General features: G+C 42.8%; 1 protein-coding gene across 13 annotated transcripts; it reads right to left on the reverse strand.

Annotated features, from left to right (window-relative positions):
- Positions 1 to 87,693: 87,693 nt before the first annotated feature.
- Positions 87,694 to 226,723, reverse strand: NCK2 (NCK adaptor protein 2). Of its 13 annotated transcripts, none has more exons than XM_075590368.1 (7): positions 226,404 to 226,721; positions 159,024 to 159,085; positions 158,289 to 158,470; positions 158,087 to 158,196; positions 155,172 to 155,413; positions 147,642 to 148,363; positions 116,129 to 119,268 (listed from the first exon to the last, which is right to left on the reverse strand). In XM_075590368.1, the coding sequence occupies exons 5-7, from the start codon at positions 155,395 to 155,397 to the stop codon at positions 119,074 to 119,076; spliced, it is 1,143 nt and encodes a 380-aa protein (XP_075446483.1). In that variant the 5' UTR covers positions 155,398 to 155,413; positions 158,087 to 158,196; positions 158,289 to 158,470; positions 159,024 to 159,085; positions 226,404 to 226,721; the 3' UTR covers positions 116,129 to 119,073. The 13 variants fall into 13 exon arrangements, 12 of the variants coding, with proteins under 12 accessions (XP_075446488.1, XP_075446491.1, XP_075446483.1 ...); XM_075590365.1 differs by lacking the exons at positions 158,087 to 158,196; positions 226,404 to 226,721 and adding exons at positions 179,731 to 179,808; positions 179,893 to 180,361 and having other exon boundaries at positions 116,130 to 119,268; XR_012799869.1 differs by lacking the exon at positions 158,087 to 158,196 and adding an exon at positions 121,097 to 121,251 and having other exon boundaries at positions 119,179 to 119,268; positions 226,404 to 226,723.
- Between the last annotated feature and the right edge of the window lie 61,635 nt (positions 226,724 to 288,358).

The following is a 288,358-nucleotide window of genomic DNA, read 5'->3' on the forward strand; positions in this document are numbered from 1 at the left end:
GTAAACTTTAGGTCAGTAGTTTCCAACCTTTATTCGGTTTAGTAAATTCTGCGGAACCCCAACCCTCTCTAATAGTGCGTCTGAGATCAGCTGCATTGTAAGGAACCCCAACCCTCTCTAATAGTGCGTCTGAGATCAGATGCATTGTAAGGAACCCCAACCCTCTCTAGTAGTGCGTCTGAGATCAGATGCATTGTAAGGAACCCCAATCCTCTCTAGTAGTGCGTCTGAGATCAGCTGCATTGTAAGGAACCCCAACCCTCTCTAATAGTGCGTCTGAGATCAGATGCATTGTAAGGAACCCCAACCCTCTCTAATAGTGCGTCTGAGATCAGATGCATTGTAAGGAACCCCAACCCTCTCTAATAGTGCGTCTGAGATCAGATGCATTGTAAGGAACCCCAATCCTCTCTAGTAGTGCGTCTGAGATCAGCTGCATTGTAAATTCTTCTGTATTTTGTACAATTTTAAAATTGCCTGAAAACTACAGTGAACCCTCTAAGGATGCACGGGGAACCCAAGGGTTCCTAGGAATCCAGGTTGAAAAACACTGGTTTAGGTAAAGAACAAAACAGTTTGTCTAAAAACTGTTTGTTTGACTCCAAAACATTGTAACACATTGTTTTGATTGGATTTCCAGTGGCAAGTACGGTAATACAATATACCCTGCAATCTAGCATTAAAAATAATTACATGGAGTCCCAAATGTAAAAGAATCTTGGAGAACTAGTCACCTCATGTAAGCAGAAAACAAAGAGAATAGGGTCAATATGTTGCAAAAGTAAGTGTGATTGCCTTAGCTTTCAATTTAGATAGCACTGCTAATCAAAATATGAACCACAGGCCAGACTCTGAAATGCGTGAAGTGATTTTACTGCAGTTTAGACATAAAATGATGACTTGTTTTCCTGCTCAGGAAAAGCACAGGAATTCATTTGTTTGTTCAGTATTCTTTTTACCTGTCATGTAAACACAAACAGGGCTGCCCGCTAAGAATTTCTGTTCATATTTACCTAGATATGGAATTCCCTGTATTGCAGTAACATATATGGCAGAAAATGTGTATGTGAAGGTATACTGGTTAGTGGATCTGGAAGATATAAGTCTCTAACACATCTGCTTTCAGTTTCAGCAGCTGTGCTGCGTTGAAAAGATTAAGCGCTTCCTTTGGAGCCATTATGCGGATGAAGGAGATTATTTACGGTTCACCTGGTTTGTGTCATCTGGAAGTTATTTAATAATCTCATGTGTGCAGGAAAATTGAATTATGCAAGAGAAAAATTAAAGCCATACAGGTTTAAGTGTAGTAAGCATGCAATTCAGATTCTTAGGGGCCTATTCTGGCAGCTTCGATAAAATCACTGCGTTGTCGCGGTCTGACGTTTGTGTTATCAAGGTACGCAGAAAGAGTTATCGCAAGTCAGATACCGCTCTGTAGGAAAATGCCATACCGCTCGAGGTAGCAGTGCCTTTTGCTCTGTATTTTTCATAGTTCTGCCCCTGCGATCTGCCTGCAATCTGTAAGAGCTGCACAGAGGGAACGGCATCTCCCTGCACAGCTCTTACAGGCGATCATATTATTTTTATTTTATTTTAATACCACAGAATTGAAGCAGGGGGCCATCCAGAGCTGAACCGCATTCATTTCAGCCTCAGACATCCCCTGCTTCCCGAGTTACAGGCCCCGGTATGGGGTGCCGGTATCTCCGCAAAGTTTAAATGTCCCGGTCACGTGACACAGGAGAATTAAACATGCAGGAAGATAACGGCCCCCCATACCCGGGGCCGGTAACTTGGGAAGCAGGGGGTCCCTGAGGCTAAAATGAATGCGGTTCAGCTCCGAAGACCCCTTGCTTCAATACTGTTATTAAAATCAAATATAAACAGCTTTATTACCTTAGCGCTACAGGGTGGGTGGTTAGGCCTAATGGAAGATTGCAGAAAAAGTTAACCCCTTCATTGCCTTAGCGGTTACTACTACTATGCCCCTTTCAGGGTATAGATAAACTCATTGACAATCAATGCATTTTTGGGCAATTTTTTATTTAATTTAAATGCAATATTTTATTTTGTGATTTTTTTTTTAGTTTGCCCATTCATTGCTATTGTGGGCATGGTTTTACACAGTGACAATCAATGAGTTTATTGGCTACTGTGTAATGTATTTGTACTGTAAATGTTATTTTATTGTGTATTTCTTTTGTTTTGAGAACAAATGGGCAAACGTGCTTTTAGCCATTTTTGGGTACTAGTGCTTTTGCCCATTTGTATGTGTTGAGGTGGGGGTAGTTGCCCGGGGAGGGTGGTTAGCCCTCTCACGTGGGTAGCGGCGAGGGTTAACCCCTTAATTACTATAGCGGTATATATAACCGCTATAGTAATTAAAGGGTTAGTGGCCAGTATTTAGTTTAGTTATGTTGCTGCCCACAGAAGATGGGGAGGACGAAGATGAGGATGAGGTGACCTTCATCCTGACAGGGGTAAGTACAACTTTAATTTACTATATGTTTTCTGAGTACGGATTTATTTATTTTCAATTTCAAATTTTATTGATTTTTCCCATAAGGCAAAACATACCATCATACAGTTTTTCGCCTGAACTCTCAGATTTTAATTTCACTTTATTTTTAATGGACAAATGTGCTATTATTCAGATCTGGGTAATAGGGATTTTGCCCATTACTGTACTGTATGTGTTGGGGGTGGGGGGTTGTTGGGGGTAGATGGGGTGGGTAGTAGGGTTCCCATTCATTGCCATTGGTGTTACTTTTGCTCCCACTGAGGGCATAGGTAACCACAGTGGCAATCAATGGGTGTATTGGATAGTATTGGTTGTTGTATTGTATTTTAGTGTTTATTGGGGGTAGAGCGGGTGGGTGAAGGTGGTATTTGGCCCGTGGTTGGTGTTTAAGTCTACTGGTTGGGTAGCTAGGGTACCCTCCTGGTAGGCCTAAACACCCACCCATGGCAACTACAAGCTTCACCCAACCCCTCTACCCCAACAAAACGGGCACTGGTATTTAACCCCTTCATTACCTTAGCGGTTAGCCGCTAAGGCAATGAAGCTGGCTATAAATATATTTTTATTACAAAGAATGGAAGCAGGGGGTCTCCGGAGCTGAGATTAATGCGTATCGGCTCCAGGGACACCTGGCTTCAATCCAATGCAGTAAAAAGATATTTTATCATCAGGGTCACATCATGGATTCCATCTCACCATCCTTGAAGTGGTGAGATCAGAACTTGAGATTTTCTTGAGAGTTGCAGCCGCAATGTGCATCTCGGAGCTACCTGAATAGCTAAATTTCTCCAAAAATGCGAGTTTGAGCATTTTTTGAGCTCTTGCTCGGTTTGTCTGAGTGGGAGAGGTATCAATCGGGTAGAAGCATGTCTTGAGCGTTTGGCATGTTATCGGAACTTTCTGAATAGCTACACATGCAAACTTGCTCGAGAAGTGCTCAAAACTCTCGATAACTCCCTTTTCAAAGCTACTAAACTAAGCCCCTTAGATAGATAATACAAAGGCCACACAACTAGCTCATTGCCAGGAGACAGAGGCTGTATACACTTCTGAAAGCATTATTCCCACCTGAACATATTTTAATTCCCATTACGAGATAAAACAACTAGTCCATTGGTCTATGAAAATATTTTCTAGAACTCTATGCCTTCATTTCCCAAAACAATTAAAACATAAAAATATATTCTAAAAGGCTCACGCTTTTGATGATCACTGCAAGATCTGAAAATAGAAATATTAATATTGTATCGTTTGGGGTCTTCAATTTACAGTATTCACCATGTGCTCACATTTGATGCACCTTGAGATATAGAGTACAAAAAAACAATGTTTCTGAAACCTTTTGCACAATAATAAATTGCAGGCGGATATCATGAAGGTCAAAATACAGAACGATAATTAGAAGGATCCCAATACCAACAAGAATGCCTCTTCTTCAACCCCTCTCTGGTAGAATATTTTACAGAACTCATTTGTTGAAACATGTATGTCAAGTACTGTTTGCTTTACATCTTGCTTCCTGAACTACCACATTCTCAGATACAGTACTTAGCCCCCAATCCAGTGTGCAGTGAAGCTCTCTACCTGGTGCTGGAGAGGAGATCAGCTCCATTCAAATAAATGTCATTATTATCTTGTGAAAGCGTTGAAATAATATCAATAAGTCAAGGGTTCAAAATATCATAGTGATTTTATTGCACCAACGTACAAAATTGAGAGAGAGAGAATTCAAGAATGAGCTATCTCCTCTGACCACATATTGCTTGACATCACACTTTTATACATTTCAAATGAGTAATACGCCCCTTAAGGGGTCTGGCTTAGAGATAAAGAAAAATATAATGACTTATACAAAAACCTTATTCATGCAAAAATATATGCTTCGCAAGCTAACCTTTACCCTACATATCTCACCGTAATTTGGCCCTCATAACCTCCTGACTTAAGGAGTAACCGCTCAGCCCTCTGTGTGTAGCTGCAAGATAAGAGAAGCGGGGACTACAAGAATTAGTTTGTTAGAAAAACTGTGACAATGCAATTATTTCAATTTCAAGACTAGTAGGAATTATACGATTGTTGGTCTTTGCTAGGAGCGATGCTCTGCAGCGCAGCTTTCATACACAAATAAACAGATACATATACATACAAATAAACACTCAAAATGGCTGCTGAGCCAAAATTGTGGTGATTATAGTCTGTCTTCATATAGCCTAGGCCACACCCCTTATCTCAAATCTTCACAATCTTCTCTAGCACAAGGAAAACATACTCACAACACGTTGAATAGGATTAATGAATCACTTTTTAAAGGGTTTTTTTTTGTTTGTTTTTTTGCTTTCTCCTATTTTTCTATTAAATGGTTGAACTTTGTGTGTGTGTTTGTGTGTGTACAATAGAACACAAAGTCCTTGGCGCAATAAATGCTAAAAATACCAGTCCTTGTTAGTGTAACAGGTATTCCCCCACCCAATCGCAAATAGGGTCTCCTAGGGGAAATGCTACTCTGGTTACAAGGCATAATAGTGTGGTAAACTCGGCATACCCCAGGCTAGGCAAAACTCTTTCTTTGTATACTGCACACGATGACAGTCCATACAGGTGCTCTGCGGTTTATAGTCTGGCTACTGGCTAGTAGTACTATGGGCTCTTCCATGTGCAGTACTCTTGTGTCTCCCCCTCTTGGCTGCCAGTATCGTGGATCCTATCCAGGGGTCCCTCTTAACTGCGTTAACCAGGCCACCCCCTAGGCATCCTGACTACCCGTCTCAGACTGAACAGCAATAGCCTTGTCTCCAGACCTATTCACCCTTTAGGGCAGTCTAGGGCGTGTTTTGCAAGGTTTTTCGTTCTCCTGACTAACCCTAGACTTACCCCTTTCAGCAGCACTTGTTCTGGAAGCATACTTTCAATCTTTCTGTTTTGCGTCGCTGAATGCCTGTCCTGATTATCTCAGCAGTGCCTCCAATTGTAACGGGTATTCCCCCACCCAATCGCAAATAGGGTCTCCTAGGGGAAATGCTACTCTGGTTACAAGGCATAATAGTGTGGTGCACCTGCTGGCTTACAGGACTCCTGAGTCTCTCGCTTGATGGTATTATGGGGAAGGTCAGGACAGGCTTCTGGGGACATACCCAGTATGTACTCATGGTGACAGTGCCACCCACCATCTATTGCAGGCCCCAGGATATGGGGTGGAATCCCTGGAATAGAACGCCCCCCTCAGGGATGAGAGATTCCAGTCTCACAACCGCTTCTTTATAATCAGGAACACTTTATTTCCTCTGCAGCACTTCTGTACAGCATACACAGTCACAGTAGTACTTCTCAGGAGTTCTCCCTCAAGATGACCCTGGCCTTTCACTCCCAGTCAGGGCCCTGTAAGCAGGCCTAGCTCTTCCACTACCCCCTATCAGAGTATTGGGAAAAGTCTGCCAGCCTCTCCCAGGGAGAGGGCGTCAAGCCTGCCAGGTCCCTGACAGCTCGGTTAGGTAAGACTCAGCTCCTCTCAGGGTAGGAGCAACTGACTCAATACAGGAAATGCAGATCATTAAGACAGATACAACAAGAGCCCGCCCCTGTCCCTTATTGGACACAGGCCTGACTGCACTGCTTTCTCTGCCTCACTGATCTGCAGTGAGTGTGGAGAACCCATCTTAACTCCTGACAAACCTGCCCTTACCAGGGATTATTGCACAGAAGGAGGACAGAATAATAGCCCAAACCTACCAGGGCTATACTAGAAAAAGTCCTTAGTCACAGTGGTGATGTGAGTCATTTTACTTGGATACACTGGTCTCACTTAGGCTCCTCAGAATTGGTTGATTTTGAAAACATAAAAGGAAAACAGACAGACCATTGTGCAGTAACCTCAATAAGTTGGAACTCGTTTACACAGCAGCTAACTACTTACAGCAAGTAAGTGGCAAAGGCATTGAAAGGTATCTTTGTCTTTAAAGTGCAGAGTTGAATCACTAGTTGCCATGGGTTTCCCAAATCCTTAACTTCCACAAGCTCTCCAGATCACACCCATAAAATGCATAAAAGAAACAAAGTTTGGTACCAAAAAGAATTTATTTAAAAACGCAAAACCACATGAATTGCACTCACATACTGTATTCAAAGGTGCCGTCCGCAGCATGTGTACTCTGGGCACAGTGCTAGCAACTGGGGTCGGGTCCACTCCTCTACTCCTCGCAGCCGCGACTCCAAATTAGGATCCCCCCCTGATGACGTCACCGCTGCGCTGTCGGCTTCTTTCCACTGCTGACGGGCTCACAATTTCAGTGACAAAACACAAAGAGAAGGGAAAATCTTTAAACACCAATTCCAAAAGAAACCTGTCAAAACAACACAGGAAACCTCAAGCACAGAGTGGGAACACTCAAATGACGAAAGTGACACTGGTGTCTCTTTTGAAACAACAAAACAGCCTAGAGATAGAATCGTTTTTTAAATCAGGACCAAATATATCATCCACCTTGCCATTAAAGAGGAAAACCAGGAGGGGGCAGGCACATAGAAAGCGAGGACCCATCCGGTGGAAACAAAAGAGCGCGAACTGCTGAGATCATTGCGATCAAAAATGCTATTTTTAACCTACTAATATGTGAGTAGATTGGATTTTGTCTACCTTTTTATTAAATGCCCTACAGTCTACGCTATGTCCAGTGTCTTCCTACTCTAAGGTTATCTGGGAATATGTTGGCTGTGGCACCACCCTGCACCAGAGATTGAAATCAGTCCATAAAGATACTCTAAGGTTACCTGGGAATCTGTTTGCTGTGGCACTACCCTGCACCAGAGACTGAAGTCAGTCTATAAAGATACCTTTATGTGTCCATACTCCACCTCACGTTTGTGAGTACCCTGTGCATACATTCTGTGATAGCAACTTTCCATAACACTGTTTGCACAATATTGCACAAAAAGCACTTTTCTTTCTTATTTTCCCACATGGTATGCGCTTCCTGATGATCCATTCTCCATGTTCCTTGAGGATTGAGAAAGCAATCCTACACCAGGTTACAGCTGCAATCAACCATTGTGCTCGAATAAGTATTATTATTCTTATCACTATTGTATTGTATATATCACTGTTAATATAAATGTATATGAGCGCCAATTTTGGTTAGTCACTTCACATACACATAGAGTTGAGGGACAGGAACGTTTGGGCCTTCAGAGGGAGGGGCACCTGACCCAACAGGAGACCTCGGAAATGACCATCACGTTAGATAGACAGGTTATGAACCTCTCAAAGATCATTTTGACGAACCTCAAATCAAGGTCCTCAATAAGGGTTTATCATTTTCACCCTCTAATAACTATAACCAGTTTGAATGGGTGAAAGATATAAACCTGTTTGGATGTAAACTCCTCCTCCATAAATTCTTCAAAACGAAGGTAGGAAGCGAGACAACTGAAGGTCTAGAGGACCTCAATAGGGATGACTATGTTGCTGAAAAAGTAAGTCTCCTATCTGGTCATCTCTGCTATGAGATCCTAAGAGTAGATGCAACCACCAAATTTAATCTTGAACTACTCACATTTTTTGAAAAATGGTCTTGACAAAAAAGTTATCACAAAGCGTGAACTAAAGGGGATTTGGAATAAGCCACCCAAAATATCGACATTTTACAGCCTGCCCAAAGTTCATAAGGGGATAACACCACCCCCTGGTAGGCCTACAGTATAGTGTCGGGCTTGGGTAATCTTAGCGAACAGGCCAGTGCATATATTGACAAAATATTACGTCCTCTGGTTGAGTCACTTCCATCATACTTAAGGGACACCAAAGAAATACTATCAAGGATACATGACGTGGTGATTGATGATGAGACCATCCTGATCACAGTAGATGTAGAATCTCTACACCAGCATCATTCACCACATCGGTATCAAAGCAGTTAAGTATTTTCTTTCCACCAGGGGACTTCATTACACTGACCATAACCGGTTTACCATCCAACTCCTAGAATTTGTGCTGCATAAAAACTACTTTCTCTTTGACCGCAAACTATACCACCAGATACAGGGTACAGCTGTGGGGACTACGTGTGCCCCTTCATATGTAAAGCTGTATTTGGGGTGGTGGGAGAAGGTAGTTTTTACAGATGAAACCAGTGCATTCACAGCCCATGTACTGTTATGGGCTAGATACATAGATGATATCATCATTCTATGGAATGGCACCACAGACAAATTCAGAGAGTTTATTGGGTTGCTTAACAACAACCCCAATAATCTACGGTTAACATTCGACATTGGTGGTAATAAAATTGTCTTCTTGGATTTAAAGATCACAAGAGGAACAGAGGGAAGGTTGGCAACTACTGTCCATAGGAAGGTCACAGCCACAAAAAGTCTGCTCCATTCTAACAGCCATCATACCAGAGCCCTTGTGTTTAGCACTCCTATAGGCCAATTTCTAAGGCCAAGAAGGAATTGCACTACAGACCTCGAGTTCAAGTCACAGTAAAAATTGATGTGCGAAAGGTTTAAGGAGAGCGGATACAGTTCAAATTGCATTAAAAAAGCATACCATAGGGCAAAGTATACAGACCGTTCTTCTCTCCTAAATACCAGACCATCACCTCCACCTGATAAGATCATTAGACCAATTGGTACATACAACAACCAATGGTGGCCGATCCACACTGTACTTCAACGTCATTGGCACATTCTTCTGGCAGATCAAGATTTAAAAGAAGTCTTAAATCTAAAACCATCTGTAATTAGTAGAAGAGCTGCCAATCTCAGAGATTTATTAGTACACAGCCATTATGAACGAGAGGATAAATCCACTTGGCTGGAACGGAGGCAGAAGGGCAATTTTAAATGCAAAGGATGTAAGGTGTGCCAATATATGCAGAATACCAACAAATTTGGCAATTGGGATGACTGAAAAACAAGAAGTATGGCACATTTCACAAACTGCCGTACAACAGGCGTGATCTATCAAATGCTATGTAAATGCAACAAAAAGTACATTGGCAAGATTTTCCCCAATTAAGGCGAAGAGTACTTGAGCATATTGGCGACATTAAAAACAATAGGGATATGCCCCTAGCCAAGCATGTGAATTCATATCACAATGGTGATATCGTGGGGTTATAATTCAAAGGCATTGACCATATTCCAGAAAACATCAGGAAAGGCAACTGGAATAATGAATTGCTTAAACGCGAATTGAAATGTATATACACGTAAGTATACTTCCTTGTGCTGAGAAAAAGCCAAGAATCATGTGCATCTGATCTCCTGTGCCCTGCCTCTGTACATTTGTTTATTATATGTTGAATAGTATGCAGTGTGTTTTTTTTCTACTTTTTTGGACACAGACCACTAGTATCCCTAAATTAATACAGTAGATGTGGGTCAGTAGAGTTATTACCACTATGAATACCTCCCCTATAATGCTCACTATCTAATTTTGGGGGTTTCAGACAAAGGAAGATAAGTGGGCCATGTTCAAGGTGACAATGTGGTTATTTAATTTTAAAGAGAGTACCTTACCCAAAAAAACATGAGGAAGCATCTCTCCCAAATAGTAGAGAGAAGACATTCTACTGGCAGCTCTCAGATGAATTATCATGCTGGGAATACATGTGGACCATATTTCATCCTGGAAATCAACCATACATATTTTGGAACATTGACATTAGGATGTATAAAATAGTCCAAGTTCTCTGGCTACTTTACAGGGAGTTGCAGAATAAGTGGGAAAGCACCTTCAAAATTGAAAATACAGATTTCCTATGTAGAGTATATCTTAAAATATAACAATGCACATTTCTGAAAGTGATATTTCTTACTGTATGTCAATTTTCTGAATTTGCTCTGCTCTGAAACCTTAATCCAAACTCTCTATTTTGTGAACAATCACAGGTTAGTTTTGTTTATCTTACATAATACGCACAGAAGATATTAAAGCAACACTGTATACTGAATTTCTCAAAAAAGAGGAAATGATACTGCTGATACAGGGCTTTTTACAGTAATATCTACAACTGTATATAAATGAAGCCTGGAACAAAACTCCAGAAGAATGAATATGTTTAGGGGCTGTCAATTTATGTGTTTCCCAGATGCCAAAAAAACCTTTAGGAGAGACTGTGATAACAATGTTTATTTTAATTCTGTACAATTTCCAGGATTCGTGTCTCGTCCATTCTAACCTTGTGTATAGCTTTTTGCATTTCTAGATTTTATTTCTAGGTTTTTACAAGTTTTAATTTACAGAGAATATTCCACATTCTCTGCACAGTAATACCTGTCAGTTTGAATTGGTTGTGAGTTTAAGAAAAGTCAGATTCACTTTTAAACTGAAGAGTCATTTATAACTCCAGTGAATCTTTTAGTACAGTATCTCAAATCTCAAGTGCCCAGATTAACTAACATGCATTAGGTTATTTATCAAGATGTTAACCCAAGTTCATGTTGTGTTATTAGTAATGCTGTTTTCCACAAAGCAAATAACTTTATTTTACTGTGTGTGTGACTCTGCGTGTATGTGTGTGTGACTATGTTTGTGGCTGACTGTGTGTGTGTGTCAGCACTGGGATATCGGGGGCCGCGGCTCTCTCACTCTCTTCCTGTCCGTGTTCCTGGCTCCTTTCCTCCCCCTCGGTCAGTGTTCCGCATGCGCAGAGGCCCGCAGCCCGTGGTGCGCATGCGCAGAGGCCCGCTGTCGTTAGTGCGCATGCGTGCTGGAAGAGGGGGGAGCGCCAATGTACTTGGTGGACAAGGGCGGTACTGCACGTGACTGGCACGCACCCATTAGCAGTGTGACATCACTTTTGTTACAGTCTTTCATTACAAGGCAATGCATTTTTCCCCATGAAAACCCTGTAGGCGCCAGCAAAGAAGTTTCACTTCACAAACGGTTGATTTTTTAATTAATTTTTTATATTTAAAAAAATCCAAAACACAAATACTTTTTTTTAAACCACCAAAAGAACAGTGAAAGTGCCTATCCTTATAAAACATCCACCTCCCAGAGAAAGCCTTTCAATAGAACTTCCACCAATGTTAGCCATAAGTCTATATACATATTTGGCATAATCTTTTTTAATTGTCACTTATTAATTTATCCTATAGAAGCAGCCTCTGTTTGATGACACACACTGTTACACCGTTTGCACTTATATAATATCTTATTGTATCAGTATCCCCATTACAATGCTTGGGTTGTGAAGTCTTCAGTACAGTAACACGCAGGGGATGAAGCCGATCTGACACTATCGCACGGAAAGCCCCATTGAAGTCACACAGTGCTGAGAAACCATTACCTTCACTCTAGAGCACCTCCACTCGTATATTGCATCTCTCTTAACTTCCACTTTATCCTCATCATAACTTCCACTGTCCAGTCCTCATTCGCCTCTCAACACTAAACTATCACTAGTACCACTGTCATTCCTCCATTTGCTCTGACCGCACTTCTTTTCAAGCGACACGTTTCTTTCTTCCTCTAACGCCAGTCAGATATATCTCCATCTCTCCTTCCTTCTCCACTTCTCATTTCACATGATCGCTTTTCCTATTTGCACCCCTCACACTACATCTTAATACACACCTCTTTATTGAAACATACATGTAGCTCCGTGGCTGATACTATATACCTTTACATCGACCGTGGCACCTTGCAGACGCACTTACCAGAACACCTTCCTTATGTCTCTGTACGATCTTCCTTCTTTTCACTTAGATTGTAAGCTCTTCGGGGCAGGGACTCCTTTTCCTAATGTTACTTTTATGTCTGAAGCGCTTATTCATATTACAGTTTGTGTTATATTATTATGTCATCTGTATTACTGCTGTGAAGAGCTATGTACATAGACGGCGCTATATAAATAAAGATATACATTCATAAATACATACTTACAATACCAGGTGATATTATGTACAGCCCTTGGCAGCAGGGCTAGTACCGTTAGCTGGCTAATGCAGCCTTATGGTGACTCCCAGAGGCCTGTCTGTTGTCAGAAAGAGAGTCCCCCGGACTTTTGAGGCCTGCTCATTAGTGAGGCCAGGTTGCAACCGAGTTCTGCTCTCATGCAACCCCGGCTCAGTGAAACTAACTCTGGACTACTGGTATGTATTTACAAAGTGGTGCAAAGAGATTAGTCATTTTATGGCCTATTCAAGTAAATTAGATGTAAAGTGCCTTACACCTTAGCACGGCTTAGTAAATATATGGCCCAAGGAAAATGATGGCTTAGCATATGCAGCATCAATATGAGCTATGGGATTTTGTGTGTCTATTTACTTTTCCCATTTTTTTCTATTACCCTATTTCCTCAATTCTAAGACGCACCTTTTTTCTGATTTGAAATCGGGGTGCGTCTTAGAATCGATGTATTCATTATTTTTTTTAAGTGTCTACAGCACTAACCCCCTCTTTTATCTTACCATGTTTCAGGAGAGGTCCTATGTCAGCGGAGGACGAAGTGAGCGGCAGGAAAGGTCCCAAGTCTGCAGGTGAATAAAAATAAGACAGCGGCCGGTGGCGGCAGGAGATCATAATAGCAGGAGAGCTGAGCAGGGGCAGTGCGTTCCTTAGACCTGCTGGATGGTGGTCGCAGAGTCTGCGGGGACTGCCTGGTTCATTAATCCCAGGAAGAAGAAGGGACGAGAGACCGTGTTGAAGCGGGGATGTCCTGTCCTTGGCATTTGGACTTACAGTGGAGAGTTTCTCTGAGCTCACGTGGGGCAGAGTTCCCCTAGGAAGGAAGGATGTGAGGCCGTGTTGAAGCGGGGACGTCTGCTCCAATAGACTAACAGATAAAAGAGACACTATATTGATGTGCTTTAGACTGTTCATGTGGGGTGCATATGTTATTACATGTTTTAAGCTGGGAACCAGTATAGTTGGCCAGCTGTTATTAGAAAGGGCTGAAGCAAAGTTGAGTTATTTTCCCTAAAGGGAATAGGTGTTCTTTTTGAAGTGAAACTTCTTTAGTGGCACCTCATTCGAACTGGGGCAAAAATGGATTGTGGAGACAGAAATTAAACGGATGTGACGTCAGTGCTGGCAGTTGAGGCCGGCCTGTGTTCTGGCTCAGCCTGACCCCAACACTAACATGATCCACACCGCTCAAAAAATCAGATGCGGCGGCGATAGCCGCCGGCGCCGCTCCTGATGGCACCCGCACCCCCCACTCGGCCGCTGACATATGCGGAGGCGATAGCCGCCGGTGCACTCCTAGCGGCCGCCGTTCCCCGCTCGCTGCCTGCTGCCCGCTGCCATGCCGCGCATGCGCTGTTTAGATGGCACCACTGACTCCAATCACCGCGGGAGGAGTGGGGAGGGGGTGGCGCGCAGCCGCTATCTGCCCCCGGCGGGTGCAGGCCCAGCAGCACACTGACCTGGATCTCCTGGTAGTGCTCCTGCAGGTCTTCCCACTGCCGCAGCACCGGCAAGCTCAAGGCGGCTGTGATAGCCGAGGCCTCCGCTTTGCCCTCCAGCACCAGGCAGACACGGGCACTTCTTGGTTATCATGCGCGGCCAATGGGAGCTCTCCCCCCGGTCATGTGGTGCGCAGAATTTGCGGAGGGGGGTGGGAGGGGAGTGTGGTGACCCGGTCAGTAGTGGCACTAAGTATCTCCCCCTATCACGCAGCACTGCCAGGCGGGGCAGGAGGAGGAAGGAAAAGCTCCTGCTCTGGTCTGGTGAGGGAGGGAGGGTTGTTAACTTGTCGCGGGGGGCTGGCTGCAGGAGGACACACACACACACACACTCTGACTGACACACACACACACACACACACACTGATACACACACATGCACACACTGACTGACACACACGTACACACACTGACTGACACACACACACACACACACACACACACACACACAGACTGACACACACACACACACTGACTGACACACATACACACACACACTGACTGACACACATACACACACACACACTGACTGAAACACATACACACATACACTGACTGACACACATACATACACATACATACACACACACACACACACACACACTGACTGACACACATACATACACATACACACACACACTGACTGACACACATACACACACACACTGCCACACACACACACACACACACACACACACACTGACTGACACACACACACACACACACACTGACTGAAACACATACACACACACACTGACTGACACACATACATACACATACATACACACACACACACACACACACACACTGACTGACACACATACATACACATACACACACACACTGACTGACACACATACACACACACACTGCCACACACACACACACACACACACACACTGACTGACACACACACACACACACACACACACACACTGACTGACACACATACACACACACATACACACACAGACTGACACACATACACACACACACACACACTGACACACACACACACACACACACACACACACACACACACACACACACACACACACACATACTGACTGACACACATACACACATACACTGACTGACACACATACATACACACACTGACTGACACACATATACACACACACTGACTGACACACACACACACACACTGACTGACACACACACACACACACACACTGACTGACACACACACTGACTGACACACACACAGACACTGACTGACACACATACACACACACACTGACTGACACACATACACACACACACACACACTGACTGACACACATACACACACACACTGACTGACACACATACACACATACACTGACTGACACACATACACTGACTGACACACATACACTGACTGACACACATACACTGACTGACACACATACACTGACTGACACACATACACACTGACTGACATACATACACACACACACACTCACTGACACACATACACACACACACTGACTGACACACATACACACACACACACTGATACACACACATGCACACACTGACTGACACACACGTACACACACTGACTGACACACACACACACACACACACACACACTGACTGACACACATACACACACACACTGACTGACACACATACACACACACACTGACTGACACACATACACACACACACACACACTGACTGAAACACATACACACACACACTGACTGACACACATACATACACATACACACACACACACACACACACACACACTGACTGACACACATACATACACATACACACACACACTGACTGACACACATACACACACACACTGCCACACACACACACACACACTGACTGAAACACATACACACACACACTGACTGACACACATACATACACATACACACACACACACACACACTGACTGACACACATACATACACATACACACACACACTGACTGACACACATACACACACACACACTGCCACACACACACACACACACACACACACACACTGACTGACACACATACACACACACATACACACACAGACTGACACACATACACACACACACACACACACACTGACACACACACACACACACACACACACACACACACACACTGACTGACACACATACACACATACACTGACTGACACACATACATACACACACTGACTGACACACATATACACACACACTGACTGACACACACACACACACACTGACTGACACACACACACACACACACTGACTGACACACACACTGACTGACACACACACAGACACTGACTGACACACATACACACACACACTGACTGACACACATACACACACACACACACACACACTGACTGACACACATACACACACACACACTGACTGACACACATACACACATACACTGACTGACACACATACACTGACTGACACACATACACTGACTGACACACATACACTGACTGACACACATACACTGACTGACACACATACACACTGACTGACATACATACACACACACACACTCACTGACACACATACACACACACACTGACTGACACACATACACACACACACACTGACTGACACACATACACACACACACTGACTGACACACATACACACACACACTGACTGACACATACACACACACTGACTAACACACATACTGACTGACACACACACACTGACTGACACACACACACACACACACACTGATTGACACACATACGCACAAGGAATTCACACTTGGTGCAAATAGCTAATACAGGGGATGTGTGCCCAGCACGCGCGTTATAAGTCAAATTTATTTGCGTTTTGTCAATGAAATTGTATTTTGATTTTTAATTAAAACATCACCAACACAAATACAGTTTCTGTGACAAAACTCAAAGAAGTTTCACTTACTATGCGCGTGCACAGCACACACAGGTTTTTTTTAATGTTTTGTTTTGACTTAAAGGGCCGGTGGGCCAGTTGGTGTATGATTTAATCCCTGTAAATAAACCCCATATAGAGAGATAGAGTGTTTCCTACCTTAAATTGGGACTAAAAGAGACACACAAATAAAACACACACATCTCACACAGTAGAAATGGAGGTCTTGTAAGTGCGAGCTCCCAACGTGAGTGGCAAACTTTAAGCAGACCATCCTCACAGCGAACACCACTTATTATAGAACACAAACAGGGGATGTTCCCAGTATGTGTGTGTGTGTGTGTGTATATATATATATATTGCTTTCCTGTGGAGGGTTTTTGTCACTTTTTTTACTCACCATAACTTAACTCAGTATTATGGTTTAGCCTATCCCATAGCCTCTCTTGCATTCCCAGTAAAATCAACCCCACACTGATGAGACCCATCAAGGTCGAAACAGCTGTCTGTGGGTGGTTTTCTGGATATGCACCTTAACCCTGGCTGTGCTCAAAGCTGTGACCATGCAGCAAGCTTAAGCCTCTAGGGAACCATGTTAAAAATGGTTATTGAGGCAAAAAGTGACACTGTGTGCTCATTTGCATGTCATTTCCCAGAATCCCTTGCTGCAGTGGAAGTGCTGTATGCTGGGTGATAATGGGGAAAGGTGGGGTTGCAGACCTGCCTAAGACATGCAGATGAGCATACAGCTATATTTGCATAATTGCTTTCCTGTGGAGGGTTTTTGTCACTTTTTTTACTCACCATAACTTAACTCAGTATTATATATATATATATATAACAAACACACAAAAGAATGTTGCTCACACTATATATATGTGGATAAACCAGACCCAAAAAGAATACTGACTATCTTGGTGTGAAAAGTAAACCAAGATAGTCCAAAGTTATATAATAATGGGAAACTACTGGTGCTAGGGGATGGCGATAATATAAAACACACAAAAGACTAAGACAATCCCCAAAAACAGCACTCTAAATATACCACAGAATAACTAATCAAATATAGCAAAAAGACTTGGAAACAAAGTCAAAGTAGAAAAGGAATTGATTTTAATAGCGAGCAATAAGATACACTAACATAAAAAACATAAACACACTAAAGGCAGCAGAAATACATAAGATCTGTGACTGACTAAAAATATACAAAAATAGATGATGCTGAAAAATGAACCAAAAGCAAAAAATGTATCTAAATAATAAGCCTAATAACTCTATAAAGCGACACAAAGAAAGCTAAATGGTACAAAAAAAAACCAAAAAAAACCCTAGCTACAAAGCATATAGCTGAACTAAGGGCATAAGGAAAAGTATGACATAAATAAACCTATATACACAATGATGTACATAAGAAAAATAATTACTTAAACCAAGGGGGAAGCACAGGGGAGAAAAAGATTTAAAAAAATACTCAAACCCTGAACAGCAAAAATCAGAAATAATATAAATAAATCAAAAAACATGGATGCATAAAATGCCTGTGGTAACTGCACAAAAGCAAACAGGACACATGGCTATGAAATACCAGAAAAAGCCGGTGCCCTTTGAACAGATCAAACAAACTTGAGTATGAGTCCCATAGGAGATAATGACTCCAGGCAGCAGAAAAAATGATACTCAGCTGTCAGACTGGATGCTGAACACAGGATTCTACGCGTTTCGTCGGTACGACTTCTTCAGGAATCTTCAGGAACCTGTGTTCAGCATCCAGTCTGTGCAAGTCACAGTTGCGAAGTCCTGGCAGCCGGAGATCCCCCTTACAGCACTTCCGCCCACAGCCCTGCATCAACCGGATGTGACGTTGATGGGAGCAGAGAAGCAGAGGGAAGAAACACACTCTGTACCGGTGAATTGCTTTATCTATCAGGATTTCGTACAATGACTGTACCTATTATTCCTTATGCGAGTGCATAGCCATACAGTATGTTTTATCTGTGATGATCTCCAATACATTTTAAGACGTTATTGCGCAATTTTGGTATTTCTTATTATTTCTGGGTATTCATGCGGTGGTGGAGAAAAAGTGAAAGGGGTCTACACCTGTGGATATCCATGTTCATTGCTCTAAACAGAGAGAGGAGTGTCTCTGTAATGCCTGATTTTTGAAAGGAAAATTGTGAGTGGATTACCTTTTTCACTAGAAAGAAAAAATTGAGACTGTATCACACTATGTTGCCTTTATTTTTCTTTTTCATATAATCACGTGAACATTGGCGCTCCCCTGAATCTTTGAGGAATTCATAAATTAGTAGGAAGCAGATGCAAACAATATATCGTAATGAGCATCTAAAAAATAACTAATTATTAAAAGAATAAATAGTAAAACAGAAGAGGGAGGATAAAGTATAAATACAGGGAGCAGGGAGAATAACATAAGATATGCTTATAATAGTATAGAGAGTAGAGGAGAAAAAGGGACAAAGTGAAGTTATAAAAACATAGCAAAGCTAAGGGAACCATTCATTCCCTTGGGTTGCATAGTATTTAGAAGAACAATCCATCGACATTCTTTTTTGAGAAGGGCTTTTTCCAAATCCCCTCCTCTAATACCCAAGGACACTTTATCAAAAGCAAATGCTGAAATGTATGTACTGTAAGCAGCATGACATTGTAAAAAATGCCTTGCTACTGAAGTAATTTTTTTAAAGGCATCCAAATCCCGCTGAGCTGGAATGCTCTAAAATTCTGAACCGAAATTCGCGGGTCGTCATGCCTATGTATTTTAATTTACAAGGACAGGTTAGACAATAAATGACTCCTTTGGATTTACAGTTTAAAGTATAGCCAATATTGTAGATTTTAGTATGGTCACTGTTGAAAAAATTGTCAGTCTGTGTCATAAATTTACAGGCCGAGCAATTACTGCATTTAGAAAAACCTTTTTTTCTAATAGTAAGAAATGTCTCACTGGTATGGGGGGTGTAATGACTATGTACCAGACGGTCTTGTAAGTTAGGTGAACGTCTGCTTGTTAAATTAACCCTGTCACCTAATGTGTCCCTAAGTTCCCCATCGGTGCATAAAACGGGCCAATGCTTTTGGAGAATAGATTTAAGGGCTCCCCATCTGTCATTGTAAGTTCCAATAAAGCGAATTTTGGAATCTGTAGTTTTCTTTTTTGGATGTAACAATGTTGTACGTTTATTCATTACACTATGTTGGTACCCCTCATGGATATTTTTTCTACTATATCCTCTAGATATAAATCTCTCTTTCATCTCTGCTGCCCTAAGTTCAAAACATTTCTCTGTAGAGCAATTGCGTTTTAACCTAATAAATTCGCTACGAGGAATGCCCTGAATCTGATGCTGCTGGTGGAAACTGGAAGCGTGTTAAATAGAGTTGGAAGAAGTAGACTTCCTAAAAATGTCAGTCCCCACATTACCGCTGGCTTCAATGAAGATTTTATGATCTAAAAAATCAATCGATGTGGGACTAAATTTGCAGGTAAGTCCAATATTATGTTTGTTGTGGTTGAGTACATCGACAAAACTCCTAAACTCAGCAGCAGAGCCCTGCCAGAGGATAAGAATGTCATCGATATATCTCAACCAAAACAGAACATGCGAGGTCAGATGAACATTATCCTCACAAAACACTACTTCCCCCTCCCACCAGCCCAAAAATAAAAAAATTTAAAATACGAGGGGGCACAAGTGGCCCCCATCGCTGTCCCTCTTTTCTGTAGATAAAATCTGTTCTTGAAAACAAAAAAGTTATGGTATAAAATAAAGGACAGAAGTTGTAAAAGTAAATCAATGAGATTGGAACTGAGTTGTGACATTTTGAGGAAAAACCCTGTAGCAAATAGACCGTCTTGGTGGCTTATAGACGTGTACTGAGCTTCCACGTCACATGTAGCATTGATTGTGTTTGCATCAACCGTGACACCATCGAGTCTAGAAAGGACATCCATGGTGTCACGGAGATACGAAGGTAATGCTTCAACCGCTGGGCGTAAGAAGGGGTCCAGGAATTTGCTAATGGGCTCACATAAGCTACCGATACCGGCAACAATCGGCCTTCTTGGTGGATTGGTTAAGCTTTTATGTATCTTTGGTAATAGATAAAATGTAGCAGTCATCGGATGTTTCGTAATCAGACTGTCTCTATTTTTCGTTGTTATTGTACCCAAAGCACATGCTTCACTGAGAATGGTATCAAGTTCAATTTTGAACTTGTCAGTGGAGTCAGCAGCCAATTCCATATAGCATGTTCGGTCTCTTAATTGTTTGAAGGCCTCGCGCTCATATTGTAATTTAGGCCATACCACGATGTTGCCTCCCTTATCCGCTGGCTTGAATTTGACTGTTGTCATTTTACCAAGTTCCTTAATGGCAAGCCATTCTTGAAAGGTTAGATTCTTCGCCCCTGGTCGGTCAGATAATTTGAGAATGTCATTGGTCACAAGGGAAACAAAGACGTCTATTTGCGGACAGGTTTGAAAGGGTGGGCAAAATGATGACTTTGGGCGGAATTGTGAGAGGACCATAGATTCACTCTGAACAGGTTCCGGATCCAATGTAAACTCTGTGGCCATATCACAGATAAGTTGACGTTCCATGTCATTCCAACCCTCAGTGTCTTCTGGTTGGATAACATTTTCTTTAGATTTGGAAAATAACTTCTTAAGCAAGAGCTTACGGCAGAACAAATGTAGGTCCTTGACCCATTCGAATTTGTCCAAGGTAAATGTTGGGGCAAATGACAAGCTCTTTTTCAGGACATTGGTTTGATCTTCAGTCAGAATAATATCTGAAAGATTCACCACAGTTAGTTCTTCTGAGACTGTCGCATCCATCATTTGATGTTTTCTCTGTAGCCGTAGCGTTGCCGGTCGCGAAGTTTTTTGGGGTTTTTTTTGTATCAATTAGCTTTCTTTGTGTCGCTTTATAGAGTTAATAGGCTTATTATTTAGATACATTTTTTGCTTTTGGTTCATTTTTCAGCATCATCTATTTTTGTATATTTTTAGTCAGTCACAGTTCTTATGTATTTCTGCTGCCTTTAGTGTGTTTATGTTTTTTATGTTAGTGTATCTTATTGCTCGCTATTAAAATCAATTCCTTTTCTACTTTGACTTTGTTTCCAAGTCTTTTGCTATATTTGATTAGTTATTCTGTGGTATATTTAGAGTGCTGTTTTGGGGGATTGTCTTAGTCTTTTGTGTGTTTTATATATATACAGAGGAGTGGTGAGGCTGGGCTGCTGCACAGTGATGACGGGGCTCCCATGCGCCTTCAGTACTCCCGTTTTTAATTACAATCAGCTGGTTCTTGATTATGCACACAGGTGGGTGATGGGTATATATGTTTTCCTTGGGCAGTGTTCTCCAGCACGCCCCTGAGGAAGGTCCTATACAAGACCGAAACGTTGGATTTATATGTGCCTGCTTTTTTTCAAATACACTTTTGCAATATACCTTGAGTGCTGTTTTTTGTCTCCTTGGTGGGACACCTGGTTTCCTATATATATATATATATATACAGCTAAACCCCGTTATAACGCTGCACACACACTGCACACTGCACACTGCACACACACTGCTCATTGCTCACACTGCACACACTGACACACTGCACACACACTGCACACACACTGCACACTGCACACACACACTGCACACACACTGCACATTGCTCACACTGACACACTGCACACACTGCACTGCACACTGCATACTGCACACTGCACACACACTGCTCATTGCTCACACTGCACACACTGACACACTGCACACACACTGCACACACACTGCACACACACTGCACACTGCACACACACTGCACACTGCTCATTGCTCACACTGCACACACTGACACACTGCACACACACTGCACACACACTGCTCATTGCTCACACTGCACACACTGCACACACTGACACACTGCACACACACTGCACACTGCACACACACTACTCATTGCTCACACTGCACACACTGACACACTGCACACACACTGCACACACACTGCTCATTGGACACACTGCACACACACTGCACACTGCACACACACTGCTCATTGGACACACTGCACACACACTGCACACTGCACACACACTGCACACACACTGCTCATTGCTGACACTGCACACACTGACACACTGACACACTGCACACACACTGCACACTGCACACACACTGCTCATTGCTCACACTGCACACACTGACACACTGCACACACACTGCACACACACTGCACACTGCACACACACTGCTCATTGCTCACACTGCACACACTGCACACACTGACACACTGCACACACACTGCACACTGCACACAATTATTATATAGAAATAAACAGACAACTGCACTTTAACAGATGTATTTTGCCTGTCTTGTGACTTTTGTTTCACAAAGTTAAGGGGGTGGGAAGTCATTGTGCTGTGGGGGTTGGGGGGGTGGCGGGGCCCTGCGCTGCGCTGCGGCTACGGCGGGCCCTGTACTGCGGCGGGGGGGGGGTTAGCGGTCTGTGTGTGTGAGTGCGAGTGCCTGTCTGTGTGTGTGTGTGAGTGCGTGAGTGCCTGCATGTGTGTGCGCGCGTGTGTGTGTATGAGTGCGTGAGTGCCTGTGTGTGTGTGTGTGTGTGTGTATGTGTGTATGTATGAGTGCTCCAGCCCGAGTCCGTGGAGGGAGGGGGGGGGGGGAGAGTAGCGGGTCCCTCCTGCAGCCAGTGGAGGGAGGGACCCATAGAAATGAACAGCACTTGTGTTACCAAAAGATGAAGATGATCATCTTGGCAATGAGGCTAGGCAGATTTCTGTACCAAAGATAGATTACATGTCAGCAAGATTGTCATTTGTTGTTAAATACCCCACACGTTGCACATAGTGTTAGCATATTAAAGCGAGGCCTTTTTACCATGCTTAAGTTCTACATACCTGGTCCCTCCTGCAGTCCGGGGAGGGGGGGGAGAGTAGCAGCTCCCTCCTGCAGTCCGTGTAGGGAGGGGGGGGGGAGAGTAGCAGCTCCCTCCTGCAGTCCGTGGAGAGAGGGGGGGGAGAGTAGCGGGTCCCTCCGCTCAAGCCACGCCCCCCCTCCCTGTCAAACCTCCCACCTCCCGCTCCGGCTCTTACACTTACTTACACACACACTCAGACACTTACACACACTCACAGACACTTACACACACGCGAGGGCCCTGTGCTGCGGCAGGGGGGGGGGTTAGCGGTCTTCCGGAGACTGCTTACCTGTCTCCAAAAGCAGCACACTTATGCAGGCACCCCTCACGTTCGCTGTGCGCATGCGCATGCGCCGTGCGGCTCGTGAGGAGTGGATGTTGCCTGCCAGTTCCCGCGGTGACAGGGGGAAGCGGGGACAGGAGGGACATCCCCGCTCCCATCTCCTGCCCCGCGGCCTGTCCCGCGGTGACAGGGGGAAGCGGGTACAGGAGGGACATCCCCGCTCCCATCTCCTGCCCCGCGGCCTGTCCCGCGGTGACAGGGGGAAGCGGGGAGCGGAGGGACATGCCCGCTCCCATCTCCTGTCCCGCGGGATGAATATGCGCTAAAGCGCGGCGGCCATTTTTTTTTCTCGCGACCCCGTTAGTAACGCGGTGGTCTCGGGGTGGACCCCGAGACCCGCGTTATAACGGGGTTTAGCTGTATATATATATGTGTATAAATGTTTTACCAGGAAGTAATACATTGACAGTTACTTCTTGTTTTCAAGTATGTCCTGGGCATAGAGTTAAGATGTCAAATAATACATGGTTACAAATACATAGATGCATGAGTGAACAGGATATACATTATATACAAGACATTGCATGTTCAGTTAAAGATAGTATATATTATAGGCGTATGTACTGTAACAGTTACAGACCAGATTAAAATGTAAGACAGCTTTATTTTTGAAAGAACTTAGACTGATGTTGGCTGTGAGAGTCTCCAGTAGATTGTTCCAGTTTTGGTGTGTACGGTAAGAAAAGGAGGAGCGGCCAGATACTTTGCTGAACCTTCGGACCATGAAGAGTCTTTTGGAGTCAGATCTCAGATGCTAAGTGCCGCATGTGGTAGGGGTGAGGAGCCTTTTCAGATAGATGGGTAGCTTGCCCTGAAAGTATTTGAAGGCAAGACAGGAAAGATGAAGACTCAAGTGATGACCAATCTAGTTCTTTGAGCATTTCGCAGTGATGTGTGTTGTAGTTGCATTGGAGAACAAAATGGCTTATTGAATTGTAGAGGGTATCAAGTTTGCTAAGGTGGGTTTGGGTTGGCCGAGACGTATACTATGTCCCCATAGTCGATAATTGGCATTAGCATCTGCTGTGCAATACACTTTCTGACCAGCAGATTTAAGGAGGATTTGTTCCTATAAATTACACCTAGTTTGGCATACGTTTTGGACGTCAGAGTATCAATGTTCATCCCACATGTTAAATGGGAATCATGCCCAAGTATTTAAAACTAGTAACAGGCGTTAGGGTGGTATTAGCGTTGGTTCTGATCTGGAGCTCAGTCATTGGGAGCGTTAAAAATGTATCCTTGGTCCCAAATACCATTGTTACAGTATTGTCAGTGTTTAAAAACAGTTTGTTTTGGGAAATCCAATTTTCAAGTCTCAAAAAGTCAGATTGAACTATGTGTTCAAGGTCAGAGAGGCTAGGGTTGTGTGCATATAAGATTGTGTCATCTGCATACTGTACATGTGTATTGAAGTTCCCTTACAAAGCTGTATGAAGATCATTGGACACTGAGAAGAGTAGGGGCCCCAGGACAGAGCCTTGCGGGACATCATAGGTGATATCCAAGGGGTTGATGTGACGGTGAGGGGGTAACCAGGCTCAATAATAAAGGTTAAGCCCACTTGGTTACCCCTAATCTGTGTTTGAAGGTCCTAGAGTGTATTGTATTGTATTGTATGTCTTTATTTATATAGCGCCATTAATGTACATAGCGCTTCACAGCAGTAATACATGTGGTAATCCAATAAATAACAGATAATATAAATAACAGATCATGGGAATAAGTGCTTTAGACATTAAGGAAGAGGAGTCCCTGCTCCGAGGAGCTTACAGTCTAATTGGTAGGTAGGGAGAACGTACAGAGACAGTAGGAGGGAGTTCTGGTAAGTGCATCTGCAGGGGGCCAAGCATTATGTATCATGTGTTCAGAATATCCACAGTCCTATTCATATGCTTCTTTAAGCAAGTGTGTCTTAAGGTGGGTCTTAAAGGTGGATAGAGAGGGTGCTAGTCGGGTACTGAGGGGAAGGGCATTCCAGAGGTGAGGGGCAGTCAATGAAAAAGGTTTAAGGCGGGAGAGGGCTTTAGATACAAAGGGGGTAGAAAGAAGACATCCTTGAGAAGAACGCAAGAGTCTGGATGGTGCATAACGAGAAATTAGGGCTGAGATGTAAGGAGGGGCAGAAGAGTGTAAAGCTTTAGTGTCAGCTCTTGAACCTGACTGTCGTATGTGCATCACTGTGACTGTGTGTAAATTATGCGACAATACAGTATTTTTGTGTTTTTACCTTTCCAGGAGTGCTGGCCAGAGGAGCTTGCTAGGCTATGAGTTTTAGTGTGGGTTTTGCGGAGAAACTTCTTTCAGATTGTGGCTATGTACGGATGCAGTGGCCATTATTGAAACAAATCACGGCGCCGTTTTCGTGTGTGCTGCTGTACTCCATGTGGCATGAACGCCGCCAATCGCCCCAGGCACACGTTTATCGCGGTTGCTTTGTTTGAATTTCATGGATTGTGTGCAATTAAATGAATGATTTGTTATGTGTAATGTACTGTGTTACTGTGTCAATTTCAGGTGTTTAAAAGCCAGAACACTAAAATGCCATTTTATGCACTCGCCTCTTAAGGCGGTAGGGTTGGAAGAAATCCCGCGCCATGACGTGTATTCAGAGGTATACACCACGTCATTTGTTAAAATAATGGCTTCTGCATCTGTAGCGGGGTTCCCAAGTTATAGGATACCCCAAAGATGTACCCGGGAATCAGGTAAGATTCTCGGGCACATTGAAGCACAGTGCTCCGGCAAAATAATGCCCTGGGAACATTCTTGCGACTCACCGCCAGGGTTCACTGCTTCAGCACAACCAGGAAAGGTAAAAAGGGCATCAGGGATCAAGGTATCCCCGTAACAGTTCCGGGGTCCCTAGCATAAGGTGGGATGCCCAGTTAATGCCCAAGTCACCCTGAACCTGGTATAGGGGTTCAGGGGGTGCTACAGCTATGTGATAAAGCTGCGAGGATTTTATTTGTGTATAAAGATAAGGTCATGTTTTTACAGTGTGGCAGGGATGAGGTTAGTAAGAGTAGGGAACATATATTCTTATTCTATCCCTGACACCAGACCAGGAGATTTAGACAATTTTAACACAAAGTACAGTCAAAGTATATTTTATTAAAGGTTTATATTGGATAAGTGTATATGCATGTACCTATGTATATGTGAATGTGCAATTTCCAAGTCTGTGATTCCGAGAGACCAGATGGCTACCATACTTGGCGCCACTGAGTCTGCTTGGGACCCGGAGTTGAAAGCCTCAGGAATACCCAGGTGTTAGAACAGGAGGAGTACTGTAGTTATCTTTGAGTACCCGCATCCTGGTCTAACAAAGGGCTATCCGGCGACCATTTGCCCTTCCCCAGACTCTACGGAGCCAGGACAGCAGGTGGGCTCGATATGCTAGGAGGCAGAGGTGCCAGGTTGGCCCATGCCCCTTAGCAGAATCAAAATCGGTGCCCGTACGGCTTCAGTATACCGGCAACTTGGTGAAAGGCTGGCAGAAAAATTCCCACATGCTGATTGGTTGTAATAGTTTCTGAATGGGACTCCAAAACCAATAAGAAACTTTGCAGCCAATCAGGACCTCAGATTCCAAGCGCCAAACAATCAGCTGCAAAGTCAAGATACGAAAAAGATGCTCTGTGAGAAATTGACGTGAGCCGGCATCAGGTATTTTCAACTTAAGACATTTTCTAAGTCCCGCTTTTCAGGGGCAAGTTCTGAAAACGGGACGTAGAGATCGCAGCTGTTATTGCATGCCGAATTGCATTCCAGGACTTTTGTGAGTACCTCCCGGTCATTGGAAAGGGCTCGTACAGACTTCAGTTGTTAACGTTTCGTTCCAAGACTCTTTATTTAGTTAGCCCCGATCCCAGTAAGTGTATTTTCAGTGCAAATTGTGTTACATTGTGTGTATGTCTTTTCGTGGAATAAATTACATTTTATTTGACCTCCTTGTCTTGCTCAATCAAATGATCCCGGTATAAAAGGTGTTAATAACCCTGGTCTCCCGTGACAGTTGGAGTTAGAGCGTGAGAGAGACATATGTGTGGATCTACTTGATGGGTAGGAATGAAACCAGTTTAAAGCATGCTTCCCTATTGCAGAACACTGGAGTTTATTTAGAAAGGTAACATGATCAACTGTGTCAAAAGCCTTTGCAAAATCTAGGAATATTGCACCAGTAAGTTGTCCCAGTTCCATTCCACACTGGATCTCATTGCAAACTTTTAGCAGGGTAGTTACTGTAGAGTGTTTGGGGCGAAAGCCAGATTGGAATTGGCTAGGGAAATTTGTTTTGGTATAGTAATCGCTTAATTGGGAGTGAACACATCAATACACATATCTTTGGCTCCCACAAAATGGTACATAAAAATTAAATGGTAATTATTCTATCGGCAACTGGCAAGAAAGATTATGAGGGTGATAGCAGTGGTGGTGAAAGAGGTGGTTGTTGGTCATAATATTTATACTATGGGCAGGATATTCAGCTTAGTCAGCAGTAGCATCACTTGTCAGACTCTCACTGCTAAATAGCATAGTCTTGGGATATAAGATGCTCATTAATGTTAATGAAAGTAAGGCTTTCCGCAATATGATTAGACAGATTGATTCTACAATCTTTTAAGATGGAACCCGCTGTGTACTCAGATAGTATGTTGGCTGGTGGACAGCTGAGACATTCTGATGCCATGCATGCCAGCTCACCCCCCTAAACTTTCAGATTTGCTTTATGTTATTATAGCCCAATTCACTCTCACCCCACCTCTTCCTTTTCATCTCATCCCTCTCCCACTCCTCCTCTCACCCTCTCCTTCTCCTCTTCCCCACCGCCTCCTTCTCCTCTTCCCCACCGCCTCCTTCTCCTCTTCCCCACCCCTCCTTCTCCTCTTCCCCACCCCTCCTTCTTCTCTTCCTCTCCCACCCTCCATCTCTTCCTCCTCCTACCCCCCTTCTTCTCCTCTTCCTCTCCCACCCTCCATCTCTTCCTCCTCCTACCCACCTTCTTCTCCTCTTCCTACCCCCCTTCTTCTCCTCTTCCTCTACTACTCTCCATCTCTTCCTCCCCTCCTACCTCCCCTTCTTCTACTTTTCCTCTATCCGCCCTCCCTCTCCTCCTCTCACCACCCTCTTTCTCCTCATCTTCTCTCACCCCCTTCCTTCTCCTCTCTCACCTGCTCCTCTTGCACTCACCCACCTGGCTTCGGTGGTCTGAGTTGGAGCAGGGCAGCATAGGAGGAGGACTGCGAGCAGGAGAAGAGGAAGGAGGAGAACGGTGAGCGAGAGAAGAGGACAGAGGAGGAGCAGGATATCAGGCGACGGGAGAAGAGGACGGAGAATGGCAGGAGCAGAACTGGGCAGCAGAGGAGGAAGATGACAGTCGGTGGCGGAAGAAGAGGACTAAGGACTGCAGGAGCAAAGCAGGATGCCACAGAACGACGAGAGGGAATATAAATAGGAGGAGGGTGGAAGAGAAAAAAGGGACGGGAAGAGAGAAGAGGGAAAGAGGATACGGGAGGTGTGGGGGAGAAGGACAGAGGATAAGGGGGAGAGAGAGATAGGATAAGGGGGAAAAAAGGAGGGAGAGAGAAGGGAGGAGGGGGGGTAGGGAGAAGGGTAGAGTGAGAAGGCAGAGGGGGAAGAGATGAGGGACAGGAGAGAGAAGGGAGAAAGGGGGCAAGAGGTGGAGGAGAGGGGGGTAAGGGTAGAATGGGGAGAGGAGGGGGATAGAGTGTGGACGCGGAGAGTAGTGAGGGGGAAGGGAGTGGAGTAGAGAGGGGGAAAGAGAGGTGGGGCAAGAGAGAGGAGGGGGGAGGAGGGGGTGAGAGAGGATAGGGTGGAGGAGGGGTGAGGGGAAGGGGAGAAATGGGGAGAGGGAATGGGAGTGGGGGGAGCGGGAGAGGTGAGGGGGAGAGGAGAGGGGGAGAGGAGAGGGGGAGGGAAAGGGGAGAAACTAGGGAGGGAATGGGGGAGAGAGGGTGAGGAAGGGAAGGGGGGAGAGAAGGGAAGGGTAAGAAAAGGAAAGGAGGGAGACAGGGAAAGGGGGGAAACAGGGAAAGGGGGGAGAAAGTAGAAGGGGGAGAGAGGAGGAAGGGGGAGAGAATGGGGGAGGAAGGGGGGATGGGAGAAAGAGAGAAGGGGGAGGGGGGAGAAAGAGAGGGGATGGGGAGAGAGAGCTTACTAAAAATATACTTTATTTTGCTTCCTGTGAGTGATATTACAAAGCTTTCTCTTGTAGGTATATTGTCAGTTAAATATTCAAAGAAGTGATGGTTTTTGAATGCTCTAACATGTTGCAGTAACTAATCTTTAAAAAAACACCCAGGTACAGGAATTGCAGTGCTGTCCTTTATAAACAGAACGGAATGCAATAAAACTCATGGCAAAAGTTGACTTTCTCAAAAGAGGAAACAGACATCTTTATAAAATATCACAAAGAGTTTTAGAAAGCAAAAGGGGACAGTATATTACAATATAGAAGAAAGGGGTAATGTTTGTACAGTATTTCATATTACTGGTACATCACACATATTACATTACACTATGACAGACAATGGTCGAGGTCACTTCTGTGTGAGTTCAGGTACTATATCGAACGTTGCCATCTCTCAGCTTAATCTTCAGCATCAGGAACCTCATAGCCAAGCTGGGATGCAATTGGAAAATGAGCCCAGTAAGTTCTGGCCATCTCTTCTGTCTTATCATGGGCTCCCAATCTGCGCAGTTCTTCCAACCAGCCAAAGAAATCGGAGGCAGACATGCTCCAGTTGGGTAGAGCGCGCTTCTCTCGGAACTCAGCTAAAATACAAGCACAAGGACATATGAAAGCACTCAAAAGGCTGTCAAGCCACTTTTAATAACCTTTCACAACTAGAGGGGACAGAAACACATTGTGCTGCAATGCATTACCAGCAAAATGACTAACAAACAAAATTCACATGGCAGTATAACTATTTTCACAGTATTTTCAAAACAATATACACACCAGATGACAGAAAACAAAGCTAGATATTATGTTGAAGTATTTGGATCTCAGAGTACATAAATCCACAAGGCACTGAATTACTCTGACCTCTGTATACTCCACTATCGCGGCTCCAGTCCCCAGCAGTGTCAAGATAGGGGAGAGAAACCCAAAAGGCAATCCATAAAGGAAATTAGAATCTGCAGCTCCCCTGACTACGCGGAATCTCCAGAACAATATATATTTTAGAGAAAATGTTTACTCTGCTGCCATTTGTAAAGATATGGCTCTTAAATTAAAATGAAGTATTTCTTTTATGAAGGATGAAAGATTAAAAGAGTATCAGACTAACAGGATTCACTGACCTGCAGTAGCTGTTACTGAATGTTAATGGCTATGTTTTACACTACACAAAGAAGCCCCAATGCTACATCCAGCATGACAAATTATTTCGTTCCTTACTATCTGTTTTTTCTGTTTGTTCAAATCTGCAACCATGGCAAGGTAAAGCCTTTCCTACAGTACCAATTTTATACTGCGTCTTTTGTATTTCTTCCACTGCACAGAGAGAAGGGGACACAAAACAATGATATAGTCAATAGCATGGGATGCGTGACATGTATGTGGTGCCTGGGGGTTAACATTAAGAAGCACTATATGTGCTATAGTGCAGTTAAAACTGGTCATAGACCAGTATGTATGTCCATATTTGTATTTTTAATTAATGTAATTGTCATCAAAACTGCCGATGTTCACTCAAAGTAGTAATGTTTATGAATGATGTACTAATATTTACATAAATAGGATAAGCTTACAATAAAGCAGTCATGGCTGCAAACTACTGTTATTTAAAGGATATTTAGACAAATTACAAAGCTCCACCTAGTGGGCGAAATACACAAACTTCATTTGCACCTTATGCAATCTGTGCAAAATAGTGATACGTTTAAAGAATAAAACACTAACGTGTATGTTAAATTATATAATATGAGTTTGCCATTCACTTCTCTGCCTGGATTGTTTACCGTCTCCTCACAAAACACTAATCAAACAAAGAGGCCTTCATCTCATCCCTGTTCAGTGAAGTACATTTTCGTTAGTTTTGCCACTGGAATACTTGCATTTCTTCAGCTTGTATAGTGTTTGTCTCATTGTTCTTCAGTCCTGAAGTGGTCTTATTATATGCATGAATGGCAACCGCATGTCATGTTACTACATTGCTGAGTGAATTCACATGAATGGTAAGAGCTTAACATAGAGAATGATCTCATTGCATTGTTTAAAATTATTCAATGTTTGTGTGCAAGACACAAGGGATTTCAATTAAAAGATAATTATAGGCTGAAGCTTCAGAAAAGTGGTGCACAATATTTTTTTGGGGGGGGGGAGGGGCGGCCGTTGCAGAGGCCCCGAGCTCTTCCCCAAGGTATTTAAATGAAATGCTGTGGAACAGCGTGAGGCCTCTGCAACTTCTCTTACCGTGACTCAGTCGGGCGGCGCGTCGCAATAGCAACATGGCAGCAACACTGTGGGGTCACGTGATGTCACATGACCCCGTGGTGTCATTTGACACTTCAGGCCAGGTAAGGGGGGCGCGAGCAGTATGGCAGAGCAGACATGGGTGCCCAAGACAAAAATGTTGCGCACCCCTGCTTTAGAATATTCAAAACTTATGTATTCTGATTTGCTGAGGGGCTTACATAGTAACAGCTGCTAACATCAATATAAATGTTAATATTTAAAAATGTATTAAAACACATTTATCCTATAACAGTAATAATCTCTTCAGAACAGTACAGGGTTACCTGTCCACAGGCCAGATCTGGGGGGTAGTTGTAATTATATCTGGGGGGTAGTAGTGGTGTTTGTATCTGGCGGGTAGTGGTTTCTGTATTTGGGGCGGTAGTGTTGTTTTGTATTGGGAGGGGGTATTGTGTGTGTATTTGGAGGTTAATTATTGTGTGTGTGGGGGGTTGTATGGGTAATGGGGGGAAATGTGTGTGTGACCAGGGGAGGAGGAGGAAATGATGAGTGTGAGGAACGGGGGATTGAGGGAGCAGAATTGAGCGAGAGGGGGTAATTGAGTGCTATCGGAGGGGAAGCGTGAGAGGAGAGAGGAGGTGTAAGAGAGGAACAGTCGAGAGAAATACAGGTGTGAAAGGGAAGCGCTCGCAAGGCCGCCGATGGGGTGGGCAACATGGATAGGGAGCGCAAGCTAAATCTGTTGGCATCCCTGCCTGTTCATTACTATCCCAGCTGTTCAAGGCCTAGGTCTCCAACATTTCTTGCTGGGGCATTGAGGCCAGGTAGTGGTCCGTCCTTTGGGGGGCACTGCCTATTTATTCCACAGAACATTAGCCAGTAAAACATAATTCCCTGGGCTTTTAATTTTGTGTCTCAGTTACCAAAAGTGTGACGCTATTCTCTTTGTAATATAGTGTAGTCATAACTCATTGCTGTTTTATACATAAAGCATCAAGGCACCATAAAAGAGTATTGGCCCTTTCACTGGTGTTTTTTTTTTTTTTAATGTGTTTTAGTTTTGCAAAAACTCAATTTATTTGGTTTTGGATTTTTATAAAGTTGTGGACAAAATGCTAAAATAACACAATAAGGCATGAAAATGCTCAAAATAAGTATAAAATAATAATCATTTAAAAATCAATGAGGAAACAAAAATAAGTTAACATACTAATTGACCCCCCAAATCATTACATATAATACTCTTGATTGTACAGTTATAACTTAAAAGATGGCTCAAACTGTGAAATACTGTATAACTTTCCTAGCTATTGTACCTCTTGGGTAAAGTAAACAGACAGAGAGTAGTGAGATGGTGGTATATCTATATGTCAACCAAACACAAGTACGTACCCCAACGGTGTTGCCCAGTAATGGTATTATAGTAGAGCAGAGACTTATGGCCTTATTAAATATTCTCCAAAGTGACTCATCACCCTATCGGCAAAAATACTCCCATTCATGTCAATGATAACGGCCGCTTCAGACTATATTGAATTATCCCTCGAGTAATCACTTATTGATGTCTATATATACTAACCCAACACAGGTTACCTAATGGTGTTATCCAACTAGAACTGATTCACTGGTATACTAAATACACTGGTACAGTAAATAGTCAAGACAGAGTGGTTAGATTATGGTATATCTATATGCCAACTAAACACAACCTAGCAGTGTTACCCAACCAACACTGATTCACTCATATACTAGTAGACTGAACAGTGACTTAGAAAGGTCACATGGTGGTATCTTTATATGCCCACCTAACACAGGTAACCTAATGATGTTAGCTTTAGGTGGTCTATGCTTCTGAATGGGACCCCCACAGTGTTAATCCTTTGGTGCATTGACTGCCACGGTTGTGTGACTGTGCGGGTAGCGGCACTGAAGACTGTTAGGCTTGTATTATAGCAAGCGCATGTGCATGTGCATGTGCATGACATCGCGCATGCACGTGACGCGAGTGTTTTGTGCCTATAGGCCAAACGATGATTCACACGGCTAGGAGGCGTAGCCATGACGTGACAAAGGTGGGCCTCACTGTGATTGACTCACATTGTCACGTAGAACGGCAGCCACTTGAAAATACACATTTCTTTGTATTTCCACCAAGCTGCCACGCCAACGCTGTCTGCAGTGCGCCTCCTCATCGGCAGTGGATACACTGTCGTAGGAAGCCAGGCATTTTTATTGCCGTGCACGCACACGCACTAAGTATATTACAACCCTTTGACTTGCTACATCTTTATGTGCATTTGTAAGCTTAAGTGTTCCTCCAACCTCCCTTCCATTGCTGTCGCAAAATGGTTGCAAGAGAAGGGAAGGGCAATTTTGTAGGGAGTGTGAGCAAGAGCAAGTTTTTATTTTAATTTCAATTCAGCATGTGCATGGAGGATCTGGAATCACAGTTCAGTTTAATCTAAAATGAAAATAGCCCTGGGACTCTGAATCGGGTAATCAGAACTGTCCATCTTTAATCAAAAGGTAATAAATAATACCTTGAGGTGACAACACATCTCTTGGTTTTCAAATAAAATGTTAAAGTGAAGATTACAGATACATTACTTAAACAAAGTCTTCAGGCAACATCAAATGTTACATATAAATGGCAATAGCATAAAAGGGTACATGCTACTAGTGGCAAATGACAGGTGAGAAAAATGTCACTGAAGGTAAGATACTAATGCATATTAAGAAAGAAACAAAGTACCACAAACAAAGTACAAAGTCGAAGTTGGAATAAAAAATATTGGTACTTTGCTTCCTTTTCAAAATATATGATTTGCTTATGAAGTTTGTGGTGGGCATTAGCATATTTCCTTTACTCATGTACATTACCTAAATACACATCAATAATATGGCGTCTAGTTTTAGGAGTATATTGAAATATGATGATTAACATCTACTGTATCATAAGGACAGGTCTTACACAAGCTAATGGATGTCACACAATTTATCTAACGCAGTTGGCATGTGTAGATTTAGCTAAACTTAGCACTATTTCTGAAATCATCTTGCTATGACGGCTTTATTGTATAGCACACATACCTTTCTCTTCTGTGACAGCGGAGGCACCTAAATAGAAACACAAAAAGCAAAATGTGATACAGCCGCACAACAATGTCATTGCAAGTATTGTCACAGCAATAATACACATTTTTCATTTTGAGCACTTGCTTCTCCAAATAAATTATAAGGAACATTAGTGTATGTAATACTTCTTCCCCGGCCAACAGAAGAGGGGCCACACCAAGGTATCCATATGTCTGTCAGGTGGTATATTAAAGTGCAGGTGATGCTCAGCAGCTCTGGTTACCTTATTTCTCAGTTTGTTGGCATCCGTGCAGGCTGGTGTGGTGAGCAAATGAAGGAAGGGTGCCAGGAACTTTTCTTAAACTTTATGATGAACAGTCCAACATAAACTTCTTCTTTACAATGTTCAGACCACACTCCCAAAGAGGCACACATCTTTCCTTTGTGGTCATCTTCATGGCAATACAATTGCTTTGCGAATGGTTGCTCCTAACTCTACTTGGACCCATTAGTAGGGTGCCTTCATGCTTGAGGATACACACCCTATTCCCTCTAACATGGCCTAAGTGCTTACCATCTGAGATGAGGGCAGCTGGGAACCTATCCCTTTGGCAGCTATGGAAGGATACCCTAAGAAGTCTAAGACATTTGGTCATGGAGGTTTCACCGTAACCAAATGACCACCGTCGCCACTTCCCCGCTAATGTAAGTGCCTAAATGCCCTACCCCAAGTCCTTATCCTAAAACCCCCTACCCAAAACCCTAAGACCCCCTACCCCAAGCCCTTACCCTAAAACCCCAAGCCCTTACCCTAAAACCCCAAGCCCTTACCCTAAAACCCCAAGCCCCAAGCCCTTACCCTAAAATCCCCTACCATAATCCCTTACCCTAAAAAACCTACGCTAACCACTAAAAAAAACCCACCCTATCCGCTAAAATGACTTAAATTAACCGCCTACCCTAAACAGTAATAAAACTTACTTTAGATGCTGCCGGCGGCTGAGAATTCAGCGGCAGACCAGCTGCGGTATAGGGTCCATCTGTGGCCGATCGCCCGTGGTGATTTGGCTGCGGCAAAATGGCAGCAACCAAATGTCCCATTCTGTACTCTAAGACCCTATCACTCAGGAGCCTATAGTGAAGTGCCTTGCCATCCCCTCCTGTGGGTAAGAACGCGTCTGAGGGTCATATAACGGGACCCTAAAATTGGTCATGACATTTCCCTGTCTGGAAACTAACAAAGTTACCCTACTTACCTGCTACAAAATTGTATACAGGCGAGACCCCTTCCACTGTTTCTTCCTGAGATCTGAGGGTAGAGTTCTTCTCCCCTCCAATTTATGACCTGTCCCCATGCCCCTGTCTCTGGGCAGAAAATGGGTGGATCTTATACTCTGCTGAGTCCCCCAAGCCCAGGTGACCCTTCCAGCACATTCTAGAAACAAGGTGTGGCCATGCACCTGCCTGGTCACTTTGTAACATACTATCTAGGGGCCATAGGAATCCCACAGGGGTGCTACATTCTACCCCCAATGGAAATCCTTGTCATCCCCATGCAAGGCAACACATATAATTATTAAAATACATACAATAATAATTATTAACAATAGCAGCATACCCACTGTATACTACAGATCCATACTAACACAGATGGATGAATGGAAGAGTTATTTCCTATGTGGAATGGGTCACAGAAACTTAACACCTAAAAACAGAAGTAATATATATAATTATACAGCAATATATACATTAAAAACTGTTTTTAATATAGCCAAAAGAAATGGAGACACACATATCAACCTTTATGGTTATATAGGTTACCACATATGGAGCGACCTACAAGTGCAGAAACTGCCTGCAACAAAGTCCCTTAAACTACGAGGCTACTGACTGTCCTGGGGAAAAATAACACACCCTTATATTCAATCATAATGCGCAGGGTCCCCTTAGATGAAATAGGAATCCCACAGGGGGTCTACATGTATAATGTTAAATACATGGTAACACATTAATAGAGGCAAGGCTTCCACTTTTAATGATCAATCATATACCCTTGTTACTGTATAGAAGAGACACTGTGGGACCATATTTACTAATTGGTGCTAAGCCATAAGGCACAGTCAGTTGAATGAGTCGTAATGGGTCTCCCAGCGCCGGAAAGTGTCTTATGGAATAGCAATTATTGATCTATACCAATGATAAAGGAACATCCCATGTGCAAGCAATGTTTTAATCAGCAGAGGCCCCCTTTGTCCTTATGAAATATTAATGTCAAATGCCAGCAATGATTTGTAGCATTTTCAGCTCACACTTAATCATTACAATGAAGAATTGCATATTGAACATTATATTAAGCAATACATGCTTAATAGCACATTAATTAAGCGTAGTAAACATGCATATCATTTGCAGTAGTTTGAAAGAAAAAAAAAACAGTATCTATTTTTATAGTTCGGTGACTCCTTTTTTGGTCACGAGACACGAGCTTTTAAAATCAAATAGTCTCCTCAATGAGCTGAAAAGATCACGTAAAACATAAACAAGTCGCTAACACTTTAAAATAAAAAAAATATTTAGTGACACTGAAGTTTATAATTACATAGAAGTAGATTCCTTACCATGTGGAAATAACCTTTTATTACATGTCACAAAATCAGTCCTTGAATATTTAGTTTGCAATCTTCTCATTTACAGTAAGATTGGAAAGCATCCTTGTTGATCAGATATGGGTGTACAGATTATGTACATGCACTTATGTAGTAATGCATTTGCATCATTTCTTAGTGATTGCTTCCCTGAGCTCATAGCTCTGTAAGAAACCTGCAGTATATCTCTGGGAGGGATGGTGTTAAGGTAAAGCTTTAATTAATCAGACATCATCAACCTTATTTTAATTAAACCGTTTCTTCCCCACAGATAGAGCTGACAAGATGGTCCATCAACAAACAGCACAGTTCGTCAACAAGGCCAATTAATAAAAGCAAAGAGTCTTCTCTTGGGAGCATCATCCTGATTCCAGATTCTACAGTATCAGCAATTAACCTTGATTCAAAAGCAGTAACAAAAAATAAAATCAGATAAAGGCAAAAAATATGCGGAAGTGATACAAGTATCATTACTTATGAAATTATTATCATTACTTATGAAACTAAACATTGATTTATTTTCAAAGTTAATGGTTTATGCTGCTCGTTTTCATAAATAAATTATTATGTGTGCAATTTAAATAATGAATTCCAAAACAGCGACAGAGAAGAAAGTTACGAAAGTATGACTGCTCAAACATATCAAAAGAAAATCTGCTATTAATGAACAGCTGAAAGATATACTGTAACGTGTTGCTGAAATGCAAGTGCCAGAAAAATCTCATTTACACGTGCTGTATCCAATGGAAAGATGAAATAGAATTACATTTAGTGATGTTTTTTATCTTTCATACCTGTTATAAATAACAAGTGGTGGAAGCAGTTCTAATACATTCTCTACAGTCAAATGTGTGAAAATCAACATAAACCCAGAAATTAACACAATTAAAACCACAGTCTCACATTTTTGGTCCTTTTTCATTACGTAATTCAATTACTATATTCTTCTGTTGGCAGACATTTGATATACATTTTGTCTTCTCTTCAAAATATTCACCATGTTATTTTTTTACTATTATTTATTAATTAAATATTCTGATTTACATGTGCAGCCTCCAAATGAAGTCTATATTTACACACACACACACACACACACACACACACACACACACACACACACACACACACACACACACACACACACACACACACACACACACACACACACACACACACACCTGCATTAGTCACGTCTTTATTTTTGAAAAACATACCTAATGATGCTAAGTACACCATGAAGATGCCAAGGACCAGAAGCCATCGAAGAGGATTCATGATTCTAAACTATCTTTATTGTGAGAGGTTATTTAGCTGTTCAAAGTTATATAGTAAGCTGAAGAAGTCAGCCTTCTAAGGTTATTGAGCTACAAGAAGGCACGTCTTTCTTCATACAGTAGATCAGGATGGAGGCAGGGAAAGAAGAACTCTTTTTTACTTTAGCTTTACCCGTGTAGCACAGTGTTGTGAGATTTGTGTTGTGAGAGTGACTTCTCACAAGGCTGTGTTAAAATGTGGCTTCAGAATGTATTTTGATAGTGAAGTATTTGTAGAGAGAAGGCCTCACCAGGGCCGCAGACAGATTTCCTGGGCCCAGCACTACAGTTCTGACTGGGCCCCCTTGAGCCCCATTTCACACCTCACGAGCCCCCTCTCTTTCCCTCCCTCTTCCCATGAATTTCTGTCTCCTCCATCTCACCTCTCACTCGCTCCATTAATCACCCCACTCACTCAATCCCCCCACCTCACATGTATTTCTCTCCCCTGCGTCTCACTCTTACTTCCTCTTTTCCTCACTCACCCCCCATCCACTCACTCCCCCCCCCTCCGTCGATTACTCCTCTCAATCCCCCTACTCACTCATTCTCTCCCCCCTCACACAATTCCCCACACAAATCCCCCAAGGCTCATATACAAAAGACCCCAATGCTCATGTAACCCTTTATCATACCCCCCCCTAAATGAGATTTGGGGTATGCTCCTTGCTGGTTACTTCAAGCAGTCTGGGTGCTGTGACCTACTGACAACAGGAGGGCTGAGGGCTCCGCGGTGGTGTGGGGAGAACCAGGACAGGGAACAGAGGGGGACAGATTACCTTGATCTTGGTATCTCCTGATGGTGCAGTGCCTCCAGTCAGCGAGGATCCCCTTGAGATCTTCAGGGGATGGACCCCCACTGACACTCCTTCATTCAGAGCCAGTAACTCACACAGCATGTCTTTTCATATTTATTCAGCAGTCAGCTCCAGGACAGAGAATACACAGCTCACATGATTCTTATCCTCATCTGCTTCTCTCTCTAATCCCTCTACATCAGATCGCTGACATAGGCAGCATGGATTCCGTCCCCTCCCAGCCTTAGCTTGCTAGGAGGGCTGATCTGTCATCACGAGAGTGACGTCATCTAGGAGCAGCGGTACACGCGGCTGATGCTGATGCTGATACATGCGGCTTGTATACTTGTCCTCACTGCTTGGGTTTGCCGCAACCTCTACCTGCGCGGGCACCACCTTCCACATATGGCTACAATATATGTGGCTGCTCTGTTTGTATACTGCAGATGTATTTTATGTATCACAAACAGCTACTTTGCCGGTCTGTTGGTTACAAATTAGCAGTAATACACTAGCAACAGAAAGATTACCCATACTCTCTGGTTATATACCAGTATTTACAAACTAGCAGTATAAGGATATTTTATACCCTTTGTAACCCTGTACCGCCCAGAATTAATTGTACTGTATGCGGGCAATCCTACGATTAGGTGTTATAACTAGGGTGGTCTTTTTATGCAGGCTATAAGTGTGTATATTTTACATTATCCTTACATCACCAAGCACCATTTTATGGTTGGTTTGTTTTAGGTATATATCAGCAACCTAAGAACTGCATTTGTTTGGGTTTATTGTAACCCCTTGTTGTCCGGCACAGATCTATATGCTGTAGTGAATTAATCACAGATACTTGGATGACAATTGTTTCATTAGAACATATTGCTGACACTTTTGATTTGTTTCCTTGCGTCTCTGACGGGGTTAAGACCATGTTTATTTTGGGGCGTAATTATTTTGTCCTGTGGAGGGTAATTCTAGTTTGGAATTTACCATGCCCCTCCACTAGACAATAATTAGATCACTATCACCATTATTCAATTTGCAATTAAGCATTGTGACTATTTGATTAATCGATAGTTGTGACCGCTCAGCTAGAGTGACCGCAGAGGAAAAGAGGTATTTCTCTGATAACAGAGACTACTGTAATATTTCAGTTAACCAATCCCCTCTCTCCTCTCCACCGTTCCTTTGTGGGGATTTTAACAACATTTTTAACTATTAAGTGTAATATGATTTATGTAATAAACCTTTTTTTTTTTTTTTCGTCGCTCTCAATTCTCCTGCTTGGGATCTGAACTTTTTGGCAATTAGGATTGTTTAATTATCACCTTGGTAACGAGTGCATACTAGTGGGATGCTTTGAACCCATCTCGTTTGAGTTCTCTCTGCTATATATATTGTTTTACCTCCCTTGCACCTACCTTTTCATCGATAGGACCTATAATACACATAGGCGAGCAGTTTTTTCTTCTCTCTTCTGATCAGTATCTCCTGATGGTGCAGTGCCTCCAGCCAACAAGGATCCCCTTGAGATCTTCAGGGGATAGACCCCCACTGACACTCCTTCATTCAGAGCCAGTAACTCACACAGCATGTCTTTTCATATTTATTCAGCAGTCAGCTCCAGGACAGAGAATACACAGCTCACATGATTCTTATCCTCATCTGCTTCTCTCTCTAATCCCTCTACATCAGATCCCTGACATAGGCAGCATGGATTCCCTCCCCTCCCAGCCTCAGCTTGCCAGGAGGGAGAGACATGTCTTCCTCTGACTGACTTCTTCAGATCTCTCTCTCAACTGCCCAACTGATAATTTAGGAGGCATGTCCCAATTTGAACATCCTTGGAGAGTGACTCTAACTCTGACTCATTACAAGCCAGAGCCGGATACAGATTGGCCCACACACAGCAGGGGGCGTTCCAACCAATATCCACCTCAGATTGACAGCCTCAGAGTTGCCAGGCCTGCCCTTGAATACTTATATATTATTCAAGGCTGGAATAATGGATTTAACCTTTCCACTGCCTGCACTAACAGGACTGACAGAGGAAAGGCCCAGAAACAGAAGTAACTGCCGGGAGGCTATGTTATAATCTCCCCCTGGTAGAATCCAATGTCCTCACTTGGAACTACAGTAGGTAGGCTACTCTTTCCTAGATCTGTCTCAGCATCTCCCCTCATGAAATCCCTCTCCTGGCTTCCAATCAAATCCCACATCTCACACTCCATTCTTCTCCTCACTTTTAAAGCTTTACACTCTTCTGCCCCTCCTTACATCTCAGCCCTAATTTCTCATTATGCACCATCCAGACTCTTGCGTTCTTCTCAAGGGTGTCTTCTTTCTACCCCCTTTCTATTTAAAGCCCTCTCCCGCCTTAAACCTTTTTCACTGACTGCCCCACACCTCTGGAATGCCCTACCCTCAGTACCCGACTAGCACCCTCTCTATCCACCTTTAAGACCCAACTTAAGACACACTTGCTTGACGAAGCATATGAATAGCACTGTGGATATTCTGAACACATGATACATAAAGCATGGCCCCCTGCAGACGCACTTACCAGAACTCCCTCCTACTGTTGCTGTACATTCTCCCTACCAACCAATTAGACTGTAAGCTCCTCGGGGCAGGGACTCCTCTTCCTTAATGTTACTTTTATGTCTAAAGCACTTATTCCCATGATCTGTTATTTATATTATCTGTTATTTATTTGATTACCACATGTATTACTACTGTGAAGCGCTATGTACATTAGTGGCGCTATATAAATAAAGACATACAATACAATACAATACCTTACTGTGCAACATCTGTAAATTTGACATAAGCTGAAATGCAACAACTACTGTACATTTCAACATATCATGAATGCAATGACCAATGCATATACACAGATACATTGCATAACATTGTAACACAGTGCAATAGGTAGAACAGTACCATTTCTACCACAGGAGGAATAGAGCTACCTTAGTGGTAATGAGCTGGATCAGGCTTCCTGACCATTCTGCCCTGGCCGTCAGGCACTCTTGCGGAGTAGCACCTGCGTTTACCGAACTCAGAAATGTACTCCACCCTATCTAGGTGAATATCTCGGCCCACCACCCATAACCTTAATAATTGTGGAGCTCTGTCAAGATCCACATAAGCAGGATCCTTAGCGGTGGCCGCTAGATGAGCAAGAATAGCTTCTTTCACCCACTCTATACGGTGAACTTCAGCACTGCGCATTCATTTCTCAGAGAGATATGGGTATTCATACTGAATGTTGGTGGAGAACTCTGAAAACCAGCACACCAACCACTGCTCACTCAAATGGCAAACACCACAAATCTACAACTTGCAAACAACTAACCAAATTTCTACTCATACTATTACTCTCTTTAGCAGGTGATATTGAACCTAACCCAGGTCCTCCCATTTCAGCTCTGTCCCATGCCCCTGAGAATTCCACCTTTAAATTCCAAAAAGGGCTATCTGTCGCCCATATAAACATCCAGAGCCTGCTGCCCAAACTGGACGAACTAAGGGCATGGTGCCTTATGCATAAACCCAAAGCCATCGTTCTTACAGAAACATGGCTATCCCCTAAAACCCCTGATGCAAATATTGCCATTCAGGGATACTCCATTTTTAGGAGAGATAGGTCAAAGAGAGGAGGAGGGGTGTTATTTTATATTGCAAACACATTACAATTTACACTGTTAAATTGCCCACCAAGCCCACCCTTTTGAAATTCTAGTTGGCAAAATCTGCCTCCCCTTTTCTAAGCCCATCTTGCTTGCTGGCATCTACCGCCCCCCCTAAAGCCCCTCTACAATCCTTGACTGATATCACCCAATTTCTTGGCTCCATTTCCTCTCTGAATGAGAAGAGTGAGCTGCTAGTTCTTGGGGATTTCAACTTCAATTGGCTTGACCCTAAAAACCACAAAATCCAGATACAACTCAAGTCACTTAATTTATCACAACTCATTTCCCAACCCACACGGATAAACCTGAACTCGCATAACCATTCCTTGCTAGACTGGATTCTCTCCTCAAACCCCAGCCGAATCCAATCCTCTGGCATCCTTCCTGATATTTTCAGTGACCATGCAATAGTTTACTTTGTAAGGAAAATTAAACCGCCCCATTCAAGCCCTAAAGTTCTCCTCACTAGAACATTTAAAAACTTTAACCCACAACAGTTTCTGGATGACCTTACCAACTGCCCATGGCACAGAATCGATTTAATTCCCGACCCTGATTCTGCGCTCAACTATTTCCAATCCGAGTTCTTAAAAATCTGCGATACCCATGCTCCACTACGCAAAATAAGGGTACGGGGGGCCCACCTTCCATGGGTTACACCTGACCTTATAGCACTCTACCAGTTCAGGGATGCCTTGTGGAAAAGCTACAAAGTAACTGGCACTACCAAGGATCTCAATCACTACAGATGCATGCGGAACATGTGCACAAGGCAAACAAGGCATGCAAAAGCACAATATTACTCTGACAATCTCCACCAGAATACATCAAACCCAGCTAACTTCTGGAAGGTTATCAACCATATGTTCCAGCCTCCTAACCATCAACAACCAAGTAATATCACTAAGGGGGATATTACTCTGACAAACCCCACTGACATCGCAAATGCATTCAATGATTACTTTGTGGGGTGTGCCACTAACTTATTAGCGAAACGCAGCACAAACCCCAAACATGAATCTCATCCTGGGAGTATCCCTACAGTCCTACCCCCTCCCAACACTGCCCACAATTTTCAATTTGTCCCAGTATCTGAAGACGAGATTATACAAGCGCTCCTCAAACTAAAACTAAGCAGCCAATGTGGACCCGACTTACTACAATCTAGGTTCCTACGACTTGGTGCCCCAGCCATTGCCAAACCAATTGCGTCCATAGTCAACTCTATCCTGTCTGCAGGCCATATCCCTAAGACCTGGAAAACTGCCAGAGTTGTCCGAATCTTCAAAAGTGGGGACAAAAACACTGTCTCAAACTACAGGCCAATCTCACTTCTCCCAATTCTATCCAAAGTCATGGAAAAATGTGTCCACTCCCAATTAAGCGATTTCTACACCAAGACAAATTTCCCTAGCCAATTCCAATCTGGATTTCACCCCAAACACTCCACCGTAACTACCCTGCTAAAAGTTTGCAATGAAATCCAGTGTGGAATGGAACGGGGACAACTCACTGGTGCAGTATTCCTAGATTTTGCAAAGGCTTTTGACACAGTCGATCATGCTATCCTGCTTAACAAACTCCAGAGCTCTGGAATAGGGAAACATGCTTTAAACTGGTTTCAGTCCTACCTATCAGGAAGATCCCAACATGTGTCCATCTCAGGCTCTAACTCTGTCATGGAACAAGAATCACATTCCTGCCCGACCCCCCTTCTGCTTGTCAGCTCCTTAAGTTCAGCTGCAGGCATTGGTTCCACATACACACACTGTGCCTGTGTAACATGCAACAATGTTGCATTTCCTGCCTCTGAGCACGTAATCAGTGAACTGCTACTGCAGCTTCTCCAGTCCTCCCAGTTAATGGACTTTCCCATGTTCTCCCCTGTCTTCTGCTGACAGTTAGTGCAGTCCCACTCAACCTTTAGTGTGACCCCTGCCCCTCACTTCCTTTTCCACCCTAGATTACAGTGAGTATAGACCTGTCTGCATCCACCCCTGGTAAGGCCTTTCTCTCTTACCATAGTCTAACCCCATAGAAGCATCCCACATAGAGAAGCACTCTCTGCCTACACTACACCTACAAGTTCCTGTGTTTTCTACTCCTGCAATAAAATTAAGAAAGACATTAAGGACTTGTCATGCTTTGGAAGAGGGAGGACATGAGTTGAGCTTACTGGAATCATTCATACATCATTCGTGACCCTGGTTCCAGGAAAGTAAGAGAGAGACCGTGTATTAGAGGTCTACGCAGAAGATATCACTCACAGCCTTCATGCTACAAAAGTGCAGCTCTACACAGCTATACAGCAAACTGCTACAGCTTTCTGCAAAACAAGCAGCAGTTTAAACAGAATAGTGAAAAGATTATCGTGTGCCTTACAGACACTAACAGGAGCTGCTACTCCAGACTCCATTATACAGAGTGGCCTCTACAGCAGTACAAGCAAGCAGCTTACACAGCTATATAGAGCAACCTCTACACCACACAAAGGAAGCACCAAGTAGCTAAAACTGCAAGCAGCCTGCAGCTTTCACAGACAACCAGTAGCTCAAACTGCACAGCAGCCTTGCAACAAACAGTGCTTCTCTCACAATTACTAACTGCCCTTTTCTCTGCCTGAGTCCACCCGCTGCTCAGCCCCACAGTGAGGAGCCAACGGACACCTGTAAGTACAGCTACCCCAACGCTGCACGCTGCAGGACACCGCTCGGCATCATCTGAGACAGACGCCCATCGCTGACAAGGTAAAAGACCGCACGCCACACGCACTGGCAAAAGGCCTACACACACCTATAGCATGGCAGAACTCAGAGCCTCACCAGACATCACGCAGGAAAGCGATCTCTCAGACACAGAGACCGCTGCGCAGCTGCAACAGGCGCAGGCAGGCGCAAGGCCCAAACGGACAGTCACACTGACACAAAAGGGCCGCGAAAAATATGAGACTGACATTGAAGCGCACCGCGCTAAATTAGAGTTGGCCTGGGAAACAACCACACTTGGGATACGCAATGTCGCCGGCGCTGGCAATTCTGTACAACAGCTCGAGCAGGCAATAACTCAATTAAAGATAGATCACGCATGCTACCAAGAGCTGTCAGAGGCATACGTCACTTACTTGGCCAGGGCTAATACCGGCGAAAGCCTGCAAGAAAGAGACTTACAGCTCAATATTGACTTGACACGTGACAGCCGCGTGCGAACCTCTATCACGGAAGCCGAGAGTAAGAGGAAAGACCTTTTGCTGGAAACCGCATCGCAGCGCTCCGGCACATCCAGACACTCATCAAGGTCAGCAAGATCAGCACAATCCAACGCGTCAAGCGCAAGCACAAACGCTACGAAGGCGCGAGCCGCCGCAGAGGCCGCACGTGCCAGGGCCGAATATAGTCGCAGAGAGGCAGCCGTAAGGACAGAAAGAGCGCGCATAGAAGAGGAGGAGCAGAATGCCGCCGCCGCTGCCACTGCCGCCGCCGCCACTGCCGCCGCTGCCAATGCCGCTGCTAATGCCGCCGCCGCTGCAAATGCCGCCACTGCCGCGGCGCGTAAAAAGGCCGAATTGGACGCGGATCTAGAGGCACTTAATCAAGAGAAGGAAGCCGCCACCGCCATAGCCCAAGCTGAAGTCCTAGAAGCAGCCGCGCAACAGGATGGCGGGGAGCTACCGTACAGACGGATAGCCTCAGAGGATCCAGCCCGACGCACTGAAGACTACGTAAGGAGCCTCTTCAGTGTAAACACCAGCGCACCATCTCAACACGGATGGAGCGACTCCACAGATACCGAAGACCTGCTAGGCCCACGAGGAGAAGATGCCGTTCCGGCAATGGCACATGCTGCCTGGGATAGCCACAGCCACAACAGTGATCCACACGCCAGCGCGCACACGGATGCACCACAACAGGCTCGCCATCCAGGTACACCCACGCGGGAGAAAACAGCCCCTCACACTAGGCAGCAGCCATCACGCGTCCACGCCAAGGAAGAGGCGACCGCACAGACCATCCCAGCAACTACCTCAGAACGGGGCAAACGCGCCGACGTCTCAGGTCTGACAGACATAGCCAAGTACATGATCCGGCGCGACTTGGTGCACGCAGGACTCATCAGCTTCGACGACCGCCCTGAGAACTACCGGACGTGGAAGTTCACGTTCAAAGACGCAATCGACAGCTTGGACTTCTCAGCAAGAGAAGAGCTCAACCTGTTAGTCAAGTTCCTGGGGAACGTATCCAGGGAGCAAGCGCAGAGACTTCGGATGGCAAACGCGCATCAACCCCAAGTAGGTCTTGACCTAGTGTGGGAAAGGCTAGAAGAGTCCTATGGCAGCCCCGAAGCAGTCGAGGATTCACTCTTCAAAAGAATCGAGAGCTTCCCCAAGATCACGAATAAAGACTACTCGAAGTTACGAGATCTTGGAGACCTGCTGCAAGAACTGGAGTTCGCAAGGAAAGACCATTCCTTAATAGGTCTCAACGCCCTAGATTCAGCTCGTGGAGTGAGACCCATCCTGGAGAAGCTACCCTTCAACCTCCAAGAAAGGTGGCTTTCACAAGGTTCCAAATACAAAAGGGAGAAGCAGGTTGTCTTCCCCCCATTCTCATTCTTCGTGAGCTTCATCCGCGAAGCGGCAAGGACAAGAAACGATCCCAGTTTCATCTTAGGTGCGCAAACCACATACAGTGCGAGCAGCCTGAAGAACGAGAGACAAGCGACGAGATATGGTAACCCCCAAACACCCGTCTCGGCCTACAGGACGGACGTGCCTCCCACGACCCAAACTACTCCCGATCAGTCGGTCGCCGGAGACAAGGAACCAAGGGACCCAAACAGGGAATGTCCCATACACAAGAAGCCACACCCACTCAACAAGTGCTTTGGGTTCAGGATGAAGTCCCTAGAGGAACGCAAGAGGTTACTTGGAGAATTCGGAGTTTGCTTCAAGTGCTGCGGTTCCACGACTCACCTAGCCAGGGACTGTAAGGAAGAGATCAAATGCACAGTGTGCGAGAGTGACAAGCACGTGACAGCGTTACACCCAGAGGCAATGACACTCCACCAACTCAAGAACCCATCCTCCATAGCGGAGCATGGCGGGGAGAAAGAAGAAGGAGAGTCAACATCCGTCACATCTCAGCGCACTGAAGTTTGCGGAAAAGAAGGTGACAAAATGTCCTGCTCCAAAATATGCCTTGTCGCAGTGCACCACCAGGGACAACCTGAGAAGGCTATTCGGATGTACGCAATCCTCGACGACCAGAGCAACCGATCACTGGTCAGGTCAGAGTTCTTCGACATGTTTAACATACAAGATGGTGCTTCTCCTTACACTCTCAGAACGTGCGCAGGGCAAATGGAGACTAAGTGAATGGAGAAGGAGAAGAGTGAATGGCTACACCATATGTTCAATAGACGGCAAAGTGAACATGCCCCTTCCCACACTCATCGAGTGCAACCACATGGCCACAAACAGGGACGAGATACCCACACCAGACGTGGCACTCCATTACCCCCACCTCAAAGGAATAGCCAACCACATCCGGCCGGTGGAACAAGACGCCAAGATCCTGCTGCTGCTCGGTAGGGACATCATGAGGGTACATAAAGTCCGTAAACAGCACAACGGACCCCACAACGCGCCATACGCCCAAAGACTCGACCTAGGATGGGTGATAGTGGGCAACTAGTGCACTAACAAAGAGCACGGGCAAGACTACGTTGATGCCCGCAGAACGGAGGTGACAGAATGTGGACACACATCTCTCCCTGAACCATGTCTTGGCCATCTCCAAGTGACCGAAGGGCCAAGTGAAGAGAAAAGACAAGGTCATACCCATGAGACCAACAAAGACATCCTCACGCCGATGGGATGCGACAATGGCTTAGGATGCTCAGCAGTCCAGACAGCCAAGGATGATGAGTCGATTCCACCGAAGGAAGAGAGTAACCTCCCAAAGGTGACCGACAAAGGGATCGTCCTAAAAACAACAAACAATCAGACAATGCTCCCGCGAGCAAGGGCACAATTAAGACGTACAGTTGTTCCTCCCCACAGAGTATCAAGCAACAGAGCAACCAATTGCCACGGCTGGCATAGCCGCAAAAGATTGCGCCCCACAGGCGAAGCCACAGTGTCAAAAGGACTGTTCGTTCAAACACGTAAGAGGGGACAGTTGCAGAGACATTTCCCAAAAGGATTTACAAGGACAAAAGAGACTGTTCTTCGTCATGTCCAGGGAGAAAACAACCTCCCGATGGCAGCCAACAAAGAAACACAAAAGCGTTTCACCAAACTACGTGGAGATGTTCTCGTGCAAGAGAAATGTACCGATGAACTACGGTGCACAGCGTTCCAGACAACAAGGAATGATGACAAACAAACACCATCGAGGGAAGATAGAGGATTCCAGAGGTTAACTGTCAAGGAGCTCTCTAAAGACGGACTAAGCAGTCGGGTGACTCCGCTACCATTCCGTTCACCAAGGAGGCGCTTCCCAAACAATGGAGAACATGCCATCTCTAGGTTCACCTCGCACCTCTGCGGCCTACAAAGGGAACCAGAGACCAAAAACAACTTTGTGGTCTTCATCCAGAAGATATTCTTTACCGGCCACGCAAAATCAGCACCTCTAATGGAGGAAGGCGAAGAATGGCGGTACCTCCAATCACCTGGGGCCTACCACCCTCAGGAACCCGATCAAATCCGGGTAATGTTCAACCCCAGCGCTCAGCTTCAGGGAGTCTCCCTGAACGACGCCCCCTTCATTGGATTACATTCGACAACCAGTTTTCCAGGGACAGTAATCCGCTCCCACAAGGAGCCAAAAGCCCTCTCCTTCTGCCAAACGCCAGGTGATAGAGCAACAGGCTGCCACGGCTGGTATACCTACAAGGGGATACACTTTGTGGGTGAAACTACAGAGACAAAAGGACTGTTCTCTTACAAGACTAAAAGGAAACAGTGCCAGAGACTTTTATACAAAGACATTGTGGTGCAACCAGCAAACCTGGAGCTGTGCATCCACCCTGCATCCTTTGCCAAAGAACCTTGGCCAAGGGACCTTGATACCAGTGATACCGGCCGGTGTCACATCGCTATGTGGACATGGACTCTTGCATTGTTTGAGAATGTGATGTTATCTTTGTTATGCATTGCACATATGTTCCACATATTCCAGTTATATAGTGGTATCTCCAGATACCAGACGGGGAGTGTCATGGAACAAGAATCACATTCCTGCCCGACCCCCCTTCTGCTTGTCAGCTCCTTAAGTTCAGCTGCAGGCATTGGTTCCACATACACACACTGTGCCTGTGTAACATGCAACAATGTTGCATTTCCTGCCTCTGAGCACGTAATCAGTGAACTGCTACTGCAGCTTCTCCAGTCCTCCCAGTTAATGGACTTTCCCATGTTCTCCCCTGTCTTTTGCTGACAGTTAGTGCAGTCCCACTCAACCTTTAGTGTGACCCCTGCCCCTCACTTCCTTTTCCACCCTAGATTACAGTGAGTACAGACCTGTCTGCATCCACCCCAGGTAAGGCCTTTCTCTCTTACCATAGTCTAACCCCATAGAAGCATCCCACATAAAGAAGCACTCTCTGCCTACACTACACCTACAAGTTCCCGTGTTTTCTACTCCTGCAATAAAATTAAGAAAGACATTAAGGACTTGTCATGCTTTGGAAGAGGGAGGACATGAGTTGAGCTTACTGGAATCATTCATACATCATTCGTGACCCTGGTTCCAGGAAAAACTCCAACCCCCTGGATATCACCAGTGGTGTCCCGCAAGGCTCTGTTCTGGGGCCCCTACTCTTCTCAGTGTTCACTAATGATCTTCCCACAGCTTGTAAGGAAGCCTCAATACACATGTATGCAGATGACACAATCCTATATGCACACAGTCATAGCCTCTCTGACCTTCAACACATACTTCAGTCTGACTTTTTGAGACTCGAAAACTGGATTTCCCAAAACAAACTGTTTTTAAACACTGACAAGACTGTAACAATGGTATTTGGGACCAAGACTAAATTTGTAAAGCTTCCAGTGACTGAGCTCCTGATTAGAACCAACGCTAACACCACCATAACACCTGTCACTAGTTTTAAATACCTGGGCTTATGGTTTGACTCCCACTTAACATTCGGGATGCACATTGATACCCTGACAACCAAGACCTATGCCAAACTAGGGGTACTTTACAGGAACAAATCCTCCCTAAGTCTCCTGGTCAGAAAGCGTATCGCACAGCAGATGCTAATGCCAATTATTGACTATGGAGACATAGTATATGGCTCAGCTCATCAAACCCACCTTAGCAAACTTGACACCCTCTACATTTCAATTTGTCGTTTTGTTCTCCAATGCAACTACAACACACATTACTGCGAAATGCTCAAAGAACTAGATTGGTCAACACTAGAGTCTAGGCGCAAAGTTCACCTTTCCTGTCTTGCCTTTAAATTCTTCATGGGCAAGCTACCCAGCTACCTGAACAAGCTCCTCACCCCTACCACCTGCAGCACTTATCACCTGAGATCAGACTCCAAAAGACTATTCATGGTCCCAAGGCTCAACAAAGTATCCGGACGTTCCTCCTTCTCCTTCCGTGCACCCCAAAACTGGAACAACCTACCAGAGACTCTCACATCCACCACCAGTTTAAGTTCTTTCAAATCTAAGGCTGTCTCACATTTTAACCTGGTCTGTAACTGTTTCATACGCTCATAATATATATTTTCTTTAACTGTGCACGCAATGTCTTGTATATAATGTATACCCTGTTCATTTATGTAACTGTACTTGTAACCATGTACTATTTGTTTTACTCTGTGCCCAGGACATACTTGAAAACGAGAGGTAACTCTCAATGTATTACTTCAGGAAAAATATTTTATAAATAAATAAATAAATCTTCCTGAACCTGTGCACTAGTACTCTTGCTACGCGGCTAAATTTCACTAAACTTTTGTCAGTAGCGGTGCCCGGTAGCACCCAGAAAATAGGACCTTCCCATAATGGTGTTCCTTCTGTCTCCTCCCTGACAGGAGACGGTACATTTACAGATTTTACTGAACCCGTCCCCTCATCATCACAATTCCCCCACTGCACAGACCCCTCCAAATGTATATCAGGCATAATAGGAGGATCAGGCACTCGTTGGAAGGTATTCACCCAGGCGGTAGGACCCAGCAGAGAGCCTTCTTTTCGGCCACCATGCCTTACAGTTGGCAGATCCATGCTGGACCTGGACGACGGGTAAGTAGACACCACTTGTAGGTCAGGATAGAACAGTTCGTACACCATGGTGATGTAATGATGTGCAGCGTCATCGGCCGAAACTTGGGCCAGTTGGGATTACTTACGCACCAGTTGGTATAAGGTACGCAGCTCCCCGGTTCTCATTACAAGGTCCGGTTCTTCAGGGCCATCGAGTCTAGCCCTCAGACAAGGCACTCGACAAGCGGAGCAGCTTCCCATTAGGTGTAACAAGCCACCTGGGTAGTCACACAGCGGGCAGACCCAGAGGAGTTGGTTCTCAGGGGAGTCCCAGGGAACGCCTCACGAACCATTACCGCAATAGTTCAGTTATTGCTGGGTGCACAGGGGTCTCCGATCTCACCTCAGAGTCCCTGTCCCCTTTATGCTATTCTCTGTTGTGGGGTACAGAAGGGTATCACGCTCCCTGGCCGCTAGCCCCCAGGGGGTCGCTCCAACTGCAGTGCCAGGATGGCCTGCAGGCTCCCTGGTGTAGCCTCAGGGACCTGTTATTCCCCATCCTTTTCCAGGTTATCTGATAGGCAGGGTATCGACGCTCCCTGGCACATAACCACTAAGGAGTCACCCCAATTCCTATTTAGTGGCATGTATGTGGGTATCCACGCTCCCTGGCACATAACCACCAAGGTGTCGCCCCACAGGCTTGCAACATTATGTGGGTATCCACGCTCCCTGGCACATAGCCACTAAGGTGTCGCCCCACATAGAAAAGTCCTCTGTAGGGTAACCCCCTCCCTGGGGAAGCTTCAGGTAGATATTCCCTCTCTGGAGCCTGTCTGCTGCTGCAAAGTCCCAAACCCTGCTGCATGGTCCACTGTCTCTGAAAACCTGTCCCGTTGGTAAAACCTGTCTTGTCCTGGGGAGCAGTTCCCTCTCAGCAGCGTCTCCAAATGTAACACTTTTATCACCCCCCCCCCCTAAATGAAATTGGGGGTATGCTCCTTGCTGGTTACTTCATGCGGTCTTGGTGTTGTGACCTGCTGGCAACAGGAGGGCTGAGGGCTCCGCGGTGGTATGGGGAGAAACAGAACAGGGAAAAGGGGGGACGGGACAGATTACCTTGATCTTGGTATCTCCTGATGGTGCAGTGCCTCCAGCCAACGAGGATCCCCTTGAGATCTTCAACGGATGGTCCCCCACTGACACTCCTTCATTCAGAGCCAGTAACTCACACAGCATGTCTTTTCATATTTATTCAGCAGTCAGCTCCAGGACAGAGAATACACAGCTCACATGATTCTTATCCTCATCTGCTTCTCTCTCTAATCCCTCTATATCAGATCCCTGACATATGCAGCATGGATTCCCTCCCAGCCTTAGCTTGCCAGGAGGGAGAGACAGGTCTTCCTCTGACTGACTTCTTCAGATCTCTCTCTCAACTGCCCAACTGATAATTTAGGAGGCATGTCCCAATTTGAACATCCTTGGGGAGTGACTAACTCTGACTCATTACAAGCCAGAGTCGGATACAGATTGGCCCACACGCAGCAACGGGCATTCCAACCAATATCCACCCCTTAGATTGACAGCCTCAGAGTTGCCAGGCCTGCCCTTGAATACTGATACATTATTCAAGGCTGGAATACACACACAGACCTAATAATGGATTTAACTTTTCCACTGCCTGCACTAACAGGACTGACAGAGGAAAGGTCCAGAAACAGAAGTAACTGCCGGGAGGCTATGTTACACTCATATTAAAAAAATCCCCCATACAGTACATCTTAAAAAAAAAAACAATACATATTAAAAAAAAAAACAACACATATTAAAATAATAAATTTACCTTGCTGATGGTCAGGCTGGGCCTGGTGACTGCCCAGGGGGATCGACTGCCAAGGAGGGGGCTACCGGGGGGTGACTGCCAGGGGGGAGACTGTCGAGGAGGGAGCTGCCAGGGGAGGGGGGGGAGGGTGACTGCTTGAGAGGGCGACTGCCAGGGAGGGTGACTGTCACCGGAGACCAGGCCAGTTACACCTTTTTATCCGGATCATAAATTGAGCAAAACAAGATAATGAAATAAATTGTAGTTTATTCACTTAAAATAGGCAAACACACAATGATACACAAAATACAGGCAAAAAACACACTCACTTGGACCTGGGGTACAAAACTATTCTTTCCTAGGTGTATAGGCGTACAGTATCAATCCCCAACTTACCCTAAATAGTCTTGGAACTGCTAAGATTCCAGGCACAGTTTGCTGAAGCGGAGCCTTGCCTCTGGAAACTAGAAAAACTTTAGAATCTTGGGAGAATCTAAAATCTTGGGAGAATCTTTAAACTTTGGAAAATGTAAAATCTTGGGAGAATCTGAAAATCTGAGCTGCGTCAGTGTTTCTAAAACCTCTCAGTTTAATTCACAGAAACCTACTGTCAAATCAAAAGCATGAGAAATTTCTGAGTAGCCAATCAGAGCAGTGTTCACCTGGCTGATTATGTCAGAGAAAGGGGCGTGGCTATCTGCTGGGAAGGCTCAGCAGAGTCTGACAAAACCCATATGGCTGTTGGGGCCTTTTCTTCTGCCCCTACTTGCTACCAAATGGTCTTGACACCTCTATATCCTGGATTCCCTTTGAGACCAGAGGGCGGGGTAGCCATCATGTTGCAAATGGCTAAGGCTGACTGCATGGATTTTTATACATGCAGTATAACACCCTATGAACCATACTTTAATAAAGTATATACCTTGGGGACCCTTACATATGTTTGGGAAATTAGTTGGGGATATCTGGACTCGAAAACCAGGAGTCTGGGGAGACACGGTGCAGCCTCAATGTAATTCACCCGACGAACCCACAAATAGTGTCTGCACGCTGGGGAGAATCAGGGGATCACCAGTAGCTCGCCCCCCCGAACTCCTGCAAACAAAAGGAATACATTTTCATCCCAATATCCCACCTAAAACTTACACTCCCAAAATCTGGAGTTTCTACGACACAGGGAACCCCAAATGCCCCTAAGCAGGTCAGGTTTTTCTATACTTTACAGTGAACTTCCACAACCCAATACCGGTTCCTGGACACCTGGGCATTTACTGGGTGTCGCCATTAACCTAGGGACCCCATGAATGTTACAGGGACACCTCACATCCCTATGCCCCTTTTACCTTTTTGGTCTGAGCTGAAGCAGGGAACCCCTGGTGGTGAGTCGCGAAAGCGTTTTCAAGGGGAAAGATTAGCGAGACCATGTGTCTACATGCATCCAGGATTCCTGGGTACATTTTTAGGGGAACCAGCAACTCTGGGCCCTGGCTAGATAGACACAATCTGGCAACACATTCTCCGCAAAAAAAACCTTGAAACTCATACCACAGCAATCTCTGCTTGCTGGCACTCCTGGAGAGGTAAAATCTTGGGGGGGGGGGGAGGAAGGGGCGAACTGCCGAGGAGAAGGCTGCCAGGGGGTGACCTCAGTGTCCAACACCGGACCCTCTGACTTCAGCGTGCACTGTGCCTCCCACTCATGGCGCCGCACGCCGGAAGCTAGGCCAAGCTTACTTCCGGCACGCCAAAGTCAGAGAGACCCGTCGCGTACTGACGTCAGAGGGTACATCGTGGGAAAGACGGAGACAAAGAGGCCTGCCGGTGGGGAGAGCTGGGGCCCAGTGCCAACTGCTTTGTCTGGTCACAAGGCGCCACACCGCCACCGGGCCCGGGACTCTTGTACCGGCTGTCCGCCCCTTCATGGCAGCCCTGTGCCTCACCAAAAACATATAATTAAGAGATATGTTTAATTGAATTTAGGTCTGAGCATTAATACATTGGCAACACTAAAAAAAATAACTGGTTTCAGGTCTTTTCCAAGACATCAACAATTTTTTTGTTTTGATAAATCAATAAAGGGGACTGCTATTCTATACCCCCTAACTCTATCCAGTCATCAGAACCATACATACTGTAGTTTATCACGTGTTAGCTAGGTATTTAACTAGGTGTAGTAATGCAAACCGTCTCATCACAGAACAGAAGTTCGCAAACAACTTTATTATATTAGGAAAATTAAGTAGGGTTTTTCCATCTTTCTACAAACCCAGAGTGAATACGTTTTGTCAGTTAGTTTTTGTCACAGGTGTGTTAGCGGAGGAGATGGTGCTACTGCTTTTGTAATGCAATATTTTGACCATTCAACAGTTTAGGCATATTTTATAATCTAGTTCTTAAAGGTATTGTCCTTCTTAGAAGTGAAAGGCATGTAACATATTCCTACACTGTTAACATTTGTTTAAAGATTAAAGAAATGTTTAATAGCTTTGCAAATTTAGACCAGCTTTTGCTCCCATTAAAAAGGTGTTTACAAATTTGGCCAACTGCACTTTAGTACGGTTTTAATAAAGATGGTAAAACAGCTGCACCAAAACTGTATACGTAGCAAGAATATGCTCTGGCTGGGCACAGTATTTCCGATGAGAAGACCTTTACAATAGACAAAAAAACATGCATTGAAGGGCCAGCCTATCATTGGATATACAGAGATGCTTTCACACTATTTGAGGCATTAATGATGTTACTAAATGTTCTTTCATAATATGTGTGTACAAAAAAGACAAAATAGCCAACTACTGTAACTAAAGTATTATATGGAGTAATGTAATTAATTAGTGCATTGCCTTTTACATTTGGCACTTGTGTGGTCTGGTTTAATAAATAGAGAAGCTGATTAATCACATGGTATATATAAGCATGGTTACCTCAATAAATTATGGTCAAAAATTGAACATACAATTCTCTACCTCTATTCTCTACGATTTACCTACACTTTGGGTTAGTAAACCATGAATAAAGTGTGAATATAAATGATAAAATGAATGTGATAGCATACAAATTAAGATTAATGACCCAAACAGAGGTTGTAAATTTGTCTCTACCAGTGAAATGGCAGCCCAGAGAACATTGCAAGTTCTTCACAAAACTTGGAAGTCATAAAGTACATGGGGAAAAAAACAGTCCCAGGAGTGATTCAAGGGTTTATATAATCCTCACATGCTCGCTCTAAAAATACCACGATTCTGAAGAATAAACAGAGAGAAAAACCATAGCGCAATATGTTGCCCACAAAGTCACTGATAAGACCACAAATGCCTAATTACACTTAGTCAAGTGATATTGGGTAGTGGGTAGATCTTTGACCAGAACTGTGTAGTTCCTCTCTTTGTGCCTTTTAGCCAAATCGCTCCAAATTAGTGGAGTAGAGTGATCCCACAAAGAAACTATATATAGTGTAATACAATTAAAATGTAATATGCACGCAAGACCTAGAGTAACATTCACAAGATCCACTGTCTTTTGTGTCTTTTTAAATACTTGCAGTCCGCAACATGAGATGCAAAGTCCTAACATCCTACAGTTGGGCTTAGCGTCTCTCCTCGCTACCCAATCTGCTCTTCTTCCCTGATATCGTCACTGTAGCTCCGCCTGTGCTCTCTCCCCGTAATGCTGTGTATTTAGACTCCACCAAACGCGTGTTGTAACTGAACTGGTAACTTCTTCAGGGGTATTGATGCCTTCTTGCTTTATCAGGCTTTAAGAGGGGTGGTGGGTCACAGAGGTGGCCTAAAAGATTCCTATTTGCACTCGCTAGACCAGTTAGTTAGGCTAGGAAAAATTCAATCCTTGGAGATAGCTCCATAGCCATACATGTACAATTATAAAATCACATTTATTAAACATATATACAAAAGACTTAATGTCTAAAATTCCACTATGTGGTTTCTGGAAACACAGAGAGAGCACCGGGGTAGTGCAGTGTTGCTATGAGAGTGATTCAAATTGTGGGAGACTGTTGTTTAGTATACTGTCGTATTGGTTCTGCTGATGTTCCCATCATAATCCCATATTAGTATCATAAAGGTATATAACCTGTATAGTGGGTTGGGATCACAGCGTGGGAGGGTTACTAGGTAGTTATGGCTAATAGCCGTGTAAGGTGGGGCTATGTATTTTAGGGTAACGTCCCTATATGCCAGGTGATGTCTAGACAGAATAGTTTAGGGACCCCTATATACTGTCCCTCTACCTTCCTAGAGTCAGGTGCCTGGTGTGCCTGATGTATGCGCCCCACTAGGCAAAACCGATAGTAGTCTGGGCGTCACTACATATAGTATGGCTCCGTTTTTAGTTAAGAAGCCAGTGCTGTTATTGGTGCTGTCTAAATGCATGCACCAGTATGTCTGTAGCGCGCTCCCTTTAGCTGTTCATACGACCTGTCAGCCTGAAAAATCTCTCAGCTTCCCGCTTTGTGTTCCTCCGCGACTCCAGATGACGTCACCGGAAGTGCGTCATCACGTACCAACGCACGTTTCACGCTCGTAGGCGCTTCGTCAGGGTAATGGGAGTGACGTCACTAGTCTCCTCCCTACTCTAAGTACTGGTTGGTTGGGGGCGTGTAGCATTTCCCAACCAATCCCAGGGTTGTATGGATAGGAGGACAGCTGTAAATAATCCCCGTTAAGGGGTATGTGTAATGTGCGTCCGGCTATCAGTGATTCATGTTACCTTGGTAACGTATCCGAATCAGTGCATGGAGTGTTGTGTACTCTCATAAGGGGCAGAAATGATTGTACATAATCAGCACAGGATGTATAGCGCGTGTGATATGGCAAAGTCATATGAGGGGTGTATAAATACTGCGAATTGGTCTGCCTTTGATATCAGTTTGAATGAATGTATATGGTATGGGGTAGTCCAAGATGTTATTGATCATCGTCTAGGATGATTGTCAGCAATGGGTACCTCAGATAGTATTCCTTTATCTTACATCCAGGTATATATGTGTGAGGTGTAGGAGTGTTAGCTTCTGCTAAGGTCCGCCTCTAAAGTCAATACGGACTTAGAGGAGTTTAGGACTCTATTTAACTGCCCATTGTCTTGTTCTCTCATTGTTCGTATCTTGGGAGTGGATGTAAGAACCCCATCCCTATATGGTCAAAGAATATATTGGATCCGACAATGGGTAGTTAAATAGAGTCCTAAACTCCGTAAGTTCGTATTGACTTTAGAGGCGGACCTTAGTACCAACGTACATTCCTATACCTTACACATACATACCTAGGTATAAGGTACTCAATTACAACCACTAACTGAAGTATATAAATACATTGCTGAGGATCAACCGAGATGATGATCAACAACACCGTGTACCAACCCCTACCCCCCAGAATGATGGGGATAATCTGTAGAGACCACGGATCCAATATATTCTTTGACCATATAGGGATGGGGTTCTTACATCCACTCCCAAGATACGAACAATGAGAGAACAAGACAATGGGCAGTTAAATAGAGTCCTAAACTCCTCTAAGTCCGTATTGACTTTAGAGGCGGACCTTAGCAGAAGCTAACACTCCTACACCTCACACATATATACCTGGATGTAAGATAAAGGAATACTATCTGAGGTACCCATTGCTGACAATCATCCTAGACGATGATCAATAACATCTTGGACTACCCCATACCATAGGAAGAAGGGGGTAAGATGGTCCGTGGTTCACAGCAACTTCAGCAGCCAACGCATGGATGTCTAAAAAAACTTTATTGATCGCTAGCAGCAAACATCAGGCAACCACTCTAACATGTTTCGTCCAGGCTATGGACTTTTTCAAAGAGTGCTGATAGTGTATGGCAGCCAAATAGATATAGGGAGTGGTGAGTGTATGCCACCAATAGAAACAGGGAACGTATTTAAACCTCACCTGTGGTAGATTAATCATTAAAGTGGATAACTATCTCCCCAACAATCCCCATAGCAATGGCTGCACAACAAGGTATTTACAACATACACATGAAAAATCTTAAAAACAAAACAGAACATATAATGGATAAATTTAAAAACACAACTACTGATGTTTTAAGTTACCAGCATCATTATTATTATATAAAGCTATATCAATTAATGGAAGTATACAGATGTATAACAAAGGATTTCATATATCTAGTACTTATAAAATCTTTTTTGTACTTATAAAGCATTTTCAGTATCAAGATTCACTTTAAAGGGATATAAACATTTTATCAATTTATTCACATAATTCATATCCATGAATACAGTGGCAACCGCATGACAGACAGTAACTTAATATGTCACCTCCCAGATCACAATGTAATTGGGTGAACACTGTGAACCCACCCCAAAACTTAGCCATTACCCCATCAGGAAGTGTTTCAGTTCCCACTCCTGATTGATGCCGGCCGGATGGAGTGTGTTCAGAGTGTACACCCAATACATTTCCTGTTTATTTAATACCCCCTCTCTATGGCCTCCTCTAGCGTTACAAGGGATATGTTCAATTGCCATATAGGAAAAGTTGGCTATTCCCCCTTTAGGGCATCTGGAGAAGTGTCTGGGAACTGGATGAGACACATCATTCTTTTTAATAAGTCTGACATGCTCGGCAATGCGGGTCTTGACTGGCCGAATGGTTCGTCCCACATATAATTTTTTGCAACCACATCTCAAAAGATAAATGGTGTAGGATGTATTACAATTCAAAAATTCTTTAATAAAATATTTTTTTCCATTGATGTCAGTTTGGACAAATTTTGTACTATGAACATATTTACACATGGAACAATTTCCACATGCATAAAAACCTTTAGGAATACTACCAATTCTTTTAAGATCAGTTTTAGTTTGAAAGTGACTTGGCGAGAGGTGTGATGCTAGTGTCTTAGCCCTACGGAATGAAAATTTTGGTCCCTTCAAGGTAAACTCAGCAATATCCTTATCAAGGCACAGGGTGTGCCAATGTTTATGCACAATGTCGCATATAAGCTTGGATTGGCGACTATAAGTCGTGATGAATAATGGACTCATATCACTATACTTGCTCTTAGATTGTATGTACCCCTTATGATGTTTGTCTTTTTTCTTTTTATCGAGGATTCCAGGGCGATCCAAAGTCATAGCGTACTCGTATGCTGTCTGGATATCTGTATATTTGTAACCCCTGGCTTGGAATCTCTCAAATAGTGCTTGTGACTGCAAAGAGAAATTCTCGTCATCAGAACATATCCGTCTCAACCTTACAAATTGGGCCCTCGGAATACTTTTGATTAAAGATTGTGGATGACAACTTTTGGCTGACAGTAGTGTGTTTCGGGAGTTTGGCTTGCGAAATATGTCAGTTTGGATTAGCATGTCATGGTCTATGTAAAGGAGCAGGTCCAGATAATTGATGCAATTTATATTTTGTTCATAAGTGAATTTGATATTAACATTATTGATATTAAGTGTGTTTATAAATGCTACAAGTGATGATTCATCGCCGTCCCATATAATAATGAGATCGTCGATGAATCTTTTATAGTAAATAATTTGTGAACGATAAGAATTATTACTGTGATATATATATTGTGCTTCCCATAACCCCATGAATAAGTTTGCATATGATGGTGCAAAACTTGTGCCCATTGCAGTGCCTAATAATTGTAAATAAAAACGTGAATCAAATAAGAAATAATTGTGAGTTAATAAAAATTTAATAGATTCTAATAGAAAAGTGCAAAGTGAAGTGGACAGATGTGATAAATTTAAAAAGTGCGTGATAGCTAATAACCCGTGATCGTGATTAATGATGGAATACAGAGAGATCACGTCAAGGGTGACCCATCTGTATTCTTTTTTCCAGACCAGATCCTTTACATCTACCATGAGGTCCGTGGAATCCTTAATGAATGACGGTAATGCCAGTACCAATGGTTTGAGATAAGAGTCCACATACCGCGATAACCCATCTCCCAAAGATCCAATACCTGCCACTATAGGACGACCAGGAGGGTCGACCAGTGACTTATGGATCTTTGGGAGATGGTGGAATACCGGAATCACGGGATGTGGACTTCTCAAAAATTCAATCTCATGTTTGTCTAATGTACAAAGTATCTTTCCAAATTCAATAATTTCATCTAGTTGACTAATAAAGTCCTGTGTTGGATCCTTTTTAAGAAGTTTATACTGATCCGGATTCCCTAGCTGCCGTAATGCCTCCTGTTTGTATTGTAGGGTGGATAAAACCACAAGGGCTCCACCTTTATCAGCATTTCTAAACATGATGTCTTTGTTATGCTTCAAGGTGTCTAGTTCATGAATCTCCGTGTATGTCAGGTTATTGGCATGCATAGATGAGCAGGAGAAACCTTTAGATAAAATTTGAAGGTCTCTTTCTACCAACCTTTCAAATGCCGTAATGAAAGGCCCCCTATTGGCATTGGGGCAGAAGATAGACTTCTTTTTAAATCCTGAGGAGTGGGTGCCAAAGAAAGGTTGGGAGAAAGCATTGATTTCTTCGCCTTGCTGCTCAAGTAATGCGTCCAAGTCTGATAATACACAGGTTTCCTGAAAGGTATCAAGAGAAATATTAGTTAATGCATCATTAGTAACAATATTAGGTAGTTCATCATCAGTATTGGGTAATACAACATCATTATCAGAGTCAGACAAGTTATTAGTTTGAAAATGTCCTCTTGATATAAAAAACTTTTTTAAGGATAATTTGCGAGTAAACCTTTGGAGGTCAATCACAGTCTGGAACAAGTGGAAGTCCTGAACCGGGGCAAAACCCAGTCCCTTATTTAGTAGAGATAATTGTGCATGGGAGAGTTCCACTCCTGAGAGATTAATGACGTTATTATCACACTCATCTATGTGTACTTCTTTCTTTTTGGTCTCCCGCGAGTTTCCACGTTTTCTCCGCGATCGTCTGGTTCGCGGCGTGATCGTGTTCCTGTGGATAAAAAAGAAGACGAAGAGGGAGCCTGTTCCTGATTTTTTGATCTGGCCCCATTAGATGTGATGGATGACCTGCTGTCGCTCCTAGATCTCCCATGGTTATCCCGTATACTCTCAGTAGAACCTTCAAAAGATACAGAGTGAGATCTCAATTCGCACTCTGAGTAGTCTGACTCCGCACCTGAGTTGTCAGCTGATCTTCCCTTTAAGATAGACTTATTAGGGTTGCTTTTAGACCATCCTTTGGATTGAGGTTTAAACCCCCTTGCTGTATTGGATCCCACATTCTCTCTTGTTTGAGGTTTCTGCCAACAATAAATTTGTCCTTTTATATAATCTACACGGTCTCGTTCGAACTTGCTGTGTTTTTTGTCACTTATTGTGTCCTCTATGGTCTCAATATTAGTCAGCAGGGTTTTGTCGTTTTTTATAAATTGATCCATTTTAGTAAATGGCTTCAAGTTGTTCCTCAAAAGGTTTATTTCCAACATTAATTGCTCTTTTTCTTTTGACTTCTGCTGAATGATTAGTTCCATTAGCTTTAAGGAACATTGGTTTAGAGTATCAGTCCAGTCCTGCTCAAATTGCATATTGGTAAAGCCAAATGTTGGTGTCTTTTTTATTCGCAAACCTCGTGGTATTCTTTTACATCTAATATAGTTGTTCAATGAGGTGATGTCCCACCATAGGCGTATATTCAACACCAACAGTCTTTCTAGCTTTACAAAGTAATGTGTGAGGTCTGAAGGCTCCTCACATATAACCTCAGTACTTTCATTAAACAAGTGGGCAGCTTTTTTTGAACGTTTGGCATTATCCCCGCATGCATTGACATATGTATCCACATTTGTATCCTCTGATTCAACATCAATATCTTCCATGGCAAAAAAACAATATAATAGTATTGAATTAAAAATAAAAATTATTTATTAATATCTTGTTAAAAACTCTCATGCGTTGGCTGAAGCCTAAGTGCAAAAAACAGTAATCCTTAAATTCTTGAGTAAATAATGTCCTTTATATTTTGGAATTTTCCAGGATAGTCCAAATAAGCATATACAATTTACTTATTCACTTATTCACTTGCCCGTGAGCCATCAGGTAGAAATAGATTGCTAGAGAATATGGAATTACCCAGTATACCGAGGCTGCTAACAGGTAGTGCACACACTTTATGGCAACTTGATTGAAGAGAGACCCAGCAATGATTAATGAAACAATAAGCCTCCGGTATTGAAAACAGGGAGTTGGGTAATAGTAAGCCGGATAGAGGTACAGGGGGACACCTCCCTAAGGGGCGCCCCCAAGTAAATCACAGCCCGGCACTAACCGCCTCAATAATCTCCCTGAAATACCGCGTGGAGGTTAGGAGTACTCACGAAAAAGCCGTCCCTGTTGGTGCAGGGAATTCTGCAGCGGCTTCCTCCTCTGGTGTAGCTGGCGTCAGCGTGCTCCGCCGGAAATGATGACACAGGAAGAAGGGGGTAAGATGGTCCGTGGTTCACAGCAACTTCAGCAGCCAACGCATGGATGTCTAAAAAATGCCAAACGTTCAAAAAAAGCTGCCCACTTGTTTAATGAAAGTACTGAGGTTATATGTGAGGAGCCTTCAGACCTCACACATTACTTTGTAAAGCTAGAAAGACTGTTGGTGTTGAATATACGCCTATGGTGGGACATCACCTCATTGAACAACTATATTAGATGTAAAAGAATACCACGAGGTTTGCGAATAAAAAAGACACCAACATTTGGCTTTACCAATATGCAATTTGAGCAGGACTGGACTGATACTCTAAACCAATGTTCCTTAAAGCTAATGGAACTAATCATTCAGCAGAAGTCAAAAGAAAAAGAGCAATTAATGTTGGAAATAAACCTTTTGAGGAACAACTTGAAGCCATTTACTAAAATGGATCAATTTATAAAAAACGACAAAACCCTGCTGACTAATATTGAGACCATAGAGGACACAATAAGTGACAAAAAACACAGCAAGTTCGAACGAGACCGTGTAGATTATATAAAAGGACAAATTTATTGTTGGCAGAAACCTCAAACAAGAGAGAATGTGGGATCCAATACAGCAAGGGGGTTTAAACCTCAATCCAAAGGATGGTCTAAAAGCAACCCTAATAAGTCTATCTTAAAGGGAAGATCAGCTGACAACTCAGGTGCGGAGTCAGACTACTCAGAGTGCGAATTGAGATCTCACTCTGTATCTTTTGAAGGTTCTACTGAGAGTATACGGGATAACCATGGGAGATCTAGGAGCGACAGCAGGTCATCCATCACATCTAATGGGGCCAGATCAAAAAATCAGGAACAGGCTCCCTCTTCGTCTTCTTTTTTATCCACAGGAACACGATCACGCCGCGAACCAGACGATCGCGGAGAAAACGTGGAAACTCGCGGGAGACCAAAAAGAAAGAAGTACACATAGATGAGTGTGATAATAACGTCATTAATCTCTCAGGAGTGGAACTCTCCCATGCACAATTATCTCTACTAAATAAGGGACTGGGTTTTGCCCCGGTTCAGGACTTCCACTTGTTCCAGACTGTGATTGACCTCCAAAGGTTTACTCGCAAATTATCCTTAAAAAAGTTTTTTATATCAAGAGGACATTTTCAAACTAATAACTTGTCTGACTCTGATAATGATGTTGTATTACCCAATACTGATGATGAACTACCTAATATTGTTACTAATGATGCATTAACTAATATTTCTCTTGATACCTTTCAGGAAACCTGTGTATTATCAGACTTGGACGCATTACTTGAGCAGCAAGGCGAAGAAATCAATGCTTTCTCCCAACCTTTCTTTGGCACCCACTCCTCAGGATTTAAAAAGAAGTCTATCTTCTGCCCCAATGCCAATAGGGGGCCTTTCATTACGGCATTTGAAAGGTTGGTAGAAAGAGACCTTCAAATTTTATCTAAAGGTTTCTCCTGCTCATCTATGCATGCCAATAACCTGACATACACGGAGATTCATGAACTAGACACCTTGAAGCATAACAAAGACATCATGTTTAGAAATGCTGATAAAGGTGGAGCCCTTGTGGTTTTATCCACCCTACAATACAAACAGGAGGCATTACGGCAGCTAGGGAATCCGGATCAGTATAAACTTCTTAAAAAGGATCCAACACAGGACTTTATTAGTCAACTAGATGAAATTATTGAATTTGGAAAGATACTTTGTACATTAGACAAACATGAGATTGAATTTTTGAGAAGTCCACATCCCGTGATTCCGGTATTCCACCATCTCCCAAAGATCCATAAGTCACTGGTCGACCCTCCTGGTCGTCCTACAGTATAGTGGCAGGTATTGGATCTTTGGGAGATGGGTTATCGCGGTATGTGGACTCTTATCTCAAACCATTGGTACTGGCATTACCGTCATTCATTAAGGATTCCACGGACCTCATGGTAGATGTAAAGGATCTGGTCTGGAAAAAAGAATACAGATGGGTCACCCTTGACGTGATCTCTCTGTATTCCATCATTAATCACGATCACGGGTTATTAGCTATCACGCACTTTTTAAATTTATCACATCTGTCCACTTCACTTTGCACTTTTCTATTAGAATCTATTAAATTTTTATTAACTCACAATTATTTCTTATTTGATTCACGTTTTTATTTACAATTATTAGGCACTGCAATGGGCACAAGTTTTGCACCATCATATGCAAACTTATTCATGGGGTTATGGGAAGCACAATATATATATCACAGTAATAATTCTTATCGTTCACAAATTATTTACTATAAAAGATTCATCGACGATCTCATTATTATATGGGACGGCGATGAATCATCACTTGTAGCATTTATAAACACACTTAATATCAATAATGTTAATATCAAATTCACTTATGAACAAAATATAAATTGCATCAATTATCTGGACCTGCTCCTTTACATAGACCATGACATGCTAATCCAAACTGACATATTTCGCAAGCCAAACTCCCGAAACACACTACTGTCAGCCAAAAGTTGTCATCCACAATCTTTAATCAAAAGTATTCCGAGGGCCCAATTTGTAAGGTTGAGACGGATATGTTCTGATGACGAGAATTTCTCTTTGCAGTCACAAGCACTATTTGAGAGATTCCAAGCCAGGGGTTACAAATATACAGATATCCAGACAGCATACGAGTACGCTATGACTTTGGATCGCCCTGGAATCCTCGATAAAAAGAAAAAAGACAAACATCATAAGGGGTACATACAATCTAAGAGCAAGTATAGTGATATGAGTCCATTATTCATCACGACTTATAGTCGCCAATCCAAGCTTATATGCGACATTGTGCATAAACATTGGCACACCCTGTGCCTTGATAAGGATATTGCTGAGTTTACCTTGAAGGGACCAAAATTTTCATTCCGTAGGGCTAAGACACTAGCATCACACCTCTCGCCAAGTCACTTTCAAACTAAAACTGATCTTAAAAGAATTGGTAGTATTCCTAAAGGTTTTTATGCATGTGGAAATTGTTCCATGTGTAAATATGTTCATAGTACAAAATTTGTCCAAACTGACATCAATGGAAAAAAATATTTTATTAAAGAATTTTTGAATTGTAATACATCCTACACCATTTATCTTTTGAGATGTGGTTGCAAAAAATTATATGTGGGACGAACCATTCGGCCAGTCAAGACCCGCATTGCCGAGCATGTCAGACTTATTAAAAAGAATGATGTGTCTCATCCAGTTCCCAGACACTTCTCCAGATGCCCTAAAGGGGGAATAGCCAACTTTTCCTATATGGCAATTGAACATATCCCTTGTAACGCTAGAGGAGGCCATAGAGAGGGGGTATTAAATAAACAGGAAATGTATTGGGTGTACACTCTGAACACACTCCATCCGGCCGGCATCAATCAGGAGTGGGAACTGAAACACTTCCTGATGGGGTAATGGCTAAGTTTTGGGGTGGGTTCACAGTGTTCACCCAATTACATTGTGATCTGGGAGGTGACATATTAAGTTACTGTCTGTCATGCGGTTGCCACTGTATTCATGGATATGAATTATGTGAATAAATTGATAAAATGTTTATATCCCTTTAAAGTGAATCTTGATACTGAAAATGCTTTATAAGTACAAAAAAGATTTTATAAGTACTAGATATATGAAATCCTTTGTTATACATCTGTATACTTCCATTAATTGATATAGCTTTATATAATAATAATGATGCTGGTAACTTAAAACATCAGTAGTTGTGTTTTTAAATTTATCCATTATATGTTCTGTTTTGTTTTTAAGATTTTTCATGTGTATGTTGTAAATACCTTGTTGTGCAGCCATTGCTATGGGGATTGTTGGGGAGATAGTTATCCACTTTAATGATTAATCTACCACAGGTGAGGTTTAAATACGTTCCCTGTTTCTATTGGTGGCATACACTCACCACTCCCTATATCTATTTGGCTGCCATACACTATCAGCACTCTTTGAAAAAGTCCATAGCCTGGACGAAACATGTTAGAGTGGTTGCCTGATGTTTGCTGCTAGCGATCAATAAAGTTTTTTTAGACATCCATGCGTTGGCTGCTGAAGTTGCTGTGAACCACGGACCATCTTACCCCCTTCTTCCTGTGTCATCATTTCCGGCGGAGCACGCTGACGCCAGCTACACCAGAGGAGGAAGCCGCTGCAGAATTCCCTGCACCAACAGGGACGGCTTTTTCGTGAGTACTCCTAACCTCCACGCGGTATTTCAGGGAGATTATTGAGGCGGTTAGTGCCGGGCTGTGATTTACTTGGGGGCGCCCCTTAGGGAGGTGTCCCCCTGTACCTCTATCCGGCTTACTATTACCCAACTCCCTGTTTTCAATACCGGAGGCTTATTGTTTCATTAATCATTGCTGGGTCTCTCTTCAATCAAGTTGCCATAAAGTGTGTGCACTACCTGTTAGCAGCCTCGGTATACTGGGTAATTCCATATTCTCTACCCCATACCATATACATTCATTCAAACTGATATCAAAGGCAGACCAATTCGCAGTATTTATACACCCCTCATATGACTTTGCCATATCACACGCGCTATACATCCTGTGCTGATTATGTACAATCATTTCTGCCCCTTATGAGAGTACACAACACTCCATGCACTGATTCGGATACGTTACCAAGGTAACATGAATCACTGATAGCCGGACGCACATTACACATACCCCTTAACGGGGATTATTTACAGCTGTCCTCCTATCCATACAACCCTGGGATTGGTTGGGAAATGCTACACGCCCCCAACCAACCAGTACTTAGAGTAGGGAGGAGACTAGTGACGTCACTCCCATTACCCTGACGAAGCGCCTACGAGCGTGAAACGTGCGTTGGTACGTGATGACGCACTTCCGGTGACGTCATCTGGAGTCGCGGAGGAACACAAAGCGGGAAGCTGAGAGATTTTTCAGGCTGACAGGTCGTATGAACAGCTAAAGGGAGCGCGCTACAGACATACTGGTGCATGCATTTAGACAGCACCAATAACAGCACTGGCTTCTTAACTAAAAACGGAGCCATACTATATGTAGTGACGCCCAGACTACTATCGGTTTTGCCTAGTGGGGCGCATACATCAGGCACACCAGGCACCTGACTCTAGGAAGGTAGAGGGACAGTATATAGGGGTCCCTAAACTATTCTGTCTAGACATCACCTGGCATATAGGGACGTTACCCTGAAATACATAGCCCCACCTTACACGGCTATTAGCCATAACTACCTAGTAACCCTCCCACGCTGTGATCCCAACCCACTATACAGGTTATATACCTTTATGATACTAATATGGGATTATGATGGGAACATCAGCAGAACCAATACGACAGTATACTAAACAACAGTCTCCCACAATTTGAATCACTCTCATAGCAACACTGCACTACCCCGGTGCTCTCTCTGTGTTTCCAGAAACCACATAGTGGAATTTTAGACATTAAGTCTTTTGTATATATGTTTAATAAATGTGATTTTATAATTGTACATGTATGGCTATGGAGCTATCTCCAAGGATTGAATTTTTCCTAGCCTAACTAACTGGTCTAGCGAGTGCAAATAGGAATCTTTTAGGCCACCTCTGTGACCCACCACCCCTCTTAACTTGACTATATGTCCCGTATGCACCCTATTATTCTCTCCCAGTAATATATTTTATTCCAATTTATGGAGAGCGGCAGCCAACCCCTGCTTTGTTATATATGCTTATAAGAACTCCGTTCTTTTCGGTTGACCAGCTCCCCAGAAATGGGACTGCGTCAGCACAGCAAGTGTTAAGCGTGTGTGATATAGGTGAACAATAGACTTTGCCATCCGTCTGTGCAACTGGGTACTATATTACTAGCTTCTATGGCTGGTTTTCTGTCCACAACACCTGATTTTGATGCGTGGCAAACTGAAGCCACTTCTGTCTTTTCACTTGATCAGGAGCTACCACCAAGCTCCAGTCAGAATGATATTAAGGGTTTCTTTTCCAGTCTAGAAAGGGCAATAAAATTACAGACCCGTATCTGGTGGGAGATAACAAGCCTCACCAATTACCTAAGACTGGACCTAGTCCCTCGAGGTCTTAGACTGAACTTAGCTCCATCCCAGTATCAAACCGATGAAGCCTTTAATAAGGCATGGGAGTCAGAACTGCTTAAATGTTCATTTAAATTAATGAAACTACTCATTGAACATGAGACAGACAAACTAACAAAAACCAACAACAACATAGTACTGATTAAAAAAGACATTGAGACCTGGAGCGGACAGGAAGAATTCAATGACCTAGAAAAAAAGCTAAAATCAAACATTGACAAACTGAAAGCAGACATCAAACTAAGAAAACAGAAAAAAATTATTAGGGACTCCTCTGACTTCAAGGAAGGGAACATCTTTAGGTATAAAATAAAAGCCTCCAAAAAAAGATTTGTCCCGCAGCCACTAGAAACATCTTCAACAGAATGGGAACACTCTGCCAGTGACACTGACCCTGAAACACAAGGAGAGAGAGTTAATATACCCCACCCTGAGTACACTAACCCCGGGCCACATACTGCTTCTGATCTGCATTTTTTAGGAGTAGGAGGCAGATACATCCAACCAGGCCGAGGAAGACAAGGAGGGGGAGGGGAGGTGTCACTAAGAGACAGAGAGATATGGGGATACCAACCCCAGATGCAACAGAGGAGGCCCTACAGAGGGAAGAAGAGAAGAAACAGGTAGTGAACCTATCTAACAAAGTGCTGACCACACTCCATATAGAAGTTCTATGCAAAGGCCTGTCTTTTTCTCCCACCAATGATATAGTCCCCTTCGAGTGCATAAAAGATCTTAATCTGTTCTCACGTAAACTCCTTCTACACAAGTTTTTTCAGAGAAGGAGACACAATTTTATACAGGGAACAATACTAGAAGACTTGACAGACGATGACCTAGACAATTTAGAGACGTTGAATGATCTAGAGGAAGTCTCCAGTAGACCGTATGGTGAGGGTCCATTCACAGACCTCAAGACACAATCCACTTTTACACCTCCCTCAGAGTCTTGCTCAAATGTGGATGTGTTCGTGAAACTGGTAACGACCGATATCCTACAGCTGAGTAAAACTAACCATAGACAAAACCTTACGCACCCACAACGCCTTGCACTAGCAGATCTGGAGAAAGACCCCTTGATCGAGATTAAACCCTCTGACAAGGGCGGCAACATAGTCCTTCTTAATAAGGAGGACTATGCGGCCGAATGTAAAAGACTGCTCTCAGATCAAGCGAGTTATAGGGTACTTCAGGAAGACCCAACAATAGTGTTCAAAACACAACTCATGAAAATACTGAGTGAGGGTGTAGACGAGAAAGTTATCTCCAAAAAAGAGCAGGAGTACATTATGGTAAAGAATCCTCAGATTGCCACGTTCTATCACCTACCTAAGCTACATAAACTTAAACTACCGCCGCCAGGGAGACCAATAGTATCGGGTATTGACAGCCTGACGGCGTGTGCTAGCAAATATCTAGACGTGATTCTGAGACCATTTGTGAACTCCCTACCGTCGTACCTAAGGGATACCAAAGACGTACTTTTACGTCTTGAGGATGTGGTTGTCAGTGCAGACACACTACTTGTAGGTCTAGATGTTGAGGGACTCTACACAAGTATCCCTCACGTTGTTGGATTGAAAGCTGTAACACACTTTCTTAAACAACGAGGTAATAACTTCAAAAAACACAATGAATTTGTAATCCAGTTATTGGATTTTGTACTCACAAAAAACTACTTTATCTTTGACAAAAGATTCTATCACCAAATCCAGGGCACCGCTATGGGGACCACATGTGCCCCCACCTACGCCAATTTATATTTAGGCTGGTGGGAGGAAACAGTGGTCTTCAGCGAGGCCATGGAAGAATACACGAGGTATGTGGACTGGTGGGGGCGCTATATTGACGACGTCATCCTCCTATGGAAAGGCCCCCCACCGCTCCTCAAACAATTCATTGAGAAGTTAAATGACAATAACCACAACCTAAGACTTACTCTAAACATGGACGACACAACCCTGAACTTCCTTGACCTGACAATCAGTAAACAGAAAGATGGGAAACTCACCACAACCATATATAGGAAAGAAACATCGACTAACAGTCTCCTAAGGGCTGAGAGCCATCACCCGAAACATATCATCCACAACATCCCTACGGGACAGTTCCTTAGATTAAGAAGGAACTGTTCAACTGTAGAGGAATTCAATAAACAAGCTGATGATATGACTGCTAGATTTATCAACCGAGGCTACTCAAAAAACAACATACGCAAAGCCAAAAAACGGGCTATCAATACACCACGAGCACAGCTATTGGTAGACAGACAACATCCACAAACACAGACTGGCAAAACCATACGGTACATCGGGACATATAATAACCAGTGGCAGGATCTGCGAAAGATATTTAGCAAATACTGGCATATCCTAACGAATGATGTTGACTTGAAAAAGGTCCTCAAAGACACCCCAACAATGACATGTAGGAGGGCACGTAACTTAAAAGACAGATTAGTACATAGTCACTACAAGGACACTAAACCTAGGACATGGTTAGGAGACAGGATACCCATGGGGTCATACCCATGTGGCCGGTGCAAGGCCTGTCCCTTTATGCAAGTAACTAGAAACATCTGCAAACCTGTAAGCAGTGACTATACCATAAAGAGCCACATCAACTGTCTGACAGAAGGGGTTGTATACCTCATCACGTGCAGGTGTGGGGCACGCTATGTAGGAAAGACCCATAGGGCCCTTAAAGTGAGGATCCTGGAACATCTAGGGTCCATCAGAAATAAGAAAGACACCCCCGTCGCCCGCCATGTTCTAAACGAACACAATGGGGATCCCAAATTTCTCACCTTCTGTGGGATTGAGCATATACCTTGGGGCCAGCGAAAGGGCAACTGGGACAGACGTCTTATGCAGTGTGAGTGTCAGTGGATATTCACACTGCAGACTCTGACCCCAGGAGGCCTAAACGAGGGCTATATTTATTCAGCATTCCTGTAAGGATTATACCTTGACTGCCACCGTGATAGTTAAACATGAAGATATGGTAATGGGGCCTCTGTGATTAATGACACCTAGTGACAGGTCAAGCAAAGACCAACGAGATCAGACAAGGGAACCAAGATGAGGGGGTAAATCAATAATTAACCACTGACCCAACATACTTTTACTACACAGAGATGGGGTCCCTGCATCCATTCCCAAGACATCAATAATGAGTGAACAAGACAATGGGTAGTTAAATAGAGTCCTAAACTCCGTAAGTTCGTATTGACTTTAGAGGCGGACCTTAGTACCAACGTACATTCCTATACCTTACACATACATACCTAGGTATAAGGTACTCAATTACAACCACTAACTGAAGTATATAAATACATTGCTGAGGATCAACCGAGATGATGATCAACAACACCGTGTACCAACCCCTACCCCCCAGAATGATGGGGATAATCTGTAGAGACCACGGATCCAATATATTCTTTGACCATATAGGGATGGGGTTCTTACATCCACTCCCAAGATACGAACAATGAGAGAACAAGACAATGGGCAGTTAAATAGAGTCCTAAACTCCTCTAAGTCCGTATTGACTTTAGAGGCGGACCTTAGCAGAAGCTAACACTCCTACACCTCACACATATATACCTGGATGTAAGATAAAGGAATACTATCTGAGGTACCCATTGCTGACAATCATCCTAGACGATGATCAATAACATCTTGGACTACCCCATACCATATACATTCATTCAAACTGATATCAAAGGCAAACCAATTCGCAGTATTTATACACCCCTCATATGACTTTGCCATATCACACGCGCTATACATCCTGTGCTGATTATGTACAATCATTTCTGCCCCTTATGAGAGTACACAACACTCCATGCACTGATTCGGATACGTTACCAAGGTAACATGAATCACTGATAGCCGGACGCACATTACACATACCCCTTAACGGGGATTATTTACAGCTGTCCTCCTATCCATACAACCCTGGGATTGGTTGGGAAATGCTACACGCCCCCAACCAACCAGTACTTAGAGTAGGGAGGAGACTAGTGACGTCACTCCCATTACCCTGACGAAGCGCCTACGAGCGTGAAACGTGCGTTGGTACGTGATGACGCACTTCCGGTGACGTCATCTGGAGTCGCGGAGGAACACAAAGCGGGAAGCTGAGAGATTTTTCAGGCTGACAGGTCGTATGAACAGCTAAAGGGAGCGCGCTACAGACATACTGGTGCATGCATTTAGACAGCACCAATAACAGCACTGGCTTCTTAACTAAAAACGGAGCCATACTATATGTAGTGACGCCCAGACTACTATCGGTTTTGCCTAGTGGGGCGCATACATCAGGCACACCAGGCACCTGACTCTAGGAAGGTAGAGGGACAGTATATAGGGGTCCCTAAACTATTCTGTCTAGACATCACCTGGCATATAGGGACGTTACCCTGAAATACATAGCCCCACCTTACACGGCTATTAGCCATAACTACCTAGTAACCCTCCCACGCTGTGATCCCAACCCACTATACAGGTTATATACCTTTATGATACTAATATGGGATTATGATGGGAACATCAGCAGAACCAATACGACAGTATACTAAACAACAGTCTCCCACAATTTGAATCACTCTCATAGCAACACTGCACTACCCCGGTGCTCTCTCTGTGTTTCCAGAAACCACATAGTGGAATTTTAGACATTAAGTCTTTTGTATATATGTTTAATAAATGTGATTTTATAATTGTACATGTATGGCTATGGAGCTATCTCCAAGGATTGAATTTTTCCTAGCCTAACTAACTGGTCTAGCGAGTGCAAATAGGAATCTTTTAGGCCACCTCTGTGACCCACCACCCCTCTTAACTTGACTATATGTCCCGTATGCACCCTATTATTCTCTCCCAGTAATATATTTTATTCCAATTTATGGAGAGCGGCAGCCAACCCCTGCTTTGTTATATATGCTTATAAGAACTCCGTTCTTTTCGGTTGACCAGCTCCCCAGAAATGGGACTGCGTCAGCACAGCAAGTGTTAAGCGTGTGTGATATAGGTGAACAATAGACTTTGCCATCCGTCTGTGCAACTGGGTACTATATTACTAGCTTCTATGGCTGGTTTTCTGTCCACAACACCTGATTTTGATGCGTGGCAAACTGAAGCCACTTCTGTCTTTTCACTTGATCAGGAGCTACCACCAAGCTCCAGTCAGAATGATATTAAGGGTTTCTTTTCCAGTCTAGAAAGGGCAATAAAATTACAGACCCGTATCTGGTGGGAGATAACAAGCCTCACCAATTACCTAAGACTGGACCTAGTCCCTCGAGGTCTTAGACTGAACTTAGCTCCATCCCAGTATCAAACCGATGAAGCCTTTAATAAGGCATGGGAGTCAGAACTGCTTAAATGTTCATTTAAATTAATGAAACTACTCATTGAACATGAGACAGACAAACTAACAAAAACCAACAACAACATAGTACTGATTAAAAAAGACATTGAGACCTGGAGCGGACAGGAAGAATTCAATGACCTAGAAAAAAAGCTAAAATCAAACATTGACAAACTGAAAGCAGACATCAAACTAAGAAAACAGAAAAAAATTATTAGGGACTCCTCTGACTTCAAGGAAGGGAACATCTTTAGGTATAAAATAAAAGCCTCCAAAAAAAGATTTGTCCCGCAGCCACTAGAAACATCTTCAACAGAATGGGAACACTCTGCCAGTGACACTGACCCTGAAACACAAGGAGAGAGAGTTAATATACCCCACCCTGAGTACACTAACCCCGGGCCACATACTGCTTCTGATCTGCATTTTTTAGGAGTAGGAGGCAGATACATCCAACCAGGCCGAGGAAGACAAGGAGGGGGAGGGGAGGTGTCACTAAGAGACAGAGAGATATGGGGATACCAACCCCAGATGCAACAGAGGAGGCCCTACAGAGGGAAGAAGAGAAGAAACAGGTAGTGAACCTATCTAACAAAGTGCTGACCACACTCCATATAGAAGTTCTATGCAAAGGCCTGTCTTTTTCTCCCACCAATGATATAGTCCCCTTCGAGTGCATAAAAGATCTTAATCTGTTCTCACGTAAACTCCTTCTACACAAGTTTTTTCAGAGAAGGAGACACAATTTTATACAGGGAACAATACTAGAAGACTTGACAGACGATGACCTAGACAATTTAGAGACGTTGAATGATCTAGAGGAAGTCTCCAGTAGACCGTATGGTGAGGGTCCATTCACAGACCTCAAGACACAATCCACTTTTACACCTCCCTCAGAGTCTTGCTCAAATGTGGATGTGTTCGTGAAACTGGTAACGACCGATATCCTACAGCTGAGTAAAACTAACCATAGACAAAACCTTACGCACCCACAACACCTTGCACTAGCAGATCTGGAGAAAGACCCCTTGATCGAGATTAAACCCTCTGACAAGGGCGGCAACATAGTCCTTCTTAATAAGGAGGACTATGCGGCCGAATGTAAAAGACTGCTCTCAGATCAAGCGAGTTATAGGGTACTTCAGGAAGACCCAACAATAGTGTTCAAAACACAACTCATGAAAATACTGAGTGAGGGTGTAGACGAGAAAGTTATCTCCAAAAAAGAGCAGGAGTACATTATGGTAAAGAATCCTCAGATTGCCACGTTCTATCACCTACCTAAGCTACATAAACTTAAACTACCGCCGCCAGGGAGACCAATAGTATCGGGTATTGACAGCCTGACGGCGTGTGCTAGCAAATATCTAGACGTGATTCTGAGACCATTTGTGAACTCCCTACCGTCGTACCTAAGGGATACCAAAGACGTACTTTTACGTCTTGAGGATGTGGTTGTCAGTGCAGACACACTACTTGTAGGTCTAGATGTTGAGGGACTCTACACAAGTATCCCTCACGTTGTTGGATTGAAAGCTGTAACACACTTTCTTAAACAACGAGGTAATAACTTCAAAAAACACAATGAATTTGTAATCCAGTTATTGGATTTTGTACTCACAAAAAACTACTTTATCTTTGACAAAAGATTCTATCACCAAATCCAGGGCACCGCTATGGGGACCACATGTGCCCCCACCTACGCCAATTTATATTTAGGCTGGTGGGAGGAAACAGTGGTCTTCAGCGAGGCCATGGAAGAATACACGAGGTATGTGGACTGGTGGGGGCGCTATATTGACGACGTCATCCTCCTATGGAAAGGCCCCCCACCGCTCCTCAAACAATTCATTGAGAAGTTAAATGACAATAACCACAACCTAAGACTTACTCTAAACATGGACGACACAACCCTGAACTTCCTTGACCTGACAATCAGTAAACAGAAAGATGGGAAACTCACCACAACCATATATAGGAAAGAAACATCGACTAACAGTCTCCTAAGGGCTGAGAGCCATCACCCGAAACATATCATCCACAACATCCCTACGGGACAGTTCCTTAGATTAAGAAGGAACTGTTCAACTGTAGAGGAATTCAATAAACAAGCTGATGATATGACTGCTAGATTTATCAACCGAGGCTACTCAAAAAACAACATACGCAAAGCCAAAAAACGGGCTATCAATACACCACGAGCACAGCTATTGGTAGACAGACAACATCCACAAACACAGACTGGCAAAACCATACGGTACATCGGGACATATAATAACCAGTGGCAGGATCTGCGAAAGATATTTAGCAAATACTGGCATATCCTAACGAATGATGTTGACTTGAAAAAGGTCCTCAAAGACACCCCAACAATGACATGTAGGAGGGCACGTAACTTAAAAGACAGATTAGTACATAGTCACTACAAGGACACTAAACCTAGGACATGGTTAGGAGACAGGATACCCATGGGGTCATACCCATGTGGCCGGTGCAAGGCCTGTCCCTTTATGCAAGTAACTAGAAACATCTGCAAACCTGTAAGCAGTGACTATACCATAAAGAGCCACATCAACTGTCTGACAGAAGGGGTTGTATACCTCATCACGTGCAGGTGTGGGGCACGCTATGTAGGAAAGACCCATAGGGCCCTTAAAGTGAGGATCCTGGAACATCTAGGGTCCATCAGAAATAAGAAAGACACCCCCGTCGCCCGCCATGTTCTAAACGAACACAATGGGGATCCCAAATTTCTCACCTTCTGTGGGATTGAGCATATACCTTGGGGCCAGCGAAAGGGCAACTGGGACAGACGTCTTATGCAGTGTGAGTGTCAGTGGATATTCACACTGCAGACTCTGACCCCAGGAGGCCTAAACGAGGGCTATATTTATTCAGCATTCCTGTAAGGATTATACCTTGACTGCCACCGTGATAGTTAAACATGAAGATATGGTAATGGGGCCTCTGTGATTAATGACACCTAGTGACAGGTCAAGCAAAGACCAACGAGATCAGACAAGGGAACCAAGATGAGGGGGTAAATCAATAATTAACCACTGACCCAACATACTTTTACTACACAGAGATGGGGTCCCTGCATCCATTCCCAAGACATCAATAATGAGTGAACAAGACAATGGGTAGTTAAATAGAGTCCTAAACTCCGTAAGTTCGTATTGACTTTAGAGGCGGACCTTAGTACCAACGTACATTCCTATACCTTACACATACATACCTAGGTATAAGGTACTCAATTACAACCACTAACTGAAGTATATAAATACATTGCTGAGGATCAACCGAGATGATGATCAACAACACCGTGTACCAACCCCTACCCCCCAGAATGATGGGGATAATCTGTAGAGACCACGGATCCAATATATTCTTTGACCATATAGGGATGGGGTTCTTACATCCACTCCCAAGATACGAACAATGAGAGAACAAGACAATGGGCAGTTAAATAGAGTCCTAAACTCCTCTAAGTCCGTATTGACTTTAGAGGCGGACCTTAGCAGAAGCTAACACTCCTACACCTCACACATATATACCTGGATGTAAGATAAAGGAATACTATCTGAGGTACCCATTGCTGACAATCATCCTAGACGATGATCAATAACATCTTGGACTACCCCATACCATATACATTCATTCAAACTGATATCAAAGGCAAACCAATTCGCAGTATTTATACACCCCTCATATGACTTTGCCATATCACACGCGCTATACATCCTGTGCTGATTATGTACAATCATTTCTGCCCCTTATGAGAGTACACAACACTCCATGCACTGATTCGGATACGTTACCAAGGTAACATGAATCACTGATAGCCGGACGCACATTACACATACCCCTTAACGGGGATTATTTACAGCTGTCCTCCTATCCATACAACCCTGGGATTGGTTGGGAAATGCTACACGCCCCCAACCAACCAGTACTTAGAGTAGGGAGGAGACTAGTGACGTCACTCCCATTACCCTGACGAAGCGCCTACGAGCGTGAAACGTGCGTTGGTACGTGATGACGCACTTCCGGTGACGTCATCTGGAGTCGCGGAGGAACACAAAGCGGGAAGCTGAGAGATTTTTCAGGCTGACAGGTCGTATGAACAGCTAAAGGGAGCGCGCTACAGACATACTGGTGCATGCATTTAGACAGCACCAATAACAGCACTGGCTTCTTAACTAAAAACGGAGCCATACTATATGTAGTGACGCCCAGACTACTATCGGTTTTGCTTAGTGGGGCGCATACATCAGGCACACCAGGCACCTGACTCTAGGAAGGTAGAGGGACAGTATATAGGGGTCCCTAAACTATTCTGTCTAGACATCACCTGGCATATAGGGACGTTACCCTGAAATACATAGCCCCACCTTACACGGCTATTAGCCATAACTACCTAGTAACCCTCCCACGCTGTGATCCCAACCCACTATACAGGTTATATACCTTTATGATACTAATATGGGATTATGATGGGAACATCAGCAGAACCAATACGACAGTATACTAAACAACAGTCTCCCACAATTTGAATCACTCTCATAGCAACACTGCACTACCCCGGTGCTCTCTCTGTGTTTCCAGAAACCACATAGTGGAATTTTAGACATTAAGTCTTTTGTATATATGTTTAATAAATGTGATTTTATAATTGTACATGTATGGCTATGGAGCTATCTCCAAGGATTGAATTTTTCCTAGCCTAACTAACTGGTCTAGCGAGTGCAAATAGGAATCTTTTAGGCCACCTCTGTGACCCACCACCCCTCTTAACTTGACTATATGTCCCGTATGCACCCTATTATTCTCTCCCAGTAATATATTTTATTCCAATTTATGGAGAGCGGCAGCCAACCCCTGCTTTGTTATTTATCAGGCTTTAAACAGTTGAAAAGGTGTTAACCTTTCAAGTCCAGACCAAATATACTCTCTGAGAAAGCGTTAACCCAATATAAAGGGCAAAACAACTTATAAAAATATAAAAACCTATTTAAAAACCCTCCCTAACACAAGGTTAACACAAACATACAGATACAAAATAAACAGTTGAAAATAGTTACTTATAGACACTTGGTTGAAAATCTGGATATGATGAGAAGAACCCAAATAAGAATGAACAAAGTCTAATCCTATGTTCCACCCTGCCAACCATAAAAGCAAAAGACTTAAATTGCATATTTAATTGTTCTACTGTGCCACATTGTTCTATTGTGTTACAAATGGGATAAACTCAGAAGTTCTCTTGTGAGTGATCACCTTCCTCTCTAGGCAAATGAGTTTGTCCCTCTTTGTGTTATTAGCTATATTAATAGCCTTCTCTAGATCTCTTATTGGACAGTTCCTCTCTAGGAATTTTTGTTTAAGATCATGGGCTTGTTCGTCTAATACATATTTCTGAGAATAATTTCTCCTTGGACGTAGAAACTGACCCTGGGGATATTTTTTATCCATCTAGGATTATGATGACTTGTGGCTAATAAGTATGTATTGGCATGTCTTGATTTGGATGTTGCCATTTTCAATAAACAGCAGCAGATCCAAAGAGTCAATCTGAATATTGTCACTTTTAAATGTAAAATTTTCATTAATAGAATTCGAATTGAGATGGATTTTACATTTTTCCAGGCCTTCCAGGCTACCGCCCTACAAAAACAGCACATCATGGATAGAACTCCTCCATAGCAAAAGGTTCACACTAAATGGGTTACCTGACCAAATATGGTCTTGTTCCCATATACCCATGAATATATTGGCATAACTTGGTGCAAACCTGTACCCCATGGCTGTGCCACATATTTGAAGGAAGTACTGTCCGTCAAAGCAAAAATAATTGTGGCTAAGTGTGATGGTACGGGGTAGCCAGGCTATCAAATAAAGATTTAAGCCCGTTTGGTTACCCCTGATCCGTGTGTTTGGTTTATAGAGTGTCAGCTCTCGAGCCCAGGGTTTGTACATGCATAACCTGTAATGTGCGATAATAAAGTATTTGATGTGTTTTTACCTTTCCAGGAGTGCCAGCAAGCAGAGATTGCTGTGGTATGAGTTTCAAGGTAGATTTTGCAGAGAAAGTGTTTCCAGATTGTGTCTATCTAGTCAGGGCCAAGAGTTGCTGGTTCCCTTAAAAATATACACAGAAATCAGGTCGCATTCCTGGGTGCATGTAGACACATTGTCTTGGTAATATCTCTCCTTGAAAATACTTTCGCAACTCACCATTAGGGGTTCCCTGCTTCAGCACAGACCAGAAAGGTAAAGGGGGCATAGGGTTGTGAGTTGTCCCTGAAACAGTCAAGGGGTCCCTAGGTTAATGGGGATACCCAGTAAATGACCAAGTCACCCAGAACCTATATAGGGGTTCATTGGTTGGTTCCCTGCTTCAGCGCAGGCTAGAAAGGTTAAAGGGGTATAGGGATGTGAGGTGTCCCTGAAACAGTCAAGGGGTCTCTATGTTAATGGGGATACTCGGTAAATTCCCAGGTCACCCAGAACCGGTCTAGGGGTTCTGAGGTGCTCCAACCATACATAAAATGTTGTGAGGGGATTCTTAGAATCCGTACTGAGTTTGTGCAATAGTGTGTGGGGAATATGGCTAGTGAAAAATAAAGTGCAGTTTTTTTATTCTATTTCCCATACCAGGCAGACTTAGGTTTTTAAAGTGCATATTTTATTAACAAAGTGCGTTAAGTACATATATGCGTGTGCACAGTAAAACGAGGCACAGGGATGAAAAGTTTTCCTGTAGCTGTGGGGATCCCTAGGTAACATAGAGGTACCCCATTTAGTGCCAATGTGTCCCAGAACCTGTATTGGGTTTGTGGGTTTTGTGGAAGCCCCCTATAAAGTATAGAAAACCCTGACCTGTTTAGAGGCGCCAGGGGTTCCCTGTTTCGTAGAAACTCCAGATTTTGGGAGTGTACATTTTAGGTGGGATATTGGGGTGAAAATGTATTCCTTTTGTTTGCAGGAGTTTGGGGGGCCCAGCTACTGGTGATTCCCTGATTCTCCCCAGCGCGCAGGCACTATTTGTGGGTTCGCGGGGTGAATTACACCGGGGCTTCCCTGTGTTCCCCAGACTCCATGATTTCAAGCCCAAATATCCCCCAGTTATTTCCCTTATAAATATAAGGTTCCCCAAAGTATATTCTCTAATAAAGTGTACTTTATATCGTGTTCTGCGTTTACTATAAGGCTTTATGTAGTCAGCTTGGGCATATGATTACAGTGCCAGCTAGTGTGCATAAGAGTGCATAGTTCAAAGAAGAGAGGCTGTCCAGAGGGGGGAGAACCATTTGGTGAGCAGGAAAAGGCTAGGTGTCAGTTCCAGAGAACAGAGGGCACCCCACTGGTGCCCCAGTTGTGACTGCAGACTTAGTGGAGCCGGCAATGGGCTAGCTGGGGGGGAAGATGCTGCTTGTGGGCACATTTCCCATTGGCTGATTAATATTTCGCCCCCCACATGTTTTTTTCAAGCTGGCTCAACACTCCCCCTGCCTCTGACATCATCAGCCAGGTGAGCCCTGCTCTGATTGGCTACTGAGAAAATTCTCACGCTTCTGATAGGACTGTAGATTTCTGTGACTGAACTCAAGAGGTATTATAAACCACTACTCCCACCAGATTTTTAGTTCTCTCAAGGTTCTCTAACGTTCTCCAAGATTCTAAGCACCAAAGTCCAGTGAGTCAAATTCCAGTTCTGGAGAGAAGGGAGGGGTGGCATCTGGAACTGCAGTCTGACTTCAGTTCCAGAACATTCAGGCTAAATCTGTCAGAGGAAAATACGTAGGTAGGTTTCCCTGCACCTTGGAGAGTGTAGTTGTGTACCCAGTTCCCAAGTAAGTGTGTTTTTTTGCCTGTATTTTGTGTAACATTGTGACTTTTCCTGTGAATAAATTTACAATTTATTTCATTATCTTGTTTTGCTCAATGCATGATCCGGATAAAAGCGTGTAAATAGCCTGGTCTCCCGTGACACTAAGGATGACCATAATCCCATCCAGAATTACATTTTTTAAGGACTCAAGATCTTCCTCCAAAATCCTTCTGATTGCTTTAATTCCACTACACAATATTACTTGACTAAGTGTAATTGGGCATTTGTTGTCTTATCAGTGACTTTGTGGGCAATCATGGTATTTCTAGAGAAATCGTCTGAGGATTATATACAACCCTGAATCATTTCTGGGACTGTTTTGGGGGGCATTTATTTACATTTATACCCTCTGAACATTGGGCCAAGGAGAACTATTTTTCCATGTACTTTATGGTTACCACAGTACAGAAGTTTAGCAGATATGACTATGTGGTAGCAACTCTAGATATATTCTTTTTTTCTTATGAAATCGATATTTCTCTATCCCTTTTATTTATCAATATGTTTCAAATAAAATCCCTTGAGATTAAATGTTGTTGACCTACTAGGGGTCTGTCACGGGAGACAAGGTTTTTACCAGGATTATTCGTTGAGCAAAAAAAGGTAATGAAATGAATTGTAATTTATTCAGCATAATTCGCTTACACACAATGATACACAAAATACAGACAAAAAGACACACTTACTTTGAGACTGGGTTCGAAAACTAGACTTTCCTAGGTGCAGGGAACTTTTTGGGCGAGTTTTACCCTGACCGGGACTTAGCCCGGAATCTCCTGGAACCCAAATCGGCATAAAGTTCCACACGCCACCGCTACCTTCTCTTCTGAGAACTTGGTCCCTCCTGACCATGAGTTAGTCCAAATCTCCTGGAACTCAAATCGGCATAAAATCCCAGCCGCGTCCGCTGCGTTCGTTTCTGAGAACTTGGGCACTAAAGTCGGGACTTAGACTCTGGCGGGCAGGCTTTTCAGGCTTGAAATCGAAGCCAGTTGCTCTGTTATTCGCACAGAAGCAACTTTGAAAAGCCCGTCAGCGCTCTTACTACCGGAGACTACGAATCTGATTGGCTCATCGATTCTTATAATATTCTGAGTTTCATTCATAAAACTCAGCAGTAGAAAAAGAATAACATGGAGCACAGCAATAATCAAAGACAACTGGAAGCAGGATCAAAAGTAAAAAAAATAAAAACTTATTGACACATAGTGCCCGTGAAGAAACTGAGGCAACACTCCGGCATTTCCCACCGTAGCTGGCGTTTTATCAAAGAGTCTTTGATAAAGCACCAGCTATGGCGGGAAATGCGTCAGAGTGTTGCCTCAGTTTCTTCACGGGCACTATGGGGGCAATGCACTAAGCTCCGATAAGTCGTTTTAAGAGAGCAAATTGCTCTTAGAACGCGATGTTCCGCCGACCACGATTCACTAAGCCACGCAAACAGGCACTTTGCGTTCTTAAAGTGACTTTTTCCTGGAAATATTTAAAAGTCCAACTTTGCTCGTACGATAACCTGTTTGCGTTCAATTCTGCCCTTCTCCGGGATTCACTAAGCTACGCAAAGTTATCGTAAGCGAAAGTTGCGTTCAAAAAAGATCGCCAGCTCAAGGCAGGTGATAAAAAAGCTGTACTTTGAAAAATGTCTTTATTTACATTTTTGCATGCGCAAAACCCATACAACAGGCCGGCGGGGGTCCCCGGCTCACCAAGCGGGGGTCCCCGCAGCAGTGCGGGGTTCCCCATGGCCGTCACGGGGTCCCCGCGGGCCGGCGGTACCAATGTTGTGCCTCCAAAAATAATAAACAATATTTATAACTCAATACACCCCCCTCCCCCCGCCCCCTAACACATACAATACAGTAATGGGCAAAATTACTATTTTCCACATATGGATAATAATGCATTTGCCCATTTTAAATACATATAAATTACAATAAATACAGTAAATACAGTACATACATATTACACTTACCTTTTCCAGGCACCCACGATGAAGGCCGTCTTCATCCTCATCTTCATCCTGCCCATATCCCTCCGGTGCTGCAAAACATACACAAGAATAAAAATAGCCAATGTAATGTCCCCTAACCCCTTAATCACCTAAGCGGTCATTAACCGCTACAGTCATTAAGGGGTTAACCCACCCTCACCCACCACTCGGGAGGCCTAAATACCCTCCCCCTCTACCCATCCCATGAGGCCTAACCACCCTCACCCACTAACCCAGGCGGGAGGCCTACCCACATACCCTTGGGGCCAATACCCCCTTCCCCAACCCCTAGTACCCACAAGAAAAACAATACACAGCCCCACAATAAACATCATTATATTTATTCAATACATAACCCACCCCCTGTGCCCCCCCATAAATACATGATTTATTATTTTACATACAGGGTTAATACCCCAGGCCCAAGGTAGTCCCCGGTGGCCCTGACGGGTGTCCGTAGACCTCACAGTAGCCCAGCACCATGTTTCAAACAGGGTCTATACATGACCTATACATTAAATACATCAACCCCCCCCAACACATACAGTACAATACTGTGCAAAATAACTATTATCCATATCTGGATAATAGATTATTTGCCCATTATGAAACACATAAAACACACATCACATAAAAAAGAAGAGAAGAAGGGCGTGGTGTAAGAAGATGGAAGAAGACAGAAGAAGACGGAGTAGACCCCAAAGAAGAAAAGAAGACCCCAACACTGACGAAAAGGATTACAAATAGAAGAAAGACAACACAGACGTGGATTGTAATAGTTTTTTTTTTATGGTTACCTTTGGATTTGGTCCGAGAGCTTCCGGTTCCCCTGGATTTCGGTGAGTGGGCATCTAATGGTAAGTAAACAAAAGAAAAGTTTATTATTTTATCTTTTTTTTAATTTTTTATTCATGTGTATTTTTTTTTATTCCATTTAATGCCTCTGAATTGATCTATGTCCCTATGGATATACATACATTCAGGGACACTGAATGGGTGTACTGTATTGTATGTGATTTTGGGATGTAAATGCATTGTTTATTATGCTCTATTATTGCCCCTGTATGTTATGTATATACATACAGGGATAATAAATGATTGTTTTGCTAATGTTTATGTATTTTCATGTATTTCTAATATATTTAGCAGCTTTATTTATACATTTGTGTGTGTAATGTAATTTTTATTTAGTTACATGTTATTTTTAATGGCTTATTTCTGGTAGTTAGATTTTAATGATGGTGGTTACTTTCAATCAGAATTATTTTGGCAATGGTTTGGCTTTAGGAATTGAATAGGGAATTGTATAATTGATTTGGATTGTATTGTAATTGGTTTAGGAAATTGATTGATGGTAAATTTATTTATGTTGCTTACTTTCTATTTGATTTTGTGGATGGCATTGGTGGTTAGGGGACATTGTTCATAGTGTATTTTATTTTGAAATTGATTTTGCATAGTGTTACATGATGCACAGATTAATTGCATCATGTACACACTCAATGCAATTGTGTGACATTTGATATACATTTGTCTAGCTGCTGGTTTAATTGTAAGATGCAATGTGGTGAATTTCAGATTAAGATTTCATGTTTTTATTTATGCATGTTTTATGTGTTTCATAATCGGCAAATAATCTATTATTCTTACGAAATCCAGGGGGAGCATGGTGGAGAGAAGAAAACAGCGACTCAGAAAATTTAAGTGCAGACGTAGGAACAAAGTGGAAATGTAGAAGTCGTATTCTTGGCCCTATGCCCAGCCTACTCACAGGAAAGAAGTTATCACAGAGCGTTGAGGGATAAAATCCCACGAATGAATGATATGCTTCTCCTCCAATGTCACAGCAATAGATGTATAAATAGTGCCAATAAAAACAGACATGTATCACTAAACAAGTGAACCACAGTAGGATTGCCGAGTTTCTCACCGCCTCTGCAATGTGTGGGGTCACCCGCATCAGCTGTAGGGGATCCCCCACCTCCCGTGCTGAGTGCCGGTGTCTTTAGTAAGCTGGAAAATTCTCCACTGCACCCTCCGTCTCGGCGTGTTCATACACTCACAGACAGCTCGGGCGCAATGCTGACGTCACACTGCTGGCGGTTTTGAAGTAAGGATCCTCTGTGTGGCCAAAATTCCTCCTCTCTACGTGTTTCGCCCGGTTTGCACTGTTTAGCAGCTTCGACAGGAGTGTGACGTCAGCATTGCGCCCGAGCTGTCTGTGAGTATATGAACATTCCGAGGCAGAGGGTGCAGTGGAGAATTTTCCAGCTTACTAAAGACACCGGCACTCAGCACGGGAGGCGGGGGATCACCTACAGCTAATGCGGGTGACCCCACACATTGCAGGAGGCGGTGAGAGACTCAGCGATCCTACTGTGGTTCACTTGTTTAGTGATACATGCCTGTTTTTATTGGCACTATTTATACATCTATTGCTGTGACATTGGAGGAGACGCACATATCATTCATTAGTGGGATTTTATCCCTCAACGCTCTGTGATAACTTCTTTCCTGTGAGTAGGCTGGGCATAGTGTGACAGATCGGAGGACTCGCGCTTCCCAGCGTGTCCCCGTCACCTCTGTTTGCACTACCTCTAGCCCTCCCTCTTCCCTGCATCCTCGCTCTCTCCCTCGCAGCCGTTCCTCTGCAGCGCGGTTGGCATGCCCTGACGCGCGTTCGGGTCACCTGCGCGTCCGCCGCAATGTGCGTGCGCGTTCGCTGGTTCCCCTCCGCGGCACCCGGCGTGCCTCTATTCCCACAGCCTCCACATTACCTTGCTCCTCTGCCTCCCCGGCTCTCTCACCCCCGTTGCCGAGAGCCCCCAGGGTGCTTCCTCCCTCACGTTCCGTGACAAGATTCTTGGGTCCTTTTAAAGTCCTCGAGAGGATCAACCCAGTCGCGTACTGTTTGGGACTTCCCCCCACCATGAGGATCCCCTTGGTGTTCCATGTGTCGTTACTCAAACCGGTTATCCAAAGTGCTCATTTTCCTGATCGTCCCCAACGACCCAACCCTGTCACCATTCAAGGTCAACCAGAGAATGAGGTCCACTCGATACTCGATTCCCATTGGTCCAGAGACAGTTTACAATTCCTTGTCCACTGGAAGGGTTATGGACCAGAGGAACGTTCCTGGATACCGTCTCACCACATTCACGCCCCAACGCTCCTTAGGCAGTTTCGCCGGAAGTTCCCTCAAAAGCCATGGCAAGATCGTCCGGAGTCCGATCCTCAAGGGGGAATACTGTGACGGATCGGGGGACTCGCGCTTCCCAGCGTGCCCCCGTCACCTCTGTTTCCACTGCCTCTAGCCCTCCCTCTTCCCTGCATCCTCGCTCTCTCCCTCGCGGCCGTTCCTCTGCAGTGCGGTTGGCATGCCCTAACGTGCGTTCGGGTCACCTGCGTGTCCTCCGCAATGTGCGCGCGCATTCGCGATCGCTGGTTCTCCTCCGCATTACCTTGCTCCTCTGCCTCCCTGGCTCTCTCACCCCCGTTGCCGAGCGCCCCCGCGGTGCTTCCTCCCTCACGTTCCGTGACACGCGTAGTGCACGCGCATAATAGCCTTACAGAGGGCGCGCACATGCTCCAGTTATCTGCCGTCTAGCTCCGCCCCCCGTGGCTTACAAGCCATATCCCTTAATTATTTCCCTGTCTCCTCCCCTGCTCTCTCAGACCTATCCCTGCAAACTCTCACTCAACCCTCTGCTCCTCCTCTCTCTCCCATTGGTTCTCCTTCCTTTATAACCCCACTCTGTCCACTTCCTCATTGCTCTGCATAGCTTTCCTGTGACTCCTGTGTGTGCAGTGTCTATGCCTAGCTCCCTTGTTTGTTTCAGCGCTGGTTCCTGTCCCTGCTTCAGTTTGGATTCCCCTGGCTTGAACTTACTGCTTTGGATTTGACTACTCTGCTTTCTCCTGCCCTTGAACCTTGGCTTACGGACTTCACTACGCTGCTTTCTTCAACCCCTGAACATTGGCTTACGGACACCACTACGCTGCTCTCTCCAATCCTTGAATTCTGGCACACGGACATTACTCTCCAATCTCTGGCACCCCGGACCTTGCAAGTATACGTTAACCCTTTTCTTACCAGGCCCGGCAATGCATTACCACACTCCGGGCACGCCCTCACTGCTGTGGGTGCGTGTTATACCCTTACCGACCTCAGTACTGGGGACTGGCCAGGTCTGCGGGCATACAGGCGTTACATTATGCAGAGCCAAAAAAACGCAGACCCCCCTGAGGTGGGCCAAGGTGTTTCCGTGGAACAGTTGCAATTTGTCAGTAATCAACTGACCTCTATGTCACAACAACTTGCCAACTTGTCTCTCCGGGAAACCCCAGTTGCCCCATCACCCTCTGTTCCTGTGGCTACGAGCAATCCAGGACCACGTATACCACCTCCCAACCGGTACGATGGGGACCCTCTCGCTTGCCGAGGATTCTTGAACCAATGTGAGGTTCAATTTGAAATGTCCCCCTCCCTCTTCCTTACTGGCCGCACCAAGGTGGCCAACATTTACGCCGTACTCACTGGCGATGCTCTCGCTTGGGCCTCTCCCCTCTAGGAACAACCTGAGTTAACCCAAGACTATCCCAAGTTTAGGCATGAGTTTCAACAGGTGTTTGACACACCAGCACGTAGGGAAACTGCTGCTTTTTCTTTGTTCCATATCACGCAGGCTCGGAGGTCAGCTGCAAGATAGGCGGTGGAGTTCCGCACCATCGCCGCAGAGACCCAATGGAACGACGAGGCTCTTGCCGCAGCATACTGGCATGGTTTGTCCGACACTCTAAAGGATGACCTCGCAGCTCACGCTCGGTCTTCTTCTCTTAAGGAACGCATTGCACTCAGCATCCGCACGGATCAACGTACCCAAGAACGACGACACGAGCGTCACTATTCACGTTCTCTCCCCCCTCCGTCTGTTTCTCACAGGCCTTCTCCTTCGCCCATCCCTGCGTTGGATGCTCCTGAACCGATGCAGATCAGTAGCCAACAACTTCGGGCTGCAGAGAAAGCACGACGTCGTGAGGGTCTCTGCTATTATTGCGGTTCACCTGAGCATCGGCTCCGAAACTGTCGCCTGAAGCCGGGAAACGGGAACGCCCAGTAAAGGTAGAGGGGCTTCTACTGGGTACTATCTCTCCTTGCCCCTCTCTCCCTAAGGAACTACCTAAGAAACTTATGCTCCCTGTAATGCTGGCGGGCCCTGATCTTCAAATAGAAGTGAAAGCCTTCATCAACTCGGGGTCTGGTGGTAACTTTCTTGATCATACCTTCGCCTGCAAGAACCGAATTCCTTTGGTCAAGAAAAGATCACCCATTGGCCTGGAGGCTATCGATGGACGCCCGCTTCAACCAGCCTTCATCATCTTGGAGTCCATACCACTTACCCTGACCACCACGGATGGCCATAAAGAGGTAATGGTCTTCGATGTCTTTCATTCCCCTACTGTCCAGGTTATTCTAGGATTACCATGGCTGCAGCTTCACAATCCACGTATAGATTGGACCGATGTCTTACCCATCCAATGGTCAACCACCTCGGAGAAGTCAGTTACACCTCCTGCTGCCGTGCTCGCTGGCCTGGACATCACTTCCTCTAACCTGTCCGCTCTACCGACGGTGTATCACGAGTATTTAGATGTTATCAACAAAGTACAAGCTGAGGTATTACCTCCCCATTGCCCCTAAGAATGTCCTATTGATTTAATTCCAGGAACAATTCTCCCTAAATCTAAGTCATATCCCCTGTCAGTGCCAGAGACAGAAGCTATGACGACTTACATCAAAGAGAATTTGGAGAAAGGATTCATCCGCAACTCTACCTCCCCCGCCGGGGCAGGCTTCTTCTTCGTGAAGAAGAAGGATGGCTCCCTAAGACCTTGTTTCGACTTTCGTGGGCTTAACAAAATTACGGTAAAAAAACGGTACCCTCTCCCTTTAATTTCTGAACTCTTCGACCATCTACAAGGAGCAACTATATTCTCCAAACTCGATTTAAGAGGGGCCTATAATCTAATTCGAATAAGAGATGGGGATGAATGGAAAACCGCGTTTAACACGCGTTCTGGACATTATGAGTATTTAGTGATGCCCTTCGGGCTGTGCAATGCTCCTGCTGTTTTCCAAGAGTTAATGAACGATATCTTTCGGGACGTTTTGGGGACGTTCGTTATCGTATATTTGGACGACATCCTCATTTTCTCTAAGAACTTAGAGGAGCACATTCGCCATACCAAACTGGTACTCTCTAGGCTTCGTGCTAATCGCCTCTATGCAAAAATGGAGAAATGCCTGTTCCATCAGACGTCCACAGCCTTCCTAGGCTATATTATTTCTAACCAAGGCTTTACTATGGATCCTGTGAAATTGAAGTCTGTACTCGACCGGCCCTTGCCGAATTCTCTCAAGGCCATGCAGCGTTTCCTTGGCTTTGCCAATTATTACCAGAAGTTCATCCGTAATTTCTCTACCATCGCTCTGCCTATTACTGCCTTAACCAAGAAGGGTGCTGATCCTACTACTTGGTCTCCCGAAGCCATAGAAGCCTTCGAAGTCCTCAAGAAAGCCTTTGTGTCTGCACCCATCCTACGGCATCCTGATACTTCTCTTCCCTTCAAGCTAGAAGTTGACGCCTCCGATGTGGGAGCCTGTGCAGTACTCTCTCAGAGAACCTCTCCACAGGAAAAACTCTATCCGTGTGGATTCTTTTCTCGGAAGTTCTCTTCGGCTGAGAGAAATTACGATGTTGGGAACCGTGAGCTACTGGCCATTAAATTGGCTCTCCAGGAATGGAGGCATCTTCTCGAAGGTACCAAGGAGCCTATTGCCATCCTCACTGATCACAAAAACGTATTGTATATTGAGGGGGCTCGTCGTTTAGGATCCCGTCAGGCTCGCTGGGCACTGTTCTTCTCTCATTTCAACTATACCATTTCTTATATTCCCGGCACCAAAAATATTAAGGCGGACGCTCTCTCTCGCCAGTTCGCTACAGAGAACGACTCTAACGAATCCACTGAATCAATTCTTCCCGCCAAATATATTATTTCCGCCAATAATTTCGATGTTTTGGATGAAATTAACAAAGCCCAGGTTCACATCCCCAGGAGATTTGGGGTGCCAGAAGGATGCTTGTACGCAGCTCCACGTTTTCACCACAAGATCCTACTTTGGGGGCATTCTTCAAGATCGGCCGGTCATCCAGGCTTCAAAAGGACAGCAGATCTTATCAAACGGACCTTTTGGTGGCCTAAGATGAACAAGGACATTTTCAACTTCACCAATGCTTGTCCGGTCTGTGCCCAGAGTAAGTCCGCCCGTCACAAACCCTCTGGTCTCCTCATGCCCCTCCCCATTCCGGAACAACCTTGGAAACATATCTCTATGGACTTTATTGTGGAACTCCCTTATTCTAAAGGGATGAATACCATCCTTGTTGTAGTAGATAGGTTTTCCAAGCAATCACACTTTGTACCCCTCAAGGGTCTTCCTAATTTAGATACTCTGGCTGACATTTTTTCTAAAGAAATTTTTAGGTTACACGATGTACCTATTTCAATTGTTTCTGACAGAGGGTCTCAATTCATTTCTAAGTTTTGGCGTGCGTTGTCCCAGAGACTTGGAATTTCTCTTCTATTTTCCTCGGGTTATCACCCTCAGACCAACGGTCAAATGGAAAGAATGAATCAATCCCTCAAGCAGTATCTTAGATGTTTCGTCTCCGAGTCTCAAGACAACTGGGTGGATCTATTACCTTGGGCTGAGTTTGCTATTAACTCCTTAAAAAACGAGTCTACGCAAGAGTCGCCTTTCTTCATTCATTTTGGATTCCATCCTATCAGTCTTCCCCTCTCCTCCCTCCCCTCTGGTGTTCCTGCAGCTGATTCTCATGTCTCCACCCTCCAAGACTCTTGGAAGAAAATTCTAAAAACCTTACAAACTGCTGTCCAAAGACAAAAAACAAAGGCAGATCGGCGACGTCAAGCAGGCCCATCGTTTAAAACCGGAGACAGAGTTAGGTTATCCTCTAAAAATATAAGGCTCAAGACTCCTTCTCAGAAATTGTCTCCAAGATTCTTGGGTCCTTTTAAAGTCCTCGAGAGGATCAACCCAGTTGCGTACTGTTTGGCACTTCCCCCCACCATGAGGATCCCCTCGGTGTTCCATGTGTCGTTACTCAAACCGGTTATCCAAAGTGCTCATTTTCCTGATCGTCCCCAAAAACCCAACCCTGTCACTATTCAAGGTCAACAAGAGTATGAGGTCCACTCGATACTCGATTCCCGTTGGTCCAGAGACAGTTTACAATTCCTTGTCCACTGGAAGGGTTATGGACCAGAGGAACGTTCCTGGATACCGTCTCACCACATTCACGCCCCAACGCTCCTTAGGCAGTTTCGCCGGAAGTTCCCTCAAAAGCCATGGCAAGATCGTCCGGAGTCCGATCTTCAAGGGGGAATACTGTGACGGATCGGGGAACTCTCGCTTCCCAGCGTGCCCCCGTCACCTCTGTTTCCACTGCCTCTAGCCCTCCCTCTTCCCTGCATCCTCGCTCTCTCCCTCGCGGCCGTTCCTCTGCAGTGCGGTTGGCATGCCCTAACGTGCGTTCGGGTCACCTGCGTGTCCTCCGCAATGTGCGCGCGCATTCGCGATCGCTGGTTCTCCTCCGCATTACCTTGCTCCTCTGCCTCCCTGGCTCTCTCACCCCCGTTGCCGAGCGCCCCCGCGGTGCTTCCTCCCTCACGTTCCGTGACACGCGTAGTGCACGTGCATAATAGCCTTACAGAGGGCGCGCACATGCTCCAGTTATCTGCCGTCTAGCTCCGCCCCCCGTGGCTTACAAGCCATATCCCTTAATTATTTCCCTGTCTCCTCCCCTGCTCTCTCAGACCTATCCCTGCAAACTCTCACTCAACCCTCTGCTCCTCCTCTCTCTCCCATTGGTTCTCCTTCCTTTATAACCCCACTCTGTCCATTTCCTCATTGCTCTGCATAGCTTTCCTGTGACTCCTGTGTGCGCAGTGTCTATGCCTAGCTCCCTTGTTTGTTTCAGCGCTGGTTCCTTTCCCTGCTTCAGTTTGGATTCCCCTGGCTTGAACTTACTGCTTTGGATTTGACTACTCTGCTTTCTCCTGCCCTTGAACCTTGGCTTACGGACTTCACTACGCTGCTTTCTTCAACCTCTGAACATTGGCTTACGGACACCACTACGCTGCTCTCTCCAATCCTTGAACTCTGGCACACGGACATTACTCTCCGATCTCTGGCACCCCGGACTTTGCAAGTATACGTTAACCCTTTTCTTACCAGGCCCGGCAACGCATTACCACACTCCGGGCACGCCCTCACTGCTGTGGGTGCGTGTTATACCCTTACCCACCTCAGTACTGGGGACTGACCAGGTCTGTGGGCATACAGGCGTTACACATAGGGCCAAGAATACGACTTCTACAGTTCCACTTTGTTCCTACGTCTGCACTTAAATTTTCTGTGTCGTTGTTTTCTTCTCTCCCCCTGGATTTCGTAAGAATCATTCTTCTGTTCTGGAACCCGTGAAAATAGGTCCCACCGGAGGATTTGAGCAGGGTTTTTTCAGAATATTATCACATTTATTTACTCACTTTCCACTTTGAGTTTATATTTAAATTTTCATATATATTTTATACATTCACTTTTTGGGCGATTGCGCATATAATATCACTGTCACGTACTCACAAATAATCTATTATCCATATATCCATATGTGGATAATAGTTATTTTGCCCATTACTGTATTGTATGTGTTAGGGGGCGGGGGGGATGTGTGTTGTATATTGCTATGTTTATTGGGGGCAATTGTCCCCAATAAACATGCTATTGTGCCTTATCCCCTTCATTGCCTTAGCGAATAGCCGCTAAGGTAATGAAGCTGCTTTAATGTATTATTAATAATAGGGGACCCCCTGCTCCCGCACACTGAGCTGAACCGCATTGATTTCTGCCTCAAGGACCCCCTGCTTCCCGAGTTACAAGCCCCGGTTTGGGGCATCGGTGCCAGTGTCGCCGCCATCTTTATAGAGCCCACGTCGCGTCTTGGACGCTATAAAGATGGCGGCGACATTGGCCTCCGATGCCCCATACCGGGGCCTGTAACTCAGGAAGCAGGGGGTCTCTGAGGCAGAAATCAATGCGGTTCAGCTCAGGGGACCCCCTGCTCCCGCACACTATTATTAAAATGTACATTAATGCAGCTTCATTACCATAGCGGATAGCCGCTAAGGTAAGGAATTATTGTTTATTGATATGTGTGTTTTGACAGTAGTGTAGATGTGTAGGGGGTCTCCGGAGCTGAACCGCATTGGCTTCAGCCTCGGGGACCACCTACTTCAGGAGATGCAGGCCCCGTTATGGGGTGCCGGTATCCCCTGCAGAATTTAAATGTCCCAGTCAGTGACGTGGAAGCTTTCAAAGTGCACCCCATAATGGGGCCTGTATCTCCTGAAGTAGGGGGTGCCCGGACCTGAAACCAATGCGGTTCAGCTCCAGCGACCCCCTGCTCATGTACACTATTATTAAAATGTATTTGTTTTGTGTACGACCGCCTGTAACAGCCTTGCATGGAGATGGCAAATCTCCACTCGTTGCTTCATTCAACAGAACGGATCCGTGAGTACAGTGTTTATTTCCTTATCTGGCTTACTACCTATGGAAGTTGCTTTAACTGTTCACGATCTGGATCTAAAGTTGCAGGGTTTTTTTTTTATGATCCCATATGCTGTCCTAGCTTTTTGCTAGGCTCCAATGATGTTTCTATCCTAGCATACTTAATATTTGATATAGTACCACAGTTCAATATACAGTACAGTACAGACTTCATCCTGATTTCTACTAAAGGAATTCTATAAATCTCTATCCTAATGTGACTTGACCAAAGGATATCCTGTATGGAGATTCACTTCTCCTTATACACACAAAACTCAGCAGCCAATCAACACGTGGGAAAATTCCCAAGCAACCTATCAGAGTCAAGCTGGCTAGAAAAGCCGGGTCAGTGGGAAATCTGAAATAGCCAAGAGACATGTGCAAGCCTTCCACTTCTCTCCCTGGCTATCTCAATGCCACCCACTGGGGAAGGCCCCACTAGGTCTGGCAGAGCAAGTGGCATCCCGGAGTACTGCCATTGATCTCCGGACCTGGTACTCCGCCTTTCCCCGCTGATCAAATGCTATTCACACCTTTGGACATCCTCTGGCTGCTTTGAACTCCAATCCCCAGCAGACTTACCTATGGATTAGCTCGGGCTGTTGGGACATCAGTTCCGAATGTAAAAAAACACATTACATTATTAAAGTATATTTCCATACACTTCTGAGTCTTGGGGAACAGGGGACAGAAAAGTTAAAATGTTGTAGCTATTTTTCTATCTGGCTTATCCCTCACACACTTTCTCTTGGACTCAGTCTGGACTCTCAGAGTCCCCCCTCAACCTTATATAGGGTTGGGGCACCTTGGCACTAGCTGGGGTACCCCCCTTAACCTATGGATTCCCTCAGAAAACAGGAATACACGTATATCCCTGTGCCTCATTCTCCTTTATGGGCTGTGCTGAAGCAGGGTACCCTAGTGGTGAGTCGCACCTGCGTTTTCAAGGGGAGGTATTGCTGGGACAATGTGCCTACATGTATCCGAGAATCAGGCATGATTTCCGGTACATTTATAGGGGAACCGACAACTCCGGACCCCAACCTCCTAGGCACATTCTGTCAACGGTCCCTCAGCAAAACCTCCCTTGAAACTTATACCCTAGCAATCCCTGCTTGCTGGCATGTCCAGAAAGGGAAAAACAAAAAAAATACTTTTATTACATACAGTATAACAGAATGGTACATTGTTACTGGACCCAAGACCTAACTCTCTTGGACCCTTATACACTGAGCAGGGGTAACCAAAACGGGCGTGACCTTTTATTTGAGAGCCTGTTACCCCCTCCCGTCACAGGGGCTATATACTGTATAAAGGGATACACAGACTTCTGATACACAAATAATACTATAGGAAGAGTAGTTAAAATGTCTCTCCTAACATTAGCTGTCTGTTTTAAGGTATTTTGTGCCCTGTACACCCCCCTGCAATTTGGGGAGGGTTTAAGGAGGTGCTATCAAATTTTGTCAGGGTCATGTTTTTTATTTTTCTTCAAGCAAAGTTTAACAGTTTGCAAACTTCTCTGGTTAAAATCTTGACACTTAATAATAATAATAATAATAATAATAATAGCATGTTCTTGTATAGCGCTGCTTGTTTTACGTAGCTTAATAAACACGTTTGTTCAAATTTCACACTGAAGCAGGTTTTTTTTTTGCATTTTTACATTCAGGTCAACCTCCAGAATTGTTGTTATTGTTTAAAAAAGTTCATTTTGAGGCCAACAAGCTATTTATTTTTTGGCCATGCAAAATACAGCATTGCCACTAAGTGGCAAACCTGAGTAACTTTTACATTGTTCTACTGACAGGAAAATCATTTCTCCTCAAAAATACATCCTGTGTTAATGCATCGAAGTGTGCTAATTTATGCATCAGTTTCATGAAATCAAATTAATCTAATGTTTACAGTATTCTTTTATTATTTATTTTCTTGCACTAGTTTTAATATATATTTGCAGAGGAAGAACAATTAATGAGTATTATACAGTATTGTGGTGACCCTTAATGAAAGATAAATAGTTGTAACTTCAGATGGACGCTATGGTAAAAGCGGTGAGGAAAAATGAATAAAAAGTTGTGTGTGTGCTGAGCACGCGCATTTTCAGTGAAACTTCTTTGTCTTTTGCCACTGTTTAGTCACTGAAATTGTAATTGTGATGGTGATGTTTTTAATTAATCAAAACACAATTTCAGTGCCAAAACGCAAAGAAGTTTGACTTAGAAAGCGTTTTTTTAGCTATTTGCGCTTCTATATTTATAGTAACTGAATTCCTTGTGTGTCTGTGTGTCAGTCATTGTGTGTCAGTGTGTGTGTGTCAGTGTGTGTCAGTGTGTGTGTGTCAGTGTGTGTGTGTGTCAGTGTGTCAGTCAGTGTGTGTGTAAGTCAGTGTGTGTGTGTCAGTCAGTGTGTGTGTCAGTGTGTGTCAGTCAGTGTGTGTGTGTGTTAGTGTGTGTCAGTCAGTGTGTGTGTCAGTTAGTGTGTGTATCAATCTGTGTGTGTGTGAGTGTGTCAGTTAGTGTGTGTGTCAGTGTGTGTGTGTGTGTCAGTCAGTGTGTGTGTGTGTATCAGTGTGTGTGTGTGTCAGTCTGTGTGTCTGTTATTCTTAGGGTCCTGCCCCCCTCTCTCATGGCTCCCCCTCCACCAGAGCAGCACCCCTCTCCCCCCCGGCGGAGGTATGGAGACACGGGGGGGGTGGGGGAGGGGTCTGCCTGAGTCCCCCACTCAGAGCAGCCCCCACGCTCTCCTCCGGTGGAGCGGTGTCCTGCTGTTGGTGCCAGCCCTCCGGCAGAGGTACGGGGACATGGATGCGGCTCACTGTAGGGGAAGGGTGTACTCGATGGCTCACGGGGGGTTCACTCGGCTGTGTGCGGAGGTGCTTGGCAATTCACTGGGGGGTTACTCGGCGGCTAATGGGGGTTACTTGGGAGCTCACGGGGGTACTCGGCGGCTCACGGAGGGGTGCTCGGCAGCTCACAGGGGTGCTTCACGGCTCACGGGAGATAACTCGGCAACTTACGGGGGGTGCTTGGCGGCTCACGGGGGGGGGGGGGGGTGAGGGCGTGCTCAGCGCTCGGCTGGAGTGTGTGTACCTCCTGCTGCTGGAACCTGGCAAAATTCAATGGCAGTGAAGGCTGCTGATGGCCTCTTCTGCCAGCAGTGACTTCCGTCACCACTGACTTCCGTTCCCACCAACTCCATTCACTGCCACTGAATTTTGCTCATGTTTTAGGTGCCGCTAAAGAAGTTTCACTTCAAAAACCTGCTGTTTACCTCAAAGCACAGTTAGCTGGTATTATCGATAAGCAGGAGGAAACTGAAAATCGTGACAGAAGGAACAACTTAAGAATAAGGGGGATCCCCGAGGAGATAACGGATATCGAAGACTTTGTATCCAGGTGGATAACTTAAATTTTACCAGATAAGACTGAGGCAGAGATCCACCTAGATAGATGTCATAGGGTCGTCAGAACTAGCCCCAAGACAAATAAGACCCCCAAAGACGTTATTGTACGCTTCCACTACTTCAAAATAAAGGAAGCGTTGTGTATGATAACACGTACTTCTCCCACCATTACCTTTGAAGATATCAGTTAGCAGATTTTCCGGACCTGTCCCCAAACACTCTAGATAGAAGATGTAAACTGCAACCAATAATCAAAATTCTCAGAGAGAATGGCGTCCGTTACCGCTGGACATTCCCCTATGAGATCACTCAAGGAAGGAGCAGAAATCCTGAAAAAGTGGGGATTAAATCCAATTTTACCCACTGTGCTGAGGAAGATCCTGCTCCTGAGATTTCCTGGAGTGAAGTGAGGCACTCCGCATGTAATCGGGGTGGAATGACGGCCAATTAAGGCCTAAAGGAGACAAAGTTGCTTGCCCACAGTATCCTTATTAAGAGTATCCCTGCCATGGAATTGGGTCCAGGTCTTTCAGACGATACACACCAAAGAATCTAAGAGTATGCAGAGTGAGGGGCGCATTTGGAGGTCCCGCACCCGGGAACGGGGAGAACGAGGACCGATTATCCTTACAGTGGAGGAGCCGAAAAGAGAAAGCCAAGAAAGACATGGTGTCTACTCAGAACCTGCGAGTCAACAGCATGGTTGGGAGGAAGATCAACAGCCCAAAGCAAGGTCCACATGGAGGAGACTAATGGCGGCGTCCCAGGGTCTGACGAAGCATCACTGCGAAACGCGTAGTTCCCTGCCGGAGCCCATTGACTGAAGGACCCAGCCAGCCTGCTGACATCCGGTAAGCCCTCCTCTTCCGGTCCCGCCGTCGGACGCAACCACGGGAGGCACACTGGTCAGAGGAGTGTGAACGGACGATCGGGCTGATGCTGGGCTGTTGCCTAAACTGTATCGTGAGTGTTATTCTTTTTTTGCTGTTGTTTGCACTTAATAAATCCTATTTTACTTACTCACCGTGTTCGGCCCTTTTTCTTCTAATTTGGGCACCCGGGAGATAAGTCACTTGCATACTGCCTCCATTGGGAGGGGGAGGAAGCCATTCATTGCTTCTGGCAGCACTTTGTTAAAGAAAGACTGCCCTTCATATTCTGCTAATCAGCACAACTATCCCTGACAGACAACAGGCTATACAAAAGCCTGCTAATCACCCGCTCCCACCACCCTTTTTATCTCACTTACCCCCAATCTTATATCAGTTCAATTAATCACAGAACTTCATTTTAAATATTTGAAAAAAAATTATTTTAGCATTTTATTCAATATTTTATGAGACAACTTTTTATCACTGCATACTGTACTGTTTGGCTATCTAAACACTAATCACGTGTTCCTTATCTTCTCATTTCATCTTGTGAGCGAAATCACGTGCGCTGACCAACCCTCCGTCTCCATTGATATAAAGTGCGGACACAATAAAGATGGTGGTAGCTTAAAGTAAAAGAGAGGGAAGAAAAAGTAAAATTAAGAGCCCACTACATTGAGAAAGAGCAAAAGGCATACTATAACTAAAGAAAATTAGGGCAGATAGGTTAAGGTCAAGTCATGTTTCTGGGGGCTAGGTCTCTGTCAGGAAGAAGGCATATATAAAAGTTAAGTCAAAATAATAAGTTATACTACTGTGGTGGTTGTGGGGTGGTAGCCTAAAAACATACATTGATTGGGGACGCGGCCAACGCACACAATTTAATAGGGTCCTTCATCAAACAACACATGGACAATAGGGGTTCATATATGTATAGTTAGGGGATATGATTGAGGAGTAGTTAAAGAGCCTTGGTATCCAGCAAGAGAGGTAAAGATCACAAATCAGGCTTAGGCTATAAACCTTGATAAGATTTTTATTTATTTATCAAATGTTTTACCAGGAAGTAATACCTTGAGAGTTACCTCTCGTTTTCAAGTATGTCCTGGGCATAGAGTTAAGACAAATAATACATGGTTACAAATACAGTTACATAAGTGAACAGGGTATACATTATATACAAGACATTGCATGCATACTTAAAGATAATATATAATATGGGCGTATGTAACAGTTACCGACCAGATTAAAATGTGAGACAGCTTTGGTTTTGAAAGAAGTTTAACTGGTGGTGGATGTGAGAGACTCCGGTAGGTTGGTCCATCTTTGGGGTGCACGGAAAGAGAAGGAGGAATGGCCGGATACTTTGTTGAGCCTTGGGACCATGAACAGTCTTTTGGAGTCAGATCTCAGATGATAAGTGCTGCATGTGGTAGGGGTGAGGAGCTTGTTCAGATAGATAGTTAGCTTGCCCAGAAAGTATTTGAAGGCAAGACAGGAAAGGTGAACTTTGCGCCTAAACTCAAGTGATGACCAATCTAGTTCTTTGAGCATTTCGCAGTGCTGTGTGTTGTAGTTGCATTGGAGAACAAATCGGCATATTGAATTGTAGAGGGTATCAAGTTTGCTAAGGTGGGTTTGGGGTGCCCCCATAGTCGGTAATTGGCCTTAGCATCTGCTGTGTGATACACTTTCTGACCAGCAGACTTAGGGAGGATTTGTTCTCAATTGACTCTCAATTGAAGCAACACTGGAAGACTTGAAAATATTACACAGGATATTGTTGGCGTTAGAAAAGTTAGAAGAAAAGATGAAGGCCTTATTGAGCCATTGAGGTAGAGAAAATAGAAGAATCAGTGGAGTAGGCTTCATCGTTTACAAGCGATGGAGAAGTGGTATGAAAGCTCCCCATAAAGAGCAACCAGAATTGTCATTCAGTTGACAAAGAGATACAGGCATCAAATAATTCAAGTGTATGCTTCAACATCAAGTCACAAACAATGAAATGGAAGACTTCTACCATGAAATCAACCAACTTAACAAATAATTAAATTGTCACCTCAAGATCGTTATGCAAGATTTCAATGCAAAGATTGGTGCCCACCAGAGAAAGACAAAGCATAAGTTAGTAATTATGGGTACAGTAACAGGAATGGGCCATAATAATCCTTATAGCCAAGTACCTTTTTAATAAATCTGGCCAATGTGTCTAGTGGTGCTTTGGGTTGGAATATGGCTATCTATGCCCCAAGGGAATTTATCTGTTAGTGGGTTTTACTACTGTACATAAAAACTGACAATAGCACGTCACACTAAGTGGTCCATTGAGCCCCAGTGCTGTCATCAATACTGGGCAACCTTGGGATTTTCTGGAGAGTGTGTAGATGTAGACAACACGTAATCCATTGAATGTGTTTAGCATTATACTTCGACCAACAACAAAAACATTAGCGCAACGTCCATAGTGCAGTATTTATTAGTGCCCACTGAGAAACGTGTAGGGGTATGCTCTTTATTGTTGCTTTGCCAAGTATATACAATAGTTTGACTGAGGCTTCATTTGGTGATCTGGATATTGGTAAAGCACAGACGCTGTATTTAGTCTGGGGAGAAAAAAGCAATCGGCATTGCATGGTCAAGAGGAGAAATTTCAGAAAAAAAACACATACACCACACATGCAAGTATTGGATTTTTCACTCAGATTTATACCGTCGTATGTGTGTGTGTGTGTGTGTGTGTGTGTGTATATATATATATATATATATATACATATATATATATATATATATAAAAACACCACCGTAAGAAGAGATCAGTGTATCTCGAAAGCTCGCACAAATAAAAGCATTTTACATACAGAACGGTATGATCTATTCGTTTTAGATTATATATATTTATATATATATATAATACTTTTCATTGGGTAACTACTATTTTTATATGTTTTTCTATTTTCGTGATTAGCACATTCAATTAAGACTTTAGTATGGGGTTATAACTTAGAGTGCATATGTTTAGGCATATATTCACTTGAATTTTATTTGGATCATCAGATCCAGATCCTGGTTTGGCAGAGTATCTATGTTATTTTCCTTTTTTGGTGTTTCAGGTACTTAGACTAAAACTATAGAGATTTCATTATCTTCTGTTTTAACAACCATTTATAGACTTGTCCAAACGTATAACATCATTAGTACTATTTTAAGTCACAACATCCAATTGTATAGTTCCACAGGTTGATTGAAAAACTCCTATTATTTACCTTATATACCGTACACTGCATTAATACTTTCAATGGGTGACCCCAGTCCTGATGGCATGTGAACTGGCAAATAATAATGAACCATTTGTTTTTTCTGTGCTATTCTTCATTTTTTTTTTTTTGTAACTTAAATTTGTATTGATATTCTTGGCTTAAGACATATTCCATTCCATTCTTTCAGACAAGATGCATTGGTAATATTGAATAACCTGAAAATCATATACGAATTATAAAGAAATAACCAGAGGGAAATGGGGAGGGGGAAGGGGATGTGCTTAAGGTCTATTTTGTTTTGTTTTTGTCGTCTTAACTAATTTTGTTTGTTCCCGATTCTTGTGGAGGCGTTTAGATTTTGGCCTAACTCCCTTGTTGTAGCAGGCTCGTCCTAGCTCCTGTGCGGTCCCAATCTTAGTCTTCAGTCCTGAAACCCGTATCACGAGTCAAAGGAGAACGCATCTAGAACTATCAAAGCAATATCGTGGTGGGATTCACTCCCGGGATGTCCGTCTGGGCCAGCCACAGCAACCAGACTTTTTGGAATTTATTGCCAGAGTCATTCACCAAATTTGTTAATTTCACCATCTGGCACACAAACCAAATGTTATTCCTAATTTTGGCCAAGGTCGCAATCACATTTTGTTTCCACAATGCCGTAATCTTGCACCTCGTTGCTGTAGAAAAGTGGGCAATCAATTTAGAGTCTGTTCTGCATATACCCTGTTAAGCTATGTTCAATAAGAACAGCCATGGGTCTAAGGGGATTACAAGGCCGAAAATCCTCTGTAGCCAATCCTTAATTTGTTCCCATAAGGGAATCAAACGAGGGCAAGACCACAGCATGTGCAACAAGTCCGCTGGTTCTCCTTATTGTCTAGGGAACAATGGGGAGTAACCCGGGATGAATTTGGATAATTTAAGTGGAGTAAGATAACACCTCATTAGGACCCTATATGCGTTCTCCTTTGAAGTCACGGAAATTGAGCTCTTTGAAGCTGCCAGAAACATATTCTCCCAATATTCTGATTCCAGTTCTTCCTCTACGTCCGCTTCCCATTTTGCTATGTAATAAAACTTCCTATCATACCCAGCTGCAGAACAGATCACTTCATTGTACAATTGAGAGGTTAGTCCACTCGTATCTGTTTCTAATATACAGAGTTATCTGTTTCTAATATACAGAGTGTTTAAAAATTCGTCATTGGTGGACAGGGAGTAATTTTATTATAAAAAGCCCGGCTCTGAACGTATCTAAACAAATCTGAGTTAGGGATGTCTTTGTCTGACTTAATTTAGTCAAAGGTTTTGATGTCTATTCTACCCTCCAGATCATTGAGTCTACAATACCCGTTTTGTTTCCATATTTTAAAATCTACGTTATTCAGCCCCGGAGCAAAGTCAAGGTTATCAAATATTGGGGTCATTAATGATTTTTTTGGAAGTCAGGGAACATCTAAATTTGGAGGTCTCCCAAACTGCTAACGAATTGGTCATTGAGGAAAGTGGCCCTTGAATGGATTTAAGCATCCCTTTTGGGGACCAAATCAGGTTATGTAACTTAATAGGTGTGCATATTTCGCTCTCCAATTCTACCTATTTTTTATGAGATGGATCCGTGTGCCATTGTGAAATTTGACATAATTGGGCTGCTCTATAGTATGACAACAGGGAAGGTACCGTTAGCCCTCCCCCTAGAATTGGCCTCCTTAGAATGTTACTCTTAACTCTCTGGGTTTTGCCCTTCCATATAAATTTAGATATTAACTTTTGCACGGAGTGAATATCCTTCAGCACCACTGGTACTGGCAGGGTTTGGAACAAGTAGAGAAGTCGGGGAAGTAAATTCATCTTGATACAGCACATCCTTCCAAACCAGGAAATACTATACGACGACCGCCGCCCGATATCTCCTTTCAATTTTTGCAATAATCTAGGATAATTTGCTTTGTACAGTCTTGTAGCTATTGGTGATATAGATTCCTAAGTACTTAATGGCTGCCAGTTAAAGTTTAAAGATATCAGCTTTTCTACTTCCCTGGGTAGATTAACATTTAGGGCCTCTGACTTGGCTTGATTTATTTTGACGCCAGATATTATATTATATTTACCTAACAGGTTGGGTAGGGAGGTGAGAGTCTTTGATAATACCAGTATGACATTGTCTGCATAGAGAGCTAATTTATGCGATTGTTCCTTAATTTGGATATCAGATATGTCCAGACTTTTTCTGATCTGGGAAGCTAGTGGCTCCATGCATAGGGCAAACAACAGGGACGACAATGGACACTCCTACCTAGTACCACTCTTAATTTGGAAGATGTCAGAGAGGAAGCCTTGATGTGTCACCTTTGCGGCTGGGTTAGAATACAGTGCCATAATTGCCTTTAATACTCTACCTCCAAAGCCAAATGCTCCTAGCGTGGCCTTTAAATATGGCCAATCCATTCTGTCAATGGACCTTTCTGCATCTAGACTTAACACCATGACCAGGGTCTTTTTTTTGTTAGCCAATTCAATCAGGTTCACTATGCGTCTGATGTTGTCTGCCACTTGCCTATTCTTAATATATCCTTTTTGTCAGGGTGAATCAATTGGGGTAGGATATCACCCAGTCTATTTGCCAGTATATTTTGATGTATTTTGAATTTATTAGCGAGAATTGGTCTATAACTTTTTCAATTTGTTGGATTTTTCCCTTCCTTACATATTAAGGAGATACTGCTGCGGCCACGTTTATTCTACAACATACCCGAAAATTTTCGGGCATGTTTTCCGATGGTCACGGGCCTCCTCCGCGCAGCCCGAAAGCGGCCCGAAAACAGCTGATAACAGCTGATAGCGCTAGACAAAGAAAGCGATTAGCGCTAAACAATGGCAATGCCCGCAGGCGCACAAAACAGCCGAGAAACGGCCGTGAACGGGCCGCATCATCCCGCGATTTGCCCGCGATTTTTCAAATCGCGGGGAAAAGGCCGCAGAAGAATAAAAGCGGCCGCCACTGTAGCTGCCTGGAGCATCTGACTCGGAAATGAGGCACCTGCCAGCAGTGCATTGTACATTCGTAAAAGGTGGGGGGCTAATAATGTCAATTTTTTTGTAATAGAGATTAGAAAACCCATCAGGACCTGGTGCTTTAGAGGGTTTCAGGTTTTTAATAACCTCTAAAACCTCCTCAAAAGAAAAGTCTCTTTGAAGTTGCTCTCTCTCCCCCCCGCTCAACGTACGCAGGCCCAAGTCCTCAAGGAATTCCCTTAAGGCCTGCTTTGTTTTGGCTCCATGGGCGACCTTCTCTCCATTATACAGCTCTTCATAATATTGTTTGAATGCATCTACAATTAACTTGGGGTTGGAGGTCAGATTCCCCGACTTTCTACGGATAGCTTTTATGTTATAGTTAGCTTGTCTATTTCTGATTTTATTTGCTAGCATGGTATCTGGCCTGTTTGCTTTTCCATAAAACTTCCTCTTTAACTAATTGAGAGAGTTCTCAGCCTGGGAGGTAAGTAATAGATTCAACTCAGTTCTCACATCTTTTAACTCCTTTAGGATATCTTTTCTCTTAGTTCGCCTAAGTAGGTCTGAGAGTTCTTGTAACTTATTCTGTAATTTCTCCATTTTGCATCTCCTCTCTTTTTTGCGCCCTACTGCTATTTTGATGAGGGTACCTCTGAGCGTAGCTTTATGGGCCTCCCAGAGTATTAGATGGGATTCTACACTACCTTTATTTATTCTAAAGAATTTATCTATTTCTACATTGAGCGTCTGTAATACCTCCTGGGATTTTAATAATTGACTCGTTTAACTTCCAGTTTGCTCCAGGTCTGTCTAGATTAATTTGGGAGCACCTTAGTTCAATTGGGAGCGGTCTACTAGAAACAAAGAAGTAATCTATTCTGCTATAGCTATCATGCAGGTGAGAGTAGAATGTGAAGCTTTTTTCTCCTGGGTGCAATCCCCTCCATATATCTGACAATTGGTTGTCTCTCAACTTTCGATTTAATTTGGTAGTGTTCTTTCTCTTAGCCCTTTTTGGTCGGGGTCGAACTGTCTAGTTCCGGATCTAGTACTTAATTGCAGTCTCCTGCTAAGATCGTATAGCCCTTAGATACTCTATCTAGTGTGCTGAAAAAATATGCAAAGAATTTTGGGTCGTATTCGCAGGGAGCATAGATCGTAGCAATTGTTAAATATTGGCCCTGAAGCTTGCCTACCAGGATTATATACCTTCCATTTCTATCCATCTTGATATGCTCTATTACAAATGGGAATCGGTTATGGAGCAGGATAGCTACCCCACGTTTCTTGATGGGCTGAGGAAAAATACCATTGTCTGTATTGTTTATCAAAGTATTTCGGGTAATTGGATGTACTGAAATGAGTCTCCTGTAGGAGGATGACATCAGCTTTCTTTTTCCTATAGTCTAAGAATGCTAGACATCACTTGCACGGGTTATTGATGCCATTCACATTGTGTGAGATGATTGTTATTGACATATGAATATGGGTGCAAATCTGCTTACCTCTATTTCCTCCATCTTAAGACCACACAGGAGTCCCTGCGACCACCACAGGCTTCAATTAAAACTCTTAATAACCTGTATAATACTAGGCAGAATGATCATAATTGATCAATTATGATCATTCTGCCTAGTATTATACAGGTTATTAAGAATTTTAATCAGTGTTAGGACCTGTGAATTATGGTCATGCCATGGAGGGGCTCACAGGCTTACAATGCTTTGACCAAAGTGTTAAACTAAATGACCCTTTTATTCAAGAGATATATAGGTATTTCCCTGTGTATTTTTGCCATTGGATGTAGCACTGGGCTCTGTGTGTGTTTTGTTTTTAGAAAAGGGGAGGAAGATTTTTCCAACTAGTATTTCAAAAGAGGATGGACTTGGGGGGCAATTTAACAGTGTAAATTGTAAGGTGTCTGCAATATAAATAACACCCCTCCTCCTCTCTTTGACCTATCTCTCCTAGAAATGGAGTATCCCTGAATGGCGATATTTGCATCAGGGTTTTTAGGAGTTAGGCATGTTTCTGTGAGAACGATGGCTTTGTGTTTACGCATAAGACACCATGCCCTTAGTTCAAGTTTGGGCAGCAGGCTCCAGATATTTATATGGGCGACAGACCTTTTTTGAATTTAAAGGGGGTATTCTCTGGGTTTCATTATTGATGAACACTGAGAAGAGTAGGGGCCTCAGAACAGAGCCTTGCGGGACACAACAGGTGATATCCAAGGGGTTGGAGTTAGAGCCTGAGATAGACACATGTTGGGATCTACCTGATAGGTAGGAATGAAACCAGTTTAAAGCATGCTTCCCTATTTCACAACACTGGAGTTTGTTAAGCAAGATAACATGATCAACTGTATCAAAAGCCTTTGCAAAATCTAGGAATATTGCACCCGTGAGTTGTCCCAGTTCCATTCCACACTGGATTTCATTGCAAACTTTTAGCAGGGTAGTTACCGTGGAGTATTTGGGGCGAAAGCCAGATTTGAATTGGCTAGGGAAATTTGTCTTGGTATAGTAATCGCTTAATTGGGAGTGAACACATTTTTCCATGACTTTGGATAGTATTGGGAGAAGAGAGATTGGCCTGTAGTTTGAGACAGTGTTTTTGCCCCCACTTTTGAAGATTGGGACAACTCTGGCAGTTTTCCAGGCCTTAGGGATATGGCCTGCAGACAGAATAGAGTTGACTATGGAATATGGAATATTAATGTAGTTATGGATATTCCAAATATGGATTAGAATCTATGTGGAGAATCAGCTAATTAATTTTCATATATGCACTTTTTATAAAAGTTATTATACAATTGTGCACACTTATTATTTGATGATTCATTAAATATATCTATTGTATATTATTAATTATTTTTATTTATTGAGTATATCTTGTGTTTTACTCTTAGGCCTCGGGCCGCGCTGATCCATGCTCCTGCTCTGCCTCGTCTGCTTAATCTGGTGCTTTTTTGCGTCCTGGGAGGCGAGGCAGTGAGCATGCTTTGGGGGTGGGGTGGAGGCGTGGCGGAACGGAGGCGGGGCTAGTCCCTCGCTCCCATTGGATGTTTGCGGTCACGTGACCGCTCCTCCGCTCTCCTGAGCACCGAAATTTAAACTTGCCTGTCTGCTGAAATTTTCTGAGCCTCCGCACGCATGCGGAAGCGGCTGCTAAAGCTGCGCTGATCACAGATGAAGGGGGTAAGTTAATCTGCTCAGCGTGGCTCAGCGGGGTCTGTTGGACTATGTCCCAGGCCTCAGGTTTAATTGTTGTTTGTTTCTGTTTAATAATATTATGTTTTAAACTTAGTTTTGTCCATATACATTTTCTTATGTATATTGTGTTACTTGATCTTTTGTATCTCTAACAGACTGAGTCTAGTTTCCGTTTAGGAAACATCATTCAGTTTATTTGTATTTGGAGTTGCTCAAACTACCAACTATCCTGCGCAGGCAGCCTTGCGCTATACGTCTGATGTCACGCGTCCTCATGTTGTGGGTGCATCGGACGTTATGACGATGGCGGGAGACACCCGGATCACGAGAAGGTATTATAGTGATTGACTGACCCATACTCATATAATGCGCCAATGGGTGCAAAAGTGTAAGAGAGTACTTGTGCCTCCTTTTTTATAGAATGGAAAAAGAATACAAAAATACCTTTAATGACCCAGGCTCCTTTTGGCTGTGCACTACCTCAATTTTTTTTTCATTACTCCGGACCTTAAAAATTGTAACAAAAGCAAAAAAGATCCGGTGCTTCATAGATTAATTGTATCCATATATAGCATGAAAAAGCCACAATATGAACTCCTTACAAATGGATAATAATATCAATGCCCCATATACTGTATAGGGGAGAGGGAATTAGTACCAAGTGTTGCCAATGGCATATACTGTACACAGCTTGAGTAGTACAATATATGTCCCCCAAGGTTACAGTCCAGAGTATATATTAGTCCACACATGTATTGACAGGAATGAAAAACTTAACTGTGTGAGTATTCAGATATCCTGTCCATGCTTGGGTTGCATTGTGGAAGTCGAACGGTGTGCAAAATCTGCCAGATAGAGTAGCATACAAAAATAGAAAAAGAGCAGAGAACTGCCAAAGTATGAAATAAGGGATCCGGAGGAGGCTCACATAAAAAAAATTGTAAACTTTATTGGATCATAAGACCCCGGTACACTAAAATACGCACCAATGCGTTTCGGGCAGGTTGCCCTTTGCCAAGGTGTAATTACAATGGTTAAAACCGGCATTTTTAAAGGTTGGAGAATAGAGAGATAGAAAGTTTTTCTCCATCTCACTGCTCCTATTTGCTATAACTGAGACTGGCTCACTCAGTCTGACTCTGCACTGGAAGCTGTCCTCTCTTATGGTGACCTTTCTTTCTCCCACACTCCGCGCCCTGATGGCAGGGGTGGAGGCGTGGGCTCCTGCTCTCCTCTCTCTGCCATTACCGAACTCTTCCTATTCCTCCCTCTCTTGCTTTTCCCTCCTTTTAAGGCTCACACTGTCCAGATCTTCTCTCCTCTCCCTGTCCACGTGGCGGTCATCTATCGCCCACCTACCTCTACTCATCCCTTCTGCCTTTATCTCTCACTTTGAATCCTGGCTCTCTTTCTTTCTCTCCTCAGACTGCCCTGTTCTTCTCCTTGGGGACTTCAATTGCCACATTGTTGACCCCTCTCTCCCCTGGGCTTCCCGCTTTCTCTCTCTAGCCTCTTCTTTTGGCCTTCAACAGTGGACTGCAGCCAGCACCAACAAGCATGGCCACTACCTAGAACTGGTTTTCACTAAAAACTTTTCTCTCTCTGATTTCTCCATTTCCCCTTTCCCTCTCTCTGACCATCACCTCATCTCATTCTCTCTCTTGCTTCTCCCCTTCCATCTAACCCTCGGTTCTGCAGAAACCTGCGCTCTATTAACCTACCAGCCTTTGAGTCCACTTTGTGCTCCTCCCCCTCCTCTCTCAGTTCTGCTACAGACCCTGACAACCTGGTCAGGAATTAAAACTCTGCCTCCTTTCTTGATCTACATGCCCCGCTTTCTCTCTGCCATCCTCGCCCTTCTAACCCCAGCCCCTGGCTAAATTCCCACACGTGCATGCTGCGTTCCTCTGAACGCCTCTGGAGGAAATCTCACACTCTCGCAGACTTCCTTCACTACAAATTTATGCTATCCTGTTTTAAGTCTGCCCTCCCTCAAGCTAAACAAACATACTTTTCTTCACTAATCAACACGCACAAGTCTAACCCACGTCGACTCTTCTCTGTCTTTGACTCTCTACTCAAACCACCCTCAGCTGCCTCTTCGTCCTCCCTCTCAGCTCAGGTCTTTGCTGACTATTTTAAGGAAAAGGAATCCATACGTCAGAACATCCTCTGTGTTTCCTCCTCCCATCCTACACCGCTTCCTAACTCTCCTACTGCCTTCCTTGACTCTTTTTCTACTGTCTTAGAGGAGGATGTGTCACTGTTGATTTCCTCTTCTCCCTCTACCACTTACCCTCTTGAACCCATTCCCTCTCATCTCCTAAAACCTCTTGGTCCTACTATAATCCTTACACTTACACACATTTTTAACTCCTCCCTCTACTCTGGTACCTTTCCAGCCTCCTTCAAGCATGCAACAGTTATACCATTACTCAAAAACAGCAAGCTTGACCCCAACTGTTTTTCTAACTATCGACCTGTCTCCCTCCTGGCTTTTGCCTCTAAACTCCTTGAACAGCTTGTATCCTCTCGCTTGCTCCCTTTTCTCAACACCTATTCTCTCCTGGACCCTCTACAATCTGGCTTCCACACTGCTCACTCCCCTGAAACAGCCCTCACTACAATAAATAATGACCTCCATGCTACCAAAGACAGAGATCATTATACTCTGCTCATATTACTCGACCTCTCTGCAGCATTTGAAACCTTGGACAACCCTCTTCTCCTTCACATTCTCCTTACTCTTGGTATATGGAACAAAGCTCTATCCTGGACCTCCTCTTACCTCTCCCATCGTACTTTCAGTATCTCTTCTTCTAACACCTCCTCCATCGATCTCTCTGTGAGGGTACCCCAGGGCTCTGTCCTGGGACCTTTTCTCTTTTCACTGTACACACTCTGTCTAGGAAACCTAATAACATCTCTTGGGTTTAAATATCACCTCTATGCTGACGACACACAAATTTACTTTTCAACCCCCAACCTTACACCTGCTGTACAAACCAAAGTTTCTGAATGTCTCTCTGCGATATCATCCTGGATGGCCCTCCACCGTCTTAAACTTAAAATGGCAAAAACAGAGCTCCTCATACTTCCTCCCAAACCTGGCCCTACCTCCTTCCACATCACTGTTGGAACTACGATCTTTCACCCAGTAGCCCAAGCACGCTGCTTAGGGGTCACACTCAACTGCTCTCACATTCAAAACGTTTCTAAAACTTGTCGATTTTTCCACCGCAATATCACAAAGATACGCCCTTTCCTCTGTTGCTCGACTGCTAAAACTCTGATTCAGGCCCTCATTCTCGCCTGTTTTGATTACTGTAACCTCTTGCTGTACGGCCTTCCTGACTCTCACCTGTCTCCCCTATAATCTATCCTAAACGCTGCTGCCAGAATCACTCTACTCTTTCCTAAATCTGTCTCCGCGTCTCCCCTCCTGAAATCCCTGTCCTGGCTTCCGATCAAATCCCGCATCACACACTTAATTCTCCTCCTCACTTTTAAAGCTTTACACTCTTCTGCCCCTCCTTACATCTCAACCCTAATTTCTCGCTATGCACCATCCCGACTCTTGCGTTCTTCTCAAGGATGTCTTCTTTCTACCCCCTTTGTATCTAAAGCCCTCTCCCGCCTTAAACCTTTCTCACTGACTGTCCCGCACCTCTGGAATGCCCTTCCCCTCAATACCCGACTAGCACCCTCTCTACCCACCTTTAAGTCCCACCTTAAGATACACTTGCTTAAAGAATCATATGAATAACACTGTGGATAATACTGGACACGTGATACATAAAGCTTGGCCCCTTGCAGACGCACTTACCAGAATTCCCTCCTTCGGTCTCTGTACGTTCTCCCCACCTACCAATTAGACTGTAAGCTCCTCGGAGCAGGGACTCCTCTTCCTTAATGTTACTTTTACGTCTGAAGCACTTATTCCCATGACCGGTTATTTATATTATTTGTTATTTATATGATTACCACGTGTATTACTACTGTGAAGTGCTATGTACATTAATGGCGCTATATAAAGACATACATACATTTATCTGTTTTTTATGTATGTCGTGTATTGATTCTCTTTATTATGCACATGAATGTAGAAAAAATGTACATAAATACAATGATGCGTTGTGCTAAATGTGCTGCTTTCATTTAGACGATATAATATTGTTTCTCTTTAAATTGTTTTTTAGTTAGTTGGAACCTGACAAACATAATTTAGATTCAAGTGTTGCATGTTCTCCTGGGCCCCATGGGAGATTTGCAAAAGACATGACAAATACAGAATCAAACTACTTTTACACCAAAAATATGTCTCAAAATGGAATAGATCAGGAAGGAGTTGTGTTCGTGTTTTAGGGACCTGTTACTTGAATGGCAAGTGTAACTTGGTACATAACCAGAATGCCGTTTCTGCTGAACCAAAGTCCTGGCTTACCTTTGAAATGATTTTCATTTAAAGAAGTTAGAGTAGTCGTATATTTTTCAAGTGGCATCCCTGCAACCATCTTACAATTTACGTATTTACAGGTTGCTCGAAACACCAGGTACATATTGCTAATAAGTTTAAAAATAGCTAATTTTTGATTGAAAGAGTCCTCTATTTTGGGTGTACAGCAATAGAGAATTTTAGAATAAAATGGTCTATACAGGCTACAAAGATGGCAGCATAAACCTATAGGCAAAGTTGTGTCTGCCAAATTACTTTTTATTTTAAATACAAATATACTGTTTAAAGCGCTAAACCTAATGCTAATACTACAGTGCTGTGCACTAACTAAACTAAGCAGCCTGGTGATCTATCGAGACATCTCTATTATCTCTAACTAATTAAATATACACAAAAATAGATGACATAACCAGGCGCTAAAATAAATTACTTTTTATGTTTAACTGTAAAATCAAACAAAAGATTACTCAATTGTGCTTAATTATTACAACCATATTACATTTCAAGGAAAATTATGGTAGCATAATGTATTGTGGCATGTGTTTTGGCAGAAGCAGACTCGCACCTGAAAAACTTTTATTGGGCTATTTCTTTTTATCATATTAAAGTTTAAGTATTCAACACAAAAAAGACATACACAACGTTTTAACAGATGTAGATGTTATTAATAATGATTTGTCAGTGACACATAACATCTTTAAATTATAACATTTGTTGCTGAAATACGTTTCAAATGGAAACAAGAGAATTCATAGAAGTAACATTGTAAACAGAACTCTCAAACCCTCACTGGTCTCTTTTTGTGTGTGTCCTGTAGAAGGTGTAAGAGTTACTTCATCATTTGTACAATGGGAGAATATATATATATATATATATATATATATGTATGTATATATATATATATATATATATACATATATATATATATGTATATATATATATATATATATATATATATATATTAAAATACCAGAAATACAGGAGAAACAGATTTGTCATAAAAAGAAACGCAAAACATCTAAACGTGCACAGGAACCACTTACAAGCAGCTCAAAGCAATGACATGAATATACATGCACCATTTACCTGAATATCCAGCAACATTGTATAACTAATACAATGCAAGGAATGGATCAACGTGAACTAAACTGGGGAGACCAAACAAGCCCCCTAAAAACTGAACAACATGGGAAATGGAATCATAAAGCAAGGGCTTGAACCAAGTTATAAGTTTAATAACTTATTATAGCAACCTGACACCTACAGCACCTATGGAAAGGTGTTAGCTTTTATTCACCTATTAACTTCTAGCTTACTTAACTATTGCTAATTCACCATGCCCTTCAACTGTATCTACAGTATATAGCAGGTCCTGTACATGTTTTTGTTAGTTGTACCAATTGTGCCTATTTCTGCCAGTAGTGGAAGTTCGAAACCTTCAGCTAATTAAAGCAGCTAGATTATTGACTGATTTGCTAGTGATCAGCTGATTATGTGGGGTTAATATCACATTGTGTGTGTGTATGCAAGTACCTGTATATAGAGATTGCAAGAGAGAAAAGCACTGTATGCTGCACTCATTTGACCAATTGAAAAAATGAATAGTGGTAATAATTAACTTTTAACCTGTGTTCTTTATTGTATGTATATATGTTCAGTATCATTATTTACTGACTTTGAGTCTGACATTTATTTTATATCTATACCAATAAAAGTTAATTTGTAACTATTACCACAATTCTATTTTTTAATTGGTCAAATGAGTGCAGCATTCAGTGCTTTTCTCTCATGCAATCTCTATACTTTCATTCCTGTTTTGCATCATTTGACCATTTCTGACTACACGTACTGTACCTATTTACCTATATGAAAGCTGAGCAAGGCGTGTCTTTCTGCTAGCGTTTGTATGCAAGTACTATATATACAAATTAATCATTAAATACACATTGTTAAGATGATCTTTGAATATAGTACATTGCACCTCCTTAGGAGGTGCCACGCTTGGAAGCGCCTGTATCCCGCACTGATGTAGTAAATACACTGTACCCATTTTCATTTGCCAAATGCTGGAGGGTCTGAATTACTGTATGCTAATCCTCATCTCATTCTCTTCATATCTTGTTATTTGCAAATGCTTCCTTCCCTTTACCTTGCTGCATTGCACATCAAGTCTGTGATGGTTTGAAAGATTGGTGTAATTATATTTAAGACAAATTCTCTTGATCCATTAAACGCTCACCTACAGCAAATATACAATTACAATCAGAAAATGTCAAATCGTATTTGACAGTCTCAAAAAGATCGATTTTATTATTCATCGATTATCATTGACAATCAGCTACACATACATAATTTCAGAATTAAATACTTCATTGTTTAATTATAACAAGCAGGGTAAGAGAGAAAAACAAAAGTGTGGATGGCACATTTGGTTACCCTTTATGTAAAACTTGTATTGAAATAATTCTTTGCTCACTAATTTTCCATTATTTTTGTAGCTTTCACTTACCAAATACACTATTTTTTAATATAATTTTACCAAAGTAGTTTATAAACGACAGCTACAATGCTTCACTTAGTGTACTCTTCAGAGAGGTCAAAAGGTATTGTAGCAGCAGAGTAGTGTACATAGTGCTTCTAGAAACTATGAATTGTCTAGATATACAGGTACTACTCAGGAAGCAACAAAGCTACAGAACTCACAGCCACAACTGATACAGTATGCCTACCATAATCAATTACTTTGCTGCAGCTTTAGTGCATTTCAACTGTGCCTGATGTCTATTCATAAAGAATTCTTACATTATGAAAATGTACAATACATTAACACTGTTTCAAGTTGACCCCAGTCCTTCTCTTGCTAGCAATAACTAGCTATGTACTGTAAACATATGCAGAAGAGGAGACTTAAAACCAAGGCATGACAGTGAGTGCTTACAATGATCACTTAAGTGAGGTTAATAACCTGAGGGCAAGATGACTTGCAAACGGAAAAGACAAAACAAACACACAAGTTGAAAGATAAAATAACAATGTAAGAGTGTTTGTGGTATAGAAGGAGCCAATATTTGTAAGACCGCTTCCTTTGTAATAATGGCTCTGTTCCATGGAAGTATGTTTCGGAACTAAGGCTTGAAGTTTGAAAGGCCTATTTGGCCTTGGCCTCCACCAAGTCTGATGTCACTGTAGTGCTTTAACAAGATATAACTTTTCTCCATGTTCACTAGTGAAGATTGGAGCTTTCTTGTAATGCTCCACTAGCTCATCCATGTTCTTAAATCGTCGTTGACCAATACAATAGACATTGTCCACCAGCTGCACTTTGAAGTGTTTGTTCTTTCCGGACACCTTCAGAGATACGGAAAAGTCACTGGGCTGTGAAAAGTACAAATATGTATTAAGAATATACATCCTAAAGACTTAGACGCATGTATGACAACAGAAACTACTACGTTATGTTAATCAGGAACACAATTAAGCTTTCATATTGCACATGCCAACATAAATATATATTAAGATGCTGAGAGGTTATCTATATCTATTATTCTTTGTCAAACAATCCCTAGTTAATCGGTTCATAACTTGTTATTTCCCTCTCAAAATGTAATTGGTTGTCAAAATACATTAATTCATAAGGTCCAGTCCATGCATAAAAAAAAATCTTTGTCAAAATGTTATATAGAAAGCAAAAGAATGTAATCACCAAAACAGAGAAAAATATTACAGTATATCTTAAAACAGCAATAAGAGTTAACGTAAACAAAAACATGTCTTTTATTGCAGGTTTGAAGCAGGGGGTCTCCGGAGCTTAACTCTGTTAATTTCAGCTCCATAGAGATACAGTACCATCACCCCCTATGAAGAATTTTTTTTCTCCTATTCACACAGTCAGACAAATAACACCTGAACCTTTGCTCCCTGACAACACTGATTCAAGGGAAATTCACCACCAAAGCATGGTGCAAGAATGTGTGTGCTGGCCAGAGCTGCTAATCAACACTGCATATCATAGCAATGTTCATTGCATTAAGCAGCTCACTGGCACTGATGCTACTGGCAGACATTTTAATTTCAGATTGTTTCAGTGCTAACTCCTAAACCAGAGGCTTTGAGATAAAGCAGCATTTGTGCCTGGCCAGACCCATAAGATTTTTAAAAAATAGATAAAAATATCCAAAGAATTACCAAAAAAAAACTCAATGAATTTCTCTTTAAAGTCATATGTTGCTTTTTTTTAGTCCCAATGTGAATATAAAACCTGTTATTATATACTCAAAAACACATTTTGTATTTTGTATGAATGTTTTGCATATTCTTTCAAATTGTCTTTCTTGTCCAAGGCAGCCACTTAATGCGCAGCACTAGTTGTTAAATGCTTTTAAACACGCCTGCTATATTAGCTCGAACAAAATTACTAGTCCAAGTCTTTTTTTCAAAATGTATTCTGGACCAATTATATTCGACAAGTATATGTTAAGACATGCTAGAATGTGTAATTATGGGGGAAGAAAAGCTCAGTAGAACTACGATGTTGGGCACAATAAACTTGTATAGAAGCACAATGCCCAATTATTCCTTAGTAATTACATATCCTTGAAGTTAAACTTGTAACATGTTGAGAAAGAACCGAGTCCTTAGGTGGAAAAAACAGAGCTTGAAAATAAAGATTCAGATAACCACCGAGTGTTTCTTTTGACTAGCAACGTAGATTTTTGGCGTATTTATGTGCATTCAATAGAGTATTTTAATAATGAAAGAAGCACTACAGCATCAATATATTCTGTAAAATCACATCCCTGAGCCAGAGAACACAAATATTTCCCAAAATGTACCAAGAAAAACATATCACATTGTATACCGTTTACTCCAAAAGTTACATTTAGATTTGATAGACATATCACCATTGTGTTTTATATTTAGCTTTATTGCATCTGGTATACAACAGCTATAAAGCACTGCATTATGGTTGGCAATACAGTATATAAATAAGTCATACATAGATATGGACATAGTTGCGGAAGATAGATTTGGCACAAAGGTAAGTGTGACGGTGAGGCAGTAACTAGGCTCAATAATAAAGGTTAAGCCCACTTAGTTACCCCTGATCCATGTGTAAAGGTCCTGGAGTGTCAGCTCTTGAACCCAACTGTCATATATGTATCACTGAGACTGTTTAAAAATTATGCGACAATTCAGTATTTACTGTGTTTTTCCTTTCCATGTGTGCTGGACAGCGGAGCTTGCGAGGCTGTGAGTTTGAGGGTGGGTTTTGTGGAGAATCTTCAATCAGATTGTTGCTATGTAGCGGGGTTCCTGAGTTATGGGATACCCCAAAGATGTACCCGAAATCTGGTAAGGCTGGTAAGAGTAGGGAACACATATTATTATTTCTATACCTGCCACCGGACCAGAAGACTTATACCAGTTAAAACACAAAAGAAGCAAGGAGAATTTTATTAAAGGTTTTTATTTAATAAATGTGAATGCTGTTATAACCATGTATCTGTGACTGTGGGATTCCAAGTCCGTGGTTCTGAGAGACCAGATGGCTACCAAGCTTGGCGCCACTGAGTCTACTCGAGACCCGGAGTTGAAAGCCTCAGTGATGCCAACGTGTTAGAACAGGAGTAGAACTGTAGTTATACCCGAGTACCTCCGGACTGGGCTAACAAAGGGCTATCAGGCAACCATTTGCCCTTCCCAAGACTCTGCGGAGCCTGGCCAGCGGGTGGGATCGATATGCTAAGAGGCAGAGGTTCCAGGTTGGCGCATGCCCCTTAGCAGAATCCAAATTGGTGCCTACCCGGCTTCAGAATACTGGCAAATCGGTGACTGGCTGGCAGGAGAATTCCCACGCGCTGATTGGTTGTAGTGGTTTCTGAATGGGACTCTAAAACCTATAAGAAACCTTGCAGCCAATCAGGACCTCCGATTCCAAGTGCCAAACATCAGCGGCAAAATCAAGGATGCTCTGTAAGGAATAGACGCAAGCTGGTTTCAAAGATTTTGACAGAAAATTTCTTCAAAGTCCAGCTTTTTGAGGAAGTAGCGGTTGCGGCTGGTATTGCATGCTGAATTGCGTTCCAGGACGTTCGTGAGTACCTCCCGGTCATTGGAAAGGGCTCCTACAGAGGTCGTTTGTGACAATTTCGTTTTAAGGAAGAATTATTTTGTTAGCCCCGTTCCCATGTAAGTGTGTTGACCGTGTAAATTGTGTTACTTTGTGTGTATGTCAAATGCTGGAATAAATTACAATTTATTTTACTGCTGTGTCTTGTTCAATCAGATGATCCTGGTAGGAAAAGGTGTTAATAACCCTGGTCTCCCGTGACAGTAAGCCAAAAGCGATGCAGTCAGAGATAGTCAAATATATCAAACCCATAAGAACGACCATTTAATTGGCACTACTAATGTTCGATTATAATTCAGTGTTCTGCACTCTGCACTTTTCACCTTTGCTACTGTAGGGCTTTCTTCTTTAACAAGTATGTGAAAGCGGACTTATTTTATAGCATACAGCTTCTTTCCTTCCCAAGTAGTTTTCCAGTTCAACAAACGCGTGTCTGGAACTTAGTATGATGTTGATTTTATAGATGGTGTGTAATAATACAAATCAATGCACATTACAAGACATTTGTGTAAATTAAACAGATATTACACTGTAGGCTGCACTAGTGGCGAAAGAGCAAAATAAATCAAATGGAGTAATGCTTAGATAAACAAGCTTGATGATGGAATTCTTGTAATTTGTATATTTACATATGTACCAATATTGATATTAAATCACTGGTATTATAATAATTGCATATTGTCACCGGAGACCAGGCATTGATTGACACCTTTTTACCGGGATCATACATTGAGCAAAACAGGTTAAGTGAAATAAATTTATTTGCAGGAAAAGGCATACACACAATGATACACAAACAACATAAGAATAGACACACTTACTTGGGACCTGGGGTAAAAAACTAGACTTTCCTAGCTAAGTGGTACTAAAGTGAAGGGATAGAGGAATGAACCCCTAGTGATGCAAGCCAGGAAAATGGCCATGTAGTGGATGTGCAATGCGTAGCACTAAAACCTTAAGTGGTACTAAAAACAAGAGTCTTTAGTTGACCGGGACTTAGAGTAGCCCGAAATGCCCTGGAACTCAAATCAGCATGAAGTTCCAGACGCCACCGCTTCTTTCTCTCTGAAGGACTTGCTATTCGTTGACCAGGACTTAGCTCCAAACGTCCTGGAACTAAAATCGGCTTGAAATCCCAGCCGCAACTACTACATTCAATTCTCAGAACTTAGTCACAAAAGCAGGACTTTTATTTGGGGGTGGTTTTTCTGAAGCTGGTGCTCTGCTATTTGCACAGATGCATCTTTTTCCACATTCCAAAACCCCGCCGCTGTTTTGGCGCTTGAGAATCTCTCGGCTGATTGGCTGAGAGATTTCTTATAGTATTTTGGAGTTCATTCACAAAATACTATAGCCAATGGGGGAACTTGGGAACGTTCCTACCAGCCAATCAGAGCGATGCCAGTCTTGGGAAGCAGAACAAGCGGGGATTCTGAATCAGCCAAGGGCATGCGCAAGTTAGCCACCTTAGCCACTTGCTATTCAGATGACACCCGCTGGATCAGGCTCCTTCAAATCTGGTGGGGTAAATGGTAGTCTGGAGGACTTCCATTCATCCCAGGACGTGGTACTTGAGCCCTTCCCTCCTGCCCAAATAGTCTTAACACCTCAGCATCCTCTGTGGCTTTCATGTGCGATGTCGGAGTAGACTCACTGGCACCAAGTTGGTAGCCCAGTGGCTCACTAAGAACATTGGTTCTGAAAGTCCCAACTCATAATACTGTGCACAACAGTACATTTTATACCAAACACAACTGTTAATAAAAATATACTTTTACCTGTCCTAAGTCTCTGGGTATGGGGAATAGAATAAAAAGCTGCACTTTATTTTCTATTATCCTATATTCCCCACACACTACACAATGGACTTGGACTGGACTTTGAAAATACCCTCACAACCTTATCTATGGTTGGAGAACACATGAACCCCTACATAGGTTCTGGGTGACCTGGGCAGTAACTGGGTATCCCCAAAAACCTAGGGACCCCTATAGGGACACTTTTCATCCCTTTGCACCATATACATTTCTGGGCTGTGCTGAAGCAGGGAACCTTAGCGGTGAGTAGTGCAAGTGTTTTCAAGGGGAGATATTGCCGGGACAATGTGCCTATATGTATCCGGGAATCAAGCATGATTCTCAGGTACATTCTTGGGGCATCCAGCAACTCTGGACCCCGACAACTTAGTCACATTCTGACAACACTTGCTCTGCAAAAAGAGCTCTTTATCCTAGAAAATACTGCCAATTTGACAGGTATATAATAAGATAAATGACAAACAAATAACAGGAAATTGTTCTGCAAGTTATCACCAAACTATGTGAAAGCAAATAGTATTAATGGACTTAAAAGGTTATATTTACATAAGCCCACAAATGCCTACAAGCGAAATGGATAAAAATGCTAATTGCAAAGCATAAAGCCTAATGATAGAAGCAGAGCATGAATGACACCATGCCTTGTAGATATTTAACGAATATTAAACATCTATATTAATAAACAGCAGAATTAAAAAATAAAAAATAAACCGTCTTAACCAGCTAAATATTTACTCTTAAGAAAACATAAGTGGTAATTTTTCAAAGGTCTGTGGGAAAGCTTGTAGAATTTGCTTTCCTTGTTAAAGAAGCCTTTACTATTGTTTATCCTTGTCAGTTTAAATCACTATTGGATCACATTATGATAAATTGCCCCTTTTGGCTCTGAACATTGAATTTTACTTTTGTCGGAGAGACAGTCATGTTATTGCATTCCTGTATGATTATAAATACTACAACTTCATTAAGTGCAACTCTTTTATTTAAAAAAAAAAAATGGTTTTCTCCCATGGACATTTAATATGGTTGCCGCAATGACAGAGCATACTGTATGTGAAGGTCCTACATAGGTTTAAGCCTCAGGGAGAGGCGAATGCCACAGCGATAAGAGCTTTGTTAATCCTAGTTTAACCCCTTCAGTGCAGTACCACATAGCACTTAAATCAGAAAGGGGGGAGGCCTCCCCTATGTCTTGAGAGGCTCAAAGAGTGGTGACACCACCAAGATTTAAAGGGGAGACTCCAGCCTATTAATTTTGGGGGATAACACAGTCTCAAAACCCCAAGTAGTTATATGGTATAACAACACAAAACAATGGATGGCGTGTCACGATAGCTTGTGCAGGGTTATAATATAGACCAAAATAACTGGGTTGAATTGAATGCGACCGTGATATGATAAAGAAAGTTTATTCCTTCAGGGAAGGTGAGCACACAATATGGTACAAATAACACACAAGATATATACACTTATATAGGGAAGGGCAATGAAGTCATCTGGATCTGGATTAGCAATTCATCAAGGCATCAGGTATCAGTTAGACGTAATCACGAACAACATTGGGCATAGGGCTTACACTTGTTTATATAAGCCCTATACCCTAACATTGGGTGTCAGGTATTGGTTAACAATTACCTGCACCCAATTGCCTTGTGCCAGCTAACGTGGGAAGCACTTTGGTACCTGCCCCCAGGTAACTGGCCCATGCGCCCAACTCCTCACTTTGAGTCCCATTTCCCTAACCCCACGCTAAAGAATTGGTGTCTCTGAGTCTGCCAGAAGGGGATCTGGACAGGGAACCTTTGACTTTAAGTGTGACTTATAACACCTAGCATAAACACTGATGTCCTGCTCTTCTCTGCCCTAGCATACTTAATCAGGGTGCGGAGCCTTTGATCAGGGGACTTGTGTAGACAGACTGTCGCCCCCTGACTATTAACATACTGCCGGGGCTAGTATCTTTCGCGGGCTTTTTGCCAGGCATAAAATACAGTGAGGTCACAATATTTTATATAATGCAAAATATTCCGTTTGGTTGGTCCGAGCGGCCTGAAACTTGCCAGTCCCTCATGCCGGAGGGGACTCTACATGGTGGCCAAGTTTCAGCTCGCTGAGACCAGCCGAACCGGAGTTACAGAAATACATTTTAAACCGACATGTATCAGAAACTGCATTTCTCCGCCATTGAAGCAAATGGCAGCATCACATTTTACACAGTTACCCATACTCCGTCCTGTTGATCGGAGAGGGCTGGAATTTGCCATGCAATCATGCCTGAGCAGTGACTACATGCTGGCAAAATCTCAACCCTCTAGGCCTAAAAGAACCGGAGATATGGGTTTTCACTTTTGGCACTTTTCAACTTAGTGTTAAAACGCCACGCGGCTTCTCGCTACCATTGCGGTCAATGGTGGGACCCTCATGGCCGGCGCGACTCTTTCTCGCCGCCATTGACTGTCACACCCTGTTGGGTCGAGTAAGGGGGTCCCCGTGAGCTAGGGGAAAAAGGAATTAACCCGCTACCTATCCTAGGGCCGGAGATACAATTTTAATATGAATGAACTTGGCCGTGACCAAGTTCCCACGCCAATTGAGTGATCAAAGCTCCTCATTGAAATTGTATCCACTTTTGTGGTTTTGCGGTTTGGCTGACTGCCAGCTCGTTCCTGGAGGTCGGACTCGAGGAATCCCTATTGAAATACATTACTCCATTAATTTCAATGGCGGAATCACTCTGGTCCTCAAGGGCGCCATCTGCTGGTCTTTTCTGATATTAGGCCAAAACCACGGAAATCTCCATTAACTTGCATGGAGCCCCAATGGCGGCCTATGGGATAGGCTGCAAATGGGGATAGAAAAGGCGGGAAGGGGAACAAAGGGCCATAAACATGTTAATGCAATTCACCCTTTCCCTCCCGACCTGATCCCAGTGTATGAGTTGGGTGCACACACTATAGGGGGAAAAATACATATAACTAGGGGAGACACAGTTTGCAATGAGGCAGGGGAATAAAAACACTATTAAACATAACAGTTAACCCCTCACCTCCCATACGATGATGGGGGTGGCCCCGTGGGGGTTAACCCCTTTATTACTGGGCCCACCCCTGTCTCTCGCTACATGGCGCACAAACACTCATTATCTCCCAGTGAAAGAATAATAGTGAAACAAATTTGCTTATTCAGTATACCAAGTTAAAAGGTCTACAACAAACAGGTGCAATGTGACATACCTATGGCACTAAAATAGTGAAAAAGGTGTTCAAATTAAGTGTAAGAGGTATAAACTTCCATTCAAGGCTCAGACTGTTCCAAAAAGACTTGCCAAACGGTTCTCTCCAAACGTAAGGGGAGCGGTGGAGAATACCATGTAAAAGAAGAAAACTTTACATAGTTCAATAATGCTGTGTACAAAAATGTGTAAAAGAACTTCCAAAATTACTACGCACAATGGAGTAAATAATCAAGGCAGTAACCCAATCAGTGGCAATTATGTCCCTGTCTTAGGTGTGATGTCAGGTGGTCCCAATGAATCTCAGGAAGAGAAAATAGACCATAATGCAGATAGAAAAAATAATTCCTAGTGTATGTACTGCTGCGGCTCATTTTATTCTAAAACATCGCCGCTTTTTTCCTGGCTTTTTTCTCGAATGCGATGCACTTCAACGGGAGCATGCCGCATTCATTTTGCGTTCTCAGCCACGGTTCATGCGTGGGTCATGCGCGGTTGACGCCCAGTTGATGCGTTTATTGAGAATGGTTCGGATTTAATAGGTTGCAATTCTTCGCGTGTCCGCCAGATGGCAGATATTCATGAATTGTAATGTGCATGCGCTTCAGAAATGTGTCGACTTGCAGGTGTTTCGTTTAGAAAAGATACCACAGTGTGCTATTGTAAATTGGCCTTGAAACTGAAGGAAGAGGTTGCAATAATGTATCAATTTAGGCTTTTCCTATTAAAGAAAGACAAAGACCAGTTTCTGTTACAGTATTCTCCAGAGAGCCGCCACCATGAGTGTTCAAGTGCAGCCCGTTTTCTAAAAACCCGACAGAAGTTACGCGTATTTGATATGGACTGCGATTAATGCAACAGATGATAAGATGGCAACAGTTGTTCAAATTTATCAGTATTTTATCGAAAACTATGAGTTTTACAAATTTTCGCCAGCTCCTCATGTGTGGAAGCGTGCAATAAGGAAAAGGTTATGTAGCGATCCAAGTTTTTATCGTATTGAGTCACAATTTATTGGAGGGTATTGGTGTGTATCACCGCTTTTTCCTGTATCTATGATCATGCAGACGGCAAAAAGCGAAAGGTCGTGTTAAAACCAACTAAGAAACGACAGTCGCTGCCAAGCAATGCACCAGCACCAGCACCGGCTTCCAATAACGGTCCCACCGTCAATGACAACCCTTGCTGTCTGTCCAGCAAGCCTGAGCCGGATTTCGCGTGCAGTTTCGATCAAGCTTGCATGTACCTAAGCGATTTCCAGCCTCATCAGCTGACTGATGTAGTAGTCCCGCTGCCAACTATCAACGTGGATGATCAAGAACACTGGACTGGCAGTGGCCCAGCGCCGGCGCCAGCTGAATGGGAAATTCTATGGTGAGTATTGTTGCCGTATTATTTTCTGTATTTTTTTTATTTTGACAATACAGTATCAATATCGGTGCGATTCAAAAGTCAAGCGATTCTCCTGTAAGCAATATCATTGGCTGAGCGGCTTCTACAGTACTGTACTGCAGATACTGAACAATTGGTGGAACGCTAGGCGCATGCGCATTGGAACCTTCTTGAAACGCATATGCGTGTCATTACATCGTCGGTAGGCGCATGCGCATGTGAACAGGAGACGCCCCCCGAGAAAATTATTGGTGGGACTGGCTGGGAACTTCTTTAGGGGACTGACCATTACAGTAAAACTTTTCTTTTTGTTTTCCTCAGAAAATAAAACGGCTAATGGAGGGATTTCGATGGATAATATCGCTTTGTGTAACAATGCCTGCACATTGCTGAATCGGATTTAAAAAACCACGTACCGGAGTCTACAGTTTAGTGGCCGTGGTTATTGATTAGGATAGAAAACTGTACCTGAAACAGTATGCTGATGTTTTCCGACCGTACAGTATACAATACTTTTTTATATACAGTATACTGTGTAATAAACCCGAAAAAATAAAAACTATGCATTTATTCTACATGTATTACAGTACTGTACATACAGTATGTGTCTTCTATACAGTGCCAGTACATACAATACACTGTGTCTTCTATTTTTTTTTAATACTCTGTACTGAGCATGCCTACAGTATACAGTACAGTATGCCTGGACAGTAGTGTACATTCTAGAAACACTGTATTTTGTTACAGTAGCAAAGGAGCCAGTGGAACAATGTAAAACAAATCAACATGTTCTTTTATTGGTGGAGTAAGTACAAAAACATTTATTTACAAATACAGTACAATGTAGAAACGTTTTAAGTGTACAGCAATTCAAAACATCAACAGGTGTATGGTTTACTGCTAGAGTAGTGAAAACATTTATGCATAGAAAGTAAAAACATTTACAGTCAGTCAGTATGGTTTACAGTCACGTTATAAAAACAAATTCTTTATTCATAAAATATACAAAACGCAACATCTCCTTTATTAAAGAACGGCAAGTCAAAACATATACAGTGGGATGGTGTGCAAAACAGTCTGCACCAGTACAGTCCTCGAGGGCAGCAAACAGGCCCGGTTTTCCGGGTAACCTTTGAAAAACGTGTCTGTTTGCGGCCCTCAGGGACTGGAATTGTGCATGTCCTGTGTGTGTGTACAGCAAGTTAAAACATTTCTGTATAAATACAAGTTAAAACACATAACAACATCTCCTTTATTTAAGTACAGCAGGTCAAAACATGTACAGTACAGTTCAGCACAACAGTATGGTCTTACAGTACCTGTGATTAAAAAAAATTCTTTATTCATAAAATATACAAAACGGAACATCTCCTTTACACAAGAACAGCAAGTCAAAACATTTGCAGTGGGATGGTGTGCAGAACAGTCAGGCTTGCACCACTACAGTCCTCGAGGGCAGCAAACAGACCCGGTTTTCAGGACAACCTTGAAAACTGGGCCTGTTTGTGGCCCTCCGGGACTGGAACAAAACATGTACCAAACATTTGAACACTCACTCAAATGCGTGCCCCACCAGATTGTCCTTCCATGGCCGATGCCTTGCATGGCGCAAAACGCCATTAAAGCTGCAGTTCAGTCAATATTCTGCATGTGTGGTTTTCTTTAATAAATCAGTTCTGTAGTAAGAAAAAATACTTTTAGCATTTTCTGTTTTTAAAAAAACAACTTTGAAAGACCAATTTTCTTGTATTCTATTTTAACAACCATTTGCTAAGGCACTGCCCCTTCATGTCCTGTCACAAGCCCTGGCACACCCCTTTGTCAGCCCTGCCCTCCCTCTGCACATGTCAGTGCAGGAGTGCTCATGAATATTCATGAGTGTCCACTAAGTGACAGAAGCAGAAGAAAAACAGATCCCTAATTATGTCACCAAATTTCGTCGATCAATACATGGAGAACGAATTGACCTGCAGCTATACAGTTCTTTAGGTAAGTAGAGATTGTCCACATGAAACTATTGAAGTAAAAAAATGAATTAAAAAAAAAAAAAGACTGAACTGCAGCTTTAATGCAGGCTCGAACGCCTTTCATTACAGGATCTGTAATTGAATAAAAGCGCCGCAATTCCTCCAGAATGGTCTTTCTTAAATTGTCAGGAAGCGCCTTTTTTACGCGATTTCCTTCGTAGTTCACTCTGAAGGCCCAGTCGCAGTACAACGAGTAGGGAACATGGTGCTTAAAAAGTAACAAGGCATACTTGTGGGGTGCACCAGCACTCATCACCCTATACTTCTCCCTGAGCGCCGGTGGCAGATCGCACAGGGTGATGTTGGGCACCGTATCGATGCGAGCGAATGTAGGTTTTCTGGGAGCGGGTGTGCTTGAGGCGACGGGCGAGGGTAGGTTGTCTGGGAGGAAGCTTTAATCCGGTCTTGGTCGCCGTGTTGTCTCCTGGCGTGGTCTTGACAGGGTTGTCATGTCCTCCTCAACGGCATACATGTACACTACATCTTCTGGTTGAGGGGGTGCGCTTGGTGATGGAAGGGTGTCGATGCTCCCATTCATCACATCCATGCCACCCTCCTGCTTCGGCATCGGGGAAACAGGGGCATGAACACCGAGCAAATGATGTATACCCGCTATGTCAGCCTCTATCTTCTCCATCCGTTGATCCATATTTAGCATGGTCTCCAGAAGCAGATCTATCTTTGCCAGCTCAATAGAGTTCCCGGGGATATCCACACTTATCCCATTCAGCATCCGGTCTAACGAGCTGCTTCTTGTGCATGGCGTGTGGACATCTGGGTGGATGGGTGCTACGGAGGATGAGATGAGAGTTCCATGGAGAGAAGCAGCAGCGTCATCGAAGAAGGGTGGAGGATGTGACCTGTGGATATCTGGTAGAGGAGACTCGGCAGCGTCGTCGAAGAGGGATGGAGAAAGTAAACTTTGGATTTCCAGGTGAGAAGCAGAGTCGTCTAAGAGCAAAGGAGAAAGTGACCCGTGGATTTCAGAGGCACCAGCGGCAGCGTCGTCGGATAGAACTGGAGAAGATGGCCTGTGGGTTTCCGGGAGGGCGGCGGCAGCGTCGAGGACGAGGGGTGGAGAAGACGGGCTGAAGATTTCCGGGACAGCGGCGGCAGAGTCGTCGAAGTGTATATGAGGAAGTGGTCTGCGGGTTCGATGGGTTGGCTCCCATTCGTTTTGCGTTGAGAGTACATCACCGTATTTCTTCTTGAGATAATAAGGCTGACGTCTATTAAAACCATTAGCCTTTGGGGTCAGCAGAAGGTTTTCTTTATTGGCCTTAGCCTTTTGCTTTGGCGTTGGCTTGGAAATTGCTCCCGCCTTTCGCTTTTTCTGCATGACAGGCACGGCAGAGGCGAGTGGGTTCCTGCATCCGTAGAATCAGGGTTGATCCATGGAAGCAGATGGCACAATGCCGGCTGGACAAGGGAAAGTTCAGATAAAGATCATCGAGTGGTGGGCTATGCAAAGTGTGTAACCTTTTATGCATGGCGACGAGGTACAGGTGTTGAAAGTGGGCATACTCTAATGTGAGTCATTACCGTATAAATACACCATCCATTTTGTGGATTCACTGCACATTGAATACACATCGACTAAACATCGAATATACATTCTTGTGTTTGTATTTGTTTCTACTCGCAGCAATGCCTGTTAAAAAGATTTCCAAGGAGCTTAGCATGCGAATTAAGGAGATGTACACGAGCGGACACCGAATTGCTGCTATCCAACGCTGGTTAGCTACTTCTTGCCTCATTGTGCCAGCAACCACCGTGAGCTATCATGCACACGGAAAAAACAGAGAACGCAAAAGGGCACCAAGGGTAACTAACGCGTAAGTATATTTATACAACTTAAAAAATTTTTTTATATAAAATAATGTACTGTAGATCTACAGTACTGTATCTAACATTTTTGTTATTTCTGTAGATTTATATTACAACAGTATATATATTTTGTATATTTATATTACAACAATATATATATTTTGTATACTGTATTTATATTTATATTACAACATTATATATTTTGTATATTTATCTTTATATTACAACAGTATATATATTTTGTATATTTATATTACAACAGTATATATATTTTGTATATTTATATTTATATTACAACAATATATATATTTTGTATACTGTATTTATATTACAACAATATATATATATTTTGTATACTGTATTTATACTACAACAGTATATATATTTTGTATATTTATATTACAACAATATATATATTTTGTATACTGTATTTATATTTATATTACAACAGTATATATATTTTGTATATTTATGTTTATATTACAACAATATATATATTTTGTATACTGTATTTATATTTATATTACAACAGTATATATATTTTGTATATTTATATTACAACAGTATACTGTATATATTTTTTTTTATTGCTGCATATTGATACTGTACAACTGTGCTTGTGGCCTACTGCACTGTAACTCACCGGATTGTTTTTCTTTACATTGTAGGGAGACAACTCTTCTGGTGGACAAAATAAGTGAGGAGAATGATGAGAAGAGTGCATTAAGGGTCAAATATACTCTGCAGGAAAATCACAATCTCACTGTATCCGAGACCAGCATAAAGAAGATGAGACGCAACATTGGATGGAAATATGAACGTGTGAGGTTAGTACTGGACAGTACAGGAGGTAAAAGTGTTGTTTAGGAAACTGTACTGTACCGCTAAAATTATTTATTCCTTGTCATTACAGAGCGTACCCCATGATACGGGACGTAAACAAAATAAAAAGAGTGGTACAGGTCCAGTCATTGATCGACAGTGGAGAAACTTTCCAGGATTGCATCTTCACTGACGAGTCTACTGTGTCGCTGGAGAGATTTGCAACCTTTGCATTCCACAAAAAAGGTTGCATATCTATGAAGCTTCGGCCAAAACACCCCGTGAAGCTGCATGTGTGGGGTGCCATCTCTAGGCGTGGACCAGGATGCATTGTCATCTTTGAAGGTAAAATATAATGTAGCCTTATGCACTGTACTGTACTAGTGTAGCCTTACTGTATGCACTGTACTGTACTATTGTGCAGTTTTTTGAGCACTTTTCTTTTCTTGTTATAGGAATCATGAATAAAGCTTTCTTCCAAGACAAAATTGTCCCTGCAATACATCACACGAGAGTTCCCGGATGGTCACCGTTTCTACCAGGACAACGATCCGAAGCACACCGCGTCAACAGCGCATATCCTTGAGCGCGGTATCAACTGGGTGAAGACGCCAGCGGAGTAAGTGCGGTAACCGTGTCTCATTTTTTTACCACTGTTTTTACTGTGTACTGTATCTTTTAAACTAATTGTCCTTTTTTTCCAATGACAGATCGCCAGACTTCAATCCGATCGAAATGCTCTGGCATCAGCTGAAGGACCATATCCGGAAAGTGGTGAAACCCTCCAAAAAGGACGAGTTGGCGAAAGGCATAATGAGTTTTTGGAACGATGTACTCACCGTGGAACGCTGCAATAAATATATAGACCATATTGCGTCTGTGTTGCCCATTGTGATCGCGCGTAATGGGCAAGCATCAGGAAAGTAGTACTGTACTGTAGTATTGTAAGTACAGTATGATACAGGTAAGTATGGTACAGATTTTTTCTTTCCTAATAGTCAGAGTATACAGTAGTTATTTTTTTCTTTCCAGAGAGAGCAGAGTATACAGTAGTTCCAGTATAGACTAGTTTGACAGTACTACAGTAACTGCCTACTAACTGCTCAATTTTTTCTTTCCAGAGAAAGCAGCACCAGCCATCTACAGTAGTATCACACAATGCCATAATACAGTACGCACATAACAGCACTATTTTTTTGTTTTCTTGTCGTTTCAGGAAAAAAGGGTGGCCTGGGGGAGGTGGGTTGTTGTGTCCAGTCTAATCTGTTTGTACAGTCAAATGTACAGTATATAAACAGCAGTAATGATGTACACAAAACCTCTCCTCTCTCAATGAACTACTGTACTGTACACAGAATGAGGAACAAGATAAAGACGGAAAAAATAATTTTACTATATATATATATATTATACATTACAGTATATATTATTAAATAATATTCTTATAAATGTGCATTATTCATGTTTATCCATGTTTTACAAATGTTTTGTAAATGTTTATCCAATTTCAATCTGCCAGAAGAACTTAATAAAGACTGCATTATGTATTATTCATGATTATTTTTATATTTGTATTTTTTGGTTCCTCATAAAATAAAATAAATATTTATTTACATTCCTGCTAATCATAATCATTGACAACACCCCCACCCCACACACACACCTACAGTACACCAATGAATAAGAATGAATGACAAAACAACATGAATCAGTTAATGGTTTTTTTAACTCCCAATTCTGATTTGCACAGCATTGTGAGATTTACATTTCAAATTCGAGAAGGGATTTTCCAAAGCGTTACCGTAAACAAAGCCTCAAAGGTTTGGGGGGGGGTTGGGTGAGTCATGCATTAGCTCCCATCTCAAAGAGGATTACATGCAGGCGCAGTGAGGTGATTGACTCTCGGCTAGGGATGTATTAAAAACACAATGACTAGCTTCAGAAAAGTAATGACTCTGTGGGGGGGAGGGGGAGTTGTTCGGTGAGTCATGCGCAGTAAGCAGCTAGCTCCCATCTCAGAGGATTACATTTAGAAAATGAATTACTCTGTGGAGGTGTCTGTCGATAAGAGTTTGTGTGTGCGTGGGGGAGGGATGAAGGATTAGTTGTGCAGCAGTTCAAAGAAATTACATAGAGTAGAGTACAGTCATTTCAAAAGGCAGTTCATCATAATAATTTGATCCCTACACCCCCAAATACAGTACATAAAAACCACACAAATCAACCATGTGCAGTCAAACGCACAGATTGAATATCGTAATATCAAGATTGTTTTAGCAGGCTTGTGGATAAAATAACAGTTAAAAAATTATAATTAAAAAAAAAAAATTTGGGTTGCACTCAAGCAAGCAGTGGTGGGTGAAGTTACAGGCGCATGAGCAGTAATCAACTAGCTCTCATCCGAAAGAGGATTACACACAGGCGCATAGAGAGGTGATGCTCTGTGCAAATCAAATTCGAGAAGGGTTTTTCCAAAGCGTTACCGTAAACAAAGCCTCAAAGCTCCCATCTCAAAGAGGATTACACGCAGGCGCAGTGAGGCTTTGTAGCTCGGCTATGGACGGATTAAGAACACAATGTCTAGATTCAGAAAATGAACGACTCTGTGGAGGGGGGGGTTGGGTGAGTCATGCGCAGTAAGCAGCTAGCTCCCATCTCAAAAAGGATTACACGCAGGCGCAGTGAGGGTTTGTAGCTCAGCTATGAACGGATTAAAAACACAATGTCTAGATTCAGAAAATGAACGACTCTGTGGAGGGGGGGGTTGGGTGAGTCATGCGCAGTAAGCAGCTAGCTCCCATCTCAAAAAGGATTACACGCAGGCGCAGTGAGGCTTTGTAGCTCAGCAATGGACGGATTAAGAACACAATGTCAAGATTCAGAAAATGAACGACTCTGTGGAGGGGGGGTTGGGTGAGTCATGCGCAGTAAGCAGCTAGCTCCCATCTCAAAAAGGATTACACGCAGGCGCAGTGAGGCTTTGTAGCTCGGCTATGGACGGATTAAGAACACAATGTCAAGATTCAGAAAATTAACGACTCCGTGGAATTTCAAATCCTTGAGCTAGCCTTGTGTGTGTTTGTGTGGGAGGGGGCTACAGGGTACAGCTGCATGAAGTTCAAAGATAATGACATACTTTAATTTCAAAAGGCAGTTCATCATAATAATACAGTCCCAAATACAGTACGTAAAAAGCACACAAATCAACCATGTGCAGTCAAATGCACAGGGTCGCAGTCAAAAGCTACAGCACAGATTGAATATCGTAATACAGTAAGATGGTTTTTGCAGGCTTGTGGAGAAAAAAAAATTAGAATAAAAAAAAAATATATTTTTTTTTGGTCACTCACTCAAGCAAGCAAGCAGTGGTGGGCGAAGTAACAGGCGCATACGTAGTAATCACCTGCTGTCAAGCAGGAATGTGATTGAAACCAGACACACATTCAAAGGAATGGTGTGGGAGAGATGTACTGCATTGTAGAGAAGATAAGAAGTTGAAATACCCTGCAGTGCAGTTAATTATCCTGAGCGAGGGGAGAGCGCTGTATATGCTGAAATTTGACACTGTTACAGTACTGTACACGCCTATGCGTTTCAACAATTTTCAAATGAGACATACTGTACAGCAGCACTGCAAATGCATGTATACTTTAAATATGCAAATTTACAATTACTGCGCGCACACACACAGACTGTGTACTGACGTAGGTTGAACCGCGAAGGTATTGGACTTCCAAGACAACAGCTCGCAAACGCCCCCTGAGTTTTTACACGGCATTGCAGTATTGCAGACAGCGAGAATAAAATGCTAATATCACGAGCGCTAAAATAACGCAATTCACTCCGGGCGGAAAAAAAAACCGCACCTAACCGGGATAATCTGAGAGCCGCGGATCTAGCTGACTTAGACTCAGGTCGGCCGCCACTGTACAAAAAACCTTAAGATTCAAGGCTTACACAGTATCAGTGTACAATAAGCATAAGAGTAAAGACAGTGGCTTGGTGTGCTGGGTGAGTCACGATCTCACCACTACCTCATTCGACTGCACATCTGATCCTGAGGAAGCTGTCTTCCGAATAGCGAAACACAGAGTGCATTGACAGCAGTGAAACTGCAGGACTGAGGACGGGCCATCCTCCGGTGTCCGGACAGCTGTGAAACCGGAAATGATGCAGGCGGATGCAGATGTGCAGGCGAACGAGTAAGCGGTGAGATTGAGACTCACCTGGCACACCAAGCAACTGTCTTTACTCTTATGCTTATTGTACACAGATACGGTGTAAGCTTTGAATCTTAAGGGTTTTTTTTGTACATAAACTACGAATTATATTTTCTATCTGCACTACTGTCTGTTTTCTCTTCCAGAGATTCACTGGGACCACGTGACCTCACATCCAAGACAGGGACATCATTGCTACTGATTGGGTACTGCCTTGATTATTTGCTGAATATCAAGTAGGAATTTTTGAAGTTCTTTTACACATCTTTGTACGCAGCATTATTACAATAGTTACCGTATATGGTATAGTCCGTTTTCCTTTGTGCTACACAAGGCACTGAAGGGGAATGGTCGTGGGGAGAGAGGAGGCTCCTGTCGGGAGCCCGTCTCCTGTACAACAGCCCCATTTTGGTGTTGTGGGGCGCTGAGGGGATTGACACACATCAAGATAGAAAGGGATAATTCCAACCACTTTCAATTTTGGGGAGTGACATTACCCTCTAACCTCTATCTCTCTGAGGTCTATTGGATTTCCCCAGCGGTTGCAATAGGCCGCTGCAGATGAATGGGATATCTCCAAACTTGAGTTCACCTTTGGGGATCAATCTTGGGTAGACATGCACCTAGATCTACCTAGGGACTAGTTGGATTCACCTTCAGATACATGTGGCAGCCAAAAGGGAATAAGTGTGTGATGGGGGTTTACTCTTTTAATCTTCAGGATGACAACCCTCTCCATGTCCAAAAATGTTCCTATTGCAAGGGGAGCAGCACTCAAGCTGAATCTCTTTTACTGGCTTCTGCCTGTGCGAGCTCTGCCCCCTATGGTTAAGATTAATGTTTTGTGAAAAGGTTAATTCAGGGTTAACATTTTAGAAAAAGATTAGGGCTAAAGTTTTAGTTGAGTGTCATGAATTGTGTTTATTTAGTGTAAATGGTTATGCTCACCTTGGTTTAGCGTTTTTGTTTCCGATTAGGGAAATTGGGAATATGTTTAGAACTATGGTTTGTTTTATAGACAAGATACATGTTTTTGTAGCATTTTAGTTTTTCGATAAAGATCAAATAGGAAGTTAGAGTTTGGCATAATCTCCTTTTTCATAAAGGCCAACATCTAGATATGTGTAGTTTTTAAAAGTGTACAGCTTTCCAAGGTTATCAGCTTAATTTCACATTAATTTCCTGGATAATAGTACCATGTTAAATTTACAATGCAAATTTAGAAGTGATAATGGTGAAAATAGTGATATCAAAAAAGGCGCAATTTAAACCAGGTAATAATTTCTTAGATAAGAAAATCAGTGAAGTGAATAATTCAATTAGTGTAATTTATAAGCAAATGGCTCCGTGATTTAGTTGAAAAATAAAAAATAAAAGTAATCGTAATTGCAGCTCAAACCCTTGCAGTAATTGCTTTTTCAATCCAGTAGTCATTGTAGTCAAAGTCTTGGGGACCGCAAATATACAGTATAAAAAAATAGAAAAAACAAAAATAGTGCAATATGTCAATCAAATGTACAAATCAAATTCTGAGTATCCTATAGAGCAGGGCTGCGCAAACTTCTTGAGCTGTGCCCCCCTGCCGGGGAGCGCCCCCACTGTACAAGGACTCAGCGTCAAATGACATCACGGGTCATGTGACCCCACTGCGTCATTTGATGCGCGTTGCCATGGTGACGCGTTGACGAAGACCCGACCAACAGGAGTTACAGAGGCCTCATGCCTCCCCCGGCATTTAATTTAAATGCTGTGGGGAAGAGCGCGGGGCCTCTGTAACCACCCGCGCCCCCACTACAAATTCTCCCACCCCCCAATAGGGGAATACTCAGGAAAGTGCCTGATTTGTAAATGGTTACATCTGTTACCATACTAACGCAGCAATATATGCACAATATAGCAAATCCTCAATATACTGTAAACATAGAGAGGTAAAAAAAACCACAAAATTAATGCAACCATTTTATAAAATATATAAATAAAAAAATGAATAAATGCACATATCTACATTATGGATAAATGACCCAGGTATATACTGACTAAATAAGGAATATAGTCAAACTGAGTGTTACTGAAATAGACAAAAGGGACAAAGACAATTGTTAGAAACAGCATAATCAAATCATGATTAAGTTAACACTACGTGTAGGGTGAATCCAAAAGGTGAATCCAAAAGGTTTCCCTTTGGATTAATTCCATGTTTCTGCCCCCCCCCCCCATCTTCTCCAGTGTGGCAGGACAATCTCAAAACCCTTATAAATCAACCCCTTATGGTCTATATCATGTACCAAGGAAAAATGTTTTGTGACACTGTGTCATAAGTCTCCTCTTTATGTTTCCTATATGTTCTAGGATTCACGTTCTCAGTGGGCGTATGGTCTTTCCCATGTATTGGAGCCCACACGGGCACTCCATGAGATACACCACTGTAACGCCTGCGCTGCCCACGAGCAAGACAGAACCCTGGTACTGAGGTGGGAAAGTAGCAAACCACGCACCCACAGCAGTGGAAGCGTTCCTGGCAGGCGGATTGTCAAACGTAGCCGGGTCTGGGTTGGAGAGAGTGGGTTAATCGATACTTGCCAAGGTCTTGGAATGGAGAGTTCAGAATAGTCAAAGTCCGTTAGGCGTGGTCTGGGGTTGGAGAGGTCAGAATCGTGGAAGTCCGTATAGCCGTGGTCTGGGGTTGGAGAGGTTAGAATCGTGGAGGTCCGTATAGCCGTGGTCTGGGTTCGAGAGGTCCGCAGAGTCGAGGGTAAGCGGGATCAATATCCAGAGAGGTTCCAAGATCAAGCCGGGTCGGTACACGAAGGGTTAAACTGCAAGATAAAAACAGGACAAGGAGCAAGGCACAACAGATGTAGGAGCTCAAGGCTACAACAAGTTATGCTCAGCAAGGTTTGAGAGGAACTACAGGGTTTATGTAGCACACAGGAACCAATAGCAAAGGAGGCGGAGTGGAGGCGCGGCCTCCGCGGAGGCAAGGATTGGCTGCAGGAAACAAGTGGGCTAAACGAGTACTTGCCACGCAGCTGGGGAACGGTGCACATCGTTACTTGTGCGCGCGGGAGAAGTGCGGCGCATTCGAGGGGGTGGAGCTAAGCTCCATGGCAGCTCTAGAGCGGGGGTGCGTGCACGCGCTGGTGCCAAAACGGAGGTCTGAGAGCTTACGGGTAAGGAGGGAACACGTTGCAAAGGACATCTTCCCCAATTCATTATAGTCACAAATTTAGTCCTGCAATTAATATGTTTATCAATTTTTAAACATTTGCCTGTAATATTTGACTTGAAATTATCTATTACATCGGAGCTGAGGCTGCAAGCTCTACAATTTTTTCAGCTATAGAAACCTTTAGGAAGGTCTAGCCAGGTTTTCAGGAATATGACTCCACAATACGGGATAATTTTTCAGAACATGCCAGTGTTGGTTTAATATTCTTTTATATTTACCGGCTTCTCTATTGTTCTGAGTAATTAAGGGACCTCACACTTTCTAGTGTTGTCTGTAGTTTTGATTGAACTGATGATAGAACTTCTTTCTAGGACTTTTGTTTTGTTTAGAGCATAAAATAAAAGTAATCGTAAATTGCAGCTCAAACCCTTGTAGTAATTGCTTTTTCAATCCAGTAGTCATTGTAGTCAAAGTCTTGGGGAGCGCAAACATATAAAAAAATAGAAAACGCAAAAATAGTGCAATATGTCCATCAAATGTTCAAATCTGAGTTTCCTATAGTGTGTGTACTCACATACTCCTAATTCTTTTGGTCATATCCAATACAGTGGCAATGGAGTGTCTCTAGGAGTCTTGGTGTGTGGAAACCTTCATAGGAAAATTAAAACCACATAGCATAGACTGATAAAATAGTTTTATCTATAGATAGGGGAAAGTATTGCCTCTGTAACCACCCGCGCCCCCACTACAAATTCTCTCACCCCCCAGTTTGCGCACCGCTGCTATAGAGTGTGTACTCACATACTCCTAATTCTTTTGGACATGTATGTATGTCTTTATTTAGATAGCGCCATTAATGTACATAGTGCTTCACAGTAGACATATCCAATACAGTGGCAATGTAGTGTCTCTAGGCGTCTTGGTGTGTGGAAACCTTCATAGGAAAATTAAAACCACATAGCATAGACTGATGAAATAGTTTTATCTATAGATAGGGGAAAGTATTGCACTCACATGATGCTACAGTAGTAAACAACAGGCATAGGATAGATATTAGAAACAGGCTGGCGTCAGCTGGGATGTTTGGCATGCACACCGCTCCTCTCCACAGCTACACTCGCGTGTCCTGTCTCTCCTCTGTGGCTGGCTCCTGCACTTCCTGGTTTGGAGTACCCGGATGATTCACCGGTTCAGCAGAGAACACAGCAGCACCGCAGTCAGCGTCCTACACAGTGGCAGCAAAAGTCACTTAACGCGTTTCAAAGGATTCCTGGTTTCCTCAGAAGTGACATCAGAATATTTAAGATGTCTTTAAATACCCTCACTGACCGCTGTAATTGGCCAAAGTATGGGAATGCTCAGGAAAGTGCCTGATTTGTAAAAGGTTACATCTGTTACCATACTAACGCAGCAATATATGCCCAATATAGCAAATCCTCAATATAAACACATGGGAAAGATGTATAGATGATATCATCTTCATCTGGAAAGGTACCAAAAGAGGGTCCGGATGATTTTTGGGGGGCATCTGGATAAAATCTAGTCAACCTCAAATCTACATCTACAGTGAGTCAGAAATTAATTTTCTAGCTTTAACAATTTTATATCGTAAATAATGATGTAAAAAAAAACTTATTTTAAAGAGGTGGACATTAATAATTTTATCCTTCAGTCAAGCTGTCGCCACAAAAATTGGATTGAAAACATTCCTTTCGGCCAATATAGAAGGTTAAAAAGGAACTGTACAGACGAAAATATATTTCTACAACAATCAGTGATCCTAACTGAAAAATTCCTGGAAAGGAACTATAAAAGATCTAATATAGAAAATGCTCTAAACAAAACAAAAGTCCTAAAAAGAATTTCTTTCATCAGTTCAATCAAAACTACAGACAACACTAGAAAGTGTGAGGTCCCTTAATTACTCAGAACAATAGAGAAGCCGGTAAATATAAAAGAATATTAAACCAACACTGGCATGTTCTGAAAAACTATCCCGTATTGGGGAGTCATATTCCTGAAAAACAACATGTTCTGTTCAGAAAAGCTCTGAACATTAAAAAAAAAAAAAGATTAGCACCAAATGCTATAAGGAGCAAAGAGGTAACTAATAAAACCTGGCTAGACCTTCCTAAAAAGGTTTCTATAGCTGCAAGAATTGTAGAGCTTGCAGCCTCAGCTACGATGTAATAGATAATTTCAAGTATATTACAGGCAAATGTTTAAAAATTGATAAATATATTAATTGCAGGACTAAATTCGTGGTGTACCTCATGGAGTGCCCGAGTGGGCTCCAATACGTGGGAAAAACCATATGCCCACTAAGAACGCAAATCATAGAACATATAGGAAACATAAAAAGGAGATTAATGACACATACTGTAGTGTCTCAAAACATTTTTCCTTGGTACATGATGCAGACCCTATGGTACAAATCCCCTCAGCAATGATAGGGTTACTCTAACTATAGACATTCGTAAAATACCATACTCTATTTGATTACATTTTTATTCCATGTTAAATGCAGGATGGCATATTTAATATTTGATGTTTTGGTCGCTGTATCCAGTTCTCCTATACTGCTAAAAGTGTTCATTATAAATAATATTCTTAGATATTCTTGTAGCCTAAGGTCAGGGACCATAATTATATATAGAATGTGTTGAAGATGAATTTCTGTGATTTAGAACATCATTCAAAATCCATCTTGTCGGCTATAATCCACTATGTTTCCCTAGACTTTATTTTGTAATGTTCATTTCATAGTTTGAGAAAGACTGTGGAATGTGAGAAAAACACATTTAAGGAAACCAACTGATTGTAGGAAAGTTAGAACAAGTGAATTGTTTATATTACTGTACATTTTGGGTATAAAATGGAACCCATCAAGGTTATAGGCTTTGTGCCCAGAACTTTCCAAGGATGAGAACATATTATTGGTGCATGCTAACAAGGCATGCATGAGTTAAATCTGTAGATGAAGAAATTACTATATGAATCTGTATTTAGAGTAGATGCGTCAGAACGTAAGAAAGAACGAAGAATTTACAATAGGAAATAAATGCATACAGTACATGCATTCTTATAGCTTGTACAGCTCAACCCCCTTATAACGCTGTGCTTGGGGTCCAAAGAATCACATCGCGCTATAAGTGGATCGCGTTAGAAATAATGTACAGTTGTATGCATTGTACAATAAAGTATTTAAAGATACCAATAATCGTGTTGTAACGTACTCATAAATACAAAAGTTGGTAGCCACGTTTGCATCGCGTTATAAGCGGATTCGTGTTGTAACGGATCGCGTTATAACGGGGTTGACCTGTATGCCTAACCAGTATATCTTAAGTTTTATTAGTTTTTATTTTGCCTTTAGAAGGATAAAGATTAGAAAATCTCTGTCCAGCATTTTCTTTCACAAGGATCTATACAGGCATACCTCGCATTAACATACGCAATCGGACCGGAGCATGTATGTAAAGCGAAAATGTACTTGAAGTGAAGCACTCCCTTTTTTCCCCACTTATCGATGCATGTACTGTACTGCAATCGTCATATACGTGCATAACTGATGTAAATAACACATGTGTGACAGGCTCTATAGTCTCCCCGCTTGCGCACAGCTTCGGTACAGGTAGGGAGCTGGTACTCCTGTTCAGGACGTGCTGACAGGCGCATTCGTGAGCTGCCATTTGCCTATTGAGCGATATATACTTACTCGCGAGTGTACTTAAAGTGAGTGCCCTTAAACCGGGGTATGCCTGTATACAAATAAAAGGATCTTTCTTTATTATCGAACATTCGTCCATTTTTTTCCCTTCCAATTAAGGCTTTATAAATTCATATTCACATGCCTTCATTAAAAAAAAAGAATAAAAAACATGTATCAATTTAGCATTTGGACTGAAATTTCTCTAATGTGATGCAAAGTAATATCAAACTATGGATAGAATTATAATGCACAGGTTCTGTAAAATAAAAAATAAAAACATTTAGGAGTTGTTTAAGTTTGTATTATAAATATTATTGATCATTATAGGCTAAAGCAGTTAAATTCCGGGCATTATAGAAATCCCTGCTCCCTGATTAGTTAAAATTCCAGGCATTATACATTCAGTAATGGCCTGAAATTTTTGGCACGCTGGCTAGTTTTTCAGCCAATCAGCTTTCTGTACTCATACACAAAGAGTGAGAGCAGCTATCAGACAAGGTAGTTGATTGGACAGGAGTAACCAGCAATGCACCGACTCCTCCCCCACCCTGTCTGCAGAGAGCTCCGCATAGGAGAACACTCATTATTGTGGCTTTAATACTACCTACCACCATAAACACTAAATTAATCAAATATCAAGGGGTTCGCTCTGTTTTTCAGTCAGATAGTCTTATTAAGGGTAGCTTAAAATACTCTATTTCCTTCTCATGATTGGCATTTGCTTGAAATCAGGGTGTTCTAGAAGCAATAAAAAGATGCTTGTAACCCTTAGGCCATGTCCATAGTCCACATGACTGCTTGTGATGGCGCGCACGACACAAACAAAATGCAGGAGATTTACAGGGCTGGCCATATTGCGCGTGAGCAGGCACAAGAGGAAGCACGACGGAGCGGCAGATTGTTCAACCGATAAAAGTTTTTGATTTGGTCGCGCGACGGCCGGGTCACATGCGCAGTTCAGCCAATGAGGGTGAACCACCCACGTGACGTCACGGCCATGCCTCCGCCACGCATCCCCGTCGTGCATGTCATAAAAATCTTACAGGCTATGGATCGGTCAAGCTACAGGGGCGCGCAACACCATGCGCTCAGTCGCACGCGTGCAACTACTATATCTGAGGCCTTAGAGGTCTATTCGTTAAACTGAGATAATTGCATTTGCGTAACGCTTAGCTCACCACAAACGAAGCGCGACCGCGGTGCTGAGGTAGGGAATTGGTTAACGCCGACCCACAGCCACGACTAGGATGTAGAGTAGTCGTTCAAGCCAAGTCAGGATTACAGAAAGGAGATTAATCAAAGTACTTGCTAGGTTCGGGATTGGAGAGTTGCGGATTGGAGAATATCAGATCGTTGGAGTACTTAGCCAAGGTCAGGACTGGAGACAGGAGAATGGTCGTTCATAAGCCGGATCAGGAGAGGAGAAGGGCGGAATCCAGGAGACATGCAGGGTTCAGGCAACAAGAGGTTAATCAGCAAGGCAAGGCAAGGTCTGGAGCTAGAATGCAGCAAGGCACGGCGTCACACTAAACAATGCACAGCAAAGAATGAGAGCAGACAGAAGGTATATAAAGGCGGAGCCTCCAATAGCCAGCCAGCGCGGAACCAGGAAGTAAGCGCCAATAGGCTGCTGGTGCACACAGGTGTGCCCTATGATGCAGCCTAATCGGGGATGAGGGCGGAATTACTCGCATGCGTCACGGAGGCCCGGGGGCGGAGCTTGGAGTGCGCGTCACTCCCACGACGATTCTAAGGGCAAGAGGTGGCGGGACCAATCGCACACCGACCCGCGCTTGTCACGGAGGTTATGGGGCGGAGTAAGAACGCGCATCATTCCCACGCCGGTCCTGACTTTCACCAGAGCAGGGGTGGGGCTTGAACCATGCGTCAGCAGGGAGGCTGGCCGAACGCACGCTTCGTGCGTCAGGGAGGGGGGCGGGATCCGAATCCGCGGGTGGGGGATCAGAACGCACAAGGTCCATGCGCGCTTGTACAGGGACCACGAAACTGCGCATCCTGAGTGTCTGTCACGGAAGGCTTGTTGGGGTGAGGAGACGGTCTGCGACCACCAGGATGGCGAATCCTCACAATTTCCATGCGAAAATGAATTGCCATCTCGTTGTATTCATTGAGCTCTTATTACATGTCCAAACTATGTGAACTATGGACTTTTTTTCACAGATTTGGTTAAGCGAATTATGTACTGTATGCAAATTAGCCAAACACAAAATTAAACATTCAACTATACATTAAGATGGGAGAGGAGGGAGTGGAAGGAGGGGGAGAATTGTCAGGGTTAGATATAACTTAAATAATATCACTACTAGTATTAGAATTAGTGCCCAATCAACACGACTTTACTTTCTTATATGGAAGTGCTACATTTATCAAAACATTTAAAACAGGGTAATTTTGTATAACCAGTCTCTTTCTTGGCTGCCATTATTTAGGCGCTCATAAAAAATACGGTGTTGTACTCTCCACGTTTGTTTATTCTCTGAAGCCTTTTTGTACCGTTAATAGTGACTATGTTTTTCCCCCCATCCTCTTCTATGTTTCAAAACAAATAAACCAACAGAGCAAAATATTTCAAGTACTTGACAGAAATTAGAAGGTTAGCTTCCGAGGATATAACATGCTGCCACTTTTCAGACTAAAACACATATTTGTATAAAATACGAAACTTCTTAATTAAACAAATGGTGCCTATGCTGTTCTCATAAAGATCAGTAGGTGTCTCAGAAAGAGAATATTAACTAAATGTGGTGGAAAAAATACAACACTGTGAATTATTGTTAGCTTGCCATTTTCAGGTACTAAATGTGTATACAGTAAATAGTATGAGTTTAAAGGGAGTAAGTGAAGGGGACGGCAGGGTAGAGCTAATTTAAAAGATTGACTCAGTATTTCATCTGTGTAGATGTGCCAGAATTATACATCATTTTATTAAAGACCACAGACCTTCCTCAAGAAGCTTTAAAAAAAAGACAACATTTGAAAATTGGATTCAGCAAAATAGGCATTCGCAAATATCAGAATTTCCCAAAAAAAGAATTCATTACAAAAAACCCTGCAGAAGAATACAGTTATATAAAAAAGGAAATGAATGGGGAAATTCCCCCCCATAGAAATAGCTTTTACCACCTCCTATTTTTTAAATGGGTAGTGAGAGACAAGGGGTCTCTGGAGCTAAACCGCATTAATTTCAGCTCAAGGTACTGTACATCCTAGTTCCAGAGATACTTACCAACTCATGTTTAACATTTTGTTTTTTTAAGGTATGCATTCAACTTGGATGCCTATTAAAAACTAAAAATAGTCAACTACTGTACTTTGTGCTCACCATTCTGCTTATATACTGCATCACAAAGGAAAATAATATAATTGAAAAGCCACTCACCGAAGACTCACTGTCTCGAACAAGAAAGTCTCCTTCCATTCCTCTTTCAATCAGAGCACATTCTGCTTGATGCCGAGTAACGCCCCCATAATACCATTCTTTCCCAGCAAAACATCCCGTGCAAGCTGGTCCTGTGTAGCTTATTTTATTAACATTTGAACTGTTCATGGCAGGGCCATCACTTAAAATGTCAACATAGTTTTTGGGTACAAGACCAATTTGCCCACTGGAATTTTTACATTTCCACCATTCAGGGTCATTTTCTGGTTTCTCAATGACCTCCATGGTTTCTCCTTTCTCAAAGTTCAGCTCCTCTTCTGTTACAGAACTAAATGGATACAGTGTCTGAACAACATGGAGCACTTTAGTGTTTTGACCATTGCTCATAAATGCTCCTTTCCTCAAACTGAGAAAACTAGGGGAATCTGCTGTTGCTTCGTCAACTTCCTCCACTACATAGTTTGATGGAAACCAGCCAACGTGTTCATTGTAAGTACCCCGCCACCAGCCATCACTGCACTTTTCCATGACAATCACTCGAGAACCTTTCACCAGAGAGAGCTCATCATCTCTTTCTGCCAAATATGCAAACTTTACATATGCTGGAATGTTTAGGTCATAGATTCGATCTGCACTAGTACCATTGGATGGATACTCTGTATCTGTGCTAGGTGTTGGTGAGGCATCTCGAGCGCTAGTCTTCCTTTTCGTCTTACCCAAGCCTGTCAAGTAAAGTAAATAAAATCATGTCAATTTTATTACAATGTGTTTTACTTTCAGCTTTTATAGCATGCACTTCAAATAGAAATCTCCATATTCTATCAGAAGATACATGTTTACTTCACATTTTTCTAATTTAATTTTACAGTAGAACAATGAAGCCTCCAGTCTCTTTACAGATTAGTCACTGTGTATACACAACATCTACTTTGAGCTGCATTGTACAGATTATATGCATTTGAGATGTACAATTATGATCAATTATACAACCAATTATCTTCAAGCATCTAACTTAAAGCTAGTGTGACATAGTCCAAAGATGTTAGGCAGCTTTCTGCCCCATTTTAGGTCAGAAAGTGCAGGAATAGTTAAAAATGATCCATTCCAGCTTCTCATTAACTCAGGCAGCTGGATGGAAAATCCAGACCACAGATTACAATGGCTCTAGTTCTCCCTCACCTGCTCTTCTAATCACATGCACAGGTATTTAGAGCAGAGAGGTTTTGCATTTCAGTTTCTCTCCTTAGAGCCTGGAGGCTGGGGGTATCGTTGCTCCCCGGAATCCAGTTCGGGGTGGACGGCCCCTCCAAGTATCACAGTACCAGAGGATTTGCCTGGACACTTGGGACCGTGTTCCTACCACGAACAGATAAAACAAAACAAAACAAATGTTTATTGCTGTTGATAAAAGACTGTGCTGTATCTAGTGACCCTAAATGAGAGGGCATTGTTTTAAGCTGGGGAACCAGGTTAGTTGGCCCAGTTAGTTCGCAGTTAGAGGCTGATTCTGATGTGTAGTTAGTTCCCTGAAAGGGATAGGATTTCTTTATATGATTTGGGTTTTATTTCTTAAAAGTGACACTGTGTGAAATGCTATGACACTGATATAAGTGAACTGCTGAATGAAAATGTCTGAGTGCCTCTAACCTACACATGTTAAAGCTGCAGTACCTTACTTGGATGAAAATAAAGCAGGCAGAAGCCTGACTTAAGCAATATAATACTTTGCATGATCCTGTTTGTTGTATAATTAACCCTAGAAGACTGTGTCGGGAAGAACCCAGACAGACGTCAGCACTACAAAAGAGGGGCGTTTGTCACACTAGTCACAAGTGGTTTCCCAGTTGTAATTATGACAACTAAACTTTGGCAGAAAATGCACCCACTAACATGCCCTGGTCAAGTTCTTTTTTTTATATACGTCCGTTAGACACCGGCTACTCTCTGCCTGCCCTAGAGCCTACTCTAAACTGTACTTCCATCTCTACAGTCCACACTTTGTACTTCCCTTCCGAACATGCTTCTATTCTTACACTTAAGAAGCACATGGCTGTAAAGTAGATACAAGCATGTGTGACTTCTAGGTATGCAGATTATTTTGTTGTATACCTCAAACTTGTTAAACCTGGCAACAGAGAGGGGGATTACAGAGAGGGCTTTAACATCAGGAGAAGTGGGGTGGTTTGACAATGAGGTGAATACTGCACCCAAATCAAGGTAATTCATGTGTAGATACATTTCTGTTTTTGAATTGCCTAATGCTGAGAATATGGGGCCATGTTTGTTTACAATACAACAGTACGCGTAGGTCAAGCAAATGTACCATGAATTGGAATGTCGGGAAAACAAACTTTATAAGGAGGCAATCCAAGATCCAATCTTTCCTGATACATTTCAACCTCTTGCACTTTAATAATAGTTGTCAACTTACTTTTTAAATGAATTTCAAAATTATTAAGTGACACTAGGAAGTGATTTATGAACATTCTGAAAATAATAAGTTATTAAATGACATAAATATACATCTGAAAAGGGTATTACAATTTTAAGCACAATTGAAGTGAAAAGGTTAAATAATGCAGTAGAGATTAATATTGTAATCAATACATATTAGCACAAGAGAACAAAAATTGATCTAGGCACGGTCACAGAATTTTAAACCATATTTCTATCCAGACACTGTGTATGTAGGTGGTATCAGACACAGCATTTATTCTTTAAGTACAAATATTACCATTTATTTGAGCTAAGCAAATTTAATTAGATTTGACCACAAAACCACACTGGTTTACCCATCCCGTCTGCAACACATTTGTTTAAAGTTCCTAATGTCTAGCATGCTCATACCGGCTTTTAAATGAAGCATCAATTGTCACACACACATTTCTACATAAACATGTATACTGTACATTCACAATTAGTCACACAACGTCATTGACTTGCACAAAAAGAACTTCCATTAACATTCATATTTCTTTCAGACTACTATATGAATCGATGGTTTAGTAGTTGACAGGAATAAAATATCGGTGCATTTAAACTGAACTTGAAGATGAGGAATCTGTGATGTTAGGAACCAACGCAAACGTTATTCCAAATAGAAACAAATTCGGAGCTGGTATAATTAGGAAGCTCTCCAGATAGAACAATTTGATCAGGAAATTATTTTCAATGGAAACTATATCAAAATTCTCCCAGATAAACTAGGACAACACTGGTTAAATAATGTCTAGTGTATTTGCACAACTGTTTTTTTCTGGTTGACGGGACAGGAGAAGGACATGGTCCACTACTCGTCACAGTACCATCAATAAATAGATCATCTAAAATTTAGGATGAACAGTGCGTCGTGCAGATCGGGAACCTATTTAAAGGTTAAACTCCAAACAGCATTTGGATTATGATTATTCCTCCCCCCTGAAATACCAGTTGAATCTATAAGCCCTTATTTCAATTAAAGGGATAGTCCTTCCTAAGACCAAAGTGGCAATGGCAATATTAAAATGGATTGAAGGCTATTTTACTAAGCAGCGCTATTCTGGAAGACACCTTACAGACTTCACTAGAATGGGCATGTGTCTTTTGGTGTAGGAGGTGTCTTATGGAGTAGTATCGCTAAGTATATAAAGACTTAGATGTAGGCCTAAGTATTTTTTATAAAATGCTTCATTGGAAACAACATTTTTCATTAATAGACTGTAATAAGGACACCATAATTAATTTAACAGGTAAGAGTCTGAAAAGAATAATTACATAGGACCCACACACATACAGATACACACACGCACGCTCATACACACAGACACACATACACACACAAAGACACTCCTCCCCCATCCAACAGGGTGCATTGAGAGCAGGGAGGGCTCCGACTAGCTCTGCCCCCTTCCGACTAGCTCAAACCGCCATTAAGCCCCGCTCTCAATTCTCATGCAGCACATGCCTCCTGGCCTCCTGCTCTATCTCTCCCTCTCACTGAGCAGCGGTGACTTGGCCTGTCAATCAGGTCAGTCATCTCTGCGCAAAGCACAGGCACCAGGGGGGACATTTCAGGCATCCGGTATTTTTCCATCCCTGATATACTGTGACATATTTAATAACAAGAAGGTAAGGAACCAAACAAAAAAAGTTCACAACATTTACAAGCGTGAGCCGAATAAAAGTAAATGCAATTTCATTTACCTACTGTACATACAGTATATAGAAAATAGCGAATGTCCATAACACTGAACAGCTTTAGAATAGTTGATTGACACCAACTTACTCTTAAAAATGATGGTCTTCCTCCACTAAGCCTAACAGAGATCACAAATGAAGGCAAACGCCAAGAGAATTTAATAAACGAAAATTAAAAAAATGTGTTATGCTCAAATCATTGTTTATAAGAATAGCAGTTGTTAAAATAACGTGGGTTAGTGTAAATTGCAGGTGAACAATCAAATGGATGCTAATAGACACAAATAACTCAGGAATGTTATATAATTTCTGGAGAAGTCCTGTACAAAGTAAGTCCACTGTACCGTCATCCTGACGCATTTTAACAGATTATCTTCACTCCCAATTCAGATTTACCTACAGTTACATAGTAGATGAGGTAGAAAAAAAGACATGCGTCCATCAAGTTCAACCTATGCTACATTTAGACGACAGATACTTTATCATATATCTATACTTACAGTATATTGATCCAGAGGAAGGCAAAAAAAAAAACCCCAGTGAAATATCATCCAATGATATCTCATAAGGGGGAAAATAAATTCCTTCCTGACTCCAATAATTGGCAACCAGATTTCTCCCTGGATCAACATCCTTCCCATGTTAACTTATTTGGTATATCCCTGTATACCTTTCCTTTCTAAAAAGATGTCCAACCTTTTTTGAACAAATCTAGTGTATCTGCCATCACAGTCTCCATGGGTAATGAATTCCACATTTCAACTGCCCTTACTGTAAAGAACCCTTTCCTTTGTTGCTGGTAAAATCTCCTTTCCTCCAACCTTAAGGGATGACCCCGAGTCCTTAGTACTGCCCTTGGGATGAATAGTTATTTTGAAAGCTCCTTGTACTGTCCCCGAATATATTTGTATATAGTATACAAATCTAGTATCCCTCCAAATAGTGTCCCTCTTAGACGCCTCTTTTCTAATGTAAATACATCTAACTTAGCTAGCCTCTCCTCATAAGTTAGATTGTCCACCCCAATTATTATTATTTTTTAGCTCTTCTGTGCACTCTCTCTAGTTCCATAATGTCTTTTCTAATGAGTGGTGCCCAAAATTGTACTCCATATTCAAGGTGTGGTCTTACTAATGCTTTATGAAGAGGCATAATTATGTTACTTCCCTTCCATCCATTGCCCGTTTAATGCAAGATAAGATCTTGTTTGCCTTTGCAGCTACTGCATGACTTTGGGCACTATTGCTATGCCTGCTGTCCACAAGCACTCCTAAACCCTTCTCCATCAAGGATTCCCCTAATTTATACACATTTCATTTTAAGTCACCTGTTTATTCTTGTTTTCCAAATGCATAACCTTACATTTATCTGTATTAAACCTTATCTGCAATTTACCTGCCCAAATTTCCAGACTATCCAAGATGAATCTGGAGAGAAATTACACCCTGCTCTGATTCTACTACTTTACACAATTTAGCGTCATCAACAAAGATGGAGACTTTGCTCTCTATGCCAACCTCAAGGTCATTAAAGCTGCAGTTCAGTATTTTTTTTTTAAATTAATTTTTTTACTTCAATAGTTTCAAGTGTGCAATCTCTAATTACTTAAAGAACTGTATAGCTGCAGGTCAATTCGTTCTCCATGTATTGATAGGCGAAATTTGGTGACATAATTAGAGCTGGCATATGTTTTTCTTCTGCTTCTGTCTCTCAGTGGAAGTTCATAAATATTCATGAGCACTCCTACACTGACATGTGCTAGAGGGAGGGCAGGGCTGACAAAGGGGTGTGCCAGGGCTTGTGACAGGACATGAAGGGGCAGTGCCTTAGCAAATGGCTGTTAAAATAGAATACAAGAAAATTGGTCTTTCAAAGTTGTTTTTTTAAAAACAGAAAATGCTAAAAGTATTTTTTCTTACTACAGAACTGATTTATTAAAAAAAACACACATGCAGGATATTGACTGAACTGCAGCTTTAATAAACAAGTTAGAAAGCAAGGGTCCCAGTACCGATCCTTGAGGTACTCCACTCACAAATTTAGCCCAACCTGAAAAAGTTCCATTTATGACAACTCTCTGTTATCTATCCTTCAACCAGGTGGAAATATTTTTACTGAGTCCAATTTGCTTTATTTTGAACATTAACCTCCCGTGTGGAACCGTATCAAAAGCCTTTGCAAAATCTAAGTAGACCACATCAACTACATTACCCTGGTATAAATTCCTACTTACCTCCTCAAAGAAACATATACGGTTAGTTTGGCATGATGCATCCTTCATAAATCCATGCTGACTATTACTAATAATTTTGTTTTCCATTAGGTATTCCTGAATATTATCCCGTATTAAACCTTCAAGTAGCTTCCCCACTATTGATGTCAGGCTTACAGGACTGTAATTCCCCGGTTGTCATCTAGCTCCCTTTTTATATATATATATATATATATAATATATGCACCCCATCTGATTTACGCCAATCTTGTGGTACTGAGCCTGTGGAAATGGGAGTCCTTGAATATTAAATGTAATGGTTTGGCTATTACTGAACTTAACTCCTTGAGAACTCTTGGATGTATGCCATCAGGGCCAGGTGCCTTATTTACTTTAATTTTATCAAGCCGCCTATGAATGTCTTCCTCAGTTAACCAATTGTTCGTTAATATAGAGGTCGTGGCTTCCTCCTTCGGCACTACTATTGAAATTGATTCTTTCCTGGTAAACACAGAGACAAAAAATGTGTTTAACACCTCTGCTTCTTATCTCCAATAGTCTGCCTGCCCATTTCACACTGAAAGGGTCCTATATTTTCTGTTCTAATTTTTTTGTTATTAATGTACTTAAAGAACTTTTTAGGGTTGATATTACGTTCAATTGCAATCCTTTTTTCATTATCCATTTTTGCTAATTTGATTACCCCTTTGCAATTTTTGTTACATTCCTTATCATTCTGATATGCTGCCTCCGTCCCTTCTGACTTCAAAAATCTAAATGCCTGCCTCTTCTTTTCCATTTCCTCCCCAACCTATTTATTTAGCCACATTGGTTTTGACTTATTTCTTTTATACTTATTACCCAAGGGTATACACTGATAAGTGTGCTTTTCTAACAATGTTTTAAAGACTGCCCATTTATCTTCTACATTTGTCCCTTCAAAAACATCATCCCAATGAATTCCTTGTAGATTAGTCCTCAGTTTATTAAAAATCTGCTTTTCTAAAGTTGACGGTCTTTGTTGAACTCAAGTAATCTTTTTTTAATAATTTATTTCAAATGAGACCATGTTATGATCACTGTTACCCAAATGTTTACCCGTGTATAAATCTAAATATATTTTAAAATGTAAAGTGACTTACCCAAGGTGTCCTTCAAATTTTTAACAATGGATCCCTTCTTTAAGCTGTTCTTTCTTTCCACGTAATTTGATGGCACATATCCAGTTTTGCTGGCAGCATTTCTCACCCTCCACCATGTTTTAGAGTCATCCAGTAGCCACAGGCGCTCGTTTTTCTTGATATCAAGTTCTTGGTCCTGTTGTGCCATATAATCCCACTTGGCAATTACAATGACCTCTTCTGTCATCTTTCATGGAGTCTAACTGCCAAAACAAATCATCAAAACTTTCCATTACAGAAGTTAACAAGTACCCAAACATGTACTACAATCCATAATATAGCTTCTACTTAGATGAAGAACCTTTGGCGCAGAAAAACTTATGTTACATGGTTTTTAATAAACACTTTTTTGAGGTTTTCGCAAGATTCTTTTTAAGTAGTTAATTGATTCTTCTTTTGTTTTCCATGTAGCAATGCAGACACATCTGCATATTTTCTGTATGTATATCAACTGCTGTTGATCTTATTATAATTATTGGATTTGTTGTTTATTATATATAATGTTATTTTGTTATGATTGCTAGTTTCTGGTTTTCAACAAAATCTGAATGGATTGGTTAAACCTGAAGCCAGTTTTAATTTTTTGTAGAAATGCATGTTATGTTACCCTCACAGCAGGCTCATTATTTGTTCTTTTCCCAGCTCGTTTGACTTGGAATTGATTGCTACGAATATGACAACATCCATTACTATTTAGAGTGGTCTTTACCATGATGTCCAGCCTTTTTTTGTAATAAAATTTATTTTTTAACCTATCAAGCTTGTGTCGGTACAAGGAAGTAGTGACCATTCATTTTTTCTACTACTATTCCATTACTATTTAGGCTGGAATTGGAATATCATAGTCTAGGTTGAGGCGACACTTCCACCTGTTTTTATTTTTTCATTTTATTATTATTTATTGGAACGTGGAGGGTCTCCAGTGACCTGCGTTAATTTCAACACCGGGCAACCCCTGCTTCCCGAGATACATGCCAGTAGCAGCCCTGGCTGGGCATGCTACATGGGGGTTTATAGGTCACGTGGTCCGATAGGAAGCCGCAATGTCAAACCCCGGCGGCTTCCTATTGGCCCGTGTGACCTTCAAAACTGTATTAGATACCAGCATCACCTTTAGGAGGTATGTCTCTCGGGGGGGGGGGGGAGGGGGTCCCAGAGTTGAAATTAACACAGCTTTACTTGGAGACCCCTCTGCTTCCCAACCAGGGGGAAATAAAACATTTTTAAAGGGAAATTCTTCTTAACAGTGTTTAGAAAACATCAGATTTAACTGTATAAAAGCAACATAAGAAAAATACTTAACACCCTTGTGCGTCATGGTTTTATTTCAAACATTATGCTGGCAAAACAGTTGTTACAACCGAGCTGCACAAAGACATTTAGAAAAGACAAAGCAACTGTGATATTTCTTACATTTTCTCTCTTGAACATTAAATGTGGCTTTGTTTCAGAGTTGAAAAGACACACTTCAGTGAGTATACAGCAGAAGCTGTCTAAAGGGCACAACGTGTGTGTGTGTGTGTGTGTGTGTGTGTGTGTGTGTGTGTGTGTGTGTGTGTGTGTGTGTGTGTGTGTGTGTGTGTGTGTGTGTGTGTATGTATATATTAGAATCCCAATCAGTGCAACTGAAAACCACAATGTGCAAAGTTATAAGAAGTATGATACACCAATTAGGTGTGGGAAAATACAAACTTCCCAATGGGAATCAGAGGGTCCACTGCTAGTTCAATGGGGGATGTCAAGGCATCACCATCTAGTAAGCAGGAGAGAAAAAAGAAAGCGCATGACCTCTCAGTGTAGTGTAAGAATAAAAATATATTGGCATAATTATGCGAAGAAGTTATAATTTATCAATCAGAGCTTGAGTGCTATATTTGAGTCACTGTTCACCATATTATCATAATTATGCCAATACATTTTTATTGTTATAATACACTATGAGAGGTCCTGCGCTTTATTTTTTTAATTGAAACTTCTTTGCTGGCGCCTAAAGGGTTTTCATGGGAAAAAATCCTTGCGTTGTAACGAAAAACCGTAATGCGAGTGACGACACGGTAGTAATAGGCGCGCGTCATCAGACCCGGCCGTCACGCATGTGCACAAAAATACTATGTCTGGTCTCGGCCTTCGGCGTGCAGCTTGCGCAGAGGCCTCCTGTGCCCGGCGTGCATGCGCAGCGTTTCCTGCGCTCGGCAAACATGCACATAGACCTCCTGCGCTTGGGCACCGGCGCACAAGCAGCAGAACCTGGAGACCACCCACACACCCTGAATGACAGACACACACTGACACTTGCACACAGACTGCCACACACACACACTGACTGACACACTGACACACACAAGGAATTGAAGAAAAGGTTGCTGGGGCGCTTCCAAATCTCAAGTGTCTATTTGTGTATGTGTATAACACAATATAAACGTGATGGAGCCGAAAAGGAAAAAAGTACAAATTGTACAATACTGGCCCAAGATGTATCTTGCTGCTCAACCCAATGAAAAATCTCCCACGATCCTTAGGTTAATGGTAGAAACAGAGTAGTGGATCACGAGGCATGTAAAACTAAATACATATATGGTAATCAATGATGGTGCTACTTGAATGATAGAGTCGGAATTAATTGTAAAAATTGCTGCATGCAAATGGGGGTATGGTGGTGGGGGGATGGGAAGAGAAGACTAGCAGAATACTAGAAACTTACACAGGCAAGTGTAAGTCAGTACTACAAAAGGTTTCTTATGGGTCTCCTTCAGAAGTAATTTTCTCCCACAGAATGTGCAGTATAAGTACTCCACTTCTAATTGCGTCAAGTGCAGCGGTGGTACCAGGATAGAGGGATAGTGGTCACAATTAGATAACAATAAATATTGACTCACACGGCCGTGTGCGAGTCACAGCCCCAAACGGTATCTTTAACTGGTGGTAGGTGTCTTCAAAACGGTCTCCCACATAAGCTCGTACTTGCAGTCGGTCAGATATGGGTATCCTGCATGTGCCATACACATCCAGAATGGTATGGATTAGAATACTGTATTTATTCAAAAGCTAAGTAAAAACAAACAAAGTAATGCTACTCACATTGTGGTTTAGCGCCGATAGGACCCGACGAAGCAGGAACTAGTGCGAAACGCGTTGTCCTATGAGCGTGGACCTTTTTGGACTCTGACGGCTTCCGTACCCTACCAACTGACTCCTTCACTGAACTCCGGAAGCGGTGGACAGTGGAGCTCACGGCAGCAGGGAAAACGGAACAGCCACACCTATCGGCGTAATAGATTTGTTTGTGAACTATTGAACTTTATGTTGAAACATAATTTTTTCATCTTTAACAACAAGGTCTACTGTATCTACAAATACAATGTACAGCGATGGGCACGACATGCCCCAACGTATGCCAACCTTTACTTAGGCTGGTGGGAAGAAATAACTGTTTTTTTTCTGAGGCAATGCTCCAATATACACAATATATTGACATTTGGATACGGTACATAGACGACATCCTCGTCCTGTCGACTGGCTCAAAAAATGCTTTGTCAGAGTTCATTAAAGACCTAAACTCAAATTACCATAATTTAAAATTGATGTCAGAAGTTAGCATCAGGTCAATAAACTTTCTTGATATAACTATAACGAAGTGCCATGATGGACACCTCAAGACCTGTACATATAGGAAACCCACTGCAACAAATGGTCAGATTCTAAGGATTCGTCAAAAACTGTTCCAACTTTATGGAATTTAAACAACAAGCTGAGACTTTAAAAAATAGATTCCTAGAGTGGGGCTATATGAACAACAAACTCAAAAAGGCTTACCATAGAGCACTGAAGCCCCCGAGGGAATAGCTTCTCAAAGGAGGGGGAATAAAAAGTGGAACCTGAAAAAAATCATTAGATGTATTACCACATATAACCGACAATGGCAAGCTATAAACAAGATCCTTTCAAAACATTGGCCACTTTTAAGAAATGATGAAGATCTTTAAAAAGTTTTGAAAGACAAACCACGAATTGTATGGAGGCGCTCCACTTCCCTAGAAGAAAAATGGCTGATGATTGGCTAAAGAAACAAACAAAGGGTTGCTATAAATGCTATCACTGTAAAGCATGTCCATATGTGATACCTAGTAAATACTTTACAAATTGGGATAATATCAAATCATACTGCCTCCAACATTTCATTAACTGCAGAACAGCAGGGGTTATCTATTTGGCTACTTGCAAATGTGGTAAAAAAAAATATGTGGGGAAGACCAGAAAAGAATTTAGGAGGCGTTTTTTTTTAGAACATATTGGTTCAATACATAATGAGCTGGATACCCCTCTATCACGCCACGTAAGAGAGGTACATGGTGGTGACTTAAAATCTGTATGTTTTCAAGGAATGTACCATATCCCTCAACATACCAGGAAAGGGAATTGGGATAAAACATTATTACAGAGGAAATCAAAATGGATCTATAACCTCCATACCCTGCACCCTAATGGTATAAATGAGGGCTTCCTATATACTCCATTTCTATGAGATATTGTTATTATGGACATCAATAGTGCTTGTCACTAATGTTCCTTAAAGTAAGAACAAAAGAAACTCTCTAAAAAGTTGCAACAAGATAGGAACTTTTCTGAGCTAGACTGTATTTTGTTAAGAATGTAACAATCGCCCCTATCTGAAAACTGTGCACCAAATTAACTGACAAAACTTCAGAATTTTAATCATAAAATATGTTGTAAAGTAATGCACGTCACTTGAGAGCAGGAACTTTTAACACCTTTTAAATTTGTACCGGGATCATGCATTAGGCAAAACAAGGTAGAAGAAACAAAATGTAGTTTATTTTGGTAAACCCACGTACAACAAGAAGAATTACACAATATGTAGGTAAAAGTACACTTACTGGGCGTCGGGGAAAAATCTAGGCTTTCCTAGGTACAGGGCGCCCGCTTGGATGAGCTTACTGTGACCGGGATAAACACCCAGCTCTCATTGTCCTCTTTTCGGCTTCAATTCCTAGCCGCGACCGCTACGTTCGATTTGTAGAAGTTGCAGCAAAAGACGGGACTTAGTCTCTGAAAGGTAGACTTTCCTAGCTTCAAAACGAAGCTGGTTGCTCTGCTATTTGCAATAGAGCAACTTAAGCCCGCCTTAGGTTCATCGACACAAGTCATTTGATTGTCTGATTCTCTACTTCAGCCATCTCCTTACATACATACCAGGTAGGAGGAGTAACCAATCAGAGCGGGGGAACCCTATCCCACTAGCTAATAGAAACAGTGGCTTGTCTCTTGGCTGATGTCAGAGGAGGGGGCGTGCCAAGCTGGTTCGGGATGCCCCGTGGGCGGGACATACAAATTGACCAATGGGAAACACGCCGTCATTCTATCGCTTCCCCCAGTCAACCCATTGCCACCTACTGGACAGGCTCCACTAAGTCTGGCAGACGAGAGGGTCTCCCTGCAGGGGGTCTCTGTTCTCCAGACTCAGTACTCTGCCCTGCCCCAGCAATTTAGCACCGACACCTCTCAACATCCTGTCTCCTCTTGAACTACGTACTCTATGCAGACTTGCTGGCACCTTAAGCAGATGCCCTGGCTGATGGCATAGAGACTTATAATAAATGTATAAAAAACAGAAAACATATTTTAATACATGGGGAACTTTGGGGAGACTCATGACTGTAAGGGAAATAGGACTGAGATATTGGGGCTCGAAAACCAGGAGTCTGGGGGACACTGGGCAGCCATGGTGTAATTCCACCCACGTACCAGCAAATCATGCTTGCACACCTGGTAGGATTAAGGTACTACCAGTAGCTCTGGCCCCCGAACTCCTGCAAACTAAATAATTGTATTCTTACCCAAATATCCCACCTAAAATGTACACTCAGAAAGTTTCATAAGTCTGGGGCAAAGGAAACATTAAAAGTGCAAAAGCAGGGGTCACTTTAACTTTTCATGTAATGATACCTGGTCCCTGGCCATGGTAGCGGCCAGGGACCCAAGGATAACCAGAGGTCTTAACCTTTATTATTTGGCCTGGTTACCCTTGCCTGTCACAATGAAATTAGGTACATAGTAGACTACTATATATTAAAATAGCCATTAGTCAATTTTAAGGTCTCAAGTCACTTAGACCGTATAACACTATAAAGGGGCATCTGGAGATCTAACACGCCCACCCCGACGAGCACGGTGAGACGTACGTCGGGTTCGCACCGGCTGTACTTACAGGGAGTCTGTTTTCTGGGATCTCTATATCTCCTGTACCCCTTGGTACAAACCCTTTTATCTTAGGTCATTGCCCGGGTAGCACCCCCTTTACATATACATTTTTGGGATTTTTGTAGCAAGGTACAACATATATGCGTCTACCTTTGACTCATCTGTCCAGAGAACATTGTTCCAGAAGTCTTGTGGATCATCCATGTGTTGTTTTGCGAGCTCCAGATGAGCAGCAATGTTATTTTTAGAGAGTAGTAGTTTCCTCCTGGCTATCCTTCAATGAACACAATTATTGTTCAGTCTTTTTCTGATAGTTGAGTCATGAACATTCACATTAGCCTAGGTGACAGTGGCCTGCAGATCCTTGGAAGTTACTCAGGGGCTTTTTGTGATTTCCTGGATGATTTGTTCTTTGAGAGATTTTGGTAGGACGACCGCTCCTGGGTAGAGTGCCGACATCCCTAATATGTGCATGCAATGTCTTGTATATAATATATACCCTGTTCACTTATGTAACTATATATTTGTAACCATGTATTTGTCATCATAACTATGCCCAGGACATACTTGAAAACGAGAGCCAACTCTCAATGTATTACTTCCTGGTAAAACATTTTATAAATAAATAAGTTACTTGCCTTCTTAAATGTAAAATCTTTGCAAATATACCATACATTTGTGTATTCAAATATCTGTGTGGAGAAAATGACCCGTATCTACCAGCACATGTAGTTCTTTATACAGTCAATACTTAGTCTAAACATACAAACTACCCTCTTCTCTCTCGGAAGATGATTTTCATAATACAGCTGAACCCCGTTATAACGCGGTGCTCGAGGTCTACTCGATACGACCGCGTTATAACCAGGATGGCGACTAAAAAAAATGGTCACCGCGATCAGGGGTTCTGCGTCCGCCGGAGGGGGAGAGCTGGGATAACTCTCCCAGCCTCAAGCCGGCGTTGCAGTGGCATCCCCCATGCAGCATTACCCGGCATCTGCAGCAGCAGCTGATTTGTGTCCTGTGCAGAGAAGCTGTGAGTCTGCGAGAAGGGGGAATCGGGGGGAGGATCTCACAGAGTCTGGGCCGGGATGTCAGCTATTTGTGTGTGTCCCTGGCCAGGAACCAGCTCCCTTCTCTCCTTCCCCCCCAACGGAGGTACAGGGTGGAAGGGGGGATAGGTGGGTGTATGGGGGGGTGGGATGTGCAGGAACGGGGGATGTGATGGGCAGGGGGGATGGGATATGCAGTGGGGGTGATGGGATGTGCAGGGGGGTAATGTGCAGGAAGGGGGGATGTGATGTGCAGGGGGGGTGATGTGCAGGAAGGGGGGATGTGACGGGAAGGATGGGATGGGATATGATGTGCAGGGGAGTATTGTGTCCATCCGTCCGTCCATTAGCAATAAAGCTTTTTAAAAAAATAGCTTTTAAAAAACGAGGGCCACACTCACAACGCATTATAATCGATCCGAATAGTAGCGGATCACGCTATAACGGGGTTGAGCTGTACTTTTTTCTCTAATCACTACAGCTTCATGACCCGACAGTAATTATTTGTCTATTCATATGTATTGTATGCTTATGAATATTGCTGTTAACTTACAGTAGGTTAATATGTTGAATATAAGAGGCTTCTTGATGATGTCATCAGCACTCACCGACAGAGCTCTGCCTCGTGCAGTCGGCATTCCCTGGTTTACACAGAGGAGTCATAAAGCGATCATCCGGTGTGAGGCGCCAGACGGACGTGGATTTGGAATCTACCCATATAAGTTGATGTCCTCTCCTTAAAGAATTGGAGACTTTGACGTTCCAGCTGGCTGTAGACGAATTACCAGACGACCAGTGTGAAGTTGCAGTGTGTGGTAACATGTCCCTAACATGTGTTGCTCTTTTATAACTACCTTGATGTACGTGCGCGTTACTTACCTGCTGATTGCAGTTAATATATTTTACAACATACAATACTATGAGACTGTGCGCTGTCTTTTTTCCTGTTTGCTAGTATTTTAGTTTGCTGAGGCACTCTATATAAGCAACAGCAGCAGCGTCTCAATCAGATTAACACAGGTTTTATTTTTTCCTTGTTTTTCTGTTTCACATTTGTGATTTAATATCCATATCACGTTTACACAGATTTATACATTTTTTCTAATAATTGGCACTATATTTTAGATTGAGTATTTATTCACACCTATGCACTAATATATATAAAAATGTTGACATTAATTTTTGACACTATTCGGTGCGCGGTGTATCTTTTTCCCTTTTATAACTAGAAATGTGTTTTCGTCCACCTGAATTCCTTCGATACATTTCAGAACGTCCTTTGTATCCTGGACATAAGATGGTAAGGCGGTAACAACATTTCTAAGTACATTGTCAATATACACACTGATTTTTTCAGTCAGACTATTGATTCCCGATACGATGGGTCTTCCAGGCGGTTTTCTCGCATTTTAGTGAACCTTGGGGATACTATAGAATGTCGCTATTGTTGGATTTTTGACATTCATATACTCAAACTCCTGTTTAGAGATGATTTTTTTCTTTAAATCCCCGTTTAAGGATAATATTTAGTTCCCTGGAAAACCCTTCAGTTGGGTCCTTGTCCAAAAGTTGGTAGCATGTATTGTCACTCGGCAATCTAAGGTTTTCCACTATATAGTTCTCCGTTTGTAGGAGTACTATGTTCCCACCTTTATCCGCTGATTTTATGATGATCTTGTCAATTGAGGTTAGTTCCATCAAGGCGTTATGTTCATCTTGGGTGATATTGTTTTTTTTTTTTCTCACTACAAGGTTTTCAAGATCTTTCGTAACCATATTGACAAAGGTGGCTATATTAGCATTGGATTCCAAATTAGGGGTAAATAGACTCTGAACTTTAAAAGCAGCCTGGGGGGTTATGTCCGCTGTTCTGTCATTTTCATCCCAAAAAGAAAATTATAGTTAATATATTCCAAATCCAGAGTTCAATTCATCCAGACCAAGGCTATCTAGGGTTCTTTTGTCACGTCTTGCAAAATGTTTATGCAATAACATTTTGCGTGCAAAGAGATTCACATCCTTAATGGTATTAAATAAATCAAAGCTTGCTGTTAGTACAAATGAGAGACCATTCTTCAAAACCGCTTGATGATGTTCACTAAGTGTTATATCAGTTAGATTTATAATCCTTGTTGCGTCGTCATCCTCCGTTTCTAAAAGCGTCGCCTCGCAACTCTCCGTCTGCCGCGGTATTTCCATACGTGGGATGAGAGGGAGCTAACAGCTGACTACTTGCTACTATGGATTTACAATCCTTGATTCAAAACTACTGGCAACTGGTTACATTGTGGCTACACTGCGAACACTGCAGAAATCAATGGAGCAGCGACCACACAACAGGGAATAAAATAGCACCTTAAAACACTTGGCTACGGGACAACAGGGAGATTACACCTGTAACTCCAGTTCCAATTTTTATCTGCTAATCCCCCCCAAACGGAGACAACACCGACTGGTTTTTGCCTACTGTGAACCCTGGGATACTACTCACAATTTAGTACGTGAGTTCCGCTGGCGGAAGAGCAATAAAAAAAGCGGTATGTAGTTATATACTGTACATCTTTAATTATATACTGAATAATGATACGGGACAATGTACTCAATTACGGTGAGACTTAAATTCCTTTAAAAAAACATTATTAGTTTTTAAGTTGATTACATCTACTGTAACCAAAAGTCTTTTGCACTCAACCGATTTGCTGCTGTGTTTCATTAACTTCTCTGGTCTGCCCTGGTTATGGATGGTCAGGACTGTTAAAATATGTTCTGTTATGATCAAAAACTCTAAACAGGACCACAAAGGGAAAATAAATGCCAAACATAATTAAAATATTCTAAAGAAGCAAGGACAAGCTGTAATGTGATTTAAAGGTAGACCTTGGGACTGCAATATTTGCAATAATAGTGCTCAATTACAACTTAAAAGTGGGAGCAAAGAAGGTTCCACATCTATTATTAGGACTTAGATTAAGATCCAATAACATTTTAGGTTTGAAATATGTGAAAATCCTAAGGGCTTCACGATCTTTTTCTCGCTACTGTGTATGTGGGTATACACATGTATATACTGTACATACTGTATACACACATATATATATTTAATGTATATCAAAATAGAAGTACAGCAGCGTATAATGATTGAAAACAAGTAAAAATATATACCTAAGACTGAGGTCTATAAAATACAATATTAAATCTATATGAATATAAACATAAGTAAAGGGGCAAGGTAAAGTAATGTGGAGTCCAAAAAAAAAAAGAAATCCAACAGTAGACCGGCCTAGGTACATTATATAATGAGACTGATACAAAATACAACATTGCTCAGTACATATATCCTGCAGAGAAAAAAAAAAGATATATAAAACATCAAAATAGTAAAAGTGTACTAAAATAAAAATATGCACAAATGCGCACCAGGTGCGCATTTGTGCATTTTTTATTATCTTGTATTTCAGGGTGCCTTCCCCCCTTTCTAAGGGGGATTCACCTAGATTTGAGAGTTTCTGGGGAGACACTTTATGTACATGCTGCAAAGGGATCATCCACACCATCACACAGCACGAGCGCTGAATATCCTGTTTTTTCTACCTTTAAAATAAAAATATGTATAAAAAATTTGTCTAAATAAAAATATAACGTGCATGTTATAAGTGCGAAGAGTGTTGAAGTTGTGTCACTCACACGTAACCGCCAGTCAGCGATTAAGCTGTTTGGCCTCCACGGATCCAGAGCTGTGAGTTTGGAGTCCGGGGACCCGATGCACCGGATTTTTGCAAAATTTAAACTACGGACCTTCCCTGCTCTCACTGGGAGATTGTGGAGCCTATTTTTACTATTTTAATTGTAAATCCATGTACTTTCGGTGCGCTGTGTCCTTTGTTCTGTTTGAAGATCTAGTATAATTGTTTGGTGGGAGAACGGAGCACCCACTTCAGACCCATGAAGCAAGAAAGTGGATGTTCTCTCTCTCTCTGGATATATACTGTAATAAGCCAACATCAAGTGAAATAAGATAATATATAAGTGATTGGTGTGAAAAAAACAATGAACATAAAAAGGTGCTACAAATTGCAAAGAGTGCTCCCAGAGTGTATAGACGGACCACATCATACAGAAAGTGAATACTAATGAATATGATTAGGATCTACCACCAAGCTTAGGATTTGTATATTTCTAAAAAGCATTTGATTCTGTCTACACCTCAGCGGTCCTAGATGCCTTAAGACAAAATGTTGAAGAAGCGTACAGTACATTGATATTATAAAGAAGATTTACAAGAATGTCATGTCAAGCATTAGATTATATTAAGATACAAGCAAGATAATGCATTACAAGGGAGTGCAGCAGGGAAACATCATGTCCCCAAATCTTTTCACTGCAACACTTTGAGAAGAAAAAGGAATCAAAAGCACTGGTTAATATTTGAGACACCTACGATTTGGAGGTAAAAAGTAAGAATGTGGGCCTCCGTATGAATTTCAGCAAGACCAAAGTGATGTTCAACAAATGAGTAAAGTCTGCAAAGATTGAAATAAAATTGAACAGAACTAGAAGTAGAACTAGAAGTCGAAGATTATGTATACCGTGACCGGCAAATAATGGATGGGAACCTTTTGAATGAAATCAATAAGAGAATGTAGATGGGATGGAGCGCATTTGGAAGAAACAAGATAATATTTCAAGGGAACCTTCCAATTTGCCTCAACAAACAAGTGTTCAACTAGTGTATTCTGCTTGTGCTGACATATGGATTTGAAACTTGGACCCTACTGTAAATGTGAGTAGAAATATGAAATTTCAGAGAACGCAAAGCAGTATTAAGACATGTATGCTGGTATTACCTGAAGAGACAGGGGAAAAAATTGAATGGGTTTGAAACCAAACAAAAGTCAGTAACATCACAAGGCAGTTGGTCGGATATATTACAAGAAGATATTACCATGGTTGGACAAAGACGGTACTCGACCGGATTGCGAGAGAGATTAAAAGACCAAGATGACAGTCAAAAGATGGGAGAATTAAATCAGAAAATTGGTGGAGCAACACGTTTTATTTATAAATCAAAACGGCAGGCACTCCATACAGTACTTACAAAATGTGATTCTTTATTCCATGACATTTCAGCTCCTATGGAGCCTTTGTCAAGAGCAACCACCTAAGTAAACTGTAAGATATTATATACACGCCTATACCACAACAAATGAAATAAGTCATAGGTCTGACGTCTGAGCACCAGTGTATGCACACTACTGTATCACCCAAATACCAAAAATAAAATCAAACCACCTAGCAGGAGGATACAAAAGAAAGTTACAAACCAATTAATGATTTTGAACTTCAGTATTCATACTGTTGAAAATAAAAAATATATATATATATTATATATATTGCCTCTTTCACACAATCATCACTCATAAGAGTGCTAGTACATTCCTATGGGAATTTAAGCTGTGGACTTTAAAATGGTTGCTTGGCAAAATGTAGTATATGAAAAACTAATCCAGCAGATTAGATCTACTATCCTTACTAATGACAGGGGTAAGGCGCACAAAAGCATGTTGTACAAGTCCAAGCTTAATTATCACAGGTATGATTCCATAGCAGTTCAGACCTCTGCAATGACTTAGTGACCGAGCAGTGCTGCACGCATCTGTCCTACACTGCCCCTACGTAATAGCTTCATAACTTGGGCGAAAGACATGCATCGCAATGGGGACCCATAGCTAGAAAGTGTTTAGCAATGGGTTGGTCAGATTAACCAGTTAGTAATGCCAATCCGATGCTGGTTATATGAACTGCCATACTTTCCTTCAATATTCTCTGGGTTTTGCTCACAAAATACAGGCCACAGATTCACAATCAGATATACCACATTGATTGATGTACAGGTCATGCAGAATTTAATCCGATAGGGTGTTCCTGAATGTGGATGTGTGAACTGGTAGCCAATAATCAGTACATTGTACATTACACAGCCATGACATTTATAGCAACCTTGTGTGCACGCAAAAAAGGGTTACACATCAGTCCTATATTTAGCAAAGGGATGAGTGAGACCCAGATGATCCATGAGGATCTTGCCCTACTGTGTCCAAATACTGTAGGAGCTGTGTCTTGAACGATTTATCCAGGGAGTTGTCACCAGATACAATTAGCCAGTATTTCTTAAGCCTTTTGACAATGTACTGAACTGGTTGACAATGACATCACAGTATGTTCTTTGTGTTTCATCAGGTGGTGTACAAGTCATAAGTAGGTCTGCCATCATACACTTAGTCAGGTGCACATATAGGTAATGATATATATTTTTTTGCACCTGAATAAGGGGTTAAATCCTGTTTTGTGATTGGTGTCTTTTCCAATAAAAATGCTACAGAAAATAAAAATCTGAGATTGTTTTATTCGTTGTGCGGCAGAGACTCATACATTATACATACATACTGTATACAGACACGTCTTTACTTGTAATGCTTTTGTCCAAGGTTGACAGTTACTGAAAGACATGCTATGTTGCAGTTTTTATTGATGACCTTGCTGTTGCTTACAAACAGTGCCCTGCACATTCTGCCTCAAGGACTCTTATTTATGGCTTCAGCAGTTTTCTACTGAGAGGTCTGTAGTTTTACAATACCGGTAGTTTTGTCCCTTTTTAATTGGTCAAATCTGCTTGCTTAACAAATTGTGTCCATCAAACAAAATTTGGAGCAGCAGTTTCACATAGCAGGTAAAAAACGTATCCATCTAATTGGCTACCTTAGAAAGAGTCGATAAAATTACCCTAACTGTAATTTTTAAAAATATATATTTATTTATTTTAGTGTGCTAGCACAATAATGTAAAAATCTGCAGAGGTCACCCAATTGAACCATTTCCTTCTCTGTCTACGTGCAGCCTAAGGGTCTTACTATCTATTTTATTGGACATGCCAAGGATCTCCCGAACTTCTATTATTTATCCCCCGCAATATCACTTTGTAGTCGGCTTAATGGTTGTCTTTATGGGTGATCTCCTGCATCAAGGATTACCTATTCAATTTTAAACAGATTCAACTCTGTATCCCACTTACCATGAATCTATGTTGAGACATGCCCTGCATGATGCGTCGCTATTTCTAATTATGTATGTAACCAGGTTCCCTCCGGTTCCTCAGCACTTCCCCCTCCCCTCCTCTTACCTCCGGTAGCTGCGGGGACAGTGTGCGGTTGGTGCTAGCGAGCGGGTCGCCGGAGCCCTGTGGCGGATACTGCCGCAGGGCGCCACAATGGTAGAAAGGCTCGCGCATGCTTGCCCCTGCACCCAAGTACTGTGGGAATATACCGCGGGTCGGCATAAGCTATACTGTATATGTATATTGTGTGTTCATGGTTATTGTTTAGCACCTTCCAGTAAATACTGTTACCCATACTTTGTGTATTACTGGGCATTTTGTCTTGGGAGGGGCTATTCTACTGTGTGAGAATCCTTCCCAGGTGGAGGCGCTGTTAGTAGATACTAATACACACACCCAGGGTCCCCTTGGCGGAGGATCAGGCCTCCTGTTTGCCGCGCAAGTATTAGCAGCACATGTAGTCACCCAGACACCGGGAAAAGGGGGCTACATGTATTTGAATGTAATATTTTCTGTTGACTTTAAAGGAGCACTGCTCGATTACGACCCTGATACACCCCCCCCCCCTCCCCCACACACACCATTTTTTTTACATCAATAGAAAGCAAGGTGTCTCCAGAGCTGAACACCGTTAGTGTAACCTTCGGGGACAAACTAGTTCTAGACATGCTTACCGGGGAATGTGCTGTCGGTAGCATCCTCTCCAGGGGAAAAATATTGCCTTTAAATATCCAACATTACATGAGCCATTAGGAAGCGGCAACGTCATCTGTCGTGGTTTCCTATTGGCCCACGTGAATTGGGAGATTTAAATAACCGGAAGTAGCAAACATCTTTGTCACGGTAGCTTACAGGGTTATAATATACACCAAATTAATTGGGTTGAATTGAATACGACTGTGATATACAGTAATAAAGAGATTTTATGCCTTAAAAACAGGTGGACACACAATATTGGACAAATAACAAACGGAATATATACACTTACTTAGGGAAGGGACAATGAAATAACCAGGATTCAGGTTAGCAGTTAATCAGGCATCAGGTATCATTCAGGTGGAATAACGAAGACCATGGGCATAGAGCTTGCAATCGTTTTTATGCGATTTGGGCCCTATCCCTAACATTGGAGCTCTGGCATTGGAGAACAATTACCTGGGTCCAATTACCTTTTGCCAGCTAATGTGGGAAGCAATTGGGTACCTGCCCGCAGGTAGCTGGCACATGCGCACAATCCTCTCGTCAGAGTCCCATTTCCTGAACCCCACACCAAAAGTTTGGTGTCTGGAAGTCTGCCATTTGGGATTCTGGCCCGGGAAACTCCAACCAGAGGTGTGAAGCACAACACTCAACACAAGTACCCACGTCCTGCTCTTCCCCGTCCTAGAATACTTAATCGGGGTGGGGGAGCCTTTGATCAGTGGGCTTAATGTAGCCACACTGTCGTCCCCTGTCCATTAGCATACCTTATGGGCCAGTAGTTTTCTTGGGCTTTGAGATATCAGGGCTACAGAGTAATATTTTAATAACATACATATATTAAAATAATCCGTTCTGTGGGTCTGAGCCATAGTGGCCAAATGTCAGTCTTCCACGACCCCCAGAACCGGAGATAATAAAAACAAGTTAAAACCTTCCATTAACTTTAATGCCGGATTCTCCGCCACAGGCTAAAAGAAATCACTGCCTTTCACTCGTACCATTAGATTCAATTGGCTCCGCCACCATAGGCTTTCGATGGAGCTACTCCGCCATTAGAATCAATGGAGTCTCTGCCGCTAAAGGCTATGAGAAATCTCGGCGGCTCACTCCTCCATTGGAATGAATAGGGCCGGCGCCGCCATAGGAAATGAATGGGCCAGCGCCGCCATAGGATTCAATGTAACCTCCGCCGCCATAGGGATTGAATGGGGCGACCATCGCGGCTAACGCGACCCCTTCTTGCGGCCCCCGAGGGTCGGACCCGACATGGGTCGTGGGAGGAAGTCCCCTGGAGTCAGGGGCGAAAAGAACCGGCGCTCCGGCGCCGGAGTTATGCAGTGTAACTCTTTTTTAACTTGACCGTGAGTTACTTCCCACGGTCATTAAGTGATTGTAGCTCTTCCTTTGAAGTGGTTTTGGCATCCGCCCAGCCCCGCTACAATGTATCACTTCATCCTTCGAGAGCGCTTTAAGCATTTGCCATAGGAACGCAGGGCGTCATTGACTTACAATGGCGGAACTCCGCTCATGCATTCCTATGGGAAAATTCAGCCATAGACTATAATGGCGGAGCTCCGCCATTCATCTCAATGGGGAAAAACTCTGCCATTGACTTCAATGGAGAAACTCCGCTCATCCTCTCGGGCGCCATCTGCTGGCCGGTCATGATATAGGGCCAAAACTGTCTCAATCTCCATTCACTTGTATGGAGATCCAATGGCGACCTATGGGACCGTGCCGGCAGGTGCTACCTGAGCATGGGGGAGGGGAACAAAGGGTAATAGGCATATACACCGTTAACCCTTGCCCTCCCGACCTGTTCCCATTGTAACCTGCGTGGTGCAACACTCTAAATGTGGGAACATGATAAACCAGGGGAATACATTTGGGTTCTGAAGCAGGGGAACATATATACTATAGGTACATTTCTGGTTAACCCCTCACTTCCCAGACGGCTGAAGGGGGTGCCTAATGGGGGTGACCCCTTTATTCCTGGCTTGGCACCCCTCTCCTATCAGAATCTTCCCCGGTAAGTATCTCTGGAACCAGGGGGTCCCCAGAGCTTAAAACACGTTGTTCAGCTCCAGGGACACCCTGCTTCCCATCTGTATTTTTTTATCGAAACGGATGCCAAAGGGAACTTCTGCTTTAAGCAACATGCTTATTTTTTTTTTTTTAATGCTTCTTTACCATACTGTACAGTAGAAAACAGAAAAATGGGAAAACACCCAACATCAGTGCATCAAAAAATGGCTGCGGTACACACACCTATATATATATACATATATATATATATATATATATATATATATATATATATATATATACACATATATATATATATATATACACAGTGTTCGACAAACGTATACATTTGCTCACCCCGGGTGAGTGGATTTAACCCCCGGGCGAGTAAATATTGGCCCAAGCAGCACACGTTTGGTACTAGGTGGCGAGTAGATTTTTTTGTGTGGCGATTAGATTTTTTGGTGATTTGTCAACCACTGTATATATATATCTCTATCTATCAGTCAGGATAATGTGTAAAGATCTTTAGAGAGTACAACACGTGTAATGTTTTAATGGAGGTGCAATGCAACATATAGTGCCATGTCTCAATTTGAGAAGAAAATAGGAATTTAAGAATAGAAATATTTCCCCAAGTGCAGGGGTTTACTACGATGTTCAGTCAAAAAAAAAGTCTTAATCTTGCTTCCATCATATGAATGCAATAAAATATTCAGTTTGCCTTGTAGAATCACTTGTACATAAAAACTTAAGGAGTACTCACAAGAACCCTGCAGAGATGTAGTCCATTGGTGTGCTCTGCTGCATCAATGAAAGCAGAGAAACGGAGAATGGCGGTACTCAGCAATAAATGTGATCCCAGGCTGGACTGCAGGCAAATGCTTAAAACGTACTTTATTGGCACTTATTAGGATACAAGAGAGGGTAAAACGCGTTTCGTGCCCATACTGGAGTTGTCAGTCTTTGACAAAGTGCCAGTATGGGCGCAAAACGCATTAGTGCATTTACCCTCTTTTGTATCCAAGTATGTGCCAATAAAGTAAGTTTTAAGCTTTCGCCTGCAGTCCAGCCTGAGATCACATTTATTGCTGTGCACCGCCATTCTCCGTTTCTACTGTACAGTAGACTATGTGTTTATTTCTAGATTTCCTTATGCTCACTGATTTTAAACTGAAACCGATGTTATCAGCAGCAAAACATGTGAAATCTTATGTTGTTTTTTTGTTTTTTTATAAAATCAGTTATGTAGTATTAGATAATACTTACTGTATATTTCTTTTATTATTCAACTCAATGCCATTTTTTATGAGTTTTAAAGCATCCTTTGACACCTATAGCAGGTATTAACCCACCTCCCCAGCAGTGCAAGATCTTTGCAACACTTTCCTATTTGGGATAATTTGTTACAAATGTTCCCAGCAGTTTTGACCTGTAAACTGTAACAATAGATAATGTTACCTTAGTAATATAAGAATACATTGTTGTTGCAGAGTTACATTGACTAAAGCAGCCATTATGTTAGGCACACAATCAGGATTTTAACAGATTTATAACAGGAGCACCAAACGATTGTCAGCTTAGGTAAGAATCTAGAATTGAACATTCTCACATGCCTTACATATAAAAATAATGTCAACTTTTTTTAAAAGTAGTATTCCTGCTTCAACATGACTGCTAAGTCCCTCACACTTTGTAACATTAATGAACATCACAAATCCTTATTAGAGAGGTTCAGGATAAGATAGTTTTGTTGGCAAATCTCTTTGAAGTCAGCATGGAAAACAGCTTGGTGATGCCTTGAGGGATGGGTAAGTGAGAATAACAGCAGAGGTTGCCATGTGATAACTCCACTTTTTAAATATAAATGTAAATAAAAACAAGAGCATCCAAAAAAAAAATATTACGTGGGCAATCTGCTTTAAAAGGAGATCTTACTTAAACGGAGTGTAAATTTGCATCTCATTACCCAGAACCCCTGGCTCAGTGGAAGCACTGCATGCTATGAGATAAGTGGTAAAGTCAGGTTTGTGGGCCTGTCTGAGATGTGATTGTGCATACAAGTGATATTTTAGCAGCTTACTTTCAGTAATCATAGCAGCCCTACATTTTATTTTTATATTGACCAGGTCTAATTCAGGATCTAGTTTATATCCTCAAATCTGCCAAGAGGCAAAATGGGAGTACAGCTGTGGAATATATTTGCTCTCTTGCATGTTTATGCTCATTGCAAGACCTAATGATTTTCCTTTCATTAGTACAGAACTGTTCTGTATAGTTCTAGCAACAACTTTTGTACCTGATCATTTATATTTCAGAATACAGTGGATACAGCATGTAGCTAGTAAGGTTAGGTCCATAAATACGAACTAGTGCTATTCCATAAGACACCTTTACAAAGTAAGTAAATCTGTTATGGCCTATTCTAGTTAATGCGCTGTAAGGTGTCTTATAGCAGATCACCACTTTGTGAATACACCCATGTGCTTTATTTTGCTCTTTATCTCGGAATAAACATGTAAATTGAAGTCTAATCTTTTTTTTTTTTTTTTAGTAAAGGACAACTTAATTAGATAATATACAATATCTTGTCACCTTTTCATTAAGTAAGCAATAATATTGAACTGCATGCATTGCATTTTAATTTGTGTGTGTAGCAGTCTGGCAAACTTACTGTACTGTATTTCCTATTTGCCAAAATTAATCAAAATCTGTAGTATTCTGATCAATGTAATGTGTAACACACTAGTAATATGGCATTGACAGTCCCAGACTAATTCATTAGTATAATTTACGAACGCTAAACCTTACTCATTGCCAAACAGTAATTTAATAGTGTCTGCGTTTAAAATATGAAAATGCAATAGCAGTCCTGAGTGTCACACATGCCGACATTTTGCACTGTACAGTATGTCACAAATAAAAAAAAAATAAAAAAAATTCAAAGTTTATTTTTCAATTCAATAAAAAAAACGAATCAATAACTATGCATTAATCGGTTGCAACATTTCAGGGCGCGAATCCAATTTCAACTACACTGTGGGAGGCTGAATAGGCAGAGAAAAGAGTGAGGAAGATTGCACGCATTTTCTCATACAGCACTGCAATTAAACCCAATAAAACAATGTTCTTTAGTTTGCCACACAAACAAGATTCAGTTATTCTCACCAAAGTCAATACAAGCTGTAGGAAGAACACACAAAACCAATATAAAGAATTCTCCTTCCGTTAGATTTATTAGGTTAGAAAACACAACTTTTAAAAAAATCAATGCAAAGCAATCTTACTTTACAATACTCAAAAAATACCTAGCATGTCTTGGCATTTGAATAAACACTGCAATGCTTTGCGTAGTCACCCAGAGAGTTGTTAGGGGAACTAAAGGAATAGTCGCCTTGGATGAATGTAGACTTAGGAAATTAGAAGGTTTAATATAATAAAAGTAGCGGATTTAAACAAAAATATTCAAGTATTTTAAAATAAGGTTTACATTTAAGATTTCCATTGAAGAACATATCCTTTGTTTGCAAAGTAATTATGGTGTCGTCATTAGTCATACAGAAAAATATAAGTAACGGATATGCTTGAGTTTTCCCAATAACAAGTGATATACCTATTTCTATCTTGTGAAAATTAGTGTGACAGTCAATTTAAGGGTAATTTAATCATTCTGATGAAGAAAATGACGGCTCCTTTAAGGCAAACTTTGTGCCTGGCCAGCTACTTAGAGCTACCAAATATACAGGATTTTGGTTGTTTTGATGTAATGTACTTCACATGCCCTCACTATGAGTAATTTTAAAAAGAATATCACAAAAAAAAAAAACCACACACAGAAAAATATCTGTAAAGCAATAATGAGACATTCTATTCATAAAATACTTGGCAATCCACAGTTAAGAACTGGTCATAATTAAGTAATAATCCCTAAATAATAGAGCATTACTGGCCAATAATGCCCTGGCTGGAAGAGTTGAAGGCCCGAGGCGAAGCCGAGGGACTTTAACTCAGCCAGGGCATTATTGGCCAGTAATGCCCTGTTCTGAGGGGATTATTACTATCATAGGCTAAATGTAGGCTTTAAAAAAAAAAAATCATAAAAAATATAAATATTTGAAGTCATATTGATTTTTATCAGCACGATTGTCTACATTCTTATGCTTTTACTGCAAGTTTATTAAAAGGAAATTGTACATACACAAAGCCCCCTCTATATTTATATACACACACACACACACACACACACTGCAACCCCCTCTATATACAAACACACTCTGCAGTCCCCCCTACACATTGTGCAGCCCTCATCCTCTACACCCACAAAACATTGCAGCCCTCCTCCACCCTCTACTCACAAATTACACACACAGCAGCCCCCCTCTACACCCACAAACACACAAAACACAGAAATACACTGCAGACACACATATACACCAAAACACACTGCAGCCCTCCTCCACCACACACACACACACACACACACACACACACACACACACACACACACACACACTGCAGCCCCCCTCTACACACACAAAATACACTGCAGACACACACACACCAACAATACAGACTGCTGCCCCCTCTACATCCATAAAGTCCACACCAGCAGCCCCTGTCTACACCCACTGCAGCCCTCATGTAAACCCACACACAACACTCTGCACCCCTCCTCCACCAACAAAACACACACTGCAGACACACACAAACCAACAGACTCTGCCAGCTCTACATCCAGAAAACACACACTGCAGGTAAATACACACGCACACAAAACACTCTACGCCACTCCTCCACCCACAAAACACAGACTGCAGTCCCCCCCCCCCCTCTGCACCTACAAAACACACTGTAGAGATGCACACAAATCAACAAAACAGATTCTGCCACCTCTACATCCACAAAACATACACCAGCAGCCCCCTCCCTACACACACCCTGCAGACACAGATACAGACACCAACAAAACACTGCACCTCTCCTCCACCCACAAAACACACACTGAAGACACACACTGCAGCTCCCCCTCTACTCCAACAAAACACACACAGCAGAAACACCCCAACAAGACTCTGCTGTCCCCTCTGCACCCACAAAACACACACCAACAGAAGACACACACTAATAAAACACACTGCTGGTCCCCTTTACACCTACAAAACACACAACAGACACACAAACCTTTCCCCTCTCCTGTGCGGAGCTCTCTGCAGGCAGGGGGGGGGGAGGAGTCAGTGCCTTCTGTCTAATCACCTCCCCTGTCTAAGAGCAAATGTCACTCTTTGTGAATGAGAACTGAAAGCCGATTGGCTGAAAAACTTGGCAGGGTGCCAAAATTTCCAGGCCATTACTGATTGGATAATGCCCGGAATTTTAATCAGAGAGCAGGGATTTCAATAATGCCCAGAATTTTCCAGCTTTAGACTATAATTTATAATATACACATTTAAAGTAAAACACCAATGAACATTAATAATCTATCTGAAGGTGCAAGTGTACAACATATAGAGATGATTTTTTTTTTTTTTTTTTTTTTAAACTAATGCTACCATTTTACAGTGCTCCGTTTACACCTCCAACTCTCTGCCTAGTCTACCTGGGCTGTGGTTTCGGCGAGACATTGAACGCTCCGATCAGCTGTTAGTCGCCTGACAGCGCATGCCTGTGATGTCACTGTTTGCCACGAGTTTCCCAGTGTAAGTCAATTTATGGCGTGTTAGCTTGGATCGTGTCGGGAGTTTCCCTCCGTTTAATTTGTCAGTGCATATCCACTCTGAATCGCGTGGAGGGAGCGGGATAGAGGCTGAGAACTACGGGGTCGACTGCCTGCATCGTGGAGGATAAGAGACCGTCGACTCACGAACCATCTTCATCTGGTACCGACGGATGCAGAGATCCTGGACCCCTGATGACCAGAAGTGTGTCTCATAGTGGTAACATGTCCCTAGCATGTACTGACTGATATTTTCCATTTATCTGTATGTGCGATACTTACCTTACCTGCAATGAGCCAATATAATCACATTTAATATACAACGAGTTGTGCGCTGTTTTTTGTCTTTCGTTTTCTAGTGCATGAGATGCTGGGCCATCTCTACTAAATAGCTGCAGACACGTGTGGTGTCAACAGGAGAGGTTATGTTCTAACTGCATCCAGTTCATCACAACTGTTTATTTGACACTGTTTAACACTGTTTATGTTATTGTATCACATCCAGTAACACTCCTAGGTTAATTATTGGATTTGTGGGTTATATCACTGCCTTTTCTCACTAACACAGTTTATATTTATATCTGTATCACCCTTTAATTAATGTAGTTTAGTGCGCATTTATTTTTTCTATTAGAACAGAAGGAAGTTTGTAAACTGACTGAAGAAACAAATAAGAAAATGACTAAAACTTTGAAGTTTCTTTATCCATTTACATGGTAGAAGATCAATATCCATGTGCAAAGAGTCTTCATTTAAAATAGAAATCACACTTGGCACTAAATGACATATATAAAGACCTTTGCAAAACACAAATGTACTTCTAACCGCTCTATAACTGTAAAAAGTGTTATCCACACGTATACTGTATATCGAGAGATTGCCTGTAAGTATTGTGTTTTATATTAACAGTATTACTTCACCAACAAAGGATTATATTCAACATCATTAACCAGTTTTTGAATCAGTAAACACTAATTAACTAGTCTCAGTCTGAAGTGTCATGGATTCAGCAACACATCATTACACTGGTCTAGACAATTGCTCTTTGTAATAATGCCCTTCAGCACTGGTGTAAAGCTGATGCATCTTAATTCCACTTGGATATGTAACAAAACATCACTATAAAAGCTTCTATTATATCTAGGAGCAATGGCACTGACATACTATGGTTCATTACATCACTGAATGTTACACCCATTTTTTTCAGGCTCAATAGCTTTATTAAGATTGTGGGTCTGAAGTTTCAAAGTAATTCCAATAGATTTAAAGTAGAAATACATTATTGAATGTGACACATTCGGTATTTTACATTATTTCAGACTTTATTTGGGGGTGAAGTTTTTCAAAGATACGTTGGTAACTTTAAGAAAATACCCTTAGTCCCATAAACACCTGTACTTTGAGTCTGACTCCTAGTTGCTGTAAAATCTTAGAACCTACTTGCCACACGACTGTCATTATATAATTTTTAATCCTTTAATGGTGACCCATAAAACTATTCTGTTCAGGTTTAGAAGTCTGTTTATGAACTTGCTCATCAACACTTACCAATGGTTCAAGTATGCTTCATCAACAAACATAAGTCCAATAAGTTAGTGCCAATAAAACTTTTTGTAAAACCAGGCATGAAACACAAACAACTTTACAGGAAACACAATTGAACCATGGTCTACTAAACTGATGTATTATATACTGTACCTGGCATACTCAGTCCGTTTGAACTAGGGTATAGAAGTCCAATGTCCAATAACCCCCTGGCGTGGAAAACCTTGAAAACTTAGAAAAAGAAGAAAACAGACAAGCTCAGTCTGTATAAGTATTGTGTATTAGCACCAAATAAAAACAATATTACTCCCTTACATGTGAGAAAACAGACGGGCGAAGTAGAGCGCGGGCACGGGAACCTCGATGTTTAAACAGGTTTAACCGGCGCTCCAAGTGAGTCCGCTCATCTGTACCTCCGGTGCTGGTGTCCTGCACCAGATCCCGGAAGCTAGATAGTCTCGTGTGTCTTTGTCTCCGTCACTTTTGAGCCACTGTCAAAAAAGCTTCACTCCCTTATAGCTCCACAACTTCCCTCCGTATCAGACGTCAGTCATCGGAGGGGGTGGCTGGTTCGTGTAGGGCACCGCCCTCTGTAATGTGTTGCCAAAACCATAAACCCTATGCGTTTCACACAGGGGCTTAGTCTGGGGGTGGTGGTCCTATTGCTCCTCATCTTCTAAATACCCTCACTGGTTACCAGTTATAATTAGTCAAATGATACACACCTCCAAAAAATAAATTGGTAATGCTATACTATTCTCAGTCATATCATTTGACAATGAAACACATCTAACCTCTATTAGCAATTAGGAGATGGAAGTAATTGAATAAATGGTCTAGACAAAATTTGCTCTTAATGAAAGTTTGAATTTAGAATGTAAATTGTCTAAATTCAAGATAGGTTACTGAAAATAGTTTACAATACTCAAAAGAGAATATGGGGAATGACCCCCAAGATATACCGAGGCTACTACCCAGGCTGTAATTATACCAGCCCATAAATCAGAGAGGAAGACACCACTCTTCTTAGCATATAAGCTTCATAAGTATCCGGACTAATTCAGGGTGGTGGGCTAGGAAGTATACTCCAGTAGAAGTACAGAACGGTAAAGGTAAGTCAATGTGTCCGGTGTCCGTCGGCCTCACCTCCACCCTGTGTCCAACGATGTCACAATTCAGCTGGTCAGTACTCACGGAGAATGTAGTGGTCTGCCTGTAGCGCTGATGTGTGAGCAGCTTCTGTCCTGGCTGCTCGTGGTGTCGGCATGCTCCAGCCGAAATGACGACAAGGGAAGAAGAAACAGGTAACAGCGGTCACAGCTCCTCCAACCAGCCAACGCATTGAAAAAGTAAAAAACTTTATTGAATTCGAACAGTGAACATCAGCAACAATTCACTCTGACGCGTTTCGTCTAATGGCGGAATTTATCAAAGATAGGGAAACCTACTGGATTTTCAGGCTTAATAGCCTGACACCCGGAGGTTTGAACGAGAATTTGGACACTAGTACCATTGTCTAATGTCCAAATTCTCCTTCCTAGTCTGCCTGCCCACTCTTTCCTTCCTACCTACCTCTTTTTTCCCTTCCCCATTCCACATTGTTCAGATCTATCAGACTCATTTTTATGTAGTTTTGAGTTATTTATTGTAGAGGGAGAAAGGGGGTGGCCCGGTATTAAAGGGGTTGCACCCCATATGGCCATCCCCTGACCTCACCAGAGAGACAAGAGGTTAACTGGACTGCGGTCCAGGGATGAGGTTTGCACCTTATTATACCTTGAAAATGTATGTTCCCCTGTTCCCATGTTTCATTATAAGCATGTATTTTAATGTTTTAAAGTGCATTTCTGTATCTCCAATTCTGGAGGTCGCAGAGAGTTCATATTTGGCCAATATGTGGAGTCACTGTAGGCATTAAAAACTGGCAAAGGTCGACCCACTGAGCCCACCAGAATGGAACTTATTAATATGTGTAGATATTAAAGTGTATAGGTATTTTATTTTGGATCTGTTCTGAAAATGCAGACGCCATTTGCTAGGCTAATAAGTCATGAAGGGCAGACGGCTGAGTAGCCTAAGCACGGTGATCAAAAAGTAACTGCCTTGATTGTTACCCAATGTCTAGGGATTAAGTATTAATCAATCAATAAATTCTGCCAGTCTGATTGTTACCTGAGGGCATGGGTTAGTCTGTTAGTCTGTGTCTCCACATTAGAGAGTGAATACAGATAATTGTTCACCAATAGGCTGTGTTCAATGTTAAGAATAGGGTTGCACAGGTATATAAACTGTGTCAACCCTACAGTTTTGAGTTGTGCTGGATTGCTGGAGTTGTGCTTCTGATACCATCTTGAATGTCACTGAATTGCTGGAGTTGTGCTTCTGATTCCACCTGGAATGTCACTGGATTGATGGAGAATTGCTAGCTGATACTTCTCCATTCCCCAACCCTAAGTAAGTGTTATTTTCTTGTCTGTTAATTGTACTATATTGCTGTGTTCACCTTATTTAAGGAATAAATTATATTTTATTATATCTAAGCCTCGTTCAGTTCAACCCAGATATTTGGTGTTCATTATATCTTGTCATAAGCTACCGTGACATTTATGTGTATGTCCACATTTTTATATATCTTTGTTTACTTTATTGTTTACATATGAATACTTGTGTCCACGCATGTGATGATTATATATGCACTTTTTACATGAATGTACACACATTTTTATTTTATTTACTTTCTTCTATTTTTGAGTTTGTTTTCCTTACATGTCTATGCTTAATGTAGTTATATATATATATATATATATATATATATATATATATATATATATATATATATATATATATATATATATATATATATATATATATATATATGCACTGTGTATATCAATTTTTCCAGATTCACAATTTTTATTATAATTTATATTAAAAAAATAATTTTTTATTTTTATTTTATTCTTTTTATTATTATTTTTTGATATTTAGTATTTATATTTATTTTATTAATATAAGGATTTGGAATATACATATATATATATATATATATTTCATAGTTATTTTATATTTATTTATTTTATGATTATTGGTATGTAACATTTAGTAATATCTTTTTTCTTAATTTGATTTGCCTTATTATATATGTTTTATATTGAAGCCCTATGCCAATCGCCTTAGATTTTTTGTGTTATATATTGGCCCTATCCTGGTTTCATTGATGGTCATTTTCTGTATGTATTTCTCTTTAAGAGACATCATATTTGTCTTCCCACTAATTAACCTATCAGGTTTAAGTCAACCCTATAAAGGTTTTTTTTTGCCCTTTAAAATAAATTCCTGCTATTTAATGTTATTGATTCTTGTATGTTATGCTACCATACAGGCTACTAGAAGAACATATTGATATGTATAAATGTATAATTTATAAACTTGTGGTAGCATTAGTCCATAGGTAGTTATAATTATAATTGTTTTTAACCGTATCCCTGCATGCTTAAATTATGTATTAGCCAAGAGGCACACATGCTTCTTGGAAGGGACAACTCCCTAGTATCACCATGGTTACAATGGACTATTAAAAAGCACCATAGCAGTCACGATCACCCCTGATGAAGTCATATCCTAGTGACGAAACACATAGGGCATGTTCGTGACGTCCCCAAGTCGATGGAGAAAGACACGCAGGTGTGGACGAGCATGCATACAGCAGCACGTTTGTGCTCTGAGGCGTTGAGAATCTCTCTAGCCGTATACTTCAAGGCGAACTTAAAGACACCAGCACACACGCATCATCTCTGCACTGCGCTTTGGACTTTGCTCTTGCTCTTACTCTGATTGGAAACTGGGAGATTATATCTATCTATCTTAATGTTTGTGATCGCTATCCTTGTGAGTGCATTTCTTTCCCCTGTGATAATATATTAAAATGGGTTATACTTTAACACCATGGAGAATATGCTTCTTATTACTGTGTTTTAGATTTTGTGTTGGATGTGGTCCACCCCATAAAGAAGCGGCCTCAGTCTGCGTTTTATTTGGATCATCTTCAAATCGCTTTTTTGTTCTGTTTTTCCTTTTTACACGAACACAGCTTGCATGTCCATGTACAGTTTCTGATCTTTTTGTCAATTATTGACATAACACTTTATTCATCTAGGTGCACTCCTAACAGCAAGCAAATATCAGGTAGTGAACCGCTTATACTCACAATTACCAACAACTAAGTAGCAACTAAGAAATATATTTATAGCTACTCATATTCATGTTGTGTTGAGCATAAATGTGTGAGGAAACACCACCATACGACCTGATCTGCTTCACAGGGATAGCCGTTGCCTGCATCGACACCACCATTGTGGCGTCACTAAAACCCTACGTAAGTCTAGTGTAGTTACCCACACTTCGTCATGGGAGGAGGAGCTTAGCTGATACTGTACTTAGTTGTTGGCAAATGTGAGTATAAGAGGTTAACTACTGATATTTACCTGCTGTAACGAGTCCACAGGGCTCCATATGTAAGAGAGATCATTGCATCTCCCTTCAAACTAAATGAACTTTCTGTAAGCACAGATATACACGTGTGAGATAGATGTTAACTATTTGCAGCCCATCAAGTTTGCACATCAGCTTGTTGTTAAATAGCGGCTACTCTTAGAGCTACATAGGTGTTTTAGATACACACAACACAGGTGATATAGTCTGGACATATGATTATCCTTTTTCAAAAGTATATGGATTAACGAATACCGATTTGCCTATCCAGATCTATTGGAACCGCCCCAATGGGGAATTTTAATGCACTGTAAATATTAATCACTTACGCCGTTGTTCATGTGCGAAATAAAAGATTTATTTACTGTTTTAGTGTTTAAAGTGCGCTCAACAAGTGCCTGCTCCGTGTCATCTACCCGCAGCTGCTATAAAACTCTCACCTGTCTCCTGTGTGACTGCAACCAATTGCACCCTGCATGCCTCCGCTCCTCACTCATTCTCTCTCCTCCCTGTTATATGCTCAGCCGGCCCACTGGCTCATCGGCTGAGCATAATCCTTTGTCATTACAAAGTGTTTCACTGCTCTCCTTGTTCCTGCTGCCTTGCGCTCTTGTTACTTGATCTCTGTTCCTAACCCGGCTATCCCTCGACAATCCGCATCACTCCAACCCTGACCTCGGCTGATACTACCTGCAATGATTCGTACCACTCCAATCCAGACCCCGGCAAGTATCTCGACTATCCGTACCTCTCTAATCTTGACTCGACTACCTCGACCAATCTACACTCCAGACGTGCCCACGTTGCTGTGGGTTGGTATTTATCCAATCCCCACCTCTGCCCCGCGGTCCCGCCTTGTTTGTGGTGAGCACTCCGTGACAGTAAGAAATTGTCTTTTAAATAGCAAAACGCGGTTCACTGCCAGAATTATTGAACAGTTTTAGCTCGGATTACATCACTCAGGTCTGGATTCTACTATGACATTAAATTACAGATGCTAAGAACCTCTGCTTCTCTAATACACAGCTATATTATCTCCTCTTTACGTTTAAATATATTCTGCAGCATGACTATACTGTGAGGTGAATCCAAGTTGTAGTCAATTTTAAATGCTTAACACATATTGGGTCTCTGAAATCCCTTCACGTTTCAAAACTGCTAGTATCCAGTGCCTCGCAACTACTATATCTAAATGAAACTACTAGAAATTCACCCCTAATCTAAATCTGGGAAATTTGGTGCCTTCACAGAACACAAGAAAAAAACCTACGTAAGAAAAGTATTGTACTCCTATGTTATAACTATGTATTGCATAGTTAGGGGAATTTAATTAATATGGTAATCGGTTAACAATAAAGTTGCTGGGTGAGATTGAAGTACAGTACACTTGATGCTTTGTAAAGTACAATTATTCTAGTAAAGACCAAGTTAATAGGGCACTGATGAATATAAAAACTTTTTTGCCGTTAGCAATAAGACAAAGCATACTGCTTTTCAAAAGGTGCCAAAATCTTTTTAGAACTTAACCCTAATTTCCGTCGGAAACGTTCCATAATAATACTTTTTTTTTCTTTCAGACATGTCAATTAAATTAAATGAAGCATAACACAAAGATGTATTGTGACACAGAAGATGCATCATTAATAAATGAAAGACCAAAACACCTTTATCAGTTTTCCTTCTGCTATTTTAGTAACGTGCCTAAACTGATACAAACCGTAGTGGTTTTAACCCCCAAGATGAAATGGATGTAGATGTCCCATAAATTAAACTCACACTAATGATATAGTATTGAGGGGTGATAGAAAGTAGACTTTTTGTATCCTGTTAATCTTGGTAAACACAATTTGATAACTGTATTTGACGGAGGGGCGTAGCTATAGCCTGGGCAGCCCGGGGTCCCGCTCTCAGGGCCACCGACAGGGGGGAGAGTCGGGACAAGTGGGTGTATTATATGTATTGGGAGGTGGGTGTATTTTTTTATATGTTTTGGGGGTGGGTGTATTTTTTTATATGTATTTGGAGGAGTGGGGGGTTTATATGTATTTGGGGGGTGGAGTTTTTTTTATATGTATTTGGGGGTTGTGGGAAGGTTTTTTTCTACTTGGAGAGTGTTTTTTTTTTGGTATGTATTTTGTGAGAGGGATTGAGTGCGTGTGGGGGCTAGTGAGAGGAAGTGTAAGTGAGGGTGAGGGAGAGAGTGAGAGGAAAAGAGGGAGTAAGAGTGACACGCAGGTGAGGAATACATGCGCAGGGGGATTGAATGAGAGTTGGGTAATTGATGGAGGGGGCGAGTGAGAGGGGGGAGTGAGGATGAGGGAGTGAGATGGAGGGGAGAGAAATACATGGGAAGAGGGGGGGGAATAGAGAGGGCTCGTGAGGGGTGAAATAGGGGGAATGGGCTCGTAAGACCACCGACACAGGGCGTGGGCTGGGAGGAACTCTAGTCCAGGGCCATGGGAAATCTGTCTACGGTCCTGCTGACCATCTCGCTCTCTTCTCCCCTAGATATAGGCAGGTGGGGGGAGAAGAAGGTACACGGCGACGGGCCGCCACAGTGAAGCAGAGGAGCAGACGGCAGAGGAGTTGGGAGTTGCACAGAGGCAGAGCAAGACAGCCGGGGAGGAGAGCATCCCAATAGTCCGACCCGGAAGTCTTTCGCACTTCCGGTGTCTATGCTGCTATAGCGTGCTCCTCCCCAGCCATCCTGTTTTGCCTTCGTGAAACTCCTAAGGCTATGGCACCCGCTGCCTGCGCTGCACCTGCGCCTGTGAGGCTGGCGGCGCGTGAAGCCGAATTCCCCAGTCTGCAGTGAGCTGCAGGGGGAAAGACGGGGGGGGGGGCGTGTGGCGGGGGAATGACGGGAGCGCGGTCATGATGTCACCCGGCAGGTTCGCCCTCATTGGCTGAACCGCTGGGGGGCGTGGCCTAGCGCTCCGTCACCCTTGTCCATCTCAATTTTCGGGTCTGGAAGAAAAACTCGCAGCGCAGTGGCCCCCCCTCGCAGTGGGCCCGGCCCCATTGAGAGGCAGTTCTTGTCCCCGAAGCACCCACCATAGCAAGCGCTGCAGTAGCCAGTGGAGACCAAGTCTAATTCCTTTGCCGGCTGCTCCTCTGCTGAACTCTGGCGGGCCGCCACTGCCTACCATCATACCATCTCCCCCCGCCTGCCAATATTACCCCCTTGTCCCACAGGTAGCCATGGAGGGGGGAGAGAGCTGAGGAGAGAAGGAGGGATGAGGGATGATGGCAGATATCCTCCAATTTAAAAGCGATGCAAATTTTTCTCCTGAATCTACAGAACACGTTCCCTTATAATGGGGCCCTTAAAAAAAAATTGCCGGTGGTCCGCGCATGTCTAGCTACGCTACTGAGTTGACTATCACGTTGGCTACGAAGGGATCATCAAGAGCAATTTCATAAAAGCCTGTGTACTTTATAATTCCGAGGAAGAAAATCCCCTCTTAAATATATATAAGGAGGGTTATTTATACAAACAAGCTAGCTGATTGTGAACTTGAGAAATTTATTCAACTCAGATGGCTTTGTGCATGCAGTGCTGCTTGTGCAGCTTTGTCAATAAGAAATGAGAAAGTATCTGTTCATAAAAAAATGTGTGTTAATGTTCCAGCTTGCATGTTGTAAATCAGCCTAACATAAACTTACTAAAGTAAGTCAGACTGAAGATTTTCTAAAGAAACGAACAACTATAGTGGAGCAGTATTGTATTTCAAAAATCTTATAAACAATTATTTCGTCAATCTGTAATTTGCAGTTCAACAATGTGAGTGATTTGTACATTAGCTTGCCTAGATCTTTCATTAGATTCAAAACGTTTTTAGAGTTATCTAGTCCTTTGAGAAAAATATAGGAAAGATTTTAATAAAACCGAACATCCTCTTAAAAATTGGTTAATATGATCCCTGATGATGGTGGGTAAAAAACGACTTTTCTCCCACAAGCAAAGAGGTTAAACAAGGTCAGTCACATGCTCTAAAAGTAAAGAAAGGCTTATTGATCAATGCCTCGTGAAATATTTTCTTACTTAGATGTCCAAATTAGAACATGGTCTTTCATGGATTCATAATGAACTTTAATTTCAGGAAACATGAGTTGCAAAAAATGCTAAGTGTTAACTTTAGTTTCTGCGTTTACAAAAGTTAGAAAAGTAGCATATATTTCAAAACTAATGCCTACTAATAACTTTTTTGCTGTTTCAATACATTGTCTGAACAATGGGGCATCCAGTTACTGACAAGTAAGGAAAATGCTGCACACCTCAAATTGAAGGAAAAAATATGATACAGTTACCGGTGCTCCGATGTTTGAACGAAAGCCTGTGATCAGTCCTGAATAGATAATAAGAGGAACATAGAGCACAACGGATTTAGCATATCCAAACTCATTTATTGAGCCAAGTGTTGGCTCCAGTTACTAGCCATTGTCATGTAATCCACCATTGTATCCCTTTTTCTCTAATGCGGAAGCCTAACTGAATTAGGATAAATGTCCTAATAAACGATAATCATAAAACTCTAGAACCGGAAACAGTAATCAGATTTTCAAAAATGATTGTGTCCCTGTCTGCATCTATTTGAACTTAACCTTTTGCCTGAGTCACTAATCTACTCCTATCTGGAGTCACCCACTCTTCAGTGATCGCACCTCTCAAATCCCTAAGTGCCCCAACTTGCTCACCACTATGCTTCCCTATACTTTCTTTACTTAATGATCCATCACACACTACTGTTCTATCACCTAAAGTAGTGACCACCCATTTGTCAATAAAACCTTACAATTGAACCAATATCTTTGTCTGGAGCTTCCTTTCACGTCCACCCCTGTGGTACCATACCTGCCCTCTCTGCTGAATCCTGCGATAGCCGCAATCCTGGGTCCAGGTGAAACCCATCACCATGCATCCGGCTCTGCTGCCCCTTTGCCAAATTGGTCACATCAGTCAACTACACATCTCGAAATTTCAAACCAAAGCTACTCCTGGCCCGATTTTCTGCTTCTCTGCATTGAACGGTTATGGAAAGCTCATACCCTTGTTCCACGGACAACTGTCGGACCTCAAATCTATCATCTTCAAAAGGGCTTTTCCTTTCATCCAATCCATGAGAGAATAAACCTCTGCACCCACATGTACTGGGGAAATTTTATACACCCGACCTGTCCCAGACTTGGGGCTTACTCTTTAGCCAGATGTGTCTCTCACCAAGTCTGCTTGCTGCCTGAAGCCAGACCGTTCCCTTTTTCCTGCAAAACTCCCACTTCAGCCTCTGGAGTATATCTACCGGGGACCTAGACCTCCTTCCACTTGATCCCACTGCCCCCTGCTTCTTCCTTCCCCCCCCCCTAACTCTTGGGCACAGACTGTTTTCCTTAAAGCACATCACCCCTGTCCAGGAACTGCTGCTGCCTGTCCACCACACCTCCAGACATCAAGCAAACACCTGCTCCAGATTCGGGAGTGCTGCAGAGCTGCTCCTGCTGCTCACTTCCAGGTTCCAGGCATCCTCACTCACCATGACCGTCGAAACGACGCCCCCTCCACGTGAACACGGATCCACTCGGCGCCACGCTTGCTCTTTCAGCCTCGGAAGTTCTCGCAACTTCTTCATCTGCTTCTCCTCCGTCATACTCTGCTCATGTCCTCCATTCTTCCTCACAGTAAGCGTTACCCTCCCCATTAAATACCCACGAATCCCACTCCTAATTTACTTTAACTCCTTACCACTAGAGCGCTAGTTGGTCCTCTGGTCATGGGTTCTCCCTCCTGAGAATAAAGCGTTTTGAAACTGCTCAATTAATTAATAATCTTGAAGACAAATCACACACAGAATATAAAACTTTTAGTATTTGATACTTTAATAGGAAAATCAAACGTAATTATGTGTGTGACGATAGGGATTACTGGCATCACAAAACTGAAATGAAGCCCAGCTTGCTACCCCCTAAATCTATGTAACTTGGCCACCTTTGTAAGGCTTATTTTGGCCAAATGTACTTAAAATATCTGGGGAAGAACAGGGAATGTGTAAATGTATTTCCATGTCTGTAAGAATGTATTTCAAAGTCTGTATTTGTTATTCTCTGAAAATGCAATCCCACAGTTTAGTGAATCAACATTGTTCTGTGATGTGATTTGGGAGTCAGCCCTGTAAAGTGCTAATTGGATTATGTGTACATTTGTTTAGAAGGGACTCTGATTTAATCAGGGATGGGGATGGGTTCTTAGCACGCCCTCTGGCTGTTGTGGCACTAACTTAATCTGTGCTCTGATTGTCCAGCAGCCCCCTCGCATGCAATGGATAGCCACATAGGGCTATATAAGGGGTGCTGCTGATCAGAGAAGGAGTTCTACCTTCAGAGAGCATATGAGAGCAAGAGAGGATAACAGACTGAGAGACACTCTGGGAAGGAGTGTGGAGATTTGCCCTCAGAGGACTATCTGAGAGACAGAGAGACTGAGAGACATTCTGTGAAGGAGTTTGATCTTTTACAGTGACCAGCTGGAGAGATATCTCAGAGGGGCTGCTGTGTGATCAGCCCTCTGAGATCCTGGACGAGAAGCGGACAGGACAAGCCTTCTTGAAGCAGGCCCCTGCACCTAGCAAGGCCAGAGTCTACTCCCCAGGCCCCAAGTTGGTATTGTATCGTGTTTTGTACATCTTTGTTTGTCTGCTGGCGTGCCAGAATAAACCCCATTTTATTCAATAACTTTGTCCTGTCTGGTGCTAGTGATCCCGGTGGTTTCGGTGAAAAAGTATTGGTCTCCCATGACAATGTGTGACAATAAAGTTGTGAATCATTCATAAGTAAATGGGACCGGTTTGAGCACAGTTTAAATGCTTTTTTCATTTTTCATTACCTCAAAAACTGAATAAAAGAAAAAAAAATCCACAAAATTAAAAAAGCACAGGAAGGACACATTGCAAATAACAAAATACAAATCTATACTTAGTCAACTTAAAAAATGGACAGCACAGTTCTAGTAATAATTTTATAGGGGCCACAGAGACATCTTTCCTTACTAATTACATTAAAATAATTTACTCCGTTTGATTTAAATTGATTTTATTGTGTGGGCGTTTTAAAACTTCTGGTCATACGCACCTGATCCCGTAGTTATTGGAAACATCTAGCAGTCAGACTATGAAAACTGAAGGAAACAGCTGCTTTTAAAAACACAGCAAGCTCTTTTGGGCTTCACCTCATATTACAGCATAGTAAAAACAAGTACACTGTATAATCATTCAGCTGTATATATCTCTGTACTTAATAGATTTTAAATAAATTGTTCTTCTGGTCTTCTGAATTAATGCCAACGTTGTACAATTTCCAATGAGACCCAAAATGTCCTTCCATCTAGAACACTAACTTATGTTGTTTAATGCTTTCATGCTTTTCAATTTTATTTTAATATTTGTTTCAAAACAGCCCCCAAACTTGTACTGCAGTGTTACTTGAATAATAATAAAAAACAATGCTATGGTTACTTTTGTATGGTAGCAACAATGTATTGGTTGTTGAAAACATAAAATTAGAATTCCCTCACATGATAAAGATTTTTTGGTTTCATCTGCTAGATCCAAATCATTCTGAAAAGTCAACTAAAATACAGTAGGCAAAGATGTGTGGCGATAATTTAAGGTTCACTATTTTAAAGAGTATTACATATAGAACTGACTGCAATTGTTTGTCAGACTAACCAACTATCTGTAAACAAAAACAGAATACTAAAATCTGAATCCAAGGTCTGTGTTTAAAACGTCACTGAAAACATCTGGCATATGGTCAGAAACAATTACGGTGTCTGGCTTTGTCAGACAATCCCTGTGGGTGTAAATGTCAAGAAATTGTACTTCAGAATCAGTTGGAGCTTTTTTTCTTGTAGTGTGGAAATAAAGCTTTTGTTTTCCAGCAAGTTTTACATCTTTAAAAGGCTTGGTAATGTTATACTGTATGTTTTTATACTATCATAATTCGTAGAAATCGTTCAATCCAAGAGTATACATAGGGTACACTGTCATATTCCTCACAGAAATAAAATTTTCTGTTTAAATCCATTAATAATTCTGTACAAATCTTGTAATATTTATTATTATTAATAATAATAATAATAATAACAACTATTTCATATATCGCTTTTCTCCCAATGGGACTTAAAGCGCTTCACAATTACAGTATAGTGCGCTGTACGCAGCACATAGATATGTTTACAGATTTGTATTAGCTAAAAAGGTGTAGTTATGCCAAGGTGTCACACACAAAAGACATGGTCCTACATAACTATAACAGAAAATGCCATTCAAAGAGTGGTTCCATTCAGACTATCCCCAAAAAAATATTTTAGAACTCACCTTCGTGGTTATTTTTCCATCCTAATAATATAGTTTGTTGTGGAATCCTCTCATTTTTCAATTTTAGATTAATATTGGCAGCCTAAATTTCAGCGTAATGGCTAAAAATCCCACTTGCCAATTTTTTAATAAAACCCAGTATTTACCTATAATCCCTTTTTCATGCAATTAAACATGTTAGTAATTTTTGACATATGTAATTCACAAAATACTTTGGTTCTGTTTGCCTCAGAGAACTAATTGAGAAGTGGTTGAATGGGGGGGCGAAAAGAAGAGTTAGAGAGAGACGTACATTGAATGGCATTCACCAAGTTCTGCCACAATGTCCATTATATTGATCCAATGTGGAAAGAAATTGTACAGGGCTTTGGATCCCATATATGCTTCCTAAAAGAGGAAATGAAGGAACGTATTACGTGATCAGATTTTGTTATGTACCCAGATTTCTGGCTACCAAAATTGGTTCTGAGATAGAACTAGAAGTTACCAAAGTAAGATAAAATTACTGGTAGTATGTTTACCTGAAGCATCCCTTCAGTAAAGGCTCCAATCAATTAAAACCCAGTACTATCAAAAAGTATAAGTAACTCTCAGTACACTTACTTAAAATTATAATGTTCTATTCAAATAATATGAAGAGGTAATTTTTACCGATATTGCAAAACTTACCAAAAAGTAGAAAGAGAAAACACTGCAGTTACACAGCTATAACTAATCTATACCATTCACACTCTTCTATTTCCAGCTAGCATTGATTAGCTGCATCATTCACACTCTTCTATTTATAGTTGTATTTAATTATCTAGATATGGCACACATGCAAATTAAAATCAAGTCTTAAGATATTTTCCCTTTTTGTAAGCTGTAATGGCAATTGGAAATATAACCCTTGCATTTAAAGCAGCAGTCTCTTTTTTTGCTTTTCTAAATACAGTATAAAGAGCACAACGGAGGGCAAGTTACTAACATTATACACGTTAAACTCGCACATGCTTCTGGGGGTGGGGGGTGTGCTGCTTTAACTATACAGTAACTGCAAACTAGGATTTCACTTTTCAATTACTTGCAGCACACAAAAATTGTCTTTATTTATCAAATGTTTCCCAGGAAGTAATACATTAAAGCTGCAGTTCAGTCAATATCCTGCATGTGTGTTTTTTTTAATAAATCTGTTCTGTAGTAAGAAAAAATACTTTTAGCATTTTCTGTTTTTAAAAAAACAACTTTGAAAGACCAATTTTCTTGTATTCTATTTTAACAGCCATTTGCTAAGGCACTGCCCCGTCATGTCCTGTCACAAGCCCTGGCACACCCTTTGTCAGCCCTGCCCTCACTCTAGCACATGTCAGTGCAGGAGTGCTCATGAATATTCATGAGCTTCCACTGACTGACAGAAGCAAATAAAAACATATGCCAGCTCTAACTATGTCACCAAATTTCGCCTATCAATACATGGAGAACTAATTGACTGGCAGCTATACAGTTCTTTAGGTAGAGATTGCACACATGAAACTATTGAAGTAAAAAAATAAATAAAAAAAATAAAAATAAAAAAAAAGACTGAACTGCAGCTTTAAGATGTACCTAATTTTCAAGTATGTCCTGGGCATAGTTATGATAACAATACACAGTTACATTAACTTAACAGTGTTATACATTAGATTTAAAGACATTTAACACTGCATAACATTGCATGGCTAATAAGTAATCCTGACCATTTTTGCTACTATGGAACAAGATATCATAAATAGAAATAAATCCACAGCACTCTCCAGGGCTTTGATAAAATCTCAGTTTAATCCATCAAATAGAACAAAAACAATAAAACAAACACACTGTCAGTGGCTCTGTGTGTCTGAGTGTGCGTGTGTTCAGTGTGTATCATTGACACACAATGATCCCACACTTCCTTCCCCCCCACCCGGCTCACTCCTCCTGTCCTCTCTGAAACTGACCTCACTTCTCACCACTACACACTCCCTCACGGAGAGCAGGGGCGAGCACAGTGCTAAACCTCTCTGTATCTCTCTCCATCCCAGCCATCGGGTGCCTCGGCAGCTTGCTGTGAGCAGCTACAGTACAGTGACTGAAAGGTCACACGGCATGACAAAACCCGGACGCCAGGGATGACATTTTAGGCACTCGGGCAACCTGGCGCCCATTACATTTCCATTCCTGAGTTACCCATCATCTCGACAAACACACATTTATCTGCGTAATTTGTTAACATTTGCAAAACATACCCATATGCTGTGTTTCACAAGCAGAATGTTATGCAGGCATTCATATCAACAGTTCTCTGTAAATGCCAGATTTTATAAATATGATTTTCTTTATAGTCAACATACTAAAGGAGGTATAATGAAAATTGGAAAGCACACTTGTTTAGAAAGCAGCGACTATGAACCTCATCTGCTCTCCAGTTTGACCTTTCTGTTCTGCTATTCACTGCTGGCTACAAGAGAAACTGTAACAATTTCATTTTTCTGCTCCTGAGCACTACCCCATTACAAATTGCTATACAGTCTTTGTCCTTTAATAATGTCTCCACATAAAGATATATTCCCCAGCACAACGTCCTCATGTATCTATTTTCCATATGACAGATCTTTCACATATCTTTCCCCCAAAATATAAATTTCCAATGACGGAAAATCTTAACGAGAAAAGCCAATGAGACAAATAATCCAATATTTCTTTCACTGATAAGAGCAACATCTACAAAAATCTTTTGTTTCCTCCTGTATACAGTGTAACTTCTAATTTTTAAAACATGATCGGGTATATAGCTACATGAACTCCCGTGATTCAAAATTCCTTCTGTAAATTAAAACTAGAAGACAGTACCATAAAACTACATCTGCTATGGAGATAATGAAGCATTCTGCAACAATGTAATATTCTGTGTGTGAGACCTCAAATGTGATACAAAAATCTGCAACTACACGGTATACAATTTAAAATTTTAAAATCGTCCCACTACACCCCCACTACCAGGATTACAATGAACTCTTAGGCCTCGTTCAGGGTGCCAGAGGCAGGAGTTGGAGGGAGGGAGTTCGGGAGGGCGGCAGTTTGCTGGGCGATGTGTGTTCATCCCCAGCAGACTGTTTCAGGAGTTGAGGAGGGGGCGGGGCTACAGACGGCAGGTTAGGGATCCAAGTTGCAGTCATGAAATCATTCTCAAGAATGATTTCATTGGCTGCCTAGGTCCCAGTGACGCTGCTGCAGCTTCAAAAAACGATTTTTTCGTTTATTGAAACTGTAGCCAGCGTCAACTCCTGGCTTCGGAGACAGGGCAGCTGCTACCCTGACAACCAGTATTCAATTTGAATACTTTGTGTCCCACGGCAGCTCGCACGGCAGCTCGCCCTCCCTCCGAAGCCTGCACCCTGAACGAGGCCTTATACCTCTTTAATACTTTGTCCCCAAGTAGAACAGACAAATTAACAAAAAAAACATTTAGCATTACGTGTCTAAAAATTAGGGTGATCACTTCGAGGGTAATAGGTTCTGAGTGCAAATACCGTACTTAACAACTTGGAGTTACAGTGCTGGCACGGAAAAAAAGGATTACAAAATGACATACGATCAGAATACGGTCAGGGGGTTGCAATTACCCTCAATGTCATGTTCTTCTTCTATTTCATTATTCATTTATTATTGTAAATTATTTTACATGTGTGTTTTTGTTTGTTTTGTAAACACCTACAAGCAAGAGGGGGTTCTGTCTCCATTTGATGTTAGGGGTTCTTTCCCATGATCCTCACAAGTGGTGATCATGGAGTTCACCCCAATGCAGAAAATTGAGTTTTCAAATGTACATATGAAGCGGATCACAGGAATCATACTTAAATAAATGTACACCAAAAGTTTCAATGTGTCTGGTCACACAAGTGGCAAAAACCCATGGTGCTGAAGCAGTTAAACCACTGAAAAGCAATGTCACAATAATTGACCAATTTAATTTAGTTTCCATAACTGATGGAGGTCTGCCATTAAGGTAGAAAAACATCATCATGAATACAGAAGATGTATTTTTGTACATTTCCATCTTGTATTTAGGCAACAAAAACTGTAGATAATGGAAATCTAATTGATCAACAGCATAGAAGAAACATCAAACTGCAAGGAACTTAAAATTCTATTGCGAGAAAAGAAAGTACAATAAGTCATTATATAACACTTTAGTCTTTACCTTTGACTGCGACTCTAGTTTGCTTCCCCTCATAATATAACCTAGGTCAGACTCGTAGACTGTATTTAGAATTGAATATCCCAGCGGTGCGCAAAGTGGGGAATGCGAGATTACCGGTGGAGGGCGCGGGGTTTACAGAGGCCCCGCGCTTCCCGAAGGCACTTTAATTAATTGCCGGGGGAGCTGCAGGGCCTCTGTAAAACCCACTTACCGTGATTCAGCCGGCACCTGGAGACGGATCGCCAAGGCAATGCGCCGTCAAATGACGTCAGACGCCGGGAATCAAGGTAAGGAGGAGGAGGGGGGGGCGCGCGGAGAGGAGGACATCCGGCAGGGGGCGCAAACTTTTTTCCCTGGTATATCCTATGTGGGTTACATGAAATATTTATCTAATATGTTGGGCTGCGGCCATAGCGCGTCTGTCGCCTGAGCGATGTGTGGATTTTGATGATGCGCGTGACGGGGAGGCGTGGACGTGACGTCACCAGGCCGGTTCGCCTTTATTGATTGAAATGCTCACGTGACGCAGTCGTCACGTGAAAAATCTACATTTTTTGTCTCCTACAAATCCTGAAGCGCGCGCTTGGCCAGACTGGTGCACTTACATGCATTTATTCATGCTGCGCGCTGCCGCGTGCACTATGTCTGCAGCCTTAAACAGGGTGCACAGATTATGACCTCATTTTAGCATCATTTGCACTTCTGGAGTCATCAAGAATATGAATTTGATGTATGTCAGTTTTCATTAACTTGTAATGCATAACTAAACTGCGCTGTTGTGTATACGATAGGAACTCAGAACATTCACTCGAGGAAAATTTCCGTTTAAAATAATATTTATGGTCATTAGTTTCCTGCATATAATACAAACCTTTATTTAATAAAACTCAAAATGAGTTTGTATTGAACTCAAAATATCTCTATTACAAAAAAAATGCATCAAGATGCAAAACCTTTCCATGCAACTGGTAGTAAACAAGAACTTTAAGTAAGCCACTTTTCCATTTTTTATTTTTTTTAAATCAGGAAATCTTGACTAAAAGCTATTAAAACGGTTGTACAATTTCACTATAAGTTCCAGAAGATCACTTTTAAACAAAGAGGAAATTGGAAAGGAGAATATTTAACCTGAACACTTGCAGACCAGGAAAAAAATCTAATCTCTGGCAAACTGCAAAAGAAACTCTTTATTCAGATATAATTACTAAGTCTAGCTTTACTTTACAAACATTTCAACTTGATCATTTCAAAGAGTATTTCCCAGTTGGATGTCCACTAGGTACAAATCATTGCAAAACACCTATCTGAACTACAGTACACTGAAACAGACAAGTACAATAGCTAGTCACTTTCTGCAAGATCTACCTGTATTATGTTTTATATGCACACATCCATTTTTTGCCGAACACAAAAAAACAAAAGCAGCCAAAAACAAATGTAATCAGGCAGTCCTTCCTTTTCAAACTTTTCTGCTCAATTTATAGGATTCGAGATTATAAACACCTGCGTGAGGAGGTCAGGTAGGTATGTTACCTGCTTTAGCAGATCCAAAACAGATGCAATCTTCCAGCTGCTTATTTAGTTTTATTTTTTTTAGAATAAATATGGTCTGATGGGACAGATCTTCTGAGTCTTTGCTCCACTTAAAGATGGAACTTTGCCCAAGGAAATATTTCTGGCTCAGATTTCAGATGATCAGTTGATCTGGCTCTAATGAGGCAGGCAAGATAGAACAAAAATTGAGTTCTTGCAGAGATAAAATGCATTGACCATCATTATCATGGTGACTATATGAGGCACAGTAAAGATACCAAAGAGTAGTGCTTTGAATTGAACTTAATCAAGTTCATAAAAACCATTAGAAATTCGAATGACTTTCTCAAATTCAAAATAGGATCATGGGATGATCAATAATCTCCCACTTCAAAAGTTACAGTATTACTCATCGGAGTGATATCTTGGGGAAGGAGCCCCAGTCTGCAGCGGACTTGTTTTAAATCTAGAACAGCCACTGAAACCCTGTGACATTTTCAATAGTAGAGACAAATTGGATTATTCATTTTCTGCACGTTTCTTTGGATAGATTTAAAATGGTAAAGCAAATTGTGTATGCTTTCGAACAAGGTGTTTGCCCTGAAATAGCCTGATGTTATGGAACCTAATAAGAAAATCCTTCTGGTGTTTTGAAAGATATGATTACTCAAAGGAAAAAAAAAATCTGAATTTTTAGGACCTCCTTATATAAAACACAGTGAGAATTTATTGTGAAATTGTTCCTTTATCAATAATGGAATCCATAGATTCTCCATATACATAAAGGCCATTGAATGGCAAATTAACCAACTCGCTCTTGAATTAAGTAATGTATCTGCTGCTTATGCATTAGCCACAAAGCCCTATGGGCTGCAACAAATGGAGCAACAGATCTCATTATCAGCATGATCACTTTGAAGCAAAGTTACACCCAAAATGTACCACATCAATGACAATGTTAAAACTTTTTAAAACAGTCTTCTAGATCAGCTGTGCGCAAACGGGGGGCGGTAGATTTGTTGGGGGGGCGCAGGCGGTTGCAGAGGTCCCGCGCTCTCCCCCTAGGCAATTAAATTAAATGCTGGGGGATCACGTGAGGCCTCTGCAACTAACTTACCGGGATTCTGAAGAGCTGCAGGGACGTGTTGCCATGGCAACGCGGTGCCAAATGACGCCACGGTGCCATGCAAGGTGACGTCACACGTCCATCTCCATCGCAACGGGGTCACGTGACGTCATTTGACGCCGCCAAGCAAGGTGAGGGGGGCGCAAGAGCAAGGGGGAGCAGGCAGGGGGGCGCAGCTGAAAAAGTTTGCGCTCCCCTGTTCTAGATTATTGGTTCAAACTCAAAAGAATCCATTTGTAGTGACCACTTAGGGGTTTGTACAGTACATAGCACAAGTCCTTTGAAGAGAGTTTGAACGGTGCATTATTTCTCAGGGAATACACAATGCTGGCTTTTTGAAAATGTAACTGAAAAAAAAAACAAATACTTTACAGTATATAACTATTGTATCCAAAAATAAAACAATTGGAGGGTTTCAAAATGATCGTTGTAACCAGAAGAAAGAAAAACAGCAATATAAAAGGGAGACTAAGAAATGTTGAATGTGTTTTGTATTTTTATACTATATTTCTGACTATATACATTCTCATAATGTTTTACTTTAATGCAATAACAATTGGCCTACTTTTTTCATTTACTTTCCTCAATAAAATATTGAAATAGGCCTAGTGTATAAATAAAGTTGGCAAACTTCAAACATGTCACAATTACTGTTGCCCAAGAACTTGGTTAGTCCATCAGAAAGTCTAAAACAGCCATCATTATTACAGGGACTCTGTGCTCAAGAGGATGAGAGCTACATGGAGGATGAAAGATACATGGACAAATAATGATATGAGGAGCTCAGTCACCAAAGAAAAGTTCTCAATTAAATACCATGTTTAAAATAATTTTACAAAAACATACATTTGGAAAATATAGCCAAATGGGGGATTAAAAATAAATGTTTCCCAAAGCCACAGAGATCTAATGAAATGTCAACTCATATCAAACTGGAATGCCCTCTCTTTCCTATTATTCAAATCTTTAAGATTTAAAACCTGACAAAAAGGAAAGCACAACCTCAAACTTTACATTTTTTAATAATCTTTCCCCCCCCCCCCCCCCAATTGGAATCTTTACAAACTGAAAAATTAAGCTCTCCTATTAGCCTTGATGAAGTCTTTTAGGATTAGTCTTTCCTATTAAAGAACTTAAACTATCAAAAGCCCAACGCCCAGATGAATTTAGTAACAAATATGACAGACTTTCTGTAATTTATTAGCCCCTCACCTGGTTAGTCTATTTAATGAATGTGTCACACAGGCCAAGCTCCCATCAGAATCTCTTCAGGCCACGATTGTTACAATTCAAAAGGAGGGGAAAATACCACTCTTTATGCTCTTTATGTTCAAAGTTTAGACTGATTTCTCTCATTAATACAGATGCAAAGCTGTACACTAAAATTCAGGCCAACAGATTAGCAGAGTTCCTTCCCCAATTTAGCCATCCAGACCAGCTTGGTTTTATACCGAAAAGACAAACAGCGGATAAAACTACAGTTACATAGTAGATGAGGTTGAAACAAGACGTAAGTCCATCAAGTTCAACCTATGCTAAATTTAGACAACAGATACTTTATCCTATATCTATAATTACTTATTGATCCAGACCAAGGCAAACAAAATACCCCAGTGTCATATCATCCAATGATATCTCATAAGGGGAAAAATAAATTCCTTCCCGACTCCAAGAATTGGCAATCGGATTAATCCCTGGATCAACATCCTACCCATGAATACTTATTTGGTATATCCTTGTGTACCTTTCCTTTCTAAAAAGATGGCCATCATTTTTTTGAACAAATCTATTGTATCTGCCATCACAGTCTCCATGGTAATGAATTCCACATTATAACTGCCCTTACTATAAAGAACCCTTTCCTTTGTTTCTGGTGAAATCTCCTTTCCTCCAACCTAAAGGGATGCCGCCGAGGCCCCATGTACTGCCCTTGGGATGAATAGTTTATTTGAAAGCTCCTTGTACAGTCCCTGAATATATTTGTATATAGTTATCATATCCCCTCTTAGACACATTTTTTCTAATAAAATAAATCAAATTTAGCAAGCCTCTTCTCATAAGTTAGATTGTCCATCCCATTTATTAATTTGGTGGCACTTCCCTTCACTCTCTCTAGTTCCATAATGTCTTTTCTAAGGAGTGGTGCACAAAATTGTACTCCATATTCAAGGTGTGGTCTTACTAATGCTTTGTAAAGGGGCATAATTATGTTTACTTCCCTTCCATCCATTGCCCGTTTAATGCAAGATAAGATCTTGTTTGCCTTTGCAGCAACTGCATGACTTTGGGCACTATTGCTAAGCATGTCGTCTACAATCACTCCTAAATCCTTCTCCATCAAGGATTTGCCCAATTTATCCCCATTCAATTTGTAAGTCGGCTGTTTAATCTTGCATCCCAAATGCATAACCTTACATTTATCTATATTAAACCTCCTCTGCCATTTACCTGCTCAAGTTCCCAGTGTCTTCAAGTCCTTCTGGAGAGAAATTACATCTTGCTCTGATTCTACTACCTTACACAATTTAGTGTCATCCGCAAAGATGGAGACTTTGCTCTCGATGCCAACCTCAAAGTCATTAATAAACAAGTTAAAAAGCAGGGGTCCTAGTACCGATCCCTTAGGTACTCCACTCACGACTTTAGCCCAACCTGAAAAAATTCCATTTATGACAACCCTCTGTTGTCTAGCTTTCAACCAGTTTACAATCCAGGTGTATATATTAACCTTATTGATTACACATGCTCTCGTAAAATGGCCGTAGTTCTTTTGTAAGATGCTGAAAAAGCTTTTTGATTGTTTAAACTGGTCATATATGGTCCCAGTTTTGAAACCTTTTGTATCTGGGGGATACTTTCATTAGAACAGTCTCAGCAGTCTATGAAAATGCTGTAAGTTTCTTCTCTGACCCCATCTCTTTCCTATGGGACAAGAAAGGGTTGCCCAATTTCTCCTATGCTCTTTGCAATGGCAATTGAACTTCTTGCAATAGCAGTTAGCAATAAACCAGATATTTCTGGACTTACAGTGGGATCACTAGAATACAAAATCAGTCAATATGCTGATTATATTTTACCGACACTCACCAACCCCATATTATCTTTACCAAATGTGGAAAATCTTTCAAAGGAACTTTGGAGCAATCTCAAATTTTAAAATGAATACTTCCAAAGCGGTGGCCTTGACCATTAATATCCCAGATTCAACCCAATGGCTTCTTTGATCAAATGTTTCTTGTTCTTGGCAGGGCACATTCATTAAATACTCAGTAAAAATGAACATTCTCCACCGTATTTTATATTTCTTTCAGAATCTCCCAATTCAAATTCGTAGTTGACAGTTAAATACATTTCAAACTAAAGTTGCCCAAATTGTGTTGGTGGGGAAAAAACCAAGGACTCTGCTTAAGTTCTCCAAAGACCCACCACCCAGTGAGGCTTACCTAATTTCTCATATTACTATGCCGCTACTCAACGCTCACAATTTCCGCTATGGCACAGTCCCCTGGGCTTTAAAAGATGGGTGGACATTGAAAATTCTTCTGTTTTGTCCCTGTCCATACAAAATTTGTTATGGATCAGTAAGGAGGCCAGGTCCAAAATAATACAAAACATACCCACCATCAGTCACTCCCTAAGCCTTAGGGCCAAAGGTCAAAAACTTGGAATATCAATCAGAACTAACCTGATGTGGTAGGCAACTTCAAATGTTGGAGGGTAGCGGGCACCACCAGACAATCTAATGTCTTCAATATTGGAAAAGCTTTGAAGCTTGCCTATCTCCATACAACTAAATTTAGCTCACACTGAGTTATATCAATATCTTCAAATGTGTCACTTTATCTCCTCCTTGAAATTGCCAGGAGGTCAATTGCAGATTGACTCAAGGTTTGATCAATTGTGTCTAGATAATGATCAGAGGAAATGATTAATGTCGATTCTATATAAACTTCTGCACGAGATACATTTTTATTCCAAGACATTATATACATGCTTCAAATGGATTCTACTCGACTCTTAAAGATCCATTTCTACTAGAACAGCAAAAACCTCTAAATGTACTAATATAAAGGAGAATAGATACAAGATCCTATTTAGATGGTACCCGGTCCCAGAGAGACTGCACGTAATGTTTCCTGTAGTAGCAAACACCTGCTAGAGAAATTGCAGTGAGAAAATGTACTATGCTACATATGTGGTGGAATTGTACGATAATCTTACAAACCTGGACTCTCATATTTAAGGTCATCTACAGTGTGACATATTGAAACTAAAAATTCCCAATGACCTTTCTTTATTCATCTGAATTTGGATATCACACACATCACTAAAAATACCCAAACATTAATTTTTCACTGCAGTAAATTGCACCATAGCTAAATCATTGGAAACAAGTACAACCTCCACTAATGGAGCTTATATTTAAACAAATCAATTAAATCATGTTAATGGAGAGACTTGCGTGTATTCTTAATGGGACCTTGGATAAATTCTATGACATCTGGAACTCTTCAATGGCCTCCATTAAAACGTATTATTGATTAAGTGTTTACCCAAGGATGAAAAAGTTGTATATAGTGCAAGAATCTTTATGTATGTTTAGTTAATGTGAACCCTTGTGTTTTTTAGTGTATTTTCATTAATCATATAAATAACGGTCTTATATGTATTGAAATGTTTGCTTCTTTATACCCCATCCCTTTTGGTATCCTGCCCCCTTTACCCCGAAAGTCATTTGAAAATTATTACAATAAATAAGAAGTTTTAAAAAAATAAAACCATAACGCTACTCTTTTACATTTACCAAGTAATAAACCACAGGGACTTACTTGTATGTGTGTGTTGGCAATTATAAACAACACATTCTTTATTTAATTAATCCAGAAAACATTAAACATTTTCAGTAGGAACTTGAATATTTTCCAAATAATTATTTAAGGATTAAATGACAGATGACAGGGATGAAAAAATCCTGAGAGGGCGAGTGCGCAAGTGAATGACAGCCACCATCCAGCTTTTGATTCAACCATATTTTTGACCGGCTTACTTCTAAGTTTGAGCGACAAATGGATATATCACATATGCTTACTCAAAAATGAAATGTTTTGCATTATTTGATCGTAAATGGCACAAAGATATATTTATTATTGTTTCAAATTACTGTCAGACCCATGATATCTTTATATTCAGTAAATCTACACAATCTTTTGGACTATAGTCCTGGCCACACCCCCTGGCATGTCCAGGACACAAAAGGCATTTTCAAGATCGCTGTACAGGCAAAAGTTATTAACTACATAACTACATTCTTTGAGAACTGAAGAAAAAGTGATTAAATGTTTTTTTTTTGTTTTTATTTTTTTACAGGCAAAAAACATCTGTATTTAAAAAGGAAGGTATTTTGATATGAAGAGTTCTGAAGATTAGGTGTCTTTAATTAGTTTTTCAATAGAAATATCAAGAAATTCCAAGTCAGAAAGCGCATTTAGTGCGGTTTTGCCAAAAATGCACTTAATGAGTTTTATCTCTAAATATATATTAAAAGGGTTATTGCTTATGTCTACTATCAGAGAATTGTGACACCATATTTCCCCCCACCCCCCACTTGCAAAACCAGGTTTTGACCCCAATAACTTCATTTTCTGGACAACCACATAACACTAGGGATGGTCAGTGGTTTGACCTGCAAGATCTATTAAAATACCGAATATTTCATTATATTATCATGACACAGTCATTTTGAGATAGTTCCAGTCACCAAAAACAGAACATGTAAAGCACTTATGTCCACCAAATATGGAAATACAAACTCTGAATTCCTATAAATTACCTTTGTCCAGCCAAATAATATGCCACGAGATAATGATTACAAATGTTCCAATTAATCAAGCCTAATTTTATAAATGATTAAAGATATCAAAGATTCTGGTACATTAATCTCATATGAACAATATATTACCAGGTTAGTTAAAATTGGCCAGGCTGGACTTAAAGATGTAGCCAGACATCACGCGGCCCCGAGAAAAGTAAGCGGCCCAGGAGGATTACATCTGTGGGGTTCCAATCTTTTAAATGTAGGCCTGAAGTGTTAATACTTTTGGGCCATCTGGTGGAGAAGAATACATTCACCTTTTACATGAGCTGTGCAGCTGTCTCTGTCCCGGCCTGCAGCCGTCTCTCCATCTGCAGCAATCTTCCTGCAGCAATGAAGGTAAGATGCAGGCTGTATATCCTTCCCCCTGGATCACGTAGATGCCCTTATATGGGGCTTTACATCACGAGGGGGAGGTTATATGGCCATCTACATCATCAAGGGGGCTAAATAGGACACGTAACCGGTATTCTCTCCCAGCAGATGGCCCATCGAGCGAAGGATTACCGCTGGGGGGGGGTCAGGGGGGGCCCATTCAAAAGCATGGACCACCGCAGTTAATCCTTATGGGTCAAAAACCTTGCTATTGTTGGGTCTGCGATTCTGCCCCAGTTTTTGGCGGCCACAAGAACAGTATAAGGGATCTGTCCAGATGGCTAGGATGACAGGAAGTGACCTCTCTCCCTCACTGAAGGTACCGTGGCCATCTTGCTTCCTGGCAATTCCTGGTCCTCACTTCCTGACAGGACTTGACTTCCCCTACCTCTCAGGCCTCAGATCTCAGGCCAAGGTCGGTGTACTACTCCCTACCTCTGCCCTGCGGGTTCGTATACTGTTTTGCAGTTACATGTTGCACGAGCCACGCAATGGACCCCGCAGAGGTAGTGAACGCCGTTACCCTTTGCATTTCCCTCGATCTTCGGATGAGGGAGAGATGTGAGAAGCAGGGCCATTATCACAGAGTCCGCTCAGTTCCGTTGGTCCCACCTCTTGAGGTTCCTCCTAATGACACCTCAGAAGAAATCGTCAGAGCCCATGCAGTTGGGCAGTATGCGTCTCACGGAACGGGAGAAGCAGCACCGTCGCTCCTTGGGATTGTGCCTCAACTGTGGCGAGAAAGGCCATATGGTACGGGTCTGTCCTAAGAAAATCGGGAGACGGCCAGTGCCCAGCACAAACAGGGGAGTTGCCTCTGGGCATATGCGCCATATCCCCATCTCTCAGTCGCCTGATTATCCCCATCTGTTTATCTTGGCAGAACCATTCGATTACTACTATGGCCTTCGTGGATTCTGGAGCCACCGGTATATTCGTGGATAAAGCCTTCGCTACGCGCGTCAATATTCCCCTCCATAAGAAAGGACAAGCACTTTGATATCTCCTCTATTGACAATAGACCATTGGAATCTGGGGTCGTTTCGCAAGAGACGACTCAGCTCAAAATCACGGTCAGTGCTTTGCACCACAAGGTTCTTCAGCTGGATGCTATCCATTCCCCAACTATCTATGTTATTCTTGGGCTTCCTTGGCTATGCATTCATAAGCCCCGGATTGACTGGACCTCAGGACAGATACTAACTTGTGTGTCTGCCTGCGATGGGAAATGCCTTGCACCCTGTCAGGGTCTCCTATTTCCCAGGATCCAAGAAGGTGAAGGCTGATGCCCTATTCTGCCAGTTGTCCACGCACAATATAGACACTACGAATAAGGTTCCCATCTTTCCCCCAGCTAAAATCATGTCCGCCATTACCATGCTCCAACGCGTCCAGAAAGCCCAGGCCAAGTTGCCCACCTCTCCCACCTCAATCTCCGCTTCTCCTAAGTCCCCCAGCCACGGCCCCACCAGTCCCAGTTATAGCCCGACCAGTAACCGTTACTCTCCGACCCACCCCACCAGTCACAGCCCCACCAGTCCTAGTTACAGCCAAACTAGTCCCAGCTAGTTCCCAGAGTACACCTCAACCTTCCCCAAGTACTCGTCCAGCTACACCCCAACCTCCCCCACTGTGGACATCCAGATAAACCAGGATCTGGTCGCCCTGGAGTTCGACCCTTAAGGGGGGATACTATCAGGGATCTGTCCAGAAACCTAAGATGGCTACCGACAGGACGTGACCTCTCGCCTCACTGAAGCTACCGTGGCCATCTTGCTTCCTGGCAATTCCTGCTCCTCACTTCCTGACAGGAAGTCAGCCTCTGTCTGGCCCTCATTGCCAGCAGCTGCTTCTGACCTTTAAATAGCAGACAGTTGCTCCCTGTCAGTGCTCGTGCAAAGTACTTGTTACCTTGTTCTGCTTGAGCCCTGTGTTTGCCTCTGTGTTTACCCGATTGTGCTTGAGTTCTGTCTGAACTTGACCGCCCCCGCCTGCCACGACCCCATAATTGGACTTGACTACCCCTGCCTCTCAGGCCTCAGATCCCAGGCCAAGGTCGGTGTACTACTCTCTACCTCTGCCCTGCGGGTTCGTATACTGTTTTGCAGTCAGCAACGTTACAAACAGTAAGTCTTGCTACATCGGTATAGCTAGTATAGTTATAGTATAAACTATTATAGTAATCAACTGGGCTGTCTGACATATTTAATTGCAATACTGTACTACTATAGTTAAAAGCAGCAATTATTCACAATCACGAACGAGTTTAATGAAAGTCTGGCAATTAAATTGAAATGAAGCCGAACACAGATTTAGCACTGAATAGTATTCATTCAGATTTTCTAAGACTAAGAACACTTATCCTCCAGTCGAGAGAGAGAAAACAGACATTTGTCGCACAGTGTGCAAAACATAGACATATTCTGGCATGTACACAGAGTATAATAAAACTATAAGTTATATTCCAGACATCCTCATTGATAAAAACAGCAAGAAAATTACTTTTCTTTTATGAAACAAATGCAGATTAAAGAAAATTATTCAGTCATTTAAAACTGCTCACATGCAGACTAATTGAAAAGTGTGCATTATCTATGTCAAATAAGATTGTAGTTAATGTTTTATATACATATATAAATACGTTTAAAAAGGTAAAATGAAAATAAAACTGCACACAACTCTGTATTGTCATTTATTTTGTCCTTCCTTTATCAACGCACTGGACCCCATTCCTTCCTTACGTATCTCTGCACCTATCCTTACTTCCTATTACGCCACCCTGCATAAAATATGCTGCTAACCCATGTAAACCACTCCATTGCTTCTGCTCTCTATATCCCATTCTCCCCAATTCCCACTTTTCTATTTCTTCCTTACGCTCTGTACCTCATTTACGCCTCTAACTATAGCATACGGGACCGCTGCCTCTTATTCTCATGGATCAGGAGCAATATGGCTGTGGGCCGCAATGCTTGTTCTCTTTCCCCTATAGCTGCTCTTCGGGCTTCTTCTTAAAGGGTTCAGAAGGAAGGCAGTAAGAAGTGTAACGCTCAGGCAAGCCACATGCGGCATTGTTGAAGGGCAGGCAGGAGAGCCCAGTGACAGACTGACCCTGAATGAAAAGCAATGTAAAATTCTGCACAAATCCACAAAATACTTGAACTAAACAGGAAAATGATTTGGTATCCATATACACATCTGGTAAAAGGACAAGAATCTTCCCACGGTTCAATTAGAGAATGACCTGGCATGACCATGGCCATGCAGTTGCCAAGTACAAGATTTTTGGAATGCTGTCAAGTTACAGGGACTTTCCTTACACAGAACCCATAAACCAGCTTATACAGTACTATTAAAATCAAGTTGAAACAAACCTTGTTAGCAAGTAAAGTAACAAAAAAAAGGTGTGACCTACATTCCATAGCTTTCAAATGTCATTATCTATCTATATCTATAAGTCTGAAATAATGTTTGTGTGTGTATGTCTTCTCCCTGCGTGATTGGCCCTGTGTTCCCCCTGTGTCATTGCCCACGGACGCACCCCCACCCCCCTCATCCCACCCCTCACATTGCACCTCTTGCCCTCACTTGGATTAGGAATCTCACTTAGCAGGACCATCCACACCACTACCACCCGCCGCTCCTCGGCACCGGCCTCACCTCTCCCCCACCACCAACCCCCCCCCCCCCCCGGTCACACCACTGTGTCCCTGCCACCCGCTGAGGCCCCCTGCCCCCGGGTATCACCTCCACCTGCCCCCCCCCTGGGTAGCGCACCCCCATGCCCCCGGGGGCCCCCCCCCTACTGCCCCCTGTGTCGGTCCACCCCGGATCCTGCCCCCCACCCCTTTCCCTGGTGCCCCCCTGTCACATGCGCACGTGTGCTCCAGCGGCCTGGGGGTGCGCGCACGCTGCGGCTCCAGCCTGCGGCTGCTCCCGCTCATCGGGCACTTCAGCCTCCTCCCTCACGCCCGCTCCGGGTTGCCGTGCGCTCGGCGGCCTGCGCTGCATGCTCCGCCCCCACCGGTCAGAGCGCCCGGACAGGAGAGAGGCGCCTTCTGGACCGGTGGGAGCGTGGAGACTGGACGGAGGTGGCTGGTGTCCGCCGGTGGGGGGGAACGGCCGGGTCCTCACTGCAGTTGTTGTGGGTGCCCGAGGACATTTGTGTGTGTGTGTGACACTGTGTGTGTGTGTGTGTGACACTGTGTGTGTGTGTGTGTGTGTGTGTGTGCGACACTGTGCGCGTGTGTGTCTGACACACTGTGTGTGTGTGTGTGTGTGTGTGTGTGTGTGTGTGTGTGTGTGTGTGTGTGTGTGTGTGTGTGTGTGTGTGTCTGACACACTGTGTGTGTGTGTGTGTGTGTGTGTGTGTGTGTGTGTGTGTGTGTGTGTGTGTGTCTGACACACTGTGTGTGTGTGTGTGTGTGTCTGACACACTGTGTGTGTGTGTGTGTGTGTTTGACACACTGTGTGTGTGTGTGTGTCTGACACACTGTGTGTGTGTCTGACACACTGTGTGTGTGTGTGTGTGTGTGTCTGACACACTGTGTGTGTGTGTGTGTGTGTGTGTGTGTCTGACACTGTGTGTGTGTGTGTGTGTGTGTCTGACACTGTGTGTGTGTGTGTGTGTCTGACACACTGTGTGTGTGTGTGTGTGTGTGTGTCTGACACACTGTGTGTGTGTGTGTGTGTGTGTGTGTCTGACACAGTGTGTGTGTGTGTCTGACACACTGTGTGTGTGTGTCTGACACACTGTGTGTGTGTGTCTGACACACTGTGTGTGTGTGTCTGACACACTGTGTGTGTGTGTGTGTGTCTGACACACTGTGTGTGTGTGTCTGACACACTGTGTGTGTCTGACACACTGTGTGTGTCTGACACACTGTGTGTGTGTGTGTGTGTGTGTGTGTGTGTGTGTGTGTGTGTGTGTGTGTGTGTGTGTCTGACACACTGTGTGTGTGTGTGTGTGTGTATGTGTGTCTGACACACTGTGTGTGTGTGTCTGACACACTGTGTGTGTGTGTGTGTCTGACACACTGTGTGTGTGTGTCTGACACACTGTGTGCGTGTGTGTGTGTGTGTCTGACACACTGTGTGTGTGTGTGTGTGTGTCTGACACACAGTGTGTGTGTGTGAGTGTGTGTGTCTGACACACTGTGTGTGTGTATGTGTGTGACAATGTGTGTGACACTGTGTGTGTGACAGTGTCTGACACTGTGTGTGTGTATGTGTCTGACACTGTGTGTGTATGTGTCTGATACTGTGTGTGTGTATGTGTCTGACACTGTGTGTGTGTATGTGTCTGACACTGTGTGTGTGTATGTGTCTGACACTGTGTGTGTGTATGTGTCTGACACTGTGTGTGTGTATGTGTCTGACACTGTGTGTGTGTATGTGTCTGACACTGTGTGTGTGTATGTGTCTGACACTGTGTGTGTGTGTGTGTGTGTGTGTGTGTGTGTGTGTGTGTGTATGTATGTGTCTGACACTGTGTGTGTGTGTGTCTGACACTGTGTGTGTGTGTATGTGTCTGACACTGTGTGTGTGTCTCTCACTGGGTTTGTGTGTGTGGCACTGTGTGTCTCACGGTGTGTGGCGCACTGTGTGCTGCGCACGGGGGGGGGAGGACAGGAGCAGCGCGGGGGGGGGAGGACAGGAGCAGGGGGGGGGAGGAAAGGAGCAGGGGTGGGGGGGAGGACCGGACCTGCGCATAGGGGGGGAAGGACCACAGCTGCGCATGGGTGGGGGGAGGCGGAGAGAGACGAGGGGAACGGGGGGGGGGAGGTGGCTAGAGGAAGGAGCGGGAGGTTTTGGTCCCGGGCAGCGCCGGGTCTCTCAGCTAGTTGTATAATAAATGTATGTATACACCCACTTTCAATTTCAATGATATATACATTTAACACTTAAGATTTTGTAATTTTCATATACTGTTTATATGGTCACATTACTATTTTCAAATTATGGTGGCTGCATATGTTTCAGCACTACTTAGCACGCAAATAACTTCAATTAGGTATGGGAGACATGCTAAACTGATTATGGCACCCTATCACTTCTAAAATGAAAGGGAGCATTAAAGCTGCAGTTCAGTCAATATCCTGCATGTGTGTTTTTTTAATAAATCAGTTCTGTAGTAAGAAAAAATACTTTTAGCATTTTCTGTTTTAAAAACAACAACTTTGAAAGACCAATTTTCTTGTATTCTATTTTAACAAACATGTGCTAAGGCGCTGCCCCTTCATGTCCTGTCACAAGCCCTGGCACACCCCTTTGTCAGCCCTGCCCTCCCTCTAGCACATCAGTGCAGGATTGCTCATGAATATTCATGAGCTTCCACTGACTGACAGAAGCAAATAAAAACAAATGCCATATCTAATTACTGCTGCGGCAGCTTTTATTCTTACTTTTGCCAGCGGTAGGCCGGGATTTACTCCGGCTGGCGCCGGGTCTAGACTGCGCGCCGCCGCATCTTCTCCGTGCACCCCCTCCACTCCGCGCGCATTTTTGTCCCCCTTCCCGACCCCGGCTCCTGCTGTGCCCCTCTGCTTCCCCGCACCCCCGCTTACCTCACTTCAAACTCCAGGGGTGTCGGGGAAGCCGGGGAAGCCGGGCGCGCACGTGAGTGACGTCACAGTGACGCGCGACAGGCCGCGTCACCACGCTGCCCGCACAGCGGCAAAGTAAGAATAAAATGTGACGCCAGTGTATGTCCCCAAATTTCGCCTATCAATACATGGAGAACGAATTGACCGGCAGCTATACAGTTCTTTAGGTAATTAGAGATTGCCCACATAAAACTGTGTGTGTGTGTGTGTGTGTGTGTGTGTGTGTGTGTGTCTGACACACTGTGTGTGTGTGTGTGTGTGTATGTGTGTCTGACACACTGTGTGTGTGTGTCTGACACACTGTGTGTGTGTGTGTCTGACACACTGTGTGTGTGTGTCTGACACACTGTGTGCGTGTGTGTGTGTGTGTCTGACACACTGTGTGTGTGTGTGTGTGTGTCTGACACACAGTGTGTGTGTGTGAGTGTGTGTGTCTGACACACTGTGTGTGTGTATGTGTGTGACAATGTGTGTGACACTGTGTGTGTGACAGTGTCTGACACTGTGTGTGTGTATGTGTCTGACACTGTGTGTGTATGTGTCTGATACTGTGTGTGTGTATGTGTCTGACACTGTGTGTGTGTATGTGTCTGACACTGTGTGTGTGTATGTGTCTGACACTGTGTGTGTGTATGTGTCTGACACTGTGTGTGTGTATGTGTCTGACACTGTGTGTGTGTATGTGTCTGACACTGTGTGTGTGTGTGTGTGTGTGTGTATGTATGTGTCTGACACTGTGTGTGTGTGTGTGTCTGACACTGTGTGTGTGTGTATGTGTCTGACACTGTGTGTGTGTCTCTCACTGGGTTTGTGTGTGTGGCACTGTGTGTCTCACGGTGTGTGGCGCACTGTGTGCTGCGCGCGGGGGGGGGAGGACAGGAGCAGCGCGGGGGGGGGAGGACAGGAGCAGGGGGGGGGAGGAAAGGAGCAGGGGTGGGGGGGAGGACCGGACCTGCGCATAGGGGGGGAAGGACCACAGCTGCGCATGGGTGGGGGGAGGCGGAGAGAGACGAGGGGAACGGGGGGGGGGAGGTGGCTAGAGGAAGGAGCGGGAGGTTTTGGTCCCGGGCAGCGCCGGGTCTCTCAGCTAGTTGTATAATAAATGTATGTATACACCCACTTTCAATTTCAATGATATATACATTTAACACTTAAGATTTTGTAATTTTCATATACTGTTTATATGGTCACATTACTATTTTCAAATTATGGTGGCTGCATATGTTTCAGCACTACTTAGCACGCAAATAACTTCAATTAGGTATGGGAGACATGCTAAACTGATTATGGCACCCTATCACTTCTAAAATGAAAGGGAGCATTAAAGCTGCAGTTCAGTCAATATCCTGCATGTGTGTTTTTTTAATAAATCAGTTCTGTAGTAAGAAAAAATACTTTTAGCATTTTCTGTTTTAAAAACAACAACTTTGAAAGACCAATTTTCTTGTATTCTATTTTAACAAACATGTGCTAAGGCGCTGCCCCTTCATGTCCTGTCACAAGCCCTGGCACACCCCTTTGTCAGCCCTGCCCTCCCTCTAGCACATCAGTGCAGGATTGCTCATGAATATTCATGAGCTTCCACTGACTGACAGAAGCAAATAAAAACATATGCCATATCTAATTACTGCTGCGGCAGCTTTTATTCTTACTTTTGCCAGCGGTAGGCCGGGATTTACTCCGGCTGGCGCCGGGTCTAGACTGCGCGCCGCCGCATCTTCTCCGTGCACCCCCTCCACTCCGCGCGCATTTTTGTCCCCCTTCCCGACCCCGGCTCCTGCTGTGCCCCTCTGCTTCCCCGCACCCCCGCTTACCTCACTTCAAACTCCAGGGGTGTCGGGGAAGCCGGGGAAGCCGGGCGCGCACGTGAGTGACGTCACAGTGACGCGCGACAGGCCGCGTCACCACGCTGCCCGCACAGCGGCAAAGTAAGAATAAAATGTGACGCCAGTGTATGTCCCCAAATTTCGCCTATCAATACATGGAGAACGAATTGACCGGCAGCTATACAGTTCTTTAGGTAATTAGAGATTGCCCACATAAAACTATTGAAGTAAAAAAATAAATAAAAAAAAAAAAAAGGCTGAACTGAAGCTTTAATAAACATTTGACAGAGAAATCTCTAGCTCATTTGGGACATGGTTGCCATAAGATATTATCAATAATTCACCTTCATCGTGTTCCCAATCCTAACATCCCAAAACTGGAACAACCTACTCTCACATCCAGCACCAGTTTAAGTTCTTTCAAAACTAAAGCTGTCTCACATTTTAATCTGGTCTGTAACTGTTACATAAGCCTATAATATATATCTTCTCTAACTGTGCATGCAATGTATATAATGTATATATACCCTGTTAATTTATGTAACTGTATTTGTAACCATGTATTATTTGTCATATTAACTATGCCCAGGACATACTTGAAAACGAGAGGTAACTCTCAATGTATTACTTCCTGGTAAAACATTTTATAAATAAATAAATAAATGAAACATAAGTACCTCAACAAAACTACAGCTAGGATTTACTAAGCCACGATCTGTGAAATCACATCCAAATTTGGCATTAACTGGTATTGAACTGTGTGTTAATAAAATGCCAGAATTGAGGTGAGAAAACCTGCATCGCAGTTTAGTGAATCATGGCCTAAAAGCCTACTATTTTGTAAAAGCTTTATATATTAATATTATTTTTATCTTTTACTCTCCGTTAAGACAGTCAACAAGAAATTATAAAACATAAGAAAATGTAGGGGTGTATTTAGCGTCAATTAAGAACTAACCTTTAGTCCGTACCACTGGTTAAACTGCACAACAAAGTAAAAACGTTTTCTTCTGTCTAAAATATTAGTTATAAAAATCTCATTGAATTCATCCCAACTGCCGAGTCAAATTATTTAAATTTTTTGCCTGCAGTATGTGGCTAACATGAAATGTGTGATCCATAGTACTTTATAATCTAGACTTTTATCCTTATTTACTTTTTTACCACCTTTGTTACACAAGACAGTCCTTAAAAAAATGACAAGACAGGTGGAAGGTGAGTAGGTGTTTTAGTGAAGTTTACATTTAACTGCAAAGTAAACATACTGTATTCTTAAAAATCTTGCTCCTGGGGGCATGCATTTTTATGAACAGTGAACAATGACAGCAACAGCAACTGTTCATTCTGTTTAATATTAAATGAGGGCTGGACAATCACATATTTGAATAATCTCAAATCAAGATTCTGGGGTTATCAGGCACACGTAAATGTTTTTCTTTAGTTTTTTTTTTTAAATGAGTGTAGGAAGTCCAGAGATTGCTTGATAAATTAAACTTTTTTATTGTGTTTTCAACACAGCTGGTCTAATTTGTCAAGTTTATATAACTTCACAAGCCGAAATCATATTTTGTTCCTTCACCCTCTAATAACATTACATTTCCCAGATTTTATAGGAGTGTCGTCACAAAAATAAAGAAATTGGAATAGAAAGACTATATCCTCATATTTATTGATTTACGTTAATACTGATACATCCCAGTATAAACCAGATACAAATTCTGTTTTTATTCTTGAAGCTTTGGGCTCAGAGCAACCAGAATAAGGCCTCGGGCATGGTCAGCGCTTATGCGCTGACCCGTGCTGAGGCGCGCTGCTGCTCGGCACTGAGCCTCTGCAGCCGCAATGAGAGCAGCTTTAGCAGGGGCTCGCTTCCGCACGCTTGCGGAAGCGTGTCTCACCGAGTCTTCAGATTTGGCGCTCGCCGGAGCGCAGGGCCGGTCACGTGAGCGGTTCGCCCAATGAGGGCGAACCAGGTCCGTGACGTCACTGGCCCGCACCCAGACCCGCCCCCGACACACCCACGGACGGCGCACTGTGTAAGGCCAGGGAAAGCACAGCTTTCCCTGAGCCTCATCGTGCCTCCGCACTGTTTAAATAACTATGTCCCAGGCCTAAGGAAAGAAAAATGCATATAGCATGTGTGTGTGAACTCTGTCCTATGTTTAAGTACTCAACCTCATTCTTTATTATGGCTACAGGGTGAATGAAGAAAATGGAGATCACAAAGAATATAAAAAAATAATTTACAGATTAATTGTACTTTTATTTTTTTTGTTTCAAAAAATTAAAACATTTTATTTAAGGAATGAGTAGCGAATTACTTTTTACTGACCAATGAAAGTCTTCTGGATTGCCCAATTGCAACATGGGAAAAATTCTGTGTCCTCCAGTACTTAAAAGGTTTAATGATAATTTACATAGAGAGACTTCATCCTAGTAAACCTGTAAAACCTACATCCTCTGTCTGGGTACTTCCAGAGGAATCTAAGTTATGCCAATACAGACGACAAGCACTGTATTCTTTGTTAAGATACAGGATACGTGTTGACATGTAACACAACTGGAATTAATATCACAGCTATTCAGAAAAGAAAATATTCAAAATACTGTATGTGAACTGAATATATAGCGGTCACACAAAAAAAAAAAAAAACCCAGGGTAAACAAGGTTATTTGTGGAAGTGATTCAATAAAAATACAAAATGATAGAAACATTATGAATTTTAAGAGTAATAATTCTACAACCACGAGCATATTTTAGAACGGGTCTATTAGAGAGGTTTCAAAACAAAAATGGATGAAATGTTTTCATATAATGTACAATATTCTACTGCATGGGCTAAATTTACATTCAAAATTAATACACTGCATCTCAGTCTAAAGCCCCGATTTACTTTTTTCCGAAGCATCTTTATTTGTTAATATGGAGTAATTTATGGCAAACAAAAAAACAATGTTAATTCAGTATGCCCCTATTATTGGCTATTTTTCTGCAAATGTCCACAATGGGATTATTTTAGTATGTCAGCAATTGAACAACCGTAATTTGGCTCTATGAAACCACAAATGACAAATACAAAATATTCCTTTCAAAATCTATACGTGACAATGTTTGATATAAGTAGGAAAGCACCACATGTACATTTTTTTACATTTAATGTGACAGTGAAGCAGAGCAGTGTTTGGGTTATCAGTCTTTCCCACAATAATAATGCAAGTCAAAATAGTTTTCTATATTCATAACGTGGGTATTTCAAGAAAAAGGATTCCAATGTGCAGCCTATTTCAGTCCCTAAGTCAATACCCATCAAACCTATTGCTGGAGAGATTCATAATACAGTAAATGTATATGGCTAAGGAATTGGTAGTAAGGAAAGTACATGCTGCATTTACAGTGGCGACACATCCTATTCTAACATTTCCCGCACGGCAGTATGCGTGCGGGCCGCGTGGTGATGGCGGCACGTCTGCGCGTCACTGTGACGTCACTGTCACGTGGCGCTCCTGGCTTCCCCGGCACCCCTGAAGTTTGAAGTGAGGTAAGCGGGGGTGCGGGGAAGCAGAGGGGCACAGCAGGAGCAGCGATGGGGTCGGGAAGGGGGACAAAAATGCGCGCGGAGTGGAGGGGGTGCACGGAGAAGATGCGGCTGGCGCGCAGTCTAGACCCGGCGCCAGCCGGAGTAAATCCCCGGGCAATTAGTGGCAAAAGTTAGAACAGGGGTGAGCAAACTTTTTATGCCGAGCCCCCCTTTTCATCAATGATATTTGTCGGGCCCCCCCTGCCTGATGTGAACAAAAATCACATGAAAAAAAAAAACAAGTTTAAACGGTATACAATACAAATGTGACTACAAATACATATAAATACTTACATATTTCAACATTATATCGATATGTACGATATCATGTGTGACAATCTCAAGTAGATTCTCATCATCTCCTCTCCTCAACCCCCTTTGACTGCGGGCCCGCTGGCGCTGAGCGCGCAGTAATTGCCGGTATTACTTACATAAATCTGTATGTGTAAGTCCCCGCTCACGTGGTGTGTGGGCACGCACGCTCACTCAAGTTAGGTGCTTGAGTAAACAAAAAATTAACTTTCAAGCGTGCTCAACTTGCCCGCAACAACATCCCCACCCCCGCACGCGCTTGCGAAATAGCCAGGACACCCAGCGCTCATGCTTAGAGAGCTGGTGACGTCACCGCTTTCAAGCATGAGCGCGGTCAGCGCCAGCGGGGCCGCAGTCTTTCTATTGACGTCTATAGACGCCTGCTGCAAATGCATTCTTTAATATTGTTTACATTCTCAATGCTTAGTTAGGGACATTAATTATTATCCCCCAAAGACTGTAAAGTGTCTGTAGAACTGCAGGGTTATAGCGACCAGAAGACAGTAGGACAGGGATGAGAGAACAATGAATGCACTACAATCTTATTCTCAAATTCATTGCACTTATCATAACATTTGGAGCTGTAACATGTTTATGAGATGGATCACTATCTGTTTATTTGGCTGGTATCTGGGAATATTTGTTTCTTTTGGTGCACTGTCAATATCACACAGGCAATTATTTTGGGGTGGCATTCATTCCACCCCATATTTACCTCCCTTCCCTCTTCCCCCCCTTTTCGTCATCCACCCTCCTACTTAGCAGTATTATTTTGTATACCTTTTTTTTACTGTTATGGGGTGTTTTTCCTTGTGTTTCAGTAATATTAGAGTACATTGGGTAAAATTCAGATAGCCTATCCTTTCTTGGAATTTCAGCTGTGCCTCCTGTCCTGTATGGCAGAAGAGAATTGCAAAGCAGGATGGAAGGTCAGGAGCATTAGCAGGAGCAGAGTGCTGCTGCAGAGCAGACACCAGAAGCAGGGACATTCCACGTCAGACATGCCTGCTCCTCCCGTGCAGTCCTCCTGCATTCTTGCCCTCTTCTTCCAATCCACCAGCTACTCTAATAGGGTTCTTTTGCAGCTGGCTGTCCTGCCCTCATAACCAGACTAATATATCCCCCCTTATAAACCAGGACTACAAAACACTGTGAGCCAGATCATACAGCTACATACATATAGAGAGGGTACATTTCCTGATATATGAAAAGTTAGTAAATGTTTCTTTAATCCTGAAACAATCGGTGCACTTTGTGCATGTTGAGTCTCTGGATTGTGACTGCACCTTTAACTGGATGCCGTAAGGGCGAGGGGGGGGGGGGGTGATGGAGTTCGAGTTTATTTATTAGCAGTCTGTGCTCTGTCACTGACTAAACAACTCTTCCAATTCCACACAATGTACACTGAATGCTGACCTACCTTATGCAGCAAGCTCAGTACACACAGCCCTGCTACACACACCTGACCAGCCCCATATATGTCCTCTTCCTGCTCCGTCTGCACAGCGCTGCTACAGGGCAGACACAGGAAGCAGGGACATTCCACGTCAGACCGCTGGGGCCTGCTCCTCCCCTGCAGTCCTCCTGCATTCTGGCCCTCTTCTTCCGATCCTCTAGCAGCTCTGACAGGGTTATTTTGCAGCTGCTGTACCTCCGCCCCCCCTCCATCATGTTCTGCCGCCGCCTACACACAGCATGTTTCGCCGCCCCCAGGCTGCAGCGGTCCTGCGCCCCCCTTAAAAGATCTTGCGCCCCCCCAATGGGGCGCGCCCCCCAGTTTGCGCACCACTGAGTTAGAATAAGATGTGCCGCAGCAGTATACAGCTCTAAAAGAAAGTTGAAAATGTGTTGGGAAAATTGAGACCTTCAGAATCATTCCTTCAAGAAGTTCAAGGCATACAGTATTTGTTTTCATTACTGACACGATAAACCATTTGAATAAAGTCACTAAACATTAACATTAGTATAGCATGTCTAAAAGCTCAAGTGTGAACTGGATTAATATATTCTAAATGGGAAAGAAGCTTCACAGCAGAAGGGCCCGGGGGGCAGTATTCATGGAGTTCCGATAAAGGATATTGAGATTCAATTGGCGTTATGTTAAATGGCAGTTAAGGCAGATCAAGCTCTGATATCCCTTCTCAGAACCTTTTGAATTCTGCCCTTAGTGAGAAGCTTAGCAGTGCATTGAGTTAATTGCATTGCATCATAAAGATTCACTGGAAGTTGCTTGTTGGTTTTATTGAACCTGTTTAATACTGCTCCTCAAAGCTACAAGCGAATGAACCAAGTGTGGCAGGGCTCTGATGCTTAATAAGTAACTGCATAATCATTTGGGAAAGAGCCATATCCGCCTCTAATCTGCTGTATGCAAAACACTTAGTCAGTGTCTAGAAAAGGAGTGGCCAAACTATTTTTCAGGTGTGCCAAATTATGAACACAAATTTTTGGGTGGGCCACTCTCCTACTCCACCTCCCCTCCCTCAATTCTCCCCTACCTCCTCAATCAACCCCCCCCCCCCCATCGCTCTCACTCAATTTCCCCACTAAGAATTTTACCTGGGGGTGGGGGGTGGCTTCCAGTCCCAGGGTGGAGGGGAAACTAGGGAAATAAAACTAATGTTCTTTAATGGCCCAGTCAAAGTCCTGACTTGAATCCAATCGAACATTTAAGGCGAGACTTGAAGATTGCAGTCCATCTACAATCCACAACAAACAGAATTGGATCAATTTTCCCGAGAAGAATGGGCAAACATTTCACCTTCCTTCTGTGCAAAGCTAGTAGAGACCTATCCAAAAAGACTCATAGCAGAAATTTCTGCAAAAGGTGCTTTTACCAAGTACTAACTTAAGGGACTGAATACTTATGCAACCAGTACATTTCACTGTTTGATTTTACCTTTGCTGACATTTAACCTTCTAATATAAGTGTTCAGTTTAACCACTACAACTTTGTGTCTTTGAATAAAAATAGTTCGTTTGAAAAACTGTGCATGCATTATTTGTAATTCAACACATTGTGACATTATTGGTAGGGGTGAATACTTTGGCAAACCACGGTATGTTTTAGTTTACTAAACATAAATAATACAAAAGAAACAGAAATTATATAAATAGGTTTCAATAAGATAATGCTGAGGACTAGAATGTTCTAATAATGTGGATTAACGGGGCATTTGTACAGTAGTAAGCAGAGCAGTAAGAGAATGAACATGCCCAACTTCTATAATAAACATGGATACAATAATCAGATCTGGAGAATGATCTTATATCAGGGGTCTGCAACTTGTTAAAGAAGATAACATTTTTTGTTTTTTCTTTGACAAAATTATTTTGACAGCTGCAACACATGCATGAATATACCCCCACAAATACATCCATATACTGTACACACACACACTAATTAACATAATTATTTCTATGAGAATTAGAGAAAGAAAAAAACACTTGGGGGAAAAAAATGCATCTCACAACAACACATTTATTTCATTACTATTCTGTGAAAACAGTTTGTTAAGTAGATATTTCTCACTCTTCCCCCCCCCCCCACCCACCTCTCACTCTTCCCCCCCTCCCCCCCCACCTCTCACTCTTCCCCCCCCCACCCACCTCTCACTCTTCCCCTACCTCTCCACTCACACCCACCCCCTCAATTATTTACCCATCCCTCACACACACACAATTTAACCTTGCTGCGCGGTGAGAGTTCTGCTCTAGTCCCGTGTCGCTGGAGTGTTCACAAGGTCGGACAAAGAAGCTGGTCCCAACTTCTGGCGACTCGCATGTAGGGTTGCCGGTATTGAACCTGACAGCCCAGTATTTGGTTACTCTGAGAGATATCGGACATGTATGCATTATGTCTCTGGACTTAGTAACCAATCATGGGATTTCCCCTGAGAAGGGATAGAGCAGGGCTGCTGCTGCTAGGGGGCTGGGCAGCTTCCTCTATCCTGATTGGCTGCTGCTGTGTAATGGCAGGAGCCTGGGGTTGGACCAAAGAGCGGAGGAAAAGCATGGAACAGAGGTGTGTGTACTGTTTTGTGTGTGTGTTTTGTCTGGCTGTCCTGTGGGGGTGATAATGACAGGGTGAGGGGGTGAGAGAGGATGATGGGAGGGTGAGGGGGTGAGAGAGGATGATGGGAGGGGGAGGGGGTGAGAGAGGATGATGGGAGGGGGAGGGGGTGAGAGAGGATGATGGGAGGGGGAGGGGGTGAGAGAGGATGATGGGAGGGGGAGGGGGTGAGAGGATGATGAGAGGGGGAGGGGGTGAGAGGATGATGGGAGGGGGAGGGGGTGAGAGGATGATGGGAGGGGGTGAGAGGATGATGGGAGGGGGAGGGGGTGAGAGGATGATGGGAGGGGGAGGGGGTGAGAGGATGATGGGAGGGGGAGGGGTGAGAGGATGATGGGAGACGGGGAGGGGGTGAGAGGATGATGGGAGGGGGAGGGGGTGAGAGGATGATGGGAGGGGGAGGAGGTGAGAGGATGATGGGAGGGGGAGGGGGTGAGAGGATGATGGGAGGGGGTGGGGGTGAGAGGATGCTGGGAGGGGGTGGGGGTGAGAGGATGCTGGGAGGGGGTGGGGGTGAGAGGATGATGGGAGGGGGTGAGAGGATGATGGGAGGGGGGGGGGTGAGAGGATGATGGGAGGGGGTGAGAGAGGATGATGGGAGGGGGTGAGAGAGGATGATGGGAGGGGGTGAGAGAGGATGATGGGAGGGGAGATGATGGGAGGGGGAGATGAGAGAGGATGATGGGAGGGAGGGGATGAGAGAGGATGATGGGAGGGAGGGGATGAGAGAGGATGATGGGAGGGAGGGGATGAGAGAGGATGATGGGAGGGAGGGGATGAGAGAGGATGATGGGAGGGAGGGGATGAGAGAGGATGATGGGAGGGAGGGGATGAGAGAGGATGATGGGAGGGAGGGGATGAGAGAGGATGATGGGAGGGAGGGGATGAGAGAGGATGATGGGAGGGAGGGGATGAGAGAGGATGATGGGAGGGAGAGGATGATGGGAGGGAGAGGATGATGGGAGGGAGGGGATGAGAGAGGATGATGGGAGGGAGGGGATGAGAGAGGATGATGGGAGGGAGGGGATGAGAGAGGATGATGGGAGGGAGGGGATGAGAGGATGATGGGAGGGGGAGATGATGGGAGGTTGAGATGATGGGAGGGGGAGATGAGAGAGGATGATGGGAGGGAGGGGATGAGAGAGGATGATGGGAGGGAGGGGATGAGAGAGGATGATGGGAGGGAGGGGATGAGAGAGGATGATGGGAGGGAGGGGATGAGAGAGGATGATGGGAGGGAGGGGATGAGAGAGGATGATGGGAGGGAGGGGATGAGAGAGGATGATGGGAGGGAGGGGATGAGAGAGGGAGGGGATGAGAGAGGATGATGGGAGGGAGGGGATGAGAGAGGATGATGGGAGGGAGGGGATGAGAGAGGATGATGGGAGGGAGGGGATGAGAGAGGATGATGAGAGGATGGTGGGAGGGAGAGGATGATGGGAGGGAGAGGATGATGGGAGGGAGGGGATGAGAGAGGATGATGGGAGGGAGGGGATGAGAGAGGATGATGGGAGGGAGGGGATGAGAGAGGATGATGGGAGGGAGGGGATGAGAGAGGATGATGGGAGGGAGGGGATGAGAGGATGATGGGAGGGGGGATGAGAGAGGATAATGGGAGGGGGGATGAAAGAAGATGATGGGAGGGGGGATGAGAGAAGATGATGGGAGGGGGGATGAGAGAGGATGATGGGAGTGGGGGTGAGAGAGGATGATGGGAGTGGGGGTGAGAGGATGATGGGAGGGGGGGTGAGAGAGGATGATGGGAGGGGGGTGAAAGAGGATGATGGGAGAGAGGGGATGAGAGGGAGGGGATGATGGGAGGGAGGGGATGATGGGAGGGAGGGGATGAGAGGATGATGGGAGGGGGGGTATGAGAGGGTGATGGGAGGGGGGATGAGAGGATGATGGGAGGGAGCCGATGAGAGGATGATGGGAGGGAGCCGATGAGAGGATGATGGGAGGGAGGGGATGAGAGGATGATGGGAGGGAGGGGGTGAGAGGATGATGGGAGGGAGGGGGTGAGAGGATGATGGGAGGGATGGGATGAGAGGATGATGGGAGGGAGGGGATGAGAGGATGATGGGAGGGAGGGGATGAGAGGATGATGGGAGGGAGGGGATGAGAGGATGATGGGAGGGGGGATGAGAGAGGATGATGGGAGGGGGGGATGAGAGAGGATGATGGGAGGGGGGGATGAGAGAGGATGATGGGAGGGGGGGAGAGGATGATGGGAGGGGGGGAGAGGATGATGGGAGGGGGAGGGATGAGTAAAAATGAAGGGAGGGGGGGTGAGAAAGAATGAAGGGAGGGGGGATGAGAGAGGATGAAGGGATTGGGTGAGAGGACGAGGGGGTGAGAGGACGAGGGGGTGAGAGGACGAGGGGGTGGGAGGGTGATAGTATAAGGGGAGAGAGAGGATGAGGAGGGGTGCAATAATCTTGAAATTTGTGGGAGGAGCATTAAGATCTGTATTGCTCGCCATGTACAGTATGACGGTAAGTAAGTTATTTATAAATGATCTGACCATTACATCATTTGTTCTAAATGTTACTCTAAGCATACACCAATTTGCATCAATTTGCACTATTTCATATTCTATTTCCTAAAACAGTCCTCAGAAGGGCACTCACTCTCAAGACTCCTCCCTAGATTTTTTACGAAACAGAATAAAAATTGGTGCAAATTGGTGAGTACTTGGAGTGAAATTTAGAAAAAATTACGTAACAGTCAGATCATTTATAAATAACATTCTTCCCCACCAACGATTCTCGCGCACATCGCACCATTCACCATTGTGTCTAGTATTTTTGGACAACCCACCTGGCAACCCTACTCACATGGACAAGGTAAACAGGCAGGGAAGGGATTGGTCACAGAGAAACCAGGCCGGGCCCAACTTCCAGCACCAGCCGTACCCCCGCACAGAACCACATGTATTTAATCAAACAACCGCATGTGGCTCTTGAGCAGCGGGTTGCCGATTCCGGTCCTATATACAATAGTTACTTCTTAATTATGTGGCAGTAAGTATGGTGATAAGTAAAAAGACAGAGGACAGGCGCAACCTTTTCTTAGTAAAACATATGAATTTAATCACCACAACTGCATCCAATTCTAACTTACATCAAAGGTAAAACCAATGTGAACAGCAAAGAAACAGACATCAGTTGAGCTGGGATCCAAGAGGTATATTCGCCGTTACAAGTAGATAAGTAACTTACCCACATATTTCTTGAGGATTGTTGGAAAAACTGTCAGATTTATTTTTCAGATGAATGCAAATAAAATACTACACTCAAACGAGATATCCTCATGACTATATCAGCACGATTTACTGCACACCTACCCAACTACAATAATGGCACTCGTCAAATCTTTCACTGACACAAGTGGAGCAAAACAGGTGCACAAAACCTAAAATACATTTGAAAGTACCAATTTACAAACTAACTGCAACTTATTTGTGCTTAAAAAAAAAAGAGAGGATTAACAAAGCAACACAAGATGCGGACTGTGTGCCCGTTGATTACAACAGTGACCTGTGCCATATGTCAGATTTTGGAGGCCCCGTATATTGGTCGAGACCTATGTTATTATCACAGCGGTATACCCTTCAACTACTACAAGGTACACACCAGCACGACACTAACGCAAGACGCGGGGAATGGGAAAATTGGTCACAGACAGCTACAGGAGAGAAATAAAGATCTGCCATTGTGATGACCACTTTCTTAGCGAGTTGAAAGATTATGAGACACCCAGATAAAGGTAAACTATAGACTTATCCAAGTGCTTCAAATCTGGGCACTGGAGACGTATAAAGCTTTACACCCCATCCCCGTGCCAGCAACATCCTGACAGAGGCTTGTGCAGCACTTCATCAAATTCCCCCTGCCTGACCCCAACTTGTGAATGTATTCTCACCAGCAACAAGAAACAAGACTTCACACGATGACATGTAACGGAAATAGCCGTGTTAGTCCAGTTGCAATAGTGCAGAATAAATGAGTTCAGGATTTGGTGATATCTTTTTTATTTGGACTAAAAATGTATGTCATAGGACAAGCTTTCGAGAGTTCTCCTCTCTTCCTCAGGTCAGCAATAGATACACATGTATGCACACTGATAACCAGTATATGTATATACATACATACATATACACACACAGGTTATGTATCTGTCCCATTAGGACAGTGTCTAGAGCAGCTGCTCTCTGGCTGGGGACCCTCACATGAAAAGAAATAGCCCAGAGGAGGAGCGTTATACAAGAAGTAATAAAGGGGGAAGGGGAGCCATATAACAAGGGTGGGATTAGGATTACATGTGGGGGGTGTAGTGTTGATGTTAGAGGGGCACCCTGCCCCGCTGACAGCGGAGCTGCGCCTGCACCAGCCTGGGACACGGAGGAGAGGCAGCACAGAAACTACAGGGTACATCCCATCACCTCCATCACACACACCTCAGCTCACCTCAGACCACTTCCTGCTCGGGGATCCCTTCCTCCCTCCACACAGGAGGGCTCCGGTGAAGCACCAAGCACACAATTCCTCTTCACTTCCCACGTTATAGCGCCTGCCTCCTCTCGCAGCCTTACTTAATGGTCCTGCCTTTGTTTCTCCGTCTCCCTCGCAGGCCCGGGTCCCCCCCTCTCTCTCTCTCTCTGCCTCGGTCACTGCCCACGTCTTGCTGTCTCTCCCCTCCTCAGTCCCCGCTGCGCCGTCTTCTCCTCCTTTCTCCGGCCAACCGACACAGCGCGGCGCGCATCAACCGTCGACCCTTGCGCGTGCCAGTGTCACGTTCGCGCGCGCTCTGGGCTGTCACCGGGCACGGGCGGGCTTCAGTGAGGGGTGGTGGGGCCTCGAGACATGCCACTTGCTCATTCTTTGAGTTCAACTCATTGCTTTTTAGGAGCGGGTGCCACTCTTATTAAACCTAAACGTAAAGCATTGCACATATAATGTCATATTAAACAACATAGGCTACTTACTACATGTATTTTTTATATGCGTTCATATGTTACGGACTTTTGCGAAGTCTCTAGAAGTTGAAGTGTCAACCTCAGAGCACACAGATGTGGGGGTTCCAGGCCAAATATAAAATGTTAATAGGAAAGTGCTGATTTCTATCACTGACGCTATTTTGAAGTCCCTGTGAATACTGATGCTTATTTTTTTTTTTTTTCAATGACGAGACTGACCACACATCAGTGAGACCCAAAGAAAATCAGATCGAATTGACCGGTCAAAGAGTATTTTTTTCCTTTAAAATTAACATTTTGGTCCAGTACTCCTAAATCTCATTGGTCATTGGAGGTTGACATCTCTGATAAATGTGTAGCAGAGTCCCCCTCCTTACCACCTGTGAGGGGGAGGTACAGGGGGCAGTGGATATTCACAGTTGAGTGCAAATAGCCGCACGGCTATTCGCACTCAGTAAACATCCCAGCCTGGAATCGAACCCTGACCCCTTACGGCTATTCGCACTCAGTAGAACTTAACTGAGTGCGAATAGCCAAGCTGTTATGAACAGGTTTCTATGCCTTTATTCACCAGGAAAAAATCAGAAAGTCTTATAGCTCAGTGGTTATGCAGCAGGCCATTCGCATAGTGGACCAGGGTTCTATTCCTGGCAGGGATGTTTATTTTTTCCATTTTATTTTCTACTGAGTGCGAATAGCCGTGCGGCTATTTGCACTCAGTAGAACTTAACTGAGTGTGACTAGCCGAGCTAGTAGAACTTAACTGAGTGCGAATAGCCGAGCTGTTATGAACACGTTTCTATGGAACTTAACTGAGTGCGAATAGCCGAGCTACTGAGTGCGAATAGCCGAGCTAGTAGAACTTAACTGAGTGCGAATAGCCGAGCTGTTATATACAGGTTGCTATGCCTTTAATCACCAGGAAAAATCAGGAAGTCTTATAGCTCAGTGGTTATGCAGCAGTTATGCAGCAGGCTATTAGCATAGGGGACCAGGGTTCGATTCCTGGCAGGGATGTTTATTTTTTCCATTTTATTTTCTACTGAGTGCAAATAGCCGCACTCAGAAGAAAATAAAATGGAAAAAAATGAACATCCCAGCCAGGAATCGAACCCAGGTCTCCTGTACTAATGGCCTGGAGCATAACCACTGAGCTATAAGACTTTCTACTGCTTTTATAGGGCACAGAGGCATAGAAACCTACTGACAGTACAGTGTTCCTAACAGCTTGGCTATTCGCACTCAGTTCAGTTGAGTGCAAATAGCCGCACGGCTATTCGCACTCAGTAGGAAATAAAATGGAAAAAAATGAACATCCTAGCCAGGAATCGAACCCAGGTCTCCCGTACTAATGGCCTGGAGCATAACCACTGAGCTATAAGACTTTCTAATGCTTTTCAAGGGCACAGAGGCATAGAAACCTACTGACAGTACAGTGTTCCTAACAGCTCGGCTATTCGCACTCAGTCTTTAGTTCAGTTGAGTGCAAATAGCCGCACGGCTATTCGCACTCAGTAGGAAATAAAATGGAAAAAAATGCATGCGGCCCATGCACAGGCCTACAACGCGATCTGCGTTCTGAGGGGAGAGAGAACGTTTGCGATGGGAGGGGGCGTGGCGGTAGGTTTGCGGGGGCGTGGCCATGATGTCCCGCGGCTGGTACGCCCTCATTGGCTGAACCGCCGGCGCGGCCTGGCCACGCCTCCATCGCAAATGCCAATCTCAAACTCCCCTGCCAGCTTGGGGAAAGGTGAGCGACACGGTAGGGACTGGGACGGAAGGAACTGGGTGGGCGGGGCTTGATCGCACAGGCCTGCGCTGTAGTACTTACTTGGACCGCAGCCTTCGGAGCAGCTTAAATGCCGGCGACAGCCAAGTTTAAATATACGCGCTGAGGGGAGCGGAGGAGGGGTCACGTGACACCAAACATCCAATGGGGATGAGGGACTAGACTCGTCTCCCGCCCCACCTCCGCCACACCCTCGTCCCGCCGCCATAGCGCGCTCACTGCCTCACCTGTCAGGCCACAAAAAAGCACCAGCTTCTGTAGGCGAGGCAGAGCAGGAGCGCGGCCCGAGGCACCATGCCAGAGTCCTTAGGCGCGCTGCTGCTTGGCACTGAGCCTCTGCAGCCGCAATGAGAGCAGCTTTAGCAGGGGCTCGCGCACGCCTGCGGAAGCGTGTCTTAATAAATCTTTAGTTTCTTAGCTTGCCAGAGCGCAGGGCCGGTCACGTGAACGTTTCGGCCAATGAGGGCGCACCAGATCCGTGACGTCACTGGCCCGCCCCCAGACACGCCCACGGACGGCGCGCGCTGTAAGGCCATGGAAAGCACTGCTTTCCCTCAGCCTCAGCGCACCTCCGCACGGCTTCAGTCTCTATGGACTAAGCCTTAGGCTGCGGCCTGGGAGGGAGCGTGGCGTGCTGGCACACGAGCGCTGCGCCCTTGCTCGGCCGTGCAATTTGTGGCTAGGTGCACGCTCATCTGGGGGCGCGGCCACAACGGCACTGAGCTGGTTCGCCCTCATTAGGTGAACCTCTTGGAGGCGGCAAATTCAATTTAGCTTGCTCTGCAAGCGTCTCAAGCCCCGATGCTCACCCTGGCCAGACACATAAGGCCTTGGCCAGGGTTCCTGCTGGCGTGCGGAGGCGCGCTGAGGCTCAGGGAAAGCGGGTGCTTTCCCTGGCCTTAGACAGCGCGCCATCTTAATCAGGGCCGCCAACAGCGGGGGAGAAAGGGTTCTGGCGTCCCTGACCCGGCCACCCGGGCCCCAGCGCGGCCGGGCGCCTGTTAATAAAATAAAATAAGAATTTGCTGCAAAAAAATGGTGGTGTCTCCCTGTGGTAGCGCCGGATGTAGTCATGGTTAAGTTTCCGGCACGCCGGCGTCAGAGGGAGCCCTGTTTCACGTGGGAGCTGGCGAGACAGGTGCTTCATGGCTGATGTCAACTGCTGTGACCCCCCCATCGGCCCAGCATCGGCCCGCCACCGCAGCACACTGGTGCGCGCGTGAGCAGTGGCGTGATGCCTGCAGCGGGGCTGGAGGCAACTGCTGTGACCAGCCTCCGGGCTCCCCGCTGCACCGCCACCCCCACCCTCTGCACCGCCACCCCCACCCTCTGCACCGCCACCCCCACCCTCTGCACCGCCACCCCTCCCTACCCCCCCATGACAGGGCTGTCCCGCCACACACCACAGCCGCTAGACAACCCACGCAGCCGCGGGAAACCCCTGCACTGCCGTCCCCCCGCAGCATTGTTCTCCCACCCGCAGTACCGCCACAACCACCCGCAAGCACCCTTGCGCCGCGCCCCCCCCCCCCTGCTGGTAAGTCTGATTTTTGGGTGTGTTTGGGTAATTTTTTTTATATTTATTTTATTGCAGCTATTTTTTATATTAATACACATTCCTAGTGAGAGAGACAGAGATATCTATATATACACACATATATATATATATATACACATATATATATATACACACATATATATATATATATATACACATAAATATATATATACCACAAAAAGTCACATAAACACACTTAATACAACCTTTTTGTATTAACAATTTATACATTTACATGGCCAGATAGTGGATTTACCCTCTGGCCGAGCAACTATTGGCCCAAGCAGCACATGTGTTTTTTTTTAAATTTCCCGCGCTTGCTGAAACAAAAAAAATACTCCCCCTCCCTACCATCTGATTGGCGCGCGCTCCCAGGCTTTGTGGGCGCGCGGCCAGACTCTATATATTAGCCCGCCCCCAACGAGCAGCCATTCCACGGAGAACACGGACACAGTAAGTATTATTTTAATTCTTTGTGCCTTCCCTCCTGTCCCGGTTATGTTGGTGTTAGCGGGGCGTCCTCCTGTCCCCCGCTCTTCCCCCCCTCCCCGGCGGAAGATGAGAGCGGGGATGCCTCCCATGTCCTGCTTGCCCCTGTGTAAGGCCGCGGGGCGTTCTCCTGTCCCCCGCTCTTCCCCCCCTCCCCCCCCCCGGGGCGGAAGATGAGAGCGGGGATGCCCCTCAAGCGGGTAGGGGGGGCGCCTGGTGGTGCTGGTCGCGGCCTTAACCCCCCCCCCCTTTCCGTGTGTGTCTGTGTGTGTCTGTGTGTGTGGTATATATACCTATATCTATATACCTATATCTATATATAGGTGTGTGTATATTTATATGGGAGTGTGTGTATACAGTACTGTATATGTTGCAGTATTACTCAGTGCCAGTCAGCCAACACATACAGTACTGTCAGCATCGGTCAGCCACACGTCGGTCGGCCATCCACGCCCCGGTCGCTCGGCCAGCCACGCCCCGGTCGCTCGGCCAGCCACGCCCCGGTCGGTCAGCCCCCCCCCCCCCCCCCCCACATGCCCCTCTAACTCCCCTCTCGCACTCTCTCTCTCCCTAACCCTCTCTCTCGCATTAATGTACACAATGGGACCGGAGCATGTATGTAAAGCGAAACTGTACTTAAAGATAAGCACTACCTTTTTCCCACTTATCGATGCATGTACTGTACTGCAATCGTCATATACGTGCATAACTGATGTAAATAACGCATGTGTAACAGGCTCTATAGTCTCCCCGCTTGCGCACAGCTTCAGTACAGGTAGGGAGCTGGTATTGCTGTTCATGACGGTTGCATGACTGAGCTGCCGTTTGCCTATTGTTCGCTATGTCCTTACTCGTGAGTGTACTTAAAGTGAGTGTACTTAAAGCGGGGTATGCCTACGGATACATCTATCTATTTCTCTATGTATATGTGTGTGTGTGTATATATGTATGTATATAGATATATAGATATAGATATATAGATATAGATATAGAGAGAGAGAGGAAAAAAGAGGAGAGAGCGCACGCCCATAGCGTAAAGGAGTAAATTTAATGAAGGGGGAGGGGGGGTAAAAAACGCACTTACAAGAAGTACAATAAAATCAAGCATATGTGATAATAATCACCACCATCCGGTCTAACTGCAAGCTCTTGGGGCAGTCCCAGGCTCCGTTGGTGAAGGAGCAGCGTCTCAGCAGGTTTCCAGGACTGATGTAAATCATCCAGTCAAAGTGCAGACTTTTGGGGCATTCCCAGGCTCCGTTGGCAAAAGAGCAGCGTACCAGCAGTTTCCCAGGGCTGGTGTGCTGTAGATAGTCCAAGACAAAAGTTCCGTATTGGTAGTGCCTGTAGCACTAGCGCTTGGATCAGTCCGCTCCAGCGCTGGGTGTAGACTTCAATGTCAGTGCGTCTGACGTCATGACGCTAAAGTTAGCCGAGACTGACGAAACGCGTCAGGGAGCGTCATGACATCAGACGCACCGACATTGAAGTCTACACCCAGCGCTGGAGTGGACTGATCCAAGCGCTAGTGCTACAGGCACTACCAATACGGAACTTTTGTCTTGGACTATCTACAGCACACCAGCCCTGGGAAACTGCTGGTACGCTGCTCTTTTGCCAACGGAGCCTGGGAATGCCCCAAAAGTCTGCACTTTGACCGGATGATTTACATCAGTCCTGGAAACCTGCTGAGACGCTGCTCCTTCACCAACGGAGCCTGGGACTGCCCCAAGAGCTTGCAGTTAGACCGGATGGTGGTGATTATTATCACATATGCTTGATTTTATTGTACTTCTTGTAAGTGCGTTTTTTACCCCCCCTCCCCCTTCATTAAATTTACTCCTTTACGCTATGGGCGTGCGCTCTCTCCTCTTTTTTCCTCTCTCTCTCTATATCTATATCTATATATCTATATCTATATATCTATATACATACATATATACACACACACACATATACATAGAGAAATAGATAGATGTATCCGTAGGCATACCCCGCTTTAAGTACACTCACTTTAAGTACACTCACGAGTAAGGACATAGCGAACAATAGGCAAACGGCAGCTCAGTCATGCAACCGTCATGAACAGCAATACCAGCTCCCTACCTGTACTGAAGCTGTGCGCAAGCGGGGAGACTATAGAGCCTGTTACACATGCGTTATTTACATCAGTTATGCACGTATATGACGATTGCAGTACAGTACATGCATCGATAAGTGGGAAAAAGGTAGTGCTTATCTTTAAGTACAGTTTCGCTTTACATACATGCTCCGGTCCCATTGTGTACATTAATGCGAGAGAGAGGGTTAGGGAGAGAGAGAGTGCGAGAGGGGAGTTAGAGGGGCATGTGGGGGGGGGGGGGGGGCTGACCGACCGGGGCGTGGCTGGCCGAGCGACCGGGGCGTGGCTGGCCGAGCGACCGGGGCGTGGATGGCCGACCGACGTGTGGCTGACCGATGCTGACAGTACTGTATGTGTTGGCTGACTGGCACTGAGTAATACTGCAACATATACAGTACTGTATACACACACTCCCATATAAATATACACACACCTATATATAGATATAGGTATATAGATATAGGTATATATACCACACACACAGACACACACAGACACACACGGAAAGGGGGGGGGGGTTAAGGCCGCGACCAGCACCACCAGGCGCCCCCCCTACCCGCTTGAGGGGCATCCCCGCTCTCATCTTCCGCCCCGGGGGGGGGGAGGGGGGGAAGAGCGGGGGACAGGAGAACGCCCCGCGGCCTTACACAGGGGCAAGCAGGACATGGGAGGCATCCCCGCTCTCATCTTCCGCCGGGGAGGGGGGGAAGAGCGGGGGACAGGAGGACGCCCCGCTAACACCAACATAACCGGGACAGGAGGGAAGGCACAAAGAATTAAAATAATACTTACTGTGTCCGTGTTCTCCGTGGAATGGCTGCTCGTTGGGGGCGGGCTAATATATAGAGTCTGGCCGCGCGCCCACAAAGCCTGGGAGCGCGCGCCAATCAGATGGTAGGGAGGGGGAGTATTTTTTTTGTTTCAGCAAGCGCGGGAAATTTAAAAAAAAACACATGTGCTGCTTGGGCCAATAGTTGCTCGGCCAGAGGGTAAATCCACTATCTGGCCATGTAAATGTATAAATTGTTAATACAAAAAGGTTGTATTAAGTGTGTTTATGTGACTTTTTGTGGTATATATATATTTATGTGTATATATATATATATATATGTGTGTATATATATATATGTGTATATATATATATATATGTGTGTATATATAGATATCTCTGTCTCTCTCACTAGGAATGTGTATTAATATAAAAAATAGCTGCAATAAAATAAATATAAAAAAAATTACCCAAACACACCCAAAAATCAGACTTACCAGCAGGGGGGGGGGGGCGCGGCGCAAGGGTGCTTGCGGGTGGTTGTGGCGGTACTGCGGGTGGGAGAACAATGCTGCGGGGGGACGGCAGTGCAGGGGTTTCCCGCGGCTGCGTGGGTTGTCTAGCGGCTGTGGTGTGTGGCGGGACAGCCCTGTCATGGGGGGGTAGGGAGGGGTGGCGGTGCAGAGGGTGGGGGTGGCGGTGCAGAGGGTGGGGGTGGCGGTGCAGAGGGTGGGGGTGGCGGTGCAGCGGGGAGCCCGGAGGCTGGTCACAGCAGTTGCCTCCAGCCCCGCTGCAGGCATCACGCCACTGCTCACGCGCGCACCAGTGTGCTGCGGTGGCGGGCCGATGCTGGGCCGATGGGGGGGTCACAGCAGTTGACATCAGCCATGAAGCACCTGTCTCGCCAGCTCCCACGTGAAACAGGGCTCCCTCTGACGCCGGCGTGCCGGAAACTTAACCATGACTACATCCGGCGCTACCACAGGGAGACACCACCATTTTTTTGCAGCAAATTCTTATTTTATTTTATTAACAGGCGCCCGGCCGCGCTGGGGCCCGGGTGGCCGGGTCAGGGACGCCAGAACCCTTTCTCCCCCGCTGTTGGCGGCCCTGATTAAGATGGCGCGCTGTCTAAGGCCAGGGAAAGCACCCGCTTTCCCTGAGCCTCAGCGCGCCTCCGCACGCCAGCAGGAACCCTGGCCAAGGCCTTATGTGTCTGGCCAGGGTGAGCATCGGGGCTTGAGACGCTTGCAGAGCAAGCTAAATTGAATTTGCCGCCTCCAAGAGGTTCACCTAATGAGGGCGAACCAGCTCAGTGCCGTTGTGGCCGCGCCCCCAGATGAGCGTGCACCTAGCCACAAATTGCACGGCCGAGCAAGGGCGCAGCGCTCGTGTGCCAGCACGCCACGCTCCCTCCCAGGCCGCAGCCTAAGGCTTAGTCCATAGAGACTGAAGCCGTGCGGAGGTGCGCTGAGGCTGAGGGAAAGCAGTGCTTTCCATGGCCTTACAGCGCGCGCCGTCCGTGGGCGTGTCTGGGGGCGGGCCAGTGACGTCACGGATCTGGTGCGCCCTCATTGGCCGAAACGTTCACGTGACCGGCCCTGCGCTCTGGCAAGCTAAGAAACTAAAGATTTATTAAGACACGCTTCCGCAGGCGTGCGCGAGCCCCTGCTAAAGCTGCTCTCATTGCGGCTGCAGAGGCTCAGTGCCAAGCAGCAGCGCGCCTAAGGACTCTGGCATGGTGCCTCGGGCCGCGCTCCTGCTCTGCCTCGCCTACAGAAGCTGGTGCTTTTTTGTGGCCTGACAGGTGAGGCAGTGAGCGCGCTATGGCGGCGGGACGAGGGTGTGGCGGAGGTGGGGCGGGAGACGAGTCTAGTCCCTCATCCCCATTGGATGTTTGGTGTCACGTGACCCCTCCTCCGCTCCCCTCAGCGCGTATATTTAAACTTGGCTGTCGCCGGCATTTAAGCTGCTCCGAAGGCTGCGGTCCAAGTAAGTACTACAGCGCAGGCCTGTGCGATCAAGCCCCGCCCACCCAGTTCCTTCCGTCCCAGTCCCTACCGTGTCGCTCACCTTTCCCCAAGCTGGCAGGGGAGTTTGAGATTGGCATTTGCGATGGAGGCGTGGCCAGGCCGCGCCGGCGGTTCAGCCAATGAGGGCGTACCAGCCGCGGGACATCATGGCCACGCCCCCGCAAACCTACCGCCACGCCCCCTCCCATCGCAAACGTTCTCTCTCCCCTCAGAACGCAGATCGCGTTGTAGGCCTGTGCATGGGCCGCATGCATTTTTTTCCATTTTATTTCCTACTGAGTGCGAATAGCCGTGCGGCTATTTGCACTCAACTGAACTAAAGACTGAGTGCGAATAGCCGAGCTGTTAGGAACACTGTACTGTCAGTAGGTTTCTATGCCTCTGTGCCCTTGAAAAGCATTAGAAAGTCTTATAGCTCAGTGGTTATGCTCCAGGCCATTAGTACGGGAGACCTGGGTTCGATTCCTGGCTAGGATGTTCATTTTTTTCCATTTTATTTCCTACTGAGTGCGAATAGCCGTGCGGCTATTTGCACTCAACTGAACTGAGTGCGAATAGCCAAGCTGTTAGGAACACTGTACTGTCAGTAGGTTTCTATGCCTCTGTGCCCTATAAAAGCAGTAGAAAGTCTTATAGCTCAGTGGTTATGCTCCAGGCCATTAGTACAGGAGACCTGGGTTCGATTCCTGGCTGGGATGTTCATTTTTTTCCATTTTATTTTCTTCTGAGTGCGGCTATTTGCACTCAGTAGAAAATAAAATGGAAAAAATAAACATCCCTGCCAGGAATCGAACCCTGGTCCCCTATGCTAATAGCCTGCTGCATAACTGCTGCATAACCACTGAGCTATAAGACTTCCTGATTTTTCCTGGTGATTAAAGGCATAGCAACCTGTATATAACAGCTCGGCTATTCGCACTCAGTTAAGTTCTACTAGCTCGGCTATTCGCACTCAGTAGCTCGGCTATTCGCACTCAGTTAAGTTCCATAGAAACGTGTTCATAACAGCTCGGCTATTCGCACTCAGTTAAGTTCTACTAGCTCGGCTAGTCACACTCAGTTAAGTTCTACTGAGTGCAAATAGCCGCACGGCTATTCGCACTCAGTAGAAAATAAAATGGAAAAAATAAACATCCCTGCCAGGAATAGAACCCTGGTCCACTATGCGAATGGCCTGCTGCATAACCACTGAGCTATAAGACTTTCTGATTTTTTCCTGGTGAATAAAGGCATAGAAACCTGTTCATAACAGCTTGGCTATTCGCACTCAGTTAAGTTCTACTGAGTGCGAATAGCCGTAAGGGGACAAGGGTTCGATTCCAGGCTGGGATGTTTACTGAGTGCGAATAGCCGTGCGGCTATTTGCACTCAACTGTGAATATCCACTGCCGGTACAGGGTTACCGCCAGAGCTCCGCGCAGCATCGGGAGTGCGGGGTGGCCATCTTGGGCAGGTGCGCATGCAGAGTACAGTGGCCATCTTAAAACGGCTCCTCCAGACGCAGCGCTGGACTACAAGTCCCAGTATCCTCCGAGGGTAGGGAATAGCCCAACCAATAGGAGTTGCGCAGACAGGAGAAAGGGAATATTCCCCATGTGCGAAAACCCTGCAAGGCAGTCGGTCGGAGGGCAGCAAGATAGCAGGTAGTGTCCAGGGAGCAGTGCCCCTGGTCTAGGCCTAGACTTGCCCCTTAGGCCCCAGCTAGGCCCTGAGTCACCCCAGCAGAGTGTTGCAGAGAAGGCCCAGATAGGGACACTTCCCCTTAGTGCAGGGGGGCGCAAACCCTCTCCCCTCTCTCCGCTCCCCCCCCCCCCCCTCCTCGCCACCGCTTACCTCGGCTCCGGCGGCATGACGTCACATTGCCATAGCAATGTGATATGACCTTGTGGTGTCATTTGATGTCGCATTGCCATGGCGACGCGTCTAAGAAGCCACCGGAGCCAAGGTAAGTCAGGTTTACAGAGGCCATGCAGCTCCCCCGACACTTAATTTAAGTACGGGGGCCTTTGTAAACCCCGCGCCCCCCGCAGTCAGTCTCGCACCCCCTAGTTTGTGCACCGCTGCCTTAGTGTATAGTAGTGCTGTTGCACCGGTGACCGGACGGCCACGCGGTACTCTGCGGTCTGGGACCAGGCCACAGGGTCCTGAGACATTCAGGTGAGACACTCCAGCTAGAGCTCACCTCGTGAGGAGGATCAGGACCCTAAGGAGTGAGGAGATTGATGTCGGAGGCCACGTGGTGTGGGACCTGACGGTTTCTTATCCAACAGCTGCACCTGGGTAAAGGAGTGCCCAGGAAGGTATACACGTGCACCAACGGTTCACAGGGGTAGCGCTACCTCACATTTGGGTAAGACTTGCTGGGAACGACACCAGGGGTATTGATGCCACCACACCCTCTTTGGGGGAACCACCACGGTTGGGTCATTGGGTGTACACTGTGGGTACAGGAGTACTGTTATTCTATGTGGTTGTTATATGTTCGTGTGTGTACAGTAAAGACTAGTTATATACGTTGTGTGTGTATTATTCATTACTGTGTATTGGTTCCTATGAGGGGTTATCCCGCCCATGCAGGACATGAAAACTAGCGTACGTTTCTCCTCAAGTGATATCTGAAGTAGAGTGGTGGGTAACAAGCTGCATTTGGAAATTGCTAGGGGCAAATATTAATCCAACATTGTCCTAAAGCCTGCGGATAATATAACCTGCTCGCTGTATACTTAAGCACTCCATGTGACAAGTGCGGCACCATTGGATGTATTACCTTGATGCTGTTTAATCCGGATGGTCCGAGCAGTACGCCACAAACGACATACCCAAACATAGTGGGCAGTCCTATCATTGTACACACCCACCCACAGGGAAGAGACAGCATTACTGTACCTGCAACGATCCGTACCTCTCCAACCCCGACCCGGCTACCTCGACCAACCTACACCAGGCGTGCCCTCATGGCTGTGGGTGGTGTTTCTATCCATTCACACCTCGGCCCCGTGGTCCCGCCTTGTTTGTGGTGAGCACACCGTGACAATGTAAAACTCCGATGTTCACTACCAGGGGAAGGGACTTCTGGATGATGGTACTGGGTCCTAGGGGTCTTCTGTCAATCGCCGCAATCTCTAACGGAATCTCCAAAGAGCGAAGGGGAATTGCATGCTCAATCTTTTTACAAGGGAAATTATATCTATGTAACTGGTAGGCATTTGTTTAAAAAAAAAAAAAAAAAAACATGAACCCTCCTCCCTGTCTCCCCCAAAAATTACATTTACAACAGGTTTCAAAATGCCAGAGTAACATCTTGGTTTTTCTCTTTTTCAGGTCTTAGCCCAACTGAGCTGCCGTTTGATTGTCTGGAAAAGACCAGCAGAATGCTCAGTACCTGTTGTGCTGTTTGGCAAACGAAATATCGAGGAAGTTACCGGCTGCTACGGAATCCACGAAGGCCTGAATAGAGACTGAGGCCGAACCCCATGAGAGGGAAACTGGTAGAAGAATCTGGGAAGGCACAGAGGGAGGAGGGATTGTAGCGATATCCAGCGAATGTTCCTCTGACTTCACTGGACACAGGCATTTTCCCGGCCCCACAAAGATCAGACATACATGGATCCGGTGGTCCTGGGAACCACAATACAGGCACAATCCCACGGTACACCTCCTGCTTCTCTCCTGTTCTGACAGTCTGGTGGTACCCAGCTGCATAGGCTCGTCATCTGGCGGTGACGGAGAAACCAAATTTGGGGCTAACCGAGTTTTCGGGCTCCTAACAGCACGGCACTTCCCAGACAGGCATTCCTGCATTCTGAGATCGATTCGTATGCCAAGCGAAATTAACTCCTCAATGTCCTTAGGGAGGTCCCGACCGGTTAACTCATCTTTTAAGTGCTCCGAAAGTCCCTGCCAAAAGGCCGCTACTTGAGCTAAATTATTCCAGCTGGTCTCAGCTGCAAGGGTATGAAACTCAATGGCGTATTGGCCTACCGTGCGAATTCCCTGGCGAATCCGCAGGAGTGCAGCAGTAGCAGAAGATACATGTCCAGGAGCGTCAAACACCAATTTGAATGTATGGATAAAAGCAGGGGAGTCACTGATCAGGGGTGATTCCCCCTCCCAGAGTGGTAAGGCCCAAGCAAGTGCCTCGTCAGTGAGAAGAGAAATGATGTAGGCCACCCTGGCTCGGTGCGTGGTGAACATGGACGGCTGTTCTTCAAATTGGATAGAGCATTGATTAAGGAATCCCCTGCATGCAATAGGGTCCCCCCCACCCTCCCCATCCCCTTAGGGGTGGCAGGATCCAAGGTTCTCTGATCGCAGAAGATAACGGAAGCAGTATTGGAACCGCATCTGCAGCCTTCAAATCCGGCTGATGGGTGCCAAAGTGGGTAACTAAGTCCTGCACCACTTCACACATCTGTGCCAGTTGTTGACCGTGTAGGGTGAGATGTTGCTCAAGATCCCCCCAAGTATTGTCCTTGCAGGGTAATCGCTCGTCCTACCTCAGCAGGGTCCATGTTTGTGCCGATCAAAATGTAATGATGCTTGTCTGAAGCAGGAAACAGACCCGCAGGGCTGAGGTATGAAAGAACCGACCTGAGACGAGGGACAGAATCCTGAGAGAGTAGTGAGTCGTAAGCCGAAGGTCAGGGCTGGCAACAGAGGTGCGTAGTCGGTGAGAATGCAGTGGTCGAGGTACGTAGCCAGGTCAGGTAACGAGGAAGACAAAAAGGTAACTGCGTTGCATATACTCAGCATGAACTAAACTTTGCTCGGCAACTTCCTGCTTACAGGGCTGTCCTTTTTAAAGGGAGCTGCTAGGAGATAAAGTGAAGAATCCTGCCACAGAGGGCGAGCTAGAGCAAAATTCCGGTCCAGACTCTGAAAACCCGGGATGGATTTTGCAAAGCCTCATACTTGTGAGGACCCGTGAGCCACGCGGACTCACCCGTGCCCCTGCGCAGGTTCTACACACGCGCGGTCACTCGAGCTCCACTCCGGCACCCGTTGCCGGCTTCCTACAACCTTGCGCTCTCACGTGCACCTCCTCGTGCACGCACAGGGCTTCCCCCGCTGGAGCAGCGCCCTCTACTCACAACGCACGCATGCGCACAACCCATGTTGCGGGTGTGACGGTGAAGGTGTCCCCAGGCCGCCAATTAAAGCATTATGCCCAGCTGGGGGGCCCCTCAGTCATAAAAGGTGACTGTGAAGTGTCAGTTCTGCAGTCCAGAGCTGGCTGCAGTCCTGAAAATGTATGATACCATGTGTGAAATGTGCCCCTGAGCTATATTGGGGAATTGTGAGTGTCAGCTCTTCAACCCAATTGTGGTATATAACTGTTGGTATAATAAAGATGTATGTGGTTTTACTGTTCTAGGAGTGCCAGCCAGAGGGGATATGCAGGGCGTGAGTTTCAGGGGTGACTTTACGTTAAAATGTTGTCAGTGTGTGTTTGGGTAGACGGGGGCCACTGTTGTGGGTTACCCCGAAACATGTACTCAGGAATCCCCCAGATTTCTGAGGATATGAGTAACACAGATCACCGGACAAAATCCTCCCTAGAATGCAGTTTGCAGCTCACCGCCAAATCCCCCTGCTTCAGCACAAACCAGGACAGTGAAACCGGGCAGAGATATGAATTGCATTAAAGGTTCTCGAAATATGCCCAAACCCCAGACCCAGGTGTGGGGTTCAGTACATCTTTCACCAGGGATAAGGTGAAGAGAGTTATAGGGGTTTTAAGTTAAAATGTAGAATGTCAGCTCTTGGGCCCGGACATTGTGTATGCATTACTGTGACTGTGTGCAAAATACCCCCAACCTACATGGGGCATAAGGGGTTAATGTTTCTCCCCACACTCCAGTCAGGTATAAGACTGAGCAGGTTTTTTTTATTAAAATAAAAGGTAAATGGGTATGAAGGGTTAAAATATATCTGCAGGTATAGCAGGGATTCCCCAGTATAGCAGAGGTACCCACATAAATGCCCAGGTACCCTGAATCCAGTATCGGGGTTCAGGTGGGAAATCATATCATGTGTTAAATGTATGAATTATGATAACAATGTTTTCTGAATGAGGGGAAAAGATTAAAACCACATGAAAGCCAATAGTTAACTTTAGTTAGGAGCATCCTAGAAAGATGGTATTTGGTGTGGGCATTACTGAGGTACGAACACCTAAAGGGGTTATGTTTTTGAACATTAACGTTCAACCCCAGTATTAAATTAATGTCCCCTTTAATTTTGGAATTTTAAAGTTATAAGAGTAAAAAAATTAAAAATATATACAGGAGGGGATTCGCCTTCCTTCAGTCCAGAACAGGAGATGACACTTGGTGTGTGTAATCCTGGGCTTTGAAATGCAGTATAAAAAAAAACCTCTGAGCTTCAAAGAAATAGATGTGTGAAAACCATTTGGTCAAGAGGGGGGCTTATGGCTACTAGATCAAAGGGACATTTGTCCTATAGGTGTTAAACCTAGTGTTAGCAAGAAAGGCTAATTGGAACACCGTTATCCTCACTTCAAAGGGTCCATTTGACCTAGCTAGACTGAGCAGCATTCATTAAGAAAGCAGGATGGCATATGCTAAGTGGCAAGTGGCCAGTGGGGGGAAGATTACATTTTTGTTGCACATACTCAGTTGCGATACTGAGGCTTTGTGCTAATTTTTTGGAGAGACTGGCATAACTTTGCTATATGTGGGATAATTGGTTCCCACACAGTGATTTGCTGCAGACTGAAAAAAATGGGACATGTGAAAGTTTTAAAAGTTGGTGCAGCAATCAGAGGTCAGAGTCATCTGAGATTAAGTACCATCTAAGTTCCATCATAACCAGGCCATCAATAAAGGTATTATGCCCAGCTGGTTACCTCTGAACCATATTTGTGGGTTTAGAGTGTCAGCTCTTGGACCCATTGGTTGTACATGAAATGTATGTGATTGTGCACCAATAAAGAATTTATGCGTGTTTTACCTTTCCAGGAGTGCTAACCAGTGGAGATTCACAGGCTATGAGTTTCAAGGTGCACAGGATATGTTACTAAATCAGTGCTTAGATCAAATATACAAAATTTAAAATTACACCGTGTGATAGGTGCAGGTGAAATAATATAAATAGTGATATAGTAATCGAGGTAATGGGAGTAAACAGAGCTGGGAGAAAAGGCTTCAGCAAGTGTTTGGAGACAGCCAGATAGACAAATTGTGCAGTCATGCAGAGAAACTGATTTGTCTTTATAAGCAGAACCTACCCAAGCCAGGCTGAGAGGGCGTTTGCAGGAAGCTCCGGTGGTGTTTAGATCTCTGCAGTGACGGATCCTTATACGTTTGCCGCGGCACCCGTCCTGGGCTTTAGTGTAAGTCTCCGTCTCCCCCTGTCAGCTTATAGACAGCTGTTTAACTATACTATAGTCTATTTTAGATTTAGTTATCCTGAACACTGTCTTTTTATTATTTTTATTGTTCATTGTGTGTTATGCGTTTGATGAACTTAGTTTTACTAGGTAGTAGTAATCAACCATAGGGTTTGGGTTCTCCGTAACCGAACTTAGTTCTGCAACGCATATGTACTGAGGTGGGGTTGGATCCCCTCGGTCACTTTTTATTAATACATATTTTACTATTACTAATCCCTGGTGCGCATTGTGTGCATTTTTTTCTTTTCATCCAAGGTGCCCCCCATTCTGGGGGTCACCCTGCTTCAGGAGCCTACTGGGGAGACGCTCCACACAGATGCTGCAAGGGGATTTACATTTCCAACATACTACATATCTGCAGCACGAGCGCTGAATTTTCTACATTATCTGTATATTTTAGGGAACAGTGTTTTAAAACACTGTGCTTGTGCACAATATAATGAGCTGCGACTCTCAGACAGTGCCACTGTGTCTACTCATACAGTGGGGATCAAAAGCCAGATAGGAAGTCTGAGGTGTCAAAACCATTTGGACAGGAGGGAAGAAGTCAAGTACCCACGTCCTCAGATCAATGGACCTATTTGAATTTCTATTTGGCCACCAGACTGGCCGGGGTCTGTCACCGTGGGTGGCATTGAGGGAATCAAGGGCCAGAAGTGCCAAATTGCACATGCCCCTTGGTTCATTCAGATTTCCAGGTAACCCTGTGCGTCCTACCAGCTTGTCTCTGATTTTTATTTATTTTATTTATTTATAAAATGTTTAACCAGGAAGTAATACATTGAGAGTTACCTCTCGTTTCCAAGTATGTCCTGGGCACAGAGTTATAAAAAAAATACATGGTTACATTAAAAGGACAAGGTTATACAGTCAAATCACGGACAGATAGAGTTGGAAAACTGGGTAGAGGGGATAAAGGAATTAGTTAGTTTCAGATTGAGATAGAGCAGCTTTAACATCACCAGACATCAGCGAACGGCAGCAAATGACTCACACCCTTTGGCTGCCCTTCGCCTGCGCCTAAGGCTGTGCGTCTTTGGGGCAACGCAGATGCACACTGGGGTGGGTGGTTGAGATGCTGTGCAGCTGTGAACAAAAGCTCTTTGGTCCTCATGGCTCGTTAACATTCCAGTGGATTAGCTGCGGAGATTTTTCTCACGCTCCTTATAGGGGGGCAGTAATCTGTAATGAAAGTCAGAGGCATTATAACCCCTTGCGGCAATGAGATAGTTTGTTCTCCAAAGTGTTCTCCAGAGTTTTCCAGTTGTAAGTCTCCAGCAAGATTAGGGCTGCTTCAGCAAAAAGCTGCCTGGAATATTTTCTGTCCTTTTTTGCCAAATTTGGCAAAGGTGCCAAATTGCCCATGCCCCTTGGTTCATTCAGATTTCCAGGTAACCCTGTTGGGTCTACCAGATTGTCTCTGATTGGCAGCGGATACATTTCTCACGCTTTGGATTGGGCTATAGTATTTTTTGAATGAAAGTCAGAGGTATTATAACCACTTGCATCCATTATATAGTGTGTTCTCAAACGTCTCTCATAGTTCTCCAATCCTCCAAGATTCTCAGATTCTAAGTTTCCAGTTGCAAGTCACCAGCAAGAAAAGGGCTGCTTCAGCGAAAGCTGCCTGGAATATTTTCTGTCCGGTTTTTGCAACTAAAGACAGGGGTGCCCATTGCTACATCCACTTGACAAAACATACATGGTAATAAGTATAAAGTTTAAATACTTCGATGATAATAATAATAAATACTTGGTTATTTAGTTAAACCCTTTGGCCAAAGCGTCGTAAGCCTGCATACCAAACGTCAAGGTATAACCAAAAATGCAGGTCCTACACTACACTGTGAACCCTTCCCTTTACCTCTGTATGAAGGGAAATAACCATAGTAGGTCCTGTTCTTGCAGCAAAGTGAAAAGACCTCCCAAATTAAAATGGTGAGGAGGAGTGAGCTCTGGGAAGAGGTGCCACCTACCTTCATACAACTGTTACCAGTCAGAAATTGATTAACACACATTCCCAGCTAGCTCAAACTCCTACACCCACCACATCATGAATATATATTTATGTCAAAAAAGGGTGCTACTGAGCGTGGCAAATGTATACAACAAAAGACAGGGGTGCCCAATGCTACATCCAAGTGACAAACCATATATGGTAATAAGTGTAAAATTTAAATACTTCAATAATAATAATAATTACTTGGTTATTTAGTTAAACCCTTTGGCCAACTGTTATCAGGATAGGATTCCCTGCAGCTAGGAGAGTCTAGGTTGTTACCCCAACTCCCAATTAAGTGTGTCGTTTTGCTGTATTTTGTGTAACATTGTGTGTTTGCCTATTCCTTTGAATTCATTTACAATTTATTTCATTAACTCGTTTTGCTCAATGCATGATCCTGGTAAAAAGGTGTAAATTGCCTGCTCTCCTGTGACAGGGACAGAAAACAAAGGTCACTAGATTCTAGTATCAATGGAGAACAAGATAGCATAGCATTGGTGCGGAAGTCCATCCAATTTAAGCAAAGAAATATCAATTCGATATTGAGACGCATGCATAAAATGACTGGAGGTTGTGGAAAAGACGTTCGAAAACAGTCTTCGAATGTAATATATCTAAAAGCTGTGTAGCCATGCAGTAAAATGGCATACATTTTTCTCTCATGCTGGCAGTAAGCCTGGTAAGTTACAGGGTTGCCAGCATCAATCATGGAGGTTTGCCCTCACACCCTGGTGAGGTGTCATATGTATTGAAGGGGAGTGGCCACATACTCTGAGTCCACCGTTAGTGACATCAGAGATGTGCCTGTTTCCTGAGGTATATAAGGCACAGCACTGCCCAAAGTTAGTGTTGAAGGTCAAGTGTGTTCTACCAGGCTGAGGTGTTCAGCTAGTGCGTTAACTAGTGACCCAGTCATAGATCAAGGGCCTACACTGTGTCCAGGGACCTGGCACAGGAGGTGATCTCCCTGAGGGGAGAGGTGATTCCACTTCATTAGGAGAGCAGACCTTTCAAAGGGAAGTACCAGCCAAGATGAGCGGCTGAGTTGCTGGCTGTGAAGGGCAGCTTGCCCATACCACTATAATAAAGATGCCCTTGATCAAAGACACTCCACTGTGTGAGACTGAAGTTACTCTCCAGCGGAAGGCCCTCATCAGAACCATCTCATTGCGGACACAGAGATCCTGATGAGGTGGAGGCGCTGCACTATATGTAGGTAGGACTCACGCACACTACCTCAGCTGCCTGTCTGGGTTGACATCCCCATACACCATCATGCGGGAGACTCAGGAGTCCTGTTGCCAACAGGTGCACCACCAGACACGACCATGTAATGGGGACTGGTTAGACCACAGGGTCCCATGTGAGTTTGGGTGGGTCAGCCAGGTCAGAAAGTCCGTTACAGCTGTCTAAACGGTCATTTCCAAACAGACATGGTTGGTGCAGACTTGAATGTTTTTTCAGACATCAATGCTAATGTAGCCTATTTAAACCAATAAGGAGGCACGAAAAGTTAAAGTTTGGCATTTCAAGCACAGAAAATCCTCAAATGGGCATAACACAATTTGTCCAACATTTCGGCAAATAATATTCCAGTGACATTGCATTCGTAAACAGATTTTCTCAGTCGCATTGCCCTTCTTCAGTTAAGAATAGACTCTGGGCCCAACTAAGACACGCGGTCATGTGGAACTCGGACCCAGACCAGCTCTGTTGGCTAGCAATGGAATATCAATACTCCTGAACGCCTTCTCTGCAAGCTTATCTTTGGTGTGGTGACAGGGGAACTGATATGGCGCCCAAATTCGAACTGGGAGCGATGAGACACACATGGGAAGTATGGGCGAAAACCAAAACTAAATTCCAGCTCTCCTCCCCCAGTTCACAACTAACCCCACTATTCAACAATCCTAAATTCCCCCCAGGATGCGAAACTAAACAATTCGACACATTTAAATCATTAGGGATCAGGGTGCTCGCGGATCTGCTGAGCGATGGACAGTTCCTGAGTCTCCAAGAATTACGCACCAAATTGATGGTACCTCATCTAGATACATTCATATTTCTCCAAATTCGACACTTCCTACAAAAAATGTCCCCAACGTTGAAATTTCCCCCTCCCACAAAATTCGAGAAACTGTGCCAGGACGGAGCACATCAAAAAGGTCTAATAACGCAAATATATGCTGGCATGGAGAATCCGGCTAATCCAACCGCACACGATTATATGCTCAAGTGGGCAGCGGAATTGAACATAGTTATAGACCGGGAGGACTGGGAAGACATATGGGACGCAGCCTCAGGAACATCCATATGTACCACGGTGAAGGAGAATATTTACAAAATAATGTATCACTGGTATCTTACCCCAGTGAGACTAAAGCAAATCTACCCTCTGGCATCTGACCTATGCTGGAGAGGCTGTGGACATAGAGGGGACATGGCCCATATCTGGTGCTTATGTCCAGAGATCCAAAAATACTGGCTTATAATACAAGATTTAATAAAAGAGATCACAGGTCTCACAATTCCTATGGATCCACTGACCTTCATTCTGGGCAGACCGATAGAGGAGCTCGATCGCCCAGTATGGAAATTAATCTCCTTTATTTTGACAGCAGCAAGATGCTCGGTAGCATACTCCTGGAAGAATAAAAATATGGGTTAGAGGACCCCAGTCACCCAGTGCTACAGAGCTTTGTATTAACCCACAATAATAAAAAATGAGTATGTCTAACTGCTTTTGAACCGGGTCACTTGATGTGAAAATGCGTGCTTGAGGCTGTATGCATGAATCCCCTAGATGGCACAAGGTAGCAGAGATATGCAGAGTTGTAAGGGGGGAGTCTTGAAACCCCCCCCCTGACCTCTCCAGTCTCTCTTAACTGAATAAGCCTATATGCCTGGGGCAGCTCTCATGGGGCAGCAATAGTACTCACGTATATGTGAAACCACCGGTTCTGTGTGCTCCAAGCTGATGTGACAAGCAGACGAAGTGTACCTGTTCCGGTGAGGAGAGGCAATTCAGCGGGCACCACAATGCAGAAGAAAAAAGTTGCTGAAGCTGGACTGTGCTGTATAACAAATCCTTTAATGAAGCATGGTTAAAAAGAGGGGGGACGCATACCCCTGCGCCTCTAACACGTTTCACCCGCAAATTGGGCTTTTTCAAAGAGTACATTACCCGTGTGCAGGCCATTGATATACCGGGAGTTAAACGGATGTGACGCCATCCAGCCAATGGGCTGTGAGTATATCGCTCGCGACATACTCACAGCCCATTGGCTGGATGGCGTCACATCCGGTTAACTCCCGGTATATCAATGGCCTGCACACGGGTAATGTACTCTTTGAAAAAGCCCAATTTGCGGGTGAAACGCGTTAGAGGCGCAGGGGTATGCGTCCCCCCTCTTTTTAACCATGCTTCATTAAAGGATTTGTTATACAGCACAGTCCAGCTTCAGCAACTTTTTTCTTCTGCATTGTGGTGCCCGCTGAATTGCCTCTCCTACTCCTGGAAGAAGACAGCGCCCCCCACAAAACAACAGGTGAAAAATAGACTTAACGAAGTAATGAGGATGGAGAAACTTACGGCTTTCCTAAAACGATCAACTGAAGGGTTCTATAAAATCTGGGAACCCTGGATAATCCAATAGTTCGCACCAGAATAAAATTCCTTGAAACATAAAAACGACAATTGTGTCGCAGGGGAGATCAGAAAAGGCGTGGCCAGACGAGGGGAGGGATGACCCCCCCCAGACGAGGGGAGGGATGACCCCCCCCCCCTCCCTCCCTATCTCCCCCCCTCTCTTTCACCATACTTTTTCTCTCTTTCTCCACACCTCATGGACCATAAAGTGGCCCTGAGTGTGCCCCCCCCCCCTAATTGAACAAGGAAAACCTATATGTATTAGGCCAGAAATGTAAAGTAACTCAATGTATGTGAAAATAACTATGCCTAATAAAAACCGTTTGGAAAAAAAAAAAAAGAATAGACTCTGGGTACAAACATTTTTCAGATGACAGCAGACAGATGCTTGCTGCAAAAACATCTCATGGCAACAAGAAAAGACAGGAATGACAAGTCATTTTGTTTAAGGTTCGTAGCCGCTCATCCATATATTCTGGATTCCATAACGGTAACATAGGATTTAAAGCTATTTTACGTCTATTCCCTATTTCCCATGAATCCCTCTGTCATCCAAAAAACTGAAGGGAAGCAGGACAACAGTCATAGCCATCACCTCTTTTTAACTATGGAGGGCATGGTTTTCAGACCTTCTAAATCTATCTATGCAGCAACCATGGCAGCTGCTGTTGAATCCTAGATTAATATTCCAGGAAAAAGCAGTCCATTCAGATCTGAAGAAATTGAAACTGACAGCTTGGCTGTTAAAAGGAAAGCGTTAGCCGCTCAAGGTCTTACTTGAAGGTTATACATATGCTTATGAAAGCCAGAAGTGTGTCCACTAAAAAAAGCATACATGAAGAGTTGTTGCAATTTGGTGCTGTGAGAAGAAGATAGCAGATATCGGAGCTACAGTACACCAGGTTTTGCTGTAACAAGACATCACTTGATGATAAGATTCTTTAAGTCAACCCTAAAAATTAGGCCAAAAATATGCAGCCTGGTTCCAGCATGGGACTTACTTCTAGGTTTCAGTGCACATTTGCAGAGCAGCTAAATATTTGCAAAAATGTCTTCTTCCCTCAACTGGTTACCAACTTATATCTTGCCCATAGCAAAAAGCATTGCATGTATGCACGTGTGTATCATTGTATTTATATAGCTCAAACCATGTAAGCAGCGCTTTACAATATTGGAATAGGCGGTAAATAATGTACATTACAAACAATGGGAATAAGCATAACAGGCAAATGACAGCATAAGGCTAAAGGAGGCCCTGCTACAAAGAGTTTACAATGGAAGTGTTATGATAGGAGACTTACAAATATATGCAGAGTAAAAAGTGCATCATTAGAAGTGCAGACAGGGGAGGTCAAGCGCATCTGGAGTTATTAGCAGAGGCATAAGATGTTTAATAAGCTGCTTCTTTAAAGAGGGGGGATTTTCTGCTGGGCTTTGAATGTGGAAAGTGAAGATGCTTAATGAATATTAAGTGGAAGAGCGTTCCATAGGTAGGGAGAGATTAGTGAGAAAGACGGGAGAGGACTGTAGAGGTAAAAGGTACAAATATCTGACAACCTTGGTGTCATCATAATATTATTAAATTGTAAGTATTTTAATCAATCTGGTGTTTCAGGTTGTATCATAATCTCACTGATCTTGTGAATCTGCTCTATTGTCGTGTTCCAGAACCTCTTCATTTTTTTACTTTACCTCCATATGTGTAACATTGTCCCTATTTTCCTACAGCCTCTCCACTATTTATTGGAAGTCCCTGGGTAGTAACCGTGTAATCTCTGGAGAGTATAATACCAACTATACATTATTTTGTAAGTAAGCTCTTCGGAGCAGGGGCTGCTCTTCCACAATGTTACTTTTATGTCTGATGCACTTATTCCCATGATCTGTTATTTGTATTATTTGTTATTTATATGATTGTCAAGTGTATTACTACTGTGAAGCGCTATACTATGTACATTAATGGCGCTATATAAATAAAGACATACATATATACATATTTGTTCAGATAGATGATGTGCTGGCATTACCCCACATTTGTACCCATTCGTGCATGGAGTATTTCATTTCCAACTCTTTCCCATGCCGGAGAAAACCCAGATTTGGACTCTGTGTCCTCCTCTATCAAGTCTCTGCATATGTAGGATATATTATGCCCTGCTGCTCCCAGCAAGAGAAACACTGCTTCAAAAGGATTCATTTTTCTTAATATGTTGGCTTTTCTTTTTCTAGTGTTCTTATAATGGCATATTTGCAAGTATTGCTATCAATCTCTCGCTCTCTCTCTCTCTTTTTAAATTTACATTTTTCCTCAAAGTACTTGAAAGGCCTGATCTTATTTACTTCCATCATATCTTCTAGAATAGTTATACCCGCTTGGAACCATTTTTTTTAATGCTTGTGTGTCAATCCCTGGGGAGAATTCAGATTTCCCACATACTGTATTGACGTCAGGCTGGACGAGAATGTAGTTATTTTATTGTCTCTAGTTACTTCGTCCCAGGCATAGAGCACCACACTAATAGTTGGGTGCTCATATAGGCCTTTTTGGTGGTCTTTTTTCTCTTTAGCCATGGGGCCATTCTTGTTTCTATTTCTTTGTTATATTCATTTTTGACCTCTGCCCACACAGTAGTTTGTTCTTGGTGCAGTGGTGCCATTCAAACAATGTGTTCATTTGTGTTGCGAGATGGTATTTATTGATGTTTGATAGGCCTAGTCAACCTTGTGATTTGTGTCTGTATAATGTCTTTATACTGGTCCTTGTTTTTTTATACTCCCATATGAACTTAGTAATTTTACTTCGAAGGGCTGCAATATAATGTTTGGGGCTTTTTAACGAGAGGATTTGGAACAGATACATCATTCTAGACAGGATGTTCATTTTGATACAGTTAATCCTACCTATCCAAGATATGATACACTTATTCCACATTTTTAGATCATTCTCTGTGGCTTTTGCCAGCGGGATGTAGTTGGCCTGGAAAGGGTCTTCTACCCTTGGAGTTATATATGTGCCTAGGTATTTTATAATTTTGCTATTCCATTCAAAGGGGACATTTTCTTTCACTTAGGATGCTATCGCTGTTGGAAGACATGTCTAACACCTCCGTTTTTGACAGATTAATCTTGAAGTTGGATGCCTTACTATATTTGCCCAGGATACTCATAAAGTTTGGTAATGATATTAGGCGATTCTTAGAAGGATATCGTCTGCGTATAGTGCAACCTTATGTTCTTTATTTCCTATTTTTATGCCTGTTATATCTACATGATTCCTTATTGTTTCTGCCAATGATGCCACTACTAGTGCAAAGATTAACGGAGATAGTGGGCACCCTTGTACTATGCCGTTAAATATATTAAATGGTTCTTATACTTGTCCATTTACCTTGACTCTTGCTGATGGGTTACTATATAGGGCTTTAATATGCTGCCTAATCTCCTGTTCCTGTGTGCTCCAGCATCCTGAACATGAATCTCTATTGCACTCTATCGAATGCTTTTTCTGCGTGTATGGATAATTTCATGGCTGAAGATTGTGTTGTTTTTATATGGTTCAGTATGTCTATGATTCGTCTGGTGGTGTCCTTTGCTTCTCTTTTGTGTATGAATCCCATTTGATCTACGTTTACTAATTCTGGCAGATATATATTCATGGGAAAAAAAGAAGAACAGACAGCGTACGACTCTCATAGTGTATTAAATTCAATTATATTGAAGTCAGCTGAAAGTGGTAAGTAATACACTTACATAAATACTCATAGCAATATGCAATACATGTGTTTTGGCACATGTTACCAGCATCGCTCTGCAGGTCCTCTCATCCGACGGACGTCCAGGTGTTGCACCGGTAGGTTGAAGATGGGGTCTGGTTAGCTCCCAACAGCCTTGCGAAGGTAAACGCTGTTGGATCCTAGTGTATAGGGTCCTTGATGTCCCGATCTATCCTCCTGGACACCACACTCATGAATGCTGACCACGGATAAAGGAGCTGCTGATGTACAAAGCCCCCTTGTGTATCGGGACCCGATCCCAACTCCAAACTCTCACGGTCGCCTCAATGATGTCACTGAACTTGCGTCCTGAATACACACTCGTCGAAATTGTGTTGCGGGTAACAGATGCGGTACAGCAATTAGCAGGGATACACACGGGTACAGCTTAGAGTCCTTATAGCAGTGTACCGTGCAGTGATGATTAATCCTACGTGTTTCTAATGGCACCAATTCTTCCTCAGGGATCATCAAACTAGAATAAACATGAGCATATATATCCAATGTGGCTCCGCGACTGGCTAGAACTGGGGGGTGGTACAGCCAATCACTGAAAACCTCACAGGTCTATAATGCTTCACAATTTAAAGTTTCACAGTTTAAACATCAGTAATAAAATACAATTTAATACAAAAACCACAGTTTAATAATGAACATATAAAAGTGTTAAAAGCTCAATAAAGACGCAATCTTAATGAGCATGTACACTGAAACGAGAAAACAGTATTAGTATATTGGCACATACAACACAATACTGTTAATATTAAATCCATATGGAATAGTGAATTGTCATGAAGGTAAAAAGCATGCTAAATAGATATTTAAAAAAATTAAAAAAGGTACTCCATTTAGTAGGTACATACTGTATATATAATTATACAGTAATCAGAGACTTATAGGTTGGTAATTCTATAGCCGCAGACAGATGATTGTAAGGGAACTATTTACAAGAAATGAGACCAGTCATGTCAATAATAATAAAATATTTATATTAAAATATAAATATATAACCGCATATTATAAAACATAAAAAGATGGAAATATCTACCCAAAAACATATATATTAATACAAGCAACACACGTCCAGTTCATCATTGAGACCTTCAGGTGCTAGTGTATACATATTGAAGATCCAAAAGCTCTCTTGTCTAGAGAGAGCTTTTAATCTGTCACCTCTACGGTTAGGCGCTAGAACCTGAATACCTTCATAGTTTAGTTTCGTTTTATTGGATCACTGTTATGGTGGGTTTTAAAATTATGCGACACGCTATGTTTCTCGTAACCTATTGTAATATTTCAAGCGTGCTCCAAAATTCTTATTTTAAGTTGTCGTTTTGTCTCCCTATATATTGTTTACCACAAGGACTGTAAAAGATATATTACAAATGTAGTGGTGCAAGAAACGCAATTATCAATATTGAACTCTTCTTTCATTACAAATGAACAAAAGCTCTTCCTTTCTTTAATAATTTACAAGCTTTGCATTTTCCACAGCAAAAATTGCCAACCGGTTTTTGTGTTAACCATCCGGTTTCTGTGTAAATTCCTTATGAATACCAATATCGATGGGAGCTAAACAGTTTAAGTTATTAGCTTTCCTAAAGATAAATCTTCTTTTTCTCTCTATAGGAATGGGCCAAGTATTGGATCATTAGAAAGTAATCTCCAATTTGTATTAATAATATTTTTTATTTCATAACTTACTGAATTGAAATTTGTAATGAATGGTACAGATATTGTTTTGTTTCCTGGATTATTATATTGATTAGTACTTTTAGCTTCCTTATTTACTAACTTGTAACTAAAATAGAGTTCCTGTCCATAACTTTTGATAATGCTTCTAGAAGATTGGCGCCACTATAGCCTCTTTGGATAAACTTTTCAAACAGCATAGCTGACTGTTGTTCAAAGTCTTTAGCCTCGCTATAATTCTGCTTCACACGCATGAATTGTCCAATAGGGATATTTTCAATCCAAGATCTTTTATGGTTGCTGCTTGCTAATAGTAGGCTATTGGTGTCAACCTTCTTGAAGAAGGTTTTGGTTGTAAACTTACTTCCAACCTCAACCACCAATTGTAGATCAAGAAAAGTGATATTATTAGTATCACTTTCTGATGTAAAACTTAAGTTAAAATCATTTTTGTTTAAAAAGACAGTGAACTCATTTAAGGATTCTTCATCTCCCTCCCAAACACAGAAAATGACATCTATAAATCTGCGCCACAATATTACTTTATTGGCAAATGGGTTATTGTTCCAAATCACGTCTTTCTCCCATGCACCCATATAAAGGTACCCATAACTGGGAGCAAAGTGTGTACCCATTGCCGTGCCGTAGACTTAAATAAAAACAGTGTTAAAAAAAGGAAATAGTTGTGTGAGAGTATAAATCTAATAGACTTCAATATGAAATATCCATTCAACACATGTAGATCAGACTCTTCCATCAAAAATTGAGCAATCGCATCTATACCTTTCATACGTGGTATATTAGTATAGAGGGTCTGTACGTCAAATATATATATATAAATAGTTGGTTTTCCATTCAAAATCTTTAAGCAGACAGAGCACCGCTCTTGTATCTTTAATGTAAGAGGGTAATAGACAAACATATTTTTGTAAGAAAAAATCTACGTATTGTGACAGGTTAGATGTTAATGAATTGATTCAAGACACAATAGGTTTTCCTGGTGGGGCTGTAAGGGACCTTATCTTAGGAAAATAATAAAAAATTGGAATCCATGGACAGTCTGAAAAAAAAAGAATATTCTTTTTTTGTTAGTATATTATTTGTTAATGCATCGTCATGGCGTTCTTTAAGTTCCTTGATGAAACCATCTGTAGGGTCAGCCTGAAGTTTATTATAAAACAAAACATCCCCTAGGATCCTATTAGCTTCTTTCTCATAATCATCCCTATTTAAAAGAACTACTCCCCCACCCTTGTCAGCTTGCCTTATTATTATTGATATATTTTTCTGTCAGTCATTAAGAGCTTGGTTCTCGTCCCTACTTAAATTATGTTTTAAATTATAGGACTTGTGATTTTTCACCATCTTATTAAAACGTTATTTATGACATTAAAAAAAAGTATCAATAAAATTCCCTTTAGAGTGGTAAGGATAAAATTTAGATTGCGGTTTAAAATCAGAATGTTGGCACGAAACGAGGTCAGTAGATGACAGCAGACCATCGTCCGTATTAGCCAAATCATCTATTTCTTGACCAGTATCATTCTTTAAAAAATGTCTCTTAAGAGTAAGGTTCCTGGTGAATTTATGAAGATCCGAAAACAATTGGAATCCATTTGGACCATACTGTATGTTTTTGCAAAAGAAAGACTTCTTTTTAATACTGCATTTTGATTTTCACTTAATATTGCAGAGGATACAATTTTCTGATGTCATCAATCCACCCATCTTTTTACTCTGCGTTTTGGCATTGGTCCTCCCCCCTCTCGTCCCTCTTCTGGTGTATGGCATCTTTTTTGGCCCTTTGGTGTATCTATGTAATTATTTTCTAAGTCCTGATTTGGGTTCCCCGAATCTTTCGGGTTCACAAATCTCTTGACTTCAGGGCCTCTAAAAAAAGGAAACGTTCAGGGGATTGGTGATCAGACATATGTCTCTTTGAATCCTTTGTTTTGGCATATGTATAATGTGAATCTCTCAATCTTTTTCATGTTTATCTCCATATCTTTCCCTACCTCTGTTTTCATTATTCTTATGATAAGGATGGGTCTTTTTATTCTTATTATTTTTATTGTATAGTGTTTATTGATAGGAATTCTTTTTAGGATATCCATAATACCGATGTCGCTCCCCATTACCAGCACCCCCATCTTGTCTAGTTCTAGACTCGGAGTCTCCCCTCGGATATCTCCTTGGTGGGTGATAAACATGGCCAGAGACATTGGTTTTGTTTTCAAATCTACTCCAATCTTTCTGTCTGTTACATCCATAATCAACCTTGTCTCTACAAAACTTATTATGCTTTACCTTCATGATTTCAATTTCTGAAGCTTCTAATTTTAACTTCAATTCATATTCTATTTCTGAACAATCTTTTTCTTTAATAATGGGCTCTAATTGTTTAATGGCCACATTAATCTCTTTTTCTATTTCCATAAGGGTTCTATTTCACTCATAAATAATTCATTTCATGAGTTCCATGGAACAGTCTTCTAAAATGCTGTCCCATTCTTTTGTGAAATGATAGTTGTCCTTCCCAAAGGTAGGATTTTTTATAATCCTTAACCCCTGGGTACCCTTTTACAATCAATATATTTCTGTTGTGTGGTTTTGTCCCACCAATGTTTACTCTCAGAGAGGAGGAGTTTTTCTAATCTTTTAAAATAATTCTCAACTGGGACATCCACATCATCAGATACATAAACATTGTCAGATCGTTCAGAAACTAAAGACTCAAATTGCTGAACCCGTTTTTCCCTGCTATTGGTTAATGACCAAACCATTGTAATCAAATATTATCGTGCAAAAAATTAAATAAAATAGTGACTTGTTTAATAGATACTAAAATAGTGAAAAACAATTGTGCTGCAGATGTGAGCAGAAGATAGTGGAAAATAAAGTGAGAAAACCTGCGCAACTTATTGTGATAAGTGAAATATAGTGAATAAATGGCTTTCACCAAGTGAAAAATATATATTATATTTACTAAAATTGTGATTTGATTAAGACAATTAGTAAAGGGATAAAACCTTAATCAAATAAAAAAATATTTGCTAATATTTTTGCAAGGATTTTAACATCCACGTTTATAAGCGAGATTGGGCGATAGCTTGCGTCATTGAGTTTGTTTTTCCCTGGTTTTGGTCTAATGGTAATATGGGTTTGGGACATATATTGGTTCAAGATCCCTGTCTGTCTTAGTGAGTTGAACATACCTTGGATATATACTGTACTATAATTGAGTTGGCAAAGGCTTTATAATATGTATGGGGTAAACCATTTGGGACCAGGCTTTTCCCATTAGGCAGTTCCTTTATTACTTTTTCTATTTCTTCCCATCTTATAGGACGTCAAGACCAAGTCTCGCCTCAGCATTAATTGTTTTAATTTCAACTTCTCCTAGGAAGTTTTCTATATTTTCTTCAATTCGTGCCTCCCTCCTATTTTGTGTGCTTTCTATGTTGTTTCGTTTTTCATAGATTATTCTGAATTCTTCTTTAATTATTCTTCGATCTAGTGTTACCATTCCATCTTGTTTTCTAATCTTGGTATTATTATACTGACTTTTTTTTGTTTTAACACTAGCAGTCTAGCCATTTTGTTCCCTTTCTCATAATATTTGTGTTTAAGCCAGAGCAGTGATTTTTCTATTTTTGGTGTCATTAATTGATTACATTTTCCTCTTGCTGTTACTAATTCTGTCAGCGTCTTTCTACCCGCTGTTATTTTATGCTTTGTTTCTAGGTCTTGTGTAGTCTTGCTTAATGTCAACATTTCTTTTTCTCCTAGTTTTTTTTCCGCATGGAGGCTTGATGAATAAATACCCCCCTGATTACACTCTTTTTGGCTTCCCATAGGGTTGCTGGAGGTATATTTTCAATATTGTTTTCCTTGAAGTCGTTTTTGAGTGCTTCCTCTATTATTAGTACTCCTGTACTATTTTTCAGTAAGGACTCATTTCATCTCCATTCTAATTTCTGTGTGAACCCTGCCCCCATATTAATTTCTAGGGTTACTACTGTAGTGCGTGATCTGACCACGTATTATTGCAAATTTTTATTTTTCATATTTTACTTGCATTATTTTGGTCTATAAATAGGTAGTCTATCCTGGAATAGCTATCGTGTGGATGTGAATAGAACATATAATTCTTCCCTGATGGGTTTAATACCATCCAGCTATCAAGTAGTGCGTGCTGGTTTACTGTTTTGATGAGATACTTGTCCTGTTTCTTGCTTGTTTTGGTATGTTCCTTAGAGGTATCTTACGCTGGGTTCAAGGGTATGCTAACACTGGAATGTTAATGAGCCATGAGGACACAAAGAGCATTTGTTCACAGCTGCATTGCATCTCAGCCACCCACCCCAGTGTGCATCTGCGTTGCCCCAAAATGCTCACAGTCAAAGAGCAGCCAAAGGGTGTGAGCCGTTTGCTGCCATTCAATGATGTCTGGTGATGTTAAAGTGATGTTAAAGCTGCTTTATTTCAATCTGAAACTCACAAATTCCTTTATCCCCTGTACCCAGTTTTCCACTCTATCTGTCCGTGATTTGACTGTATAACTTCTGTTCTTTTAATGTAATCATGTATTTTTTATAACTCTGTGCCCAGGACATACTTGGATACGAGAGGTACAGTAACTCTCAATGTATTACTTCCTGGTTAAACATTTTTATAAATAAATAACCAAATGTTTAAGTCACCTCCCAGATATAGAGCCCCTTCTCTAAATATATTAATGATTGATATCACTTTCTCTAGGAAATCTATCTGTCCTATGTTTGGGGCATATACATTTGCTAATGTTATTTTCCTCTTTTTCAGTTTTCCTTTAATGGTGAGGTCTTGTAGTGGGAAGTTTTTATTAAGCAGTAAGCCCACCCCATTTTTGTTGGTTCTGGATGAGCTGTAAAAACCCTGCACTATACTATACTTTTGTCTATCATCTTAGGCTCTTTGTCCCTTTTAAAATATGTTTGTTGTATAAATAGTACCTAACTTTTCAGCTTTTTGAACTCAGCAAGAACCGCCCTCCTTTTTACCAATGAGTTGAACCCATTCACGTTAAGTGTACCTATTTTGTATGCCATGTTTATTTTGGTGTTTGGGATTGCAAGTGAGGGGTGAGGTCCCAGTAATATTTACCTTACCTGTTGAGGACGTTACCACCTTTGGTGTTATCAGCATCTCATTCTGAGCCTGTGTGCTTTCACTGGATATACTTTTCATGCAACTCTTGACATTTTAAATAAAAAAATACATATACATAAATAATGTAAACAGACAAAATTCTGGGATCATTTTGTGATCCTCCATTTCAAGTGAATTTTCCCTTTTTTCACTTCAAAGGGGTGGCTCTGCTGGCAACAACTGGTAGCAGTCAGTGCCACTTTTGTTTACATCAACTCTTGGTGTATTAGTCTAGGGGGTGAGTGTGCCTGCCTCTACAATCCAGCCATACGTGTTTTAACAGGGGATCATTGTAACCTTCTGTCCACTGGAAACATTTTGGGGCCTATGCTATAAGTGTTCATAAGCTACTTATCGAGCACTTATTGGCCAAAATGCCACCTACAATTCTGTAAGTGTTGATAAGTGAGCAATAAAAGCATGAATCGACAACATTTTGAGCCTTCAAAAAAAAAAAAAAAAAAATTGGAAGGTAATCGAGGCTTTCTGAATACCGAGATAGCAACGCTCAAAAAACAGGCGATTTAAATGGCCCAGCGATTTTTTTTTTATGAATGCTTATAGCATGGGCCCCTTTTATGTTTTTTAGTTTTTGCAATTTGTGTGACCCATGTATATATATATGTGTATATATATCTTTAGCATTATTTTGTGCTGTCGGCGCTATTTGTTAACACTAATTTGCTAACCACCTTGTTCCTGTTTTGATGGACTGGTCTATCAAACATTTCTAGACCTAACATTTCTTACCCTTAATACAAACTTTGTTTGAATCCTTTACCCTATCTTCTCCCGACATATTAACTCTGTACACACTTCCTTATCATAATTAACCTGACATTTTTATCTTTTTTTTTTTTTTTAACTTTTGTAATGAGATAACATTGCAGTTATTAATTTTAACATTAACAAATTACGTTTTATAAATTATTTTCTTCTTAAAAGTTATGTTTGTCTCTTATTTTTTCACAGTGTCTAGCTGGCGAGTCACATTCGCAGCAACGTGCTGTGCGGTTCTGCTTTCTCTGACACCAAACCTATTCGCCTGACCATAAAAGTACATATATACAGTATAAACAAACTCAGGCATTTTATATGTATATTTGCGGCTGTTCATTGGAGAGCCTGTCGGATTCTTCCCACAGTTTTTTCTTGTTCAAGTCCTGATGGCCGCCATTGTTATTGGCCATTTTTTCCCTGTCCATGGTATACCATTGTTGCCTCCTCTGCATTGGATTTTGCTGCGAGATTCTGGTGTCTGTAGTAATACCTGGTTCTGTTTGAGTCTTTGGCCCAGGGATGTTAAGTCTCTCAAGAAAGTCTGAGATGGAGATTGTCTTCATTTTTAAGGATGCTAGCTTTCCTTTTCTGCATAACGACTGGATTGGTAGGAAACCCCCATTTGTATCTCACATTGGCTTATTGCGACACATGGCAATTTCTTTCATTTCTCTGCGGTGCTGCATTGTTAGTGTAGAGAGATCATTATCCAGCTGTATCTTCACTCCTTCATGCTCTATGTTGTTAAGGTTTCTGACTTTTTGCATGATTGCTTCTTTGTGAGTGAAGTTTTATAGTTGTACAACTGTGTCTCTCGGAGGTTCTAATGGTCTAGTTCTGGGTCTGAGGGCCCTGTGGGCTCTGTCCATCTTCCATATATACTCCTTTGGTTCACCTGCCATGTGGGAGAATAGTTTTTGCAGCTAAGGCTCAAACTCTTGAGTTTCTATTGTTTCTGGCATGTCTAGGACTCTTATATTGGAGCGTCTCCCTCTGTTATCTAGATCCTCAATGTGCAGGAGCATGTTTTGAATAGTTTCTTTTTGCTCTTGCATTGTATGTGTAATTTGCTCCTGATGTTGTGCCTGCATCTGTCTCCAACTCTTCCACTGTCTCCCAGTGAGGCCACGTCTCTCTTGATCTCAGTCAGCTCAGTTTTGATCATTCATGTCATGTCCATTAAAAGTTTGTTATGTTCTCCTTTGTAGCCAAATTTGACAGATCTGCATTTGTAGCATATTCTACCTGATCGTCAGCCATTTCAGTTCCTTCATCCCTATCAGGCGAGTCTCGTGGAGGACAAGATGGCACCTACAACCCTGTGGCACCTGTCCACCTCTGCTCCATCGCCACTTACCTTAAGAATTGGTGGTTGATTTTGGCTGTTTATTCGTTGGTGGAGTGCATCCTGGGTGGATGTGGGACACTGCACGTTAGTTTGTTTTAGCAGGATTGGAGTTTTCACTTGCTCGGCTTCTGTTATTGTCCCCCAGCATACATGAAGCTTCTCTCAAGTGGCCATCTTGTTTGCCATCATGCCACCCCCCTATTCCCCATACACATCTTAATTTTTGTTGGCTCTTTGTCACCTCAAGCTTAACATGCTATCTAGGCAGAGATAGCTGATAGGCACTCTAATTTTTGACTGGACTATGAGTGTATGGTCAGGTGTAGATAAATATAACTGTGTATCATCGGCATAGAGATGATAGGTGAATCCAAAGGAGTCAATGAGTTCACCAAGTGAGAGGGTATATAGAGAAGCATAATAGGCCTAAAACTGATCCTTGATCCTATAGAGAGTTCCATAGAGGTTGAGGAGGAGTGGGCATAAGAGACACTGAAGGAAAGATTAAAGAGGTAAGAGGAAAACCAGGAGTGGGCAGTGCGATGGATGCCAAGAGAATGGAGAATGTGTAGGAGAAGAAGTAGGTCAACAGTATCTAAAACTGAGGAGAGATCAAGAAGAATTCGAATGACCTAGTTTCCTTCAGATTTTGGCAGTATGGAGGTCATTAGCTACTTTGTCGAGTGCGGTTTTTGCAGAGTATGCTGTGAGGAAGCCTGATTGGAGAGGGTCAAATAGGTTATGGACATGAAGTAAGTGAAGTATATGTAAAGTGGCAATATGTTCCAGAAGTTCTGAAGCAAGAGGGAGACAGGGAGGGTAGATAAAAGGGGTGGTAAGGTCTAGGTTGTTATTCTTAAGATTGGGTCTAACAATAGCTTATTAAAAAGAGTATTGATAGTATTGAGGAAGGTGATACATAGTTTGAGTGCTTTCACATTTTTTGGGGAACTCCAGTATGATACTAAGCATGACTTCCTCTTTAAAGGAAACTTCAAAATGTTACTACTTATGCATATGTAGTATCAATTCTTTGAGCTCCTGCTCTCATAGCCTCTAAGAAACCTTTGTTTCTTGTATCATTTATGTATGCTATAATGCATATTGATTGGCATCGCATGCACAAATGAATCCGTGCCTTGAAGCGCTTACTGAAAATTTGTGGAGTTTAATGCACCAAGAATAAATATTGACGCTCAAAATCCCACTGGTGTGTTCCTGCTATTGAACATTGTTCTCCAGTATAAACAAAACAGTGTCCTAACCACTGGGGTATTACTGCTCTCACACTTGGTCTTACAGTGACAGCATCTTTCAGACGTACATGTCTATTACAACTAACTCCTGTACGGTAAGTTGCAAGATTACACCATTTCCCCACCCTTACTTAAGATAATATTGGTTAAATGTCAATAGGATTTTATTAAGACACTTAACATGCAAGCTACTATTCTCTTCCTTAAATACCACAAAAGCTTGGTGTGCATCTGTTTAAAAAACCTCTCCCAATCTGTTTTTATAAGGTAAATATACTGTACGATAAAGTAGTGTGTGAAAAGCTTTATTCAAATGAATTGTGTCACTACAATTGATGCCTCATTGATCACTGTCAAACACTAATATCCTCTTATTTATCTCAACTGCTAAGTAGCCATATCAGACATGTCAGCTCCCTCTGTTTTTCAATCTTTCACTGATTTTTAACAGTGTCTCATAGACTTCAGTGGTGCATCGCTGACTGAAATCAGTTCATTTCTATAAAAATTACCATTGGTTCAAAACCTTAAAGTCTTACTGATTTGATTCATGGGAGTCTGACATCTTTGCAATATACATTGTAGTAAATGTAGCAATTAGTTTCCGCTTTGGATTTCTAGTTTAAAAAAAATACAATGTTACAGAATTTCCAAATAGTAATTTAATTTTTGTCCTTGCTTCTTAGCTTACATCTGAATGGCAAGAACTTGTTATCAAGATTCTCATATTCAATAAGTCAGCCTCACACTGCTCTGTGATGAGAGGCTGAGACACACAGAACTGGAATAAAGATTCCTACTTTATGGTTGCCTGCTTTGTGAGCAACAAACAAATCCCACTGGGGAATAAACAAGCATGCCTCTCTCCATCATATTGGCAGTTTTCTCCTTGTCACACACATTCTTGAATTCACATCACACTCCACCTGAATAATGTGACAGGACTTTTTACCAGAGAGGTAAAAAAAAAAAAACCCCATCCTGTAAAATACCATAATAATTAGTGTATATTTTAACATTGTTATAGGTATGCCCAGTTCTACTACCTGCAAGACTCACAGGATCCAGAGGACTGCTATATAATTAGGCAGAGAATAGATGACAGAATAGATGATATTAACTAAAATCTTCCGCATAATATGTTACTCCTTTAGAGCTTGTTTGATGGAGAGGGGGGAGTGTGAATATGTGTTAATACCCTAGTGACCTTTTAATTCAATAATATTTCACACAGGGATGTGGAGAGTGCTTTAATATCAGGTTATTTGTGCAAAGAGGTGGCTTATGCGATTGAATTACTCTTGTCTTATGTTATCGTGAGTCAAAAAAAAAAAACCTTGCAACATATAATGAGATATGTCATTATGTGTAGCTAGAACTAGACCAAGGCTTATTATATAAAGGAACATGAGATACACTTCAAACAAAATATATGACTAAGGATCTTAATGTAAGACCATTATCTGTAGCAGTGCAGCCAAAGGAAATCCTTCAGAATATTGAGCTTTGTGAGCTGAAAGAATGCACATTTTTTTTTATTACAGTTTCAGGCACCTATTATGCTTTATAGCAAGCTTTAATAAAGATGGATACATATTAAAGTCATGATTACATTTTAAGTGACTCTATAGTGGTCTGCTCTACTCCTCAGACTCCAGCATTTAATGGGACGATGATAAAATCTCACCTGTAACTCTATTATTTCAATAGGTGCAAAAAGCAAAATCATGTATTTAGTATCCAGAAAATGTTTAGTCAAGGCCAATTAAAGCTCTGCACATGCTTCCCTGCTGCGAAGGGACATTAGCAGAGCATTAAACAATCTACAATTTGGAATCATTCATGTTTTACTAGGAACAAAAAAATACAGTATATACGATAAAAGAGCAAGCAATGTCTAACAATGGGTTTATATTGGCTAATATACTTGCTTAAAGATGCAGTAATCCCCAATCACGAATGAGATTTCACCAGTAGTGGGGCCAGAAACACCCCTGTGGCAGGACAAGGGTTAAATGTTCAATCTCAGCGAAGGGTACATTTTCTCATGTGACTAGAAAAGCATTTTTAAATATATTTTTAATGGTTGGTGCTGTAAATCTACATTTAAACTACATCAGTTTTTTTTTTTAGCAACAGTTCTTTGGTTAAACTGATATTACATTTCTAGTTACTAGGTTTTTCTTTCCATGTAAAATTGCATTTACAACTTTTTTTCCCTCAAATTTTTTGTTGTAAATTATATCTTGGGGAGGGATACAAATTACAAAAAAAAAAAAAAAAAGAGGAGGACATTAGGAGGGGGGAACATACTGACAAGTATAAGATTTATACAACCCGTAATGAATAATAATACAGTTAAGATGATAATTCCTTCAGTAGCTTTGGCCTTCTAGGGCACCACATGTGTTACGTATAAACATTTGGGTAAACAAACCACAGCAATTGAGCACTCAAACAAACTATGCTAAAGCTAATTCTCCATCAGTCCTTAGACTGCTAACTGCTGTTCTGGGGGGCTAGTCATCAGGAAAGACTGTTATCCATGGAAGCCATATTTTTAGAAATGTAGTTGTAAGAGATGTGTGCAGAGGTATGCAATGGAGACCACTGTTTTTAAGGTGAAATTAAAATAAGGCTTTATTGTCTGTTCCTTTAAACAATAGAGTAAACAAAAATATACATAAAACAATAAACACCAATCCCTGTGCAAGGGCTTACTTATTTCCCCAGTCGCTCTCTGCAAGTCTGGGAGGGGGGAGGATCCCCTTACCCATTTATCGCCCCAAATGCTCAGTGGTACCTTAACACAGGTGGCCCTTCATGTCAGTGGTGTCCGGGTAGTTGTCTGCTTGATGATCCAGTTCCCTTTTGTTTTGCTTTCAAAACACAGCCCTCCTTTTACTTATGTCAACTCCATTGTGAGCTAAGGGATCTCCTTCCTGTTTCTCAGACCTGGCTTTTTCTAAAAGGCTGCTAAAGAAGTACAAATGCTGCAGGAACATCTGATTACACAGTGTGTCCCCGCAGAGCAGCATGAGGAACTGAAGGCTACCCTGAACAACACCAGAGCTTCGCTGGAGGCCAAGGTTAGAGGCTCAGTGACTCGGTACAAGAGGGGGCACAAGAAGGTCCAGAAACTGAGGAAGCAGCTGCGGCCGAAGAAATTCACAGCGCTCCACAATATAATGAAGGATACGTAGAAGCAAGCTCAGAGAAAGCACAGTGAAGAGATAAAGACCCTGAGAGGAGAACTGCAGGATGCACTCAAGAAACAGGGATCTCTCATGGATGAATTAAACTTGCAGAAGAGCCAAGAAGTAGAAGAGCTTGAAAGACTGAGAAATTAGATTACAGTACTACAGAAAAAGGTATTGACCCTGCCCACAGCAACTAATACCCCTGAAGGGTACAGTTAGAGCTGGGGACACTGCTCATCTGCAAAAGGAGATTGCAAAGTTTGAACTGCCTGAGCAAGCACTAGATGAACCTTCAGCTGCCCACCAGGCAACAAATAAGGCAAACAGGGCCATGTGAGTAATATATAAATGATTCTATATCCTCACATTGACCATTATCTAGTTGCATCTGTACCATTATCAGTGCTTTGACTGGGGAATTCCCCTTGAGCACTGCTCTGGGAATCCAAAAAAGCTGGGAGAGTTTCAGTCTCCATTTATTGTTTGCAAACTTAATTTTGTCTATTTTATTGTTCATTGTGTGCGCCCCTATTGTTTGTTTTTTTTTAAACTTTTTTTTACACTTAAGATTGTACAGGGAGGTATAAAAATGTACAAACTCTTTTTCAATGGTTTTTGTATCATACGACATTTCCCTATAATTTGGTCTTAATGCTTTAATAGAGGTTATTGCTTATATCTTACATAATTTATTTGCCAGCAATCTATCTGTCTTATTACTTTTCTGGTAGAATAATTGCTTTGTCAATTTCAAAGCCTTCTCCACTTTGTTAATGTGGAGAATACGTAAATCCCCTCTGTATTTGAGTAGTTTTTGGTAGGGTTTTTTTGGAAGTTTTTTCTTTATGTATTGTTTCTACCTCTTGAGTTTGCTTAAGAATTTGAGATGTGGTATCCTCTCTGCTCATTTCTTAAGGCGGAGACTGCAATTATCTTTCCTCTCATGTACGCTTATGTGTTTCGCACAAAATTGGCAGGGAAACCTCTGGTGTGTTATTAAAGATAAAGATCTCCCTTAAGTGTTCACTTAGCTCATCTGTTACTGAGTGATTATTTAATAGTGAGCCATTTAATTTCCAGAGAGGTCTTACTATTATGGGGGCAGTATTTTTACAATACGTGAGTAGGTTAGGGATGCATGATCTGACCATGTAATTGAACTAATAATGGTACAAGTTACCGCTGGTATTAGGGAAGAGTCTATGAATCGATTCTGGAATAAACTTGATGAGGGGTTGAATGAAAAGTATAGTCCCTTTCTTTTGGGTGTTTCAATCTCCATATGTCATATAATACCATATCTTGAAGAAATGTGGCTAACTCTGTGGGTGTTATACATCCAGTGTTTTTCCTTGCAACTTTGATCTGTCTAAATCCGAGTCACAAACATTCTTGAAGTCTCCAGCTAGGATGACCTTTCCCTCTGCAAATTCTGCCAACAGGGGGAAGATTGTTTGAAAGAATTGGGTTTGCCTATCATTGGGTGCGCAAATGTTTGCTAATGTAACTTGTGTAGAACCAATTTTACCTTTCAGAAACAGGTAACACCTCTCTCTATCGGGAGCACTCTCGTCTAGGAGGAATAAAGCTGATTTGCGAATTAGAATCGCTACCCCTCTTTTCTTAGCAGGTGCGGACACATAGAAGGTGTTTGGAAACACTCTGCCAGTCAATTTGGGCTGATCTCGACCTCTTGTCATGAGGGAGACTCCAGTCGCAGATAGGACCACGGTGGCCAGAACAGCAGAGAGCAGGCAAGACTCGTCAGGGTCACAGGCAGATGGCAGATAGCATTGTTGGGGGTCACAGGCAGAGGTCGGAGGCGGGAAGAAAGGAACAGGGCAGAGAAGCGGGAACAGGACTGGAACTCAGGAACAGAACTGGAACAGGACTGTTACAGGACTGGGACTAGGGAACAGAACTGGGACTAGGGAACAGGACTGGGACTTGCTAGCAGGAAAACAGACTGGGGCAAGCTAGTTCAATAGCTAGGGCCTTTAATTAATATAACCAGCGCTCAAACAGGAACAAAACAGAAACAGGGCCGGATGAATCTGGACACAAACAAAGCAAAGGCAAGAAGCACAGGAAACAGGAAACTATGACAGGCAGAGACAGAGGACCGGAGCACCAAGAGGAGACAGACAGAGGAAATCCAGAGCAGACAGAAAACAGCAGCACACCCGATGGTCAAACAAGGGAACTGTGGCTGGGAGCAGGATGTCTAGGAAGACCCTGGAACCTCTGATGTGTGAAACCTGTAAGAAAATGACACCCAAATTCTACCTGTTAAAATCCTCTAAAGCTATTTTGCATTTCTTGGGGTTATTAAGTCCCTTAACATGTAACATAACTAGCTTAAGCATCTTGCATCAACATTGCTGCTTAATAAACTCTATAAAACATTTTTTGGGTATGTTTTCTATCAGTGTTTTCTTGTCACAATATAGGTTAGCGTGGGAGGAAAGAAATACAAATACCCTAGGGTGAAAATCTCACGTAGGAGACATTCAAAAAGATAGGAGGACTAGGTCAACCTAGTGAGGAGAAATACCATCTATGGGTGGGGGTTCCTTTTCTCCCTTAAAATTAAATGGAGCGAGGCCTGATCTAGGTTGTGGCCCAGGTAATGGGGGGTAAATGTGGAAGGGTGGGAAAGGACCCCAAAAACAAATTCAACACTTAAACCGCAAGCATTGTGAGGTGTCTAGCCACCGTCTCTCAGTCACGAGATGGGGTGTGGAAACGCTGCAAACTTCTGATCCAAGTTCGGTCACTGATGAGGCAAACAGGCCTCACTCCTCTCCCGGATAGGAAAGTAATAAAGTCCTTTATACTCTGATTCGATATATTTTCTTAATTTTCTAAGCACCCTCCTCTGAGCTCCTGCATTTTTCATCCTCTAGCAATCAGTCCCCAGGGTCTGCTTGGCTCTCGGCCTGTCTTCTATGCTTTAGTATTCTTTGGGGTCCTCTTTGTCGCCCACACCGGTTCCAGAGACGTAGAGCCCAGACTTTGTTCTGTTTTTCCCCACTAGATCTCTTAGCACTTTCTCTCCAACATCTTGGGTTTTGTACTGTAATCGTGGGTCTATTGTTTCATATTATTAGCTTGAATGGAAATCCCCATTTATACATAATCTGATTTGTCTCTCAGACTTTTAGTAATCAGCCTCAGGTGTTTTCATTTTAGTAAAGTTGCTTCTGCTAGATCATTGTAAATCTGGGTCTGGTGTCCCTCATAGATCACCCAAGGTTTGGGTTTGGTCATGATAAGAATGGCCTCCTTCACCAGGAAGTAGTGGACTCTGAGTATAAAGTCTCTTGTTTTTTTTTTCCAGTCTGCTTGTTTTGGTTCTCTAGCTCTATGCACCCTATCCAGCATCAGTTTTTCTTCCATGATGTGTGGGGCAAGGGCTTTAAAGAGCCAATGGGTAAAACACTCCAGTCTCTCTGGAAGGATAGTCTCAGGAATGTTTCTCAGTCTTAAGGGGCTATTCTAGTAGCTCTGAAGTGTGACAAACCACTTCTTTAGTGCACTTAGAAGTGGCTTTGCATGCCTTGTTATTCTGTAAGCACTTGTTGCATGTCCAAATCACATAGAAACAGCTTTTTTAGAAGCGGTTTCACTCTTGCTCTGACAATCTGATAGATTTGTCATAAAGTCTCAAACTCGCAATTTTTGCCCACAACTGCTATTCTAGTAGCTCCGTTATGCAAACCACGTCTAAAAACGCACATGTTTTTTACACAATCTAAAAAGTGGTAAGAATTGTATTGCAAGAAACATCCAGATCCTGAAATATGGGTTTGGCTGACAGTGTTTTTTCTCACATTTAATTATGTGAACTTGGCAATGACAACTTCAGAGCTTCTACAGTATAATAAGTCCCTTAGATTATTCTGTCTGGAATGATTTTCCATATCCTCCTGGGCTTTAGTTTGTGATTTTAGGCCACTTATCTCCTGATCTGTCAAATTCAGGGCTGAGATAATCTCATCAACCTTGCTTTCTAGACAGTCAGTCCTCCCTCCCAGACCCTGGATATCCTGTCACAGTTCAGCAATTGCTTTCTGCACTTCTCCCTCAACTTATTGTCTGATGTTTTTAAAGAGGTCAATTAAATCACCTTTTGTCTTAGGCATGGCTCATTCCTCCACTTCTGACTCTGAGTCAGCTTGAATCCTTGTGGCTCTGCCATTTTCTGGCTCTGCCTGCTCTTGCTGGTCCTGTTGTTCTCTTAAGAACTCTGCTACTTCTTATGAGGGCTGTTTGTTTGACTTTTTGGATGACGCGTCATGTTTGGGTGTTCGGCCTTTAGCGGGTACCTTCTTAGTGCTGTTGCTAGGACTCTGTGCCTTTAAATGTTTCTCTTATGTGCCAGGGATCAAGGGAGATTTCCTCCTATGCGACCATCTTGGATCCATGCAGCGTGCCCCCCTGGAATTACAATTTTAATGAGCGACACTGTTTAAAAATGTAATCAGATATGTCAACTTTCCAGACTCAAATAAGTGAGATTTGAGGGCTCTTTACAACCTTAAAGGAAAAGTACTGATTTCAATAAGTGACACTATTGAAATCTTGGAGAACACTGAGAAAATGCACAAGACTGACTTCAATTTGGCAGGTCTTAGTAATTATAAAACAAAAGGAGATACTGGCGCACAGCCAAGAGTGGGTCCCAAACAAAGTGAGTAAAAAAATATCCTTTATTAATCCATCTAAAAAAGTGGAGGTAAACACCCTCCTACGCGTTTCGTGTTAAAAAAACACTTTATCACTTATCACTTTATACACTGTATTAACAGTACTTCCTTAAATACACACACTAATGCCCCGTTTTCGCACCAAAGATGACAACGTAGGCCCGCCCACAAAGCGTGATGACGTCACGCACCTGTCGGACATGCCCCCCAGTCGCTCCGGAGCAGACAAGGGCACCAAGCCCCACTCCTGTACTAATGAAAGCATGAGAGCGCTATGGAGGTGACCCCGACTAACCTGGTACTCACCACACAAGAGCCGCTTCACCGGTGAGCGCGGAGATACACTCCACTTCCCTGTTTGCCGCGTCATCACCGGGGGCGGCTCCCCATGACCAGCACCGGATCCTCAGCTCCACCCCTCACCATACTCTCAATGCCTGAATACAGGGAATGGAAAATACGCCCCTGAGATCCAGGAGCCAATGGGTGTATATCTCAAGGGATGGGCACGCCCACAAGTCGTCACCTGTTGCTGGGCAATAGTATCTCCTTTTGTTTTTCTAGACCAGCATCTCTACATTGGGCTGCATGCCTGTCAGGACTTCGGATCAAGGGGTTTCTGTGAGTACTTTTCTTATTATTTGAAAGTACCTATTGTGAGTCCAGGAACCATCCTAATGAGGGTTTGGTTGGGTTTTTCAAGCCACACACCTTACCCTTCAGGGATTATTGGTCCATCTGGGGACTTTACTACATTCATCAGTCTATCTACCCTCCTATCCAGTCCTGCTTATCTGTTTATTATATCTACATACTGAAGGGATTCAGCACTGAAGCACCTTTTGTCACTGGAAGTTTTGCTTAGTAATTATAAATTCACATCTTTCTAATATTTACTTCTAACAGTGAAACTTCTTTGAAATCTTTCAGATGGCTGGTGGACAAGTTCAATTTAGTAGTGTCTCCAGTTGTATATATATCTCCTCCAAATAACTTTGGGAGAGAACCTTGTGCTCAAAAAGGATCATACCTGATGTACCCCGGGAGATATGCTAATGTCTATATAAAGTATATTTAAATGAGTCACACACCCTAAAATATTTCCAGAAGACCAAGACTGACAAGTCTATGGGCCCTTGTCATTTATTTATTGACTTATAAAATGTGTAACCAGGAAGTAATAGATTGAGTGTTACCTCTCATTTTCAAGTATGTCATGGGCACAGAGTTATGATGACAAATACATGGTTACATTAAATGAACAGGGTTATACATTATATATAAAGACATTAAATGAACTGTTAAAGATAATATATGTTATAGGTGTATGTAAAAGTTACAGATTAAAATGTGAGACAGCTTTAGCTTTGAAAGAACTTAAGACTGGTTGTGGCTTTGAGAGTCTCAGATGGATTGATCAAGTTTTGAGGCGCACGGTAAGAGAAGGAGAAGCAGCCGGATTCTTCGTTGAACCTTGGGACCATGAACAGTCTTTTGGAGTCAGATGTCAGAGGATAAGTGCTGCATGTGGTAGGGGTGAGGCGCTTGCTCAGATAAGTGGGTAACTTGCTCAGAAAGTATTTGAAGGCATGACAGGAAAAATGAACTTTGCTCTTAGACTCAGACTTCACTCAGGACAGATATTCCCTGAAGAATATTTGTGCTGAGTCTGGCGATCCCAGCGATGCCACCAGAAAATAGCCTTTCACAGGAGACCAGGACTAATACCAGGGATCAATATCGCCAGACAGAACACGAGAGTTTATAAAATTAATTTATTGGAAAAGTATATCCACAACTATACAAAACACAACTATACAAAACACAAACATCACACATACCCAACTGAGGAAACTGGGAATACCATGTTCATGCGATCAGTCAAATGACTTTGTTTACAAATTTTCGGCCCGGTATCTTTAGCCTCTGATTGGTTTTACAGCTACTATCTGTCTCTATTGGTGAACAGATAGCCGCGCCTCCATTTCTATGGAGCTTAAATACTCACCATATGGATCAGTTTACTAGACTCCTCCTCCCTGAAGAAGCGAGGTCAGCTCGATAAACGCTCGTCGAGAAGTAGGACATTACGGTTCGTGACGTCACAGGAGTTGCGACATCAAGTCTGCAGGCCACGGCTCGTATACTGGTGTTATTTTCTCTCAGATCCATCTGGTCCTCCATGATCGTCTAATTTACTCTGAAGTAGATCTAACATGCTGTTTTAGATTACTGAGCTAGCATAGATTTACCTTTAGGCAACTGCTTGTATTCCTATTGCATTGTAGCACTGATGAGATTTTCAATCTATCAGCAACATATATATTGCCTGTACACTTGACTAACATTAACCACTTACAGGCCATACCTCTGTTAACCTCTGGGATCCAGAACATCCAACATTGGTACCCTTCAGTACCATACTATTGATCTACCAGCTAGATGAGTCTATGGACCTGACATTTATCGTATTTGTCACGTGGTTTCATGTATATTGATTACACTCAGTTATACACTCATCTCAAGGTAACCATCCTAGCTAGTGCATTCTTTCATAGTTTACATTGGGAACACAGCATGTATACACCACTCATTATGTATGATGTCTGAGTAGTAATCCTGGGCATATTTACATTGGACATGCATACTAATGCACTTAAAGATAATTCCAGTTTATTATATTAAACGAAGTCTTCAATACTACTCCAACTCCTCTAGAGGGATTTTATTTTGAATTATATTTTTCACTGTATATAATATTCACAGTGTCACTTGATTAATTTTTGATGTACAGTAATAACATTTTATTATTTTACTTTAAACTGACTAAACTGATCCAATAGTCTACCTGACATCTATAGCAGTATAATTATCTGCAGGATTATTTATTTATTTATTTATAAAATATTTTACCAGGAAGTAATACATTGAGAGTTACCTCTCGTTTTCAAGTATGTCCTGGGCACAGAGTAAAACAAATAATACATGGTTACAAGTACAGTTACATAAATGAACAAGGTATACATTATATACAAGACATTGCGTGCACAGTTAAAGAAAATATATATTATGGGCGAGTGAAACAGTTACAGACCAGATTAAAGTGTGAGACAGCCTTAGATTTGAAAGAACTTAAGCTGGTGGTGGATATGAGAGTCTCTGGTAGGTTGTTCCAGTTTTGGGGTGCACGGAAGGAGAAGGAGGAACGTCCGGATACTTTGTTGAGCCTTGGGACCATGAACAGTCTTTTGGAGTCTGATCTCAGGTGATAAGTGCTGCATGTGGTAGGGGTGAGGAGCTTGTTCAGGTAGCTGGGTAGCTTGCCCAGAAAGTATTTGAGGGTGAGACAGGAAAAGTGAACTTTGCGCCTAGACTCTAGTGATGACCAATCTAGTTCTTTGAGCATTTCGCAGTGATGTGTGTTGTAGTTGCATTGGAGAACAAAACGACAAATTGAATTGTAGAGGGTGTCAAGTTTGCTAAGGTGGGTTTGAAGAGCCGAGCCATATACTATGTCTCCATAGTCAATAATTGGCATTAGCATCTGCTGTGCAATACGCTTTCTGACCAGGAGACTTAGGGAGGATTTGTTCCTGTAAAGTACCCCTAGTTTGGCATAGGTCTTGGTTGTCAGGGTATCAATGTGCATCCCGAATGTTAAGTGGGAGTCAAACCATAAGCCCAGGTATTTAAAACTAGTGACAGGTGTTAGGGTGGTGTTAGCGTTGGTTCTAATCAGGAGCTCAGTCACTGGAAGCTTTACAAATTTAGTCTTGGTCCCAAATACCATTGTTACAGTCTTGTCAGTGTTTAAAAACAGTTTGTTTTGGGAAATCCAGTTTTCGAGTCTCAAAACGTCAGACTGAAGTATGTGTTGCAGGTCAGAGAGGCTATGGCTGTGTGCATATAGGATTGTGTCATCTGCATACATGTGTATTGAGGCTTCCTTACAAGCTGTGGGAAGATCATTAATGAACACTGAGAAGAGTAGGGGCCCCAGAACAGAGCCTTGCGGGACACCACAGGTGATATCCAGGGGGTTGGAGTTAGAGCCTGAGATGGACACATGTTGGGATCTTCCTGATAGGTAGGACTGAAACCAGTTTAAAGCATGTTTCCCTATTCCAGAGCTCTGGAGTTTGTTAAGCAGGATAACATGATCAACTGTGTCAAAAGCCTTTGCAAAATCTAGGAATACTGCACCAGTGAGTTGTCCCCGTTCCATTCCACACTGGATTTCATTGCAAACTTTTAGCAGGGTAGTTACGGTGGAGTTAATATTGTCCACTACACATTTCTAATGATACTATAGAGTGCAATAATTTGGAGGATCTTTTTTGATCCCCTTTGGATCAGCTTTGTTTACAAAACTGGGGGATACCCTGCATACCTAGTTGCAGGGACTACTTGCAGAGATTTCCTCTATTCGGTCTTCTTGCCCAGTGCCTACAGGACTGGTTTTCAGGCCTGAGACCAGCACTGGAGTGAACACTGCATTTTCTCCCTGTCACAGCAACGCTTCTGTATCTCTGCAGGCCCTGTCTGCTTGGGGTCTCCCTCCGCACCTTTTTATACACTTAAAACAAAATATTGCAACACTCAGGGCCAGGTGCTGCCTACATGCCCAGGCCCTGATTGGTGGGTAGAACTGTAACATAACATTTGCAACATAACCAGGATACAGGGAAAGGTCACAGACCAAGTTGCAACAATTCTTCTGCAAACATATTAACCCCTAATTCATGAGTTGCTGGAACCAAGCAAAAACCTACATATACATAACATATAATACAATACCAATGTATTACTGACAGGTAGGGGAAATGGCAGACTTAACCTTTATTAACAGCAGCCATATTTACCCCTACCGTCACAGACTCAAGTGATGACCAATCTAGTTCTTGGAGCATTTCACAGTGATGTTTGTTGTAGTTACATTAGAGGAGAAAGCGGCATATTGAGTAATAGAGGGTATCTAGTTTGCTAAAGTGAGTTTGGGGTGCTGTAAATATACTGTGCCCCCATAGTCTATAATTGGCATTAGCATCTGCTGTGCGATACGCTTTCTTACCAGCAGACTTAGGGAGGCTTTGTTCCTATAAAGTACACCTAGTTTAGCATAGGTTTTGGATGTCAGGATATCAATGTGCGCCCCAAATGTTAAATTGAAGTCAAACTATATGCCCCGATATTTGAAACTAGTGACAGGGGCTAGGATGGCATTACAGTTGGTTCTGACTGATCTGTAGATCATTCATTGGAAGCTTTAGAAATTTAGCCTTGGTCCCAAATACCATTGTTACAGTCTTGTCAGTGTTAAAAAACAGTTTGTTTTAGGAAATCCAATTTTCAAGTCTCAAAATGTCAGCTTGAAGTACGTGTCGGACATGCTAGGGCTGTGTGCATATAAGGCTGCGGTCCCAGTAATGTCTGTGACACGCGCGCCCAGTGGGGGGGGCGGCGCGTGTCTAAGCGCTAACCGCGATCTGCGGTCTGTGAGGAGAGGAGAATCTTGCGACGGGAGGGGGCGTGGTCGGGGATTTCTGGGGCGTGGTCATTACGTCACGCGGCTGGTTCGCCCTCATTGGGTGAACCGCCGGTGGGGGCGTGGCCACGCCTCCGTCGCTAGGAGTAAACTCAATTTTATTGAGTTGGGAAAAACCCTGCAGCACAGCGCGGCTGCCCCTTCTGCGTGACGGTGCGTAGTGGGCCCAGCCCCATTGAGGGGCGGTGCTTATACGCACAGTGCACGCCGTGCGCACAGGCTGTACTGGGACCGCAGCCTAAGATTGTGTCATCCGCATACATGTTTATTGAAACTCCCTTACAAGCTGTAGGAAGATCATTGATGAACACTGAGAAAAGTAGGGGCCCCAGAACAGAGCCTTGTGGGATACCGCAGTTGATATCCAAGGGGTTAGAGTTAGTGCTCGAGATGTTGTGATCTACCTAATAGGTAGGAATGAAATCAGTTTAAAGCATGCTTCCCTATTGCAGAGCACTAGAGTTTGTTTGGCAAGATAACATGATGAACAGTATCAAAAGTCTTTGCCAAATCCAGGAATATTGCACCAGTATGTTATCCCAGTTCCATTCCACGCTGGATCTCATTGCAAACTTTTACGGGGGTGGTAAACATGGCATGTTTGGGGTAAAAGCCAGGCTGGAATTGGCTAGGGAAATTTGTCTTGGTATAGTTATTGCTTAATTGGGAGTGAACACATTTTCCCATGACTTTGGATAGTGAGAAAAACATAAATAAAAAACACAGTCTGAGGTTATTTTGAAACATACTAACACGTGAATGTATTCAAGTCAAGTGCACAATGGAGACAGCTTCAAAACAAAAGCTCTCTAACAATAACACGGTATGCCATATATTTATACCCTAAAACCTAAAGCTCCACCCCTTTATGGGGGGGCTTGCACGTCACTAAATATTACCTCATTTTGTAATACATAACAATACTAAAGCTGATGTCATTTTGTAATACATAACAATACTGGATAACTGTCTGTCAGCTAAAAATCATTATGGGGTTAAATGTGATGTCAGTTCTGCCACTTGGCACACTGTGTGAGAAACAGTTTATCTTAGACTACTAACGAGGCTTTCTCATAATATCTAGCCTGTTTACACTTTCAATTTGGAAGCTGATTGGATGAGGAACGATCAATAAAGTCAGCTAGGAGCGAAAACATTCCATTCTCTTCTTCACACATTTGTTTATACAGAAATGAAACACAGAAATTAAGACTCACAGAGACAAGACAAGATGGCGGATTGAAATATTCACACAAAATGGCTTCATCCTAAATGCTGTTATGTTGTTATGCCAAACCCCCTAATGTCTCAACTTTGTCAATAGTATTGGGAGACACATTGAATTGTAGAGGGTGTCAAGTTTGCCAAGGTGGGTTTGGGGTGCCGAGCCATATACTATGTCTCCATAGTCGATAATTGGCATTAGCATCTGCTGTGTGATGCACGTTCTGACTAGCTGGTTTAGCTGGTTTAGGGAGGATTTGTTCCTGTAAATAGGGTGACCAGATTTTCAAAATGAAAAACCGGGACACTTTAAAACAATGTACATCACGTCACGCCCCCCCTCCTCGTTGCCATGACAACAAGACACTAACGTCAGGCGGTGACATGTTGCCATGACAATGGGGCATCACGTGTTGCCTCGTCACCATAATGCATCCCATTGTCATGTCAACTTGATGCCGCGTGACATCACGGAGCAGCTCGTTGTTATGGCAATGTGTATTACGTGACGTCGCGCAGCCATGTTTACGGAATTTGGAGGGGAGGATAAAGCCAAAAGCAAGATAAATAAATATATAATAAATAGATCTAAAAAAATGTTATCTCCGCGTTAGCCTTCAATAGAAGGTGGCAACCCTGGCTGCAGTGTGTGTTTCGGTATACAGAGGTAGGCCCTGCAGTGGGTGTTTGTGTGTATAGAGGTGGGGGCTGCAGTGTGTGTTTGTGTGTATAGAGGTGGGGGCTGCAGTGTGTGTTTGTGTGTATAGAGGTGGGGGCTGCAGTGTGTGTTTGTGTGTATAGAGCAGTGATTCCCAAACTTTTTTGTTTGGAGGAACCCTTTAAGTATTTCGTTACATTTTGGGGAACCCCTATCTGGATAACATGTTTGACGGGTAAATCACAAAATAGACGTGTAAAGAAGTGGGGGTAATAAATAATAATTAACTCATACTATTGAATAAACCATGTGTATATATTTTGTAATGATTTTGGTTTAAACATCCCGCCCCCCTACATCTAACATCCCCCCCCCTGTATATCACATCACCCCCCTACGGATCAATCGATCTCTCCCCCCCCCCCTTCTTTCTCCCTTCTCCCTCTCCCCCCTCTCTCTCCCTCTCCCCCCTCTCTATCCCTTTCCCCCCTCTCTATCCCTTTCCCCCCTCTCTCTCCCCCTCCCCCCTTTCTCTCTCTCCCCCTCTCCCATCCTCTCACTCCCCCTCTCTCTCTTCACCCCTCTCTCTCTTCACCCCTCTCTCTCTTCACCTCTCTCTCTCTCTCTCTCTCTCTCTCTCTCTCTCTCTCTCTCTCTCTCTCCCACTCCTCCCTCTCTATCCTCCTCTCTCTCTCTCTCTCTCTCTCTCTCTCTCTCTCCCACTCCTCCCTCCCTCCCTCTCTCTCCTCCCCTCTCTCTCCTCCCCTCTCTCTCCTCCCCTCTCTCTCTTCCCCTCTCTCTCTTCCCCTCCCTCTCCCTCTTCCCCCCTCCCTCTTCCCCCCTCTCTCTCTTCACCCCTCTCTCTCCTCTCTTTCCCTCTCTTTCTCTCCCCCTCTCCCCCTCTCTCTCTCCCCCTCTCCTCTCTCTCTCTCCTCCTCTCCCATACTCCCACACATACTCTTGCACACACTCTTGCACACACCGTCACACTCTCGCACACACTGTCACACACTGTCACACACACACTGTCACACACACACACACACACACACACACACACACACACACTGTCACACTTACACACACTCTCACGCAAGCAGCGTTTACAGCAGAAGCAGCCTCTCCCCCCCACCACACTTCCATCTCTCCCCCCTGCAGCATCTCCCTCTCCCCCCCAGCCCCCCCATATGCCTACCTGAGGCGGCTGCGGGTTCGGCGGAGGCGGCAGGCTGTGAGGGGGGAGGGAAAGAGCCGGGTTGCCGGGGGAGCAAGGGGGGAGCCGGAGTGCAGCCGGGGTGCCGGGGGGAGCGAGGGGGGCAGCCGGGGTGGTGCCGGGGGGATTGAGGGGGGCAGCCGTGGTGCCGGGGGGAGCGAGGGGGGAGCCAGCGGTGTGAGGGAGAGAGCCGGGTTGCCGGGGGAGCGAGGGGGGAGTCGGAGTGCAGCCGGGGTGGTGCCGGGGGGAGCCAGGGGGGCAGCCGGGGTGCCGGGGAGAGCCGGGGGTGTGAGGGAGAGAGCTGGGTTGCCGAGGAGCCAGAGGGAGGGCCAGAGTGCCGGGGAGAGGCAAAGCCCCGCCCCCCAGATACTCCATCCAACCCCCTGCGGCCCGGCCTTCTAAAGCCCCGCCCCCCGGCATTCCCCATCCAATCCCCTGAGACCCGGCACGTTTCTGCAGAAACCCAACCCCTGGCAGTAAGAAAAAATATTTGCCGGGCTACTCTGCATCCTCTTCCTCCCTGTCGCCGCGCACCGCCCCCCACCCATCCCCGCGCACCGCCACCGACACAAAAAAACGAGACATTCCCGGGACAGTCAGGCAACCGGTACAGCACACGAAAAACCGGGACTGTCCCGGGAAAACCGGGACGAATGGTCATCCTACCTGTAAAGTACACCTAGTTTGGCATAGTTCTTGGATGTCAGAGTACCAATGTGCAACCCAAATGTTAAATGGGAGTCAAACCATATGCTCAGATATTTCAAATTAGTTACAGGGGATATGATGGTATAAGAGATGGTTCTTGTTGGTTGTAATGACGGGGAACTGCCAGACCCAACAACTAAATCAGATGCTGGGAAACTCCACTGTTAGATATCTCCCAGGTGTCTCAGGTGTGCTTCTTTTTGGGCACGAAGAAAAATGTAACTGGCAACCAGGAAGTGAAAATGGTCTGCTTTTAAAGGCAGCCAGTGGGAGGGAGGTACAGGTATGAACAGTAGAGCTCACAAGTATTTTGTGACAATGGCATTGCCAAGCATCTGGTTTAAATCAATGCTGGAGTTGATGCACTGAGTAGCATACTGTAAGTTGTGGGTTCTAATCCTTTTGGGTCTGACACTAGTACCTCCTTATTCACAATAGACCTTAGACTTGTCAGTATCCATCTTAACGAAATGGTTTAGGAGGTGTGGGGTGTGACTCATGCTAATGCCTATGCAAAGTATATTTAAATATCTCCCAGGGTAGCTCAGATGTGATCCTTTATCAGCACAGGCATTTCTCCCTAAGTTATTTGGAGGGAGGCTTGAGAATATATATACATATATACATATATACATATATACATATATACATATATACATATATACATATATACATATATACATATATATACACACACACACACAACTGGGGAAACTAATAAATTGGAATTTCTCCTTTCCCCATTCCCCTCAACCGACAAGACAAATGCACAGCTACCAAAATATACCCTGAGAGTGAACAATTAGAAGAGGAGAGACAGTTAATAAGAAACAAATAAGTGTATAAATTCAGAAATGAAGAGACAAAGAAGAGAAATATTTTGAAGAGATTCCAACAGAACTTGTCATTTTTAAAACTGCTTGTTTATACCGGGGATGACTAGTGTCAGACGGTAAAATAGCAACTATTTTTATCCATATTTATGCATTAATAAAAGTTAATGAATATGGCAATATGGTTGTTTTCTCTTCTGCAATAATGTTCACAATGATCATTGATTAATAATGTATATAAGATCGAGTATGTAATCAAGCTATAAAAGGGAGTGGTAAGAATTTTGTAACTTTGACCACACCTATGCTATCATAAAGACAGACAAAATTCAGACTTCTGAGAAGAAACGTGTATATGCAGTATAAATAGTTTTAGTTTAAATTAAAATTAATTTTGTAGCGCTTTGTTAGTGTTCATGTATATTTTTGTAACATTTTTAGACAAGTGTAAAGAAAGAAATTGACAGCGTTTAAATCAGCTTTTACATTTTTCCTAAGGAACAACACGCTCAGTATTCTGTAAGTGATTGTTCTGTGATGAAGCCGTTTATCAGTTGTAAATCTTCAGCAAACAAAGTAATCCATCCTACCTTGAGCATGTACAATTCAGGTTAAAAATAAAAAGAAGATTGAATATTAAACTGAGGTTTACCACTCAACTTTAATACTTATGCTGTGTGTAAGGATATTATAAAACAGTCTTAAAAAGTTAATGATTTCTGGCAGGAGAGACTACATCCATTCTCATTTACATACCACATTCCACATAGATCATTTCAACTGGCAAGATAATTTCCCTGTAGCAGGACAAGAATAGAGGTGTTCAGAATGAAATACTGTAAAAGCAACATACAGAAGCCGAGAGCAAATAAACTAGCCAATTTGAACAGGATTCTTCCTCTATCTATTCCTAATTCCCCTTCAATCATGCAAGCATTTCATGAAAGGAAGCTTTGCAGGTATGTCTTGTTTACACGAGCAAAGGTAACAATCTTGATTACGAATGTTCTACAATGGCACCTTCATTAGTCATGCTGTGCAGCATTGTTAGCATTGCTTATCACAGATACCAGAAGTGCTAAACCGGAACAGTAAATCAAATATGTACCTTCCTTACACATGGGTTAACTGACATGATGTGGTAATTACTAGTGTCCTCTACCTGTGTTTTATTTATTATTTGTTTCCATTACAATTGCAGTAGAATTGCTGTTCACTCCTTTGTTAACAGGCATCAACACTGCATGTCACTCCTCATCCAAGGTTCATCCGACCCCTGATGAAGCGTTCGCGTCACGCGAAACGGCGTCGGGGGATCTTGATGTCACGACGGTGACGTCCAGTGAAATCTAAATTATTTTGCCTGGTTTATGCTGGTGTATGCCTATCAGGCTCACACTACATTTAGCTTTGGTTAACTGCCTATTCCCTTTGATCATGGAGGTTTTTTTTATTACCTATGTATATATTCCATGCATTTTTAAACATTGGTATAAATAAAACTTTATTATTTATCGTCTGTATCCTACATGATCTATATAGGAGGTTGCATATTAGTGAAGTCATTTACCCTTAATCACTAATAGTGATCAAGGTTATTTATACCTTTAGGACTTATATGGTCACCACTTTGATATCCACAGCGAGTGCTTATCGTAGGATTCTTTTGGACCCCTTGGGTCTTATTGTATTATGGTTTCATATGTACTGTAGCAGTTCTGGCATGAAGGGGATGGTTGTGGAATACAAGGTAAGGGCCAATATTGTTAAAGGAGATTACCTACAGACTGAATGTGATCTACTTGATCAAAATATCAATACAAGCAATCGTTCAGTAGAGGTGGTTGATTGCACTTTTAACGTGGCTGGTATGGGGCTCAGGAGCAATAAATGGATTTTGTGAACACTGCCTATGGATGTCAATAATGTACCATGATAATTACTGGGATAATGCCTGATTGGTGTGCTCTGAATTTAATACAATACTGCCCAGAGAGAGAGAGAAATGGAGAGGGATAGATACCTGGGAAATATTTAAAATATATATATATGTAATAATTATTTTGCAAATGATTTATTTGCATTTTTCCTAGGTGTGTACTTTCTTTCTCTTTAATTCCCATGTCTCAGAGAGGTGAGATTTCTAGCTATGACTGAGCGATATACAATCCTACCCTTAATGAATCTTAATGATACTGTATGAATGGATCATTTTTCAAGTTTGCATCTTTTGCATGTAAAATTGCACAGACATCCAAATTGCATCATACAGAGACATTTTCACACTGTTTGGACATGCTATAATTACTGGATGAATCAACAGGGAAAAATGCATTAACCCAGTTTAATGAAAATCTTATCTCACTGCATATTGATGACCAGCAACGGCACAGAGATGAACTGCCAGCTTGTTAATTTCAGCAATGTAATTATTGAGTATGTGCAATTAACTTATTTTACATCCACAAGTCCTGCATAGCATGTCAGAATAACTAAAATGCCACCGTGCTGAGAAACAGCATTCGTTGAGAGACCTTGTTGAATAAGGCTGTATGTAATAAGCTCTCCTCTTTAATAGATTTCAGTTGGCACTTGATTTACAGTTGAAGCTGTACAGCGCGTATTCAAAACGGAAAAAATCCTTTTACTACATGTATATACTGTAAAATAGTATTGTACTTTAATAGAGATGAGCTTCTACGCATGACTGGAGAACGTGAACAGTACAATCTACAAGCATGCACCCTCCTCAATAACTTTCGTTTATTTTAGAAATCATCTTCCAATTGTTTTCTTCCAGCACAATTTTTTTGCTGCAGTTTCCCCACATACTGTGTATGATAATGTATACATACTGTATGTTGGTCTTTAAGTATTTCAGCTACAATTTACACACTGCCGTTAATATGTTCACACGTCTGGAATGCCGTTCCCCTCAATATCCAACTAGCACCCTCTCTATCCACCTTTAAGACCCATCTCAAAACACACCTGTTTAATGAGGCATATGATTAGCTCCATGGCTGATACTATACACCTCATATCTAAACCTTGGCCCATTGCAGATGCACTTACCAGAACACCCTCCTACTGTCTCTGAACGCTCTTCCTACTTACCAATTAGATTGTAAGCTCTTCGGAGCAGGGACTCCTTTTGCTAAATGTTACTTTTATGTCTTAAGCACTTCTCCCCTTTATGTGTTATTTATATTATTTGTTATTTATATGATTGTCACGTTTATTACTGCTGTGAAGCGCTATGTACATTAATGGCGCTATATAAATAAAGACACATACATACATATATACATACTGTACATGTTTGTCTGAAATAGGGATAGCAAAAGGGTATATGGCTTTTTAAATGACGCCCAGACAGATAGGGAAAATGCTGCACTCCTTAAATTGTAAACAAAATAGACACAGTTACCGGTGCTCCAATGTTTGTATGAAAGCCTGTGATCAGTCCTGGATAGATGATAAAAGGAACAAAGGGCACAACGGATTTAGCATATCCAAACTCATTTAATGACGCCGATAGGTAAATCTTGTGTTGTTTTTTAGTCTAATGTTGCCTCTGTTTTGCAGCTGGGAGATTGTGATGTAAAGAGCCCTATGCGACAGTAATGAGTGGGAGGAGGCGCAGTTACTGTACTTCCTATTGAAGTGAATGGAAGCGAATGACTCGTTAGCTGTGTGTTAACCTTCAGTATTTTGCACAATATTGCATAATAGGTTAGATTTAGAAGAGCTGCACAGAATTCAATAAACACTGTTTTCTGGATTGGTTGATGCCACAAGCACTTGACAAGCTTTTGGATTTGGTTTAAAAACTGCAATAAACACAAAGCAAAGGTGCAAATATAACCTCTGCAGCGCTCGAGAGAGAGGCCTTCATCTTTATTTCACCAAACACTCATGCAATCTACCAGCTTTTATGTAGCTGCAGCCAGCTTAAGAGGCAACCTGTTTGAATTATCTGGCAGAGTCGATGCTCAAATGTAATGAATCATTCCATTGAAAATATATGCAATGTATTTGCATGTAAGCGTTTTATGTGAGTTGAGATAGAAAGTCAAATACAAATTAGACAACATGTTCTTGATTAAATGTGCCTTAGTGACTGAAATTTTAGATATGCATTGTGCCTCTGATTACCCATTTTGCATTTTATGTTTTGCATCTCACTGGCATGGCTAACATACTTTGAATAATAGAATCACACAATACATGTTTTATGTGTGAGATCTTATCAGTATAAGGCCAAAAGGATGTAGAAATTATAGATCATTTTTTATGAAGATAGTTTCCTCTGAAACATTTTCACAATATGAAAAGTATCTGCTTTTGATGACAATACCATAGTGTAATATATCCTAAACACCTATAACAATGTGCATGGGGATCGAGATTATTGTATTAATAAAAGTGTGTATTTTTATATGTATTAATTAACATTGAGGCATAGTGCCGCCTACCAGCCAATCACTAGCAACTAGTTCAGCCAATAGGATGCGGCGAATTAGGCAATCATCCAATAGAAACCAAGTATGGGTATATATAGGTACACTGAAGCATTATGCCACAGATCGGACTCCTGTAGAAGCTGGCACGCCAGCGAAACGCGTAGAGTGGACTAACAGCAACCCAGAGTGTGCCCCCCATGCCCCTGAAACCGTGTGGATCCATTTCAAGATCGATCGCGAAACCGGAAGTGACGCGACGGGCCAGACCGGAAGTGACGCAACGCGATCCCAGGAGTGGGGTAGATGGTGTATACTGCTGCTGCGCTTTGATTGTTACGTGTCTATGCACATGGTGCTTATGTAAGTGTGGATTACCACTGTTTTTATTGAATACATCATTAGTGAACATACAATGTTGCACTAGAGTTGTTTCTGTTTTCATCGAGGGTTCAGTTCCACTGATACCAGGGAGAGGATTCTAAGCAAGACCCCCCCTGCAAACTACAGAGTCTACATACTGTCTTCCAATGCTGTTATTTGTCTGGGAGAATGTGAGTTCCTAATCTCGATCCCCATGCACATTGTTATAGGTGTTTAGGATATATTACACTGTTGTATATTTCATTCCCTTTACATGGTGAAACTCTGCGCTCCCCACAAGCTTCTTCCAAACAGTCAAGATAGGAGGAACTGGATCTTCTCCTAAGAGGGTTGAGCAGCGAACTTTACTATTATAATTTTGAACACTGGTTATATATTTATATTTAATTATCACTATATATTTATATTTATATATATCAATATCACTATATATTTATTTTCATTTTTATCACACCTTTATCGGAAGCGCCTCACAATTTTTGTTTTATATTTGATGACAATACAACTGAGATTTACTTAATGGAAAATGTTCTCACACTATCTGCATTAGAAAACAGGACTGTGCCACACCTATCTCTTGAATTACTAGATTTGACTAGATTTAAAAAAAAAAAAAAATGTACTGTGCAGGATGTTTTAAACCTGTCATTTTTTCACTTAATGTCAATGTAATGGTGAAGTGCCACGTAGTCAGATATTTAACTAAAAATGGAGCTCAGTTAAAAAAAGAACAATCTACAGGATCCCAAAAATGTTTCACCTGCAGCGTGTACTGAACTAGCATCCTGCCACTGATTGGCTGGTCTATTAATACTGATCATGGAATAATTGGTACAGTAGCTGAGTTGAGCAGTGGTAGGATATTGTATTGTATTCCTCACAGCAAGCTGCATGTCTAACCCTAGGTAATACTGACCTCCTTGCCCACGTATCTAAAGTATTTGGTGCCATTGCTTTAACACTCTTGAGCTAATTTTTCCTCCATATCGGGCTTCTTTTAGGAGAATAGTTTGTGAATAATAGCTTGCCTGTGTTACATTATTGATGGCCGCAGAACCACCATTAATTGACTGATGAAGGAAAAGTAACTGGGCATTTTCATCCTTTATATATTGCATGTTAACCAAATTGTATTGTATTGTATGTCTTTATTTATATAGCGCCACTAATGTACATAGCGCTTCACGGTAGAAATACATGTGATAATCAAATAAATAACAGATAATATAAATAACAGGTCATGGGAATAAGTGCTTTAGACATAAAAGTAACATTAAGGAAGAGGAGTCCCTGCCCCGAGGAGCTTACAATCTAATTGGTAGGTAGGGAGAACGTACAGAGACAGTAGGAGGGAGTTCTGGTAAGTGCGTCTGCAGGGGGCCAAGCTTATGTATCATGTGTTCAGAATATTCACAGTGCTATTCATACTAATGACATACTAATGTACTGTAGCTCTACCATGCGCATAGTGCTAAACATTAATTTTACTGAGAATATTTTCCACTTTTAGTGGCTCAGACAGTGGAAGAGACAGTTAACGGCTCAAAGTTATATTGAACTGGTACTGGGAATCGAACCTGGTTCTCCCATATTAAAAATAGTGCAGTTGCCTCATGGTCACTCCAATGACCTGTTCATCTACTAGTAAAAAAGGAGAAGGGTGTAACAGACACTTCAGGACAAGCACTATATTTTATTTTTAGCTGCTGAAATTGATGTTTGATATCACAGGGAATTGGAGCAAACACAACAACCTTTTGCAAGGACATTAATTAATATTTAAAGCTGTTTAAAATGCTGCAGTACCCTTTGGAAAACTACCACTTTGTGACCAAAAAGCTAAACTAGATGAAATGTAACCCACCACCATATATGCAGGCTACATTATTGCTAATATTTAGCCCGGAAATATTTAAGCATGCACATACAGGTGCGCCGACGAGTATTCTAAATCTTATCTGGGCCAATCACCAACAAGACTCAGGTACATGCTGGGTACATGCTGGGTACATGCTGCAACATTTTAGTGACATTTCTGCAGACAGACTAATGGCCCATCGGATTAACACAGCGGGGGTCCCTGGCAGTCCCATTCAATCTGAATGGGACTGCCAGGGACCCCTGCTGTGTTAATCCAATGGGCCATTAGTCTTTGTGCAGAAATGTCATTGAAATGTTGCAGCATGTACCTGAGTCTTTTTGGGTGTGGGAATGCCCCAAATTTTCCAAGGCAAGTTTTAGAATACTCGTTGGAGCACCTGTATACACTTCCGGAGCGAAAGAAATTCTATACGGAAATGAAATTATTCAGATATACATATGTTATATCTTAGGGTTACATAGGCAGCCATCTTTTACTTTGGGTGTCATTTATGATACTGGAAATCTACAATGCATTGAGATTCGTTAGAAATTGCTTTGGTTTCTGATTAGCCCGAGAGATGGCATTTCATTGCTATTTCATTGGTGTCGGCAGTAGGCTTTGTATATTTTTTACTACAGTAAATGGTGGTGTTCCGAGGGACAATGCACAGATTTATCACAAAATCCTCTTTTATAAATCTCACACCATGTATGCCGTATTGGCCCGACTATAGTACGGCCTCGCACATAATACAACCCTATAGTACGGCCTCGCACATAAT

This window comes from Ascaphus truei, chromosome 3 (assembly GCF_040206685.1).
Source record: "Ascaphus truei isolate aAscTru1 chromosome 3, aAscTru1.hap1, whole genome shotgun sequence".
Taxonomy (NCBI): domain Eukaryota; kingdom Metazoa; phylum Chordata; class Amphibia; order Anura; family Ascaphidae; genus Ascaphus; species Ascaphus truei.

Coding starts and splice junctions, on each gene's coding strand:
- NCK2 (XM_075590368.1), bottom strand. CDS start 155,397: ATGACAGAAGAGGTCATTGTAATTGCCAAGTGGGATTATATGGCACAA. Junction 148,364..155,171: donor AAATTTGAAGGACACCTTGG/GTAAGTCACTTT, acceptor TTTACTTGACAG/GCTTGGGTAAGACGAAAAGG. Junction 119,269..147,641: donor TTCGAGACAGTGAGTCTTCG/GTGAGTGGCTTT, acceptor TACTTTTCACAG/CCCAGTGACTTTTCCGTATC.